The sequence below is a fragment of the Drosophila eugracilis genome, unplaced genomic scaffold (genome assembly GCF_018153835.1).
Source record: "Drosophila eugracilis isolate 14026-0451.02 unplaced genomic scaffold, ASM1815383v1 contig_1317, whole genome shotgun sequence".
NCBI lineage: Eukaryota > Metazoa > Arthropoda > Insecta > Diptera > Drosophilidae > Drosophila > Drosophila eugracilis.
Window position 1 is genome coordinate 406,616 of NW_024572115.1, and position 223,894 is coordinate 630,509.

Consider the following 223,894-nt stretch of genomic DNA (forward strand, 5'->3'; position numbering starts at 1 on the left):
GAGATAATTTTTTTTTGTGGAAGAACGTGGAGACGTGGAGACTAGATCTAGAAGATTGCACCACCATGTTGTCTACGCATAAAGCAAAACATGATCATTAAATATTATATATATATATATAAAGATATATATATAAATCTAAATATATACGATTTTTTTTTATTATTTATAAACTAGCAATGCTTGTACATAGATTAAAGATTGTGGATTATAACTATACGAAATATTAATATTAATAAAACGAAAAACCAGAAAAGAATATTTAATAAAAAGTGTTTTTTTTTTTTTGGTAACTTAAGCTCTGAGTGTTAAACAAATTGTAAATAAATTTGGACACATAAACAATTTAATTGATGCACAAAAAAAAAAAAAAAGGAAAAGGAAAACAGAAGAAAAATGAGGCGAGAACATAAGAAAAACCCACAAAATATATTTGTCAAAGCCTATCAAGAACTTTTTGAGTATCGCAAAAAATGAGAAAAAATGCGTTGAAAAAAAACCAAATCGAAAGCATTTAAAAACGAAAAGAAGAAAAACAAAAATGGGAAAAAAGAAAAGCCAGAAAAGTAAATCTGTAATTTATGTGCATGTAGTTGGCGAGTTGTTCCACTTACTTATTGAAAAATGTGTCTTAAGCAAATGCATATATAAGCCCATACCCCCCTTATACCTATGTGTATACTAAATGATAAATGGTAAATGTACACACCTCTCCTTCTATACACACTGATACACCCATTAAAACCACTACCCCCACTACCCTACACACTCACACAGCAGGCACTAGCTATAGAGTAACATTGTAAAGAATTTCATTTCCATTTCAAAAACTTTCACCCAGCCAAAAACAAAGGTCCATTTTCCACCGACTCCTCAAACGCAACTCACAACTCAACTCAGCTCAACTTTTCTCTGGACAATGAGGTAAAAGAGCTGTTAAAATGCCAACTGCAAGACCTCAAGCCTCGGCCAGAAATGAATTCCTTGAAACAAAAGGACTAAAGGATGTGTTGATATGTTAGAGCCATGTGACGAAACCTCTGAGCAATAATAGTTTTTTCAGTTGATATTTTTCACAAATTCCTTAGGCGATGCTAGGAAAGGTGTTTGAGAGTAAGTTGAAGAGGGGTAGCATACTTTTAAGGGCTTTCAGGTAGTTTCTATTGAAGTTCAGATTTCTGGTTGGTTTTAAAGGATTAGAGTTGGTTTTATCTAAATCTTCTAAATTGAAACTAATTTGAATTTATATATACACTATACAGAAAGACATCCTAAAATCTTTATTAGTCGATACTTGAGAAAAGGTGTTTGAAAGTCAGCTGAAGTGAAATCATTGCTAAAGCATACTTTTCAGGGTTTTTAGGAAGTTCAGATTTCTGGTTGGTTTTAATGGATTAGAAAGAGTTCTATCTAAATTTTATTACAAAAAACATCCTAAAATCTTCATTCTGGCTGCGGCTTTCGAGTGTTTTCTGTACATTTTCCAAGTCCTGTCCACTTTCTGTCCACAATTAGAAGCAAACAAAGATGAAAAGGAGACGCAGCACTATAGGGAAAATTCTAGAATCAAGATGTAGCAACTATGGAAAATCAAATTGACTTTCCACCAAGCACACACCACCACACACACACAAACGCAATAAGAGAAAACTAAAGAAAGAGAAACTCAAAACACACACCGACAGACATGATAGGCATATACAAAAAAAAAGAAAAACCAAAAAGAAAAAAACATACAAAAAAGATGAAATTACAATTTTAAATTCCCAAGCTGCACTTTGCAGACTTTTAAATGTCTAAATAAAATATTTAAAAAACAAACAAAAAAAAGCGAACTAAACGCAGAAAAAAGGCGCATTAAATATTGGATAAATCGTAAAAAGAAAATAAAGCAAAGTTTTAGCAAACCACAAGCAAGTATATATGTATAACGAATATATATATATGGGGAGGGAGGGATAAAGATCCCAAACCCAAACACAAACAGCGATCATCCTTTCGATCAAAAGTGCTGGCGTTCTTTTTTGGGTCTCGTCGCTAGATTTATATATATATATATATATATACAAACTATATTGCTTCTGCCATTGCCCGATTTTGCTTTGCCGGTGAATTTTCCGTTCGAAACTTTGGTTTTTCCACAAACAAAAAAAAAAAAAAGCTTAAAATGTGATATTTTATAAAAACTAAATATGAAAGAAAAGAAGAAAAACGAACGCAGCACAGAACTATATAGAACAACCGATACGATAACGATAACGCGATAACGCGATAACCGATACCAACAACAACGGGGCATTTAAAACGAGAGGAGTTTACACCTTATTATGATTATTATTAATAAATTAATTAATTATTAATTATACCTAATTTAAGCAAAAACTGTAAGTAACGTTATGCATATGTATTAATTATTATTACCACAGAGAAAATGTTTTAAGTCGAAAAGTGGAACTTGGCTAAAACAACAACAAAAAACAAAAACAAGAAACAAGAAGAAGAAGAAGTATACTTGGCCTAGAAAAACAAGAAAAGCGCAAAAAGAATTAAATAAAGATTTAATGCAAAACGAAAAACCCCCAAAAGAAACGAACTATTTTCCTTAACATTCCATCCACAAAGTGTGGACTCTCTCTGTCTGTCTCTGTGGACATCGAACATGTTGCATTGCCAGCCTTAGGACAGCCACAGAGCGAACCCTGTTGCTGTTGTATGTTGTGAACGTAGCATGTTCGGGTCAAACGAGAGTTGCATACTTCTGGGCTGTGGGGGTACTTGTTGATTTAGAAACCAAAGAGGAACGTGTTTGGGTTTGCTTTGAAGATGTTTTCAGGTATTGTTTCTTATGAAGGATCGAAGAGTTATCCTTGGCTATATTACGATTATGATAATTACGAGGTATATCAACCTGAAGTGGAAGGTAAATGGCTAGGTTTGTAATCAATGACAGGAAAACACTTTTCTTCCATTTTTTCAGTCACAAAAATCGTAAAAAAAAAAACGTTTAAAAACAAAGCTATTGCAGTAAATAACCACCTACAACATTTAAAATTCCCTAAAATGCCTTTAGAGTAATAATTATTACGGAAAATTAAGACTCACTCGGAGATTTTATCACTTGCCTTTAGCCTTAAGCACTTTCCTTCCTTTTTGTTTTCCCTGAAAAGCAATTACAGTTTTCTTTCATTACAGACAGAATGCGAATAAGTACATTGATTTTCTTACCAGATTTTCTATATATACAAATATATATTTATATATATTGTTCCTTCCAGCAGCTTTTCATAGTTGAATAATCCAATTTAACAATCGATTCAATCAGTTGCAAAATTTTCACAATTTTCACAAAAGAGAGCCGAATTATTGGCAATTTGTGCATCGTCATTTGCTAGCTAAACTGCATCTTTTGTTAGTTTCGCAATTATATTGTTTAAAATATTATTATGATTAAAAATGTGAACGCTTCAGTGAGTTGCTGGTCCAACTTGTTGTAGTTTTCATAAATTTCCACAGTTTTTCACTTAGCATTCTCAGTTTATAGTAATAGTTTTGGGCAGCCCAGTCTATCCTTCTGCTTCTTTGGCCCAAAAGAAGACTACTTCTTCTTTCTGGCGCTGCTGGCTGGTTGGTTGGTTGGTTGGGAAAGCTCTGTGGAGCGGAAAATCCGCTTGGCAATTGCCAAGAGCCATGAGCTAAGAGCCAAGAGCCTGGTGGGTTGGTTGGTTGGTTGGTTGGCCTAGCCTAGCCTAGCCATCCGTCCAAATATCCCATCCATCCAGTTAGCCCAATGCGAGTCGGTGGCAGTAGTAAAACAGTAGTGGCATTATGCAACAGCTTGCACTTGGCTGCGAGTCCTTGGTCTCCGGACGAACAGACTACAGACTACAGACTACGGACTCTATTCCTATTACTGGCTCTGGTTTATTGTTATTATTATTGCCGCTTTTTGTGTGCCACTTTTTGCTTTACTCCCCCATTTCCAGTAGAGGGTAATGGGCAGTGGGGAGTGGGTTTCATCTGCCAAGTGGGCTAAAGCCTACTTCAAGTTGCCTCTTTTGCGTCTTCAGTCTTGGCCAGAGAGTATGCCGCCGCAGGAGTCTATATAATGGTGGATTTTTCTGTAAAAGATATAGAAGTTGATATTATTATATATATTACTAAGAGACATCTTTTTAAGGGAAATTTAATAACTAATAAGAGGGAAATCCTTTTCACTGCATTATACTAAACATATCTTAAAATCGAACTAACTTATAGAAGTAATATCACACCCTTGTCCATATTAATAGATACCCTATCACTTTCTCCCTGTAGCAAGAGCTGTTTATAAACATCAGACTGTCCAAAGTATCTGACAGGGTAATTAAAGCTGCGTTTCCTGTTCTAGATTTTCTAGTTGTTTTTCCTGCCTTCTTCCTCGTCTATACTCTGTTATGTTCTCTACTGTACTGCACAGCACTACTCTATGTACTGCACTGTACCCGTCGTACTGTTCTGTATCTGTAAAGCAATTAATAATAATTGGCCCTAAAAACCCCACTTTTTCCAGTGGACGATGGGCGTGGATTTCGAGATAGGATAGGATAGGATAGGTGGGAGAACAAGATGGAATCCAGGATGGGCCCAGGGTATAACCAGGACTCTTGGGGTCGGGTTTCGGTCGACGGCTGGGAACTGTGACGGCTATTTGCAAATATTTACAACATCCGCTGCCCGTTCTGCACAAACAAAACCGAACACCAGCACAATTAAACACACACACAGACACACACGCACACACATGCATGCATACACATACACTGACTGACATACAAGCGGATGGACACTTGTGTATGGGTGGTCAGTAGTGGGTGGTTTTTAGGTGGCTCTTGGGTTGATTGTAAAAAGTGTAAGCGAGAAGCGACACTGCTGCACGCACTGGGCCACCACCAGTCTCTCACTCGCACATGTGACTTCTGTGCGGGGGGGGGGACGGCAGGGGAGGCAAATAAAAGTTCTGAAATGCGATTATCTTGATGAATTGGAATTTGAATTTTAATTCTCTGCTTTCGGACAGATCCACCACCAAGTGGGTGGCCAGGCACTGCAAGAAATTTGGGGTTTAGTTGGAAAGACTGCTTGCTTGAGTGGGTAAACTTTAAGGTTGGAAAATTTCTAGAATTTTGTATAATTTGTCACCTTAAAAAGAGTCTTTCTAGTTCTTCATATACTTTCTCCACCCTTATAGATAACTTTTCCACTTTAACAGACAACTATTTCTCTCAGTGCCTTGGCTATGTGGCTGCCATATATGCGTTGGATGTGCGTTACGAGTTGGCAGTGTTCTGTTGCAGACTCCTAGCCGAGGGCCATCCACTTATTTACCCCGAAAAAGTTCTCGCATTACCCGGCAAACAATTTGTTGTTGTTATTGTTGTTTGCTGGGTACATTTCAGCTGGCGGACACGGACATGGACACGGACACGGATATGGACACCCTGGACGTATATAAATACAGTTACATACCTATATATGGCAAGCCCAACGGCTTTTCCCTCAGTGTATTTGCCACACTCTATCAGTATCATCATCATCATTGGGGCGATCCTCCGCCGAGAATCATCATCAACAACCAGAAAGTCGCATCAAGTGCCTCGTCGTTGGGTTTTTTTGTACCTGTTGTAATTGCATAACTGTCGGGATATACGTATGTGTTTGTATTTGTGTTTTTACCTTTTTGTATCTGTATATATATAGTATAGTATATATATTCCGTATCATTTTGCCCGGCACTGTAACCGTTTGGTGTATGTTCGTGGCGGCTATATCTGTATCTGTGTCACAGGCAATTCTCAAAAGCATAAAAGTCAAATTTGTCGCATGGCCCACGGAGACTGTGCCCCAGCGTCAGTTTTGTATTTCCCCAAGCAGCCGCAGGCCCAGACAACTCTCTTTCTCTCTCTACCCCTAAACACCCCCACCTTTCACTTTGGTGGGGTGGAAGGGGAGTGAGGAGGTGAGGGACAGACGCACAGGTAATTGGCTTTGGTATCCCGTATCTCAGGCATATGGATACATTTAGATACGCACACACGGGCCGGGCCAGGCCAGGCCAGGTAGCTCAAGGCAGGATGAAGAGCTGCCAGGATTTAGACTTTTAGATACCCTATAAAGAAATCAAGTGAGTAGAAAGGTAATATAAGTTTTTAGCTTACAAAACAATGATTGGGGTGTGAAAATGGCTTACAAGTGCTGTGAGAAAAACAGGAATTTCAAATTTGATAGCATACTTTTATGCTCCGCTGCTAATTTCATCTCCTCGATATCCTTAAAAATAATAAAATAGTTTCAATATTCACCTCTTGAGTTAACTTCTAACACTTCTTTCTTCTCCACTCCTAACATTGACTAACTAATGAACCTTTCCCTTACTTAGTTAACCCATTTAACGAAGGTAAATACGCTTTTTTTTGAAGGGTTCTCTCAACCGCAAGATAATATATATCTGTTAAAAAATCAGGTTGAAGGGTAAACCCCTTGGGTACCACGAAGCTACAACAAACAGGAGGAGTCTCCGAAGGGAACGTGGGCAGAGGGATGCGTGTAAATGGAAGTGGAACTGAAACTGGCGTTTGGGTTCTGGGATCGACACTCGGGGACTGCGTGAAGTGGCCGTGGTTATAATGGACACCCAAACAGGAGTAGGAGCAGGAGCAATAGGAGGAGCAGTAGCAGTAGGAAGAGCAGGAGCAGGAGCTGGAGCAGTAGCTGGAGCAGCAGCAGGAGCAGCTCACAAATGAACTCCGGCGTTGACATAGCATCCCAAGTGCGATGATGACAGGGAGGCCAAAGGATAAAAGCCACACACGCACACACACACACGCATACACACTCTCTCATGCACACGCAGACAACCGAGTTATGCAGCAATTAGTGCAGCAGATTCTTTTGTCGTCAAAATCCGAGAAGAATTCTCGGAATATTAGCCAGGTGGCGAGAAGGCTTGGCACTCTGACGTGAGCTGGTTCCCAAAATGGTTTTCCATTGGCCCAAAAGGACTCTGACTTTTGGCCCCTTCAACAACAAAGGGTATGCTTTTTCTGATTCATTTTGGGGTTAAGTTAAGTTCTTACTTGGATTTAAGTCATAAAGCTACTTTATTTTAAAGGAAATTTTTAGAAAATCATAAAATCCCTTTGAGAAAATGTAATTTTAATGATTTATTTTTTGAAAACCCAAAAAAAAAAAACTACTCCTTACTTGCCAGTTGGAAGGGAAAAAAGGACACGTTGCTGGCATACCAACATTGCTGAATCGAGTTGCTAATGAGCTGCGATGTCCTGCCGCCCACATTTGCCCCAAAGTATTTATGGTTCGGTTTTCCCCTCCCCACCCCCTTTCAGTTTTACTTTTTTTTTTTTTTCAGAGGGCAGGGGGCATGCGGGTGCTAATAGGATTTCCCTCTGTTTATGTAGATGCTAATTAGAGGGCGAAAACACATTTTTGCTGCCTTTTGGTTAATTGATGAAATGAAAACGAAGCGAGTGCCGGTCGGTCGGTCGGTCACAAACAACTTGGCCCAGAGCGTGCCATAGCCATAAAAACAGGGGCCAACTTATCAGGCCGGGCAGGCGACACTCCTGGTTTTGCCCCTGCCCTTGCCCCTCGCTTGTGGCAAATGCAAATGAGCCAAGGAGTAGACAACGATGATAAATATCGCTTTAAATGACAAAGAGGACAACATTTTTTGTTTTGGGAAAAGGACGCGGAGGAGGCGTTGAGAGGGGATGAAGGTGGCCAATAATAAACCAGCAAATTAATTGCAAAGCATAAAAAACTCAGCTAAAAAAGAAAATAAATTTACTTAAAATCGAATTGGGGTAATTTTTTTTTTCTTTTGTAACAAAATAGAAAGGGAGAAAGTAATTTGAAGACCTGATTTGGTGTTCTTAGAAGTTAAAAATTGCGAGGAAAATTGATTTTTTATGGAAAAGAAGAAAACTGCGTCAATGGAAATCTATTTTTTACCCACTTTTCTTAGGACTTCTTACTAACTTATAGTAATATTAACATTTCGAACTATTTTGCATTTTTGTAAGCCCTAAAGAACCTATTAAGAGGCATTTAGATATATCCTTTTCATCATAGAAATCCTTTGAGCTCTTTGACTAGCTTTCCTTAGCCTAAAACATTCTATTTTTTCAATCCCCTTTTAAGTAGTCAACATTTTCTATGCAACAACTTTTCCCATAATCAGATTTACACTAACTAATTGCATTGCCTCAAAGTGTAGCCTCAAACAACTTACCCACTAACATGGTACCTCATTAGCGACAAAGACCTAGGAGGATATAAAACCAATCCTCAGTGCTTCATCTTTTATCCTTCATCCTTGCTGCTGACCTGAAGCCGAACTGACCAATGGAGTGACTTGCAACAGCTCCTTTGGGCCGTTGGTCCTTGGTAATTGCCCGCCTAATTGGATGCATCAACATCGGTGTTGTCATCTTGGCCAGCAGAAGCTCTCTCGTTCCCGTTCTCGTTTTCGTTCTTGTTTCGTTTTTGGTTCGAATGCGAAAAATGTCCGCAAGAATTATTGGCCACGTTGCAATTGCCAGTTGAAAGAGCAGCAGAAGTAGAGTTTGCTCATTTCATTTTCAGTGGTCAAAATGCACTGAAAGAAAATGCAAAGTAAGGTTATTAGATTGAAGTAATTATGATATAAATATAAGGAGAGGGCAAGAGTAAGAATTAGAACCAAAAAGAAGGCTTCTTGAAATCAAAAAAAAAAAAATATGTAAAACCATAAACCAGCTTTCTTTACACTTTCTAACTTTAAAAACTAAAAAATTAATAATATTGTCTTATATTTTTCATTTTAAAAAACAAACAAAAATGAAAAACCCATTTCGAGCTGTGCAAATGGTCAGCACTGCGGTTTCCCCCACAGCCTCCGATGTCCTTTTTGGTCAATTATGAAAGCCAATTAACGCGTCAGCGCCACGATTTGCCTGAACAGGTGAGTTCTCAGTTTGGTGCAAAATGCGAGGGAAGGGAGGGAGAGAGAGAAAGAGGGGGAGGAGGGGAGTCATAACGAGGGCTGCAGAGGAGGAGAAGGTGGAATTCGAGGCACGCGGCTAATTGGAGGACTTGTTGCTACCGCAAATTTCCCATTTCTCTTCAGCGTGCAAAGTGCGAGAAAACCTTTGGCCAATGTCTGGAATTTGATTTGCTCGCAGGTGAGATAGCCGCAAAATGTTTACCAAGTAGGAGGAAATTAACAGCAGCAGTGGCAAGTGGCAAGTGGCAGTGGCAGTGGCAGTGGCAGCAACAGCAGTGGCAAGTGGAATTTGGGAACGTGTGGTTACAAAGAAAATGCGTTGGCCAAAAAGGATTCTAAAGTACTGAAGGGGCTCAAACTTCTGCTAATTCTTGTTGCATTCCAAAGTTAAACCAAGATTTTAGTTAGGCTTAAATGGTCTAAATTGATAAGAAATAAGTTCAGGGTTCTTAACTGCGGTTTTTTGATGATTAAAGTTATAAATATTAACTTTAAAAGTAGGAATTTCCTTTGCTAATTTGTTATTTTTCGTTAATTTCATGCAAACTTGCAACTTTTTGTGACATAAACTTCATATTATTCCCTTTTCCTGATGCCTAAAACTATTTCCTTACAGAAACTTATCAAGTCAAAGGTCCTTACAAAAAACTAATCAACTCAAAGACTAAAATCAATCTTAGTTTAATAACAACTAATTTCTAACTTCTACTTAATCACAAAGATCTACCCATAACCTTAGCATTTTCCTACTTAATAAAACATAATTTCCCTCTAAACTTCCGTTGGGCATCATTTCGATTGCATTGCCCATCTTGGCCAGAACTCTCCCTCCCCTTTCCACTCCCTCCTTCTCCCACCTGACCAACATCCAATTATCGAAACAAGTGCGCCTATAAATTTTCAGTTTAAAAGGAAAGTGCCTGGGGCCTGGCCTAGAAATTTATGATAATTGTGAAATATGTGGCCAAAACACTCGACTGGCAGACCGCCTTCGTTGTTTTTTGTTTTCGATATTTCTTTTCTTTTTTTTTGGGGCCCTGCAGGTGGGAAAAGTCTTCTTCAGCATCTGGTTAAATGGCCGAAAAGGGGGGTGGCTAACTTCCGCAGTAGGATTAGAGGGATGATGGGTGGGTGGTGGGTGGTTTTTAGGTTGACTAAAAGTCATCGGTGTCGTTGCTGCTGCTGCTGCTGCATTGATTTTTCGCTGCCTTTGCTGCTGCTGCTGTTGCTGTTGCTGCTCCCGAGCAAATGTCATTGACCACAAGGCGAACAACAAAGGGGCGTTGCAGTAGGGGGGCGTGGCAGAAGAGAACGAACGGAGAAGGGTACAGAGGTACGGTGTACGTAGTGGCCACTCGCCACAGTCAACAACCACCAAAAGTAATCATCGCAAACGTTGCTTTGGGGGCGGAGGAATGGAAATGACGAGGAGTTAGGGGTAAGCAAGGATGGGTAAAATGAGGAGTAGCTAGGGGGTGGGGGAGGTAGCGACTGCCTGCAAGGACATCCAGCTGTGTGAGCTGCGAGCGTCAAGGAAAACTAAATATGACGGCCTTTGCTCCATCCAATCCTACCTCCTTCTCCCATTATCCAACTCCCCCTGTGCCATTATCCCTGCGTCCGATGACCAACAGTCCGAGTTGGAGTTGTTTCCCTGCCGGGAAAACTGCAAGGAGCAATGCGATTAACGTTTCAATATGCGACAGTTGCAGCGCGACTTTCAAGCTGATACACTGCCAGAAAAGTCTTTCGATAGCCAGGCGGCACACAGCCTATGGTTAAAACTTTGGGAATTTTTCTTGTAGCTTCTCTGGAAAATACAAGAAATTTGTAAGTTTAATTTGATTTTTATGTTAATCTGCATTTAAGTTTTACCTTTTGAGCTTTCTTACTTTCTTTTTTTCCCTGCAGTGGATAGCCTGGGTGGGTAGTCAAAGGGGAGGGTGTTAATTTACCATACATGTGGCACGTCTCGTCTCCTTACCTCCCAGTCCGATCCTTTTGGCTTCGTCTCCTGTCGCTTTGCGTCGGACCTCCTGCGGTCCAGAGTCATGGATGCATTCATAGAAAATTACGCGCTAAGCTGCAGTCGCAGTCGGATTCTGATTCTGATTCTGATTCGGATTGGGATTGGGATTCGGATTGGACTTTGGACTTTTCGACTTCTGGTCTTGTGCACTTCTGGACTAGACTCCCGACTTGGGTTCGGTGAACGGAATTGGGCGCGTGATTGGCCGCTCAGATTGGTTTGGAAATGGAATTGGTCTGGGGACTTCTGATTTCCGACTTCAACCGCACCGAAAAAGGTCATTATAACTTTGCTGTGTGCAGGATCGCTGGCCAAGTAGTAGTAGAAGTTTTCTCTTTATATATTTCCGTTTGGCTATGGGGCAATGAGCTGGAGTATTTGCACTTCGCAAAACAAAAGCTCCGCTGGCAAATTGCTAACCGCAAATGGCTTTACATAACCTAAGCAGCTCAAGAGTAGGGGATAAAGCCTGGCATGGACTTGGCGCGTTGCACAATCGTCGTTGTTCCTTAGGAAGATGATCCTTTTCCAAGCTTACGTCGATGATTAGGGTCGCCAGATTACGTTGTTACGTAGGTGAAGATGTGCTGTGGATTTAGATTTGGATAATTAATGAGTTTATGGAATAGTTTTTTTTTCAGAAATAACTTATAAATGTGCTCAAAAAGTATGAATTCAAGTAAAGTTCGCAATGAATCCTTCGAACTTCCTTAGTGAGCACTTATTGTTGCATACTTTTAGACACCTTAATAAGGAATTTCAAAGTTAAAATGATATTTTTCGATATTATGCAAGGTAACTTACCAATGTTAATCCTCCAGTTTAAGATATATGAAAACCCTTCTAATACTTTTCTTTTTAAATTTTTAGAATAGGGGTCACACCCTTCTAAGCTACTCCCCTTGACTATTGATTATACCAGAGCATATCCGATCTCCCCTTCGACTGAGCTAATTAGCCCCTTCAAATCGATTGTCCCAGGATTTCCAGTTCGCAGCTCTTCATTGGCTTTCCAATCTCTAGATTTCCGCATCTGGCGGCGTTGAGCTTGTTAGCTGTCAATTTACATCTCACGTTACGTGATGAATTACGCCATTACGTGGGCAAGAGTGTGTGGGTGTGTGTGTACGAGTGTGTTTAGCTATGTGTTCTATGCGTTTGTTAGAGGGCGCACTGAGTTTTTCAATTAGCTCATTTCTAATAATTCAGGATGTTGAGGCAGCAGCCAAAAAACACCGCCGGCCATTGTAGTCAAACACGTAAAACTATAGCTCTACCAGCAGCTATATAGAGTTCAATGCGGTTGGGAGATTACAACAAAAGCCTACACGCCACCCACCCCCCAACCCCACCCTTTAGGTGGATTGTGTATGAAAGTGTGTGTTCGTCTGTGTGTGGGTGGCAAGGCCTCGTGGGCAATTCACCTGACTAATTAATAACTAATAATGTGCAGTGCGCTTATTAGAGAAGCTTGCATACATTAGTCCGGGACTAATATCATTATACGCTAGCTTACGCCGCCGCCGACGCTGCTGCTCTGGCTCTATATAGGAAAACCCCCTTCGCTTGCCTCACTCTCCTCACCCACTGGGTTGACCTGCTGCATTTTGTGACCCCCACCAACCCGCTGGTTTGTCCACTGTGTGTGTGTGTGCTGACGGCTCTGACAGAAAATCCTTCGTCCTAGCGCCTACGCATTGCACTGAGAGATATTCTGGGCTAAAAAGGAAATAAAAACTTTAATTTTTTATTAAAGAAATCAAATATTTTTATTTTATACAAGAATTTCTTAATACATATACTAAGAATCTTGTATCATCTTACCTTAAAAACCTCAAACTAAGAGCTTCTTCAGAACAGAAAACGAGGTAAACTTTCTAGTCAGTTGGAAGAGATAAAAAGAGTCTTGTTAGTGGAAGTTGTACTGTAAATTGAACAAAAAACTCACCATTTTAAAGTGTCTTTCGTCTCCATTCACCTTTCTTAAGTTACACTCACCTAACGTTATAAAAATGTCTTCCAAATCTTAAAATAGAAAAGCCAACCATAATCAAAATCTTCGAAAAATGACACAAACTGTGAATGGAGTTTTGATAAGCATAGGAAAACACGCTTAACGAGGTATTACATTCCTTATTTGAGCCATTATTGGCCAAGTTATGAGCATTAAAATTTCATCCAAAATGCAATTTTTAGGTAATTTCTTTCACTGCTTGGATATCTCCGGCCTGACTTCCTGTCACGTACACACAATGCAAGCTGGACACCAACACTAGCACACACACACACCTACACACACCAAAACAGGCACGCACACAAAGAAATGCAATTATGACAATCAAAGTGGACAAATGCAGTTTGCTGCCGAATGGCGAGTGGCGAATGCCGAATGCATTCGTGCCCCAATCGCAGGCCCATCAAAGGTGCGACTCGACTCCGGCTGACAAATGACAGGTGCACGGCCACTCAAAGTCACCTGGCCAACAGCCTAACAGCCCAACAGGCCCAACAACTGCCACCCACTCAACTGTCCTGTGGGCAAACTTCAACCACCTGGAAATGCTCCAGGGAAATTCTTTGTTCTTTGTTAAAGTGGTAAGTCCACTAGGAAAATGATTTTGGCATCGATTTTCTTTATTTACTTTTAAATAATTGAAAAATAAGAAAGAAGTAGTGTAAAAGTTCCCTTTTTGGCTTTTTAAACATCAATATTAACCCATAACATTAACTAAAACTTTGTAATAGATCCTTCTTAAAGGAAAGAAAAACCATCAATGATAGGTTTTATCAAAAACAAGATATTTAAAGAAGTCAGGACAAACACAAAGCATTAACTTTAAGGGAGTTATGTGGGCTGGCTACAGGCCTTGTGCTGGGCAGGCATCTCTAGAAACTGCAGGCTTAGTCTCAACTTTCTAGCTCTAGCTAGCTTTTCAGCTAGTTACCTTTTTCATACGGACAGACTTACGGACAAACGGACCTGGCTAAAACCCATTGGGTTTGATCAAGAATATATATATAGAAATATACTCTACATGGAATGCAAAATATAATGCTTAGCCTCAACCAAGTTTTCTAGCTAGTCATCGAGTTCATACGGACAGCCTTACGGACAAACGGACATGGGTAAATCCCATTGATTTTGATCAGAATATATATTTTGTTACCTAGTTCACATGGAATAGAAAAATATAATGATTAGTCCCAACTTTCAAGCTCTAGCTAGCTTTCTAGCTAATCATCGAGTTCATACGGACTGACTTACGGACATGGCTAAATCCCATTAAATCCGATCAAGAATATATATATTGTTACATTCTTTACATGGAATAGGAAAATATAATGATTAGTCCCAACTTTCTAGCTCTAGCTAGCTTTCTAACTATCGAGTTTATACGGACAGACTTAAGGACAAACGGACACAGATTCCCATTGATTCTGATAAAGAATATATATATATAGATACATACTTTACATGGAATGCAAAATATAATGCTTAATCTCAACTTTCTAGCTCTAGCTAGCATTCAAGCTATTCACGGAAATCATACGGACAGACTTACGGACACACGTACATAGCTAAATTTCATTCATACTGATCGAGAAGATATACAGAAAATACTTAATCCCAACCTTCTAGCTCTAGCTAGTATTCAAGCTAGTCACGGAAATCATACGGACAGACTTACGGACACACGGACATGGCTAAATCCCATTCATTCTGATCGAGAAGATATACAGAAAATGCTTAATCCCAAACTTCTAGCTCTAGCTAGCATTCAAGCTAGTCACAGAAATCATACGGACAGACTTACGGACACACGGACATGGCTAAACCGCATTGCTATCAAAAAATATAAATATCTTGTTACATACTTTACATGGAATACAATATACCCTATCCTTCTACTACCGAAGAGTATAAAATACCCAAAAATTCCATAAAATGTTCCACTCCTTACATCCCTTGATTGAACTTCAAACTCTGGAGTCCTAAGCTGGCCAGAAGAACTTTTCTTTTCGGCACTCATTTTAATTTGCAACTAATTGCGAGTCATTAAAAGGCACCTAAAAAAAAGCTGCGGGAAAAGGTCAGCACTGCTCATTTCATTCCTTGACCCCCCCAAAAAAAAAGGAAAAACCTTTGAACCAAAAAACAAAAAAGGAAGCTGCTGAAGAGAAGGCAAAAAAGAGCATTTTAATCTAGCAATTAAGGCATAATGTGCTTTAATTAACCGCTAAAATCTAAAAAGCGCGCATAAATAACCAATTGACAGCGGCAGCCTTGGTGGCGAAAGAGAGGGACGTTCGGCTTTGCTAGTGGAGGGGTTTGGGTAAGAGCCAGGGACTTACCAAGGCCATAAATTGAATTACGTTAAGCCCCCCAAGCATAATGGTCAAAATAACACGCAATTTGCCGGCTGGCCGCAAAACGCCCGAGAAACAGCACCCACCGACCACCCACAAGAAACAGCTATTTGAACACCCAAACCCAAACCCAACAATCCACCCATCTAACAGCAAGGCCAAATCGATGGGAGACACCACCCACGCCCACTCTACTCCATCACTTGTGTTAATTTCTGGGAAATCACTTAATCCTTTAAATATCGCCCGTTCGTTGCTCTGTGACACCTTAACCCACATTTGCCCCACGAACCGAAATGACGCGCAAATTTACATTGCCAACCCGTCTGCCTCCTCTTTTATAACCCCCTTTTTCTGTACGCCCCCTTTTGGTCGTAAGAGAAAACGCCACAAAGTCATCGCATTAGTGACGCTCTGAAGATTATTTACCTAGGAATGCGTGTAAAATGACACCAATGTATTGCGACACCCCCTTGTGCAGACCCCGCCCTTGTGCAGACCCCCCTCGCGGAACCGAACGCCCCTGCCTTGCCATCGTGTCTCTTGCCATTTCACCAGGCCACCAAGCGTGTTACTCTATTAAATTTAAATTAAAAATTGATTAAAATGAGCCCGGCTCCTGGGCCTTTCGACAGCATCTCCCCGTTTGGGGTCACCATCTGAGGCAGAACCCCACCTCAACCACCACCCCTCCCCTCTTCTGAGTTAAGGAAAGGAGGTGCCAAGCACTTGCAACTCACGGCTCGCAGCTGGAGGATACACACAATTAACGTAAGCTTTTTCCTACGAATATTCAAGGAGGGGAAGGAGGAGTTGGGTTACATTTTCTTGGTGGGTTCGTGGGAGAGGCGGGAAAAGCGGACAACGGACGATGGACTACGGACGACGGACCACACAGAATGCGTTGCGGATAAGCAAGTTTCGCCGGTTGATGTTCCGTGGCGAAAGTTCACCAAGCCGGGCAGCATCTTTTTACTTGGGCTGCGTTTTGGTAAATTAAATTTGTGCATTACGCAAATGAGCAGCCGCAACAGCGAAGGTGATGGCTTCCTTACGCTGATCTACACTGGAAACAGCCGACGTGTAAGAACTGTAAAGAAATCAATCAAAATATTAATAACAGAAAATATAATTAAGAAGTTAAAAAGGTAAGAAAACATACCTTAATGCTACATTTTATGATATTTTCATTAATATATTACTTCGGACACTAAGAACTATAAAATTTTCCCAGTGCAACCAAGCTGCAGTGCAAATGAACCCTTGCCTTAGTATCTTAGTATCTCAATGTCCCAGTATCACATCCACCCGCTCCACAATTCAGCGCCTAATGATCCCTGGCCAAGAGATTGGATGGCAAGTTGGGTGAAATCAGGAAAGGGGTTTCCCTCCCGAAAAAAACGGCAACTGCTAGCTGGATGGATAATGGTAACCGCCCTGCCTGATGCCTGCCATTTGATTAGATTGTGTTGCGGTCCAAGGAAGCTAAAAGAAAAGCATAGAGTGCAAGGTTAATGGTCATCAAGGAACGTATGCTATTTCTCGGTGATTAACAAACGAGATTTTAAATTGATTTTAAGCAACAGAAATTTTCATTTTACAGTAAATACTAATTGATTACCTGTTCTATTTAGATTCAAATCTAGGAAGTGGCGACCAAAAGAGAAACCGCCTTTCCATCGACGCAAAGTTCAAAGGCTGAAAAGAAGATGAGGGATTGGTTTAGTGAGTGATTCCGCGAAAATGCCCTGTAAAATGCGCTGTGATTTGATTGAATTTTTGTGGCCTCAAGTCCTGCCGCTGACTTCGAGATAGGTTTGATTCTCCTTTTCTCAAGCAGCTAGCAGCTAGAGATTTTTCCTGCCACCCATTTCAGCAATTTTCCACCCCCCTTCTGGCTTTTTCCACCGCCAGTTCCTCAAGTTCCATTCCCTCCTTTGTTCTTACGTTTTAATTAAAAAGTGTCGCTTAGTGCGACTGTCCATTTGACTGATGGGTGGGGATATATATATATATATATATCTGGGATCTAGGTGGGTGGTTGGTTGGTGGGGCGTTTTTAGCAATTAAGCCGCCGTGTTGCACGCTGGCGCCCCCTGTCGTTCGGCTTAATGAAAACGATTATCGACGAAGACGAAGACGGCGGGGACGAAGGGGATCGGCAATTGGTTAGATGGAAATAGGAGTGGACTTGGGAACTGGAAACTGAAAACTGGGATCCCTGACTGACTGACTGACTGACTGGCTACAAACTTATTGCTTTACAAATTCTTTAATAAATTAAATGTCCTGCCTGTTCGGGATTACCCAGGGATGAGGAATGGATAACAGTGAACGATGAACGGTGAACGGTGAATGTGGAATAAAGAATAGATGGACTGGACAGGACCAGGACCGATTCCAGAAATCTGGCTAGGCATCATCAATGCCATCGACTGCCCAACTGAATTTCCATCGCCTGACTGAGCAACTTCATCATCAGCTATAGTCGAGTATATATGTATATATAGTACCTGAGCAATCGGAGTGCTTTGGATGGATCCAACTGATGGATGGCTAAATGCTTGACTGCTTCGCTTGGGCATTGAGTGATAGGTATAGGATATATATATATATAGATAGAGAGAGAGAGGGAGAGCTGGGCTATCAGGTAGGAAACTTGGAATGAAATTAAATCTAATTTGTCCTTAACTGTTTGTGGGCAAGTCTTGTCAAATGTTTCAAGGGAAATCTTTAAGGGATCTTGCTGTGTTATGGTTAAGGAGGTTATGGAGTTTGGAGAAGGTTTGGTGAGTTAAAATGTATCTAACAGATACAAATCTAAATAGATAGTTCTGGCATATATGGTTTATATATCTTTATACTTGATTTTCCCTTCTTAACAGGAATTCTTTCTGGATTTCTTGGTAAGGAAACTTCCACTAACTTGGCTCTGCCCAAGAACATTTACTCATTTGACAGTTTTTCATTTTCATTGAGGAAAAAGGCAACAACTTAATAAGCCGCCTTTTGTGCTTCCAATCCTAAACAGTTTTTTTCTTGGCCCCTTGCCTTTCCCTTCATTAGCTGCTTTGGAATTCCATAACAAAAAAAAACCTACAAAAGCCTTTCAGCACCAGAAATACCCCTTAAAATAATCTAAAATGTTAAAAAGTATATATTAATATGAAAAATTTACAAATAAAAATATTTTCCTGACTTTTTTTGAGGTTTTCAAGAGTAAAATCCATAAATTAAGCCTTTAAATGATAAAAATTTAATATTTTAAATATTTAAAATATATAAAAAAGCCAAAAAATGAGCTTGAAAATATAAACTAACAACTTTTAACAACTTTTCAGATTATAAAAACTGCAATTCCCTTGCTTATTCGAACAGAAATACCAAATTTTTGCAAGAAAACGAATCAAATTTGCCCGGAAACCCCCTTTGATACCCAGCATGGAGTACCAGGAAAAAGCATAAAGTAACGGGGAAGGGAAAAGAGAGAGGGGGAAAAGGAAATGGAAATTAAAACGAGCCACTCAATTACGCAAATTAAAACGAGAATGTAGGCGGCGCTAAGGCAAACAAAACCAAACCGAACAACACGAAACAAAAACAGAACGTAAAAAGGCATAAAATATCTTAAAAGGAGGAATGCGAACAGCGTCCTTTTCTCTTATTTTCTTTTATTTTTCATCACCAACACAAGCTCTCCATTTCACCCTTCCCCTGCATTTTCCATGTCAACGTTTTCAGCTTTTTTTGTTGTCTTGTTTTTATTTTTTTTACAAAATAATAAAGTTCGCCGAGGTCGCCGTCATAAAATGCGCCAATTGACGCGGGTCAACTCCTCGAGAACCCTTTTCCCCCCACCCCTACCACCACACAACCACCCCCTGACACATCCTGAGAAGGTCCTGCTGCGGCCCCGTGGCATGCTGAGGGCCAATAAAATCAAATTAAAAGGCGCCAAAGTGTCACGATTATGAGACTTAAGCGAAATCAATTAAAAACAAAAAAAACAAGGTGGGGGGGTGGAAAATAAAATGAAATGAGAAGAAAAAAACCCGAGAAAGTTGAGGGCAAACGTGAAGAAGGAAAAGTGGCACAAGTGGGTGGTGTTTCTGCGAGTCAGGGGGCCAAGGGGGTGCATGGAGCTTACTACGATGGAGACGTTGTCCATGTGTCAAAGCTGCCACCCCCCACCTCCTCCGCACTTCTGACTGACGTTTTTTGGGTGCGTCCATGCAAATTACAAGGGATAACAAATAGTTGTTTTTTCCTTCATTTCCACAAAAAAAAAAAAGAGAGAGAGAAGAAGAAGAAGAAGGACAATATTCAGGACAAAACTGGACAGGGAATGGGTGGACAAGCCACGAACTGGGCTGGGCATCAAAAGTCAAGGAAATTGGGGCGAGTCCGTTTCAGAAGGAGGGGCGGCGGCGGCTGTAGTACTATTTGGTATAGGATATAGAAACCATAGGAAAACCCCTCAAGTTGAACGTGCGGAAAGCGAAACCGAGCTGGGATTGTCTGTTAACCAAAAAGTAAAAAAGAAAAAAAAACCATTCAATAGTTTGTGGTTTGAAAAATTGTTAGACAATATTAGAAGCGTTTTAAAAAGGTCATAAGAAGTTTGTCCTTAAATAATATAAAAACTTACTCTAGTTGGTTAGTTTTATAAATGAGAGTTTATTTGTGATTAAAATGTTTAACTTTATCCTTTTATTTTTTATTTATAAACTCAAAACTAATCAGTTTTCTTTTAGCAAATAAGATCTTAACTTTCATACGGACAGATGGACATCTCTCTCTAAAAACCTCATTAAAATCCCCTAAAACTTAATACCATCCAATCCAAACCCAAATCGAACAAAGCTAATGCCCTTCTCAGCAGTTTTCCTTCCAACCAAATCAAAAGACTAACTTCTTTTGCATTTTTTCCAACTTCAAACGAAACGCTGGAAAATGTTAAGCTGCGCTTATATAGAAAAGAATTACCCGTAGTCTTGCAATTACAGATGTATACCCTCCATCCTTCGAAACCCCCCCTTTGCCATCGAAGGTCGCCCCAATGGAGTTGACTTAACATTAAGTATACGCCGCCATGTTACCCCACGATTAAGATGGGGGCGGGGGCACAAAAATATAAATGGAGAGCCGCTTCAAAGGCGACGGAAGCGGGAAGTCGTCGTCGGCCAACTTCCTTTCTTGCCTTCATTTTTCAGTTTCAGTTTCGATTTACCACCACACCTCCCTCCCCTCCCTCACAGTGCTTGTATTTCCCTCAACAGGCAGGCCGGGAAGGCAGCTTTCACTCGTACAAAGAAATATTAATTTAAGAAAAGACTTTCAGGCAGCTTGTTTTTTAATAACCCGCCACAACAATGGTGGCAGGATGGTAAGGGGGCTGCAGTATGGGTGCCTCCTCACCTCAACTCCCCTCCCCATCCTCCTCCTCTTCTTGTTGTTGCTGTTTTTGTATGTAAAATTAATAAAAGTTTAAATTGTTGCTAAAGGCAATGGATGGGAAAGGGGGGGACGTGGCCAAATGGTGAGGGTAGGAGGTGAGGACATTGGCCAACAGGAAGAACAGGAAAAGGAAGTCCGGGGATGCAGGATGCCTTGACAGCAGCGTCTCCGAAGTCAGTCTCTGGAATGTTTAATGGCCGCATTTCGTTTCATTAAAAATGTATGCGGCCTTAAAAGCTTTCGTTGTTGTTCGTCTTCCTGTTGTTATTGTTATATATATATATATATATCTGATATATATATAATATATATTGTTAACATTGCTTTGTTGTCAGTTTGGAGTTCGGAGTTTGAAAAGGGCTGTGGGGGGAGGCGTAACAACGTAGGAAGTTGCAATAAGCGAGTTGGTAAAAGAACAAAAAATTGTGTCATAGCTCTCGCAAACTGACTAGGCTAAATGAACCATAACTGTTGGCTGTCTAAAGGATAATACCATTACTAACTAAATCAAGGGGATAGTTTTTATAGAATTTTCCTTTCCTTTTCTCTCTCTCTCTCTGCATTAGATCTACAAACCTATAGTTTTAGCCTTTAGCTTCCATCACCATTGGAATTTATGGTTTGGGATACTCCAGGCTGGGCCATTAATCTATTTTTATTTATTTCTACTTATGCGAGGACCCACCCAGAAATATATATACTACTATATATATTATATAACCTATATAAAGACACACTCGTGCTGGAAATTATAAGCGATTGAAATAAATCAAAGTCCAAATGGCAAATAAAAAAAGCTTTATATAGAAATTTCCTACACAAAAATTGCCCTGGAAAATGTTCTTTCTTTTTTAAGGGCAGTCACAGAAAGGGGGGAAAAATCTCCCAAGAACAAGGTCAAATTGTTTTAGCTTAAGGGCTAAATCCTGCTTATCACACTCGTCGTCTACTATGATTGCATAACAATAAAAAGCTATCAAAAGGTTGCCAATTAAATTGACTAAAACTTTGACACGACATTTGTTATGCAAAACGGAAAACAAAAACTATAAAAATAATTTAACTAAAATTACATATTTACTATTCATAAACCGATTTAATGATTAGTAATCCTATTAACTAACGGACTTGTTTTAATTTATGCCAAATAATAGGTTTACTGACAGCTTTTAACTAACAAACTTTTTAGTTAAGTAACTATTAAAGTTAATGCTGCTACTTTAGACTCTTGTTAAGGGTTTTTTGTTCATTCAGATATCTGAAATATATATATATATAGATATCTTAAATGTCTACAATGTCTTCTTGTATCTTTATCTACTGTACCCGCACACATTTTCACATACCATCTGTATCTTCTTTTTCGTGCTTTTCAAGTGGCGACATCCACAATTTATATTGTCATTCGCCCACATTTATTGCGGCAATAATTCATTTAATTTTCCTTGATTTACTTTGTCAAATGTGGCCGGGGAGAGGAGGGGGGAGTGATGTCCCTTTTTTCTTTTTCCTCTCCTCTTGTTTCTATTTCAGTCTCTATTGCTATTCCGATTCCTATTCCTATTGCGATTCCGATTCCGATTCCGATTCCTATTCCCATAGTATTCCCGTTGGCCATGTGAACTTCCATCGCGCATCATTGGAGACCACTTGTTAAGCGGGGTTTTCGCTGCTCTCCGGATGTCCTGCGTTCCGATACCCTTTAAAGACACGAAAGGTATATAGATTATTCTATATTTAGATAAATATTTAATAAATTATATTTTTAATTTAATAATAGTAAATCTATCTACTTTACACTTAGACTATCGTCACACCATAACTTTCACCTTAAAGGGTATTCCCAGCTTCGCTTGGCCAATGCAGTTCTTGTTTTTCCTGCGCTTTCTTTTTTTCTTTGCCTGTTTTGCCCTAACTAGCCAACCCAGAATGGGTGGTGGTTGTGTAATTTATGCCACGTTTGCCACTTTTGTCATTTGGCTCCACTCTACCCCCTCTCTTTCTCTCTCTCTCTCTACTCACCCCTCCAATGTTTGCTTTCCCCTTTGGGGTTCGTTTCAGTTCGCTTTGGGTTTTGTTTGCCTGCCTTTGTTTTATTGACACTTTTGATCTTTTCCAATGCATGCACGATTCATTTATTATGTATGTGAGTGTGTGTGAGGGTAGAATATATATATATTATATATATACACTGATTGATACATAGGCTGACTGGGGACAGGACCACGCCCACCTCAAGCGCCCGTAATTTGTTGACAAATGAGTTACAATAATGTCACATTATCAGTTCATCACAATAAAATTATACGCCCAAGGACATTGCCGAGGACCACCTCCAAGGAGACCAGAGATCCTGTTGGGCATCCTTTGGTCACTCGGCAAATAACAATTGACCAGCAGTGAGAGAAAATTTGGGGAAATTTTTAGATAATTTACTCAATTTTCTACTTGCAAATGGTTTTGAAAAATTTTGAAATATTTTATTAATATTTGAAAAACTTTCAGTAGACATTTTTTGACTTGAAAATTAACATTTATTATTGTTAAAAATTTTAAATAAATATTATAATGGTTTCTTTTTTGATATTTTAGAAGCTAAGCAAGGCTTAATGGTTTTAAATTATTTTTAAAATATTTTTAAGGCTATTTTTAAGGCACTTTTTCTCAATTTTGTGAAGATTTCTCTACACTTTGTAAAGTTACCTTTAAAAAAAACTTAAATTTTCTTTTTTATTTAACATAATTTGATATAATTTTATTAAGTTCTGATGATTAAATATTTTTATTTACTAAGAAATATTCTAAAAGCCTTTTTTTTAGTGCTTAAAAAAATGATTTTTGTCATTTAATAAATATAAAAATTAAAATAAATATTTTTAAAACCAAACAAAGCTAAATTTTGATAAATTTTTGATACATTTTTGATAAATTTTGATAAAATTTTTATAAATTTCTAAAGAAAATTTCTTCCCAGTGCTGCTTAATTGGCTCTGGCCGAGTTTATGGCATTGGCCTGCCCTGCGGACGAGGCAACTTAAGTGCCTCAACATCGGCCTCAGCATCGGGGCAACGGTGGCATCCACAACAATCAGTCCGGCCGGAGGAGTTTCACAAGGAAACCTGTTAATCATCGGGGGGCAGGAGGGATATCCTCAACTAAACTGAGATGGAGAAGAAGGAGGAGAGATGGGAAAGCAATGCTTTCGCTTGTCATGGAGCGCATTAGGCCCAGATAAATGACCAGCAGGAAATGGCAATTCCAAATTCGCACAAATTCAAATGATATGCCAAAAGATTTGGCAGCTTGTCAGGCTCGATTCTCCCTGCCTGTATACACTATATAATATATATACATAGAAAGAGAGAGAGAGAGGGAGAGGGAAACCTTATCGTGACGTAGAAGAAGAAAGGCCCAACAAGGAAGAGCTGAGCTTGGAGGCAACTGTACTCCTCGTTGGCCAAAGTCATTTGACAAATGCCAATTGACAGGCATCGAAGACGAAGAAGACTGTAGAACAACAAACGAAAGCACAACCAAAACGAAAAAATTCATTTCTGATTGCCAAATGAACGAATGACGAATGACTGATACCGATTCAGAGTCGCAGGAGGAGGGTCCTTGGATAAGTAATGGGACCGCCAGTCGAGCAGGAGTTTGTCAATGTGATAAATGCCATTTTAAGTCCCGAATAATGATTCGTATTTGGGTTCCCGCAGATTCCATTGCGATTTTTCGAAAGACAAGAAAATTCATTTTTTTTTTCAACAAACTTTTTAGTATGTAACACGTGCGCCATCTGTTGGCACTGTTAAGCAATATAAAAGAAACATATGCTTTTGAGGTTGCCACTTCTTTGATTTGGTTTTAAATCAAGTTGGCATTGTCTTTTTCTGACAAATGAGGTTAGGTTTGTCATAGTGAAAAATTATTTCACTACCAAATTATTTCACTTCCAAAGTCCGAACAGCAAAGACGTCTTTCGTTCCTAAAAAATCAGTAAGCTTGTGAAAAATGTTGGAAATCAGAAGAAAAAAACTCCAAAGAAAAAGGTAAAGAAATTAGAAATGTCCTCGAACGACCAATAACAATATTTAAGTTTACAGAAGTAGGAATATCAAACCACATGGCTTTTGCCTTTCTGGAAACTTCAACCTTGCATATATGTGAACGCTTAATGACTCATTAAATCCTGACCATGGGTTCGGACAACATTCCTAAGGCCAAGAAGACGACATATTTCGAAGAAAACTCCAGTTTACAAATTTTTCACTATTTTTTAATTTTGATAGCGGCCACGTTCTGCAGAATATCTGCAGATCGTCACAGCTAAGACGTTTCTCGTCATGGCAGAGCACTTCCTTCCAGAAGAACAATACACTTTGGTTGTTCAGATTTAGGTTAAGCTTATCTCCCGGATGCAATATTTCTTTTTGTACTGCGAACTCGCTATTACCCAATAAGGTATAGAGGGTCTACATCTTTCTGGCTAATTGCGAGTTCATGGTACAAGAAACTTAAGAAATATTGTATTCAGGGATGAGCGGAACCAGAAACTGATCATCCAAAGTACATATATTACCCTATATAAGGAACATTCTCTTCCGAGGCGAGGCATTTCTTCGCTGAGTCGGTCTAGATCTTCTGGGGAACGTAGCCCCTGAAAATATATTTCAATAGAGGACCTCCAATCAAGTACTTCTAAAAAATCTGCGAAATGACATTTTAATTTGGGGGAAAAGGGGTTCAAATTTGGCAGATGAGAAATTGGGGCTATAAGAACGAATTACTATAAGGAGCACTCCCAGGGAACCCATCCCTATTTCAGTAGGTATATGACCAATCTCGCTAAAATCATAGGCGGTGCTGGAGGAGCGCAGGATGTGGCTGTGCTATGGACTAGCTGTGGCTCGGATAATGCCTTAAATACTCCCTTTGCCTCTGCTGTCTGAATACAACCAGATCTTCTGCCGGCAGGACTACTAGAGATTTCATGGCTCTAAAAGTTATTGCTCTGCCTGGACCCAGAACATCCTATCTTCTAATATGGCAGACCGGTCGGCAACAATATCTATCGCCTGGAAAGCTTTGCCTGTCAGCTATGCAAATGCTTGCTTCTGCTTGGGCGTACGATTTTTTCTGTATAAAAATAAGCTACTCTAAGAATGAAAAGAGTCGGGAAATTGCTTCGAAGAAAATTAGCCAGCATGATCAGCTAAGCAGCGGCGGACTAGAGCTGGCAGCAGAGCTGTGAATGCTGTGGGCATGGTCAACGATCCGCGCCTTCTCCGCGATAACAATAACAACAAGAACAACAATGTCCCTAAGCTATCAACTGCTGGTGGTCCAGCACTTTCCGCCGGCGCCGCTGCCTATGCGAAGAAAAAGTAGGAGCCGTTCAGCTTAACTAAAATCCAAGGCTTGGTCGTGATTGGAGTTGAAACGGCGAGTCAGCAGGGCTGTGGACTACAGCCCAAGAAACAGCAACAAAAACAACAATAACAGAAGGAAGACTAGCCAAGAGCAGCAGCATCTCCCGACCAACGAGTGGTGAGGTATGGGTGGAGTTCTTAGATCAGGCAGTGGCGCAGAAGAAACACTAACAAAGCTTTTCCAAAGAAAGTTTTCAGCCAGCAACTGAAAAAATGAAGGGGAAACTATACAGGAATACAGAAACAAAGTTTACGTTTTCTTACTTTCCAATATCAAGTACTATATGATCAGAGTATATATATATATATACCATAGTTTCTGATTCTATTAACAGAAAGTAAACATAAAAACCAAGTAAAGGGTATTTAAAAGTCACTCCACTCGCATATAAAGTTCTTTCTTGTTTTTATTACTTTCCGCTCAAATATCCAAAACATATATCCGAACCCAACTTAATCGCGATCCCAATTTATTGATCTCGATCTCAGATTACCACAACTACTCACTCCCCCAAACCGAAAATCCAAAATTCCGATGAGCATGTAGTTTTTGTGGAACGCGGCTGCCCGTTATGTTGACGCGGCAACTTGATACAAACACAAGTGGCTTGCCCCTAAAGACTGCTCTAACTTTAATTGTACCGCCAACACATAGCCAACAGCAGAATGTTTATATACTTTTGTACATACATAACTTATACATATGTTTCTACGCATTTTCTTGGTATATAGAAGGAGACTGCGAGGGCCTTTCAGTTCCTTGTTAGATTTTTTCGGGACTAAACTTCACTTACGATCTGGCAGTCTGGCGAGTCGGTTGTGGTTTTACTTTTTGGAAGATCATATCTAAATCGGAAAATTAAATCATTATAGGAAGTTGTATTTTAAACAAGTGAGTTTAGAAAATAATGTAAAATCAAAAAGTGCATAAAGTGAGAATGAAAATATTAAAAAAAAAAACATTCAAAAGTAAAGAAATTCGTGAAAAAGGAAATTATATTGTAAAAAAAAAATGATTTTAAAAATATTTTAAAAACAATCTAACTGAAATTTATCCCAAAATGATGTGAAAAATTACTTCCTTTTCAGAATAAGCCAACTTGATGAGCAGTAAAAAACCTAAATCTTTACCCAGAAAAACCCAAACAAAAATGAAACCAACCCAAACCCAAACTCCAGCCAGTGAGAATCCCAGCCAAGTCATCAATATTGACCAGAAATTCCTATTTTATGTCAACATATTCGAAATGGTGCAGATACTACCAAAATTCAATGGGAATCATTATGCCTTAACCAATTTTATACGAAGCGTAGAAGATATTGTTATAAATATTGTAAAAGGAATCTATGAAACAGAGTGTCCAATTTTCATATTGCGAGCTATTAGAAGAAAAATTGTGGGCAAGGCCAACAGAGTGCTAATCAAAGAGCGAACGAACCTAAATTGGAATGATATTAAAGAGACTTTAATAGATAACTTTTCAGATCCTAGAAATATGGATACTCTAATACGCGATCTACTAGAACTTCCCAACTTGGGTCTTTCAATTTATAATTTATTTGTGGAAATATCAAAAATAAAATTAGCTTGTTTTGATATTTTAGAGAGGAAAGTTAATAATACAAAAATGTGTAAAAAACAAAAATTAGGTTTTGAGAAAAGATTCCTGGAAACGTTCATATCAGGTCTAAGGGGAACTCTACAGATTTTGGTAATATGCCAGAAACCAGAAACCCTATGGGAGGCCAATAAATTTGCAATGCAATTTACAGAGGATTTTCATCGCGAGAGAAAACTTAAAGTTTATTTGAACAAAAAGCAGAGGTAGATTGTTCTTTAACTCAAATCGTGCTTGATAGAGGGGTTGGTTGTAGATGCCAAAAAGGAAACAAATTTAGTTTCAAATATCAGAAAGAGTTTTTTACTTTCCGACTCTTTTTTTCTTTAAAATTTCAAAAATTTTCACAAAAAATCATTAAAAAGTTCCTCTATTTAGGGATCTAAACTTATTTTTTAGCTTAAGAATTTGGATTCAAGCCACCTTTTTCGTCTTCAAAATTATATAAAAATTTCTTATTATTAAAAATATTTTTATAAGATTTTTTTCAAACAAAATTTGTATTTTAAAGCTAGTTTAAGGTTTGTTTTTATCTAAAATAAGCATAAAAACAAAACATCCAAAACCACAAACTGCCTTTTATAAATATTCGGAATTATATTTTATGGAAATTTCAAAATCAATCATATTTTTTATATTTTTAAGGCAAAAATTTTACTTCTTTTAAGCATAATTTCAAGTACATATTACGTCATTTATATATGTTATACTTTTTAATATAATAATTTTTACTTTTTTATAATTTTATATTTAAATAAAACTAAATAAAAATATAAAAAATATTTTAAAACATTTCTTATATTTCTTTTTATTATTCTTAAAACATAACATCTCTGAGACACCCTCCTAATAACCTTTTCAGGACATATGACAAACTTCGCTGGCAACTTCCAGCGGATTCTCATTCACTTTTTACACATTTTTAATAAGTTCCAAGGCTTTGGGGCTTCTGGGATCTGGTCAGCCATGGGGATATGTCTCCCGTTGACCCCCCTGTACACCACCTCCCATCCCTCTGGGGATGGCTTCCTTCCTTCCTTCCTTCCTTCCGCTACACAATACACGAAGAATCCGCCATTGACCATCATTCATCATTAAATTGTTTCGCTAACTGTTTTCAACAATATTTTTTCTGGTATACGCTTGCTGACAAGCCGCTTCCTGTCGTCGTTTTTGCTACGCTCCCGAAAATTTGATGAATTTCTTTTTTATTCATTTCGTCCTTCTGCTTTTCACAGGACTCCCTCCCCAAAACTTTCCTCTCCTTTCTTTCGTTTTATTTTCATTTTATTCGAGTTCTTGCCGGGCTCCGCTTCTTGTGTCTTACAACATTTTTCTAATCAGTCAGCGTCCATGTCCGTTTCAAATTTTTTTGTTGTCTTCCTTCGATTTTCCTCTTATTGTATTTCATTTAATTTTTTTTTTTTAGGTTTTTCTTCTTTTTTTTCTGTTAGGCGCCATTTTGATGCGGGCCACTGATTATGCTTAACAAAAAAAAAAAAGGAAAAATCATGAGGGAAATATATTGGATAGCGAGTCAGGGAAAATGTACTTAAAACATGGAAAGATCTTTGATTTATCATTAAATATATAAAAAATTATTTAATTATATTTAATTGGGACTAGCTACTGACTTTTTTTATCCATTTTTTAGGCCATGCATGAAGCCAATCAGTCAGAAATAATGGTCTTTTAGATTAACTTAGCAAGCTAGTCTCTAAATTAGCAACTAAAACCTGATAACTGCAAACTTCAAAGGCACTTTCTCATGTAAAATATTCCAGCTAATTAGCTGTCATTTAATTTAATATAAATTTAACTTATCACTTTACCATTTAGATTGCATTATGCCCAATGAGAGAGGAACTTGGCAACCTTTTTGTAGCCCAGAAAACCAATCATCCGTCCATCCATTCGCTTTCGGGCATAATCCGTATATCTAGAGTCCTGTATCTCGTTATGACGCCCTGTGTGTCGCGGGGAAGCAGCGTCTCAAAGTTTTTGGCCCACTGAATGGGTTCAAAAAGTGCCATAAAACACCCGCTAAGCAGAACTTTCCGCGGGGGGGAGAAACGAACGCGGCCAAAGTTGGCTTTATGCCGGTGGTATAATCAAGGATCAGTGCGGCAGTCGAGGAGTCGGATGGAGTCAGGAGCCAGACCAGTCAGAAGCCAGGACCATGACTACGTGTCCACAAAGTGGCGCTCGGAATGGGAAAAGGGATGGGAATGTAGAGGAGTTGGAACTGCGGGTGCGGGCGAAAAGAAATGATAATAATGCTCGGGTCAAAACAATATAAATGCAAATGCAACGGCGTCAGCAGCGCAGTCGACGTCGACTCAGCGCCTTTTACGGTCCTGCAACGCATTTTAATCAGTTGACAGTGGGACTCCAGCTCCAGCTCCGGCTCCGATTCCGACTGCAGATCCTCCATCCACCCATCCACCCAACTTCCCCATTGCCAATCCCAATCCTTGACTTTCCGCGGAGCAGTGTCCTGTCCTGAATGCCAAGTGCGGAGCAACGTCAGCGGGGGACAGTTTATGAGGATGGCGCGAGAGGCGCGAAAAGTTTACGCCTGCGGCTCGAAAGGGGGGGCGTGGCAACGGATGGACGGATGTGGCATGCACTCGGCAAAAATATTTATCAAGATTTTTCTTTAAATTAATTACCACGATAGAAGCTTCATACAAAAGTTTTCAGAGGTTTGCAGTTATCAATTTTAAATCGCTTAATAAATATTAAGTTAAATTAAATATAAAAAATAAATAAAATTAAATTTTACATGCAACAATTTTACAACAATGATCTCGACTATTTGGTGGTAATAATAATAATAATCTTAACCCGCAAATTTTTCACTACCAAAGTCCGAGCCGCAGAGACGACTTTCGATCCCAAAAAAACAACAAAATTGTTAAAAATGTTTAAAATCAGAAGTTAAAACTAACTACAAAAAGGTAAAGAGGATATAAATTTCCTATCAAACGACCGATAAGAATATTTAAGTTTACAGAATTCAAGAAATCAGACCACATGGCTTTTGTTTTTCTGGAATCTTAACTGATGTGAGAGCTTGATGACTTAATCAAATACTGCCCATGGACTACGACATCCTTCCTAAGGTCAATAAGGTCGCATGTTTCGAAGGAATAAGCTTAGACTTTCCTCGTCCCGGTAGACTGGTTAAAGAACAATTCGCTTTGGTGGACCATTCCGCTCATATTTTCCGGATTCAATATTGGTTTCTGGGCAGTGACTTCGCCATTGCTCAATAAGGTAAAGACGGCGACGGCATTGCTCAGAAAGAAATAATGCATCCGAAGGTGAAATGCAGCTGAAATGGATAAACCAAAGTATATTATCCTATATAAAGCGTCATCTACACACCCTACGATAGGACTGCGTTAGTCCTTGCTCTTGTTTTTCCTCAAACGGCTAACAAAAAATAATAATCTGTTTCTCAAATCTAACACCATACAACATTAAAAGCCTTATTTTGTCTATTTTGCCTATTAAGTTCCATTATTAAATACTCGAAAGTGGCATTTAAATGAAATAAATGTCCTTAAGACTAAGTATAAATAATTATAGAAAAAATATTTTAGAGCCTTACCTTAGTTTTGCATATAATTCCAGGTTCCTGTTGGTATATTTTACATCTTAAAGCATATTACACTTTCCTTTTCCACACAAAACGTCTCCTTTCCGATTTGCATCAAATTTTCCTGTGAAAATATTTCAAATGTGTTTATAACTTTTTAAAAATTAAATACATACTCACATTTCCACTTGCTCAAATGTCTTTTAGCATACAAAAATAGGTAAATTCACCATTTGAATAATATTCACTGAAGAAAACTTAAGAAACAGCCCTGAGGCCAAGAAATATCAGTAATACAAAGTTTACCGTTAAAAAGGTTGTTGTATACAAGAGAATAAATACGAGAATATGTTTGATTTTGGTAGATAATTAAAATTAAAGCCGAATCAGTGATTCGTACTCATTGATTTCATATGCATTGTATTCACTGTAAGTGCAGTTCTTATGCCTAATAATCGCATTATACGTATGTTTACACATACAACTGTACTTGCGGAAGAATAACTGTTAGCCGTTTGGCAAGCCAAACAAAGGCTTAGAAAACCTCATAAAAGCAATGAAAAAATACATTTTAGCGCCATCTACATACCTCGATTTTCAATATTATTCAAGGTTCTAATTGGGATTAATTAACATAAGCCTATTTATTACCTTGATTTTCCTCCCAAAGCGAAGCAAATGCGATTTCCCATATTTATGTACATGTATGTATGTGAATAGCTTAAGCCAGATTCACATGTACACATATTACATACATACATACATATGTACATATTTGTAAAGTGTCTCACAGACATCCATCACTTGTCCAGCGGAGCACCCCTTCCATTTTCGCACAGAAAACAGCTAAATTCACTATTAACACAATTAATCTTAACCAATTTGCAAAGCACAGTCCTGCGATCACTTGTTATTTATTAATTTAACACTTTTTATAACTTTTTAAAACACTTTAAAACCAAACGCAAATTTACTATAAGCAATCAACCGTTCGTGGTTGCAAATTATTCAGACTGACAAACGAGTGAGAAAACAACAGTTATCTCTGTCGATAGGCGAGGGAGGGGAAGCTTGCAAAGATCTGCACGTTACCTCTGTCTCTCATTTCGTTTCTCTCTTCACCAACAAATTCAATTCATACACTTTAAAAAGAAATTCGGAAATTAAATTGGTCAATATTATCTATATATGAATAATATTAATATTAAATAAATTAACAAATATTAAAGAATCATAGATGAGAAAAATGTTTACCTCTTTTTATAAAATATAATAAATATTTTATATGTTATTGAATAAATATTCAATAATATATTTTATAAAACAATTAAAGTAAGAGATCAAATATACTAACTATTAAAGAACTGATAAGAATTACTACATATAATTATTTTTATAATATTTATCAACTTTTTTCGCTGTGTAATATTATGTCCACCAAAAATTGTTATGCTTTGCTTTGGCAAAGAAGAGAAGACGAAATGAGAGTGGAGATGGAAGGCAAAGATCTTTGCGAAAGCGTTTCTAACTGTAATCCTCTTTTCTGTGCCTGCGCTTTCAAGTTATCTTCTTCTTTTTCAGTCATTCAGTTTTCATTCTTAAAGAGTTTCAGTCGGAGTTGGGTTATTGTGATCTTTTCCCCCTTAAAAGGTGTTAAGAAGTGTAATAAAGTGTTTAATTAATAGATTAATAGTGATCTTAACATTGGATTACGAGTTTTCTTCATAATAATATTGTCTAAATGGCCAATTAAAATGTTGTTTGCCACAATGAAAAGGGTGCTCCGCGGGACAAGTAAAAATGTATGTAGATAAGTACATATGTAATTAAGTGTGTATCTTAATTTGTAAATTTACATAAATATGTATGTATGTACATAATTTAAATTTCAGAAATGTATTCGGAAATGATTTTTGCGGAAGAATGATATTTTTAAATGCTACAAACCCCAATAAGAAATTTGAATTACATGTGAAATTATGATTAGTACCCTCAACATATTTTTTCATTGCTAAAATTACCAAACCAATATTATTTTAAAACTTTTTATACAGATTCCTGCTTCAACGACTAAGGAAATGCATTTGTTTCATATCGGTTAACACATTTATCTTTAAATTTATTATTATCCCAATCGCCTGCTGTTGCGGCACCTTTGTCCAGTTTACGGAATCTACTTGGCTCCTTATCTGCAGCAGCGGAGATTAGAGATGCTTCATATTGATATTTCCACGGTTTTCGCCACAAAAGTTCTCTAAGCCATTGATTCCTTACGATTAATGCTAAAAAAGAAAAGCGAAAACCAGGAAAGCTCTATTCCCGTGCGTCAGTGCCAATGTACGTTCTTATAGCCCCAATTTCTGATTTTTGCAAACCTTCAAACCTTTTTTCACCCCAATTAAAATGTAATTTTGTACATATTTCAAGAGGAATCCGCAAAGCATCACTTTATTGTAAACACAGTACTTTATTGGAAGTCCACTACTAGACTAAATTTCCAGCGGCTCCGTTCCCCAGAAGATCCAGACCGACTCAGCGAAGAAATTCCTCGCCTCGGAAGAGAATGTTCCTTATATAGGGTAATATATGTACTTTGGATGATCAGTTTCTGGTTCCGCTGATCCCTGAATACAATATTTCTTAAGTTTCTTGTACCATGAACTCGCAATTAGCCAGAAAGATGTAGACCCTCTATACCTTATTGGGTAATAGCGAGTTCGCAGTACAAAAAGAAATATTGCATCCGGGAGATAAGCTAAACCTAAATCTGAACAACCAAAGTGTATTGTCCCTTGAAAAGAAACTTGTCTGCCATGACGAGAAAAGTCTTTGCTGTGACGATCTGCAGATATTCTGCAGAACGTGGCCGCTATCAAAATTCAAAAATAGTGAAAAATTTGTAAACTGGAATTACAGGAATTAGGAATGTTGTAGAAGTCCATAGCCGGGATTTGATGAGTCACATTAATGCGTTCACATTAATGCAAGGTTGAAGATTCCAGAAAAGCAAAAGCCATGTGGTCTGATTTCCTGAAATACCCAAATATTATTATTGGTCGTTCCGGAACATTTATATTTTCTTTACCTTTTTTTTTTTGAGTTTTCTTCTTCTGATTTCAAACATTTTTCACAATTTTGATGCTTTTTGGGATCGAAAGGCGTCTTAACTGCTCGAACCTTGGCAGTGAAATAATTTACCATTATGAAAAACCTAACCTCATTTGTCAGAAAAAGGCATTGCCAACTTGATTCAAAACGTGGCACAACCAAATGTGGCAACACGAAAAGCATATGTTTCTTAACACTGCTCAACAGTGCCAATAGATGATTTTAAACTTTGTTTTAAGATTAATATTCTTGTCTTTCGAAAATTTGCATTGGAATCTGCGGGAACCGGATTGCGATTTATTATTCGGTACTTAAATGTTACCATTACGAGTTCACCGCAAGTAGAAAAATTGCATCCAGAAAAATGTATTGTCACTTAAGACGGAACTGGTTTTCCATGACGAGAAAAGTCTTAGCTGCGCCGACCTTGAACTTCTGCACAACGTGACCGTTATTCCTTCTTTAACAGTTTCGTTAGTGAAATAATTTTTTACTGAGACAATACGAACTTCTTTCGACACAATAAAGTCATGGCCAACTTGATTCAAAACAAATTAAGATTTTAAATTATTTCGATTGGCGAGTTCTATGTAATGTAATCTACGTTTTAATAAGAAACTTATATTTTTTACCTTTTTCTAACTAGTTTTAACACTTTGTAATTTTTATATTAAATGTTCATTAAAATTTTTTTGATTTTTAGGGATCTAATGATATGCTTTCTGCTCGTGCTTCTGAGGATAAACTATACTCACGTAACACTAAAAGTCATGGCCAACTTGCTTGAAAACCAATTCAAAAATGTGGCCTACTACGTTGGATTTCTCCTTAAAAACCCGAGGCATATGATCTTCTATATGGTTACCTTGACCTTTCTTACATGAGTTAACTTTAAAAGAAAACTTGACTCATTAGTTCTTTGTTTGCAGTGTACTTCGGATGAAAAAAGGTGTTCACAGTTTGGCGGGCATCATTGGGATGGCTCTGGACCGCCCTTACCTGTTGCCTGGCCATAAATCATAACTCAATTGAGTGGGCGTGGCGGAGAACCCACAGGAAGATACGTAGCGTGCAGTATGAAATGGAATTGATTGCGAATATCCCAAGATTGGAGAAGCTTAAAAAGAGTTTCACCAGTTTTCGGTGACCACCCACGACCATAAATCAATCGTTGGCCAAGGATAATTCCCACTGATGCGATTAGCCAACCCGCCACCACCAAAGTTAATCATGGCAACCGATAACTGTTGGATCACAAGCTGAAATCGGTGGAGAGCGTATTGGTGTACCCATATGTATGGGGAGTATACCGAAAATATCGAAGGAGTATCGAACAACTTCGTTATGCAATTATTGGCAGTGCGCTTTTCCGAATTTCGCTTCGAGGGAGAAAAGTGCGTGGATGCATGGGGCATGGAAAAGGCGAAAGGCGATGAAACTCGCTTTTCTTATTAACTAATTAAGCCAGCTGCCAGGCCAGATGTTGCCACATTTTCCCCGGCATGTGTGTTGCCAATTTAACGCTCTGGCTTTGTCGTCGCTTTGTGTCTTCGCTGCTGGTATAGTTTTTTGGTCTTGGCTTGGGGAAATTTGCATTTCCATTTGCCTGCAGCGGGCGTAAGTTGCAGCTGAAACTCAGGCTGAAGGCGCCCTCCCCCCTCAAACTCTGTTCCAATTTTAATGAATTGCCGAAAATCGCACAAATGCTAAACGAAAATTCAATTTGCAGATATAACAACAAGCTGGAGAAAGGCCTAAATCGAGTCAAGAGAATTGGAAATACCCTGGGGAAGACTAAAGAGATGGTGGAAATCAAGTCGATGTGTTTTATGTGACGGAAGGATTGTATTCGATTGGATTTTTAGGATAAATGGAAATATGTAAGTGCTTTTTACTTTATTTTATTTAATATATTTATGGGTAATGGCTCTGCAAGGTTTTTACTTAAATATGAAAAAGATTTATTGCTAAAAAATAACTTTTAAGAGCAGAAAATCAATCATTTAGCTTCTAAATTCCATTCTAAAAGCCTCAAAAGGCAACGTAAAAAGTAGAAAACCATTTTTAAAATCAGGTAGCCTTACTTTTAACTCGATTCTTAAAATATTACTTGCCGAATGCATCCAAATTACTGGGTAGAAAAACAACTGCTAGAGTCTTTTGCCTTAGTAACAATAAATAAATTGCACATTTGCGGACGTCGACGCCTTTGCAACTCTGCCAGCAAATTGCCGTTGATTGAATTTATGTGTGTCAGGGGGCGTGAGGGGAAAGTGTGGTGGTGGATAGAGGGAGGGGATAGAGTGAGAAGAGAAGATCGCAAGGGGCGTGGCAAACAAACACACAGGCACAAAGATACACAAAAGACTCTTACATGCTTCATTATTTCTGTGGCTAAATTAAAGGATAATAGATTTATATGCTTGCCTGGGCCCAAGCAGAAATCCATAAGATACACACATACGTATATACTAGAGCAAGAGTATCTCGCAGATGCAGAGGAAAATGCAGATGTAAATGCAGATGTGCACACAGTGCTTAACCAGGGTTGTCAGGCGTTAAGAAAAAGCAGCTAAATAAAAAAGTTTTAGAATCATTTTTGTTAAAGAAGTCGTTAAAAGACATCTTTTAGTGAAGAGAAAATTTAAAATATGAGTTATAATATAGAATAACTTTTAGTTTTAACATTTTGTAAGAGGTAAACTTTGTAAAAGTTGAGATTTTGAGGTTTGAAAGCCATTGGATTAGCAATTCTTTCCTATTTCCTTTCAATTTCCCTAAAGAAAAATCTGGAACATAGTTCTACTGACATTTTTTCTTTAAAAAATTCTTTAAAAATCAAAACACATCCATCTAAAAACTAGATAGAATGCCATCACTGGCTCTGACAGCTTTAAGAAAGTAGAGGAATAATAATAATACCAAGCCAGGCCAAAGGCCGAGAGCATCTCAATCCTGCGTGTTGCTGTTTCTGCTGGGCGAAACGAACCCATGGCTTGGCCAAAGAATTTTAAATGAAAAATATTTGAAATATCAAAAATGTTTATGTTGATTTTCCCCTCCCCGCACCCGCTTCGGCACATCTCTTTCTTCTCTGTCATTCAGCTGCTTCTCGATTTTCCACAGCTAAGGCAGAATTTTTCCTTTTACGACAGGGAAATTGGTGGCCTGAAAAGAAGTATGACAAATCATGATAAAAAAAATAGCATAAATGTATCTAAAAACTAGGATAGGAGATGATACCCTTAGCTCGTTAATTTATTAGGTAAAGTTTTCTAGAAGTTTTTATATTAAAATATTTTTAAAATTAGAAGAAAAGGGATAGCAAATAGCAACTAAATATTAGATTTTTTTGAGCAGTTTGAGATTTAACTGAAACGAAGACTGTCTGCAGTGGCTTTTGTCTTTGTGTTTTTGTATATTTTGATTTAAAGCTACAAAAACCGCAAAACGTGACAAAATCACAAATTCCAAGCGAGAGATAATCATGAGATGGGGTTAGCTTTAACGTTTACAGAAAACCTTGACTAAGAAACAAGTTAGAAAGATTTTTAAAAGGCATTTATTATTTGTGTTTAGAAAGAAATAAAAATTAATGAAAATTTCAATTTAAAATCAGGCTTTAAAGAAACTTCCCTTTAAGAAATCTATCAAATATTTTTAAACAAAAATCAATAAAAGTTGAAATAATTGCTAGACATTTTCCTTTAGCTGTCGTCTGAACTTCACAGATACAGAGATAACAATTTGCATGTATCTTTGGGTTAGATAATTTAGCATATTTTACGTTAGCCGCTGCACTTGTTTGAGAATGTAGAAAAACCGCACTACAATTTACCACAAATTCGGCCACATGGAGTCCACTTGCTCATCCACAACCACCCCTCCCCCCCTTAGAACACCCCCATCTTTCTCACTCTCTGTCTTACTAACCAAACCCAAAAATTCACTTGAACTCTCACTTAATTTTTGCTAATTTCTACTGTTGTTGGCCTTTTGCCTGCCTTTCGGTCGTTAGGCAAATGATTAAGTAATTGCTTTGGCTCAAAAAAGGAGGCGGAACTGGTACTGGTTAGCTGTTGTTGTTGTTGTTGGGGACAGAGGGTCGCCGGCTCATGACCATCAGTGGCTCATTAGCTGGGCCAAAAAAAAAAAAAAAAAAAGGAAAAAATTACAAAAAGGCAGCAACCAGCCTGCTACAAATGAGCTGAGGAATTACACGGAATGAAGAGTGGCAAATTGAGTGAAGGAGGAGAGACTTTAAAAACGTAGAAGATCGGAAAAAGGGGGGAGGAGTGGCAGTCAGTGTGGCGGTTTTATTGCATAAATTAACTTGGCCAAACACAATTTTGCAATTATTCTGCAATTAATAATTAATGTGGCCCGCTGTCCGAGAACCGCAGGGCGACTGCGATGGCTGGGTTGTGGCTGCTGAGATGAGTTAAGGTTCTGGCCTTTAAAAACGGCTTTAAGCCAAAGTGATTTCCCCTCCCCACCTCTAGAAAGAAAAAAAAGAAAAACATTTGCTCTTCAAGCTTTGCGGTTGAGTTGTCATCTGGTATCTGGAGAACTGAGAACTTAGAACTTGAATCTCCTTGTTGCCGTCTGTCACTTCATTACTGTCACATGATAACTGGAAATTGTTGAGCCCTGCCCTTGGCTTTAAGTGGCTTTCACCTTGACGCCACCCACTGCTGGCAATGCTTGTATAAAAAGGCGATATGGTATGGCCACAAGGGAACTCATTACGGCCAAGTCCGGCCAACAAGTCGCATTCTGTGGAATGAGATTGGCGAGTGTTTGTGTCCATTTGGCGTACGTTTTATGAGGACTCATCCCCACGGCGAAAACACCCCGTGCAATTGTAGTCGGCATGTGTGAGGGAGGGTATGAGAAATCGTAAGGGTAGACAGGTTAGATACCCTAGGAAAGTTAATATAGGTGTTAAAAAGTTTATTTTGGTATATAAAATATAAGAAAATGTTATGAAAAAGTTATATAATTTTCCCCAAAAGCCTTACAAAACCCAAAACAACCCTAAGTAGAAGCTATTTCTAGGGTATTGGTATAAGATCAGCATCCGCATCTCTCAGACGCATTCTGGGTATTATTGGAAATCGTGCGCTTCGTTAGCGGCAAATATGTTGCAAAGTAGCCCCAGACAAGCACCCACAAGGAGCCCTTAGCCAGCCCACTACTCATCCTCATCCGATTTCCACAGATATTGACCAAAGGAAAAGCCAGCGTTGAAAGCCTATGTATGGGTGTATGTGTGTGTGTGTGTGTGTGCCAGTGACTAGCCACCACTTTTCCTGTGGATGACAGTTTTCTTGGGCTCTGGCATCTAAGACGACGTTTCTTATATATATTTTTCTCTTCCTCTTTGCCACCCCCAAAAACGGAATTTCCGCCTCCCAGAGACGAGTCTTTGTGCGTCTTTCGGTTTTTGGCTTTGTTGCCTCGAAGCTTATCATTTATTGCTGCTGATTGCTTTGGCTGTCCATACAAAACACCCAGGACAACCCCCTTCTTCTCCCCCAACACCACCCACCCCCCGAAGGACAACCTCTCTTTCGGTTTTTGCATATGCATATGCGTAGCAAACGAAATGAAACGAATGCAGGAGGCAACAAAAAAAAAAAGAAGAAATGTGCCAATAAAGAAATTTAATTTAATTTCCAACTTTGAGATATACATGGGTGTGTGTGTGTGTGTGTGTATCTGGAAAAACCCAACTTTGAGCCCCCTTTTTTTTTGTTTGGTGAATGGAAATCGAAACGCATTTGTCAGCATTTCGCATTTAAACTTTTCGCCTTTAAGTGCAATTTTGAAACATTTTGCGGCAGATTAAATGGCTGAATTGAGGCGGGATTTGGTTTTGGGATAAGGCTTTGGTTAAGGTTTTTTTTTACATATGTTTATCATATTGCAGGGGTAGGGGGGAATTAGAATGGTTTTTTTGTTATGATGATATTGGAAAAATGAGGAAAAAGAGGATATTTATTGGGGATAAGGGTTGGGGTTGTAACGAATGGAGGATATTCATATTTTGTGAGCTGTTTAATCAGGGTTTTTGATTCGTTTATATATTCTACCCTACATAAATGTTGTTTAAAATGTGTTGAATTTATTAGATAGGTGTAAAATGATATAGATAATAGACATCTTATATTTTAAGGGATATAGACTTTAGACTGACTTAAGATAGTATTCCTTACTTTGTGAGCTGTGTAATCACGGTTTTAGATTCATTTATATATTTATTCTACGTAAATATGCTATAAAATATGTGGAAATTCCTAGATAGGTTGAATATGATATAGGCAAAAGACATATGTTAAGGAATATAGACTTAAGATGGACTGAAGATTGTAATAGAAGATATACCATATTTTGTGAGCTGTTTGAAAGGGGTTTTAGATTCGTTTAGATATTTATCTTAGGTAAATATGTTATAAAATATGTATAAGTCACAAGATAGGTGTAGTATGATATGATATGATATGTAAAGGACATAAGTTAAGGAATATAGACTTAAGATAGACCTAAAATTGTAGTAGTAGAAGATATTCCATATTTTGTGAGCTGTTTAAAAGAGGTTTTAGATTCATTTATACATTTATTCTACATAAATGTTGTTTAAAAAATGTGGAAATTATTATATAGGTCTTATATGATATAGATAAAGGACATATGTTGAGGAATATAGGTGTAAAATGATATAGAAAATGGACATATTTTAAGGATTATAGACTTGAGACTGACATAAGATTGTTATAGTCGAAGATATTCCATACTTTACTTTACTGTTTAATCAGGATTTTAGATTCGATTCTTAAAAATATATGGGTAAGGCACAAGATAGGTGGAAAATGATATAGGTTAAGGATATACTTTAAGGGATATAGACTTAAGGTTGTAATGGTAGAAGATATTCATTATTCAGGGTTTTAGATCCGTTTATATACTTACCCTATATAAATGCTTTTTAAACTATGCGGAAACTATTAGATAGGTGTAAGATGATGTAGATACAGGACATACGTTAAGGGATATAGACTTGAGACTGACTTAGGACTGCAATAGTGGAATATAATTTATATTTAGTGAGCTGTTTAATCAGGATTTTAGATTCAAAGCTATAAAATATGTGTAGGTCCTAAGATAGGTGGAATATATATATAGGGATATAGACTTAAGATGGCCTTAAGATTGTATCAATAGAAGATATTCTATATTTTGTGAACTCTTTAATCTAAATCTTACATTCTATCATAGATTTACCACACAAAATGTGGTTTCAAATGTGTGGACTTCTACAGAGTGGCCCATGTAACGTTTGCTTTTTGAACTATCGATAATTTTGACTTTAACATTACGAATGTCATTCTAAATGTGTCAGATATTTAGTATAAGGTTTGCGGTTTACAAAATGGTTAAGATTACGCTCGAAGAAAGTTGGAAAATATTGATAGGCAAATCTTCCATGGACCCTATAATAGGAACCTATTAATATGTTGGCTATTAAAGCTTATCCATCTACAAGTCTTTATATGACATGATTTTTTTTTAAGTAAAATTAAGAATTCTTCCATTGCCAATCACTGAAACCCAGAATATTATGATATTCTAAACTTCTTAGTAAAAGAAAGAAAGAAGTAAAGAAGGTACCTAATGATATGGTTCATTAGGGACCTTCTTTAAAAATCAATCTAGTCTAGTACGTTCTGCATACTTAACCCAAACTAAACAAGTCGACTCTGAGCCGAGTGTCAATGTCGTAGTCATTCGGTTTGGATAGACGCTTGCCTCACTTTCAGTTCTACTTTTAAAGTAAACAGATCAAAACGAGAAATTCAGTTTCGGGAAAGTGACTTCAAGTGAACGAATATTTTTTCGGGTTTCCAATTGATTGGTGAGTGAAAAGCTTACACAAAATATACAAAAAAAAAAAAAAAGAAAAGGGAAATACAGAGGTTAACCCTCTGAAGGCCACACAGCCAACCCTCCCACTCTCCAACTCCAACGCGTTTTTCACTGCGGCCGCCAGAAATTGTTTGCGATTTTTATCATTTTAAATGGACGAACAACAAGAGGATGCCGCGAAGAGAAGAAGAGGAAAAAGTGTGTGTGTGTGGCGCAGTCAAGTGGCGGGCATTTAATGCCCATTTTGTTGCCTCTTGTTGTTGCGATCTCAAAGGCGGATTTGCATTATAATTTATTGCACTGCCGCCTGCATACTCTTTGTCCTTGGTTTTTCTCCTCCTTCTTTCATTTTCTTACTTTTTCTACGCTCTCGCACTTCTTTTTGCCTTGGCTAATTTCGATGCCAAGCTGGTGATAAGAGAAGCGTTTTCTTTAAATGAGTTTTTATTCCCCACGGGGCATGGTGGTCATGGGGTGTGGGGGATGTGGGCGCACGGAAAACTTCTCAGGCCAAAAAGGCGTTGAAAATCCCGTTCTTAATCCTTGACGCCGCGCAAAACATTTATAAATTATTAATTTCCTTAGCCAACAGCCCATCTCCTCCATCTCTCACCCATCCAGTCAGTCTTTGTTCGCCTTTCATTGTTTTTTTTCTATGGCCAGGTAAGGGGGTGTGGGGTTTGCTGGATTAATGCCAGTTTATTCATATGTGCTGTGTGTGTTCCCCCAAAAAACAACAACAACAAAGGGCTGGCACAAAACGCTTTGGCTTAAATTGTCTCGTATTTTTATTAGTCCAAAAGCTGCGTCGCTGCAAAACCAACACCCAACATTCTAAGCACCACCCACTGTGTTACCCTCCCCCACTTTTTGCAGCCACCTGAAAAGGCTAACTGCGACACGTAGCTTATTAGCTGTGAAAACAAAAACTTTCATCAGCTCGTGTAAGCCAGGTTTTTGGTTGAAAAACGTTCCAAGACCATAAACTATAGTTTTCAATAGCAATAGCAAATCCTGGACTGAAATCAATGCGACTAACTAAAATGAAACTAAACGAAGTTCTGAATACCTAGTAAGTTGCTTTGGGCAAGATAAAGAGGGGAGATTTTGTGAGATATTTGGAGAAAGGGTTAAGTTTAGATGCTATATATAGAAATATATATCCAAGAGTTAATTTATTTATGATCTGAGGAGTATCTTTATAGCATTTTAAACCTTTTCCTATATCAGTTAGTATTTTCAAGCTTAAAACTCTTTCTTAGACTTTTTTTTAACATTTAACTCCTTAAATTTTCCCAACTAAGAGGTCAGAAATGCTTGATTTTCCTCATTATTTCGTTAAGCAAATCCTGGACTGAAATCAATGCGACTAACTAAAAGGAAACTAAGCGAAGTTCTGAATACCTAGTAAGTTGCTTTGGGCAAGATAAAGAGGGGAGATTTAATGATATTTGGAGAAAGGGTTAGGTGTAGATGATATACATAGATATATATATACAAGAGTTAGTTTATTTATGATCTGAGGAGTATCTTTACAACATTTTTAACCTTTTCGTATATCATATTAGTAATTTCAAACACATAAACTCTTTCTTAGACTTTTTCCTTAAATTTCCCAAACTAAGATATCAGAAATACTTGATTTTCCTCATTATTTCGTTAATAACTTTACAAAAGTAAAATTTTATCATTTACAAGATTAAATGCCTCATTAAAAGCAGCTCAAACTGCCTTAACTAATTGTTATGCGATATTCCAGTTTTGATTATTCCCCGCAGTTGCTAAATGCAAAATAATTAGGGCTTCGATTTTTGGACAGCCACTGCACGATTTTAGCTTGTTTATATAGAAGACAATTCAGTGAATATTTTGACATTTAACATGTAATTTAATACTCGTACTAGGGAACAACGTCCATCTATAGACCCTCCCTTTTTTTTTTTTTTTCTTTGAGGTGGGGAGGGAGTGCAAAAATCTGTGGCTGATTTGGTTTTACGAGCTGGCAAATGGGAAATTGTTTAATTATTTAGTAACCCAATGCTTAAAAGCTTAACAAGCAAAGGCCATGCTAATGATGGGCGGTTCAAGTGGGCGTGGTAACTTAGCAACGTAGGGCAGCGCTCCTAACTCTGTCATAATTTGGCCAAAAATGTTGATGCCGCCATTAAATCAGTGAGAGAGAGAGTCACCCGTTGTCGTCTTCGTCCTGTTGACCACAGAACCTTTCAACCCGGTTTCGGATTCGGTTTAACCATCAACCATCTCACTCACTCTCTTCCTCCTTTGTGTGCCCACAAAAGTGTCAATAAACGTGGCCAAGATGGCTAGAGCCAGGATCTCTCGCCCCGGGGCCAGCTGGTGTCCTTAGCCTGGCCAAACAATAAAATATTCAAAGTTTATAATGTAAATTAACCCAAAGTTGCCTGATGTCCTGTGTCGCGTCGTCGTTCTCTCGACTGCTGCCTGGCCTCATGAATACACAATACACATGTCCCCCGGAAATTGGTAGGTCACCCCTTTTGTGGCCCTCTGACCGCCCCGCCCGCCCATCCATAAGTTCTAATATTTCTCGTCTCCTACTTGGGCCTGGCCAAGGATTTGTCCTGGTCTTGTCCCTCTCTCTACCCTCTGTTTGGCTAATCAAATTTTATTGGGCCACTGAGTGCTGGGCTGTTGTGGGCAATGGGCGTGGCATCTAGTTAAAATTGCATCGGGAAAATGGTCAATAGGAAACTATATTTTAATGAGATCAATATGAACGGGGACTTGGGCTTTCTGATTAAGTTTTAGTACGAATATTGTTTTTTTATTTTATTAATTGCAAGAAGCTATATGTAAGTTTTAATATTTTTAAGATATTTTCTTTAAAAGGATAAATATTTATGATTTATAATGTAATTAAGACAGAAAATCTCTGAGCCTGAATCCTTTTGAAAAAATATGCCCAAAAGTATGCTATGAAAACTGTTGCATAGCATTTTGCCATTTATTTCTTTGAAATTTCTAATTTAAATTATACAGAGGCATGCTTTTAGGCTTTCTAAGAGATTTAACACCTTGATTTCTGTTAGCTGCATATTTCATTCCCCTTAACTTCTCCTAATTAATTCATAACTCTAATTACTATCCTAGATATTAAGTGACGAATGTCTTAATTTGATATATATGCCAATATGGCTATAGGTATGGCCTTCTGATTCAGCTTTTCCTGCTTGTAAATTGACCTTTGATCGCTGCCCAAATCCTAACATTCGACTACCGGTTTTCGCCCCCCGACCCATTTCTATCTGGGGACTTTAGTGATGGGTTCTCCTGCTTAACTAGCCGCTTATTCATCAAAGCTCCAAAAGCCGAAAGCCGGGGGAATGATGAATGCCCCTAGCAAATCGGATGAGATGCGAGCAAGTGGAAGAGCCATCTCAAATGGAGATGATGATGGAGGTGGAGATGGAGATGGAAGTGGAGACTCTAGTGGTCACATGCCAGAGCCCGTTCAAGTGTTGTTGGGACATAAACATCTCCAGGCCCACATGAAATGTCATCTTTCATTAGATTAACGATTGTTCCAGTGACTGGAATGGGGTGATGGGGGGGGAGGCGAGGACGGCGTCCAGTGGCAAAGCTCTCTGCCCGAAATCAAATCTTCAACAATCTGTTCTGCCAAATGCCTTAGCACACACACACACACAGAAACACACAAAAACACCCAAAAACACATACAGGGAGAGATGGCCAGAAAAGGGAGAGGGGAATCTCTGGCATATGGCTACCCGCAAAAAAGTGTCAAATGCGTGGAGACACAGGCTATGGGAAAGGGAGAGGGGGAAGGGGAAGAGGAGGATGGTGACGGAGGGAGGGGTAAGGACGAGCCTATGGCGCCAGGAACAAAACCAGGACTAGGGATCCAGGACGACTGTCAACTTGAGCCTGACAAAGTATTTGCGGCTTGCCAGTCATTTTTTGTATTTGTGGAAAGGGGCCTAGAGATTGTGTGGGTGCACTGAGAAAAAACTATAGGTTAGTTTAATATAAATTTTAGTATTAAAAATATTTTATTAAAATAAGTAAGCTAAGAGATAAAGTTATGTAGTTTTTAATGCTAATTAAGTTTCAGTAAGTAAGTAATCAATTTTTTTCCAAGTGCATCTATTTGCTGACTGACCAGCAGGAGAAGGGAGGTAGTAGAGAATCATCAGTGGGTTGAAGTTGAGGGAGTCAGCTGGTATAAAAGCAAATGAGGCTTGCAAACCAAATGCAAATTAATATGTGGTGCTGCAGGGCGGGAATCCTCTGCCACCCCCTGCACCCTCCACCTCCCAAAAAGAAAACCAACCCTACTTCTCATCAAACTGACCTCGACTCATTTCCAGGCATCCACTAAAAAGTAGCCATGTCGCTGAAAGCGGAGGAGAATCCTTTTACGGGATCGGATGAAATGTCTGAGGATGCTCTCCCCACTAAGGAGGAAATAATCCAAAAGGAAGACTATGTTAGTCCGAAAATGGAAATGATGGAGGTAGAAGATGATATTCTTAAAATGAAAATGATGGAAGTAGAAGAAGCTACTTCTAAAATGGAAATCTTGCAGATAGAAGATGCTACTCATAATATGAAATTAACCCAGAAGGAAGTCGATGACGATCCTAAAGTTGAAGAAATGAAGAAAGAAGAAGTTACTCCTATAATTGAATTATCCCAGAAAGAAGAAGATAATACTCCGAAAATTGAAATATCTCAAGAAGAAAATCTACTTTCTCCGAAAATAGAATTAACCCATGAAAATGAAAATGTTAATCCTAAAATGGAAGACAATCTTCTTACTCCGAAAATGGAAATTTCTCAAAATGAAAATCCCGCCGAGGTTGCCCCCACTTCGGTTATTATGGTCGAAGAGCCAAACACTATCATCGAGCTGGTTGATCTCTATGTACCACCTGTATCTTGTGTCCCGGGTAAGGTGTTCTTCATGAAGAACGATGGATCTGGTCCGTTGCTTGTCACTCAAACACCCCAGATTTGGTTCCACAACTCGACTCTTTTTTACAATGAACCAGCCAAGCCAGCAGAGACCTCCACTCGGGGAACACGTGGTCGTAAACGTGGCCGAAAGCCTGCAGATCCCAATACTCGTCCGGGAAGGCGCCGTCGTCGCGTGGAGACGCCACCACCATTGCCACCGCCACCGAACTATCTGGCACATTGCATCAATCCGCTGGAGAATGAGATTTATCCCAAGGTCATTGTCCAGCCGGCTTATCAGCCATGGGTGCTGCCTAAGAACCTAAACGGTGGCGATTCTCCTCCTCCTCCTCCTACTCCGCCAGAACCAAAAGTTGAACCCAAAAAGGAGACAGTACCGGTCAGCGGTGCAGTAACCACAAACACCACCCAAACCAAGCCCGCGATCAGTATGGCTCAGTTGCGCCAGAAACTGCAACTCTTTGGACCAAATGTCACCATCTTCCAGTTCAATGGCAAGGGAACGGCCCGGTTTAAGGCCATTCTAAAGGAGAACAATGGTAATCATCGCCAGTTGGTATTCAGTGCCGATCAGTTGCTCTCTTTTGGTGGCACTTTTGGGCCAATGCCGATGAAGGCTCCCATAACGATGCCAAAACCAACACCGGCCATGGTCTCACATTATTTCCCAGGACCTGGTGGTCAAATTTTGGCCAATAAAATGTTACACCCTACTCGGCCTGTAGTCAAGAATTCGGCTGTGATTATGGGGCCACCCCTTGCAAGACCTCCAAGGGCTGTCAACGCTAAGCGTGAGAATTCAACTTATCTTTATACTGGACCACCAAAGGTATCTAATCCTGTGCGAGGAGTAGCACCATCGGGAGTATCTAATCCTGTGCGAGGTGTAGCACCATCGGGAGTATCTAATCCTGTTCAAGGGGGAACATCGCGTGTATCAAGTACCTTTCAAGGAGGGGCTCCAGCAGTATGTAATCCTGTTCAAGGAGGGGCTTCAGCAGTATGTAATCCTGTTCAAGGAGGTGCTCTATCAGGAGTATCTAATCACATTCCAGGAGTAGCACCAGACGGAGCAGGAGTATCATCTAATCCCGTTCAAGGAGTAGCACCATCAGGAGTTTCTAATCCCATTCAAGGAGTAGCAGCAGCAACACCAACAGCAGCTCCTGCTCCTACTCCAGAAGCTCAAAAACCTAAAGAAGAACCCATTCCGGAACCAGATTTTTCGCAACACAGAATCGCTTTGCCCGCGATCCTCAAGCGACAGTCCCAGATGAAGTTGCTCAAGATGTTGCAGGCCAAGAGGGCCAAAAAAGCAGCCGAAGAGGCTGAGTTGGCCAAGCAGGCTCAGGAAGCCAAGGAAAATGAAAAGAAAGCGGCTTAGATGAAGGAGAATTTCGGGAATTCAAATCAAAAGCTAAGAAAAGCCCAAAAGAAAACTTCAAAATGCAAATACGAAAATTGGAAAATTCTTCAAGTAAAATTGATTTAAAAACTAAAAACTGATAAAGCTGATAAATTACACGTATTAATGTATGATGTTTCCCACATTCCAATAAACAAATATCAAAATTAAAAAACAGGAACAGAGAGAGAGAGAGAGAGGTGGGAGCACTGGCTAATTGGCTTTGATAAGGCCAAAAGACCAAACGGTTTCGGTTTTTGTGGTCTAGTGTAATCTTTTTTGTCACTAATTGCAGAGCGATGTCAAAATGCTTGATGATTAACTCCGATAATTGCAGCCGCTCACTCAATCGTTTCGATAAAACCAATTCAAATAAAAATAAAAACACAAATTAAATCCGGAAATGTCATTCTGGCATTTTAGTTAATTTTTTGATAGCTTAAAAAAATATTACATAAGGAACTTCTTAGCTTAGTCGTACATTAAACATTAACAAAAAAAAAAGGTTTATAAATTAACAGCTTAACTTGTTCTTCAGGGCAAGCAGGCAAGGAGTTGATGGTTCTTGGACCTACATTAACTATTTCCCGACTTGCGAGGAAAACTAACATCAAGTCGGAATAGTTGGGTCCACAGCTGAATAGGAAAATCACTAGGTTCCTGTTGCAGGAACTGCCTTCCAGGATTCACACACACTCAACTCCAAACTAACTCCTTCATCCACTACTTGTGTTATATCCTCCATCTACTCCTTGGCCAATTGCAGAGCCTTTGCCTTGGGCATGGCCACCGGCAGTGAGCGATCCACATAGGCGAAATTGTCCACAACACTGGAGGCCAGAACGCCACCCATTACCACCAAGGCTCCGACGATGCCAACTTTCGACCACATGCTGTTAATGAGAGTGGATCACTACTTGGGTTTAGGGGGGTTTGGGTTGGTATGGAAAATGCGAATGCGAATGCGAACGCGAGAAGAGCTATTTGCAGTATGCGCGGGACGCACGCCCTGCATGGTGCCTTATATACAGACTATACAGGCAATCGCATACTCCCAGAACTTAAAAAAAAAACAAAAAAAACCAGAACCCGCGGGAAGCTTTGCCTGCTTTGGATGTCCGATGTGCCAGCGGTCACGTCGACCAAACCGAACCGCCTCTCCAGGTTCCATGGAAAGCAGAAAAGCTCCCAGAAAAATGCACTTCCTTTGCTGCCGCCACTCGCCTCTATTATCGACTCATTAGATAAGCGCGATTCGCACTTCGATGGCGAAAAGCTCTAGCATATATGGCAGGTGCACTGGGAGAAAATTGTGTATATATAGTAAAGTGTTTTAGCTTTAAAGGGTTATCAATGAAAAGTCAAGATTATATATCCTTCTTTGATAAGAAAAACTTAAGGGTAAGGTCTAAGGTCTTTCTTTTAAGGCTGAAAAATGTTAGGCACAGTCTAGTCACAAGTTAAACTTCTATAAGCTCTTTTAAAAATATTTAAAAAATCTATAAAATATATACACACTTAGATATAAGTAGCCTTAATGTTAAATTATAATAATATTTAGTTTTAGTTTAATATTTGTTATAAATTTTAATAATTTAAAAAGACTTTCTGAGATTCTCAAATTAATCCTCAAAAAAGAAATATTTTTAAAAATACATAAAAAATATTTGAAAAATCTATAAAATATATATACACTTAGATATAAGTAGCCTTAATGTTAAATAATAATAATATTAGGTTACAGTTTAATATTCGTAATATAGTTTAATAATTTAAAAAGACTTTCTGAGCTTCTCAATCCAATCCCTAAAATTCAGACTTAAACTCTCAACTCTTAACCCACTTCTTTCTCCTTGTGTAATGTATAAACACATATCTGGGCAAATCTGATATTTCTATATATATATATATATATTTTTGCAATGTTTTTATTTGTTTACTCGCCGTCTCTGTTTATTAGCCATGTTTATCAAGAACGCCTAATCTGGGAACTGGGTGCGTCACTATCTAAACAATTTGCGACTAAACACGAATACATTTGTGGGCAAACATTTGATCGCCACACTTGGCTCCGATTTCCCTTTCATGTTTGCATTTCAATTTACAACTAGCTGGGTCTACTTTGTTTTTAATTTTATTTTTGCAATATTTTTGCTAGTAATATTTGTAAATAAACAAAGCAAATTAAGATTAAATGCGACGAAATTCTATTAATTTTAAAGCTTTTTTGGAAGATTTATGATCTCTCATATTGATTTTTTACGACTAGACTTTCCTCAATAAAATTGCCATGCAAATACTAACAAAGCAATTGAAAACTAACTAGTGGAAGGGTGAGATCATTTTTAGTTAGTTTTGGGCTGCTGGAATTTGTCACTAATTTATCATAGTTTTGTGATTTTAATGCTTAGGAAAACTGTAACTTAGTAATGCGTTTCAGTCATTAGGCTAATGGGTTTGTTTTTTATCTAAAGAAAGCTTTTTGTATCTTTAACTTGATGACTCTATGACTTTGTGAATAATTTAAGATAGATGTGTATATTTTTTTAAATATTTTTTTTAGCTCTGAAATAAGTTTTATAAATAGAAATATTCAAGTAGTAAGTTTGGTTTAAAAAAGAGGAAGTTTTTTCTGTCTTTTCAAAAGGCATGATAGGAAAAGGTCAAGTTTGGTTATAAAAATTATAAAAATAATTACAGTTTTGTGAAAGTAAGTTTAATATTAATATATAATTTATTTTTTAAGACTTATTTACAAGATATTTTCTTTAAAAAATATTATTTAATATATCAAATGAAAGAAAGTTAAAGTTAGAAGTTAAAGGCCTTCCAAGTTTCGTTCCAAGTTTAATTTTCAAACACAACTCCTAACATTCGCCTTCAAGACACTTGTTACTCAAGTAAAACTCTCTAAAATCTATAAATATATATATAAACTTATAGTATGTAGAGTATATATACTAGCTAATTGATAGACTGATAACATGATAGCTCAAGCCCAGCGATTCGCAATAATTCCCTTGATTGAATGCGCTAATTTCTCTCTTTCGGTCTCGTTTTTTGGCCATCTTTAAGCGAAATGTCTGCAATATTTTTGGCCCAAAAGCGGGTAAGCATGAATGGAGGGGGGGGTGGAAAATAGAAAGTGGAGTTCCAACGCTTTTAATCGCTCCAACAACAACAACAACAACTAATAAACTATGTTTAAATATAGCCACGCAGATAACAACAACAAATTGCCAGTGGAAACTCCTCACTTGCCCCGCTCCGACCGTTTGCCATTTACGCGCAAAATTAATCGAAGCCCATAAAGCAGCGTAAACAAAGACAAACCCATGGATCGGTTGTATGTATAGGAATATATATAGTAGATATATATATATGGGTAGTTATAGTGGGCGGCTGACATCGTCGCATGCAGATAAACAGACATTAATAATAGAAATATTTGGCCCTACGAGAGCACAATTTGCAGGCGGCAGGGGGTAGAGGGTGGAGGGCGGAAGGCGTGGCTCTGGCAAACAGATTGCCAACATTAGTATTCCAGCAGCTCGTTGGACCCGCTACCTAGGCACTGAGAGAAAGTTAGATGGGAATTGAAAGTGAAAATTAAATATTAAAATATTATTTTATGTCTTTTCATTAGTAAAAAATATTTATCAATTTATAAAAGATTGCCAATATGCACTGAGAAAAATATATTTTATTTGATCTCCTGCATATAAAACTATATCCTAGGATTTTCTATATAATTTTTAACTTTAACTTACAAGTAGAAAGGCATTTTCCTTGCTCTAAATTCAAGTTTTAAGCTTGAAATTGTACTTAAAACTTGTTGTCCAGTGTAAATGTGTTAGAATTCGGTGCTGCTTGGTACTAGTACCTTGTTTTAGTGTGGTGCACATGTGCTTTGTAGCGGGATCTGTTGAGTGGAAACCCACCGCCGTTGTCCTGGCAACACCAACAGCGTGTGCATCCAAAAGGGGCTTAGTTGTTAACGAAGGCAGCCAGAATGGCGGCAATTTTCCGAGGGGAAAATGAAATAAACATGATGCCATTACTTCTATATAATATTTCTTCTTACTTTCACTAATTAACAACAAGATTTACTTTGCCCTCAAAAGAATTTAAAAGAAATTTTTAAGTCAGGAAACAAGTTTTTTGCTTTTTTTTAACATTTTGCATTATAAGTTGATTAGATTGCGATTACTTATAGTCAAGGTCAGTGAGTTCTGAAGTTGTTCTTATCAAAAGTTGCACTAAATTCTCAAGTTTTTACTTAACTTAAGCTATATTATCTAGGCTAAGTCTGTGTTAAATTTTATGGAACTTTTTATGAGAGAAAATATTTCCCTAATAAACTTTTACTTTCTCTACAAGTTAATAACTTGTTTAAAGTGAGTTTATCTCAGTTGCCTTAGACAGCTCTTAAACTGCTTAAGTTTGTATAGGAGAGGAGGGAAAAGGGTAAGAGAGGAAATTCCTTAACCCATCATTGCCCCCCCATCGAATGATTGGCGACAAGTCTGTTGCCAGCAGCGAGCTCAATCGACTTCCGGTTGTGCCAATTTTTGGTCTAAGCCAAGACATTTGCGCTGCTTTTCCCAGAGACCAAGACCAAAAACCTAAACCACTGCAGCACCACCCACTTTAGCAACATTTTCGTTTCACCCACACTGACTCGAAGTATTTGCCTGGCGCGCTTCGTTTGTTCGCTTGCATTTCCTTCCGGCTGGCCCTCATATGCCGACAGTCGGTCGGAAAAGTCTTGGTGGAAAATGGGTTCATAGGGTTCTAGGCAAAAACCTCAAGTAAACAGCAGGCAGCAGGCTAAACCATAGCCTAACCCAACAACATGCTATATTTCCCCTCGCCCTTCTCCTAGCCACTCAACCAACACCATTTTCTTTTCCACAAATTGAATTCTCGCGCGCGCATTTTCATTTGCCATACTCTGTGTGTGTGTGTGTGTGTTTGTGTGTGTGTATTTGTTTGTTAATTTTCGCACAGGAAAATTGCATCAGCTGAGGGGTTTCCACAGCACAGGTTTTCCTTTTTTTTTTTTGCTTTCTTTATTTCTTTTTTTTTTTTTTTTTTAGTTTCTGTGCCAGCCGCAACAGGAGAAATGCGCGGCAACTTTCCACGTGTGGCAAATAGCAAAAAGAGAAAGAGACTGCACTGGGCAGGTGGACGGACGGGGGGCGTGTCATGTCAGGGGAAAAGGAAATTGCGGAAAAATCCAGCAGATCGATAGACAATCAACTAATGATTGCGTGCGAAAAGTTGCTTAGCTCTCTCTCGGAAGGGTTTTTAGTTGATAATACTTTATTTATGGGTAATGTCAATAGACTTTCCTAGTGATATGAACTTAAAAGAGAGCTAGATTTAGCTCTTACTAAAGATTTTCCATATCTATCCCCTTTCTTAGATCGAAAAGGCATATACTTAGCTCTTTTCTGATAGATAAGACTTCCAAGCTTAAGGTGTAAGCTTAACTTAAGCTATCTTTTATATCAAACTTAGCAGATTTATGATCATAAAATAACTTAAGCTTGGTTTGAATTACCTTCAATGATTATTTCTTTAACCATAAACCCACCAGATCAATGACTCCACCATTGACTGTGGTCAGTAACAGATAATCCGCCCCCATCTTTCACTACTTCCACACTCTCCTGTCACTGATAATCTCAATTCTTATCAATAAAAACCCATAGAAACCCCCATGAAGGGTTCATGGCAAATCGCTGGACTTTCGCTTGGGTGTTGCATTTTAATTTATGAGCAAATTTTGCCTGTCTAATGCACTGCGACCTGCTTTGTCGGTGGTTGTACTTATATATATATGAGTATATGTATATATATATATGTGTGTGTGTGTTTGGGTAACTGTGTGTATGCTTGTGTGTGTGCACAATTAAATTTTCAATGTAATTTCACGCACAAATGCCTCCAATTGCCGGGCGGATGATGTTGCAATGTGTAACCCCTTCTGTAACACATCTCCTATAGGGCCCTAATTTAGTCCTATCACAGGTCCTCTGTCCACCTCGGTACAGTTGGGGGTAAAGCTTAAGCAGCCTTTCTTGGGTTAAATAATATAGTTAGTTATTGGATTAATAGAAAATATTAGAATAACAATGAGAAGTGGTTTTCTTATTGAAATGACTATGAAATAGGCGATTTCGAAGTTCATTTTTAATCTAAAAAATATTCTAAAAGCTTAAAAAAATAGAAGAAATCATATTATAGGTGGAACTTCCCCAATTTGCTTGCATTTATATTCATATTTACTAATAATAATTGTTATTATTCTGATAATTCCGTAATAAAACATGATCTTTAGGATTTCTTTATATCTTTAAGTTCTGTTTTAGACTTCATATGAATTTTCTTTGTAACCTCAACTTTTGAACAATATTTTAAGCTTATAAAAAGAAAGCTGTAAGCTGTAAAAGAAATATAGTTCAGTTTTTATAGAATTTTCTATGCCTAACCATAGGTTTCTCTTAAAGGAAATGCCAAAGTTATAACTTCTAAAGCTCAAAGTTTAATTTCTAAGATTCTAAGTTTTATACCATCTAAAAATATAAAAGATAATATCAACCAGTTGTTACTATTAATCTCACCGCCATAGTACAAACCCATGAAGCGGCATAATCATCATAATCGCGTTGACACTCCAAGCGAACGCCTGAGAGTGCAAAAGAGATGGCCAAGTAGGTAAAGGAAAGAGATGCCAAATGCCTGGCAAAACGCATCGAGTGCAAAAAACACTTTATAAGCCCCCCCACTCTTTCTCTCTCTATCCCCTTCCCTCTCTTACTTTCTTTTTGTCAGAGCTGCCGTGGCGGGGCGATTAACGATTGCTTATCAATTAACACAGTTGGCCAGCTATCAAAGTGGATGCCTCAAAGGCCTCGTCGATAAGGCGAAATAAGTCGACCGAACTTTGCCAAGCGGCTTAAGGCGGGCCGGCGGTTTGTAAGCCATATGGGGGTGTCACCTTCACAGCGCAGTAATCATGGCTTAATGGACGGTTATAATGATACCGTTACAGATATGAGTATATATACCTATATATATATATGTTACGTTGCAGTTACTTGGGCGGAATAAGCGGTAGGTTAAATAAAGTGAAGCAAGTGATGGTTATGGTTGCTGTTGGTTTTTTGAAGTGAAAATAATTATTAACTGAAAGAGAGAAGCAATCTATGAGGGGGAAAAGGCAGGACTTATATTCAAATTGACTAGTAAACTGGGTAGTAAGCTGTCGAAAAGTATGCAATACTTTCAGACAGCTCTTCAGTGACTCTCAAACCTCTTTAATTTTTGATAAGCACTTAACTTTTTAAACATATTTTCGACTATCGCAGAAACTAAATACATTTCCCTACACAAGCCCACGGCCTTTGTATTTTAAAACCACCCACTGCTTATAGCACACCCTTAACCACCCACCCACTACACCCTCTCCCCCCCCCTCCTACCACCCCCTTTATGTGCTATGAACTGAACGCGTTGTAATGTGCGTTAATAAATTTGATTTTAGATTCTCTCTCGAGCCATCAACTTTAAAGTGTCGTTCAGCCAGCCACTCAGCCCACTCAGAACTCATGTCCCCCCCCCCCTGGAAAAAACACACCACCCGCCGCCACTCCAGGATCTCGTTTTTATCAGTTTAATGGGCGGGTCGTAATGCAATTTGTGCCACACCACCCCGTCTGCCACTCTTTGCCTGTGCTGGTGCTACTGCCTGCGCCTGTGTAAAGCAATTTTGATAAATTTATGTGGAATACGCTTTCATGATAAGCTAATTAAATTCAATCGCTGTAACCAACTTGCCCAAAAACCGAAATGCCACACCCCTCCTTTAGCTCTGCCCTCTGATTTTGGTTTCGTTTAAAGCTCAGCGATTGTTTCCATATCGCTGGGTAAACTAAAGTGGCAAAATTAGCGACAAGCGAATGATTTTTGCAACTGAAGAGTAAAAAGGAAAACCAAAAGGAAATCAAAAGGAAATGTATGAAAGGTTGTGGAAGGTGGATAAGGGGAGCATATGGAAAACTGGAAAATTTTCATAACAAACAGATTTTTGCTATAAAGATCATATTTTCATAGATTTAACTTTTTGGTAATTCACTAAACCAACCTCTTCGTTAATTGTATTATAAATTCCATGGGCCATCAAAAATGCATGTTTAAAATCAGTTTAAAGCACTTCCAATTAGCGTTTGCTAACTAAACCAAACCCAGTGTCCCTGTCACGATATGTAATGGAATGCAACATGATTGCACAGATACTATATATATATATAGATATATATATAGTCCTCGTACTGCTTATACATACCAGGCAGCAGGCAAAAATCCATTGACGATTTGGACAAACATTGTGTAAATTTTGTGGAAAAACATGCGCCATTAACATAATTATAATTAGGCTCGACAAGCGAATTAAATTCAATTTTCATTATTTTTAATGAAGAATGCAGCAAGAGGGGGGGATGTAGGAGGAAAAAACAGAGCGAAAATGGCAGCGTAGTGGGGTGGCGGCATTGGTAGTGGAAAAAACACGACCGCATCAACATATTTATCGCATTTGGCCTGCTCCGTGTCTTGTTGCATATGTTTGGGCGTTCATGCGTGAGCCCGATTTGCATATTAAACGCCGAACACAAGGATAACGATAATAAATCGAACCTAATGGCAGTCGGGGACAGGCATTAACATTGTACAAAAAAAAATAGGTTTCTGTACGGAGTTCTTTAGTTTAGTTGGTAGAAAAGTTTGAAACAAGAAGGAAGTTTAAAGTCAAAACGGCTTAAAAATTGCAGAAATTAACTAGAAAGATTATCAATATTTCTTAGATATAGATTTATATAGGGTTAAAAGTTTTCATTCTGCTTTCAAATCAAGTAATTGAAGGTAAAAAGTTAAGTTCTAGGAGGTTCATAGCCTGAATTCTTATTAAAAATCCCTTAAATTATTTGCTTAATCACAAAAATCATTCCCCCCTAAAACCCAAATCAAATTTTCCATAGATTTTCATACATTTTCCCATATATATCTCCCAGCAAAAATCAGTTAACAACTTGCCTTTGCTTGCAACTTGCAAACGTATCGTCGCTGGCAAATATGCCGATCATCTCATCAATATTTGCCGGGCACTTCATCAGTGGGTAAAGTAAAACTTACATCAGCAAGGCCAGAAATCTACTAAATGTGGTAACATTTAAAGTCTAGTGAAAATATTTAGAGTCATTACAGAATTTGATACGCTTGGAGCTGAGAAAAATCATAAAGACAAATATATGCTTTATGCTAACGAGTACAATGCCAGCCAAAGCAGTTAACACTGAAAAACGTTGGCTAGAAAGTTGGCAAAGACTTATCAAATCTATCTCTCACATGCGAGAGAAACCCTATACCATTAAAAAAAACCACTATCTGTCTGCGATTTTTGGGGCTTAATTAAGCAGATGTGCATAACGCAATAGTAAGTGGCTGCTGCTGCTGCTGCTGTTTTGTTTTTGATTTGATATTTTGGTGGTTTTTGGTGTTGCCTTCTTTCACTCTGACCCACACCAAAGATTTGCATAATTCGGCCATCTAAAGTGTCTTGCCAATTTGGTGCACGAAACTGAGTTCAGTGCGAAAAAAAAGAGATTCGCAAATCTCAAATCGCGAATAGCTGAAAAAAACCGGTCGGTAGGCAAAATCATAACACCAGGCAGCACAAGCACACCTGTTGAGGTGTTTTCCGCCCAGGGCTAGCCAGCTGTTTTTGGTTAGTCTTAAACAGTGTTGGCAAGCTGTTTTCTTTTGGGTCAGAGGTTTATTGATTTTTAAGGGATTTTTTAAAGATTTTTGAAAGATATTTTAAAGATTTTTTAAAGTTATTCTAAAGATTTTTTTAAAATATATTTCAAAGATATTTTAAAGAATATCTAAATATATTTTAATGATTTTTTAATGATTTATTAAAGATTTTTAAAAGATATTTTAAAGATATTTTAATGATTTTTTTTTTAAGATTTTTAAAGTTATTTTAATGATATTTTAAATATTTTTTAAAGATATTTAAAGATTTAAAGATTTTTAAAAGATATTTTAAAGATATTTTAAAGAAATCTTAAAGATATTTTAAAGATTTTTTAAAGATTTTTTGAAAGATTTTTAAAGATATTTTAATGATATTTTAAAGATACTTTGTATATATATTATATTATAGTTTATCACAAAAATCTATAATTAAGATAAGGAAAAGTATATAAATCTTTCTAGATCCACTTTATAGATTTCAAAAACCCGAAAAAGCTATTCCCAGACCCCTTCACTCTTAGCTTAAAATCAGCTTTTCATAGCTCAATTTTCCATTTACTTCCACCGCTGATCTTGAGAATCCCCAATAGCAGTGTCAACCTTTTAGGAAATACTTGATTAATTGGCTTGGCTGATTAAGACTGTTTGGAAAAATCCGTTGCATTAGTAATAACTTCGAAAGGTCAGTGAATGTCACGAATATTTGGAATGGGAAGTGGACGATGGGGGCGAGCATTTCTCTTTGGTTTGACCCAAATTTTTACCATATATATAGCAGCCGGAGGGCAAAGCATTATCATCAGTTTACGAGCTCAGCTCCCCAATCCCACTTCGTTCATCGTCAAGTGCCAGTTTAACCCAAGTGGAACCGACAACAACATGAAGGTAAGTTTATATTGACAAACTAAATCATAAGATCGGAATATATATATATAGAGACTAATCCTTGAAATTTACTTCTAGGTTTTCATCTGCCTGATTGCCTGCTTCAGCCTGGCCCAGTCCGGATTCATTGGAGGTGGTGGCAGCAGTGGCTGGTCTTCTGGAGGTGGCAGCAGTGGCTGGTCTTCGGGAGGTGGCTGGTCCTCTGGAGGTGGTGCTGCTCCTACTATCGTCAAGGTTATCAGCGAGGAGGCTGGTCATGGCGGTGGCGGATGGGCCGGTGGCTACTCCGGCGGTCATGGCCATGCTGCCGAAGAGCTGAAGATCATCAAGGTGATCAGTGAAGGCGGTCACTCCCATGGCGGTTACTCTCACGGGCATGATCATGGACACAGCCATGGTTCTGAGGTTAAGATCATCAAAGTCATTCAGGAAGAGGCTGCTCATGATCATGGTCATGGATATGACTACTCCAGCGGTGGCCATGGACACCACACCGAGGATGTGAAGATCATCAAGCTGATTAGCTCGGGCATCGCTGAGGGCGGCAGCTCTGGTGGTTGGTCTTCGGGCGGATCTGGCGGTGGTTGGTCGTCGGGCGGTGGCTGGTCTTCCAATGGATGGAACTAAGTGATCCAGCTTCAGATCCCAAGGCGAAACCAGGTGAATCCAATGCGTTGATGTCAACTCTTTTTGTTCCTGTTGTCGGAGTTGAGCGGCGATATTGGCCCTTCTGATGCTACGAAGTTTTAGTTTTAGTTTAAGTTAGTGCACGCTTTTTGTGTGTGCGCTTATAAGTTATTAACTCGTTTTTTTTTTCCTGTTAATTGTTTATAAAAAAAAATACATGATCATAGAAGAAGAAGAAACAAAGAAGCTAAGTTGGATTCTGTGGCTAACGATTGGGAAGCCCCAATAAATGATTACTCATGTTCGGGGGATTTTTGTGCCTTCTTTGGCCAGTTTCGCTTTCCACTTAACCCATTTTGCGACACTTTTTCTTTTCGGCCATTTGAATTCACTCGAAGGCTTGGCAATTATATAAAATATTTAAAACCAGTTTGTCATTTAATTTATAACGTAACTTTGTCCATAGAAGTGGCTTATAAAATTACTTGGCAGTTTTTTTTTTGAAAATAAAAACAAATTGAATGACAAATTTGTGACAATGAAAAATGCTTAATTTGCATTTACTTGATTAAATTTTATATGATTTTTGAAAACTTTCTAATTTATTTAATGGAATTTTCCATTTCAAGCAAAGAGAACTATCAATACCCAAAGTTCAAAATGGGTTAAGAAGCTCAAGGTCAGATCGTGCCAGACGAGAGATCATCATCATCGTAGGAAAGGGAACGAAACCATTACCAAGTGGTAATTATGTCCATTCTGGCCAAGTTAAGTAATTCCCCAGAGCCACCAAAAAGCCATAATTGCGGATGCGTCTCGATTTTGTTTTCGAATTTCCATCATTATATTATCATTTTTTTCATAGTGTATTTGATGATGCCGTAACTAGTTTTCTGTATGGCTTGTCGAGTGTTAAACTCAAACCGAAAACCGATTTAAATCTTGAATCTTTCTTACCCGCTCTTTGTTTTTATTTACAGATTCGTGAGCTGCGGCTTTTTACATACATATTTTATGGCTTAATTAATGGTTATACCGATGATAGGGTGTCTAATTAAGATTGTATATATTTCGATCTGCCTGCGATTTACCATTCGGCCGACTTAAACATTTCTCAAATGTCAAAGATAAGTGTCTTTAATGATGGCTACCGATTTGGTTACATAAATTTGGTTGGTTTTTTTAGCCAACGCATGTTATGTGTTATTTAATTTGTTATTTATTTAAAGAAGTTTATGCTTAAAAGCTGTAAATTTAATTTAAAATAAATTTCTATTAGATCACATAAAACTGATTTAATGGCCTTAACTTCATAAATCATAACAAAAATGGTTGAGAGCCAAAAAAAGAAATTGTTCATCAAAAATAAATCACTTCCGTTTGTCTTAACTAAAAAACATTATTGGTAATTGTTTTTAATAAAAAATAACATTAAATGTTTATAATTTTTGCAAATGTTTTCATTTAAGATAGGAAATCTAGTTAGGAAAATTGCCAAATTAAAACATGAAAAATGTAACAAACGTGAATATCTTTCTTAGCCATCTTTAACATGAAATATTTGAAATTTGCTTCTCGATTTTACTAAATTATCTTTTCACATTAGTTAGCCTTTCAAAATATTCTTTAGATTGTTTTTCCTTGATAAACCGATCAACAAATTTGTACATTATTGTATTTCGTGATGCCGTGGGTCATTCAAGTCGAACATAAAATCACCGACAATCAGCGGGAAATGTATGGCTCATCTATCAGATCGAGAAGTGAAGGTTGGCCTATGCCTTTGGTTTTTTGGCCGAATGGAGGAATCGAGTTGGTGGAACTGACAATTAATAAGCATTCTGTTTGACCCATCGCCACTGCGGGCCAAGAGTTAATGGTGCCCCGATTGCGTTGGCCGGAATCAATCAAGATCGACATTTTGTTGGGTACAGAGATGGCCAAGTTGGTCTAATGAAGGGTACAATAAAAAGTTATAGGAAAATAGTAAAAGGCTGGAAAAGTCTTGCTTAAAGTAGAGAAACTTAACTTTACTTAAAACTCAAAACAAAATATAAATTTAAAGCAAAAAAACCAACACAAAAACTTAGCTTTTTCTTTGATAACTGATAATTATTTTTGAAGATTAATCCAAGTTAGTACCTTAACTATTATAAGAGCCAGGGTACAGTACCTCTAAAAACTATACCACCCATCTCTATCCAATGGTGCGATCGCTACCTGTTTATTGGATCATGCTGCGGGCAGCTATTGTTTATTATTTTTGCAACTTTGTGTCGATGAATTGGATGAATTGCATAACGAGGGGGAAAATGCTCTATCAAATGGTCGCCACTTGGCCAGCAAGTGCAGTATCTCGGTCTAAGGGAAGGGTTTCCGATGCAAGTTAGCCAGCTTGACAGCTCCAACTTTTGCCTGGATTACAACATAGTTTTCAGTTTTAGTTTTAGTTTAAGTTTTGAGGCATAAATTAGTGTGGCAGCCGCGGGTGGGAGATCGGTATTGGGGTTGTACTATAAGAGGCTATAGGGATGGGGTGGGGTCAGGGCCATTGCCCTCATGCAGACAGATGGACATCGCGGTGGTGATGGTAATGGTAATGGTAATGATGATGCCGCAACACAAAACGGACCATCGCGTGGACCGGCAATTAGTGTGTCATATACGACCAGACAACGACAACTCCACACAGTGAAATGATTTTTAAATATATTAGGGAAAATTGTAAGGGGTTTATGTAAGAGAAAAACCTGTATCAAAAATGTATATCAAGTCCCTAAGCTAGTGAGTTATTGAATTGTTAAAATGAGATGGGAAAGTGTAGGCGATATGGTTAAGGAAAAGTTAACATAACTTTTGATTTGAAAATTTGATGGTTTTCTACATTAGTTTATATATAATTTGTAGATTTTTCTTTATTTTTAATATTTTTAATCTATTTTCATTAGCATTTAAGTATTATTATATATTAGAGAGTCTCCCATCATCACTTACTTACCTGCCTCATCTGGTTTTTCATCTTTCACAGAGTAACTCCAACCTAGCCCACTGTTCGCCGCAGCCGTTTGGGGCAGGGCAGGGCTAAGTGAGCCAAGCTGGTTACCGAGCATCCGAAACGCTGGCCATAAAAGCAGCGGCCAAAACGTTGTAGACCACAGTCGAAGATCGCCCTTCCAACCCGACACAGTCGCAGTTCTTTCAAGCAATCAATCTACAAAAACACCTCAACATGAAGGTGCGCCAAGTTTTCGCGGATTAACACTTTCCTAGAAAGTGAAAATTATTGTTTTTGTTTTTTTTGAGTGCCTTTTTTTTGTGATTTTAACTAACGCGTTTCCTGCCGATCTCTTGCAGGTTTTCGTCTGCTTGCTGGCGGTTTGCAGTATGGCCCATGCGGGATTCCTGGGCGGCGGCGGAGGTAGTGCCGTTAGCTCTGGCTGGTCCTCGGGCGGCGGCGGAGGATATAGCGGGGGCTACAGCGGTGGTCATGGTGGAAGCGGTGGCTATAGCGGCGGTGGTGGTGGTTATGGCGGCGGTGGCCATGGAGGAGGCGGTGGCTATGGAGGCGGCAGCACCGTTAAGATCATTAAAGTGATCACCGATTCTGGAGCTGGCGGTGGCTATGGAGGTGGCTACAGTGGAGGCCATGGCGGTGGCTACGGAGGTGGCTATGGAGGTGGTTCCGCTGGTGGTTATAGCGGAGGCCATGGCAGCGGCTGGTCCTCGGGAGGTGGCTACAGCGGCGGCGGTGGCTATGGAGGCGGTGGTGGCTATGGAAGCGGTGGCAACATCAAGATCATCAAGGTTATCTCCGACTCTGGTGCCAGCGGTGGCGGCGGTGGCGGCTATGGCGGTGGCTACGGCGGTGGCTACAGCGGTGGTCATGGTGGTGCCTCTAGCTACTCCTCCGGCGGTTGGGCTCCTCAGGGCGGTTGGGCCCAGAGCAGTTGGTAAACGCTCTCTGCTGGCCAACAGATGCTATTTTGTTACTGTTTGTTACTGACCCCAACTGTAAATACTTCCCAGCATTAATGAATAAAAAACAGAGCGATGTAGTCGAGCCATTCCAATATTAAAAACTTAAACGAACGTAACTTTTTCTTTGATTTTTAGTATTTTTAGTGTGAAAGTTTGCAAAAAGTCATCATGAAAATCAAGAAATAGATATTTAAGAGTAAAATTTTATAATGTTTTTGTTAAGAAATATGTAACAGAAACCTATAACAATGTAATCTTGAATAAGATCAATAAGCAAGTCGATGTATCCGTATGTATGTCTGTACGAATGTTCGTACTTATACCCGTCCATATTTCTGTCCATATGTCCGTATGTATGTCCGTACGTATGCCTGTTCATATGTCCGTATGTATGTCCGTCCATATGTCTGTACGTATACTCATCCATATATCCGTACGTATGTTCCTTCCATATGTCCGCATGTATGTCCGTCCATATGTCCATACGTATACCCGTCCATATGTCCGTTCACATATCTGTATGTATGCCCGATCGTATGTCCGTCCGTATATCCTTATAATCGCAAAGATTTTAAGAACTATAAAAGCTACAAAGTTGGAACTAACCATTAAGACTCTAAAAATGCTTTATTTTAAATTTAAGAACTAGTTGTATAACCAAAAGTTTGTATCCTACAGTTACTTAAAACCTTAAAGCTGCATCTTAAAATTTAACATTAATACTTATTAACTATTTTATAGCTGCTGCTGCTGCTGCTGCTGCATCGTTTACAACCAGCTTAAGTTTATTGCATGAATCTTTGAATGGAATGCACTGTAAATTTACAAAAAATTAGAAGAGGTCTGGTAAAAGAAGCCTCTCTGAAAACTAGAAGACTACGAGTCCAATAAAATCCATTAGAAATCTAATCCGGCGACAGCAGACGTCGTATATCATCCTGCACGGCTGCCTCGGCATAGCTCTGACCATCAGGAGAACGTTCCATGGGACTGGCATCCATTTGGAGTAGAAACTCAACTCATCGTGTGTGACCCTCCCAGATGGCCGCCAGAAGGAGTAATACCATACTTGTCCTTGCGATTCACCTCTGCTCCAAGACGGACAAAGAACTGCAACAGCTTCAGTTGGCCTAAGTCGGCGGCATAGTGTAGAGAGAATCTCAAGCCCATCTGATCATTTACATCATGCGATCCGGTCTTAAAAACTTGCTTAACTTCATCGTATATTCACCGTGTTTGATTGTCCAGATGATGTCATCAATGGTACGTCCATCGCCCATTTTGGTTGCCTGTCCTGAGTTCCTTGGTGGTCCTTTTGGTTCAGCAACTCAATCTCTGATAAGTCTTTTAATGTTTTTTCAATGCGGTGTCATTCGTTTTGGTCAAGCTAGCAGAATGAAGTAAGAATGGAAGTCAAAGGGTGTTCCTATTTCGATATTTCTAAACTATAAGCGCTAGCTATATGCCTGCTTTAATAGGCCTTTTTTTTGGTAAACTATTAAATAATATTCTCTATGAAATCTGTCAGAGAAACTTCCCATTGCCGCTGTCATAAAATTGTCCACCATTTTATTTATCGATGGTAGATGGTAACCCACAAAATTTGACAGTTGTCAGGTGCCGCTGCTGTTGTGTTGGCAATGTTTTATTTTATTTTTTTTTTTTGATTTTCTTTCATTTTTGGGGTTTTGGTTTTTTGTGTTGTGTTAACCCTTCGTTAACCCCATACGCATGTCGGGCCATCTGTCCCCGTACTCCTACATGAGAGTACATACATTTGCCCACCCAAAACCAACGGCTTCCTACGCGCCAGACGCAATTTGTATGCAAATTTCCATGAGAATCTCAACACATGCAATAACAACAACAACACAAAGGACACAGGAGCAGCAGCAACAGCAGCAGCAGCAGCAGCAGTAGCAATAGCAGTGGCAGTGGCAACAAAAAATTGACTGAGCGTGAATGCAGAGCGGGGGGTTTTGGCAACCAATTGGTTACAAATACATAATAAGAAATGGACAGAAATAAAAAGCAAACGAGAGGACATGGGGCGGCGAAATTGCCGTTACGAAAGTGAAATGTTAAAAAGTGTCCAACAAGTTGGGATCTTAAGAAAGGGGACTTTAAAGTGCAGGTTAGAAGGCAGGTTAAGAAAGTAAAGGAGTTTTGGTAAAAAAGCTAAGTTATATAAGATATAGAAATTGTTATCAGTACGAAAGGTTTCCGTAAGCTAGAACTCATGAGAAGCGCATAGAAGGGCGCATTTAAACCAGCAGTTAGCTGGTAGGGAAGTAGTCCATAGGAAGCGGATTGCGTTAGCAGAAGATACAAAAGAGAAAAGGAAACCAATTTAAAGAAAATGTCACTAGTTAAAAATTATTGAGAAGCGCATAGAAAGGCGTAATTTAACCACCACTTAGCTGTTAGCAAGGTACATAAGTTCATATAAAGTAGATTGAGTGTTAGCAAAAGATACATTAGAAATAGGGAAACCAATTTAAAGAAAGAATTACTAGAAATATATTATTGAGAAGCGCATAGAAAGTCTTACGTTAACCGCCAGTTAGCTGATAGCCCAGTAAAGAAGTTTAAATAAAAGAAGAAAAATCTTAAAATATCTACATAATAAATGTAAATAATTAATAAGACAAAATCAACAGCTAAAACCATTGAGAATCCCCAAGAAGGGCCCATTTTAACCACCGGTTAGCTGTTATTTAAGTTAATAAGGTCATAGAAAGGAGTTTATGTTAGAAAAATATACAAAAACGAAAGGGATGGTAATTCAAAGTAAAAATCTCTAGTTGAATATTATTGAGAAGTGCATAGAAGGGCGTTTGTTAACCGCCAGTTAGCTGATAGCCCAGTAAAGAAGTTTAAATAAAAGAAGAAAAATCATAAAATATCTACATAATAAATGTAAATAATTAATAAGACAAAATCAACAGCTAAAAAACCATTGAGAATCTCCAAGAAGGGCCCATTTTAACCACCGGTTAGCTGCTAGTCTGCTTAATTTTGGGCGTGGCTGGCAGCAAGTACACACTCGAAGGCTCACTATAATAATAGTCAAGTAGCGGGTGCCGGAAATAAAAATAAAAATAAAATTAACTTCAATTGTTCTGCTGCTCGCACTTAGATAGTGCGGTATTCGAAAGTTGGAATGTGGTTCCAGAGCGGAGGGGGGTGGGTGGTTGGTTGGTTTTTTTAGGGTGGCTCGGGTGGCTCTATACAGAAGCCACTTTCTATGCAAATTTTTATGTGTTAAATGCATTTTGTTGGATTTAACATTCTCGCTGATTTTTTGGTTTACATTTTTGCATATAAATGAGGGCAAACTTTGCTACGTTCGGGCTCAAGGAAGGCCATAGAAAAAGGGGCGTGGCATAGATATATATATATATTTATATATATATATATATATATACAGACACACAAATTAGAGGATTAAGTAGCTTGAGTCCTGCTGTTCCTTCTGCCTTCCACTTTCTCCTTTCTCCTTGACTCTTTTGTCTCAGAAGAAGCCGGAGCAGAAGCCGAAGCCGAAGCAACAGCAGCGGCGAGACAATTACGCTAATTCGCCTGAAATTGTTTTGCATTTTCTGACAAAAAACCCAAACCAACCAACTAACCACCCAGCACCACCCACTTTTTCTTGGCAATGACAATGACTGCACCACCCGCAGTCGCATATGTGTGGGTGTCATGGTGTGTGGGTGAAAAGCAGAATCTTTTCATCGCTTGTTTAAACAGTTAAATTTGATTGCGCTGTAAATAAGAAAGAGAAAGAGAAAGAGAAAGAGTGAGAGAGAGAGTAAGGGAAAAGACTTTCTGGAACGAAGGAAACTATGGCAGGAAAACCCCTTATTATATCCGCACTGAAGGAAGTTTACTTAATTGTGCAACAATTTTCCCCCCTTTCCCGCAACACCCATAAATCGCAACGTTCTGCTTGGTCTAATTAAAAGATAAGAATACACATCAAGGAATGATAAAATGAGATGATGAAAAGCCCAACAATGGGATTGACAAATAGGCTTTTACTCGGTCATCAAAAGTATACAAAAAGCTTAAAAAATTTAGTTAACTTTATAAAGAAATAATGTTAAGTTATATATTAAATTCAAATTTTATTTACTTTAGAAAGTTTTTGTTACTATTTTTAGTTCCAAAATTTCCAACATCTCCTAAAAAACATCCCTCTTAGTTCCCTCAACAAAACTATAGTAAACCATCTGTTAGGTAAAAATGTTAAAACAGATAAATAAAAACCGAAATGAATGGGAAAATAGGAAAAACAATTCACTCGGCTAGAACAAATTTCCATGAAAATTGTGCACATTCCAGCGCTCAACATAACGTCGGTGGTCGGTGGCCTTTTTCCCACTTTTGACTTTTCCCATAAATAAACATCACAATTATCATAGGTAAACAACAAAATAAATACGCGGAAAACACAGAAGGAAAAACAAAAAACAAGAAAAAAAATAAAAAAGCCAAAAGCAGCAATTCAATTTCCATAGCTTTTCGCGGTCCAACTGTTTACATTTTCAGTTTTATTTTTACTGCTTTTTTTTTTGTTTTTTTGGCTAGCGGGGGATGGGAGGCGAAGTTTTGCCAAGTCGCCAACTTTAAGTTTAATTGTTGCTGCTCTCGCAGTTGATTGCTTAAAATTCATAATGATAATAATAATAGTGCGCTCTTCACTAATTGCACCAGCAACAACGGCACACAAACACTCGAATTGTTCACTTGAGAAGAGTGGAGAAGGAGAGCAGGGGGACGTAGCACTTAAGTCAAAGTGAGAGAAACTTTTCAGCGGCATTCGTCGAATGGGCTAGTAGATAGGAAAATTCACAGGACGAAGAGCGCAGGGCTGGCAGGGATATGCCCATTCACTCATTCATTCATTCGCCCATTCAACCATTTTGCCGCTTGCATTCAGGCAAAATTGTTCCACAAAGATACGAGTAACGAGTGCCGGGAAGGGAGTCAACTCGATGGAACGTGGGCTAGGATATCCAAGCTGGTTCAATGCACTGCAAGAAATTAAAAGAGTAAGTGAGATTTTGAAAATGAATGCTCAAAGTAAGCGAGGTTCTTGTTAGTATCTTCCTAACTTATAAACTTTATATACCCTTTAATTAAAATTTAATTTCCACATTCCAAACCTTTTTTCTTTCAGTGCACAGCTCTTTGCCAAGCAGCAATGAGACACAGAGAGAAAAGGGGACACAAACAGAGCACCCAAAACACTCCAGCCCATTCACATCTCGAGTGCACTTCATTGCTGTCGCATCTACCCAATCCTTGTCCTCGTCCTCGTCCTCGTCTTTGGCTCCCTGGAGCTCCCTTAGCTTCTCATCTTCACTTGGAGTCCTTGTTTTGAAGTCCTCGCTGAGCGTTGAGAACGTCGAATGCCTTGGGCGCTGCTTAACTTTAACTTGAACTCTAAAATAACAACCTTCCGTTGTTTTTGGCTTGTTCAGTTTTCGTATAATTTCCTTGCAGGTATTTTCATTGCCCCAAACCGCCCACTACCCATGAAACCACTCCCCTACAACCCATGACAGCTGAGGAAGGACAATGGCAGGGACATTGACAGCGGTTCGGGAGCAGGACTTGCCTAGCGGCCATTCAACCAGCTGCCAGTGAATAAATGAGTGAATGACTCACTGATTGAGCGAATGAATAGGCAAGTAGTCAGATACTCAGATACAAATTAACCCTAAACGGTGAATGAATAAGTGAGTGAACACTTTTCAAACCTTCATTTAGTGGAAAGTAACAAAGAAATCCTTCTTGAAATTATATCTGCATCCTGTGATAGATTTTCATTCATTTAAGATTCATTAGCTACTGCATTCACTGGCATTTCAGGATTTATTTATACTCCATGTGAGACATGTGTGAAAATCGCATCTACAAGGGGAGTTCGAGTTAATCAAATCTGATTACGCCAAAGGAGGGGCTGTGTGGGGTAAATAGGGATTATATAGGGGAGTGGATGTGATCAAATCAGGACACTCGATTACTCATTCACTGCGCTCATTACACTTGATGAGTGTTTGGCATTCATTTGCGAGCTGCGCTGCTTATCTTTATGCAACCTCCTGGTCCCCTCTGTCCGTCCAACTTGTTACTTGCTACTTAGGATCTGGCTGCTACTCCTCCTCCGCCTGACCCCCTCACACTGGTCACAACGCACCCCTGCTCTCAATTTCAATGAAATGAAGAAGACTGCAAGTGCTTTTCCCCCAATTTCCCTGCAGCAAATGCGATGCTTCCCCAGCTACTGCTACTGCTCCTCCTACTCTTACTCTTTATCCTAGTCCTGCCCTCACCTGTCATCCTGGTCACCCACCTTCTATTACAACCATCCAATCCTGGGGGCATTATCAGACGGTGTTCGTTGTAAATGTTAGGGCTCCTTTATGCATCCATCCTTGTCGCTCTCGTCCAGCTGCTGTGTTGTCATAATAGCATGTGCCACGCCTTCCCAAGCAGTCACCGAAGGCGGTCTATAATAAAAATAACAACTTAACTAAGTAGACGATGCTATATACCAGTCATGCAGTGAGAAAAATAAAGGGGCTACAAGTGATAGTAAGTTTAATGGGAAATAGTTAGTTAGTTAGTTTAAATCATAATGATTTTTTGTACATTTTTGTTAGCTTTCTTAAGGTTATAGCTTGAATAACTATGTATAAAGTATAGATCCAACTTATATACTATTTTTCGTCTGCATTATCCTGTACCATCATCTCCATCTCTTTGCGTATTTGTTGCCTTGACAATCAGTTTAGTGGGTGGAATTGGTAGCTGCATCATCAGGCAGTTCTTGTCAAACTGTAAGCCGCTTTTGTGCATCAGCAGTGGCAGCAATAATAATAACAACAACAACAACAATAGTAGTTTAACAAACAGCAACAAAAACAATAGCAAAAACAACAACAGGTGCATAAGGAAACCCGTTAAGCTGCGCAGTCAGCGGTTGTCGGTTGTCGTTGTTTCGGTTACGTTTTAAAGTTTCCTTTTATCTAAGATGAATAATCTAGCAGCCACCCACTACCGCCCACTACCATTCTCATCAAGGTAGGGGGGTCTGCTGATGCTGATCCACCGCAACCGCAACCGTCGCACCTTTTTACATTTTTATTGTGGCTTCTGGATACCCTCGCAGGCAACTGACCACAGGTAATCGGGGTCAATTGGACTGGACAACGGAAATGATACATTTTTTTTATCTAAAATAAAATTTAATAAGAAGTTTTGTTAGTTAGAAGAACAAGTTAGTCATACAAGTAAGATACCTTCTATCCAAGAACTACACTTAATGGGTATCCCAAAGATCGCCAGGTGAATCAGGTCCACCTGCTTACACATTACGTTGTGGCAGTGGCAATGGCAGAGCTCCTCCTCTTGTTGTTGTTGCTTGGTCATTCCGTTTCTGTGGAGGCAGAGCGATAATCCAAGAGCATCTGTAGCCAGGTAACCTCCTACACTTCTCCTGCCCTTCGAAAGGTCTAGGATGAGATGGTGAAACCACCTGCTTGCCGCTGTCCAAAAGCTTAATCCTTGTGCGGAAATAACGTTACGCAGCCAGAGTTGCCACAGTTGCCGCAGTTCTTTTTGTTTCTTCTTGCTTTTACTGTTTTGTTTTATTTTGTTTTTCTTAAGCTGCCGCATTGTTGTTGTTGCTGCTGTTTAGTTAACTCAATAAACGCAAGTGGCTAAGAGGAGGGGAGGAAAATAATCTTTTCCAAGCCCTACCCCACAAACCCCTCTTTAGACCCTTAGAAAGTGCTGACATTTGCGGAAAATTTCCTCATGCTCATTTACTTGTTTACGTTATTTCTCATCGTCGCCGGACTGTTTGTTGTTCTCTCTGTGTGTTTGTTGTGGCTGGTTGTTTGTTGCTCTTGCTGCCGCCGCTGTTGCCGTTGACAATTACACAAAAAACTGTTAGCATTTACCACAAACATACGGCCACAGTCAGCAGCAGCAGCAGCAGTAGCAGCAGAAACAACAACAACGATGGCTAACCAAGGTTTGAATAGATGGAAATCACCGAAGATGAGAAGGATACTATTAGGCACTGAGAGAAAGTTAGGCAAAGGCAACTTAAAATATTAGTATTTATTAGAACTCGTCTTTGGTAGCAATAAACAATTCGTATGTATTTTTTAAGTAGATACTATTTACATAAGCTAGAACTATGGACTGCTAATAAAATGCATTTCTTTTCGTTCTTTCTGATTTAACGATCATTAAAGAGAAATATTAATAATGTAATGGAATAAGTTGTATGTTTACTACTAATTTATAACGTTTAAAACATTATAAACTTAACTTTTCATTAAGTGATACCCCTATTTAGCTTACAAAAATACCATCAAACGATATTAACTCTGATATTCATTATGAAACCTAAGATGGTCACACCATGTTTATCATTTTCCTTCATTCTCATTTGCAACTGTGCTTTTTCGTTGATGTTGTGAGAACAGTTAAAATACATAAAATACATACAAACATAAAGTGAGTGTAAATCAACTAATGTCTTCGTATTCAAAACAACAAGTAAGTTTTTTAATCTTTACCATCTTTCCTTAATCTATTAACAAACTAGCAACTAGTTTCTTAAATTAGATCTAATTAACTTAAGAGTTCTATAGAACTTCTCGCAGTGCAGCGACTATGCCAGACGACAGTTCCATGTCAACAGAAACAGAAACAGCAACTGTTGGCCTGGCCACGAAGAGAAAATGGCCAGTAGTAGTAGCAGTAGTAGTCAGCACTTTTTGGTCATAAAAGCTGAGCTCCAAAATGGCCAGGGGGGGGTGTGCTGATACCCTAGGCCCTTTTCCCCACTCCTCTCCACCATGCCAAAGGCCGCCTATCCATTAAAACGTTAAAAGCTTCTTGAGAACGCGTAAAAACTATTTGGCTATCTGGCTCCACCACTTTTCCATGCCTCCAAAAACAACTGGGCATTACGATTTCCACTCCTAGGACTTGCTCCTCTTCCATCTTCCTCCTCCACTACTTCTACTTCTACTTCTTCTTCGACTGCGTAACATCATTAAAACTTGAATAATCAGCTATCTGTCTCTTTCGCACGGCCGAGGAGGAAGCAGAACAACAAAGTAATTCACTTTTCCGTTTGCAATTTGGTGCGATTTTTCGGAGAAATGCGGGGGAGTGGGCTAGTTTTATTTGGTTTTGTGTCTGGGCCAAAGAAACAAGCCAAGAATTGGGTTAGGAAAAGTGGCGTAGAGGGGGAAGACTCTATTTAGCCTCATAGAATTGAATATTAAAGTAACAAGCGATTGGGAAAATTGTTAAAAAAAAACAAGAAACTCTTCCTAAATAAACATTTCTGTTTCAACAGAAATTTGAATAGCATAAATTGATATTTCAATTTGTTTTCCCTTTCCTTTCCTTTTTTTTTTTTTTTGTAGTCACTCGAAAAGAAACAAATTAACGTCAATGGGAATGAATAAAATAGAATTTCCATTTGAAACAATTGGCAAACAAATGGTGGGTGGGTGGCCAGTGGGAAATGGAAAATGGAAAAGGGAAAAAACAAATAAATAAAAGTATATATGGAGTCCATTAAAATTTTTGTGAAAATATTATTGAATATTTTAAGGGCTAACTTGAGGGATAGTTTATTAAACCGAATGTGGAAATTGAGGTTATTTTTTGATATATATATATCTCAAATTTAAGGCGATTTCTGTACGAATAATAATTGCATAATTACGAGTCAAATATGGAGTGAAAATTGGGAGAGAAGAATCCTAAAATTATATAAAATAACCAAATTTGAATCGGAATATTCATCAATGCAAATAGTTGAGTTCCAGCCCAAAGACCAAACCAAATATCCGCAAAAACCTAAAGGAGCACAAAATAAAGCATTTCCTTTTCATTTTCTTTTTTCTTTTTGTGAACAAATTTCCAATCGAATGCATTTGAATGCCTGACACGCGAAGGCCGCAAAAAGCAGGCGGTAGGTTTTGGGGGGGTGGCATGAATATTCATGGCATTGAAAATGAAATTTAAAAAACAATAATCGCGGGCACCGCCCCCTTGATTTACCCACCGGGGTACCCCCAATCGATTGGCCATCGATAAAGATTTGTGCCCCTTTTTTTTTTTTTCTTTGTGGGACGGAAATGATTGCCGAATGGCAAGTAAACAAAATAATTTATCATTTTGGCGGAAGTCCTTGCCTGGAGATGTCTAAAAGGAAATGCGCCTGCCTGTGCGGCCCGCACATCGTTGTGGAAAACCCCCGGAAAAACCCCAGAAAAAAAGAGTAAGCAAGGGGAAGCCAAACTTTGGCGCAAACAAAATTAACGGTAATAACTTGGACTTGGCCAAGCGAGAAAAAACCCAAAAAAAAAATAGAAAAAAAATCCGAGGAAAATGTTCCGCTGCATTTGCATGTGTATATGTGTATGTGTGTGATGCAGGGTTGCCACGTTCTGCGTTGAGCAAATAACCATAATGAAGTTTGCAAAGTTTTTTGACACATGCAACACCCCAGGAAGCCGGAGAAAAATATAAAGGAAAAAAAGTGTGGGAGGGGTGCAGGCTGGTACACTGGGAAAAGTAAAAGTGGTAATACTTAAAAATTCTAGGAGTTGAAAAGAGTTTATACAGATTATAAAAGTATCAAGAAGATTATTAAAGTCCTTTGAATTATTTCTAAACAGGACTTTCTTTTTATACTGCATACTTCTGGGCAGTATTGTCAGTGATTCCAAAACTGTAGCTGTACCTCAAATTTGTTATCAGGAGGTGTTTTTTTTTATTTTTTAATCTTCAAAAATCTTGTTATTTTTAATTTAATCTTGAAAACTATCAAAGTAAAGTCATCGCTTATAGATTTTAGAACAATTTTAAAGGTTTTCCATTTCTTCCCCTTAAATTACGAACCTTTTAAGCTGCAAACAAAGTTAAAAATGTTAACATTCTTGTCTTCACTTCACATCCTTCCCTTCGATCTTGTTAAAAACAAAACAAATGTTTCCAGTGTAATCGCATGTCCTGCAAGAAGACCCCGGCCTTTGGCCTCCTTGCTTTTTGGCCACGGCTAAAAGTGTTTTGCGCGACTAGCAAATATTTGCAAAGTGGCAAACAGAACTTGGACCAAGGACTGCGGATTGAGGACGCTGAATGGGCGGGGGGAGAGGGGCAGCATTTTGGGCACCCTGCTGAGCTCAACGATTTGGCAGGACGACCCCTGCCACCTCCCCCCAAAAAGGTCCTTGTTTTTTACCCCAGCGAAAATATTATTTTTATTAATGCTCGTCTGGACTTTGCTCTCGCCTGTGAAGACGGTTGGAGGACAATGATGATGGCGTCGTCATCTGGGGTGAAAATGTGTTTTATATTTGTCAAATAAACGCAGCCGATGACGACCAACAAAAATCACAAAAAAAAACAGAAGCGAGATGAGGAAAAAAAAGTGAAAGAGCGAAAAGTATTGGGTGCAAAGTTTTCCGTTCGTTATTCTACTTTTTCGTATGGTTTTTCCCCCTTGGTTTTTCTCGGGCCGTCGCCGCAGGAAGCGGAAATCGTGCGTGTAATTGAACGGACATTGAACGAAACTTTCGGCGCAAGGTTGCGACGCCTTGGAAATTGTAAGGTCGCTTAGGGAAGGAGGTGGGTCAACATTTGTGGTCAATTTTTACGGTGTGGGGGAGGAAGGGGGTGGATGGCTGTAAAAACAAAACAGCATCGAAGAGCATCGGCAAATGGCCAGCGAATACAAATAAATATTGAGATAGGCGAATACATTTTGTATTTTTTTATGCTGTTGCCCATATTTTTTACGACCCATGGGATTTTTTTTGGTGGGTAAGAAGGAGGTGGCATTGGTCCTTCCAAGTGGTTTTAGTGCCCTGCAGCTGAGTCCTTGAACGGCCATCATATAGCAACTTTGCAGATCGTTTCAGGCCAATCGAGTGGGTAAACATTCTCTCGAACCCCAAAATATCATCTTAAAAATGATGATATGACAAATATAAAACTTAAGTATCACATTGAAATGATGAAAACAAATAGAGAAAAATGGAGTAAAATTCTGGAAAATATTAGTTCTTACTTTCGCCACCTTTTCAAGCCTTTTCAGCTTTGCAAACTCGCAAAATCTTAGCTAACTTTAAATCAATTTCCCATTTTAACTCCTTCAATCGACTAATTCCTTTCTGTAAAGACATGAAAATTCTTAGAAATTTCCCAGAAAATTCTAAGCAACAGTTGACGACATTTCCATGATACCTTTCTCTTACCAAAAGTGACTCAAAAAACCACCAGTCCTCAGTGCAATCCGTCAGTTGTTTTTCGCCGTGGGCGCGACTGCTCAATTAACAAAATGACAGCATGGAATGAGTCGGCGGGGTGGCCAAGGACGGGGTGCCTAAGGGAAGAAAACCAGCAAAAGGCACAGCAAATGTCAAAAGTGTTTTCTAATTTGCGCAACACTCGAAAAGAGAGGGGCCAAAGGGAGGTGGGGGTGGTGGAAATGACAACAAAGGCAACAAATAAAGCCAAAATGTATTTAACAAAGTGACAAAAAATTCGGAGACCCCCAAACGCCGCCCTCAACCTCTCAAGCCCACCAAGCTAAATGCTCAGCTTCTAAGCTTGGCGACTGTACAAAAATGTTTAATTTATCAAATGTCAACGCCTAAAAGACGGCAACATTTGTCGTCGTCAATGACAATGATGATGGCGATGACGATGACTACGCTGCCAACCATTCTGCCACCCGAAAAACAAGAACCCCCCTCCCTTTTGACTTGCGGCAATGTTTTTTTTGAAAAATGAACGTGGATTTCCCCATACGGTATTATTTATTGCAACCATCTTCGCCAAGAGTCGAGGGCCTTATACATTTGTATAATGAATTTGACAAGTGAACTGCCCCGACAGAGGGTTTTTCTATAATTGTGAGTAAAAAAAAATAAAAGGAAATGCTTAGGAAAATGTCCAAAGAATCAGTAGAAAAGGATTTAAGTTAAGTTTAAAGCAATTTAAAAGTGCGAATTCCCCAAAAAGGGCAGCCCATGATGGCACTCGCTTAATATCGAATTGATTGGTATTCCCATAAGTTTTAGGGCCCTCGGCTTGATTGATTCCAATTGGTTTATAAAGTAGGAGCTATATAGATATATGTATATACGTTTTGGGGAATTATAAATGGTCATTGAGGCACTCAACGAGGACCGCTTAATGCCCTGTTGGGTATCATAAATAGTGCATCTATTGCTGTCTCGATTTCCCAGCAGGATTGTTGTATACCCTCAAAAGCCTCGCTACTGCCCTTCTAACCCTTCTGCCCTTTTTGGCATCCGTGACCCCTGGAAAGAGCCTCCTCCCCGTTGCTCCCTTTTCCATATGCCTCCCTCTTGTCCAGCACTTATTCGAGCAATTAAGCGGCCCTTTCAAAACAAATTGAAATGCAAACGCGCAGCAAATTGACTGACTCCCAGACTCCCAATCAACTGAACGTGGCTAACACACACACATACACATACCTGAGCATACACACACACACATACACAGGTAATTCAGATGGCTAACAATTGGGAAAAGCTGGCCGTTCGAATAAATGTCCGAAAAATGATGCACCTGCTGATTGCTTAAAGCCAATGCAATTGCCACTCGCCGCTGCACAGAGAAAAAAATCTATAAAAAAAATAAAAGGAAAAATGTAGGGAAAAATAAGCTAGGTAAGGGTGTGATTTAAGCTGAAAAACTAGTAAAGAAAATCCAAATAAGGGTGAGCTTGATATTTTGTAATAGAATAGAATTTTCCCTTTATTAAAATTTTAACAAATTTTCCAAAAAAGTTCTACTTTCTTAAGACCATCATAATAATCTCTTACTGTTTCCCATTCTAGACCAGTGGACCTCATTATGAAACGAACTCCCATTTATGGACCCAAAGGAATGAGCCCAGGACAGGCGGTGGTCAAATGGATGCCAGCCAGTCAGTCAGTTAGTCAGCCAGTCAGCTAGCCATCCAGCCAGCAGAATAAATCGGATTAATAATTAGAAGCAAACAAGGACAGGACAACCGCTTGGAGTTTGCTTAAGCAGCGCGCCACTAAATTAAAAATCTCCCAGGGGCAATTCATCTTGGCAAAGTCAGAAAAAAAGAATACCAAGAAAAAGCCCCAATGAAAAACCCCATTGAAAAACCCCACTGAAACCAAAAAAAAAAGATATAGGAATGGAAACCCCCAACAGGCGATGATCAATGCCCCATTGTTGAGAGATGGCTGCTAAAGTTTGACCAGACTTGCAGTTAACCCATTAAAAGAGGTTCCTAAGCGAGGTTCTGTAAGTTTAAAAGATGTAAAAGAAAACTAAATTAATCTATATCTTTTAACTTATTTTTCCCTTATAAATAAAAACTAATTTTCTACTTGAATTTTAGAATTTTCCACCATGAATGACTTGGTCAAGCGATGGAAAAGAAAAGGTTTTGAAAATGTGAGAAACCCAAAGACAGACTGAGGCTGGTAAATAAATCCTTGAGCAAAGCCCCCCCACCAAAGCCTCGCAATGAGTTTACTTGGAGAGGAGAAATGATAAAGGAAAAGCAGTGCGGAAAAGTGAAAATCAGACTGGAGCGCGCGCCTCTTCATTCTTTGCTTTGTACTCCACCAAGGCACGCAGCTGCCAAGGCTCAAAAGCGAATCAAAGCCTTCGTGAATGGTCTTAGGACAACATTAAATATGACAGCGTTTGGATGAAAATGGGTAAGGGGGGGAAAAACTAGGGGAAAATGCTTTGGAAAATGCCAGTACCAAGAAATATTTGATATTGGAACATGTTGGCTGGCGAACATGTTGCATGGCCACTAGCTAAAATCGAACATAGAACTGGGAAAATTAAGCATTTTCTTGCTGTAATTTTGCACTTTGAGATATAGGAAGTTGACAGCAAATCAGAAAGTAGTTTTTAGACATACAAAATTCTTTGATCATTCAAGCGATGCTTATTGGCATTCGGTAGTTATGAAAGGCCAGTTTTTGGGCTTAAAAACTTAATAAAAATGAAAATGGTTTTCTTGCTGTAGGAATATTGGTTTATTTTCAGAGAGATTTAGGTCTTAAACCCAGCAAGTTTTTATTAATTTGAAGGTAAGTTTTAGGGTCTAAGCTTATAGCAAAAATGTTTGCCTTTCGACTGGCAAAAAGTTGATTAAACTTCAATTTTTTATGAATTTTTCGTAATATTCCAAGCAGCACTAAGTTAAAGAAGGTATTTACCTAAGGTTTTCTATTACCTAAATAGTTTTTAGAATCAACATAATAAATACATTCCACAATCACAGCAACTTTTATGACCTAAAAAGGCAAACTTAACATTCCAAATGACTTTCAAATGCCTGAAAGCTTAACTCTAGCTAGCTACCACAACGTTATGCATCTGAAATTGCCAGCCTGAGATCCACTTTGAGTTTAGTTACTAATCAGATTCTCTAATGCCTGCAAGTATTTGCCTTTGTATGCCCATCAACTATATACATATATATAGTCCTGATGAGTCCACAAACAATCTGATTACCTTAGATGAACTTAGGATGAGCCAACAACTCTGTCGATTTCTGTTTGCTTGGCAAAGAAGATGGATATTTGGTTGGATATTTTTGGTGGGCAAGCCAATATGGCCAGCCCCGACATCGTCAGTTTCATACGGAAAATGTTAGGGGGGGTTGGTAATGATAAAATGGAAACTCCAAGCGTTTGCTGTTTTGTGGTCCTTGTCGAGTGTCAGGGCCACGTTTGTCCTGCCGGATGCGACAATATAAATTGTAATTAATAAATCAAAACAGCAGCAGCAGCAGCAGGCAGCCAGAGTGATATAGCCAAGCCAAATACAAATATGCAACTTTATAGCCGGCAATCAAAGTCAACAGTAGCTATGGTTAGGGGGTGACAGGGGGTGGGGGGGTTATAGAGTGAGATAGATACACAGATAGAGACAGAAGCAGAGATGAAGCGACAAAGTTTGGAGCTGGCCAAAAGTTTGGCCCAATAGAAATTATGGCATGGCTGAACTTTTGGTTTATTTTCCAAAGCCATGCATACCGCTAGCCTGTGTGTTTCCTTTTTTTTTTTTAGCCGCAACTAAATGAAATTGTTTTTAAATTTTTGTAACTAAAACACTTTTTTGGTTAACACATAGATGGCTAAGAAAGGGGACTCAGAGAGAAATAGTAAGGGAAAATGTCTTTTTTTGGAACTAAAATTTAACTTTTATAAGCAGTTTGATGTTAGAGGGAGTCTAGTACTAGTTAGTCGCATTATCTTTTACACTGTTTTATGTTTTCTTTCTAACAATTGTTAATGTTTTTTTTTGTTATTAATTTCTCTCTCTGTACTTTTATGCACATTTACTGTGGATGTGTGACATGCAATGCCAAAGTTTTCCTTTGCTCTCTCATTAACGCCCCCCAAAAGTTTTTTCAGCTGCCAGAGCGTGGGAGTGGCGCAAATCAAACGGAAATTAAAAGCAAACTCAGCAAACCGCTTGACACGCCCCCTCTTACCTCATCACCATTCCCATCCCACCAAAACCGAAAAACGCATTCATGGCTAAGCTGTCTGAGCATAACGCATCATTACGTTGACAAAAATGGGCAACCGGCAAAATGACAGCAAAAAACTGAGAGAGTGAGTGGTGTTGCGGGGGGTGGGTGGAAAATGTCCGGGGAAGGTATATAAGAATTTGAATTTCCATGCAGGCAAAGAAAAGCGAAAGGAGGCGACAGAAGCAGAGCAGAGCTGGCAAAAATGCTAGAAGCCGGCATAAAAATGAGATGCATATTAGATATGACTTTTTAGCTAGTTTTAATATGATAAACAAGAAGAGTAGGAAGGTAGAAGCAGATTTTAGATATATCTTTTAAGATATATAAGTTAACATGACTTACTAAAAAATAAGTTAATTTTTTACTCAAGTCTTTAGGGGTCTTACTTTAACTTTTATTTTTAGTGATATTTTCAAAATTTCTTATTAATTTTCCTTTCTTTCTCCCCCCCTTTAGCTTTATGACCTAACTACTCATCACTACTAAACAGCTACAAAAGACAAGCCAAGAAGGTTGCCCAGGTGGGACATGGATGGGAGGTAGCATTGGCTGAGCTGGTCATGAGCCAAATCCGCTGCCAGACATCGAGCGTCTATGGCAACATAAACATTTGCCAGCCAAGAGTCGCCGGCTTGGCCTCAGGATGTCGGAGGACATGGAAGGACATGGAGCAGCCTAGTTGGTAGCTAGAATTACGGAATATTAGTTGCTCCACTTGGCCTCTCGCCACTGCCACTGCCACTGCCACTGACATGAACCATTTAAGAGCAGCGCCTCGAGGTGAGACCTGCCAGATATGTTCCCATGGCATTGGCAGAAATGATTCCTGAAGGTGATAATAAGAACCAGGAAGGGTATACTTTTTTGAAGGATACTCGAAGGACTCAACTATCTGTTCTTTCAGGAAAATCAAAATAAGAATTGGTAAGTTTAAAGAGGGTTTTTTTTATAAGAAATGATAGGAAACTTATTTGGGAATTCTTTTTAAGATTTGTTAGAACATTTGGCAGTCGTCCTTGTTGAATTTTTTAAGGATATTTTGTGTTTGTTTTTTGTTTTTTTAGCTTGTTTTGCTTACGACAAGCGAGGATGTTGACGATGACGACCATTTTGCTGTTGCCTTGTGAGTTTTTATCACTTGTCCTTCGGTTCATCCAGCGCCCTTTTTGGAAACTGAGAAAAATTTGGGTTAACTTTTAGAAGTTATAACTTTAGGTTTAGCTATTTTTCTTCAGCTTGAAGGCTTGTTCTGATCTTTTTGATCATCTACTTTTTGTTTTTAATACATAATAGATTTTTGTGACATTTTTTTTTAATAACTTTTCTCACCGTGTCGGCGGCTGCCTCTTCTCAATGTTTTGTAGTTAATGTGGCGTTCTAAAACGCAGTAGCTGCCCTGTCTTCCATTCTGGGCTATAATATATGTAAACACTCAACCGCACACACACACACACACTCTTACACTCACACATAGACAGGCAGGAAGCGCACATCGCATATTTGTATAGCATACTTTTTTGCGTAGTTTGTCGTTGTTTTCCCATTTGTTTGCCAAAAAAGTGGCTGTCGTCTACGTAACTTGAGGGTTGAGAGTTGGGTATAGAAAGGTGGCTGAGTGTGTGTGTGTGTGTGTGTTAGCAACTTCATTTATTCGCTGTCTGTGTGCGGGGGGGTGTATGTGTGTGCTCCAACAAGTTTCTGCCTAGTTGGCAGACTAATGTAAATGTTTGTCTTCCGCCCAGCAACGATTTCGAATCTCAAATCCGAAGAATTGCCGCTGTTAGAGGTTTCTACCACCACTGATTTCTTTCTAGCTGGCTGTAAGTTCCTTTTCGTGGCTTTTTTATAGAAAGCGAAATGGTTTCTAGAAACTTCTGTTTAATATTTTTCCATAAATTACTTTTATTGCCTAGGAAAGCTTACTTTTTCTTAGCTATTTTCCCTTTAAATAAATATTAATATTTTTATTGTGTTTCCCCTTTCCCCTCTTTTTGATACTTTAACTTAACTTAAAATCGCAGGAGTTGGAGGTCCTTAAAAAAATATTTCAACCACAAAACACGCGCATATATTTCGCAGACTTTTCGCTACCCCACCTCTGCCCTTCGTTTTTCCCAGAGTTTGCTGCTTTTGACAGTTTTGTGTACTGTCAATTTAAGGCAACAGCAGCAGGAGCAGCAGCAGCAGCAGCAGCAGAGTGTGTGTGGCTTCTTATATTGTTGCCCCTTGCACCCCTTGACCCCCTGGAAAAACAGCAAACACCCCTCTCCTTGGCCAACCACCACCCTTGGTCTGCCAATATTGTCTGTGTGTCGTCCTGGCTTTAAAAACATCTTCAAATTTTTCTTGCTTTCATTTTTTTTTTGTTGTTTTTTTTTTTACATCAGTGGGGGATAGGTGGGAGGTATTCAGGCAGGCAGAGGGTTTGGCAACGGTTGGCCTTCGTAGAAAGGAGGCGTGGGCCCTGGGCCACGCCAGAAACTTGTATTTGACAGACACTTGTCTTCATATGTGCCACAACTATCGTTGCTTGTTGGTTGTTCGTTCGGTTGTTTGGTTGTTTGGTTGTCCTGCTACAGCCCCACCCACCCTTGGCCAACTCAAGCCATAACCCGTGTTTGTAAGGCACTGGGGAAAATAAGGGGAGTAGTTCGTTCTAAGGGAAAGTTTATAGTTTTTACAGACAAAAAGTTACTCTAGTCTAGTTTAAGTTAGTTTAGTTAGTTAATAGGGTATTTAAGGCCTTATCAGTCAGATTAATCATTTAATACAAGCAACTAACTAACTAATCAGGCATTTTAGCTAACCAAAAGCTAAGTTTTTTCTTTCAGTGCAGCTCCTTTTTAGCTCCTGCTCGTTATTACATTCAGTTGGGTTGTGGAAAAAAAAAACATAGCTAGATATATATCATTATATGCGCCTTATATGGCGTTTTCATGCCCCGCATAAATTGTCGCTGCGGGTTGGTTGGATGTGGAAGGATATAAAGACGCCCCCCAGCCATGTCCGCCCCTCCCCCCTTCCTGCCCTACCTTTTCTGGTGTCATCACATTTGCACTGCATGATTGATCGTTTACAAATAAGCAGAGTTTCCAGCAACGCCAACGACGCCTGCTTAGCAGTTAAGAATACAAAAAAAAAGAAGAAGAGGAAAAAGAAAAGGAAAAGGAAGAAGGACCTCCTTGGTAGGATCCTGACAGGCTGTGCAAATGATATCTGGCTAATTTGCCAAGGATAAGGCAAGCGACAGGAGTTGGTTGGAGTTTTTCTAAAGGGAATTTGTTTTGTAATATAAAAAATAAGCTAATACGGTAGCTATACTACATTTAGTATCTCTAATTATCTAGTTAATCAAAGATCTTTGAGTTATTTTCATTTCAATAATTCCTGCGTCTAACGCGAAAAACCACCCCCCAGAGAAGAATCAAAACTTTCCTTTCTTAGAGAGAGTGACGCTGGTAAAAACTTTCCTTACTTTTGGGATGTCTTCATCTAGAAAGGATACGCAGTAGTCAGCAGGGAAGGGTGGAAGGAGGTGGGTAGGTGGGGTTGAGTGTGAAGACGGATGCCAGGCTTAAAATAATTAAATTGTCAGTGGCAACGGGCGGCGGTTTGGGGGGTTAAGAAGAGAGAGAGAGAGGAGAGGTTACTGTAAAGGACCCAACACTCATTAGATGTCTATGAGGGGGGAACCCTTTGCTACGCTGCCACACCCCCTACACACACACACACACACACACACACACACACACACACACACACTCAAACACACATGCGGAATGGCGCCATCAAAATAAATGCCTGTCATTAAACAAATTGTCGCAATAAATCTGCGCATTTCAAAGTCAGTGGAAAGTAAAAGCCAAAAGAGGAAACTGAAACAAAGAGTAAGGAAAGGAGAGGGGGGTGTAGGAAAAGTAAAAGAGTTTCCCTCAAGTGAGGTTGTGTGATCATTAGCGCTAGTCAAAGTCATCCGTAATCCGGATGGAGTAGCAAATATGTCTTCCCTTTCATGGTTCACCCCTTGAAAGGTTTTTCTTTTCATTTTTTTGATATATAAAAATTTTTCTTTGCGGTCGCTGCTGCTGCCCTTGCCTTGGTTAAGGCAATTTTCTAATCACAATAAATAAACAAAAGTCAATCAGACAGCAAAGGCAATTAGAAAATGGTAGCCAAGTTAATTAAGCGCCATAAAAACGACATTTTCCTTGGGTTTTTCTTTTCTCTTCCTTTTTACGCTGCTGCTGCCTTGTCCTTAAGTAGAATGTTGTCTCAATCTCAATAGATAGAAATCAACGTGTATATGTATAAAAAAAAAAACAAAAGCAGGACAGAAGCCGAGCATAAATTAAAATACATAAAGGAAAGGCTAAAAAACAAGGGCAATGGGTGGGGGAAAGCGCAGGGTGAGGCGGCCCAAAAGCAAAACCAAGGCAAATACATCAACCGAGCTGAAGAAGAGCAAGAAGCCCAGGCAGATAAGATGGCATTACAATAAAGCAAAAAAAAAAAGAAAACTGAAGAACAGGAAAAATAAAGCACAATTTTCCCTCAAGTTGTAGGGGAAAACAAGCTGTAATCTGGTCAAGGCTTTGGGCTGTAAGCTACCCTGGAAAAGAGGCATTCAAAAATGATTTTTTTAGATTAAAAATTAGTTTTATTTTCTTAACTTAGTAAAAGTTTTAGAAAAACTGGCAGTATCTTATTACTATATAGACCTAACTGATCACTCCTATAACCCTTAAGAACCTTTACAGGGTATGGGTGGGGGGTAAGAAAAAAGAAGCTGCCAGGACATAAAGCAAAACCAACAAGGACAACGAACAGCGACAGGGACAACTCTCAAGGCAGTCTGACCATCATTGGAGTTTGGCGGCCAGTAAGAGGCGGAAGTTAGGGAGGTTGGGTTAAAGGGGGGCGGCAGGGGGCCCAGGGCGGGCAAGTTGGCAACAAATTTATGAGCAAATTAATTGAGATTGGAAACGCTGGGAGGAACAAAGAAGGAGAAGGGAGAAAAAAAAAACACAACACAACCCAAAACAACAACAAAGGAAGACGACAAAAACAACTGGAAAAATTGGTACAGAGACAACGGGCAGGAAAAGGACACGGACACGGACACGGCTACGCAATGTCATCCGACAGACCGCCCCTCCTGCACACCCTCCTGCACGAGTGTGCTATATGTGTGTGTGTGTGAAGGCTTGTTAGTGTGCGGTTGGTGGGTGTTTCTAACTTAATTGAGAGACAAGTCAATAAACAGGAAGCGAGTGCCGGGCTAAAAGTCAAAGCAGCCAAACAGTAAAAGAAAAAAAGTGAAGATAGAAAAGGAGATAGAGAGAGAGAGGGAGGTGGGGGAGGGGGGTTGGGGGGGAGTGGTAAGAAAAGAAAACAAGAGGAAGAACCGGAAGCGCAGGTCGAGGGAATGTCCTCCTGCAGCTCTATCTATGTGAGTGTTAGGATGCCTTTGGTAAGTGCTTTTTGGCCAAAAGCGAATCTGTAAATTAACTTCTTTGATTTGAAAATCAGAAATTAAAAACAAAATCAAAATGTTTAAAGTTAAAAAGTCAATTTTTGTAAATTTTTGTACATTTTCTAAAAAATTTCTTATAGAAATTTAAAGTAAAAATATTTTCTTTATTACAATTTTCATCACTTTCCCTCTTAATAGTTAAAAAATTGTCTTAAATACTTTCCGTTTTTTCTTAACTTTTCCCTTTTTACCATCTCAAAACTCCATTCACTGCCTGGCAGGTCATCTGAAATTCCCTTCGAACTGCATAACTTTCTTTAACCATCTCTTGAGGGGGTTATTAGCTGCCTCCCCCTCTAGCTATCCCACCCAACCTTTGTGCCATCTATTTTCTTGTCCCGTCCATTGCGCATTTTGAGTCGCATCGCGATGTCCACATAAAAAATAACACTAACACAGAGGGACATGTAGAGCGAGGAGTTTTCCAAGGGGTGGGGTGGGTGGCAAGGGGGGGTTGCAAGGACAATGAACAAATAAAGCCATAAATCTTTGCCACTCGCGAAAGGGAATCTCCAATGGTGGAGTGTGAGTTTGGGTTAGATTGGTAGCTGAAGCTGAAATGGTGAAAAGGACTTGGTCAGATCGCTGCTGCAAACAAAACACAAATCCCGTTGTCCACACAACGGGAGCCAGTGTCATGCATGGCAATGTGTTTGCTAGTCCAACTGGGCTCCCGCCACCCGCCACCCTCCGCCCTTCACCCTCTGCTTTTCCCCCAAACTGCCACTGACCCCCAATGCCACCCAGTAACTACCCACTACAGCCTTCAGCCAACCACTCGCTAACCTTTCCGCTTGAGTCCTGCATCTTGGTCTTCATCTTCAACTTGAGCTGCTGATGCTGATGCTGCTGCTGTTGCTGCTGCTGCTACTGCTGCTGCTGCTACTCCTGCTGATGCACTGTGGAAAATTAAGCATTACTTTACATATTTACTTTGATTTGTTCAAACTTTTTCTGGTTTTTCGTCTAATTTCCACCACATTTTCATTAACTAACTTCCACATACAACTTTTATTACTCATTTTCTGAGAGATTTCTCTTCTTATCCTGCTTTTCTTTCACTGCCCGTTCTTTGGTCTGTTGCAATTTGTGGTGTCGCTTGTTGTTTGCCTGCCGCCTCCACTTGATCCATTATCCTTTCAGCTGGGATATAGACAAAGGGCATGCGGGGGGCTTGGGCGGGGGGTTGTAGAGTGGAAAACTCCTGTTCTGTTCTGTTCTGTTCTGCTTAGCTCGGCTCGCTGTTCTGTTGTTGTCATTAAAATTCAAGGCATACAAAGTCATTAAATTATACGCGACATCTTTTGTATAGATGCGTTTGTGTTGGTGTGTGTGTGTGTGTTGGTTTCTATGTGTTTGTTAGGAGAGAGAGAAAGAGAGGAAAGAGGGATACTTTGGAGGGGCGGAAAAGTGTTAGGCGTGGCGTCGGGAAATGGCAGTGAGCTGATTTCGCAACGACGGCATCGTGATGCGATTAAGCAATCAACCAAATTGCCAGCCCGACACCAAACTTGAAAGGAAATTACACGTTCTAAGGGGAAGGAGGAGGGGGAACGTTGGAAAATGAGAGGGCGCGCGCGGTAGTGGAAAATCAAGAGGCGGGGTACTGGAAGCTACGTGGCAGAGATAGAAGATATCAACAGAGATATATGGAAGCCAAGGCACTCATTGCTTAAGCAAGCAAACAACAAAGTCAACTCAATAAGTGGAGTGAAAGAGAAGGCAATAATGGTTAAGAAAGAAAGAGGGAGATATATGTAGAAAGAGATGGAAACTATGACTAATCAAAGGCGGCCTTCAATAAGGCTAAGTGGTTGCAAATCTCCTATTAATGGGCATAAAAAGAGAAGCATTTCTAAGATAGAGCAGTAGGCAACATTAATGGCATTAACCAACACTTATAACTAAGGATTTTACAACACTAAGTTTTAAAAAAAGTACTACTAATAGACCTTTTCCTCAACAAAACCAAAACGAAACACAGTCAACCCTTTTTTTCCCCCTCTCGTTAACCTCCCAGCAAACACAAAGTTCAGTTTCCTAACAAGTTTTCCTTGTCTCCTCGCTTGACTCGCGACAACTCGATCAATTTGTTTAGATTATGCTTATAACTGGGATCCACTTGCCTCCTTGTAGTCCTTGTCCTACTCCTAGTCCTAAGGATCTATCTATGGCTGTGTGTGAGTGTGCACAAGTTTGCCACAGTGCCCGTGGTACATCCCACATAAACCCATCAAAAGTGTCGGCAAAGAAGTCGCAATTGCTTTGGCCAACTGAAACTAACAAAAACCAGCAAGCTGCCAATTTGCGTATGTAATGTGGGAGACACATGGGGCGTCGGAAGTACAACCATGGGGTTAAGGAGTAAGGAGGGGGGGGGGATTGTCTCAAATTCATGGCCAAAAAGCCTGGAGACGGAGAAGAACGCCATAGACATGACATCGCTACCGCTTGGAGCGTATGGGGAAAACTCTAGTTTGGCTGTGAGAATTCCAGAAGGACAACAAGGGAAAACCCGGGGAAGCGTGAGAAAAACAACAATTTGGCATAAGACGAGTAGAAACGAAAGAGATGACACAACATAGAGTGCGACGGAGACAGTGCAGTGGAAAGGAGAGATGAGTTTTGGGAGGCACTTGAAGAAAACTTTTAGAAATTTTCATTTGTTTTTAAATTAAGTTGGTTTAGAGGGACTAACTAGATGTGGAAAAGTAAAAAATAAAAGCTTTTTCTATGTATATTTCTTAAATTTTACTGATTTTAAAAGATAAGATCAAAGGCTAATCAAAATAAAAAATACATTTTCAAGAATTTTAAAAGTTGCCTAGAAGTATGCAGTGAAAAATGATTAACTTTTAAGCAGCCATCTCAAACCCCCTATAAAGCGGTTTTAAAGCCACTGAAGCTGAAGTAAAACCTTTGCCTTTTTGTTTTTCTGCTTTGCAAAAACCTTATCCTAGCTAAAATTCTCTAAAAATTTCTCTCAGTGCGCCTTGGAGTGACTGCGCCACACGCCAAGACAAATTATGCTGTTGATAAGCGCGACAATGGCGGAAGCGCAGACACAACTAAAGCGTCGTCAGAGGAAGGGGCTCTGTGTGTGTGTGTGAGAAGGAGGAGTGGCAGAGAGGGCGGGGACTTTGTAACTGACGCTGACACGCGCGCAAGTGGCTGTCTACCACCAACCAACCCACCGCCCATGTTTGTTGTCTCTTTTGTTGCGAGCCAACGACCCGGCATCGCATTGAGATTACTTATAAAAGGTTATTTAACCCATTAAAAAAAATCCCCAAGAAAGTGCACATAAACAAAACCATTTTACAGATTTACCGATATGAATCGCTCTTTTAAACTTGATTACTTCCGAAAATCTTAAATGTTATTACAAGCGTTTAAGTGTAGGAAAATTCGGAGTTAAAATTAAACTAATTTTATGGGCTATAAAAGTATAATTTCTCATTTAGGATTATTTTTATAGTAATAAGAACTTAAGCGATATAACATTCTGCCCAAAACAAGGCAGAAGACGGCCTAAACTAACACCCATAACCACTAGTAACCCATTTGGCTTGTAAATATTTAACAACAGCCAGAAGTTATTAAGCGTCCCTCGCTGCTGCGATGACCCATCAAGAAAGAGACAAAGAAAGCAGCGGAAAAAAAGGGGGATGTAGTAGATCAAGGGCGGGGTGTGTGGGTTAGAGGAAGGGCGACTCGCTCGACCGACATAAATCATCGAGCCAAATAAATCACAGCAAAAACGAGGGGGGTTAGAAAATGGCCAAGGACCAAGCGAAATAGAAAATCTTTGGCGCAACTTTGAAGATCTAAAAAATTATTAATAATGCACGAGACGCCTTCTAAGGAGGTGGAGAGGAATGGAGAAGGCGGTCTCCGAGACCAACTTGGAATCTAAAATCTGGGACGCGGCACTAGCGACAATCAAATATTAAGGATTAGGACCATTTACATTTTGGGTTGGCCAAAAAAGCGAAAGCAAAAGCAAAATCCCTAGACCAAAAGGCAACTAAATATTGATTCAAGTTTGCAGTTAAGGTTTATAAAGTTAACTAACGGCTTAAAAGATTAAATTATGGGAAAATAATAAGAAGAAAATATATAAAAATAAATAACAATTCTGTATAATTTATAAATTTAACAAAGAAATAAGTGCTAATTAATATAGTTTGCTTAAATATTATGAAGAGTTAAATGAAGAAAAATCCTTTCAGGCATTACTCATACGCAGTGTTGTCTTTCACATTGAATATTTTACAAAAATTCTTAAATTTCCCTTTAATAAGTGCTAATTAACATCGTTTCCTTAACCTTTATGATGAGTTAAAAGAAGAAACATCTTTTCAGACATTACTCATACGCAGTGTTGTCTTTCACTTTGAATATTTTTCTTATATCAAAAATTCTTAAATTTCCCTTTAACATAACTATTAATCCCAGTCACTTAACTTTTTTTTATTGATAACTATTATGATGAGTTAAAAGAAGAAATATCCTTTCAGCCATTACTCATACGCAGTGTTGTCTTTCACTTTGAATATTTTTCAAAAATTCTTAAATTTCCCTTTAATAAGTGCTAATTAACATCGTTTCCTTAACCTTTATGATGAGTTAAAAGAAGAAACATCTTTTCAGACATTACTCATACGCAGTGTTGTCTTTCACTTTGAATATTTTTCTTATATCAAAAATTCTTAAATTTACCTTTAATAAGTGCTAACTAACATCGTTTTCTTAACCTTTATGATGAGTTAAATGAAGAAATATCCTTTCAGTCATTACTCATACGCAGTGTTGTCTATCACTTTGAAAGTTTTTCAAAAATTAATAAATTTCCCTTTAACATAACTATTAACTTCAGACATTTATCTTTTTTTATTGGTAACTATTATGATCAGTTAAATGTAGAAAAATCCTTTCAGCCATTACTCATACGCAGTGTTGTCTTTCACTTTGAATATTTTTCTAATATCAAAACTTCTTAAATTTCCCTATAACATAACTATTAATCCCAGTCACTTAACTGTTTTTTTTATTGATAGACCCCGCTAAAAAAAATAATCGATATTAGGTTGGGGCATTTAAATTGCCAACATTTTCTTTCGTTTTTTTTTTCTAGGAAAATTCCCGCCAACTCTGGCTCATATATCATCCCATTGTGGGGCAGGCCTGGCTAAAGATAAAGGCCACCATGCCCACCAATTTTGCTACAACAACTTTTCCCAACCAACCACCACCGCCCGTTTTTTTAACCCACCCAAAACCTTAACCCCCCCCGAAAAATAGAAAAGACGTCAGGCCGACAGGCAGCAATGAGGGCAGCGATAAGACGACAACGCGGACACCCAACGAACCGCGGAAAACTCTCCGGCTTTTTCCGGAGGGGGAGAGGAGAGCCCATTTCAAAAAATTTTCCATTTGTATGAAGGGAAGGGGGGGGGAGAGGGTGTTGGGACAGAGCAAAGTCCTGGAAGTGAAACATGCAAATGAATCCCATCGTGAATGCTCCACAGGATGGCTTAAAGGCGGAGGACTTTTTCAAGGACTATGGCCAACGCCGACGACTACTTGCTTGCCTGTTGTGCTAAAATTTATGCAACAGGCTTTTGGCCCATTTGTAAAATATGCGCTGTCATAAAGCAGCGGGCTGCAGCTCCAGCTTGGAGTTGTCCAGCCGAGTCGTCCTACAAAGTCGTCCCACAGAGTCCAGAGAAGCCCTACCAAAATTCGCAACATTATTGAGCCTGCCCCAGGGCCTTGCCCAGGCTATGGTCTGTGAATCGCGGAGTTTTCCCGCTGCACACGTACGGGCATATAATTTTTGCCAAATCAGAATATTTATGCGTCTAGCCGCACACTACATAGGCAGCGGGGGGTGTGTGCTATTTGGTAAGGAAGGGTAAAACTGATGGGGGGAAGGGAGGGGGTGGCGCGTGGTGTACTGGAGATTCACTGAGCTCGACGAGAGGGGACATAAAAAAATTACAGCACGCTTGAAAAAACGCGACAAAAACACGCAATGGATATGACTTTTATACAAAGCTTTGGCTGCAGACTCCCGGCCCATCTTCTCGTTTTTTCCCTATAGAAAAAACCCTTTTTCAGTTGCAGTTTTGCACTGAGGGAAAAATGGGTGTTTTTGTAGGTTTTTTAGATTAGGAAAATTGAGATTTAAAAGCTGTAATTTGTATATTTTGAATTTTTTAGATTTAACAGATGAGTTTGTGATTTCTGAAGATTTGCTTATCTAAAAAAACAACGAAAAAATTTCCTCTTACTTTTTTGGGCATTAAATATTAAATTGATGTTTAAAATATAAAAGTATTAATTAATATTTAAAACTTATAGCATAAATACTTAACTTTTTTATTTAATAATTATGTTTGTTTTTTTGCAATTTAAAACAATTTTTTAACTTCTGTTTAAAAATGTAAAAGAAAATCCTCCAAAAAGTTTTTTTCTTTTTATGAAATTCACAAAATAGTTTAAGAAATTTGTTTTAAACACCGGATATCCTTTAAATTTAATAAAAAAAATATATATATATAATAAAAACATTTGATGTATTTTTTTCTCCTTGTACAGGATCCACAGCCAGGACACGGCCGGTCGATGGCGTTGGCTGCTGCCGTTCCTGCTGCTGCTCATTGAAACGCATTTGCAGTGCAGCCGGAGCAAAGTGCGTTCACACACACCAGCTCATATGCACACACACACACACACACTGCTGGGCTTTACACACACAACTGCACTAAAGTCGGAACCAAAGTGTTCTGAATGCGGATATATCGATTATTCGATTATTCCTGACCTCCCATCAAAGGGAAAAATGCAAAGACTGCTGGAAATAACTTTTTTAAAGAAAAGAAACACATCACATACATCAATTTTATATAGGTGAGTGCTTAAAGTTTAGTTTTATTTATATTAATTTTAAAAAAATTTTAAAAGGCATTAAACTTAATGAGAAAGGAAAGCTGAACTAGATTAAAATTTTCTTGGAATGGAGATTAAAAATAAATCTACAAAATTAGTTAATTAGCTTGTATTTAATATTTGAAAAATTAAGGTTAAATAATACATATTTAAGGGCATTTTTAAATTGCTAAATATATCAAAAAATATCCTTAAATATTTTCATTTCTTATCAACTTTTTGATTTATCTTTTCGAGTAAGGAAAGGTCAAGTCCTAGTCGATATTTTTGCCCAGCATTTGTTATTAAATTAAATCACGTTTTAAACCTTTAAACACACACACATATATCCTGATATATATATATATCTTTGGGATATTTATTCTGTAGTGGGGTCAATCCAACATGGGGGGCGTGGCAGCTGATGGTGGGGGAAGAGGTTGGTTGAAAAAGAGACAAAAAGCAATTGCTTTCGTAGTTTTTTGTCGCCTGCCGCCAGTGAGTTCAATAAACAAACAACAAACAAAAAAAAAAAGAGGGGGAGTAAGGGTGTGTTAAGTGGGCGGTGCAGAGTCAGTGGGGCGTGGCGGTTGTTCAACGAGTGGCAACAATTTCGTTGCATTTCGCTGATGTTGTTGCTATTGTTGTTGTTGCCTGCAAACGTTTTTGGCACTTTTTGGTTTTTGTGGCCAATTTGAAGAGTCGCGCCGAACCGGAAGGCGTACAGCCCCAGTCGCCGCTGGGCGTGGTGAGCATGGTCAGTTTCAACACACACGCACAACCACACACAGACACTCAAATGGGGTAGACAACCGTGTGCAAAACCATGTGGCAATTTTTGCGGTTACGAAAAGTTGAAAACTTTCCACGGTCCCCATTTAATGGTGGCATTTTCTCTAAAAAAAAAAGCACTCCTAGTTACTCTTCCCCAAGCCAGTGAAATTTTAGCATAGAAAAGGTCCCTTAGTTTTTGGGAAAACTCTTTAAAATATTTTAAACTTTTTAAAACATCAAAAATGGTGAACTTTTCTCAATATTTTGCTAAAGTAATATTAATTAATAATCAAAATAATATTGAGAAATCTCAATCTCATTTTGCGGTTATGAAGGACTGGCCAAGGCTTTAGTTAATGGCCAAAATAAACCAAGAAAATCAGCTTTTCCATTGCCAAAAAACCTTAAAAATTGTAAGTATTTTTTGCAATTTTTGTAAAGAAAAATGTATATTTAATTTTGAATTTTAACGTTTTTTTTAAGTCAGCGAAAATTTAAAAATCTGCAGCTAGGTAAAAATGTAAATTTTAATGTCAAATGTAATCAAAATGTAAATTTCTATGTCAAATGTAATGCAAATGTAAATTTCAATGTAAAATGTAAAAATTAAAAATTTTCTTCATTCTAGGGTAACAATAATTCCCAACTTCTTCTAGCTGAAAAGTGGTGACTTAGGCGCTGTTGACCATCCATAAATCAGTCAAGTCACTTCATGGTGTGTGTGTGATTGTGTTAGTAAAGTGCCTACAAGTGGTATGATGGATCTCCTCGTCATATTGATGGTACCTGGACTCCAGGCGGAGGCAGTGCATCATGGATTTTTTTTCGGAAATCCATATTTGGGATTTTTGAGGATACTTAATGCTGGATATTAATGAGGATCACCTTTTATGTCAAGAGTTGACCACGGCAAGCTGGTAATCAAGGGTAAGTGGCCAATTTTATTATATTATTATTATATTTAGATTTATTATTTGAATGTAAGAGTATGTTAAGGTGCTTGTTTGAGGGTTTTTATTATATTTATTCCATAAGCTGAGGGGTATGGATAACCAAAGATCCGCCGTGGTTAGCATTCCGTCATCGCTACGAGGATAGGCTTAGAAATTAGAAGTTTATGTACCTTTATTTTGACATTCATATTATATTGATGGTTTACCCACATCATGAGCTGATTCGCTTATTATGCATTTTGATCTGTCTGCTCTGTATTTCTGCGCTTGAATCTTAGACTTAACATAATTCTCCATTTACTTCAGTTCTACTACTAAAGTGGGTTCCATGTTCTTAGCTTGAAAGTTTTCAAAAACAAAGATATTTGATGAGTTATTTAAAGAATTTACTGAATAAATATTTTATTTTATAGCAAAGAATATAGCAAAATAGCAAAGAAAACACTTACAGGCTAACAAAAATTAAAAGTAAAACCAAAACAAGAATCTTTTTAGGGGAATACATGCACTGATCTAGCCGTGAACTGTCATTCTTTTCCACTCAATAGCATGAACAAAATGTAAAATCAAATAGAATTTCAGAGTTTAAATGTTTCTTTGATTCTATACTTTAAACAAAAATATTAAACTAATAATCCTTCTTAGACTTTTTAGACACGAAAATCTTAAAACATTGAGCCTAGCCTAAGACCCATTTGTCTTAAACTTAAATATTACCTTTAAAAATTAACATTATAATCGCTTTCGAGTTATAAGGGGATGTAGCACAACTATAATGATAAATACTAACCATAAGATTTAATCAGAAATTAATTAAGCGGTCAATTTGAACAAGAATAAGAACAGAAACAAGATTAAATACGGCTTTTTATTAAAGGTTGGCTGAAAAATCATATCAAGAACAACAAGAAAATGCAGATAGTTCACACATCATCCTATCCTTTGATAAATTCCATATATCTAAAAACGTTTATTTTAGTTTCCCAACCAGAGTAACCATAGCTTTCCCTCCTCCTCCACATCCAAAACTCTTCCCTTGCCCATTTCATTTCACATCCCGTCGATTTCTTTATTTTCCAGTGAGGAGAGAGAGAGTGAGGGGGAAAACCTGCTGCTTTCGGTTATTGTTTGCAGCGGTCGGCGAGAGTTTTTGATTTATATTTAATTCAATTTTTATTGTGCTTACAAAAAATGTATAAAATATTGCACATAGCAAAAGGCCGCAAACGGTTTTCAGGGGTCAAGAGTTGCCTTGTTGGGCCATTCATAAATTGGCAGACGCCTGGCTGCGTTTGACAGCGGCCAATGCAAATTGCGGTTAGTGTTGGGATGGTCAGAAAAGCAAGGTAGAGAGAGGGTAGGGTGACAAATTGGGTGGCTGGGCAGAATAGGCTACGTGTCGCCGTTGGCCGCAAGATGTTGACAATGACAATGAACGTGGCACGAAGCCGTTAGCCCAAGTCACACATGGTCAACACAACGATTGCAATTCGCACTAGACTTGGTTAGCAGAGTAAAGCATGGTAAGGCGGAAAAGCGGGAAATTACGGGGCAGAGGAAAAGCATCCTTGTACGTGGTGGAAGACACAACTCAAGAGGTTGTCTGTGTGTTTGGGTCAAATGACGCGAGCGTGACACGACAATCGTGATAAACGAGATTAGTTATAGGAGCAAACCAAGCAAACTGTCTCATAGTCATGCTGCTTTACCAACCAACCAACCCCCCACCCGGCTACTCACTACTTGGCCACACTTCCCCCGACTGCTTTCCACAAAACTTGAGCAACAGCTGCGTGTGTCAAGCCGAAAAGTATGCAATGAAAATTGTGTGAAAGTTGTTGGGCAGACTAAATGGGAGTGGGTTGGGCTTAGAGATGAGCGGAAATACGAAAGGAATTTAGGGAAAAGTCTTTGGAATTTACCTTCTAAGTTAAATCATAATGGAAATTCTAGAATTTATAAAAGAAATACTTAAAAGTGATGCGTAAAACCTTATAGAAACTGTGAATAAACCAAAGTTACTCTCCCTCTACCTCCACTTCAGCAACTTCAACTTCATTTTCTATTCATCCAATTTAAAGAAAATATCGTATTCCCATCACGATATCATCGCATGGAGTCTCGTCATAATTGGAGTTTGATTACAATTAGTTTTTATTTCATTGCTCTTTTGTTTGCGAGCACCTTTTGCCACCGTCACGTGCCCATCTTTTTACAATTCCCTCGCCAGATCTGTGTAGATAAAGGTACAGCGGGGGGTATGCGAATGGGGAAAGGGAGTTTAAAATGATTAATAACTTAATCTAAATTCTCCATTAAAATTAAGATTTATAAGCTAAAAACTTATAATGAAAGCTGTAAAATAAATATTTAATCAGCCAAAATACTTATACAGAGTGGCCCATTTAGCGTTTGCTTTTTAAACTATCGATAATTTTAACTTTAACATATCGAATGTCCTTGTCAATGTGTCAGATATTAAGCAGAAGGTTTGCGGTCTACGAAAATATTGATATTTTTTTAGCCATTTTAAAACGCAAATCTTTTGTGGGCCACCATTTATAAAATTTCATAAAAACCAATACTAACCAAACATTTTGTATTAGCCAAACCTATTTACTTGCCCTCGACTGTCTCTATTCCTAAGTATAATATTCCTTATTTTTGTTGTTGTTTGCATAAGCTGTCGAGCGGCTCTTTCATTCATTACGTAATGTGGCGAGGGTTTTATGTCTTGACTGGCGGGGGCAGAACTGACAAAAGGCGGGTATAGAGATGGTGGGGAAGAGGATGCTGTCTGAGAGATGAGGGGGCGTGGCAGGACACCGCAAAATGGCAACGGCGCCATGGCATTTAAGTCACGTAGCCATGTTGAGTAATGCGACACGTTGCCATTGATGGCCCGTTGACGATGAAGTGCAAGCTGGAAAATAGAAATAGAAATGGCAAGCAACATCACAAGTGGGTGGTAGATGTCCTGCCCCCTCGTCCCCTTTTGCCCACTTTGTGACTAAGCTAGCTGAGAGGGCAAAAGCCAAGTGGCAGCCACAGCAGTTTTCCCTTTTCGGTTGTTTGCTTGGATTTTCGAGCCCATTGATTAGCATCACCCACCCAAAAAACCCCCCCCACCGCTAACACAAAAAATGTTTTCAAGTAACCACAAAGTTTGCATATTTATTATGCACTCAAAGCTCAAACATTGCGGCACAGCGGAACCCAAAAGAATGGCCAAAGAATAGCATACAAGAAAAGTGAAAAGTGCCGGTCGGAAAAGTTTTGGTTGTGGTGCAACGTTGAAAAGTGTTGCAGCCACCACTGCGGTGCTGTCAAATGTAGGGAGGAGGAGGAGGAGCAGGGGGAGGGGGGATGGAAACTAGGAAAACTGGGAAAAACCCAGCACACCACACCTGGCTGTGCATCAATAACTTGACTCTTTTTATTGCATCCGCTGCGAAACAATGCAGTTTGCGAAAAGCCATTGGCACACAAGGAAAAGTAGGGGAAAACTCAAAGTGTTCTTTCCGTCGTCAATCATTGATTTCATAACGTTACGTTATGGTTTATTACGTTACGTTTGTGTTTACGTAACAAATATTTGCTTCTAGTTTGTATTTTTCTTTTTCCTTTCCCTTTTTTTTTGAAGAATTAAATTTGTTTTTTTTTCTGATGTTTTCTTTAACTCTCAAAAGTAGTCACCTTTATTTTCTCTAAGTGCATTGAATGCAGCTGAAATCTTCTAATCTTCGGCTGGCAGGAGTCGAGCTAAACAAAGCTTAAGTGGCAACCAGGTAAATTGTTCTGGCCATAAGTGGAGGCCACTGGAACCGGAGCCATCCCCCCATAAGCCCTATGCACTTCATAATCGTTGCCAGGCATATTGGCTACATTTCAAAAGAGATTTTCCTGGTTGGGTTTTCTAAAGGGTTAAAGCCCTAAAGGGCTAAAAAAAACACAGGAATTGATTGTTAAACAAGTTTAAATTGCACTTTAAATTAAGGTTTAGTTTATAAATTCTTGATTTTGAATATCACAAACTTTCTAAAGTCAAAGTAAAATATTTTAAATAATTTTTTGTAGTGAAAAAATCTTTTCCCTGAGTGAAAATAAAGTCCCCTAAAAGGTCTTCTTCTGGTAAACGAGTCCTTTCGAGTCCTACCTCAACCAAAGAACTTTCATAATTGGAGACCTCATCCAGTTCCAATCCGTACTTATCATCAATCCTGCAGACTGCAGGAGAACACCCAGTCCGCAGAAATCGGAGCGTCTTTGAAGGGCAGTCAAGTGGATGATGATGATGATAGTTCTATAGGATTCCACAGGCTGCTTCATTCAACCAATGTGTTTAATTAAATGCTGTGACACAGAGACAGACAGACAGACAGCTGGGAAAATTAAAGAGTGGATTTACCTTTCCTTGCAAGGACAACCCTTGACTGTGTCCCTTTGCTGCTGTTCTGCTGGTCACCTTAAAGTCAAGGGAAAAACAATAATTGAACGAGAGATGCCATGACAGCCGCTGGCCAATTTGTAGACACGTAAAAATCTTATCACAAACAAAAGACTTACCGCAGCTGGCCCCCTTCTGCTGGATGCCCAAGGAATATCCCCCTTTAACCCACCGAAAGGACCATGCCTTTGCCATAGCAGCAGCGATAAGCCCTGCACGTTGTCGTCATTCCGCTCGCATTTGTCGTCATCAAGCCGAAAACAGAGACGCAAATGCAAAACGAAATAGGGAAAGGGTTTGGAGTGTTAGATACCCTGTTAAAGATTCTTAAAAGAAATAAATATAAATAACTATCTTGTCTTATTTTCCATTTAAAGTTTCTTTATGAAGTTACCTTCCTAAAAACATTGCCTGCTTTTAGGCATAAAGTTGGCTTACGTTTTCAGCAGCTTCGTTGAAGTTAAATTACCACTTATAATGCCTTGTGGAATGTATCTAAAGCTTATTATTAGTATAATTAGTCATATATTTTTAACATAAATTATTTAAAATAAAATATTTTTATTTAAAAATATATTTTCTTAGAGAATTTGTTTAACAAATTGAAGATTTATAGTTAAAGTTTTGATAACTTTCAAGAAAGTTGTAAACTTTCATAATAAAATATTTGTATTACATATTATTTTTATATATTAAACTCTACAGAAACTCTATAAATCATTTTAAAAACATTTACAATGTAAATAAAAAAAAATCAAAAAACCTGTAACTTATACAGGGTATCACAAAAACACACTCTACCACATCATCGCACCCTTGACAACCAACCGGAAGTGCTCGCAGGCGGCTCACGTACGGCATATAAATAACATTTCGATTTGGCTGTGTGTGACAAAGCCAATCCCCGAAATGCCGCAAAATTATGCCAACCTCAAGCCAAGGGACTACTGAGAGTGAGAGAGAGTGAAATAAGAATGAAATAAAATCAAATCAAATAAAGTAAAGATAGTTCCAGCAATTTGATTTTGCATTTGAAAAGAGAACAACGAATGGAACTCTAAATAAGAATTGTTGGGAAATTACTAAATGAGGCCACAAAAAGGGCCACTTAATGGAAAATGTCAACGGGGTCAGAATAAAATAAACAGAAGAGAGAGAAAGGCAAATGAATTGCGAATGCCAATCGGAAAATTGAACAGAACAGAAAAGAGGGAGCCAAGGACTAGCCAGTAAGGGAATAATATATATATATATATGGGGAGAGATATATACTTCTAACAGAGCACTCAATTATCTGTCATAGTTTGTCAAATTGGCAAATTGCCGAAGATTGAGTATTGCTCTTCCGCTGCGAAATGAAATGAAATCGAACTGAAAATATTAAAAGAATGAAGAGCAATCAAATGGAATGGAATGGTAAACAAAAGCAAAGAGTTTACTTTTTAGTTAAGGGAAATAAACTTGGTTTTGTGTTTTCTGATTAAAAGTTAAGCTTAAGGATAGTTATATGAGAAGGGGATTTAGTTTATTCTTATTAACTTAGTTTTTAGTCATCAGAAACTAACTTAAACTCACATCTTTGGCTTATTTCCTAAACTATATACAATTTAAAAACTTATTTAAAGAACTTTCTTATAATTTTCCTTTTATTTATTTCCCTTAACGCATAAAATTTCCCTTTTTTTTTTTGGACAATTTAACATATTGCAAACTGTATGAGTTGCCATAACTTGAGAAGGACTTCAGCCAGCCGAATACCTTTTGAGCTTGAAGAGTCTTTTGTCGGACTCTTTGGGAACCCTTTTGCTGTCTGCTGCATCAAAAAAATAAAAAATAAAAAACCGAGAAAAAAAACAGAAACTTAAGCTTCAATTTCGACTCTATTAGGTCGCAGACTGTGTCTGTGTGTGCTCTTTTGCTGCTGAAATCGGCTTGCATGCCAATGGGGCCAGGACCTGTTCCTTCCTAGGGCATCCCGTTTTACCTTGACTGCAATTCTGGGACAAGACCAGCAGCTCTACACAGAAAGAAATTCTAAAAAAAAAGAGAATTTAATTATAAATTAAAAAAAAAATCACAGAAAGAAAAACTAATCTTTTTAGATTTCAGTTTAAATCATTTGTTTTAACGAAAATATAGTTAAGAGGTCTTAGTTTTTCTCTCACTGCATTCCTTTGTAAGCTACTTGAAGGAAATGTGTTGCATAGTTTAAGGCTGCAGCGCACAAAGACCAGAACCGGGAACAGAAACTGAAACTGAGGCAAGAAAAACCCAGTAGCAGCAGAGCAGCGGGACTATCAACTATAGTCGAGGAAATTACTTTCAACATTTCGAATGCCGTCTCCTTCTCTAACTTCAAGCGCCCCTCTAACAACCACCCACCCCGCACCCCCCCTCAAACTTATCCCCCGCTGCCCTAACAGGAGACAGCACAAAGTGTGTATTTATATTTAAGAAAAATGTAAAAGAAATAAAATAAGAAGTGAGCTCAGACAGAATGGGGAGCCAGAGAGAGAGAGAGGCAGAGGAAAAGCGAATGAAAAACAGGAAAATTATTTGATTTTTATGCATTTCACTTAGGCAACAAAAAGGCCAACCGGGAGGAAGACAGCCAGATGGCTGATGGCTGTGAGAGGGGGGGGGACGGCGGTAGGGAAGCGAAGAGAAAAGCCAGGAGGAAGGACATGCATGCATTATAGATGAACTTGCCGGCGAACGAAATAAAGCAAATAAATGCAATCAGGAATAATAATTCCAGGCCAAGACAGCCAAGGATAACTTGATTTTCCACCATCACCACCTTTCTCTCTCTCTCTCTTACTCACCACTACACCTACCCAACATTTTCCGTCCGCAAACGCATAAACAACAATTTTACTGAACCTGTTCTGGTTCGGATAAAGTCATGCACTTGGCTCGTAAATAAAGCCAAAAGCCTATCTTCAATGCTCTGCCCACAACACAAGCTCAAAGTCAAAGTTGTGTCGGAAAATCGGAGGCAACAAAAAACAAAAAAAAAAAACAAGAAAGCAGAGGGGCTAAGTCAACGCCCAGCCAGTTTTTCACTTGGAAAAACTTAATTATGCATGGTTAACACGAAAACTCAATAAATTTTCAAATAAATTCACATGGGCCGAGCCAAGAGAAATCGAAAGAGGAAAAAAAACGAAAAATGTGGAGAAACGACGTCCGCCGCCCGGCCTTTTGGTCTATGTAAATTTTATTTGCCAAAGGATTTTTCACCAAGTTTCCTGGGCTCTGTTGCATTTAGATTTATTTGCAACGTGTGTGCTATGTAAAACCTATTAGACGTAGGTTGCCCCGCATAGCCACCCATTCACCCAACTCACTCAACTGTTGCGCAAGTAAAGGACTCCTACGAGAGAGAGAGAGTGAGTGAGTCCTGCTGGCTGGCACCTTTGCAAACTAATCGCCTGTTGAAAATGCCCCGCACTGTGCGAGTTAGAATTTATTGAGTTCTCATATTGAGCAATGCTATAAAAATAATGAAGCCAAGTCCGGACCGAAAAAGGTGGCCAGGCCAGGAAAAGATCCTTGCGGGTGCTGCCCTACACTACAGATAGGAGGGATTGGCACAGAATCAAGGGAGCGGTTTTGACTTTTTTCAAGAGATAATCGTTTGGGCTTACTCCATGTAATATATTTTTATATATTTTAGATTGCTAAAAATATTAATAAATTAAGTAGTAAAGTATAGTTTCCGAAACCAAAAACCCCAAAACTGATACTCCCGATCTTCACATGTAGGTGGCCACGTTTTGTCGTCGACAGTTGGCTTAGCCGAAAGCCAAAAGCCCACGCAGCTTAGTGTGTCCTGCGAAGGACACCCATTCAAGGGGGCAAAGCGGGGGTCAGGGTAAGTGACTACTACTACTACTACTACTACTGCTGCTGCTGCTGCTTGGGCAAAAGTGGCAGGAGCAGCGGCAAAAAGTGAAATGAAGCCGAAAGGCAAATAGAGCATAAATTACGCAAATCCAACACGACACTTTACAGCGTCGACTGCGGCAGAAGCAGCATCCTGCGTGTGTGTGTGTGTATTAGTATATGTGGCGACAACTGCAACAACAACAACAACAACAACAACAACAACAACAGCAGCAATACAAGCAACAATAATAACAGTAACAGCAACAGGAAGAGCAACAAATAAGTTAAGTCAAAGTCGAAAAAGCAAACAAACATTGCACACGACGGAGATGGCAGCACTTACAAACACACCCACACCAACACATATACATATACACCAATTGCAGTTCTCTCACTTCCGTACAAAGAAAAATACACTGACAGAACACTGGAACTAAGTTAGCTTAAAGAATTTGGTTTTTAGGTTTTTGTATGAATTTGAACCTTTTTTATATTTTAAAAATAAGGTTTTTTAGTTTACATTTTTAAACATAAATATGTGAATTATTTATCTTATTTTTTACTAATTTTATGGCTTATAAATTTTATATGAATATCGAAGTCAAAAGATTTTAGCTTTAGCACCCAAGACATTTTTATTGCTTTAAACTGCCCACAGATGGCGCTTGTTGCACATAATGCAGGGTTACAAAGTTGGTACTTTAGTAGACATGTCCAACTTTTGACAGTAAAAACAGAATCTGTGAACAGAATCTTTGTGAACTTATAGTAGAATAGACAGCCGGACATGGCTAAATCGACTTGTCTATTGATCGTGATCAATTTGCTTTAAACTACCCACAGATGGCGCTTGTTGCACATACTACAAAGTTACATAGTTGGGATTTTATTAGACTTGTCCAACTTTTGACAGTAAAAAACAGAATCTTTATGTTTTCTAATATGAACTTAAAGTATCCGAGATCACAGGACCAAAGGACAGACAGCCGGACATAGCTAAATAGACTACTCTATTGATCATGATCAAGAGTATATAGTATAGTGTATACTCTTAGAATAACTACAAGTAACGGCTAAAACAATGAGGTATTTCCCAATTACCCCCCTTTGATTTCTCCCAGTGCAGACTGCAACTCGCACTGGGCAAGAGTGTGGCATGCAATCAGGCGCCAAATGCTCAAGTGTCTCATTGTCAGCATGTTGCATGTGCAGCAGGGGGTATTGGGGGTGGTGTGTAAAATAAAGTAAAATGAACAGCAGAGCAGCAGCAGCAAAAATGTTAAAGCAAGTAAATAAACATTGTACGCCATTATCAGGCACTGTCAGCAGCAACAGCAGCAACAGTAGCAACAATCAACAGCACCAGGCAACATAATTTGCAGTTGCAACTGAGAACTTTTCAATGGTTTGAAGCTGAAAAAGCTGACAGGACCTCCTGCCCCCAGCCAACCCCAAAAAAACAACAAAAAATGAACACGTTGGGTAAAACCAAAGGGTTGAGAGGGGCCAACACGAAGGCACCAGAGCACGGCAGGCACAGTGGCGAAAACCGTTGCCTACTTTTTGGGGGCCTATGAAATAAACAACAAAATCAGCCGTAGATAAGTTTTAGCTTATTTTATTGATTAATCAACTTATAACATTGTTAGTAAAGTTTTATAGAGGCTTAAAAATATGCTGACAAGTTATATATATAAAAAAATCATGCAAGATGTCAATCTTATCCACGTAAATAGCTCAAATTTCAGATCTTACTTTTCTTTCCTAACTATTCCACTGTCCGAGGAAAAGTCCATTGCCTGGTATAAAGCCCGGATATGCCGGCGAACCTGATACTGCATGTGTATAGAATGCTCATGTGTGTGTGTGTGTGTTTATAAGTATGTGTCTGTGTGTTTTGCCTGTATGCAGCTGCATGGTTGAACAGTCAATGGCGGTGTAGCCAAAAAGGCCGGAAGTGCAGTCGAGCAACAACGATTGTACTTGTGTGTGTGTGTGTGATTGTATGAGGGTAGATACGATACATAGGTGTGTGTGTGTGTGTGAACCGGCTAAACAAAAGTGGCACAACAAGCTGAACTTGTGGGTGGAGAGCGTGTGGGAGTGCCGAAAAACGAAAAGAAAAGCCAACACAAGTTGACATAGAAATTGTACAAACTGAAAATGATTTGTGTGCCTCCCCTTGGCACACACATACATACACAAAAATGCAGGCATATATTTGCACAACGGTGGGTCGATTTATAGAGAATATCAAAGACAACAAATAATAAAGAAAAAGGAAATTTCATAGTGGAAAATATAAAAGTGACTTATTTTTACGGCAATTATGCAGTTTAAGTTTTTCTTTTTTTAGTTTTTAAAGGCTTTTAAATGCAACTTAAGACCTCTTTTAAATATGACAAATCATAATATAATCATTAAACTTTCCAAAAGCATGAAATAATGTAAAGAACAACCTCTCTTACTATCACAACTATTTCCCCTTTGGTTTTACATGAGTAATTTTCCTTGAGAAGTAAATCCACGTTGGTTTGCCAAACTGCATCCGATTTCCAAGTTAAAACCGATGTGCGCCTCCTGGACCCTAGCCACTAGCCTAGGATATTCCTGGTTCCATTTGCCATAGGACCCGATCCTGCCAACCAATGAGCCACAAGCGAGACAGACAGCTTGCCGCAGGCTGGAGGCGTGGCAGGTGGACCAGGATAGGGAGGCGCCGGCAGACAGTTGAAATTGCAAATTATGCTTTTGGGAGAAGGCAGAAAGGGCATGAGGATGTGAATGAGGTTGGCAGTGGCGGTGGCAGTGGCGTTGGCGGTGGACCAACGGCGGCGGGGAGTCCACTGTCTGCGCTCTAATTATGCAAACTACCTGCTGTTACTCAATTAATCTTGATTACGTTTGTGTTATCCAAATACAATTATTTTGGTATTAATTACAGTGGCCAGGAGCCAGGAACCAGGAGCCAGGAGCCACATAGCTAGAGAGAGAGAGCCGAAAATGGGTGGACCAAACGATGGTGGAGGACCACTTTTACGAGCGGAAATTGTCTGGATCGCTGGGTAAAACAATGCGAGCCACCAAAACCACCCAACAGATTGCCTTGAAAAAGGCATACAACGCATTAGAGCCAAGTGTTTTTCCTCCCACCGAAAAATTTTCGCATTTCCATTACCATTCGTATGCCACTAGCATTTGACGCGACTTTTCCAAGGAGCCTAGATGGGTGGTTGGCTTGGGCAGATTTCCTAATTAGCCTAGGAAAACGAAGTATCGAAATGCGTGTGCGTTTTCCGTTTTGCTAGATGGGGAGGGAGAATGAGGGGAGTGAGTCGAAAGGCGCGTTGACCTTAATTAGCAGCCTGCGAAAATGAGAGTTAAGTGCCTTGAATTGGGCTTATGGGATAAGCCAATGAATAATCCTAATGGTGACCCACTGACTATATATATAAAGAGAAATAGAGAGAAAGTGGCTGCTTAAATGCCAATCTTAAGTTAATAAATAAGAAAGGCTTTTGACCTTAATGGATCTTAGAATTAATAATATAACTTGGCAATATAAAGAAGAAATTTAAATTAAAGTTAAAGAAAAGTAAAGTAAAGAAAATAAGAAGTCCTAATGCGATGAAAAGTTAATCCCTTGACCACCAGCCTCACCTTCCTTAGGCTCAATTTGGGCGTCTGCCTGGAGGGAATCAGTGTGGAGACGACCGCTGGTGGCCTGTACCTAAGATGTGATGGTATCAAACTAGCCAGTTCTCTCTTATCATGGTCTGCATAAGACTGATATTTCTTAACCAATGTGTTAAGATGTTGATTGAGGTTATACATGATACCGCATAGGATAAGTTTTTGCAGAAGCGGGTCCAATTCGTTGGCTGTATACGAGAGTTTTTCTTCAATAATAGGTTCCGATATCGTATTCTCTTGGGTTTCGGTTTCCATCTTTTGAAGCTTATCCTTTGGTTCTTCAATCTTTAAGGGATGTCACCAATCTTTTGGCATTCTTTTCACATTCTAAATTCAAATATCAATACATCAAATATTTTCAATTTTGTTCTCAACTTGACAAGGTAAAGCAAATTTCCCTAGGTACCCTGTAAACTGAAGTTAATATGGTCCAACATTGACTTACACTAACCTGCAGGGATGTGTTTTTCTTACCAGCATTCCAGGCTAACCTTCTACTTAGTCCTAGACCAACTCACCCTGGGTTAACCTTCCGTTAAAGCTAAAATGTTTGGCTCTTTTACTGATTAATGAGACCAACATAAATCTTAGTGTTGCAAAAGGCTGCCTATGGCAGCACTAATTTTAATTCATTTTAGTTAATATTCTTTGTAAAAACCAATTAAATCTTTAAAGAAAGCAAAGTAAAGGTCCCTTCTACTACCCATCATTGTCCTTTTGAACTTCTTTCTTTAGCCCGCCTGCCACGAGCTGCTCAATAATAAATACATGAATATATAAACTAAGACGAGATGGAGTCGTAGGACAGGACAGCATCTGCCAGCCTTGGCACGTCCGTATTATACCCATAATATATTAAATATACGATAAGCAGACATATGTACATATATACACATACAAAAAAAAAAAAAAAGGATAGAGATTGTTTGCTTGCGTAGAGCAGGGTCAAAGGTCTAGCGCCTGCTTAAGATATCGTATTGTCGCTCTCGGGTATGACCAGGTCCTCTTCCCTGATCTTTTTCGGCAGTCGCTCCGGCACCTGCTGCCGTCCGGCTAACTGGAATTGGTAGTTGAAGTAGTCGTACACGTACAGCTGTTTGCTGTTCACATAGTGAAAGGCCACCGGGTACTCCGACAGGCAGTCCATGCACTAGAAAAATGTGTGAAGTTTTGAGTTTTGTGATTTTGTGAATAAATCAAGAAAACTCACCGATCTCGCATTATAGTAAGCGTATTTGTAGAGCCAAAAATCCATGCCGACATTGCCCGAGAGAAGTGCTCCGAATGGGGCTATGGGATAGAAGCGGTTTCGCAGCTGCTCATCGCGAGAATCCCCAGCCTTAACGCCAAGATTAACCAGGCACTTGCCCATCTCCAAATCCTCAGATCTATCGTCTTCCTGGCGGCATTTTGTGGTGTCGTTATGACCTTCGGCAAAGATCCTTAGAGCTTCGCGGCTTAGGACATAGCCACTGCCACCAGACATATACGACTGAGAATATAATCCAAGTTTAATATTAGAAAATCAAAATATTTAGTTAACTTTAAGCTCACCTCATTCTTGTGATGGCCATTGCCAATCATTTTGTAATTAAAACCAAAATAAATTGGTATTTCCGGGGAGTAAGGATACAACATATAGCGGAGGTTTTCCAGGAAGACGTAGCTATAGGGATTGGTAAAAGTATCAAAAAGTATCTTAATTAGAAAAGCTTTATAGAACATTCCAACTTTAGTTCAGCTTCAACATTTAGTTGTTATCTTCTTCACTTTACTTCACAAATGTACTCATTTTTATCTAGTTCCACGTCTATAAATAGTATATGCTACTTGTAAGTCGCTAGCTGGGGACACTGTATAATGTATAATGATGATGTATAGTTTCAATAGCGCCAACTGTTGTTCTCATTTGGCGATAAATATATTGAATTTCTTAATAACTTTTTAAGTATTAACCTGATTTGACAGGCATTGATTGGCATTGATAGGTATCATAAGTAATTTAGCTTTCAAAGTTTCCGAGAAGTGATCAATCATATGGACAGACAGGGAGACGGACATGTCTAGTTGAGTTTTATCAGGAATACATATAAGAGAAGAACATATGATCAAGAATATATACAGTTGAAAACTACGCCATAGGTATGGGATATACGAGAATTCAAATCAAATATTCAGAAAACTATATGAATGTCCTCTATGTCTTGCAGATACAAAAAAGAATCACAAACATTATTCATTAGAAATTCTAATAACTTGCTCCAACCTACGTGTCGTCATCAGCTTTGATAAACCAATCGGCCTCATCTCGCATCTGGTCATGAATGTAAGTAAATGCCTCCTTGGTCTTGCCCCATAGAAACTCATAAGTGTCCGGCTTGGTCAGCACGACGGTGGGCAGCTCATCATCACGTTCCGAGGTCATGAAGTAGATCTTATTACAGCGTTTGCCCCACGTTCGCATCACATGGACGGCTCTAGTTTTGTGATACTTCGGTGTGGTGAGTACCCAGCACAGGATCCTCACCTCCCTGTAAAGCTTCTCCGCCAGCGTTCCGTCCATCAGCCTTGTATCATTGGAATCCAAGCGCTTGGCCAATGGCATGGAAACGGCGGTGATCATCATTACATCCCAATAGGCGTAGAGGATTATTAAGAGACTGCCCACCAGAAAGATCAATAGGATCAGGTAACTGTTGGAGAATCTCTGGGCTGGACGATGTTTTCCGTTTTCAGAACCATTGGAACCGTAACCCGGATATGTCAACGGGTTCTCCAATGTGATATATTCGCCGGCCATTTCGACACTGACTATTGGATTCGGATGCACAGCCAAACGATAGAACTCTTATCGCCAAAGAGCTGAGGCAAAGATAAGACAAGGTGGCCACCAAAATAAAACTGACACTTAGGTCGGGAACATCGATGAGCAAGTATGCTCCATTAGTCTAATAATCAGATAGAATGAGATAGAAGTAACCCATAAAAAAGAGAAAGAACGGTATTTGTCACAGATGTTTCGGAGAATAGTCTTATCAATTAGTTTTCCTACAAAATATATTTGGCCTAGTAAATATTTTCCAGTACAAAATTTCCTTGAAGTTCAAGTTGTCTGTGATTCCGTTTCAGAGTCGCAGGAGGAGGGTCCTCGGATAAGTAATGGGACCGCCAGTCGAGCAGGAGTTTGTCGATGTGATAAATGCCATTTTAAGTCCCGAATAATGATTCGCATTCGGGTTCCCGCAAATTTCATTGCGATTTTACGAAAGACAAGAAAATTAATTTCTTAAAACAAAGTTTAAAGCGCTGTCTGCCATTGCTGTGTAGCAAGTGATTGGGCTAATAATAAATTTGAAGGTAAATGTGTTAACCGATTTGAAACAAATACGTACATTCTCTTAGTCGTTTAAGCAGAAATCTGTATAAAAAGTTTTAAAATAATATTGGTTTGGTAATGTTAGCAATGAAAAAATCAAATTTCTTATTGGGGTTTGTTACATTTAAAAATATCATGTTTACCTTCTTTCTTCCGCAAAAATCATTTCCGAATCACATTTTATTTTTATGCGTACATTTCTGAAATTTAAATTATGTACATACATATTTATGTAAATTTACAAATTAAGATACATACTTACCTACATATGTACTTATCTACATACATTTTTACTTGTCCCGCGGAGCACCCTTTTCATTAAGGCAAACAAAATTTTAATTGGCCATTTAGACAATATTATTATGAACCAAACTCATAATCCAATGCTAAGATCACTTTTAATCTATTAATTAAACACTTTAATACACTTCTTATCACCTTTTAAGGGGGAAAAGATCACAACCCAACACCGACTGAAACTCTTTAAGAATGAAAACTTAATGACTGAAAAAGAAGAAGATATCTTGAAAGCGCAGGCACAGAAAAGAGGATTACAGTTAGAAACGCTTTCGCAAAGATCTTTGCCTTCCATCTCCTCTCTCATTTCGTCTTCTTTTCTTTGCCAAAGCAAAGCATAACAATTTTTGGTGGACATAATATTACACAGCGAAAAAAGTTGATAAATATTATAAAAATAATTATATGTAGTAATTCTTATCAGTTCTTTAATAGTTAGTATATTTGATCTCTTACTTAAATTGTTTTATAAAATATATTATTGAATATTTATTTAATAACATATAAAATATTTATTATATTTTATAAAAAGAGGTAAACATTTTTCTCGTCTATGATTCTTTAATATTAGTTAATTTATTTAATATTAATATTATTCATATATAGATCATATTGACCAATTTAGTTTCCGAATTTCTTTTTAAAGTGTATGAATTGAATTTGCTGGTGAAGAGAGAAACGAAATGAGAGAGAAGCGGTAACGTGCAGATCTTTGCAAGCTTCCCCTCCCTCGCCTATCGACAGAGCTAACTGTTGTTTTCTCACTCGTTTGTCAGTCTGAATAAATTGCAACCGCGAACGGTTGATTGCTTATAGTAAATTTGCGTTTGGTTTTAAAGTGTTTTAAAAAGGTATAAAAAAGTGTTAAATTAATAAATAACAAGTGATCCCAGGACTGTGCTTTGCAAATTGTTCAAGATTAATTGTGTTAATAGTGAATTTACCTGTTTTCTGTGCGAAAATGGAAGGGGTGCTCCGCTGGACAAGTGAAAATATGTATGGATGTGAGACACTTTACAAATATGTATGTATGTAAATTTGTGTACATGTTGTGTACATCTGGCTGGACCTATTGACATCCATACATGTACATATGTAAATATATGTACATACATACATATGGGAAATCGCATTTGCTTCGCTTTGGGAGGAAAGTCAAGGTAATAGCTTTATGTTAATTAATCCCAATTAGAACCTTGAATAATATTGAAAATCGAGGTATGCAGATTGCGCTAAAATGTATTTTTCCATTGCTTTTAAGCCTTTGTTTGGCTTGCCAAACGGCTGCAAGTACATTTGTATGTGTAATCTTGAGATTACGTGAAATACGTGTAACGAGATTATTAGGCATAAGAACTGCACATACAGTGAATACATATGTATATGAAATAAATTAATACGAATTACTGACTTTAATTCGGCTTTAATTTTAATTATCTATCAAAATCATACATATTCTCGTATTTATTCTCTTGTATTCTTTAGATAGCGAATTTACCTATTTTTGTATGCTAAATGCAAAGACAGCTCGGTGGGGCAAGTGGAAATGTGAGTTTGTATTTAATTTTTGAAAACTTTTAAAGACATTTGAAATATTTTCACAGGAAAATTTAATGTAAATCGGAAATTAGACGTTTTTTGCGCGGATGAAGGAAGGTTCAAATATGCTTAAAGATGCCAAAACGAACAACAACAACCTGGAATAATATGCAAAACTAAGGTAAGTGGGCCTAAAATATTTCTCTATATATTTTTAGTTTTATATATTGTTTGGGGTAAAAGCAAGTTCAGAAAATCTCTTTTCCTCATTCGGAGGTGATTAATAGAAGAAGAAATCTATCAACCAGAGTATAATATCATTTATGTTGAACCTTACCTTTCAAGGCAAGGAAATGAGCTGCAGGAAAGTAAAGAAATATGGAAAGAAATTTCAAGAGCAGGTCATTATAAAAACTAGATTACTGAGAAGAGAATAAGAATACCCAAAAGCTTTAACAGGAAGTTAATTAATAAATGTTTACAACTAGATAACCAGAGATCAATGCTAAGTTTAGTTACTGCATTAGGACTCGAGAAACTTGGCGTCCTCTTGTCCAGAGATCGGCGGGATGCCTTCACTTTAGACGTCTTCTAATTGTTGTGTTGGCCACGGAAGAGGCTAGACAGTTGGTGTGAGCTGCGGGACGATCGTTGTACCGACTCGAGTTCCTGTTTATCTTTTCCCTGGCAGAGGGAATGTAGAGGTCACTTGCTAGGGCTTCGTTTAAGACGCACAGAGGCGTAATTGCAATCAAGCGCAACGCGAATTACTCTAGAATTGTTTTGAAAATTAGTTCATTAACTTGGCCAATAAGAACTTTGTCATTTCTGACTAAAGGAGTCTACAACTGAAGGCTATCAAATCGTAATTGGTAATAATACTCAAAATAATCATGAGTAATCTCAACCATGATGAAGCTTATCTTCTTAAATTTGCCTTTTCATAGTCGATATATAGCTTAATTTGACGAAAACCCAACCTATTTTACAAGTCTATAAGTCAACAGCTAAAGCTTAAGCTAATGTCCAAAAAAAAATCCAGGGAAATCGGCTTTTCCAACGGCCAAATTTTAAAAATTCATTGAAAGTTAAGTTTCGGCTGTTAACTGCCCGTTAACGGCTATGTTAGTTAACTCCAAGTTAACTGTCTGTACTCTGCGGCTCTTGTAATTCCCAACAGGTTCTGACAGAAATGTTGTGACTAGGGCGCTGCTGGTCAGTGAAAAATCAGTCAAGTCATTTTTGTGTGTGTGTGTTTGTGTTCTTCCAGTGCTTCCAAGTGCCCGCAAGTGGTCCAGTGGTACTCACCATTACATTGGTGGTATATGGACTTGGCCTCCATGGAGGATGCAGTGCATCATGAAGTTTTTTTTTGGGAATCCATATTCTGGACTTTTGATGACGTGTAATGATGGATATAGATGACGATGTAAGCAGAAAATTCAAGGTAGGTGGCAAACTTTTCTATATATTTATTCCATAAGACAAGGGCCATATTTCGCCCATGATCCGCAGAATTTGCAACGGCTTGCATGCCGCCCATGCAATGTGGATTATTTAAGAATAAGTTAAGTTAAGCTTCCCCGGCTGGGATCACTGCCAGATTCAGTCCATCGGCCCTGGAGATCAGGTACTCCTCTGCTTTGGTTTTTCTCGTTCGTTGACTGCTGCCACTTCGGATTTATGGAACATTTCTCATGGAGATATTGCCAGGCTTTGATCACTCCCAGTTCCAGTTCCAGGTCCAATCCATCGGTAAAAGAGACCAGAAACTCCTCTTCTCGTTTCTGGACCGCTGTCACTGGGGACTTATGGATCAACATACATGGCAGCAGAGCAGTGTGATCACTGCCAGATCCCGTCCATCTGCCATGAGGATCGGGAATGCCTTGCCTTAGTTTTTCTCGTTTATGGACTGCTGCCACTTCGGACTTATAGAGAAACACCTACGCGGAGTTACTGCCCAGCTCTAGTCCATCGAGACCAGGAACTCCTCCTCTACTTCTGTTTTTCTGGTTCATCGACTGGTTCCTCTTCGGACTTATGGAGCATCGACATCGAGATTGTGCTAGGCTGTGGGGAGTACCAGTTCATTTGCCCTAGAGAGCAGGTACTGTTCTGCTTTTAATTTCTTGGACTTATGAACCTAGGAACACAGGATACTTTGCCTACTAGGCCTATGTCTGTTTACTCCGCATTTCGGTGCTGGAATCTGGAAACTTTATTGGACTTATAGAGTACACACAATCAATCCCAACTCCAATCCATCGCTAATAGAGACCAGGAACTTTTCCTTTCGTTTATGGATTGCTGCCTCTTTGGACTTATGGAGAAGCACCCACGCGGAGTTACTGTCCAGCTCCATCGGTAATAGAGACCAGGAACTGTTCGGTTGTGATTACTCTCAGTCCATCAGCCCTAGAGACCAGGAACTACTTTGCTTTTCTTTTGTCCTGACACATGGAGATACGACGCGAGCTAGACAAAAATCTGCCTACTTTGCACATTGTTTTCATTATCAAAAAAAAAAACTCCTCAAAAAACTGCCATAAAAACCTTAAAGAAATAGCAAAGTAAGTTGCTTGAACTAATTGCTTGCCAAGCCCAGCTCGATGTAATATAACATTGGATATTCCTTAGAAATTTATTTAAATTTCGCCTCAGCATAGTTCATTAATCAAAATACTTTGGACAAACAGAGCAACAAGCTCCTCCAAACAGGACGAAAAATAAAAAATTATAGAAATAATAATGCAAAAAGGAAAAAGAAAGGAAAAGGGAAAAAGAGGGAAGTTTAAGCAAACGCAAAAACCCGAAAACAGTTGAAGTTGAGAGAATCTTTCAATTAATCATGAGCGACATGTGGTCGTTGCTGGACGCTTTTCAAGAGGGGAGTGAAGGGGGCGTGGCAAAGACCGCCAAGAGCGCGAGAAAAATTATATAGCGCATACGCCCTGTGGGGCATCCACGGCACTCGGATGTTCGCGTGCAAACAAATGGCTGCCATAATAGCGACGAGGCGGCATCCTGGTCGCATCCTGAACGCATCCCTTCCACCAGTCTACCACCTCTTCTTTGGCCAAACAAATTCCCATTAATAAAATAAAATGCAGCCAGCATTGGTGAAGAGAAGGCGGCTAAGAATGAAAACTATTTGGCATTGTGGGCGTAACGTTTGACGCCCGCTGCGATTTTCCACTGCCCAATGCCCAGTGCCAAAAAACAAATACAAATTTTTCCAATAAAAGCGGCGGCTTTACTTTCTTTCTTTCCCCTTTTTTTTTTCTCTCTCCCACCGCCTGTCAAAATTAGTTTTGGCCCGGGCAAACAGTTCAACATTGAAATGCAAATAGATGGGGGGCCTTAAGGGCTGATAAATGCCTTTGACCTTTCGATGACGTGACCCACATGGTACTCTGCTGACCAGGGATGGCTGTTACTGTTAGGTAGAGAAATTATTGTTTTTAGTACTAAGAAAGAAGCTAATCACTTTGGATAGTAGAAGTTGAGTAGTGGCTTTGATTATTTTTGCCTGCTAACTAGAAGTTTACTTTAATTATTCAAAACAATGGAAGCTTGATCCTGTCGCTTGACCTATCCTTTTCAATTTCCACTCCTTTCAATATATACTTTTTTTTTGTAGCCCACTCTGGGTACACAATCAACAGTTCCTTTCCATCTGGTCCTCGCAATAGCCTCAATACAATAAAAATGCATCCAACCAGGGAATTCTAGCGATGGTCCTTCGGTCGCTTGGTCGCTCGGTCGGTCAACTGCAAACTTTTGAAAATCATAAAAATAAACCAAAGTCAAAATGTATAACTGCAGATTTTTTGTAATAATGTTAGCTTTTGGATTTTACAAGCGCGCCAAGGCAAACGCCATTTGTCTCGCTGGCGGACTGTACTCCTCCCCCTTGTCTCTCTCTTCCTAACCTTTATCCTCTAGAGTCTATCTTTTTCTTTCTTTCTTTACTTTCCTTTTTTTTTTTTGTGTGCTCTTGGTGTATGTAAATATGAATGTGTGTGCTGGTGTGGAGTTGCATTGTTTGCGAATAGAGATGACCACGTGAAGGGGAGCTATCGTGAGAGGAGAAGTCTAGAAGAATTCTACAAGGTAGTTCTAGTTATATAAAAGATTGCAGAATTCTAATTTAAAAGAAAAGTTTATAAAGGTATTCATATTTATTCTACAAATTACATATTTATCAGACTGAATTATACAAAAATTTCATCGATAAAATACAAATCCCGATCGCTTCTTCTCCATTCACCGCACCTTCTGCCGTATTCCTCTTTTAACCTACCATCACCACTGCATCTGTCTGCACCAAACACACTCCCAGTCTCACACACACATACACGCACACACACACACTCACATAGTGAGACATCAAACGTGCAAACATTTGCCATATTTTTGTAATCAAAGTAAACAATCCACTTAACCCAACACGGACATGCAAAACGACTGCCAGCTGGCTATCGCCCTGTCCTATTCTATACCATACTACCCATCTCTCTCTATCTCTCTCTCTGTCCCACGCCAAATGAAACGTCTTTTGCAATTTCGCTTTTTCGATTTTTGTTTTTATTCTTTTGGGCGGGAAATGGAGGCCAACGACACTGCTGCCGCAATCCACCGACTTAACCCACTCAACTCGCTGAAAAACAAATCACACTCATAATTTTTCTTATTAAAAAAGGGAGTTTGATAGGCAAATGTGTGTGTTCGGGATTAACTAAATATTTAGTTTAGCATTAACTTTGTTAGTTTTTTAAAGTAAATGTTAAAATGTTTGATTTATAAGTGCATGTTAAAGTATTTTGTATTAGTTTAAGGTTTACATTTCTTTGATTTCTTTATATTTTAAAAGGAAAATGTATAAAAAATAACTTTGAGGTTGTTGAAAAATCCTGAAAACCTAAACAAAGATTAACTATAAAGCTATAACAGTTAAACTTGGCCAATCCATAAAACTTGATCTTTATTACCATATTTTTTTAGTTAGTAATTTAAACATTAAACCCTATTATTTAATAAATTATACTAAAATTTTCTCCTTGTGCATTCACAGTTCGTTCATACATCTCTGCAGCCATCCGTTTGTTGCTATTGTCACTACTTCGGTGAAATGGTTGGGGCGTTTGGCGTATGGGTATCCTCCAGAATTCCAACAGTTTTTTGGCCCCACATTCATGCAGGATTGCTGGCCAGGAGGAGTACCGGGCACGTGATGCCTTTCGATGTCTTGGCTCGTTTTTTATGCAAACAGCATTTGAATTTGAAATGAAAACGCTGACGGGCGGCGCCACTCTGATGCCAATGCACATGGAACTGGGACTCTGGACTCTGGTCTCTGGTCTCTAGATCCGGTAGCTTGGGAACTTTGGGGAACAGCAAGAGATCCGGGAGACTGGTCGTCATCGTTGTCGTTGTCGTCCCTGCAGCTGAAGTCCTTCGCTGCAGGAGGGGAAGGCAATGCCATTGCATACTTTTCAGCGTCGTGCGGTTACTTTTAGCACACTGATATGACAACGGTCCACCCCAAACTCACATTCTGCACTAGGGTAAGTCACTATGTGAGTTAATTTGAAAACTTAAATGTATATTTAGTTTAGGAATAGCTGTAAATATAAATTTATAAGTTAGTAAGGCTTATTTTTTGGCTCTTTTTAAAGGGATTTAATAATTTTAGTGACTTCTTTTTAAGTTTTTCAAATAGACTTTTGATTTTGAGCCACCCTTTCGTGAGAACATTGTGTCCATTGGCATTTTGCTGGTAAACACAAAAGTCATGGCAAGTCAGGGAGGGAGGTAAGGGAGCTGGTATGGAGGTTGGGTAAATAGTTTTTACTGCACACAAACACAAAACGCAATGACAAAAAGGCCATAAAAAGCAGCGCCGCCAACTTTGTTATTACATTTTTATACCAAGAACACATACCCATACACACACACTCACACACACACACATATATGCAAACCGTTTTTATTGGCATAAAGAAGCAAGTGGAACACCTGTTCCTGTAACACCACCGACATCCCGCTGTCGCGGATTCATTTGCATTTGCATTATTTCCCTGTTTGCTCGCCAACCCTTTTTCCCAGTCAGTTTTTCCCTTTTCCCCCTTGTTTTTTTTCTCCCCCCTTTTTTTTTTTTTTGGACCAGACTTTTATTATTTTTGGTTAGTTTTGCTGCATTACAAAATGTGTTGACATGTTATGATTTCGATTTTAATTTCAGCAGCTGCTGGGCGTGGTTGGATATATGGATATGGTGGATATGGATGTGCATGTTGATCCGGCAAACATTTGCCAAAGCCAAAAATCAGCACTAAAGCTAAAGCTCAGCGGGTTATTGATTGAATGGAAAAAGAAGACAGTGAAGGTGCAATAAACTCTACAAATTGTTTTGTTATCTAAAGGTAAGTGTTAAAGTTAAAGTTAAATTTTAAATAATATTTAATAGAAAATAAGTAGGTTAACTTATAAACTGACAGACTGACAGGCTTTGGGTTGCCTTTTTTGTGTATTATTTTTACCATAAAAAAACAAGAACTTCCCTTATTAAATACCATAATTTTTTGGTTATTACCTTCCTCTTTGTGAGTTATGCTTAGCCAAAATAGCAGCCATCAAATTTAACCCACACTTAGCCACAAAAGCCTCGTAAAACTGTTATACAGCTCAGCTTAGGATATTATTATTGCCCATCAAGAGAGCTCGTCATTATCGATAAGAAGTACTCAAATAGATCGATTACCAGCTTTCCCCGTTCAATGTTTGTCCAAAAGCTGAAAAGGACTTAGTCAACAACTTGCAGAAAGGATATGCCAGCTGCATTCTCAAGTATCGATTACTTATTATTATTATTATTTTGCCTTAAGTTGAGTTTGAGCTTCCTTAGGAAAACTCTACTTTAGGTATTCATTTCAGTCTAGCCTTTTATCTCTCTTAACATTGTTAGAAAGGTTTTTAGCAGCTAGTAATGGTAATGTGCATTAGCGATTTGCTAGATATCCATTACCTTATCCGATTTTATAGTAACTTTCATTTATATTTCTAGTTTTTTTTTTGTTATGTTAGTTTGCTGCTTGGCAGTTTCTCCTCTCGTGATCCTTTTTGTCATTTGTCAGATGGGGGTTGCCTCTTGGCTTCTAATTAAATATGTTTGCCTGGATTTTGGCCACATCCTTCCTTAGGTGGCTCACAAATGTCTCGAAGACTGTGACAGGACATGGACATAGAGTTGTCCCTCTTACGGGGAGACGTAACAAAAGTTGTCACTCGGCTGTCAGACGGGTAAAGATAAATAAATAAGCTGTGGGCCAGGGCGTTAAGCAAGTTGTGTTGTTATCCTTGCAGCTACAGTTCCAGGAGGTCCTTCCTCCTCCTCCTGCTGCTGCTGCTGCTGCTGCTCCTGCGGTTTATATTTATGCCGCTGGTATTGCCTTTGCTATTGTCCTGTTGTTGTCACGCGAGCCGGGCGCGCATTTCCAATAATAATCTCTTGTCCCGGGCATAAATGTCGCATTAAAATGTCACGCACTTGTGGCTTAATCACGCCAAAGGATAACGGCATGCCCACGGCCCCTAAATCCACTGAGAGAAATAATAGTTGAATTACGGAAAAAAGTGTAATAATGAAAGTGAAAGTAAAAAGATAATCTCCATTCTTTTTATACAAAACTAAACATCAGAGATTGCTGGTAAATTGCTTGGCAAGTAACGACGAGCAGGAGCTCCCTGTCTCTCTCTCTCTGACAACAGCACTTGAGTAGTCATCCTCTTGCTACGCTGGCCTGCTGGCCTCTGCTGTTGTTATTTCAACTTGGACTTGGACCAAGGACTCCCACCTCCTGGTTAGAGAACTTCCTTTGGCTAGAGAACTGCGGTTCATAGGCATTACTTGTTTGCGGTTTTTATTATATCATGGTCATGTCAAACGGGCTCAGCATTGTCACATCCTTAGTCGCTGCTGACGATGATGATGATGCTGCTGCTGCCGCTCTGCCAGCTCAGCGTCCTGTCATTCCAAGCTCTTAGCCCACCATCTACTTCTACTCATCCTTGTTGGTCTACGCCCTCTTCCGCCCATCTAAGTCGCATGGCTCGCTCTTGTCCTTCATCTCAAGCTGCCAGTTATTACACATTGCCAGCGTCTTAATGTCGGGATTGTCCAGAGGACAACGAGAATGGAAGGGGGAGATGAGGCTAGGACTAGGGTATGAATTCAGGCAGGCAACTCCTTTTGAGTGTTGCGCCCTAATTCGCCAACAGGTGGCGGGCCGCATTCAAGTGGCTCTATAGGGGATGTTAGGATGGGGGAAAGGGAATGCTGCCGAAAAGGCCAACCACTTTTGGTCTAAACGAGATAAGTTGTGCTTTCGGTTAGGAAATGCTCTTTTAGTAGTAGGTACTTTATATAATATTTAACTTAAGTTGCTTGGAAATAAGTTTAAATAATCTCTTAATTTGATTTTTTTTAATGGAATATGTTTAAGAAATGCGAAAAAATAGGCCAACCTCTTAAAGATCTGGCTAAAATAGTGGGTTGGTATTTCTAACTTTTACTTTCATTTTAGCTTAGATCAAAGATTAAGTAGAATATAAAGTAAATCCTCGATAAACGTACTAAACTGCAGCTTTTTAAAGACCTTAGATATTCCCTTAAAACATCTTTCGCATTCAAGCTAAACAAGCCTCCTTCTTGTGATTTTCTCAAGAGCATTGCAGCTTCGCTTTTGACCTGGCCAAAAGGAGATGTGAGTCATTTAGAGACTGGCTGCAATTGGCAGCCAGCAGTTGGCAACATTTTATAAGTTAAGGCACGTTCCAGTGGTTAGGTCCACTCAACGGCCTGTCCTGCTCCTGTTTCTGGCCAAGACCGCAGGACGAAAGGGTCCTGGCTGGATTGTGTGTCTATGTGTGTATGTGAGAGTGTGTGGTCAAAAAGGAAACTGCAGTTGTTGACTTGCCGCAATGAGAACGCAAAGTTTATTTGCTGAGCCCGGCCAAAAATGGCTAAAACCCAAAAACTGAAATCCTAAACCATAACCATAACCTCTTACTTTTTGGTAATAGTAAATCAGAAATTGAATTATGACCAAGATAAAGAGAGAGTGAGAGAGGCAGAGATGCTTTCTCCGGGCTAATTCGATTAGACAGTTACAAATGCTGATTCAATTTGCATTGTCAATTAAATCGCTATCCTGGTAGCACTAGCACTTGGCCCATAATTGCATTACAGCATATTTGCCTGTCATCAACATGTTTTGCCCACAAATTTTCCACTGACTTCAGCACTTTGCGCAACGCCCCCTTTTTCCTAGTAACTAACTGGTTACAAAATAATTCCTAATTTGGCCAACTCTCTCTCTCTCTATGTACTATCCGATTTTAGCTTATTTCCAAGTAACTTGGCGGCTTTCTTGATGATTGGCCAGCAAAAAGTTTTTGTGGCAGCCGCAGTGTCGCCCAAAGGAGTTCGTGAGTCCTTAGTATTGAATCCTGTATGTCGTTCTGTCCATGTCCTTTGCAGTCGAAGTTGCCTTGTGTTGAGTTGATGAAAGGGCCAAGTCAAATGCCTCACTGATTGCATTGACATCCATGCTGGCCAGGCCCCTTCTCCTTTTGGGCCAAAACTTTACGTATGATTTGCTGGGAAAATTGAAATTTTCCCCTGCATCCTGTTGGGGTCAACTGGGATTCATTATTACTTCCCACACAGTCTGCAGTCTGCAATCTTTAGTCTGCGATTTGCATTTCAATTATGTTCAAATTGCATCTTCTCCATATCTGTTGGCCTGCCATGGCCAAATTTTATGTTTGGCTTACCAACAACATTTCATATTTATATTTGCCATCGAAAGCTAAATTTTCTGTAATTTATTTGCCCTTGTAGCTATGTGGCTTTCAAAGTTTAGAATGACTGGTTATTATGTTAGCTAACTTTCAAATATGAATGACTGAACTTCTTTCAAATCAAAGTGATTATTATAAACCCTAATATGGAGTGTCTTTAACCTGCTTTTATACTCCAAATGTAGCCCCCAAAACTAAACAACAATCGTAGGTACTGGCTAGTAAGTCATCACAAGGCCCTTAATCTGATTAACAATTCCCACAATAAATCAAATCAAAAAATATATAAATATATATTTCTAGCCATTGCGGCGTGTATATACATACATATATTATAGCTAAAATTACGACACGATCGTTCCGCTCGTTTTGCCCTCTAACAAACACTGAATCATCAGATATGGATAGTCGCATCTGCCCAGATCGCTGGCGTCATCGTACTTCTCTTTACACTGAGACAAAATAATATGTTCTTGTTGGGTTCCACGATTTCCCACTCTTTGCAAATCGATTTTTCCATCATCACCATAATACTCATCGATCACACATCGGCTAAAGCATTTGATATTCAAGGGTACAATCGAAACGGGTGTAGAGGGATTCACTGCTTCTATTTGGGCACTGGTCAGGTTGTGGAGTTTCAGGCAATCCTTGGTACTATGACAGGTAGATAACTCCCACTAGAAATAGTTGGTAAAATTAGAAAGATTTTAGATATTTTGTTAGAAAAAAACTCACCAGAGTTATCAGGCAAATCCAAAGTACAGCCAGGCGATGGGTAACCTTCATCTCTGAAAACAATTTTCAAACTGAAACTAAACGCTACATCAACCATCAGCTTATATATGCTTCCATATATTTTTTTGCAGCTCAAAAGTAGGCAATGAATGTGTTACTCACTTTACTTTTTCCCTAACATTTTTTTCTTTTCAAATTCAAACCAAAACTTTCTTAATTTCCTTCATATTTATTGAGTTAAAAAATATACAATTTTTTGGCTTTCATACTCCAAGCTTTTTTTAAACAAAAAAATTCACGTTTAGCCTATCTACTGTACTTGACTTTATTCGTATAATTCATATGGTTTATTAATAATAATATAGATAAATCTTTATAAATACAAATTATATTCACGCTTTGCAATTTGCAGCGAATATCACATCTCATAGTATGATGTCGAGAGAAAAAAAAATATATATTAATATTCCGTCATGTTATTGGTTTCACCGCAGGCAGTGCTCACTGTACCGCCACAAAGTTCGTCGTATAGATTATTATTTAGATTTTCCTTTTTAGTTTAAACTTAGTCTACTGTCTTTTTGGTAAGTATTTTCTTGATGGGCGGTTTAACCCATTTCCAATGAATAAATAAAATATTAAAAATATTAAAATTAGCAAAGGAAAACATACAATTAAAGCTGACAAAAAAAAACATTTTAAAAAAATATTATTTTAAACATAAGATTGGTGAGAAAAAATGATGGAAGGAGACAATGGTGATGTTTGATGTTTGAGGCACTTATATAGGGTTAACGCTGCTTCATTTTGTGATGCATAGAGTTTTTTGGGGGCGTGTGGCAGCGCAGGGCGGGATTGGTTTGGCGGCGGGGAATCCTAGCAAACGAGACGTTCATTATCCGGATGAAAGATGCGATCATAGTTTTCGATCAAAACTTTGGCCAACATATTCATGCGTCCAATATCCAACTGAATTTGATTGGCACTGAGGAGGCAGGGACCCCAGACGATGGCCAAGTTGGTGGAGGGCATGCGATTCGAAGCGCTGGCAGCGGCAACTCTGAAAAAATAAACATTATGAATAAAAAATTCATAAAAAAAAATATGAATATATGAATAAAACCAGAAAAAAAGAGGGGGAAACCCAGCATTACTTTTAAAGTGATTCAATGCCTCTTTGGGTTTTTCATTTCCTTTCCTTACAAATTACAAATCAAATTTATAACTTAAACTTCTTTAGAACTCTCTTCTCTGGTTTTATTCTTATAAAATATAACAACATCTATCTACTAACCTGGTCAAATGCTTGATGAGGAAACGCAGCGTTGAGCGATTTGGCTCTGGCATATCATCAAAGGCCAGGCTCATACGCTCGATGGCCGCTTCATCGTTTAGGCTGCGGCCCAGACGTTCGTAGGCTTCCTGTGTGATAAGCGGAGCACTCAATTCCCTAAAGAACTGCTTATGCAGACTGGTTAGCGTATGAATATCGTCCGTTTGCAGCCAACGGGGATCGTACAGGGCAGTCAGCTTCTTGCGTAACTCATCCACTAACACTTTATTACCCGATGCCCGGTACAGTCCGTCCTGTTCAATGCACTCGGGCTTCTCAATGTAGGCACAAACATCAACCACAAAACGTGGTACATTCGGATGATCGGTCATGTTGAGCTCCAGGGCATTGAGTGGGGCAGCAAATAGTGGATACTTCTGCTCATCCAGGTACAAGCTATTCACCTGACCACGACGCTGACGCGACTTCTTCTCGATCTTTGGCGAGCGATTGCTAAAAGTAGAGATTTATCAGTTGCAGCCTTATGAAGATTTTCGGGGTTTTAAGCCAAGTTAAAAGCTATTAAAGTTGAACTTTAATGCAATATTTTTGTTATGTTTTTTTTATAACATTTTAATAGTTTTTTCTCGGCTTAAATATTATTTTTTAACTTTACTTACATGCGAAAAACATTGCTATTGACAGCGACTTCAGGATTTTAGTCATCAAGCACATCCAAAGAAAACATGAAAGAAGAAATTATTAAAATTTATTGCTCAATTTTGATGGTTTAATATTATTTTTGGCTACATTGCGACAGGCGAGTATCGAAGAGTAGAGAGTTCTTCGACATCTTTCCCTAGGCGAGATCACAGGATATATGTGCCACTCCCGACTGAGAACCAACTGCAATGAGTTTCTCTATGCAAAGTATCATCATAATTTCAGCTTTAGAGTCAGTCAGTCGGTTATTTATTCAAACATTCCTCGCCTTACACAGAGATCATGATTCATTTTTTGTGCCGACTCATTTGCATTATCCGAATAAGCAACAGCAACAGCGACTCTAAACACAATCCCCGCGTCCGGGCAAAAAAGTGAAAACCAGCTTTCATTAACGAAAATCCCAGATAGAGAGAAGAGCGAAGAGACTCTACTATTCGTCTTTGCAATGATGAATGAGAACTGGGATCGGGAATGGGAATGGGAATGCGATTGGGAAACTCATGTGGCCGTAGATAGAAGTCCGCTCAGTCAGTCGCTGTGTGGGCCACAACGACCTTAAAAGGCCAGCGAGTGACGAGCTTCTTGGGCCTTAAAAGGTGGTAAGGCACTTAAAGAAAAAACTAAGTGACTGCCAGAGGAAACTTTCTCGATTTTTTTGGGATTAAAATCTATATAAATAAAACTTAAAATTGAAGGATTACTTGTTTTAAAGTGTTTTTAAATTAATTTATAATGAATTATGATTTTATAAGATTCTATTTTCTATTTTAAAGTAAATAGAAACAAAACTCAGTTTTTCCCTTCCAATTTTCCTGGTTTTTCTTTTAGAAAACGAACTTAATTTCTTTAAGTGCCTGGCAAATGTTTATTCCATTCGCGTTGGTGGCTTCTACTTGGAATTGGAGTTCCAAGAGCACCAACTATTTGAGCAGACAGCCGGGCGCCCCTCTTTCAACCGGTTCAGTGGCAAATTACCCACCAAAGAAAGTCATCGCTGCTACAAGAAGTGGCAGACACTTTCAGGCGATGACTAAATAGATACGGCTAAAGCGGACTTTAGCTAAACTACCAATTTGTTAATCACATTTTGGACAAGTTGAAAAAGTAATTATTTAACAAAATATTAAGCTATTAATATATCTTAATAAGTATTTTCTATAGAACAGCAGGTGGCCATTGTTTGTTTAGAAATCAGTTTTGATTTCTCCTTACAATAAAATGATATGTTTTGGAATCAAAACCAAACAATGGTTAGATTTGTTTATAAATATATAATGTATACCTCAGCGATATGGCGAATTATAGGAAATTAATGCTTAAACACATTTTCCTAACAGTGAAACTTGAGTGGCAAGTTAAATCTCCCAAAGAAGTTGCCTTAAAAACCTAATAAGTAGCTCGAAACTAAAGTCGTTTTGCTAAGCATATCTCCTCTAACTAGCTATAAAAACATATAACTAGTAGTAACTAGTAAGTTCTACTCACACTTCATTCGCATGCGATTCTTGATAGACTTCTTGTCATCCTCGCCGGGCAGATCAAGCAGGTTGCCTATGGAGACGCTCTTGAAGCGCTGAAGGATCGTCGTCTGCTGCGTTTGCTGGACCTCATTGTCCTCCTGGATTTGCTGCGCCCGCAGAATGTCAGTCACTGGCACAATCTATGGGATAAACCAAAGAGTTACAGTCAGATTTAGATTCAGATTCAGTTTTGGAGTCACAGTCACGCAGTGCATAAATATTCAAGTTCGTAGTTAAGTTGAGATGAAGAAGAAGTTAGTCAGATGGGAAGGGTGAGCAGATGATGGGAATCTAGACCAGAAACTCTGGGAGCAGTAGCGTACAATTGAGATACAGATACAGATACAGATACAGATACAGATACACAATCCGACAATCCAACTAACGTCTGCAAATTAATTGCAGCTTTTCGTGCCGTTGTCGATGTATATTTTCTTGTAGTTTTTTCTCCTCTTTTTTTGTTTTTTTTTTTAGTACTCATTATTGAGAGTGGGTGAGGGGTATGATGTTTAGTGGTACTGTAGGTATTATTCTTTATCTTCTTGCTTAAGTGAAAATCTTAAGTGAACTAACTTTAGTCATTAACTTATTCTTAGACTAAACTTTTCACTGTAATTATGTTTATAAAATGTAGATACCTGATAAAAATCATTCTAAATATCATTCTAAAATCACAATTTTCTATATAAATTAATAAAAATAGTTTAACTTAACTTAAGATTAGTAATAATATGATAAAAATGGTATAAGACTTATAATATTTATACATAAAATGGGCTAAATAGCAATTTTTTAACTAATATTATGAGTAAAACACATCAAAACCCCAAAAAAAGGTCGATAACAGTTAGCAATTCATATCTTTATAAGGTATCAAACCGAAACCCCTAAAATAATATAATATAAGACATTATATCTGCTATATAACTTGATAACACTTTAAGAAACCCAATAATAAGGCGTAAATGATAGTCGTAGTCCTAGCGTAACTGATAGCTAAGGATCTCTATACTTATAAAACAAAAACCACATAGAAACTCTTGTGTTCACCTAAGAAAAAACTGATTTTAAGGATCTTCAGATTATAAAATTTGACTTATAATTACATATACTACCAACACCATGACTATGATATAGATTGACCACCCTAAAACCCAAAATAATACGCTTTAAGATAACATTATTATCTATTTCCTAATACCACTCTAAGAACTTAACAATACAGGGTATACAATAGTCGATGTAATCCCCTGTAATCTGTGTTATTTTCCTGTTCATAGCGTAAGAGCTATTACTTCAGGGTAAGTTCTTTATTTTTTAGTGGGTTTCTTTTTTGGTTTTCGGTTCCACCCATCGCTCACCGTTGTTTGCCTTCGTTTGGGATTGAATCTGCTTGCCATGTCTTATCGCCAGGCTATCCTTCTCTCTCTCTTTCTCTCTCACTTACACTCCCACTTTTAACTCCCACTCACTCACACCCACTATTTATTTCCAAACACGCTATCTCTTTCACTTCTACGGACAGTCAAGACGAACGAACGCAAAGCGGAACGAAATACAAACAACGAAACAGATAGAGGAAAACAAAAATAACAAAAACAGCAACAAAATTCTGATAAGAAATTGATTTCGATTTGTAAGAAATCGCGCAACGGTACGGAAAATAAATGCAAGCGTCCAAGATAACGGTTAATCGAACAGTGCCGGTCCAAGGTGTCGCTGCCGTTGCATTTATCGCTTTCGACACGCCCACCACCCACTGTCCGCCCACTACCCCGACAGCCAGATGTCACCCCATCCTCTCTCCGCTATCCTATACTTTTGGGCTACCCAAACAACTCTGCTTGCGACAGCATAAACAAAATCCTCAGATTATCGGCGACGTATAGAAGTTTTCGATCGGTACGAGGGAGTTATTCTATACCTTATGAGCTATGTAAACATATGTATGAATAAAGGTATGTATGTATGGATATTTATGTATGTTAAGTCAGGGAAAAACTTTCCTAAGTTTAAGTAATCTTGGGGAAAAAAGTCTTGACTTCAAAAATACCATTAATAAAAAGCTAGCTTAGGAACTAAGTTATGATTCCTGTCCAAATTTAGAAATAATATAGTATTCTTAAGACATAATGTTAGCTTTACATTAAAGCTTAAATAATATTTGATACCTAATTTGATCACAAATATTACCCTTAAAATGAACCATTAACAACTTTGCATTGCCTTTTCGAAAGTAAAAAATATAAAATATTCGAAACTAACTTATGTTATTTCCAACTTTTGTGTTAATCTACCTAAAGAAAACCTCTTAAAAACCCTTTTACTTCTTATTAAAAATATATGTTTAACTTCCTAAAAAACTTAAAAAAAAATACAACAGCTTATTTGTAAGTTCTCCTAATCCCATTACTTTTAGTGTTTCCTTTTGGGAGTCTTCACTGTTCATTCACAGTCAACCAAAAGTTTCCCCTAGTTTCTCTAGTCGCCCTGCGTTTGAAAATCCTCACAAACCCCAGCTGGCACCTAGAGTTCCCCGGTATTCCATCTGCTGCCACATTTGTTTACCTTCCTCGCCAACTACACAAAATCCAGCAACAATAGTCCCTTGGCAAATGTTAAGCTTTTCGCTATTCCCAGAATAAAACAAAAAGTTAGTACCTTTTAGGTTAACATTCAAATGTTAACTTCGTTTTAAAAATATATAAGTAAAGTTAGAGTGGAATTTAAAATAGAAACTGTGGATCTCAGCTAGTAATATGATATCATAAGGTGATAAATTATGGGTGCTTAGTGAGACCAATCCATTAGCAACAAAAATCATCGATTGGATCGAACATGATATCATAAAATACAAAATTTTAAAGTTTGGTGACCCCAATCCTGAAGCAAAAAGCTTTTTAAAAACATTGGTATCTTAGAAGACGCTTAACTAAGAGAAACAGAAAAGATCTTGTATGATTGTATCTAAAATTATATTATAAAGTCTAAAATGTTTAAATTTGGTGACCCCAATCCATGGCCAAAAAGTATATAAACTGATTTTTACTCTAGTGTAACGCTAAAAGTAAGATGTTAGATTGGATTTTAGAACTGAAATCATTGATCAAATATTTAATATCTAATATATCTTAAAGTATTAAATTTTAGGCATTTGGTGACCCCAATTCACTGCTGAAAAGCATCAAAACTCTTTGGCATACTAAATAAAACTTAACTACTAGTTTCAGAGTAGATTTAAGATTAGAAATCATCTATCTAATATTTTATATCTAAAACTAGATCATAAACATCAAAATTCTCATTGTACTTCAATCCAATCCCTTGCCGAAAAGTATTCAAATGAATTCCCACATTGATTTCGCCCAATTAAAAGTGTTCTTTACACGCCTTTAATTTCCCCCGAATCCCTTGATTATAGTTGAAAATGCGGGCTCGTTTGGTTTATAACATCAACACAAAGGCCAAGTTAAATAAACAACAAAAAAAAAAGTGAAAAGCCTAGCGAGCCGAATAAATGCGAAAATCGATCGGCAGGCGATGAATATCGAACTTTATACAATTTTAGTGTTCAGTTTTTAGCTTTCAGTTTTGCAGTTCTACAGCAGCAATTAGCACTTGATAATTCTGGCCATTCGAACTGATTAGAGCCAATTTGTTTTGGCTAATTTGCTTTCTGTTTTCGGTTTTCAGTTTTCAGTTTTTCTGGCTTTACCATTTGTCAGTTTTAGTATTTTGAAATAAACAAAAGTGCAAATATTGCGTAGTTTTCGGTTTTTGGTTTCTTTTTATCCAACAACGAGAATGGAAATTATTTATGTGCGCCCAAATAGTAACAATAAGGTAAGCCAATTTAATTGATATGACCTCGGTGTATAGTACTATTTAGTACATATGTTTGCTTTGCTTTTTTTTTGTGCTTTTGCTTTTGCTTTGGCTTTTGCTTTATTCGCGCGCCCGCAGATACAGTATCTGTGTTACCATATATCTAAATACATATGCGTATCGCCCCATTCGCCACATGATTCACTAACAAAAACAAAAATAAAAGACAAAAACAAGAAAAGAAAAAAAAACCCGAAACGTACCGCGGAAAATAAACAAATGATCCGAAAGCCAAACAAAGGCGGCTCAAAGCAAGTTGACCTTTTTGTGGTTTTATTATTGTTATTTTTTCCCCTCTTTTTTCGAGAAGAGGAGCTGCCTTGAAGACCCTCCTTTAACCACTACAACTTTGATACATTTTTTCGATTGCGTGGGCAAAAAATCACCACTTATTGGAATCTTGGCTTTTCGGTTCATGTCAAAAACCCATTGAGATCGTGTTTCCCCTCCAAGTCAGGCCTGGCTATATCTTCAAAGTGTTGACAAACTAAATAAATTCGATTGGCCACTTGAATTCGAAACAACTTCTAAGGCCACTTAAAAAATCTTCATTTTATTTTCCTAAAAATAACCAAACTCTCTTGGGAGACTTCCATGATTCTTCGAATCAAAAATATCATAAAAAAAAATGCAAAAACGTAATCTTCGAAAAGTTGAAGTAAACATATCACCAAGTCGGGACTTATTTATGGAACACTCAAGTTCCGTTATGATTTTTTACAATCCAAGCGATAAAATTTTGGCGACTTAGTCAAAGGTTTTCAGCTTCTGAGAAGAAAGAAAATACAAAAAAAAAAATAATACAGAGGCGGTAACAGAACGACGAAGAGTTACAAAAATATTTGACTAATGATTAACCAATTAAATGCTGATAAATGCGTTGAGCGAAGCTCCAAGGCAGGAAATTACACACAAGAAAAAGAGCAAACGAAACCGACTTAATAAGTTCCCCATAAATTCTACAAAAATGTATAGGCATCATGAATGAATAGGAATGAATGCTAAGCATGAGAGTTCATTTACTTCATTTCTTGATATTTTTATAATATTAAAGAAAAGTTTTACAACTTTAAAATGAGTTTAAAAGCTCTACTAACTTATGATACCCTCTATCTCAGGGTATTAAAGACACCAAGACAAGACTCTCCTCAAGCTGAAAACCGGTTTGTCCAAAGTTTATAACAAAAATCAAAAAATTAACTTTAGATGCAAACACATACACACACACACACACTCACTCGCAGAATATATGCAAAGCAATAAAAAAAAGAGGAAAATAAATAAAACAAAATAAATAAATAATTGTCGTTCGCGAAATGTGAATCAACATGTTGGGGCTCACGAATTTCAGGGGCGGTGTTGTATCAGAAGGGAACGAAATGGGAGGCGGGGAAAGAGGTTTCGGGGGAGGTTGAACTCTCCCTCGCCCTGTGAATTTCTATGGAATTTCACATGCAGCGGCAAATGCAGCAAACAGAAAACAACAAACGTGAGAGGCAAATAAATAAAAAATACATTATGCAGAAAGCAGCACACGTACGTATCTATATCTATATACATATATCTATATATATATACATATGTACAGACATATGTTTGTAAATTTGCACATACTAAACTACTATACTATATGTACATAGATAGATACAAACATTCCTGCCATATGCGTTATAAACAAATTGCAATCAAAAGCCAAGTAAGGCAAACTAAGAGTTACATTTTCCCAGGGGGAAAACCAAAATTGTAACGCAAATAACAAATTGCCTTTGACAAACTGATAGATGCTCCTGTTACTTTTTTTGTATAAATATTTATACCTATTATGTAGTCTATAAGGTTATTAGAATTCATATCAGTAAGTTAGCTAAGTTAGAGCAAGGCATGCTAATTAAATAAGATTGTATAAGAGATGGGTATAGATTTTATAGATAGATACCTATAATTGAGAGGCTTAACATATACCCTATATAATTTATATAAATACATATAACAGTCACATTGTATAACCTAACTATAAATATTTTATACATCTAACTTAAGTTAAGAGGCTTAACAGCCATTTTGTAATAACAAATATCCTAAATATTCTGTAAATCTTCACAATGTTGAGAGTCAGTTACATGGTGTAACACATACCCTGTAGGTTTTAGAGATCTATCTAAAGTTGAGAAGTTTAACAGTCACCTTTAATAACATATACATTCTATATTTTAAAGATCAACCTAAAGTTAAGAAGCCTTAACATCCAGATTGCATAACTTATACCCTTAACATTTTATGGCTCCACCTAAAGTAAAGCACCATAACAGTCCTACTGCCTAACTTATACCCTATATATTTCAAAGACCTACCCAAAGTCTCAATCTCCCTACCCAGTTAGGGCATTTTTGCAAAACTTTTGGCACACAATTCCCCCTCTCAGCGGAAGGTTGGGTAACTTTTTCGAAAACCTCTGGGAGAAGGGTTTCTCGCATACTCGTAGCTCGTAGATCAGCTAAAACAATACCATGAACCATTGTGAAGGGGTTACGGTTACAAAGATACTCAGATACAGATACAGATACATTTGCGGAGTTTAATTGATGTGACAAGTGACAAGTGGGGAAACAATGGCAATACGAAGGAAAAATAGAGAATGTACATACATGGCAAATTGCAAGTGACAAGAGTACACTCAGAGAAATATCTATGAACTATAGTAGGGAAAAACAACCTTATTAAGCCATTTTAAGCTACAGATTTCTCTCTCTGCTTTGAGCATTCCATCTTTGGTTTTAATTTAATCAAGTTTATAAAAGTTAAGTCACGACTTTCGAGATACGAAATGACTTCCCAACTATTTTTAGATTATTTTTCATTTTGCTACTGAGATGAAGATAAATTTGATTAAAATTAAGTATTAATCTTAATAATTTAATATTTAATATTTTAAATTCAAACTAAAAAATATTTATCAAACTTTCTAGTAGGGCTTTCCCACTCACCATATCCTCTTCGTCCTCGCAAGCATAGACATCCTGCAGCGTTTCCCTCCAAGCCAGCACCGAATCCGTATTCAGCAGCCTCGCATTGGAACGGACTCTCAGCTTACGTCCCGCTCGTGATGCCACGCCTCGCTTGCCCGCCACAGCCCCTGCAGCTAGGACAGCTCTTTCCCATTCCTCTTTCAGTGGTTGAGGTATAGCCAATGATCGGGTTTCATCCTGATCTTCCGCCTCACAACTACAACCGCTGTCATCGTTACGCTGCGGCGGTTGGGTGACCTGAACTGGAGGTGGTGGCGCCGGTCGACGAATGCGGGTCATGAAGCGCTGGTGGACCAACGACCGATGGTAGTCATAGAATATAGCGCTATACTTTTTGGGATCGTTTAAGCTGTAGAAAATGCATATATTCCTGAGGATCGGATGCACTAGGGGGACAATCTCGGTGGCCACCACTGTTGGCTGTTGATCCACTGCTGGATTCTTTGAGGATGCTGGTAGCCTAGCACTACTGCCAGTGCTGCTAATCGAACCCAAGGTAGCTGTGCTATTGGTCACTGTGCTACCCAAACTGATCGTTTCAGCTTCCGCCTCCTCTTCCTTGTTCTCCCGCGAATACATGAACTCCATGTCCGTCTCCCATGCCCCTTGATCCATGGAGGCAGTAGGTGAAGGCAGGGGCGTTGGTATCATCAGTTTGGAACGCTTGGTCAACGTTGAGGTTGACACTTTGTGACGAACTCCAGCGGCAAAGTCCGCCGCAGCCTTGAGAGCCATCACATCTGTATCAGATGGCAGGGATTCATCGTAGTCCCCCAGATCCTCCTCTTCGTCATCGTCTTCATCCTCCTCCTCCTCCTCATCGTCATCTTGGGCTTGGATTATCTCCTGATCGGCGGGTTCCATGGTTTTATACTGCCAAATGGGTTGGTAAATGGATTCTTCCTCCTCCTCCTCTTCCTCTTCTGGATTCTCGTCTACAAGCGATTTGACAATGACTTCATCCTTTTCCTGACCGTTCACCTTGGCTGGTGTTGCGTCTGTCTGGCGGGGATTACTCAAGGAAGTATTGGGATTACGTACGGGAACTTTGGGCGCCGGACGACGAACCTTGATCACGCAGTTCTAAAAATTCAGGTAAACGTTGTTTTTAAGTTGGTTTTTGGGATTAAAAATCCAGATTTTGTTGTTGACTTTCACTGGGTTTTGGAATTGACTTAAGGAGCGATGGGATGTGCCTGGAATTTCTTTGAGATTTTCCAGAATTTTTGGCATTTATTTTAATATTTTAGTTCCCTTAAAAACTCAGAACTTAAAGTGACTTTTTTACACATTAAAAAAAAAGAATTCAAACTGAAAAAAACTTGTTGGCCCTTTAAGCCAGTTAATTAGTTAATTAAGTAGAATAACTAAAGCAATTATGGGGAATGGGATTCCCCTTACTGGCTGTTTTTTTTATGGAAATTATCATTTATATGCCGCCCATAAAAAGCAATGAATTAATCAGTTTCAAAAAAGAAAAAACCTTTATACTGGGTAATCACAAGCACATATTTAACTTTTTCATAGCCGTTATGCTGGCAATTTCACCTTCCTTTTTGTGTTATTTCTGCAAATATGGCAACACTTTTTGTAATCAGGCAAAAAAAAATAATATGCGAAAAAAAGAACGTTAATTAAACGCTGATTATTTTATAGTTATCTTTTGTTTTCATTGCAAACTTGTTTGTTTTCCTCCACATTCTTTTTTTTTCAATATTTTAATGGTTGTTTTTAATTAGATAAGTTTGTTTGGTTTTTCGTTTACGTTTTTTTTTTGTTTTTGTTTTTTGCTTATTTTTTGCTATAGCCAATCGAACATGGGCATCCCTTTCGCACGCAAACCGTTAGTCAATTTTGAACTGCAGTAAAAAGCAACTACAAAAAGTGCACAGAGAGAAAAAGGAAGTGGTTTTAAAATTTTAACACTTGAAATTTCATTTTTAAATCATTAATAAAATCTTTTAAGATTTTGGATAAGAAAAGTTATCTTTATCTATTTTTTAATTCACATTTCTTGTTCTAATGTCATCGATTTAGTGCCGGCAAGGCTTTTAGGTTGTCATTATTTAGTTATGTTTTTAAATATAATTTTTTTTTTATAATTTTGAATGGTTTTTTATATATAAAATTTTCACATTTATAGTTATTTATAACTCAAATTATTTTTAAATTTATAATGCAAAAACTTGTATTTTGTTCTTCATAACTGACGTTTGACTGTATTAATAATCATTTTGCCGGATCACATTTTGTACATTTTTATCACTTTATTAATTGCTTTTTAATCAATTTCTTGTTTTGTTGGTTTTTTAAAAGTTGTTTTCTTTCTTTTTAACTTTTTTTTTGCAATTTATTTAATTTTGAGTCATGTTTTTAAGGCTTTTGCTGATAAGGCCTTTATGTTTGTGGTGTAAGTAAGTAATATATTTTCTCTCTGTGCATTTTTATTTTGCTTTTGATTTTTTTAATTTTTTTTTTTAATGAGTGTTGACCTGTGTGTTTTGCTGTTGTTGTTGTTGTTGTTGCTCGCTGACATTGCAATTGCCTGCGCTGTTGTTGTTGTTGTTATTGTTGTTGCCGCTTTCATTGTCACAAATGTGATTGATGTGATTGTTGTCGTTGTTGTTATTGTTGTTGCTGCTGTTACTGCTGCTGCAATTGTTGTTGTTGCTGCTGCTGTTGTTGTTGTTGTTTGTTACGGGGCGCTCTGCCTCATCGTGTGGCTTTGGCGCCGCCATCAAAGCTCTATTACTGCCGCTGTTGTTCTTATTATTATTATTAATATTTTCGCTGGTTTTGGTGATAATGAGAAGGCTTTCGCCCCCGCTCCAGCCTTCTGTTACTCCCTCACCCACACCCACAATCTCGTCGCCGCGCTTAACGCTTCGTTTCGTACTTCGGAATGCGCGACGTCGCGCAGCGGCAGCAGCACACACGTCCTCACTCTTCGAAATCGCTCGACTCTTTGAACGCGCTGGCGAAACTGAGTCCGAACAACGATCGCTGCCGAAGAAGAGAAGCAATCGCCATTCGTTAACTGAGTCACGCGCTCCTCTCAGTCGGCGATAACCGTTGATCGGTTGTTGTCGTTGCTTTTGCTGCCACAACAACAACTTAAGCGATTTGTCATAGGTAGTGAAAAAGCCACGCACACACACGTGCAAACTGGCCGAAAGAGCAAGGCTTTGCATTAAACAAAAGAGAGAGATTTGTGGCTGGAGAGTTACTTCAATTGTTGGCTCTCGAATCAACGCTACTTGTTGCATTTGTGGTTTCTCTTCGGTAAGAGCACTTAGATAATCATTCACAATTTCAGCGGTAATGGCACAACGTTTTTGTTCTTTTTCCGGTTCGCTGGGCTCTCTCTTTAATTGCAGCTTTCTCTTAAAGTCCTTGACCATGTTCTGTTCGTCAACAGGTGGTCTCTCTTCTTTGGTCCTTCGTAGTGTGACTGTGATCTCTTCAGAGGACAAATGATCTCGTGCTGGCACGCTTTTCGGCTGCTGCCATGCCCCTTCATCGTAGTGATGAACTTGCCGCCTCAGTGACGTCATCCACTGGCAGATGCTCTCGTTGAGATACAAGGATGCTGCTGACGATGATGAAGCCAATGTTGATGCTGCTGCCTCTTCTGCCGCTCTTTCGTCCTGCAGCATTCGAATGCGCGATACACGCGGCTTCTTGCGATCTCTTTTCTGACTCTCTTCTGGTTCTCTAACTCGCCCATAGATATGCTGATCGCTTTGGCTACTCTTAAGTTGCTGCTGCTGCTCCAGCTTGAGTTCGCAAATGCGTTGGAGGTCAAAGGTCTCCTGGGTGCGAAAGACCTCGTCGACGTTATGAATGATCTCGAGAGAGCCACTGCCATTTGTCGGCGTTCTTGGGAATATCCTGCGCTGCAGCGATGAAGAGCGATTGAGTTGCTTAAGAGAGCCAAAGAGACGGGTCAAGGTCGCGGCACTTGACTTGGAATAGTTCAAGAGCGAGCGCGACTTGACCTTGGTGGGCGGTGTGGGTGGTGTGCTAGTAATAGTTGGCGTCACTGACCTCTGACACTGACACCGTTCGTTGTCACTGTAAATTCCACGGCACAAATCGCAGATATTCTCATAGATGTTCGAACTCTCGGCGGGAATGGGCGAAAGGGGTGGTTGTGAAGAAGTAGGCGGAGGTGGACTAACCACGCCTCCACTCACAATACACTGACAGAAATGACAGTAAGGTCCTTGGGCGGCAAATACCCCATAACCGCAGCCGCGACACAAATTCTCATAGATCGTTTCGCGTGGAAAATACTTTCGCAAATCCGGATTAAGATGACCTTTGGGGGAGGAGGTCACGCCCAGACCCGGCAAATTCTCGTAAATATGCGATTCCATGGCAACGTTATCGTTGATGTCCTTCATCGGCTGCTGCGGCATCTCTTGCTCTCCTTTTTCCTTTTCTTTTCTTCTTTCTTTCTTTGGTGTCTCCCTACTTTCTCTTATCGCCGCTGCGTCATGTCATAATTCAATATTAAGTGAGAAAATAATGGCTAAACGAGAGACCCGGAGAGATAGTGAGTGAGCACTGGCTGCAAGTCAACTACATACACGGCAAAAAATGGTTGGGTATGTTCATTGTTTACTATGCTAGTTCATCTTTATGCTCTTAAGAAGTTTTACTGATAAAATATAGTTAATGATCATTGATGAAATTGAAAAGATTTCTAATAATTAAGCCCTTATAATTCTCAACTCCTAAGAAAGTTATCAAATTATCTTTAAAACCAAAAGAAAGTACAAAAGAACCTCTTAAATTAAAAAGTATTGATTATATCTTGACATATTTTTCCATCCCCAGCAAACATCAAACCCCTGATGACTGATCACTTTCTTTCCATAAACAAAGCAACCTTTTTCTTTCAGTGTAGCAAGCGAGGCAAGTCGTTGTGTTTGAACTGTTTAAAGTTGAGACTTAAGTGAAGGCAACTACCCTCTATCTGTCTTTCTATCTCAATAGCCAATGTTTCTGTCTTGCTCTCTCGCTTCCGACTGCAAGCGCCGATGTTCATTATCTCAGTCAAAGTCGCTGCACTCTGTGCTCAATTGGCCGGCCTCAAGACGTCGACTTCATATATCATACGCCTTGGAGCTTAACCCTAGGGCGACCAAAGTGATCGGGTTTGGAGCTCAAAAATGGAGGAAATCTTTTAAATTTGTTCAAAAAAGATAGTTTGATAAAGCAAATCAGTTATAATGCCTTGATCTTAGCTTTTGGTGAATCCGATCTATTATAAATATTGGGAATACCTTATTAGACGAAAACTGAATCTTAGATATACATCCGTTGAGAGGTAGTATAAGGAATGACAATCTCCGAAAAATCAATAAGTAAATCAATAATTAGAAACAGTTTAAGGATCATTTATAATCAAAATTGTATCATTTCTGTTTGCCTATTTTCAGCCAAAATAATTTATAACCCATCATTAAAAGTCTAAGAATACATTTCAATAGTTTTAAATTTAACAAAACGATCCCCCTTATGCATTTCTTCTGCAAGAATTGCTTGAATTCTACAATGTTTGCTCTCCCTGACTCTGTTGTTGTTTCTTTTTTTCTGTCTTTTAGGTTTTTTTGGGCCTTAATTTTTATGGAAAAACTGGGATGAGTCACTAACCGATCCACCAAACCATGTCAGTCGAAAAGGGGCGTGTTACCTGGCTCTCTCTCTTAACCCCAATACCCCGCTTCTAGCCGTTGTCCCTCGATACCAATCTGATGTGGCCCTGACAGAGCCAAAAAGAGAGGCGGCGAGAAGCAAGAAGCGAGAAAACCCCTGAGAAACAGGTTGGCCAGCCGAGAATTGTGTAACGATCGTCGACTTCCTCACCTACGCCTCACAGGTGCCGCCAGGTAAATGGAATGTGGAATATGGAATGTGCATAGAATGCACTGAGAGAAAATATAAAGATCTTCTTTAGGTATTCCTTAAATTTCAATGAAAAAACCAAGGCAATTTAAGTTTCTAAGTTAGTCATATAGTTAAAGGAAAGATGAGTTTTAAACTCTTCGAAAAATGTGAAAAAATTCTTTTTTTTGAATTTTTAAAGTGTTAAATTCAGAAAAGGTTTTAGTATGAAAAACCTTAAAATTTTCATCAGTAAAATATTATCAAATACACTTTTTGTCAGTTGTTACTTTACTCTTCTACCAAAATTTGTAACTATATTCATCTAGATGCAATTTTTTTCAGTGTCACCCCAGTAGATACCCCAAAACGGAAGGCGAGAGTGACCCTAATGGAGTTAAGGTGCCAAGAAGAAACGAGGGGCCGTACATTAATCTCTTGATCCGCGTAAGTGGGCAAATCATGTTCATATATATTCCCATATCTCTAAGGTAGATCTTAAAATCTTTTTTTTTCAGGAGGCTTCTTCGTCGTCTCGTCTCGTTCTTTGATCTAGGATCGTGGCCATTAATCATAATCGCCTTGGGGGCATGGAAAAAGGGAAACCGGTTGGGTTTTGAGGTGTCCAAAACATGTTTTACTTTTTTTGTTAAAGAAGCAACACTTTCAGGCCAAAGTCATTTAAATAAAATTGTAATTTAAATTTTTGAAACGAAAGAGAAGCCTAATGTCTTGTCTATAAATTGGAAAATGCTACAAAAACACTTTTTTTTCCTAAAATTAAGGCAATGAAGAAGATTTTGTTATTAATCATTGTTTGGTCTAGGATCTTAGGGCCATTAATCTTGATCGGCTTGGGATTTAACCGGTTTTGATTGTGTGAAATTTGTGATTCAGAACTTGATTTGCCATCTTTTAAGAAGGAAATTTTACTGAAAGTGTTAAATTATTTAAATAACTTCATGATTTTACCGCAGTTTTCTGTTGTTACTCATTGGTTGACCTAATTTGTGGCATGCCACTGGTTTATTTGCAGGCATTACGTAATATATTTGTTTATAATTTTGTAAAATCAATTCAAAATATTTGTACTGGGAATTCCCTTGTGGTTAGCCCTTGAAGTTGAACAGAATTTATAGGAACTTCGAGTCCCATGGGTAAAACCCTTATGGGAATTTTATTTCGAAATATTTGTCAAATAAAATTCCGTGTAAATACTATTTAGAAAGCTATTTGGTCTACTTTTCTGAAGAGGCGTTCTCATAGAACCATAAATCATAATATTTATAGAGAAATTCCCCTTCAAAATAACAAATTAACCCCAAAGCAGCTAATAATTCCCAACTTTTGCTGGTTTTAGGTGTAACATTCATTGATGATTTCGAAAACAAAATAAACAGTGGATCGACTGTCGTTTCCGACCCTATAAAGTATATATATTCTTTATCAGGACGAATAGCGAAGACGAATGAGCCATGTCCGTCTGTCCGTATGAAAGCTGAGAACTCAGGAACTATAAGAGATACAAAGTTGAGATTAACCATGAAGATTCTTGAGGTCCCTACGCAGCGCAAGTTTATTACAGCATCCTGGTACTATTATTCGGTCACACCCACCCGTACGCCCCCAAGCTCAAAAGACGCATTTTTTCGCATTTTCTAGAAAAGCTGATATCTCAGTAACTATAAGAGACAGAATGTTGGGATTATGCATGTAGGTTTTTATGATGCCCCAAATGCAAATTTATTTTTTTTTCCCATCTAGCCACGCCCACCCTAACGCCCACAAAACCTGGAAAACCAAAAATGTAAAAATCTCGGGACGTATAGAGCTAGAAAATTAGGCTTAAAAACACGTATTAAAGAGATGCCACTCAACTTGTCACGAGTTTTCCTCCAGCCACGCCCACTCTTACTCCCATAAACCGCGAAGAACTGTAGCGTCTAAAATGCCTTCTTTTGACCTTGTATAACTAATTTCTTCTAATATCTATCGATTTGACAAAGATTTTTTAAATCGTTTCCTCTTGTTTTTGATAAAAAATGTTACCTAAACTATTTTTTGGCTGCTCGCTCTACTGATTTCTGAGAAATAAATTTAGGCTTTGCACTTTGATGGTTTGTAAATTCTAGCCAGCTTGGATGTGAAATTTTTATATTTAGAAATATTTTAAGGATACTATGCACTACTTTTCCTTGTTTTTTTTTTGTTGGCAAGGCTTACTAAGATAAAAATATTTTTCATTAAACTTTAAGTCACCTTGATTAAATTTTAAACAAATTTCTCTTTGTAAAGCTAACTTTTATCTACAGATCACTGTCACTAAGCTCTAATTTTGTTATAAAATAATAAATATATTTAACACACTTTCTGAGCCATAGTTTATCCACTTTTTTTAAACATTTTAAACACATATTAAATATCATTTTCAGTAGGTCAAATTATGGACTTATATATAAGATCCAGTAGTAAAATTTCGGAGTCTCAAACTTGTAGTTTCACCACTTCTTCTTAAAAAGTATTCACATTTTCAATTTAAACTTTATTAAGAACTTTTTTTCTTTCATTTAAAAAACTGAACATCAAATTTTCCATTCACTTTTGAAAATTGAAAGGGTCACAATAATTAACCCAAATTAACAACTTTTTTTATTTCACAACCACCACTAGTTAAGACTTCTCATATAAAAATCAAAGATAAGTTTAATGTTTAGCTTAAAAATTTGTTTTTTTGAGCTAACAGATCAGCTCAAAGAAAGCCGAAATTCAGGTGCCTCTAACAGCTTCTTGCATACTTTTGGGCATTTCTGTAAGACCTTCTATGACCCCAACTGCGTCTTGCAATAAAAACCAAAACGCAATCCAAGGCAACAGCCATAAAGTCCGAATCAGAAATGCAACTTGAAAACCATTTGCGATTGTAAATTATCAACGGATTTGCCTATAACGATGATTCATCCACAGCCATTTGCGGTTAGCGACAAATGAATGAATGATGATGAATGTTTACAATGTTGTTTTTGTAATACAAAAATGAAGAACAACAACACACCACACACACCCATAATATAAGATCAAACAAAAAAAAAATATATAAAAAAAAACAGAAACAGGGTTTGGTCTCAATTGATTTCTCCCCGCCAGTTATCTCACTTCCAGCGCTTATCTCACTTTCTCTCACTCTTCCGTTTGGAAATTCTATATGCTAAACATAGGACGGATCATCCTATTCTTTAACATTTGAATACCCGAAAACTCTCAAACCAGCATCAAAAAACAAAACAAAACAAAACACTAAATTTCTGAAGCACTGATAAGGTTTTTTGGAGAGTTTTCATGGTTCTTTTTGGGAATATTACGAAATAGGGCTTGTCATGGCCATAGGATCGAGAGCTGCAGGCGCGACGCGTTCGCGAATTTAACAGAATATCAACTGAAATTGAACTCAAGATGCCGCCGAGAATTTTCTTGGGTGGCGGCGGCGGCGGCGGTCCGCCGTCGCAGTCGCTGTCTCAGTCTCAGTCAACGTCGATGGCAAGAGTCGGTGGCTATGGCGATGACGACCTCCGGTCACCCAGGGAACGCGAGCAACACTATCACACTAGTCAGCAAAGAGTGGGAAAACGATGTAGAGCAACCACTATCGATTGTGCTGAACTACGAACTACTCGTTTGTATTTATAAAAAACAAGTTGGGAATTATAAGGGAACGCATTTGGAACTTTTTTGGGTAAGTAAACTGGGATAGATCTTAGCACAGGTGAAAAACAGCTTGTTGTAGACTAAAATATTACAAAAATTATATAAAAATAAAGAATATCTTATCTTTCTGTATAATTTAAACAATATTAACTCCTATTGATTTTTAAAATAATATTTTAATCAATAACTAACTAACATTCTACGCTGTAGTTATAAAAATCAAGATCGCAATAATCTCATATTAGTTATATAACTAGGCATAACCCATTCATATAGCCTAACCTAACAACATAACAATCCCTTTAACTATTTCCATGTTGACTAGTGTTGGCCAGAGATCAGCGATGGGGAGGCAAAAGCCCAGAACAGAACCGAACCAAACTGAATTGAAACTGAACCACATGTGTGTAATGGAACATGGGCAACATGTGTGGCTCTGTCTCTGTGTATGTGTGTGTGTGTGTGTAAGGGTTGGGGGGTGGGGATGGGGCGTGGCAGCGACAAAAGACGCTTTTTATACTCAACGCCCGTTGCCTAATTAAGCATATCGAATACGTTTCGTAGAGGAGGGGACATCAAGAGTTGGAGGAGTTTGTTTTTAGGGTTGGGGGGGATGGGGTGTGGGATCCCCTAACCATGATGAATGCTAAATACTGCTTAAGTATATATATATATTGCATAAACCGATTACGATATAGTTTTGCTCAACACTTTATTGCAGGCGATTGGGATATGGAAATGAGGACTGTACTTTGGACATGAACCAAGCCTTGTTTGTTGAGGGGTTATCAATGAGAATGATAATGTAAGACTATATATTAATAGGTAGATAATGCTTAAGCTAGATTTAAGGAGTTTGGAAGAGGGTTTAGTATCCTAAACAGTGATATTACCTAAGAAAGTTGAACTTTTTAAGAGATTTTTGGAGTAAAGTTGCTAAAACTTTATAATAAATATTATAAGGTAAGTTGTAACACCTTAACTAGCCCTTACTGTAACCCTAACAAAACCTTTTTATTCAAGATTCATCTAGTTACTAGATTCCAGGTTCTAGATTCATTCTAGTATATGACTTGTTTTCCAAACAAGTGTCCGATATTTGAAGAATGCCCTGGACTGGGCAAATATCGAAGTTTATAGTCGTAAAAACCCAGGGGGAAAAGCCCCGGGGAAAAGAAAGATATAAAATGCATCTTTAAAGAGAGAAATTTACTAACGAGAACAAGACTGAGACGGAGAATCGAAAATAAAAATGAGAATAAAAAAAATGAAAATGCAGAGAAGCCCGAGAAGAATCGCATTGCTGTCGATGTTCAGCAATATGGTCGCTTGATCTTTGAACTAAATTAATTAAGCACAATGAACACAATTGTTGTTCTTATTGTTGTTGTTGTTGGCCGTCGGCATCAAATGTATCCACCAGATACACAAGCAATAACAACAACCAGTAGCAGCATACATTGAAAGAAAGAAATGCATTCAGGCTGTGACCAACATTGCAGGCAACTGTTTGGTTTTTGCTACCCTAGATTTGGTGGGTATATCAATTATCAATAAGGTATGACTAAACTAAAGAAAAGGTAATTATTTAATGTTACTTTTAAGGTTTGAAAGATATAAATAATATCCAAATATGCCTATATTTCAACTTTGTTTTAAGTTTTAAAAATCTTTAAATACAAAAATTGTAACAGAAAGTAAACAAAAACTTAAAATAATCATAAATTTATATAATCTCTGATCACAGGGTATCTTTCATTCCCTATAACTGTTAAATCCATTTCTTGAGAACATATTTTTCATGTTTTCGCTTTCAGTTTTTCCATCTTTCCTCCTTCTTTTTTTTTGTTTTTGTACCCCGGCTCATATTTGGTTTGGCTTTTCTGCGGGTCTTCCTCGGCTGCCTTCTTCCCCCGAAAAAAAAACAACAAAAACAATAATGAAAAATAAGAATTAAAAGGGGTGGCCCCACGGCTCATGGCCCGTGGATGATGGTTGATGGCTGGTGGCCCTGTCCAAGTCCCCGTCCATATCCCAATCCACATCCACATCCACATCCATGTCCCTGTCCCTGTCTTTGTGCCTGTCCAGAACCAGACTCGCGTCTTTGGCAGCATTATGCTTTTGTCGGTAATGAGTTGACTGTCAATGCTACTGCAAGGGGGGCAGTGCTGTCGGGTTTTGATAATTGTTTTCATTTTGAAATTGTAAATAAAAATATTTAAAGTTTCTACATAAAGCACCTAACATGCTTCTAAAGACTGTTAAGTATCCTACAGAATGACTTTTTTATGATATTTTATCGAGTTAAGATGAGCAACGTACAGGAAGTTTGTGATTAAGAAGAGACTTTTTAACTCTTTTTCAAATGAATAATATTTTAAAATCCTTTAAAAAGATGTCTAACAGTCAAACTATAAATATTTTAAATTAAAAAAGTGAACAAGAAAATACTAAAAAATGTAGTTAACAAATTTGTTGTTACTTTTAAGGTGTCTTTTTGTAGGATTTCTCCTAAGATTCTGGCGTTTGAGTGATGATTATTCTAATATTTTCTTATAACATTATTTGCTATATTAACTTTATGATTTATAAAATATAAAATATGATATAAACAATATAGTGATATAATATTTTAATAATATAATAATACAAAAGATATTAAATAAATATAAAAATTAAAACATATTCCATATCTAGCATTAAAATAGTTAAATTACCAACTCTATGGCTGAGCTGAAGAATGATGCATTTGTTTGTCTTAGTGTTTACCCCTCGCTGCCAGCCTCCTCTCCTCCTCAACTACCCCCTACCCTTTATCCCCCACAACAACCCCCTCCTCAGTTCACTTTATGATTATTATTATTGTTGGGCTGCGGTCTTCTCCTTTTTTTTAATGAATTTTATTAAGCGCGACAGCAGCAGCCACAGATAGATTGAGTGGAAAATAGTGAGGGGGAGGCGGGTAGTAGAGAGCTCTTAGGATTGGGTGACCAAAGCCAGAAGCTTTTGTCAACGCCTCAAATTAAAATAAAAAACTAGCTGCTGGTTCATAAAAACGAAAAACAACAAGAAAATAACAACAAATTGGTGTCTATTTTCTTTATTGCCCAGCTTGTGTGAGTCATTCGATGTTTTTTTTATGTTTTTTACTACTCAAGCATGAAATCTAATCCGGTAAATTAGTTAATAATTGATAAATAAAGCTTATTGTGGAAAATGGTGTGGAGTAGGTAGTAAAAAAGTGATCAAATTTAAGAGTTCTTTTGGGCTGTCAATAGAAAGTAGTTAAGCAATTTGGTTTTTAAGAATTATAGTTAGTAAGAGGTGTTTGTTATGAAATTTATTCTTTAACTTTATTTAAAAATATGGCAATTAAAATGTTACTAAACTAGTTTTCCGAAAGATAACAGTTTGTTTTTGGAAACCTTTTATATGCCTTTTTCATGCATTCATGTGATAAGGAAAAAATCCTTTTTAAACTGGTTAAATTCGGAAAAATTATGAAGACGGTAAGGGCTTTTAGTTCCTAAATAAAACGGTTAAGAATAAAGCTATTAAGATATTAAAAGCTTATAAGTTTCTTAATAAACGTAAACTATAAAAAATGCAATATATTTATCAACTAAAAATGTCAACACACAAATAAATTACGATTTAATCTATAAAAGAAGAAAAGGTCAGACACCCAAGAAATAAACCGGAAAACCTAACAAGTCTCTTGTGCATAACCCATCTTCCCATTTTCCTATCAATCCTACGATACCGAAGTACCCCCCTAGATCTTGACTCATAGACCAATTTAAGATATCAAATCCAAGATAAAAAAAAATTGTGAGAAACCGAATGACACATTGAAAGGCGTAAAGAGGGTGAAAAGTAAAAAAAAAAAAACAGAAGCTGAAATTGGAATCGAAATACATTAATACCACGATTCGGATTCAGATACGAATTGAAATGAGAATGTCAGCTCAAGTGTCAATCAGACGAGTGGAATTCTACTTGGCGCGCTGCATTAACAAAGAAAAATCAAATCAAATAAAATTAAAAGAGAAATTTTTGAACCAGAAGTGCGGGGCAAATCAGAGCGAGAAAATGAAATGCATAAATAAAGCCAAATGGGAATAATGCACATTGTATCTATGTACTTATGTATATATAAATATATATATATATGCATTTGTTATGTATGAGAGCGATATGTACGTGTATTTGTGCCTGTTGACTGATGACAAAATCGTTTTACTCGTCAGTCAGCGAACCATATGATAAAACGCTGCACTGCAGGAAAAATTAGGGGAATTTTTTAAAGGTGGAAATTCAAAATTCAAGATATTAATTGGCTTAAATCTTAGAAATTTTAGTTGTTAAGTTATAGTTATATTAAATACTTCAATGGAACTTCTAAATATTTTCGTTGATATAAATCTTAAAAACTTGGAATTATAAGAAAACATAACTATATCATTTTTAACTAATAAATATATTATATATTTAAGAGAAATAATTTATAGTTTGAATGTTATAACCAAAGATTTTATTGGTTTTAAGTTTAAAATATTTGAGTTTATGAAATTAAATAATATTAACTACTTGAAAGATAATTTTTAAAGATTTTCTTTAAATTCAAACATAAAAATTTGGGATTTTAAGAAGAAATATTAACCATTTTAATGTTAAGTCCAAAAATAATATTAAAAATCACTTGACGATCATTTTAAAGACCATATAAAAGATAATAGAAAATATCATATTAAAGATCTTATTAAAGATCATATCCAAGATCATATTAAATAGCATATTAAAGATTTTATTGAAGATCTGGAAAGAATTATATGGTATTAAGCTAATATTAAAATTCATATTAAAAGGATATCATTAAATATCATATTAAAGATCATATTGAGGATCATAATAGTAAAGATCATATTAAAGATCATAATAAAGATCATATTAAATATCATATTAAAGATTATATTGAAGATCATGTTAAAGACCTATATGGTAAATAGTAAATAATAGTATTGATCATATAAAATATCACATTAAATATCATATGAAAGATCATATTGAGGATCATGTTAAAGATCATATAAAAAATAATAGTACAAATCATATCAAAGGTCTTATTAAAGATCATATTTAAGATCATATTATATTATATATCATATTGAAGATCATGGTAGTCTTATATGGTCTTAAGATAATAGTAAAGATCATATTGAGGATCATGTTAAAGATCATTTAAAAAACAATGGTAAAAATCATATTAAAGTTCATATTAAAGTTCATATACAAAATCATTTTAAAAAAACATAAAAATTAAATAAATTTGACCTCATAAACCTAAAAACTTATATAATATTATATTACTTTCTTACCCATTATTAAAATTCAAAAAATATTAATACTCTTTTCCTACCAATAACTTTCTACATACCACATATTTCACATGAAACCTATTTAACTTCAAATTCTAAGACACACCACTACCTTTTCTCACTGTGCATTACTTTAACGTTCTTTCCAGTCGCATCAAAGAAATTCGCTTAGCAATTGCTTGCTAATGAGACTCGGCTTGTTATGGTTTTCATTCTTTTTTTTCTTTTCTTTTTATTATTCTGGTTTCTGGTTTTATTTCTCTGCTGAAATTGCAGTGCAATTGCAGCCAGGCAAAAATCGCACGGAAAACGCGTTCGAAACGCTTGCAAGTCGCACGCAAAACGCATGCGCAGCCTGCATTCGCAATTAGTGGCTGGCTGAGTTAAAAAAAAAAAAAAACAAATCACAATGAAAACTATACTTAAATGAAAATGAAAACGAAGACGTAGGGTAAAACTAAGGAGATGATAAAAGAGGGTAAGAAGCAAACTGACAAAACACGCAACGGAAAACGAAACGGACAAAAGCACGAAATAAGACCATGCGCAATGCATTTTGGCATTGCATCAGTGGGAAAAAATATCATGGGTTAAAGAAGGGGGTTAAGGGGTTTTTAGGCTGCCACAATGGAAACCTCTGTGCGCTTGCAATCGCATTTCCAAATAGCATTTACTTCAACCAATATTTTGTTAAGTGATTTATGGTACTTAATAAATTACAAATATGTACATTTTTCCGGCATCTCTAGGATATGGAGGCTCTTAGGATAACCAAAATCTCTGTGCTTATAAGGACGGGCGGACACACAAACGGACATGGCTAAGTCAACTTGTCTTATAATAATTCTCTAATAATTTTACATAATTTCTAATGATTTATATACTTCCTAATTGCACTTCCATACATTTTTTTTACTAACATTTTATATTAAATCCCCATTGAAAATGGGTCAGTAAAACTTGCCAAGCACGACAAGAAAAAACTATATCAAGGTTAAGGTTACGAAATAATTATAATCACACTTCGCATACAAGCGGAAATATATAAAACTAGACATATCATGTGTACATAAAGTTTTCTTGAAAGAGATTGTACTGTTGGTTAAGCCGAGACATTACTGATATATATTTCAATATTTATTAAGTAAACAAGAAGTAGCTAGTAAACATTAATCGTGTCCAAGTTAAAAGATCATAAAATGAGTTAAATATGGGGGAAATAAATATAGGGAAATAAAGTTATAAATAAGATAAGCCAAAAAAAAATTACTTCTTTATGATTATAACATTTTCTAAACATCCAAAAAGTCTTTTAAACTTTTACATAAAATCAAATAAAATTTACATCAAAAACGAATTGGTTATCAAAACGTGTTGATCTTCAAGCTAAACGATTAGAAGGATGCCCGCCCTATAACGATTTGTGCCCTTTGTGGAAAATAGCTTTTCACTTTCGTAGCCAACGGAACTCTTTCGGAACCCGTTCCGGTCTCACTTTCACTTGGAATGCAAATTTTGGCAGCCGCTCGCTCTTCTTCATACCACAATAACCCTCCAATAAAAGACCGCTAACGGACCATAAACGAGTTTAAATCAGATGGGCCAGTGAAATTCGTTAACCAGGGAAATCCTATGAATCGGCGATAAATCAAGCTGATATGAGTTATCAGTTGAAGATCACTTAAGTAGTTTGGCTGGGCTTTTCCAGGGGGAAAATCAAATCTTTAGGCTTTCTATAAAAGTCTTTGATACGAAGCTGGTAAGTTTTTCTGGATATCTTACTCGTAAGATCATTACAAAGTGATCTTTTAAGTGATCTATAAAAATTAAACAGCTTTTGGACATATTAAGTGGTTTATATTACTTAGTACTCATACTATAAACCAAACTAGAAGTATGACTCATGTCTATAAAGGTCTTAAGTTTTAAATAAACGGGTATTATAGATAAGTCAACTATTTTATGAAGAGCTATAGACAAGTTAAGCCTCTTAACTATTGAAATTCGCCAACTAACTTGAACTTTCTTAGCCTTAAAGACCTATGCTGATACATATTTCTATTATAAAATAACACATTCTGTATAAAGTATATTATTTATTCCTAATACTATGTAAACTTTAAACCTAAAACACAGTATTCATGTCTATAAAAAGTTATAAAAAAGTTGTCAAGTTAAAAAAAACACTATTTTACCACGAGGATCGTTAATAGATAAGTTAACAATATTTTATGAAGAGCTATAGATTATTCAACCCTCCCAACTTGTGGAACTTCCACTGTAGCTTAAACTTTCTTTGTGGTCAAATCACATTATTCCTATGCTGATAATAATTTTGATGGATGTCTATGATTGATGGTTTGATTAGAAACATAAGGAAGGGTTATGTTATATCTAACTTTGATGGATATTAATGCAGGTTAATTAAATTGGTCAAGACTTACCCTCAAGGTGTTCTGATGGCGATTGTTAGAGGTCAAGTCCAACATAGAACTAGCCCTTAGCTTTTGATTTTGTTCCGAATTGATAACAGTTAATGATGGTTCCTGCTGCTTTTCACTTATTTGAATTTCCGGTGTTAAAATTGTATTTTCCTGAATTATATTTAATTCCTGACTTTGATATGGATCTGGATTTCCGCACTCACTGCAGGATATATTCTCCGCCGATCTGGCAGCTCGACTTGCCAATGGTGATGATGATGCCGTTGATGAGGCTGCCGATGCTGTTGTGCATGTCGAGATTGTGGGCGATGTCGATGTCCATGTGGCCGTGGGTGGTGTTATACTTGTGAGCGTGACTGTTAGTCTACCAATACCATCGTTGTTGTTGTCAATCGTATTCCAGCCTCCATTGTTGTTGTAAATGCTGGTATTGTTATTGTTGTTGCTGGTGTTGTTATTATTCGAATTACTTGAGTTTTTGGCATTGGCGTAGAACACCTGGGAAATGCTGCGAAATATGGTGCGATAGCCCCTTTTGTTCTCCGCATCGCCGGCCATGATCACAGTTTCGCGAAAATCAAAACCAAAAAACAGCAACACAAAAACAAAAAAAGATGAACACCAAAATCACACACTCAAAAATCTGCACGATTATCTTCTTCTTTCCCAATTCTCCACACTCTTCACTTTACACTCATGGGTTGTTGTTGGTTTTTGTTTTCGTTACTTTTTGTTTCTTTAATTTCTATATATTTCTTTCTTTTTTGTTATGTGCGGGAGTTACACTGAAAAGAAATTGCATTGGTTTTAGGCATTACGTTTTAGGGTTTTAGGTTTATTTATTATTTGGCAAACATTGGCATTGCAAAATAAACAAATTATAAATTTTAATTTTAGTTTTTACCCATAACATTAAGTTTTTAGCTTTTCACTTTTATAACCTTTATTTAAGTTCTGGTATAACGTTTTATCATTTTCTTCAGTGTACTTAAACGAAACGGTAAAACGACAAACGAAAAGCAAAGACATGAGCAACGCCTTCTACTTCTTATCTTATTTTTCGGTTCGGGCAGCGGCGGCCAACTAAATCGTTTGCCTGCTTACCGCCTTCAAGCGCCAGCGTTACCGCCAACGCCGACTGCGACGTTGACGCTGGCAGAGGCAGTTGGCGTAATCGGTTTTCTTGCCGCCTTTAGCTGTTGCTTCTTTTTGCGGACTTTGTTGGTCTTTTTTTTTGGGTTTTTGTTTTGTTTATGGTGCTCTTCTAGGCGCACAGTGGTTATTGTGTGCATTTTTAGCAAAGAAAATAGGAGTTAATCCTTGCCAAGCGAAATTTTAATAAAATGTCGTTTTATTTAAGGGAATTAACACTATAAGCTGATTAAATTTATCTCCTAATACAATATAGGTGTAAAATATCTTGAACTTACAAGATTTTCAGTGTTGTTGACTACATTTCTAAGAATAGCAAAGTTCTAGTTAAACAAATAAACAAAATATTTTTACTATAGAAGATTTTTAAACACGTTTATGCAGCTGCTATATACCTAACCCATTATTCATATTTATGGTAATAATCTTGCATATTAATTAGACTCAAAACTTGTTTTAAGGTAAGCTATAAAACTGCCAGTTTTAATGTGTATTTTAATTTTGATTTATTGACTTATTGAACATGTTTTTAAGCCTAATGTTCCATTGATTTAATAGTGGAATATTGATTTATCCAGTAACCACTGTGCGTGTTGACTTTTATATTTATTTACATATTCCCTATCCACCTTATCGAGAGCTTTCTTTGCCTAGTCCGCATGCAAATCGCGGAACAACAATGTGAAGTATGTGAATATATGAATGTATATACTCATATATATATGCAGATATATTGAAAACCCGAAAGCAGATGCCAGCAGATGGAGAACAATAGTGACACAAATTGGACAAAACAACAGAAAAATGGGAGACAGAGGGGCTTATCAATCACGACTTTCACCGAAAAAAACAAAAAATAATAATCCGCGTCGAAATGATGCAATTCCACTGTGCGCTTAAATGTTTTACACACTTGTCCCTGGGTGTTTATCAATGCCCACCGTTGTGTCGTTGTTGTTTTTATAGCTATGCTTGTTTTCGTTGTCGCTTATCACGCTCTAGTGTGTGTAAGTGTGTGCCATACACACACGCACAACTGCAGTCAAAATAATAGTTGTGAAAAATGATAATGCAATTGCTTAATTTTTATTATTTTGGTTGCGAAGCACTGATTACAAAGCAATTAGGAAATTGTTGATATATATTTTTCAAAAATTGAGTCGCAGTATTTTAATGTTAGATAAATATAGAATGCATATATAATTTTACACATTTTTTAGATTTACAAACACACGATAAATTATCCCAAAAGTCACAACAATGTGTTAGAAATGGAAAATTTGACTTGCATTTCATTTTAGCCCAATTATTTATCTAAAAAAAATCCTAATATCTTGTCCACAAATGTGACCATTGTTTGCTCTTGATTTTGTATCTCAGCAGACCCAATTACGAGTGCATTACTCACTGGCCAACAGAAACTGCAATGGCAAAATTCAATTGCCAGCGATGTTATGGCCAAAGCGTATTGATATTGCCGCCGAAGATGCAACCAGCAACATGCAACAGATATTGCAAATGCAATCGTCACGTACGCGCTTTAATTAAGTGCACTCGGCACTCGCACATCACTGCTAAAATTAACTGAAAAATCAACAACAAATTAACGAAACCGAAGAGCAAAACGAAAGGGACGGCGGTTGACAGGCGACTAAAATGCTAAAATACAAAATACAAACTATGAAGCGACTAACTGGCCAAGTGGCGCACACAAAAAAAAGAAAGAAAAAAAACCTAAATAAAAGCACCAGCAACTGGAAATAAACAAAAAATCTGAAACCAAAAACCGAAAAACGAAAACCAAAAACCGAAAAACCAAAGCAAAACAACGGCGGGACAAAACAATACCGAATGGGAATAGGAATACGAATACGAATACGATAGATATGGAAATAAAATAGATGTAACCGAAAGCTGAAGAAACACCGGCCGCACCTCTGCCTCAGTCGACGCCTCCGTCGCGGTTGACAGAAGCAGCAGCGACAACAGCAGCAGTGACGGTTGAGGCAGAGTCAGAGGCGTCGACAACCCACGCAAACGTCAAACGGAAAGGGAGAGACCCCAAAAAAGCTAGAGAACTGGTGGGGAAGAAAAGAGGAAAGGGATTGGAGGCAGTGCGTCGACATGGAGATACCCACTATATAAGGTGTGATAACATTATGACAGACTTTTTTTTTACTTTCCGTTCCCTATAAAAAGTTTTCTTTCATTCAAAAATCCCTTAAAACTTTTTTTAAATCTTTCTTTTGGACCTAAAAAGTTAACTGTCTAGAAGTTTCAGATATTTTGTATATTTATAAGGTAATTAGATTAAATCTTTATCACTTTTAAATGCATATACATACATTATCTTTATTAATTATCTTTCGATTGTTAGAAGAAGATAAAGAATCGTATAAAAATGATATACAAAATGTGTCTACTTTAGATTAAGTTAAAAAAACGTCATATTTAGTAATGCAATGGCTCTTTCCGCGTAAATTAATAAATAGTAATGGGGATTTTTTTTGTTTTTAATCAAGTTAAGCTTCAGTGAGTCACTGGGAGTGGACACTCCAACTGATATGCCCCACGTGAGCGAGTGCTGGGGCACAATTAAACGCCACACGAATGGGTTTTGAATAATATTTACATTCATTCCGCCTGAAAGAGTGTGAGTGAGCTACGAGCTGCGGGTTGCGTGGCGAAGGCGGCCAAAAAGCGAGCAAGTTGCGTTGTTAATGTGCGCAAAACAATGCTCAAAGCCGCTTGACGATCGCAGCAGGGCGCGGGGGAGCAACTGGGGGGCTGGGGACGATCGTCCCAGCGCAAAAAAAAATAAATGATGAAATTATGGCAGCAACTAGTTATAAACAATGCACATTAAATGCCAACAGCAAAGACAACAAAAAGCAGAAGCAGAAGCGGCAACTCAACAGAAAGTTAATTCGTATGTAGACTTCAGAAGCAGATTTTAGCAACAACGAAAAATGGCAGAAAATTGGTAAGAAAAAATATATCTGGCTAAGAGGGTTTAGAAAAATCAAAATAAAGTAAGAGATTTAATAATATAATCATGCAATTTAGTCATATTATTAGAAAAGGAACTAACTAAGGCTTATTTTATGGTCTAAAACGTACCTACATTTATGACAATCAAAAATCTTGACTCCTTCCACTCTGCTTATTGAAAACTCAAATCAATCTTAAGAGTCTAAAGTCTATTTAATTTTTCACCAATTTTTGATCCACGCAAATATTTTAAAACATAGAAATACAATATTTTCAAAGGGTTAGTGATATATATGTAATAACCATGTGTATGAAAGCAAGAAAGCACGACGGCAACGTCACTTAGGTCGAGGGTCGGTCGGCGGAGGAATCGAATCGATCTGGTAATTCTGGATTCCATAAAGATCCTAGACGGGACTCTCCAAAGTACTGGCCGATGAGGAAGTTCGCAGTTCACATAGTTCTTGCATTAAGTCCCTAAATAGCATGGGATTCACATTCACGCTGACCTTCATCATCAGGAACCAATCCCCAATGGTTAGGTCGCCCAGGGCTCGCTTCACATGCCTTTTGCTCATGAAACGCAACTGACTGCGAATCATCTGCTCGCGGAGATTCCTGCTAAGGATCATGGCCAGTCGGCAGAGAAGATTCAGTCCAGACATAAAAGCCATCAGCAAGAACCACGCCCACAAGAATACAAAGATCTTCTCATTCAGGATATTCAAGGGCAAGATGCACAGGTTGTCCATAATACTAGCCGTTCCACTGGCTCCAAATTTAAGCACCTCGCACTTGGCGATCTTGGGAAAGACACTCGAGGATATACGATTCCAACGATCCCAGTCGTAGAAAGGAATGGAGGCCATGGCGTGAAGGTACTTTGACCAGAAACCATTTAGGAACACCTCCAGAACGATTATGTTCACCACCTGTGGATGGGTGACTTTGTGTGTTAATAAAGTAATTAAAAAAAATTTTCTTTTTTTTAGATCTACTCACACTGATGAGAAAATTGAGGACCTCGCAGAAGACGTACTTGGCCATGTAGCAGAAGTGCATGTCCTCGTAGTCGGTGGTGAAGTACTTGACCAGCAGGCGCAGCCTGGTGTTGTAGGTATCTTCCGAGAGCAGGGCCTCACCCACCTCCGAGCAGAGTTGCTTAAGCCGCTGGCCCTCCCAAACCTTCCACAGACATGAGGGAAAGTAGAAGACGAAGGATTCGAAGAGCAGCAGGATTATGACCCATTGATAGTAACGCAGGTATTCCCTCTCCGATTGACCACGGATTTCGGGACCCACGCCCTCGGCTATTGACATGGCTCTGGCATAGACCTCATTGTAGTCCACCAATTTGCGAAGATAATCTCTGGAACGAAATCTGGTACGGGTACGGGAATATGCCGTTGTTGCGGGTGTGGATAACGACGATGACGACGTTGCGGATGTTGATGAAATGGTGGTGGTGGCTAATTCCGGTGGCAACTGGATTTGCTGTTCGCTATTGTTATCCATCTTGAGAATGTAAGTGCCCATGGTCCAGCAATAGGATTGGATATACTCAATGTTCTTCTCCTCGCTGATACACTGGATGGGATCACCAAAGTATTGACGTGCTGACAGGAGTAAGGAACAAGTGAGGAGGATGACCACTGTGCACCTGGAATGGATGGTGAAGACGGCGTCGTAGATGCGAATCGACTTGAATTGTAGATACTTGGAGAGCGGCTTCACCGCCGAATACATTTCTTCTGCCTCCGGGAAGAGTTCCTCGAGGACAGCTTCCAACTCTCACTTCTCCCTTTCGCTGTGCTCCGCCTTGGAACTTCTGCACTACCCAGCTTTACCCTCGTCCTGCCTTTATTACTAATCTTGGTGCTATAATCTTTGGTTGTTGATGTTTTATTTTGACTGCGTTTCAATTGCCGGACTAGGATGGTAGCCAGTTCACAGATCAGATCTCGGTCTCTCGGCTTTACATATTTTTTTGTCCGTGCCGTCATTATTACCTACTTTGCTTTTTTCCCCATTTCTCTCGCCTGAGACTCAGTAGTCAGTCGAATGGTTCCTGTCATCCAATGTCAATCTCTCGAATCTAGAATCGAGACAGAGAGTTGCCACAAAAAAATATCTAAAAGTTATTTTAAGCCATCTGTTGGAATGAAAGTATATTGCCTACTTTCAGGCAGTTTGAAAAAAATCAAAAATAAATCGTTTACATTTCTCGTTTATTTGTTAGCTTTTTAAACCATTTCTTAATAATTTCTTATTCATTTATAGTTATAATTCTCATGATTCATCGCTTCAGCCTTGGCTCTCTAGGTCAGCTCATCAAAATTTGTGGCCAAAGCTCCATTTGCCGCCAGTCATCAGTCCAAGTTCAGGAATCCAATTATCGAGGGTATCTGCAATAAGGCAATGGGTAGGTACAGCTAATTACCATAAATCAAATAAATTTATATAGCCTACTGATGATGACAGTGACCTTCAAGGTTCAAGAAATATGTATCACATTTTCTTTGAGACCCCAAACAAAAGACAAAAAGTGCCAACACACAATGACCCCCTCATCTAATATAAATCGCTTATGGAGTAATAATTAGAGGGGAAAAAAAGTTGAAACTGGGTAATAATAATTTGTTTGGATGTGATAAAAACATATTTAAAAATGTTTATTATTACTACTGTAAAAATATTTAAAAATATATCTTATCAAAGAGATGGACTTAATCTTAATCTTAAACTTCAACTTAACCACAAGTCGGCAGAATCACAAAAGCCAATGATAATAAAAAAGCTAGTTTGTCCAATCATCATTATCATTTGTTATAACTTAATTGTCATTTTAAAATATAAATTATATAATTAAATAGTTAGAGGTCTTAGTTCATTGAACTTAAAACCAGGCAGCATAAATGTAAATAAATTAAAAAGCCAAAGATAAAGTTTCTAAGTGCCTAACTCATGCTTACTTTTAGTATATTCATTAATAATTATTATTAGTTTTTATATGAGAAATTTCTATATAAATTTGCTATGATTGGCTTACCAAAAAAGAATTTTTAAACTTCACGGAAAAGAAGCTTGAAACCAACTTTTAGGAGTTGGTTTTTTCTGCTTTTCGTTGGTTATGTTTATTTTAATGTTGTAACACCTTAAATCTCCTTTTTTTTATGACAGGTGGTAGAACTTAATGGTTTTAACTACGGAAGGTTTAACATTCAATGATCTATGTATGATTTCCTGAAGAAGTTGACCCTGAAAATGGTTCTAGAACTCAAGAAAACTTTACCGAGAGTCAACGCAAGTTAACTTAAGAACCCAAAACAACTTAATTACCAATTCAATCATATTTGTAACAGAAAACCATTTGTTTCTTAGCCATTTCCTGTCTGCCAATCGAAATCAAACAAAACGCTTTAGGCGCTCTTTTGTTAAAGTATCTAAATACTTGAACAAGCAGATACTTTTGACACCTTCTAGCTGAAACTTGGGGTGCGCAGAAGATGATGGAAAAATAATATATAAAATAACCATAAACTGGTGTTCCCTGAACTTGACCTCCAATGGCATTCGAGCCAACAAACTAACAATAAACAACCAACAACAAAAACAACTACAGCCAACAACAACAACAACTTGATGTGGCAAACACGTCACGATCGGTGGATCGAGTTGTGGAGCGCCAAATTGAGCGTTAAGAGCTTCTCGTTTGGCTTCCTCTTGTAACTTCAATACTTATTAATTTATTTTGGAGCGATGAGTAAGCATCTTTTTGTGTTGTTTGTTGCTTGAATTTAAAATTCAATAAGGAAATATGCGGAAGTTCTGTTTGTATTTTTTAAGATACTTTTTGTCCTTTTTGGTGTTTGATGGGTATTTTTATTACTATTTTTGAGATTGAAATTATATTGATTTATTTATAGCTAGCAAGATAAGTACTTAGTGGAAGAGGAAGTTTATAACTTGGAAAATATAAAGTATATTATACTAAAGTTGTGTCTTGATAGAGTTAGAAGCTACTGGATACGAATTTCTACAAAACTATACCAATATTCCTTCAAAATATGAAAGCTAAAGCTTAATCTGCATAGATTTCTTAGAGATATTTCTACATATTACTATAAATTACTATATAATACCATATAATACTATATATTACTATATAATACTACCTAAAAGTAGTCAATAATAACACCTCTTTAAGTTTTACTCTCAGTTGCCACTGTTTCTGGTTCTCCTTTCGATTCTAAAACTCTGTCTTGCTGTTTTTTATACTCCCCCCTGAAAATCGCGTTCCCTTCAACCTCATCGTTCCGCCACGTTGGGCACAGTAATAATTAAGATACTGGAGCACAGATACTTTGTGATATTCGAGGTAAAAAGCTGACTAGAAATCGACTGTCATCATATTCCTTAGCTAGCCAGCTAGTCAGTTAGCCAGCTAAGCTAGCTAAGCTAGCAATATGACTGTAGATACACTTAACTCTGGGCAACAGTCGCCAAGAGATACATATCTGTGTATCTGTTGGCTGCAAAATAAAAACAATTGTTTATTATTTACGAGAATGGCAGGAGGCGGTCGCCAGAGACCCATATCTCAATGTCCCCTTCTGCATATGGACAGCATTAATTTCGTGGGCCTGGTCAAGTCGTTTAGGTACGATGCACTGGGATTTGTTTGTATGGGGTTTTATGAGGTTAATAATGTATTAAAAGATTTAAAGAAATTAAAATTTCTATCAATAGAATGTTAGAAAGAAACTTTTATGATTATTATTCCCCTATAAAATGTTATAAAAACGCCATCTAAGTCTTAATTTTTACTAAGACTCCTGCAGAAATTCACTTTTTCCCTTAAAGGGAACATTAAAAAGATATCTATGATATATAAAACTTATCCTATATCCCATTTAGAATGCTATAAAACAAACCCCATATGCTTATTACCTAAAATCCCAAAAATCGTATACATTTCTTTCAGTGCCTTAGGAGATTGCAAAACTTAGCCAGGTGTTTTTGGCCACAATTGGTGGCCACAATTTGGCAGAAGGAAAGTGAAAGATCTTGGATAAGCTCTATATACTTTATTAGATCGCTGACAGATCAGCGGAACCTAATTAACCCCAGGAAATATTTCAGCTCTTAAATTGTTTTTTTTTTATTCTTATTTTTGATGAGAGAATTCATTCACGAATAAAAACATTTTAACCTTCATTTGCTAATCACTAATAAGGCTAATTGTCTGAATAAAAAAACTAATTTAGATTAACAGATGCTGCTAATTAGTAGCACACTTTTTCATAAATATATGTCCCATTTTTTGTTTTTAGTTTAGGTTTTTTAACATTTCCAAAAAACTAAGTTCAAAAGTTCATTTCAAGGTTCGCTGGTCAGGGAGTGAGCGGTGAACTCACCTTGACTAACCTTTGATTCACAAAATGCATTCCCAGTTCGTTCGCACCAGCTGATATATATATTTTCATTCGTATTTGGATTTATAATTATATAGACCTGATCAATTAGCAAACGACTGGCAATGCTGTAACCACAAATAAAAGGGAAACATTGTAAACTAAAAAAAAAAAAAGATATATAAAATCAAAGACCTTTTCCTAACTGGTTTGTATCAGAGTTTACTTCCGTGCCATCAAAAATTGATTTATTTATTAGCTATTCAAAATGTCTTATTTTGTTTTTTGACCAAACAGCCTTGACCATGCCCTAGAAGCTTAGATTTCGGTGTTAGCCACTCGCTGAATTAGCAATCCCACAGATCAATGCTAACTTCATCTGCTTTGGCTGCTCTGCATGTGCTGATTAGCGAATTTCCGCTAAATTATAACTACAAATATGAGATAGTGATGGGTAAGTTGATAGAAGCAGGATTACTCAAGAATATCTATAAGGTTAAGGGAATTTTTTGTATATTTATTTAGCTTAGTTTTTAAGCTTCTCATGGGTCTGCTTGCGAAATTTTACATACTTTTTATGTACTATTTTAGGATTTCTGTTAATAGAAATTGCTGGATAGGTAAAGAAATATTTTTTAAAAATTGTACTTTTCATTTAAAATGCTTCTTTTAAAACTTAATTGTGAGAATATATTTTATAGGTATTATTAGGTACACATTATAGTTTTATTAGATATATTTAAGATACTCGTACATATCATGGCTGTGATATCTATGGCAACTTAACTACTCTTTGTTATAATAACTACCCTATAAAGTTGGGTTTACTTTATAAATAACAAAATTTTAGTTATCAATCTCATTTATCACTTGAAATCGAAGCAGTGAAGAATATTTTCTTCCCAATTAAAGATCACTCAAATGAAGTTCATTTAAATACCCAAAAATACAATTAAAATCAAATCTTCTTCTAGAACCTTGATAAATTAAACCAGAAAACCCTCCTTGGCTTAAACTACTATACCCAATACCCACTTATCATCAAACTAGACTAGATTCGACTAACTTACAAGATCTACCTTGTCAGTGCTCTCACCTTGGTGACAATATCATCCTCTGGTTGTTCTGGTGGCGGTGCCATTGTTGCTCCTCCTCGGATTTCGGACTCTACAGAAAGTTAGTTAGTGGCAAACGATAATGATCTGTACTAACAGTCCATAGATTGTCATTTCTTCTGTGTGAAAAACTCGCGAACTCAAACAATAAAAAAAAAACAAAACAAAAATAATAATAATAGTACGATGATGATGTTGTTTCTAGGTTCGCGCTTGATCTAACATTTAAGTTGAATGCTAAGTGGCTTTTTAGTGAACCGACTCGTCTGGCAATCCGTTTGCAACTGACTGAGATCGACTCACACAATATCGATATGATGTAGCCAGGTGAGCCAAGTTACCAAGTCGTTTAGCCGAGAAACGCGCGCAAAACGCTACGCTTTTGGCCAAAAGAAAACTGGTTATACGTTCTGGGTTCTGGGTTCTGGGTTCTCTGGTCTCTAGTCTCTGATCTCTTCGGTTCTTCGGGTTTTCCCTCGCTAACAGAAGAATCAGAATCAGCGACTGCGAGCCGACCCACCTGTGATTGTGACGTCAGAACAGGTGAACTTGCCGCTTGAACTTTAAGTTGAAGGCCAAACTGAGTCAGCTGAGAAATGGCAAAAATGGAAAATGCAAAATGAAAATTCAATGGAAATTAAGTGCCACCATGCCATATGACTGATCCATTTAGTCAGCTTTTGGCATTGGCCATATAATAAAGTCGCAACATACGCACGCATATGCAAGCGACAAAAGTCGCCCTTGAAACGCTGACAAACCGCTCGAAATGCTTTTTCACTTTTTATGCATTTTTTTTTTATTCTCGCTGCACTTTGGCGAGCTTATTAGTTAGTTTGAATTGCAACGAGGAGACTTGTCGGTCTGGTTATGCTATAAAAAAAAAACGATTTTTTATAACGCCTATTAAAGTTAATGTATTAAAGAACCAATAAAAAAGTTCGACATGAGGGACTTTTCATTTGTGTTAGAACCAAAGGGTTAGTTAAAGATTTAATTTTTGAAGAACTTTGGAGAAGTGCTCAAAGTTAACCCTTTAGTAATAAGCAAATTCTATGTCTTGATTCGTCTAGTTAGAATCTTAGTAAAGATTAAGTTAAGAAACTGCTTTTAAAATCTATAAATTTGATATAAATTATGGTCATATTGCATAGATATTAAAAATTTAGGAATTGATTTATTGACTTTACTATTTTTTTTTTATTTATTTTTTACTGACTTAGCTCTATTTTGTACGCCGACTATTAATGCCTATAAATTAAACATTTTATTGACACTTTTAATTGGTTTATGGCTGAAATTAAATAGAATTTATTACTATTTTTTGAGGCTATTTCAAAATTTATATGTTTGTTAAAGTATTCATTATATACGATAGGATTTTACTCTGTCTTAAAATATAATTTTAATAATTTAAATAAGTCAATTTGAATTCCTTTTTGTATGACTTAGTTTAAGATAAGTTATTTTCAGGAATGGATGCCTAATTTCCCTCATAACCTTTAAAAATCTCTACAAAAAACTGCATTAAGTCTACAATCCGATTTGAAATATTTTCCAAGTTGACGGCTTTCAACTTGCAACCAGCTTTGCGTTGACAATTTACCGCAGCGCCTACACTTGAGAGTCTAGAGTCTTAGATTTCGCGACTTGAGTCTTGACGAGGTTTCCGATGTTTCTAGTGCACTCGCGTTTTAAGTTCATTGCAAACACGAATGGTGACCAAATTGGGAGGAGGAGTCGCATCGAGTTTAATACCCCAACTGACTAACTCGAACGGACCAGCTTGTCGGACCAGCATTCAGAGTCACAGTCATAGTCCAATAATTATCAAATGTAAGCTGAACGTAATTAAAAGCCCAATCGTTCCAAGGTTAGCCGGCTAAATAAAACAGACCAATAATAATCTCCGCTTGCCAGTCATATAAATAATGAATTTGTATCTTTGATTAAACTTTTTGGGCTCTAAGACAGCCAGTAAACAACCGTCGAAAGTGCTTAACTTAGATTTTATAAATAATAAATCTGAGGCTGTGGAAAACAGCGGGCAGACAGCCCCCTTCTCTATAAGGGAACTCCACTTTGATGACTGACAGGTTCAAGCCAACTGAGAATTATAATTGGTTAGCGCTTGACTTTGATGGCTTTAAAGCTGTAAATGAGTTGAAACTTTAAAGATGTGGTTTTTGGCGGAAGGATTAGAAAGGAAAAGCTGGAAAAACTTGATATGTAAATCTAGTTAAATTAGTATTGTAATCATATTCTATAAGATATTAAGTTAGTAAGGTAAGGTAAGTTATTCCAGTAACCCATTAAAAACGCATTCGCTTTCCACTTCCTTCCACATTTCGTTTACTTAGCAAAGGAATTAATCGACATTTAAATGATTACAGTATTAGAATTATGTACAAAACATAAGATAAGCGCTACACACACAGGATAGGGAGGAATAGGAATGGGAAGGGGCATAGGATCGGGTCAGAGCGGCAGGATAAGGAAGGTCCAAAATGCCATGCCAGAGAGTCTTTAATGCAAAGTATAAAAAAAATTCAATTACATCTAGGTTTTGAGCCACGCGAGGAGCTGCCGAAGCAGGAGGACTGAACTGGAGGAGTCGTGGTAACCGACTAACTGATTTCGTATTGATATGCATCGTCTGAGTCCTCGCCACTGGACAGATCTCGTTTGCGTCGTCGCTGCTCTCGCTTGCTAAGCTTTTTGGCGACTGGCGCTGCCTCCGGTTCTGGCGGCGCAACTGGCTCCTCCTCTGGAAGCTCCTCTTCAATCGCAGCCGAATCTTCCTCCGGCTCGTTAGCCTCCTCTTCGGCCCGCTTCTGCGTCTTGACCAGCTCGCAGAGATATTTGTAGCGCACCAGGCACTCCTCCTTGGTCTTCTCCGGCACACTGTTGGCAATCTTCTGCCAACGATCCCCGCCTGCCGTCTTACGGTACTTAACTATGGCCGCCTCAAGGGCGCGTTGCTGTTCCTGCGTCCAGTTGGTCTCTGGAATCAGCATACTTTTCTCCGCTGGAGCCGCTGCAGTTCCTGGCCCTGTCGCTGACTTCTTCACTTTCTCCTTACGCTGCGCCTGTTGGGATTCTTGGACAAGATTCTCGGCTACACTGTCCGTTTGACCGGGAATCCGATAACCATTCTCTTTCATCTTAGCCGCCATGAAGGTTACCTCCTGCACGCTGCGATTCATGGATTCAGCTATAGTGTTCCAGCGACTACCAGCTCCGCCTGGGTACTTCTTCACCAGGCGAATCAGTTCGGTGAGATCCTCGTCAGTCCAGAAGCCACCGCTCACAGTGCTCTGGAAAAAGATTTATAATTCGGTTAGTGAGAAGTTAGCAAGCCAAGAACATCGTTTACCTTCTGGGAAGCCGGACGAACAGCATCTTCATCGGTCAATTCTCGCGCCTGAATCTGCGAGTAGCCACGCAACTCCTCCTCGGTCTTTTCCGGCGCCTTGCTGTTCTGCTTGCGCTTGCGCAAGTTTTCCTTGTGCTCCTTGCGCAGACGTGCCTGCTCCTCGGCCTCTCGCTCCAGCTCCTCTTGGCGACGGGCAGCCTCCAGTTCTCTGTAGATTTAAAGATTATTCAATTAGATATATACTATATCAACGATTTTTAATCACATTTCTCACACGATTTCACCTGTTAGCCATTATACTCTAATCGAATTTGTTTACCTTATCTGAAGGCATATCAAAATACAAAGTTCTAGAGTTGAATTTGATTATCTTGCAACACAAAGACAGTATTCTCTTTCCTCAGACGTTATATAGTCATATTATTGTAGTCCACTTTTGATCAAATTATGCATGTCATAAGAACAATTGTTCTCTGTTTTTGGAGGGCAAAAATATTGTTTGCATGATGACTTATACTTTTCTCCTCTTGTTTCTCAATTCCATTTCTGTTATTTAAATTTCTGAGAATTTTGGAAACTCGTAAGGAATTTTAAATAACTGGGTTGGAATGCCACAAATTCTACTTTTATCATCGATGTGTAACCGCAATATATGCTCAAACAGAAAGTAATCTAAATATAATCTAATTTTTCATACAAAAAGCCTAAAAGAAACCGCAAAAACTGAATGATAAGAGTTTTCCCAATCTTCTGAAACTTAAAACGGATATGTGAAATACCATATAATACATAAAATCCGGCGTTTGCCTAATGAACATACTAAGAAATTACGACATGAAAACTTAACTCGTTGGCAACTATAAAATCCCTACAAAATATTGCAGTTCTTATCAAGAATGCAAAGCAATCTCTTTGTAAATAGGAATTTCACAAATATATATGTATAAGTTATAGGGAATATTAAATATGTTATCAGTTAACTAAGTTGGGCTGCAAAGCCTATCAGAAGATTCTCCTTTTTCTCCTCCTTTACAGTGAAAACTTGTAGGTTACCCCAAATTGTAACTAACTATACTATAATCAATCCAAACCCTAAGAATCTAGGAGTCCTATCAAACTTACTGCCTGCGTTTCTCCAATGCCAGTTCCTTAAGCTCGTTGGCCTTGCTAAATCCATTCTTAATCGTACGTGGAAGGTTCCACAATGCCAAAGGGATCTGAATGGGCAGGGTATTCAGAAGTGATGGCATCGGTATTTCGCTAAGAATAACGTCCATGTCAATGTTTTTGTTCTTCTTCTGCAGTTTCTTCAGCTTGGTGCCAAAGACCTGTTCGGCGGTGTACTTCTTCTCGAGGTAAGCGGCCCAGGCAAACAGATACTGTCCCACGGTGGTGATCAGGAAGAGGATGAAGGCGCCCTCATACAGGCCAATCTTCCTCATCCTACGGTAATAGTAGAGAGCTGACTTCCAGTTGGGCATGCCCTCCTTGAGCACTCTGTCGTATTTCTCACGCCGTGAAGGATCCTTGAGAACCTCGTAGATGGAGACGAGATTACGGAACTGAATGTTGGCATCCTCGGCTGGATTCTTATCTGGATGCAGGACAATGGACAGAGTGCGAAAGGCGCGCTTAACCTCAGCGCCCGTGGCCGTTTGATTGATGCCCATGAACTCATAGAAGTTTCGGTTCACCTCCTCGACCAAATCAAAGATTTCCAGCTCCTCAGAGTGCCAGGCGCTGGCACCAGAGACGCCCAGCAGGAGGCATGCCAACACACAGGCCACGTTTAGGTCTAGTCGCATCTTCATCATCATCGTCAGGATCGTGGTCCGAGATCCGGGTCAGGTTCAGTTTGGAGCAGAGTCGGAGTAAAATCCAAATTTAATGCGGCAGACCCACGCACGCACCACACAAACACACACGCACACAGTCACACGCACGCCAACACGGTCGTAGCTCAGCTGGCAAGTGGCAACGTCAGCAGCCGACCGCCTGCGTTGCCACTTAACAGCGCAAACAATCTTGATAAACACTAGATGTTTTTAGGTAGCTATATTTTTAGCTAGCTATATTTATAGCTGAAATTTGAAATTTTTAAATAATTAAATTACTTTAATTCAGTTAAGAATTTCCATTTCCTTAAAAATATGATGCGCTCAAGTTTATTGTTACATAAAATTGAGATCTTGGCTACGTTACCAAGTTCGAATCACACAGTTTGTCACTATAAACTAACTATTTATCTATATTAATAATTTAAAGTACTTTACTAGTATAAAAACCTAAAGAGTTTTCCTAAACCTCGTTACACTTGCTGTTAATTTCCTTAGAAGGACATTTATTATTTGTGTCCCCGAAATAGGTACGTTATTTCAAAACTCGTTAATAATCGAAACATATTATATCACTGGTGACATGCATCGATAAAATATCGATAGGCTTGCACATTACTTGTACAACTAAATGAAGATAGACGTCGCGACATTTCATTCTTATAAGAATAAGGAAACAAGCGACAATGAAGCTGCTCCATTTCCTGTGGCTGCTAAGCGGCCTGCTCCTGGTCACCGGCGAACAGAATCCCCCAGTTAACGCCTCCTCCAAGGACACCTCCGCGGTGCAGGCTAATGGGACAATTGTGCCGCTGACCAATGCCACTCAAGGATTGAAATCGGATTCGGGATCTACAGGTTCACCCGTACAGGTGAACGTTAAGGATGCGGCTGTGGTGCAACAGGACAAGAACACTAACAAGACGGCTACGGGTGAAAGTGCAGCCAAGACCAGAAAGCGCCCAGACACTGGCTTGCCTTTAACTCCAGTGGACACTTCTAAGCCGGCAGTAGATCAGAAGGTCACTAAGGGAAAAGAGGCAGCCAGTTCACCGACTAGCACCTCTACATCCACTACGACAGCTACCACTACCACTACGGCCAAGCCAGCTGCAGGATCAGCTATAGTCGCCGATGGGCAGACCATGAAGGACGTTACCAAGACCGGCAACAACGCCACTGCCACTTCTTCCTCTAGCACTAGCAGCACCACCACAACGTCTACGACCACAACCACTACCACCACCACCACCACTACTACCACTACTACAACTACGCCGAAGCCCAAGAAACCGCTGGTTGTTGTTAGCCCGGATGTGCACAAGGAATGGGAGAAGGATGCTGAGCTGCAGAAAAGTCAGGAGAAGACCGGTACTAAGGCAAATCCAGCCCAGCCACTGCCCACACCCTCAGAGCCTAAGATGCAGGGTCTGACCAGTAGCAATCTGGCTGATCGCGGGGATAATGGTTATGTGGTGCCCATTGTGACCGTGCTGCTGACCGTACCACTAGCCATCGGTGTGGTGACCATCATGTACCGTCGTTTCCGTGACATGTGGAGCACCAGGCACTACCGTCGCATGGACTTCCTAGTGGACGGCATGTACAACGACTGACGAAGGCGCGGACGACAGTCGGCCAGCAAGAGTAGTCACTTCTCCGGGTGCTCCTCCTCCTCCTCCGGCGCCCTCGGATGATGATTATTAGTTGTTTAAGTTGTACATCGACTGGTTGGTATGGCATTCAATGCAAGGCCACCAGAACGAAAAAAGAGTGGGAGGAAAGGATAAATGAGAAGTGGAGGAGGATGATTACCCAAAACTAGGATATTGCTCAGTCAATTAAAAGGAGAAAAGGACTCGAAGAGAGGGAACCGAACGAGCGGCCAAATTGAATTTAAACCAACTGATTTTCAACGCTAAATTCAAGCGGACTTTTTTACGTTTAAGCATTTGGATTTTATTGGAAAAAAGAAGATGAGCATTTGTTACCAATCAAATTGATACCAACACTTATATATATATATATGTATACCCTGTATATCCTATCTACTTAAGGAGGACTCTGGAACACCAGCTGCTGTTTATTGGAGGAGCTGCCACCTCAAACTCAACCATCGGCGCAATTAGCAATCACTCATTGAATCCACAATCTAGCCGTAATGTGCCTTACAAATCAGCTATATAGATATATATACATATATATCTTTACACATGATATTCTTCATTCTAAGAAGCTTACGAGATGAATTCTCCGCATTTACTTTACGCAACACAACACCACTCATTCACTCACTTTAAAAACAAAAAAGCAGCAGAAACCAAAAAAAAAAAAAATTCACAAGCAATCGGCCTGAAACAAGCAAATTTATAGCATTGCATTATATATATACCTATATATATATATATAAATATATTTCTTGTTATCAAAGTAACAATTACAATAAAGCGAAAGGCAGTCAACTTTAATTACTTGGAAGTTGTGGTTAATATATTATATATATATTTTTTTAAATAGCCTCGAGGGGTACCTATTCTTTCTTGAGAAAACGACTTTGCTGATTCAACATAAAGTGAAATTTATTGCAAGGCATGCAAATTACTATCAATTTCTTGGAAGATTCTTTGAGATAATTAAGTTGCATTCGACTTTGTTTTATTAATAGCTTGATTAGAAAAAAAAAACTCTTATAAACATATTCAAGCTCGTATTTAATAAATGATATCGCATTTATCAGAATTTATACTTTTCTTTTATATGAAATGCTATTTATACTTTTATTTATCAAATGGTGGTCCCAAGTACCAACTCTCTGTTATAATAATAAGTTTTCTAGCTATGTTTTTGGTTTAATTTAAGATCAATATCAACTTTTGATTTCTTTATTGATAAGTCAATAACACTTATAAGTCAGGTTAGCTTATAAACAAAAGATTAAGTTTTGATGACAAAAGGTGCAGGGCTCTTTCCTAGAAAGTACAAAATAAGTGGACTTTTCAACAGATATTTATTGTCAATCATATAAATATTTGCTCAAGCTGTAATTAAATCCAAGAAACACTTGAACACTTTGAAATCTTAACTAGGTAGTTCCCTATAAAACACGAAAAAAGTCCAACAATTTCTTCAAGAAACACTTAGTAAAATTCAAAAAATATAAGTATAAAATAAATACCTTAAAAAATGTTTGTAGAATATAAAATTACTCATTTAATGATTTATATAGGTAGTAAAAATCATAATTAATATAAAAGTATTCCCCAAACTTTAGCTTTTATCAAAACATTTTCAATCAAATCATTATTTTCCCCCCCAAAATATTTACAAAAACATTTTCAAAAATATAGAGTGGCACTTTGATTTATTAGGCGCTGCCTTGTGTATTCAAATTGCGTGTACTAAATCTTCTGGCTAACCCATTAATGTCTGTATTTATGCTTTATGTGCGGGAAGACACAATCCATTCCACATCCACTACTCCAAAACAGAAATCCCAATTCCCGTGGTGATTTGATGTGGAGAGCTCTAAATTGTTGTCCGTCTGGAGTTCTGACCTTTGGCGATAATAGATCACCAGCGCCTGCTCCACGAGTCTTGATTTAGACAAATGAGGAGTGGAGGTATCTCCCTGTTTATATATATAAGAACACCTACCCACCGTCATCCCATACTATACCATCCCGAGAAAACAGCTCTCTCAATGAAGTGGTTTATAAATGATCTCCATCTGCGAAGTTGTTCGTAGTTCGTTTCTAATAATTTAAACAAAAAGAACTAAATTATCAACAAAACGATCAGTTTTCTATGCCTGTGGTGTGCGTGTGTGTGTGCGTAAAGGGAAATTCGTTCGGAAAAGCGGGAAAATCGTTTCGGCCACGAGAATGTGTGAAATGAGCCGAACGATTGCCGCCGCTGCCGCTGTTTTCACCTCTGTCTAGGATACAGTTAATAATACCCATTAAACTAGGTTATTACGGGGTATGATGAAGGCATGAAATGCAAATTAAAAATGCGAAGAATATTTAATGAGATAATAATAACAATTTTGGATTTTAATTTGATTTTTCAGGCAAGATTTATCTCTAGTTAAATACTGAAAAGTTTTTGAAAATTTTATATTTCTTTCTTAACTAACTTTCTTTCTAACTTATTAACAAAAATTTATTAGTCTTGTGGTTATCCCAAGTTTTTGATTCTTATTTGCTGTTAATATAGGATATTCCCAAGTCGTAACATCCGAAAATATGTAAAATAGTTTGATATTTCCTGTCTTTGGCTCTGCGTTTGGCATTCTGGAATCTCGGCGTGCTCATTTGAAAACGTGCGCTGGACGCGTGCAGTTCCCGATCGATCAGTTTCCGTTGGACTAGCCGTGGATTTGAAATCGATCCGATACGTTTCGGTATCTCTCCTATCCTTGCAAACAAACGTGTCCTTTTCAAAATGCATCCTGCCTCGCCGCATCAGCATCGCGCTCGCCTGAACATCGGATCACCAGGATCAGCTGGAATACAGGCCTCCTCCTCGACGGAGACATTTCCATTGACTCCACAGCATCAGTCCTCGCAGCACACAGTTCACATACCGCCACCCACATCGCTACCTTATCAAGGACTCAAAACTTGTAAGTTTTGGGAAAAGGGAAACTAAAAGAAAAACTAAACTCTTACTTAAAACAGGATAAAGATCAAGTAAATTTTTTATAAATGCAATATAAAGAGTCTGAATTCTTTCTTTTAACTCCAAAATTTCTATAAATGAAAAGTTAAAAATAAGCTTAAAAAACAGCCTGTACGAACTTAAAAGGATTTCTCAGGGCATGGAAAGGAAAAAGCATTCTTAACAAATTTTTCAAACTTAAACAAATATTTCAATATTTCTCAAATGTTTAATTCTCAGGACAAAAACCATGCAAATTATACTTTTAAAGTTATAGACATTTTTAGAATTGTATTTTATATAAACAAAACCAAGTTTATTGGTAAACTTTTAAACTACAAAATCTACAAAATATTTGACTTATCTAATAGCAAAAATTACCATTTTCATAAAGTACACACCATTGAAAATTTAATTAATATTAATGTAACAAATATTAGCAATAATACCATACCCAATTATTGTCATAATTATATGATTATTGTTTGTTTTGGAAAAACTATGAAACTATTAGAATTTCTAAATGTTTTTGGCCTGATTAAAAATGTGGCAAGACTTCCTTGATTTCTGGACCGGATTTCCATATGCATATAACCAAATTATTCGCTTGGCGCTTTGTTTAGCTCATAAAAATACACGCACATTGACTGCCAGATACAAATAGTTTTTCCAATTTCTACCGCACACACATCATGACCTCACAAAACTCTAGTGTTTCCCCAACACCAACACCAGCAGCCGCAGCAGCCCCACCAAAAATAATAATTCATAAATCGAGCAAAATGTGAGATTAATGTGCGATATAAAATCATAATCAAGGCACGCTAGGTGAGGCTATTCAGAGTCCAATGAATCATTTCCATGGTAGATGAATGAATCTTCGATTCGAGGTTCGTTAATATCAAATATTATAGATCGTCAGGGGCATATTGAATCGTATCGATCCCGAACATATCCGACCACCTATGAAGTATGCAATATAAACTGTATGCCGACATATGAAAATAAATAGAGATTAGCCGAACGCAAAAGGCACATGGATACGGTACGTATACGTGATATAAATCGTATTGTCGAAACTTGTAAGATAAACAGAGCAGCGGAATACTCAACATCCCAGCCATGGACGTAAACATGGCCCAACTCTGGATATAAATACATATAGTACCACCTCCAGAGAGCACAAAAACAGAAAAAAAAAAAAATAAAAAACCCAAACACAGATCGAATTCATGAACACGAAGTCTTAGTCTCTGCTCTATATAATCCATAAACAAAAAATCTCCAGTTCATGTACATAGTTAGTGAAGCATAAAACAAGAAATCGGACCAAGAAATCCGTTCGTATGGATATTTATGGAATTTATGGCATTTGTACTAGATCAAAAGCAATTTGTACAAGTTAATTGCCCAAAGAAAAAACAACTTGCTGGCGCAATTGAAAACAATGTGATGGCGATCACCGAAAAACCACTTTTCCCCATAAATAAACAAACAGAAAACGGCATTTAGAAAGCATAATTAAGAAAGTAATTTAAAAATTTGATTAATTAGATCAGTCTATTGGTCAGTTTTATTTTGAAAAAACTAAACTAAACTTAATCTTAATCTTAAAGAAAATGGAAATAAAAAATCCTATTAAAGTAACAATCTCTCTTAAACTTTCCTCAGCTGAAAACGATGACATGGGCTGTGTGGAGATCCTGGCCACGGTTGTATCCGTGCTGATCATGGTGCTGACCTTTCCCATCTCGGTGTTCATCTGCTTCAAGGTGGTCTCCGAATACGAAAGGGCGGTGATCTTTCGAATGGGACGCCTGCGCAGTGGCGGTGCCCGTGGTCCCGGAGTCTTCTTTGTATTACCCTGCGTAGATGACTATTATCCGGTGGATCTGCGTACGGTTTCCTTTGATGTGCCACCGCAGGAGGTGTTGTCCAAGGATTCGGTAACGGTGACTGTAGATGCGGTGGTCTACTATCGCATCAGTGATCCGTTGAAGGCGGTCATTCAGGTGTATAACTACAGTCATTCGACGAGTCTCCTGGCAGCCACCACATTGCGCAATGTACTCGGCACAAGGAATCTCTCGGAGCTGCTGACCGAACGTGAGACCATTTCGCACACCATGCAAATGTCCCTGGACGAGGCCACTGATCCCTGGGGCGTTAAGGTGGAGCGTGTGGAGATGTAAGTAAGATTTTCTTCTGATTTCTGATCCATAATCCATGATCCCTTTGCAGCAAGGATGTCTCTTTGCCAACGGCCCTTCAGCGGGCAATGGCCGCCGAGGCAGAAGCGGCAAGGGAAGCACGGGCCAAGGTGATTGCCGCCGAGGGAGAAATGAAGTCTTCGAGAGCCTTGAGAGAGGCATCCGAGATTATCTCGGCCAGTCCATCGGCCCTGCAGGTGAGTCTTTTACTGGAAAAAGGATAATTGGAAGTTATTTCATGGATTTTTTTTAACTTTTCCCACTTAGTTACGTTACCTGCAAACTCTGAGCAGCATTTCCACCGAGAAGAACTCAACGATTATCTTTCCACTGCCCATGGAGCTGCTCACGCCCTTCCTCAACACCCAGGCTCACTCCCAGCAGCTGCAACTGCAGCACCAACAGCAACAGCAGCAGCAGCAACATCAGCAGCAGCATCAACATCCTCCGGCTCCTGCCACGCCACTTCATCGACACCAGCATCAACATCACCAGTGACGCTCAATGTCGGTGCTGCAGCCATATCTGGAGGCACTGCATCGCTGCGAGCTGCGACGTCAGCAGCAGGAGCAGCGTCAAAACGGAGCAGCAAACGGCGATGATGATGACGACATCGTGGGCTTCTTGCTGTAAGTGAAAATGGGGCGGCAGCAGCGGCAGATAAAGTAAACGGTCCGGGGAAATCCCCTGGAAAATGAATCACCAGTAAAATATGACAATCATTTAATTGTTTATTTTTTAAGGGGAGTTTTTTTTAAGAATTTAACTTGGCAATTTATCTAAATTATTAGTATATGCGTTTTATATAAAGTTGATCTACCAGTTTATTCCAAGTTTTTCTTTAACTTTTATTCTTGTAAAACACAAATTCATCTTAACATTAAGACGAGACGTTAATTTTAAAGTAACAAATATTAACTTACTGTTGTACATTAAGCTTAAAAACGAAGTAAATTTTAAAAAAATCAAAGTTAAAAAAACAATAAAAGAGCCGAAAGAAAAATTATAGACAAATAACTAAGTTTTGGCAAAAACTCTTAAATAAAATATCAAATATTATTATATTATTATATTATATATTACTAAATATTTTCTGAGTTTTCCCCCTTTCTGCTGTTTTTATTATATATTTTGAGCTTATCTAAATGGCACAAGCCACTCCGATTTGCATACCACATCAGCGAGTGTGGCAGATAAGCTCTGTGGCATTAATGTGACTTAAAACCAAGTCGACTGAGTCATCATCCAGTTGGATGAGCCGAACATTTTGACCCTCAACTAAGACAGCGTCTTTATACTCTCACTAGAGATTACAAATTGATTAAATGTTGGAAAAAAAAATAGTGCAGAGCAGTGATAAGAAAAAAGCTTTCATTGATCGATGAGCAGAATAATCTTCATATGGAGTCGTATGTTGAGGTCGCCAGCAGAGCAGAGTGATTCATGATGACGACTTGGTTGTCTTTGTGGGGGGTTATTGGTTACTCTCTGGATTAAATTACACTAAAATTATGATATAGTTAATATTTAAATTTAAAAAACACCATAATGGTTAATAATTAAATAAGATGTAAGTGGTAATGTTTCAGATTTTGGTAAGTTTGTGAACTAGATTGTTTTCTTTATCAAAGTTTAGATCCAAACCCATAATTTTATCCGAAAAGATAAAATTCGATTTAAACATCTTTTTAGATTCATTTTCTATTCTTTTCTCAATGTGCCCCCATAGCATATTTAAGCCGCTTGCAAGCTCAGTGTAGCGATAAAGCCAATGCGATATTTCGTATCTGAGAGAACGCTTCGCTCTTATCACGTGAGAATGCTTTTCGGTGTTTTTTTTTCTGTTTTGCGGCGACAGTTGCGAGTGCATAGCCGGCCGGAGAGGAACAGCCAAATCATGGAGCCGCATCAGGATTCGCCCGTATACGCCAACTACGAGGACATGCGAAACTCCGGTCCAACGAGCTCTATGAACTATACGGTCAACATGCGACCTGAGGAGGCAGCTAGGATTCCAGCTACCACTCAGCAATATAGAGGATTCAAGACATGTAAGTAGACCATGGAGTAAAGGGAATTAGTAGGATTATATCCTAACTTAGCTATGATATTTGGAGACATTCTATCTTTAAACAAGTTAAAAGAATTATTATTTTAAATAACGATTATTGGCCTTTATTTACTTTAATCAGTTCAGATCGGTGGGAGATATGGGTTACTAAACACATTTCTTGGAATCGCCTTTTTAGATTAGATTACGAAGTGAAATTGATCGCGTGGGAAGCTTTGATGGCTCTGGAGGCATTTTTATTAAAGCTTAGAATCAAGAATATTTTTGGCATTCAAAATCGTAAATCAATAACCCTGAACATGACCTTATCGCGCGATGTCGATCGGTAATCAACGACCCAAAAAATTATATTATAAATATGAAAGTAATATATGATAGGATTTTTGTTCTTTATCAAACTAGATAATTGCTTAGATTTGTTTTTAAACCGAGTAGCAATCTAGGTCTTATCATTAACACAGAAAATCCCTATTAATTCTAAGCACTTTCTAGTTTGTCGACTTTATTGAGGCATATCAAGCGATATAAATTGCAATTTTCATTGGATTGAATTTTTAATCGAAGGAATTTATATTGCATTCTAAGATAAGAAAATGATTGAGGTTTAATGGTTCCTTTTTAAATTCTAATTTGATAGAAGTTTAATTTCTTTGTTAGCTCTTTTTGTAAAGCTTTCTAGTAATTAGTTAACTAACTAACTCGATGCATACTAGCATTAAGACTTTAACTGTTGATAACTTTTCTCAAGTAGCTTGACAAGTGCTTTAGGAAATTGCGCGAGGAAAGTACTTGAAGAATCATGAGCTTCCAAATAGGAAATGTCTTTATCTATTTATATTCTAATTACAATAATAATAATTCGAAATGTCACAAAATATTCACCTACAGCTGAGAATGAGCCCAAGGGCTTCATGGAATGGGTTGTCACCTTCTTCTCCGTGCTGATCTTCATCATCACCTCGCCCATCGCCATCTTTATATGCTTCAAAGTGGTGGCGGAGTACGAGCGGGCGATCATCTTCCGGCTGGGCAGACTTAGTGGTGGAGCCCGTGGTCCTGGCATGTTCTTCATCTTGCCGTGCATCGATGAGTACCGTAAGGTGGATCTGCGTACGGTCACCTTCAATGTGCCGCAACAGGAGATGTTGACCAAGGATTCGGTAACGGTGACTGTGGATGCCGTGGTATACTATCGGATCAGTGATCCCCTATATGCAGTAGTGCAGGTCGAGGATTATAGTATGTCCACCCGCCTGCTGGCAGCCACCACACTACGGAACATAGTCGGCACTCGGAATCTCTCAGAGCTACTCACCGAACGTGAAATCCTCGCCCATACCATGCAGGCCACTTTGGATGAGGCCACCGAGCCCTGGGGTGTCATGGTGGAGCGCGTTGAGATGTAAGGATCTTTGGCGTGGAAGATCTTAATCCAATTTTCTAATTTGGAAATTTAATCCGCTTGCAGCAAGGACGTCTCCCTGCCCGTTTCCATGCAGCGTGCCATGGCCGCCGAGGCTGAGGCTGCCCGCGATGCTCGTGCCAAGGTGATTGCCGCCGAAGGTGAGAAGAAGTCCGCCACTGCCCTTAAGGAGGCTTCCGATGTCATCTCCTCCAGCCCTTCAGCTCTGCAGGTAAGTTTCCTTGTCCTTATATATCTTTAGATCACTGATAACTGTCTAAATCCCTTACCACAGCTTCGGTACTTGCAAACCCTAAGCAGCATTTCGGCAGAGAAGAACTCCACCATTATCTTCCCGCTGCCCATGGAGCTGTTGACTCCTTATCTGGCTAAATACGCCCATATGATGGGACCTCCACCGCAGCTGCCAGATAAGTCCGACAGCTCAGTACTAGAGGCCCAGGCCGCTTGGCCAAAGACAAACCTATGAGTTATTCAAAACGTATTACGCAAAGATATATTTACGATCTTTTATATATACATATAAATTTTTTTTTTTTTAATAAAATGTCATCCACAAGGAAAATAGTATTACAAAGGTATTAACTAGCTATTATGAGTTATATTTGGTTTTCCTATAAAGTTTAAAAAAGTGTTAAAGAAAATCTTTGGTTAGTTTAAAGAAAGCCATTTCAAAAATTTCCTTTAAACTCTATCAAAATGGTCATTGAATTTATAACAAATACACCTTTGTTTTATACTAAATTACCATTGCCAAATACTAACTAAACTTAGTAATATAAAAGTGGATCTTAGAATGTTATTAATTCTCTAAATATTACAAATAACAAACAGACACTTACAATTTCCCTTGGCATTTACAACAAATAAACGTTGGCCGGATCCACGGCTAGGGATTCCGTAGCTAATTGAGCCATTGTCTTTTGGAAGCCAGAATCTCCTGCTACGATAAGGATCCTTTCTCCGGGAACAGAAGAATTGATGTGGCTGGCTAGGCTAGAAGCATCCAATCGCGATACCTTAGCCGTCTCCTTGTAGCGGAGACTGCGCTGGAAATTAGGGCACTCCTGGTCGCAATGCCCCTCTTCCTGGCAAGCAGCAGTGTCACACTGGTGATGGGGCAGGTAAAGACAGCTCTTGTAGTTCCAAAAATGGGCGAACTCAAGCAACTCCTCGCGGAAGTAGACATGCTGGAGGTTACGAGCGCACACCAAATGCCACACTCGACTCATGTCTTCCTCGTTTTCCAGCACTTGACGAACCAGCGGCAAAGTGGGTGCAATGGCAACTCCCTGGGCAATAATATAGATGCATTTTTCCTTCTGGGGATCGTGCACGTAATTTCCGATTGGTCCCCGGAACTCAAGCAGATCGCCGGGCCGCACGTCAGCCAAGTGCCGGGACATGGGACCATCTGGCTGGAGTTTCACCAGAATCCGGAACTCTTTGGCCAGAAAGTCGCTCCAATAGGGTGAATAGGGACGCAACAGGGATCCCACACGCAGCATAACATGATGTCCGGGCGGAATGTCCAGAACAAAATCCTCTTTGTCAGGATTTTGCTCTTCTTCCTCGGCTACATGTACAAAGTGCAGGAGAAGCACTTGTTCATCGGAACCAGATTCCAGTGATTCCCGCCGCAACAGGCGGAATTTCGTGTAGCTGAGTATCACGTTGCGTTTGCCGGCCAGGAGGACGCGGTTGCTTGGCCGGGGCTTGTTGTCCAGGATGCAGTTGGTACAGCCATTGCCACAGCAATCGGAATCTTGCAGCAGTTCCTCTTCCACATGCAAATCCATAAAAGACAGTTAGAAAGCTTTAAAACGTTTTCTTTTAAAAAATGATTTTAATACCATGTTTCCAGGGTTTCCAAAGTTGCGAGAAAGAAAGAATACGTCTTAAAAAATTTACTATTAAGCTTTAAACTAACTTAATTTTTAATTTGATATAAAAACAATTTGTTTTTATTTACGCTTAACGGACTTATCGATAAGTTCCATGGTGTTGATAGTCGAAAATCTAGCTATTTGTATCTTAACATCTAGCTATGTAACGGAAAAACAATCGAGTTACAAATATATCGGTATCGAATCTCTGGACAGATATGTCAGTCAAAAAAGTGTGTAAATAAAACAAAGAAAGGGAATATAAATAAAGAAAGAAAATATCGGCATCAGGCGTAAAGTACTTACTGCCCCCCACCCCACCACAATACACACCCCCGTTCCCTACGGAGATCAGAGATCGAGCAGCGGACGCAGTGCGGCGACAGCCCAAACAAGCAACTAGTGTCGAGTTACCAAGTGTCCAGTGTCCAGCTCGCCATCTCCATATCTCTATGGTGTCGCCAGCAACATGAACCTGGAATCTCTGTTCCGCGACTTTAATCCCTGGTGAGCAACACCCGACTTCAGACGTCTGAAACGCTTTGGAGATCCAATCCTCTAATCAGTCATGTTCTCTTTCAGCAAATTCATTGTCCACTGCAGCCTGTTCACCTTTGTCACGCTTTTCGCCTTGCGTCTAGACAACTTCATAGGTGAGTACTGTTTGATGCAATCTTTGGAAGCCACATGATTTTATCCAGGGAATGGGGAAGATACTCCATTTCTTCCGTGACAGTTATGGTTTCATAAAGAAAAGAGATAAAAGTCTAATGAAGCTTCATTATCGCATATCCTTGTAAAACCAAAAGGATTTAACCTTGTTTGTTCGAATGCCTTCCCCGCAGATTGGCCCTACTGGGCGATTTTTACACCGCTATGGATATGGAAGTGCACCGCCATCCTTGGTGCAATCGTGGGCGCCATCGTGTGGTGCCGATATCCCCATTATCGCCTCGAGGGCGACGCCTACACACAGTTCAAGGCGATGCTTATCTCTTTGGCACTGCACCTGATCCTATTGATGTTCGAACTGTTGGCCTGCGATAAGCTAACGTCGGATCGCCACCTTTGGGTACTCGTCTTCATCCCGCTGATCTTTGGCTCGGTGGTTAGTGTGGGCGCCTGCGTGTGGGCCGTCAAGCACGATCGCTCCTTTGAACTGGAGCTTTTCCTGGCGGTCAATGCGCTTCAATTTGTCTCGTTGCCGCTAAAGCTGGATCGCTTTGTCTACTGGAACTGGGACGTAGTGTTTGTGCCTATGTGGATAGTTATTTGCCTGAGCTTGGTCAGTGTTTTGTACAACATTATCTTCTGCGGCATCATGATGCGTACGCCGGAGGTGTCCCTGCAGCAGAAGAAGGCGGCGTTAAACGCAGCAGTGGGCAACATTTGCACTGTGCTTCCACTGCTCTGTTTTCAGGTGAGTCATTATACAGACCTTTAGGAACAAAGAAAATTCTAACCAAACTATTTCCCTAGGTTGTCATTTGTGACAAGTTGGACGGTGAGCTAAAGTTCCCATACATTGTGGTCTTCTCGCCGCTACTGGTCTCCATACTTGCGCTCATTATCCTGAGTTTTACGGCAAAGGGCGGCAACATGTGGTGGTTTGGCATTCGCAAGTCCTTCAGTCAGTTCCTGTTATCCGCGATGCCGTTCCTGCAGGAGTACGGTAACATTAGCTATCACCCGGAAACGCACAGCAATGCCGCTCAGTCCATGCCACTGGATGCCACGTCCTCATCGACAAGCATGGCTGCTAGCGAACAGCTGCACGAATTTGGAAAGCATGACAAGAAGGGCAAGAAGGGGGCCAAGAATGATATCCTTAAACCAGTGGTGCCGTTCGTCAGCATCGATCTGCCGGACTAGATATATAGAGAGACAGACAGCAGTGCACAGGAAGAAGAGTAACAGCAACAATAAATAGCAAGAACCACGTAGATCTAAGGACAGCCTCTCAGCACGCGCACACCGAGATGCCGCACATCTATGTTCAGGTGTTTATATTAAGCATACCATACCCAAAAACATAAAAACACACACACACACACACATCGGCCCGTAGCTTTTAGACTCGTACTGAATTTTAATTGTAAGCCAAGTGCTAATACCGCCCACAACCCATGCCTCCTCCATCTACTTCCATCTTCCCTCGCATTCGCCTTCATATAATACCTACACATATATACTGGCCCTGACTTTACACTATATATATATATATTATTGTTCAAATTGTATACAAAACCCCAACCTAGACCCAATTCGGATCTCACCTTGACCACTAGTTTCTTTTACATTTTAAACAAACAAAAATCACAAAACCTTTGACTTTTGGCCTTATATATATGTGCTAGTATTATATGTTACATCCCTCACAGTCTGAGAAATATCTTATGTGTAATGCCCTATGATAAATTGTAAATAATTTACAAACTACATGAAAACAAGAAATATACTTAAGTGCTTCCAAAAACAAAATGCAAAAGGCAACTTTTTCTTGAAGTTTCGGCTTAAATTTAATGTCTTGTAAATAAAAATATATTTTGGAAGAAGTCGAAATTGTGCTTTTAGGATAAAAATTCTTGTGAGTTGTATTTATCTTTATTCAAATTAGGAAGCTACAAAGTTTACATATTTCATAGTTAATTTGTTTTTGGTTTTTAATTAATTCTCTTACGTTGTGTCGCCTAAAAAGTTATGCAAAGGTAAAAAGTTGCATTTTAAAAAGTGACCATCCCAGAGTTGCTGCTGTTTTTTTGTTTTAATTTTTTTTTTTTTGCCGGTTTAAAATAATTTGGAAATCAGCCAATGAGCGAATATATAAAGCGCATATGAATATATATATATATATCCACACTATGGAAGTATATATATCCTTAGGTTTGCGAAAGAGAGAGAGGCACATAATTGGAAAATCGGAACGGAGCGGGACAGAGCTATAGAGCTATAGTGAGACGAGCTAAACTCAGGTTGTGTGTTAAACATCAACAATAATTTAAATATATATATATATATTTGCTCGATCGCAAGGTGCAACTGGCAACTGGCAACTAAACTATTGCATAACATATCGCATGATCTGGAATACATAGGTTTAACTTTCAAGTGAGTATATCCATCCGTACATTAATCAAGTTTTGTGTGAGAATTAACAATTGTTTCATTGGTTTAGCTACAGTTTGTTGTTTGTTTTTCTTGGTGGAAATAGAGGATATTACTTAAAGCTCCGATCTCTCGCAAATACAATGCATAATCGTAATAATAATAATAATAATGGTAGTAATTATAATAATATTACTTATGGAATAAAAGCTTCCGCTTGACTCTGGTGTGTGAGTGTATAGTACAAAGTTAAATAAGTAATATCATTTTGAACTCTCTTCGATTTAAGCTAAATACTTTTCGTGGAGAAAAAAAAGAACTACTGCAAAATATATATGTATACATATATATATATATATCGACCCAAATCATTTGGTTTACAATTTCGGTTAGCTATGGTATTTGTTTTCACCCCGATCGCTCATCAAATACTTGCGATATTGCATTACCTAATTCTCAGTTTTTTTTTCTTTCAAATATTTTCATTTTGCTATTAAAGTTGGCTAAGAACAATTGGTTTTTATTTGCTACATTAATTTATTCTGACATCAGAAGTTTTAACCAACCAGATTCTCCGATCCTACGAACAGTGAGGGGAAAGGTACAGATTTTGTTTTGATCTAAGTAGGGTTTTTGGATCAAATTATAAATAGAGTTTCAAAAACTATTTGAATTAATATAGTTTCTCAGACTTTAATTCCTATGTGAGGAATCTTCTTGGTTCCGAATTTTCAAAAATTCTTATCTTTTTCATTAGTAACTTTTGTTACTAAACGAAATTGTTGGTTATTTTACATTTAAAAGTATAGAAATTGTTTAATAAATGTGTTCTTGCACTATGGAGATAAGTGGATATTACTTTCTAAATAAGAATATTATTTCCTACTTTTCTAGATACTTCCCATCACTGCTCTGATCAGATCTCTGATGTGATCTGTGATTTTTGTTCGTTGCCCGTGATAATGTCGCAGCTTAATGTCTATTGTCTGAATTCTGTTACAATCGTGTTAATTTTTGTTCTATTTATTTTAGTATTATTTGTTTCTTTTTTTTCTTTTTCGGGGTAGGGCCAATAGGGCCAGACCCAAATAGGCTATTTCCCGTTTGCTCGTTTTTGCATCTTGTATAAACGATATGTACTAAGTGGTAAGTAATACGACTTTCTATTTAATTTACTGTCTAACAAATGAAACGCTGGCCCTTTGCTGGCTCTTCTGGATTCGATTCGAAATTGACATGAGATCTGGCGAACTGCGATCCATTTTAGGCATAATATATAACTATTACCTTATTGTTGTTTGTTTGTTTTCTTGTTTGGTTGTTCTCTTTGGGTGCACTTAATCCTTAGTTAACTTATTTCATGTATTTAGAATGTGTACATAGAACGTTATGCCCTCTTATCTGGCAAAATTTCTTTACATACTTTGTTTTAGATTTAATAATTATATTAATTGTGGAACTATGGAACATTTCGCTTTCGTTTCGTTACGGTTTTCATTTCCTTATATTATGGATTGATTTTTGGATTTCTTAAGGGGTTTTCGGAATCAACAGATTAGTGTTTTTAAAGAGAGAAGAATCGAAGAAACTAGAAGAATTTTGTTGTTTGTGGTTTGATCGGTTTTGTATGGAAGCGCTTAGTTTTTAAAGTTGAAGAAGTTCGTTTAATTGTACGTTTCGTATGGGAATTACACACACTCTATACACACTGGGAGAGAAGTGGCATGCAGGTGGGATCCTTAGTCCAATCTCTAATCCACTTTCGGCCGGTTGCTCAAATACTGGGCGAGATTCTCGCGCGGTCCCTGAACGATCATCATGAACTGCGATGGGAAGTCCCAGATTATGGTGAAATGGAATAGCATGTTGGCAATGGCGATCAAATACTCGAAGAAAGCGAACCAACTGAAGGCTGTAAAAGATTGGTATGTAATAATTATCATATATTATATAATAAATCCTAAATTATGATGTTAGCTCACCCAAATCGTGACAGTAGAAACGGTGTTTGGCAAAGAACACCAGCAGTCCGACGGTGCTCAGGATGGAGATGGCGAAGAGAATCTTCTTCCACTTGATGGACAGCCTTTGCTGTTCGCTCAACGATTGTCCGGCATTGAGGATGCCGTTCAGCTTAATCGTGGCCAGCATATAGCACAGCGAACATATCATGAAAGTGATGAAGATCCGCTCATGAACAGCTATAAAATGTATAGCAAGGATATAGGATAAAGATATATCAAAAAGATACTTTAGATAACCTACGGTAGTTCTCGCGATTCGATATATAGGTGACGCCGCCCAAGGCCGCGATCTCAATGCAATTGAGCACCAGGATCAGCGTGATGAGCAGACTCGTCTGAGGCACCTGGGCGGGACTAATCCGACGCAGCTGCGAGCGGTAGTAGTTCTTATAGACGAAGGCGATGGGGATGCGTGGACCAATGTGGAGCGCAATACTGAACCGCCAGAAGTAGCGCTGCGGACTGACGCCGGTAATTGCACTTATCGAGGGTATTATGTTGTATACCTAGTTAAAGGACAAATTTATTCGTTATTAAAGTGATGTTCTCTAACTTATTATATATATTAAAATCTTCCCATAATTCTACTTCTGAAGAAGGTTTAAACGTAATGAATCCTCATCGATAAGTAAAATGAAAGAACATTCCTTTTAACTAGGCTTCAGCTAATTTATCATAATATAATCGTATTATATAATTAATGTATCATTTAAAAAACCAATTAAATTTATAAATCTTCTTTTTACAAGACTAATTTTAGAGTCCTATGCCATGTTAACTGACTGCAAGACATTAATCAAAATGACCGCTGTTAAAAGTGCTTTTTGTAAGTAAATCGTTTGGAAAAAAGTGGATTTGCGTGTCTACTATCTGGCACGGAGTCCCGCGGGTATGACAGTGATTTGTTAGCCACCGGATTAACTGGGATTGGAGCAGTTAGACGCTCCTTCTTGACCAGCTCCCCTCCCTGAGGACTTCAAATCCGTATAACCCCAAGAGCCCATTAACTTACGCGGCAATGTGTCTCGTGGACATCGTCGTACTGGAAGACGTAGGCGGTCACGAAGCACGTGAAGAGCGTCACCAGCGGCAGCAGGGCGGTAACCACGCAGAGCTCATGGAAGCTGGCAAGGTAGTGGATAGCCACCTGCTCCTCCTGCTTTGGCTCCCTTGTTGCCTCCTGCTTGGATCTAATCGTTGTGCTAATCTGTAAGTAGTTTTGGTTGTTAGAATGGAGTTAATATGGTGGAAGGTTAAGGGGTAAATTCATTGTATTTCGTTTTAGGAAGTTGAGAATAAGAATGTTTATATATTTGATACAAATTAATCAAGTAAAAAAGGAGTATAAATTATTTATAAAATTATGGCTTTGTGATTTAAAATATTTGAAAGTAATTAATCTTGTTAGGATTTGTAATGTGTAAACTTCCTTCCTTTCCTAATTTTCTCAATAATACAATGAATTTATCTCTTAAATGAAAATAATGAAAAATACCTGACTATAGTGTTTAGTTCTGTTTTCGATTTGGTTAATGGACAACAACGAAAAAGCGCTAAAAATAAAGGTAAAATAAGAAAAGAAGACGAGGTGTGAATAAATCAATAAACAAAAGACAAACAATGAGGCGGAGAGCAGGTGAAGGTGAAAACTATGCGATATGGCTGAATAATGGATGAGGTTCGCATCCCAAATTGGATGAGCCGGGAGTTATAAATAAACAAGTCCTTGAGCAAAATAGGGGATAGGATATGGATATGGTTTTAGCTAGCAGGAGATGGCCTTGTCACTCTCTCATGCTTAGGTCTTTCGCTCTCCCTCTCTTTTGGCCATGGTTAAAAGGATATAATGGCACTCTCTCTCTCTCTTAGTTGCCGCTCCGAAGAAGCAAAAGGATTAAGGGCCAAAAATAGATGAGCTTCGCCTGACTGACGTAACCATTATCAACTAAACAGCAGCTGGCCAAAATTAATTAGCACAAAATTAATGGGAAATTTGCCGCCGGGCGTCAGAAATGAAATTAAATACGAGGTGTGTTCAAAAAGTAAGGTGACTTTTCAAATTTCGCGGGCAACATATTTTCGATTATCGTTTTTTTTGTTTTGTTATATTGGTACACTCTTCCCTAACATCTGTACCAAGTTTCAATGGAACATCCTCTTTTGTTTGGTTGTGAGAGGCGTAAAGTTACAAGTTGTTTTGCGAGCTCGGCGATTTTTTGCTATCGAAAAATATGGATCAAAGGATTTGCATCAAATTTTGTGTAAAAAATAAAATTAAGTGCTCTGAAACACTTGAAATGTTGACAGTGGCATACGGTGAAACTGTTCTGAGTAAAAAAAATGTGTACAAGTGGTACAAACTCTTCCAAGATGGCCGGGAAGATGCCAATGACCAGCCTCGCTCTGGACGCCCAAGCACGTCAACAACTGATGAAAACGTTCAAGCAGTGACGAAAATTGTTTTGGAAAATCGTCGAATCACTATCAGAGAAGTTGCTGAAGATGTCGGTATATCGCTTGGCTCGTGCCATGAAATTTTTTCAAACGTTTTGGGTATGAGTCGTGTGTCAGCGAAGTTTGTTCCGAAATTGCTGAATTTTGACCAAAAGAACCGTCGCATGAGCATCGCTCAAGAGCTGTTGAATGACGTCAACGACGACCCAGATTTACTCAAAAGGGTCATAACTGGTGACGAATCATGGGTATATGGTTATGATATCGAAACCAAAGCCCAATCGTCCCAATGGAAGAGCCCAGACGAGCCAAGACCGAAAAAAGCAAAAAATCGCCGAGCTCGCAAAATAACTTGTAACTTTACGCCTCTCACAACCAAACAAAAGAGGATGTTCCATTGAAACTTGGTACAGATGTTAGGGAAGAGTGTACCAATATAACAAAACAAAAAAAACGATAATCGAAAATATGTTGCCCGCGAAATTTGAAAAGTCACCTTACTTTTTGAACACACCTCGTATGTGGCTGTGATTGAATCCAGGACACCGGAAGCAAGTAAACTTTCCCAAGAAACTGGGACAGCCGTGGTTGTCGGATTGGGGATTGGGGATTGGGTAGGGTGGGTGATTCCACAAGGACATGGCGAAATCGAAATAAATGATTAAAACAGAAAAAACAAAAACTAAACAAACAAACAAGCACCACAAAGTAAATACACGCGTTTCGAAAATTAGGCAAGCCACACGGAAAATAAATTAATGTACTAAAAGAAACCTGTAACGTTGGCAAGGCTGGACAGTAAATATTTTCCAAAATCAAAATATATATATTTCTTTCCAAAAATACCAGAACTTATCTGGAACCACAGAACACATTCTAATCGAATTTGGTTAAGTTTTAGCTATCTTTCCTAATCCTGATTCTTTAAGTAGCTTTACTTTTCTTTAACAGTAAGGAAACCTAATTTATTAACTCAAAACAACAATTTTCTGAATTTTATAAAACTATCTAAGAATTTTTTTTAAAAATTTCCAAAATATCTAATCTTAAAAAATTGTGATTAATGGCGAAAAGATATTAAATTGCTTATGTATTAAGAAAGAAGAGAATATGAAGAAAATTTTGAAAACTCTTCAGAGCTACTATTATTTTAATATACAATTAAATATTAAATATTTCCTATTAAATATCAGATTTCGTAAAAACAATATATTTAAACTATTCTTGTCCTTTTTAAAACATAAAAGCTCTTTAAAAATTTTGAAAATTGTAAGCTTGGTAATGATCCTGAGTTTGTTTTGACTTTTCCGGAAAATCTGGATCAATTTGGAAAATATTTTCGGTGTGAAAAAGCTGAGGGGTAGAAGCAGGGGGTGGCATGCGCGGTGGCTGCGGAAAATTACAACAAACGAGCCGAGGAGCATGGAAAATAAAACGGGCACAGACACACACACTTTAACACACAGGCGCACACACAAACACCCCCGCACAATTTTTATGCGAGTTCACGACGATTGTGCACTGGCGGGAGGGGTGGGTGTTGGTGAAATGGGTTCTAGAGGAGGAGGAGGGGGTGAACGAGGAGGACGATGGGTGGGGAGGTCACTAAGCGTGCGCTGCCTCCGCTTAAAGTTATATAATTTTTGGCCACGGCCAAACAAACCATAAATACACACACTATCTCACAGAACACAATAAAAAAAATATTAAAAAAAAAAATTAGAGGAAAACTCCATAGGAAAAACACGAAAACGCCTCTCACCGCTGCTGGGTCGCCGGATCCGGCAGAGCAGCTGTTCCCGCCGCCTCCGTCGCCGTCGCCACCGGACCTGGACATCAGGTCCGTCGCCCCCTTTCCGCTATCTACCGCCGATGACGATGACGCCGCTCCTTTGCTCTGCTGCATTTTCTGATCGCTGGTCGGCGCTGACGTTGGCGTTGGCGTTGCTGCTACTGCTCGTGCTACCGTCGATGATGCTATTTGGCATAATTTGGATGCCCCAACGCTGCCGTCGACGAGTTGTGACCGCGCGCACTCCTCTCTCGCAACTGCACTGCAGCTCCTTCATGGCTCATTTTCCCTTTCTTTTCAGCTTTCCTGCTCTGGATGGTCCCACTGGCCAGGTCAATGGCAGGGTCACACTCGCGATAATACCGTTAGTTTGCTTTCGTGCTCAACCCCATTTGGAAGGGTCACACTTGGTTCTAAGTATTCATAGCGGGTATCTATTTGAAATTCAGATACAATGATACTTATGACTTATAGAAGCATGCCAAATATTTGTTCTTGTTTAATATATTTCTTCATAGTTTATTCTGCAAAAATAAATTACATTACATTATGTATCTTATATAAGTTTCCCTACATCCAAAGGTTTTCAAAAATTCTTTATAAAAACAATATTAACCAAAATTACAATTTAAATATACTTTACCAAAATTTTCAAAAAAATTATAAATTTCGTTTTCTATCGTTAATAGGAATAACGCTAACTATTCTTATGTTATGATAAGTTGTTATTATTAAACAAAGAATAGGCATAAGTACAAATACTCCATTTACGTTTTCACAAAAATTGTATGCTGATTTAGGCAATTATGGAATTGTGTGAAATTGTATATGAATATTTCTAGCTGAATATAAATATAATAAAATAATGAATGATTAAAAACTAATTTGAAAATGTACATACTTTTCCAAGAGCAGAATTGTATACGCGAATGATACAACCTTCTTCAAATTGCTTTTATTTGAGAGCGCTTTATTGAAAAACTAGTTTCTCTGTGTTACATTCAGATGTCAACTTTCATGGAACATCTGATTTCAAAAGGTGTTTACATTAAATAGTAGGATGGTTGATGTATGAAGTGTAAAATGAGTTTACTCTAACTCGGTTCTATCTGGACTCAACTGAATAAATCAGATCAGATTCAATTGATTAAGATTGCGAGTTGAGAGTTCTTTCTTGGAAAGTTATTGAAAAACTAGGGTTTCTGTGTTACTTTCAGATGGTCTGATTCTGAAATATGTTTACAATTAGTAGTAGGATGGTTATTTAATTTATGTAAACAATCGCCCGTGTCTTTTGTGTTTGAAGTGTAAAATGAGATGAGTATATGCGCAATAATGCTTTAGCTTGGCTCAATCTGGACTCAATCGAATAAATTCAATAGATTCTATTGATCTAGATTAACCGATGGCTAAGCACTTCTTGTGAATTCCTGCTTGGAAAGTTGAGTTAGATTTCTAATTAATAAATTAACTTGATTCTTTCTGCTGTGCTAAACTAGACTTAGTTGCTGCATAGAAGATAATCTAGTTGATCGCCTACAGCCACATCTCTCCGTCGACTATCTCCAGCACCATCTTTCGGCGGAAATACTCCATTTCCGACTGCGAAAAGGTTATGGGTACATCTCGAGAAATATATTCCGCAAACATGCAGCTGAAGACGCCGCAATCGCTTCCATTTAATTGTTGGGGAACGTTTTCTACGTTCTCAATCACGAAGTCGCTGGTATCAAATGGCTGCTTGCGCTTATCTAATGACTCCTCTCGCAAATAAGCTGCCAAAGCGTCCAACACTGGTTGATTCGGCTTTCCCATAGAATCGTAATAGCGGATGGCCTTATCCCGCATATGAATAATGGCCATGCACCAGTGAACACCGTTGCAGTGGACTGGCACTGGGATAATGTCCTTGCTAAACAAGTCAACTTTCCGTGTCCAGCGCTTAACGCCGCCATGTCCAGCTTGTAAGAGGCGTGGCACAAAGAATGTGTTCATGGCATATGTTGCGGGCAATTCGCCAGCCCGTTTCTCCGAACGCTCGGTCAATAAGGACATATAGAAATTTATAACCTCATCGTTTAGCCATTCGCCATCAATGAATGTGCGTATATCGAGGCGGCGAATATGCAGGTTGAACTTGACAACAAGTACCTTAAATAATAATTAAAAATAAGATTCTCATTGATGAGGAATAAATATATGTATATATAGCTTACCGCCGAACGATCGCCCTGCATTAAATCGTAATAGCGCTTTACTTGCTCCTTGGATAATGGGACGAGCGTCGTTTCTTTCTTTTTAATCGCGCTGTCTAGTGGCCCAATGATAAAGATGGGCTTGTGGGGGAAACCGTAAGTGATTCTTTTTTCCCGCAGTTTTTCTTCAAATGCTCGACGATATTCTGTGACGCGTTGAGCTCTGCAATTTATCAAAACATTTTAATACTGGAAACTAATGAAGAAGGCCTTGTACTTACTCCTCAGCTGCTAATTTACGACGATGTTCAGTTTCCAATTGCATTTTTGCCACTCGCGCTTTATATTGTTCCGCAAAGTCATCCTTAAGGTAGACACAACTGGCAAAACGACGCTGCAAGGAATCGGTCATGGTTGGCTGGGCGCTGTGCGTATTTGATGTGGCACCACTAAGATGGTGATATTTTATTTAATTTTCGGTTCTGTACTATCATTAACTAAAGCAACTTACGTGTGGTTGGACATTTTCATATTTTTATCTTCATTGCTATCATCGGTGGCAACAACCATCACTGAGGAATCAGAGTCATTTGACGAGCTTTCGCTCTCTGCGCTTCCCTCGCTGCTGGTAAGGGTAGAAGCATGACTGGCGGCGACACTGTTAACAAAACTATCGCAACGTATAAGCTGCGGTGGTACCGGTGGCCTGTTCTCCTGACTCGACTCGCGATCTATCAATTTGGCGTATTCTGATAGCTCATGGTTCACGCGGAAGCTCTCGCGCCTTGTCGTCGAAGGCGACTGTTGCTGCTGCTGCTGCTGTTGCCGCTGCAATGGAAGAGATTGGTTGCCTCGCAATATTGAACTCCACGATGGCGTCTGGGCATCTATGCGTTGCAAGGGCGGAGCACTTGGCTTAATGAAACGTCCTCCCGTACTACTATTGTGTGCTACGGTTTGAATGAGGGTAAGATATTGCTGATGCTCCATCCGTTCCATTTCGTGGGTCAGTATACTTCTCTCCATTTGAGTTGGTGCCCTACGTCCCGTGTGGCTACCAGAATGTCCATTTATATGGTTTATATGCGACTCTGCAAAGCCATTTTGACCGAGACGAACGGCATCAGAGTACAGCATCTGCGGAGTTCTGGACGATGTAACGGCGCTGGCAAATGTCTGAGTCGGCGGCTCCTCATCGTCTGAGACGTCGAAGGGATTGGGTACGTAAGGGGCGTCATTGCGCACCCTATGCTGGGTATATACCGGCGGATTAAATATTGAGAGACGCCTCGAGCTCTGTTGCTGATTTTCTCGCTCACGATCTGCAGCCATCGACTCATTCGTTATAAAGCGAGGAAAAGAGTTGTCCACGCGGCGGTATTTGATCAAACGAGGATTCTCCTCCTGGGTACTGCAAGAACATAAAATCATTAAAACATAACTTTGAAGTATGTCGTCAGCATTACTATATACTATACAACTTACCGCCTTTTCCGAGGTAAATTACTTGCTTCCGATTGATGATCGCTAGCACGACCTGATCCGTTTTGATTTTCAGATGCCAAGCCCGCCGACTCGGTATCAGACTCACTATCTTTGGGTGTATACCAACCGGTAACTAGCTTACGCAGTTTTCTCAACAATTCCAAGCCCATTGAAATGTTGTTCTGCAAATCGTTTTCTTGCTCGGAGGCACTCTCCTGCTCTAAGCGTCCAATAACAAACTGAAGTGATTGATCGATGTCCTCGATGCCAACGAAGATCTCCTTGAGCAGATCGAAACCTTGTTTGGTGGCCTTGCCGCGAATAGCTTCGTCCAAAAGAATGTGGCACAATTCGGCCAGCCTCTCGCGCAAGAGAACAACACTTAAGCGTTGGTGCTGGGCGTCCGGATGATTTGGTTCGGCGATCAAAAGATCGCAGCCGTTACGGATGGTCTTAAATGTTTTACGCACAATTTCAGTGTGAATATGCTTTGGTTCTATCAGCACACTTCGTATCTGTTGCTGTAGCCCATGATTCGGTGATGTTCGTTGTAAGAATTTATCAAAGTTGTCGAATATTTTCTCTCGATCTCGTTTTTCTGCGATAGGCTCCTCCTGACTCCCTTTAGCTGGCCCTATGTGATTAGCCAATTCTCCTCCGTACGGTACCTCCACCGTGGACTGGTAGTCCCGGACCTCTGGAAAAGGCGAGAGGCACTGGTCTTTTGGTAAATCGGACTCGTGGCTCGGTGAGTATGGCTGGTAGACCTGGATATCAGAGAAAGACGAGTAGGGTTGGCTACCCGGTGAGTAGGACTGACGTCTTAAAATCTCGGACTGGTAGTCCTGGGTCTTATGTTCAGACAGGCCGTGGTTATGAGCCAATTCTTCTCCGTACTGCACTTCCACCTCGGACTGGTATTCCTGGACCTCAAGAGAAGGCGAGTAGGACTTGCGTTTTGGTAAGTCGGCTTGGTGGCTTGGTGAGTTTGCCTGGTAGTCCTCGATATCCGAGGAAGGCGAATAGGGCTGGCCACCCGGTGAGTAGGACCGACGTCTTAGAATCTCGGAGTGGTAGCCCTGGATCTTATGTTCAGATAGGCCGTGGTTATAAGTCAATTCTTCCACGTACTGCACTTCCAACTCGGACTTATAGTCCTCGACCTCACGAGAAGGCGAGCAGGACTTGCTTTCTGGCAAGTCGGATTGATGGCTTGCCTGGTAGCCCTGGATATCGGAGGAAGGCGAGTAGGGGTGGCTACCTGGTGAGTAGGACTGAGTTCTTAAAATCTCGGACTGGTAGTCCTGGATATTAGGTTCAGATATTCCTTCGTTATTAGCTAACTGTCTGTCGTAGGGCACTCTCACTTCAGAATGGTATTCCTGGACCGCACGAGAAGGCGAGTAGGAATCCCCTATTGATAAGTCGGATTGGTGACTTGGTGAGTATGTATGATTGTCCTGGATATTAGAAAAAGGTGAGGACTGCCTACCCGGTGAGTAGGCCTGATGTACCGGTTGCTCGGACAGGTAGTCCTGGATCTTAGGTACAGGCGATGAGGCCTGAAGTAACGGTGCTACGATCTGGATTTCCGGAATCTCAGAATGAAATGAATAGAGCTGAAGTTCCTCGGTTGGTTCCTGCTGATAGTACTGAATCTCTTGTGTAAGCTGACGATCTTCGTATGGGATATTTGATGTCAGATAGTTATTTTGTTCCTGGATTTCCTGATTCTCCAGCTGCAAATCAGAAGCAAGCTGATGGTTTTGGAACTCAATCAGTTCGTATTGCTCATGAGCCTGATCTTTTTGCAGCCAGGAATTCGCTACGTAATAGTAGTTTTCCAGAGTAGCTTGTGCGTGCTGGATTCCCTCCAGATCGGCTTCAGATAAAATTTGATTGTTTGCCACCTGGATTGGCGTTATATACTCCGACGCATAAGTTATTATTGAATGAAAGTTGTACTGCAATGGGGCAAGGCCAACTACAACTTCCTGGCCGGAGGTATCCGCCTGAAAGTTGGGAGCAAATAGAGGTCCGTCAGAATTGCCTGGAGAAGCAGGACGAAAATGTGGTCTCTGTGGCGAATTCCTCAAATCCGATGAGTTGTGCAGTTCCTCCAAATGATGGAATGGCGATGGAGTGTAATACTGATCAGAAATATCAGCGTTTCTATGCCACAAAGGCAAGTATTGTTGAGCCGGTATCAAATATCGGCGCTGTGGAGTTGGGCCGTAAAAATTGTTGACAACGGTGTAAGGTGGTTCTGTAAACGAAAATCGTGGACTCTCTGGCAAAGACGATTGTGCTTCAGTTGTGGACGATATATCCGATAGTCTCGTCTTTACTCGTGATCCAATAATGCAGTGGCTTTGACTACAGTACGATGTCGGGTGTTGCGAATCATCATAAAAAGATGTCCCAATATCCGGCAAATCTTGCTGGTCTACTGGCGAAGGCCAGTCTGATGCTGGCGACCCATTGATTCCGTCTCTGTAATCGGATGCAGATGTTGTGGACAATTCGGCGTCCTCAGGATTCCGCGACATACGTGTGTTCGCTTTCCGCTTCCGCAGCTCTTAGCTGAAATGACAGGGAATTATCAAGGATTGTCAATGCATTTGATTTAGCCGGAAAAAAAATCGAGACGACCCGGTAAAACGCAGCCGCGATTTTGCGCATTTCTTGGCAACTTTTTTTTTGCCGCTTTTATAGCCGCCGAAAAATGCCGCCGCTTTAGTATCTCACTTATAGCTCTCATGGGCCAGTAAACAATTACCTTTTCGCCAGCTGGTAAATAATTTCCGCTTCGAAGTGCCAGCTTAAGTAGAATTTCCGACGCAGAGTAAGAAAATTGTGAAAAGAAAGAACTTTTCAGTTTTTGACGTGCTAATTTTAGAGTGACCGCACCAGCGATTACTCTTAAATGGCGAACATTTAAGTTATCGATAGCGGATAGTAAGAATCTGTTGCATAGCATTTGGCTTTTGACAGGCAGCTAGTTAATTTTTTAAGTGTTCAGTTCTTTCCCCATAACTTCAAAAATAAATGGCGATTGTTTTTAATAATTTAAAAAAAAACGAATTTCACCCATATATACTTACATGTGAAGTAATGTCTGTAATGTCAGTAAATACTGACTTTTGATTCTTCTTCTGCTTCACCGGCCGGCGAATCTATAATGACTTGAAAATATTTAATTAATTATTGAGAGAGAAAAAAGGGACTTTAGATTATACATATATTCTTGTGTGGGTAATTTAATAGTTAATATGTATTATGTTTGTTCAAGGAACACCTTAAAAAAAATTAAACTACTACTTTTTCAGCGCACTTACGTTTTCGGGTGTTTATAAGGTTTATGAAAGACGTATTAAAACAATCTAAATTGATCTTTTTATTATTTGCCGTAATCTCTTTTTTTTCACGCAGTGATGTTAACTTTAATTTTTTGTATTATAAAAAAAAGGGACGTCCACTCCGCACAAAATCCAAAAGTCATACTGCCATTTCTCAAATGGGAAAACTTAACCTGCTCAAAAGATTCCTTTTTTAAGGTTAGGTTGAATAATTTCTATGTAAGTAGTATTTGTATTTGTGTGAGGTGTTTTATTAAAGAAATTTGGTGTTTTTAAATTTTCTTAAGCACTTACGATTTTAGGAGCTTCAATATCCCGTTTATATTATTTTTCTTATTAAAAAAATAAATGCAAATGAGAATAGTCGAACGTTCCGTAGGAAAAGTAAAATTAAACAACGAACGCCTTTAAGAGTAGAGAAGTTGGTGTTCTTAGAATGATTTTTTTTCCAGGAATTGTCTGAACTTACGGTTTTTTTTGCTTAAGGGTTTATAAAACGACTAATATTAAAATAAAATGGAATTGTTAAAAAATATACGACACAATAGTAGAAAAAAGTGAACCCTTTTATTAAGTGCAGGAATTTCTCTTTTCCCGCATTGATATAAGCTTAAATTTTTTTTATATAAAAGAAGGAACGTCCACTCCGCATAAAATCAAAAGTCATACTGCGATTTTTTAACTGAGAAAACGAGGCCTACTCAGAAGTTTTTGTTTATAAGGTTATGTTGAAGAATTTGTATATGTATATGTATAGTATATACGTATGGATATGTACATATTTTTGTGAAATGTTTTGTTAAAGGAATTTGCTGATTTTTAAGCACTTACGATTTTAGAAGCTTCAATATGCCGCTATTATTATTTTTTTATAAAAAGAAATGTATGTATATTCAAATGAGAATAAACGAGCACTCCGCAGGAAAAGTAAAATTATACAACGAACGCCTTTAAGAGTAGAGAAGAATTTGTAATTGGTTGAATCTTTTCAAGGAATTGTCAGAACATTATGTTTTTCCCACGCTCTTAAGCATGTTCGTAAAATAACTGCGTAAGAAAAAAAATCTGTAGCGGCGATTTTCGCGGGCGAAAACTGAGCTTCACGTGCACTTATTTTCTTTAACAATCGCAGAAATTTTACGTTTTTTTAGTGCACGAGCTGATTTTCACTTTTAATGTTGTTAATACCAAGGTATGTATAAACGTTTAGTCCGTACCAAATCGAAAATTATACTGAGCCAATGTTGCTGACATTCCTCACAACGAAAGCTTGGCTACGAAGATTCCTTTTAAAGGTTAGTTCGATCACTTCTTAAAAATTAATCGATATGTTATATATATATATATATTATATATATATAAGATATAAAATCTTTATTTATTAATATCACTGCACAAATACAAGAACGACGCCAGAAACAGCAACAAAACACAGATACCGACACAAACTGGGATCCCTTGGTGCCCAAGACCCCGTGATTTCTTCAGATCCTTCAGCTCTTCAGTCCCTGCCCTGGCAGCAAAAGAATAGGAAGTTCCAGAGCAGCGTGGTTGCTCCGTATAGCGCACCAGCAAGGCCAACGGTGGCCTGGAACGAGTACCGCTCAACCACCCAATGTGCTAATGCACCCCACAGGAGCACTAAGAGGCCGTTGGTAAAGTGTACTGGTCGCCGGATTGAAGTCCAATTGGCCCGCGTCATGCCCATCTGGAAGACTAGTTCTTGTAGAAAGGCAGTGACTACTTGGCCAAAGCCCAGCAGCACCGCAGACACACTCAACAGCAACTTGGACGTGGAGAAGCTAATGACTGTGGGTAGGAAAAGAAAAAGGAGATGTAATTGATCTAGTGGGCGGGCTTTTTGGAGAATTAACACTTACAGATCAGCGCCAGGCATTTACAGATGCTGCCCAGCGTATGCCACTGGATCTTGCGCTTGTAAAGACTCGTCCCGAAACGTGGCGTCATCAGGGAGAAGCACATCCAGGGAAAAGCGAGCAGGGAGAAAAGGAACGGGATTTCGGCATTTTTCAGTGCATGATGGCTAACTGCCAAGCCCGGTAGCACCGTCAGGCACATCACATAGCTGAAGATGTCTGCCGAGAGGAGCAGCGTGGTGGCATAAAGCTGCGGCACCAACAGCGCCTGCTGCAGCGGCATGGCGATCTTGTCCAGCAGATTCCGCCAAAGATGCGAGGTCACCGCCCGCGACATTCGGCGAATTCGGCGCTACAAGAGTTGGAGAAGAAATGGGTTTAAATCAGATATTCTATCATCATAACATGGCATTAATATTGTATTTTTTAGATTTGAGAAATTCAAAGAAGTACTTACCAGATTGGCGTAGTCGGGTGGCAGGGGCGAGGAGCTGCCAGTTCCTGATCCACTGGTCAAGGGAATCTGTGGCGATAATGGATAGAGGCGTCCATTTGAAAGGGATTTGTGCGATGTCTGCGAGGCGGACATGGCGTAATTGTCGATGGTGGCATTGCTAGATCGCATCATGGACACCGTTTCATCCTCCTCGGGTATGATCTCCATGATCTCCACCCCGTTGGGATTCACATACGTAACATATGCCTCATCAGTGGCGAGCATGTAATTGCTGTGCGTGTCCACCACGGCGGCAGCAACGGCTGCATTTGGTGTGGCCATTTCGGTAGTGGCCGGATTCCGCCAGGAGAGCGTGTCCAATCCATCCAGTTGATCAGCCACCAAATTGGCCGCCAATGCAGCACGCAGCGGAAGTGCAGCAAATCCTGTTTCCGCCTTAATCACCGATATCCGTTTCGTGGTGAAGGCATCCTCACGATGCTTGGTGATGATAAGGCTGAGCGGGATTAGGTTCACTAGCAGGGCGGACATCAGCACAATCGACTGAGCGGTGCCGTAGAGAGTTCGAAGGCTGGTGAAAACGAATGAAAGAAACAGCTGACAGAAGGCCTCGCCGCAGAGATGGATCGTCTTCCGAACGTACTTGTCCTCCCGCGGGCGCACTGCCTCCAGTATTACATGCGTCTTCCACAAGTACAAACTCGAGCCGATGGCTGAGATAAGGGAGACGTAAGTTTTATATTAATTATTGGTTTTTTGAAGATGATAAGATGAAGATGAAAACTAGACATCTGTTGCAAATTAATATCTCTCATATAGTGCTTTTACCGAATATATAAAATAAATTTATAGATAAACATTTTCTACATTTTTTTAAACACAACTGTACAGACTATAAGACTATATCTTCCCGCCCTTTTTATTTACAGATTAAAGTTTACCTGCAAAGCATCCATAGAAGACAATGGCGACCACCTGCGTCGTCGTAGTAACCACAATCCAGGCTGAGGAAAAGAGTATACCACTGATCATCAATGAAACGCAGGCGATGAGCGTGGCCAGAAGAAATACCCTTCTGTACTGCGTCGTCTCCCTCGATCTGCCACTGTATTCTGTGTCCAGATGCTCCATTATCGAGCGACATAGTTCTCCGGTTGCCTGGTAGACAATGGCTGGCCAAATCCTCAACACCAGATCCTTGTCCGACTCCACCACATTGCCATACAAATAAGCTGGAGTGGCAAGAAAAGCCTGGTATATATATATAAAGAAAACTAGGGTTAGGAAAACCTAATCAACACTTATGAAAGAGATTTCGTGTATTTACGTGTATGGCAAAGCCGCAGAGCATGTACTTCTGTTGGATGTGCTTTTTGACCACCCTTCGTCTTTGGATTCCAGCGGTGGCTCTGGCAGTGGGTCTTCGCACTGGACTACTGGAGGCAGTGCCGACACCTACGCCCACGCTGCCGATCGCTGATGTCGTCATATAGCTAACTGGCTATATTGGCTTTCAAAGCTGATTTTGTGATCCTTGGATTATTAGAACACTAACACTGAGGGAGTAGTTTATCCGTATCCGTTTGCTGGGCACTTGGAATTTTTGTGTGCGGTCCGTCTAGTCGCTGGCATTCATCATTCACCAAACCCCAAAACCGTTTAGATAATGGGCCCAAGCTCACACACATATGGAACGAAACGGAGACCCGGTGAATCGGAGAACCGGAGAGGCAGGCTGATAACATCGTGGTTCTTATCACGATATACCAGAGATATCTGTGTCCACACACTGCACAAGTGTATCTGCGCAGCTGCGTATCTGTGTATCCGTGAGATTAACGTCAGATATGTAAAACGTTTGCCTGCAATTCAGTCAGCGAGCAGCTAGCGGCGTCAGCATTGGATTATGTTTATGGTCACCAGTTGGAGCAGATAAATGATTTCATGGGATGTAAGAGATACACATATCCCTAGACATCTGGTTGGTGGTGATCGTTTATAGCCTGACAAACGGGGTCACATCAAAGTGGCGATTGATTGGAAAATTCTGATTATGAAAAATCCTATTGTGAATCTGATATACAAATATCATTTATTGCTCGTCAAAGCTTATCATAAAGAACATATGTATGCATGTACATTCCACTCTTAGTTAGAAACACCTCTCTGATTTTGTTTGGTAAACTCTATGCTCTTATTGGCTTATAACATTCCAATGGAATGCAATTTTGTGAGCCACTACAACACTTTTACCGTCTATAAAACCACCAGTCATTATCTATCAACTTAAAATTTGAACTTTTAGCTAAGAGTGCTAAGAAAAATGGAAAACTATAGAAGCAGCATTACAAATATTGAAGATTATCCATCCATTTTATGACATGGAAAATATGATAGATTACTAAAAAAAAGTGACTCATCCTGAATTATGGGCACAGGAATTGGCAAAGATAGAACAATGATATGAAAAGATAAGATGTGGGAATACCATTAAGTTTTATATCATTAAGTTTGTTGGATAAATTAATGTAGAGAAAATTCCACAAATACATGTATTAGAGATCCTCAAAATAGATCTAGATTAAAGAGATCAGTTAGATATGAAGACTTGCCATTGTTGATGTTTAAACCTTTAATAACCGCTTTTAACAAGAAATCCGTTGAGCTGCGAAGTAAAGAGAAGATCGAATGTCACCTCAGTTTTTCCAGTTCTGGATGCGTCACGATCTTTGTTATGAATCTTCCCCTGGAAAGATTGGCAACAAAAACAGTAGCGTTAAAAAACAAGAACAAAAAAACGCAAATTACCGGACAAACAGATTTATCTAGAAGAGCTGCCATTCCGTCCACTTGACCTCACCTTAGATTTACCCGACGACTTATCTTTACACACTTCCGTTTCACATCCGCGGAGTATGTGGTTCGGGCTATATACTCCCGTACTTTACGGGTTTACAACTGTATTTTGCAACCGAAGAAAAAACCCTCCAGCGACGTCAGAGGAGGGCGAAAAAACAGGCAGATATTTTATTTGCATCATATACGGAACGTATCTGTATGTCTGTCTGTCTATCTATCAGATACAAATGGAGATACCGAATGTCGGCGGAGGAGGTGCTAAGCCCGATAAGGCGCCGCCAGCACAGCATCCCGGCCAGATTGGCCAGCTATATAATTGGCCGTATAGTCGGCCAGCAGCTCATACAACGATCGACCGACGTTAGCCACTGGCAACGATGACAACGACCACACCACTTACACAAACCACATTCACAGTGCGAAAGATGACGGGACGACGAATCTCCAAGTTCTCCACTATCCTGCTGTTCTGCGCCGCTTTGGTAAGTTTCCAACGATCCGAGGATTTGGAAGATACCTGACCATTTGCTAACTTGCAGCTGCTGACCAAGTCCTGCGGCATCCTGGCGCTCAGCGGCGACGGTTCGGTGTCCCAGGATGTAGGTAAGGCAGAGCCCTGGACCGAAACCACTACCATTCAGCCAACTGAGGATGGCAGCGGATCTGGTGGCTGGGAATTGACCACTGAGGCGGACACTACTCCTTCAAATGAGGAAACAACTGCTGCCAATGAGGAGACCACCATTTCTGATGAGGAGACTTCTACAGCTGACTCTGAGGATGAGGAGACCACCACTGCTGCTCCAGAAACCACACCAGCTGACCAGGAAAGCTCTTCCTCAGCTCCTGAAACTACATCTGCTTCTGAGAGTTCATCCGTTCCTGATGAAACCACTTCCGCTCCTGAAGAGACTACTTCTGCTCCTGAAGAGACCACTTCTGCTCCTGAGGAGACCACATCTGCTCCTGAGGAGACCACATCTGCCCCCGAGAAAACCACTTCTGCTGCGGAGGAGACAACCACCGTTGAACCTGCCCAACCGGATACCACCATTGCACCCACACCTCCCCCTTTTCAATGCCAGACGGCTGGACTATTTCCAGACAACAGTGGCGATTGCCGGCGTTACCATAACTGCCTATTTAATCCCTTACTGCGACAGCTCCAGGACATCGAGCTTACCTGTCCAGCATTGACCGTCTTCTCGCCGAGCCTGGGTAGATGTGTCAGGGATTTGGCCGAGTGCCAGGAGGATAGCTTCTCATGTTTGGCCGTGGGAAAATTTGCTGGACACGATGAGACCTATTACTATAACTGCGTGGCCAGTTTGCAGGGTGGATTCCACAAGTTCATTGTACGATGCTCCAGTGGCCAGAGATTCGAGCCCTTGATTGGAGGATGCTGGCGCTACGACTGGACACAGATTGTGCCCGGACAGGAGGCAACAGAGGTCAGTGATCTGGCTGCCATCAAGAGGGAACTAAAACTGTACAAGGCCGAACAGAAGCTGCGCCTAAAGGCCCAGAAGGAGCAAGAGAAGCTGGCCAAGAAGCAGCAGAAGCTAGAGGAGAAGGCTGCCAAGAAGGCGGCCAAGGAGCTGGCCAAGCAGCAGGCAAAGGCCGAGAAGGAGAAGGAGAAGGCCAAGGGCAAGAGCGAGTCCATTGAGAGTACCGAGTCCGAGGAGTAAAATCAGGCAACTCCAAGATCCTTTTCCTTCAGATAAACTAATCCATCTATGTTGGTCCTTTGTTCTAGTCTAGTTAAATTATCTTTCCTTTTTTTTTTGTGTTAACATTTTTATTGCTTTGTGGTGTAAATAAAGATTAAAAGAGAAATCATTGGAATATAGTTTGGGACTAAAATTAGTATAAGCCGTGTTGATAACCTTCCCATAGGATCAAAGTTCTTGTTTGTACTATATAAATTATGATATGTGAACAGGTGTGAAACCTTTTTCTAGAGAAAGGTAAGTCTTGATAAGCCTTTTAGTTTTTCTGTTACTCTCCACTCTTGGATACTATTCTAAGTGACATTATCTTAACTATGTTAATTAATTGCTCTGTTTTTCGGGAGCTCAAGCTATAAATAGGGAGAAAAAGTAAATACGTATTCAAGTTCTTAACAAAAATATGCAAGTTAGTAAAATAAATATTTAATATCTAGATATTAAAACGAAAATAAACATATTATAGTTACAAACAAGTAAAGTATTATCTGAGAAAGTTTTGGATGTATTTTTGATTCACAGTAGGGAAATGGAATGTTTTTCGTTCAAAAATATAGATAACAGATATTCTTAAAGATTTGCGGGTATATTATCTCGTTCGAAAGTGTGTTCATAGGGAGTCCCTATTAGGGACTATAAAAGCAAAAGAGATTCTAGAGATCTGACAACATCGTACATGCGCCGTCTGTTGGCAGTGTTGGGCAATTTGAAAAACATAAATCAAAAATAACATTTTCGTTTTGGTTTTAAATAAAGTAGGCCATTTCGTGTCACATGAGGTTCTATACTAGGGGGTTCTATGAGGTTCTATACTAAAATTTAGTTCACTTCGAAAGTCCGATCTGTGCGGTCAAGTTTCTATTTTATAAAAAATTAAAAAAAAAAAACCCAAAAAAGTTCAAACTCATTTCAAAAAGTAAAAAATAAAAAGTTCCTTTTAAACGACTGGTAATAGCATTCCAGTTTTTGGCATTCCGAATATCAGACAAAATATGTATGTAGCTGGTGTTTTTTGGTGTTTTTTTTGGTGCTTATAATAAACCACTTACATTGATATTCCAAAAGCTTATGAGATTTGAGAAAGTCTGTCAATCATATCAAAGCCAAGAACTACTCGTTCGATAACTGATGAAGACTGCAGCAGATTTCGAAGAGAGCCCTTCAATTTAAACATTTTCCACTTTTGTTTGCAGTAAGCCAGCGTTGTCAATGGCCTGCCTATGAAGTTGATTTCCTAAGGTAACCTTCCATAAAGCCAAAAAGCTTCACAGCGAAAACTTTTCTTCGACAATGAAGAAAAATTTTGCATAAAGGAGGAAACATTTTTGTTGGTCGATTGCAGGATCAGCTTATTCCTCTGGATGCAACATTTTTATGTTTACTGTAAAGTCTCAGTTGCACAACAAGAAAGGAGGAGTATCTATTATAAAGAATAGAATGTCTTCTTTGTTGTGCAATTGCGATTTCACAGTCAAACAATAAATGTTGCATTCGGAAGTAAAGAGCTCAAACTGAAAAGGATTAACCAAAATGTATTAGCCTTTTTGCCAAAGGTTTTCTTCTAAATCGAGGGAAGTAGTCGCTGCGAACCTTTTTCGTTTCCATGGAACGTGACCGCTGGAAATCAATTTCAAGGGCAGCCCTTGCCAAAGCTGGTTTATCGAGAAAATAGTGAGAACCTTTTGGATTATATCTGATATCAAGCACTATTTGGGCATTGGTTTCCTGGACAAGTAGGATTTTATCTATGTTGGCAGATGGCGACGGATAAGAGATTCGTACTCGGACTCGACATCTACTCGTACATATGTATGTATCACTCGACAGGTACTGTTGCCAGGAACTATGTAAAGCATTGAATTATATTTAAATATTTGATAAATAACAAACTCTACAAAAAAAACCATAGAATACTCACCGAAGAGCAGGCCATAAACCACCATATAGCCCAGGAAGGTAATTCTTTTAGAAACCTTTAGAATGATTGTAGAAGTCCTAATGTGGGAATTTCCACTACGGTTCGTGGGCCATTTATATTGATCCCTTATCTGAAGCTTAGTCACAACGCTTGACTTTTTGGCCACTATCATAGATGGTGGTTACCGACCAACTCACGCACCAGGTCCGAGTTCTGTCTTTATCAGCTAATCACTGGCAATCTGGAAGATTGCCACCGTCACCTTTTGGGCTTGGCTATAAAAGAGCCAGTTCGATTGTCCAGCCAGTTAGTCCGTCGAAAGAAGTTTCCAAAACGAAAACCTGAAATTACGAAACCCATAACGACATGTTCAAGATATCGATGCTTCTGGGCCTGGCCCTCATCCTGGCCCCATCAATGATCCATGCCAAATCCCTGTGTCGGGAAAGCGGATACTTCGCCTTAGTGGATAAAACACCCGAATATTACGCTTGCCAGGCCATCGGCTCAGGTGTCTTCTCTACTCGATTCTTGCGTTGCCCCGACGGTCTGGTCTTCAGCTCCTCGGTGGCTCAATGCATTCCTTCGATCTCCGCGTTTGAGGCTCGTGAGAATAGCGACATCGAGAATCCCACCATTCCCACCGATACGCCCGGGAACCTAAACGATAGCACGGTCGATCCAACCACTGAAAAACCAGCCACTGAAGCTCCTGCAACGACTGAAGCTCCTGCTACGACTGAAGCTCCTGCAACGACTGAAGCTCCTGCAACGACTAAAGCTCCTGCAACGACTGAAGCTCCTGCCACCACTGAAGCTCCTGCCACCACTGAAGCTCCTGCCACCACTGAAGCTCCTGCAACCACGGAGAAACCTGCCACCGATGCTCCTGCAACCACGGAGAAGCCTGCCACCGATGCACCTGCAACAACGGAGAATCCTGCCACTGTAACCGATGAACCTGTCACCGATGAGCCTGTCACCGATGAACCTGTCACCGATGAACCTGTCACCGATGAACCTGTCACCGATGAACCTGTCACCGATGAACCTGTCACTGATGAGCCTGTCACCGATGAACCTGTCACCGATGACCCTGTAACTGATGAGCCCAGTACTGCCACCACTACAGACGGCGACGTGACCGAAACTACCAGCGATGATGATGGGAATGAGATCAATTGCGCTACCACCGGATTTTTCCCAATAGCTGACTGCAGTAAATTCGTGCTCTGCACTTATGCCGATTCCAATGAACTCCAAGGCTTTATCTACAAATGCCCCAACGGACTGAACTTCAATCCCTATGAGGGATACTGTGTAGAGAACTACACGTGCTGAAAACCTACTAAAAAGGAGGTTGATCCCTTCGGTAATCGAGGATTGAATGGGTGGCTGGTAATGATGAAATGCAATAAAAACCAGTCACTAAAGCAACAAAGTTGTAGCTTTTATTTACTTCATTTTTTTTTTCAAATGTGATTACCTTTTTTTTTGTTTTTGTTTTGAAGTGAATAAATTCTAGTTAAATTATTATTAATTCTATTGGGAATCATATTTACCATCTTGATAGGCTGTCAAGTGGTTGCGTATGACGGCAATTTCAATTTCAATTCCGATTTCATTCGCATTATCCATCAAGGTGATAAGAAAGGGGCCCATTAGGGTTCTACTATCTTATCGCCTGTCATTAACGCTACGCTTGACCATTCACCCAAAATGACAAATTAGCCTAGCGAAGATGTCGCCAAATCAATTTCCTGATCACAAATTAACCTTATAGATTAGAGTATTAAACTTGAAATTAGTATGGCCAAGAAAATAGAAGATTGAAGAAAAATCAAAGGAAATGGTTAGACATTCTGAGAGTGTATCATCCATTGAACCTTGGCATGGTTATTCTCTGGAATATTATCTAATCTTTTTGGAAACATATTTGCTACTTTCATTCATCTTTTCTCTGTCTGGCAGAAGCTTGTGATTTACCACTCTGAGCTCCTGGAGATGCATCTTATCTTTTCTGAAATAAAGTTAAATAACTTTATACAAAATTTAGCACTGCTGTTCAGCATAACATGAACAAGCTCTTTTTCTTTTAGAATATTCTTAAAACAAAAAAAAAAATATATATAAAATATGAATAAGCTGTTGCGGAACTCAATTAATGGCATTTAACAGTTCCTGGAATATTATCTTATCTTTTAAGACTAAATTGTCTTTGATTGATGGAATGCCTAGTGATTTGTTATTGTTTCCTTAGTTTTTAGTTTTTTAATTTTTTTTTACTTATGAATCCTTTTTGTAGAATTCCATTTGTTGTGGTTAATTAATCAAAGATTAAGTGTCGTAATTAGGAGTCCAAATAATTGTTCGAACCCTAAGTTGGTAGGCTTTTTTAATCAATTAAGAATTCCCCGAATACTATCTAATCATTGTGAAATGAATATAAATAATTAGTACTTATGATTCCCTTTTACGACTTTTTTTTTTGTATTTTTTAATGACATTTTTTCTGTTGATTACAAAAAAGATTGAGAAGATATTTTTATGATAACTGATACTGGTTAAGTCCCTTTGGTGAAGGTTCTTTTCCTTGATGACCTTGTCTATACGCTTGAGAAAATTAAAGTTCATAAAACTCAATTAATTATTCCTCGTTATAAGCTATCTTTCTTCCTTCATGAAACCGACATTCAATCACGTTTTGTTGTTTTCACAGCGGTAATGAATGAAAATAACCGAGTTATCTGGCGGATTCCGTGTCTTTGGTCAGTGGGTGGTGGCGAGTGCTTAATAAACTTCCGCATGGTAGAGCACGGGTCAAAAACTCATGATAGTTTGGATTATTTTTGCAGGGAGAGCGGGGGATCTGCAATGAATGCGATAAATGCGCAGGTTATGCGCATGGTACCTCCACAACCCGATGAATTCCCAAATGAGTGAAAGTCTCTCACCGGGCGCTGTCGCAATGGGCAATGGGGCTCGGTCCGCTGCCCGGAGAAGTTGCATAAAAAAAACCAGAGCCGAGGAAAGACTTCGGAGCATCGGCGACACCGCTTGGTTGGACAATTGCGCATGCGCGTAGCTCGTTAAAATGCTTTATTTTTTTTTTTTGCTCTAACCAAACTGGCGGCGGCAACAATTAAAGCAGGCCAAAACTCTGGCCAAAAATTGGCCATTTGTAGGCAATAGTCCAGGCACGTACAGCTAGCTACAGCCAAAGCCCCATCTCCTCCATCCTCCTAAACAATCGCAATCATAAAAGCCTGGATACGTGCATAGTGCCATTTGGCACACAAGTTGTTGCCATTTGGCCCTAAACGGTCATAGGCAAATGTGAAGTTAAATTGAGTTGGCAAACACGGAAAGAAAAGATGATGAATTCTTATAAATTTGAGCAGCTTCTTGGGTTGTTTAGCTTGGCAGCATGTAATGAATAAAGTAAGAAGTTTGAGCAGTTTAAGATTAATGATATATTTTTAAAACATTTTGGATTATAGAATAGAAATTATGTTTACCTTTATAAACATCTCGAAAAATATTCGAGAACTTTAGAAAAAGTTTTTAAAACTTATAACGAAAATATTCATTTAAAAGCTAACTTTATAATATGCACAGCAAGATATGTTTTGCAGCATTTTTCCCGAACTAAAATCCTATCTTCTTTGATCCCAGAAAGTATAATCTTCGAAATCTTCATAAATTTTTGCCTGGCCAGTTTTACAGACGGTTTTGCACATTGACTTGGCTATCATCATGGCAACTTCAAATATTGACTTGTTGCGCTTTTACTTTTTGCGCAGTGTAGATAGCGAGTAACGGGGTCAGTCACAGCATATTACCCATCCTGCATCTCGAACAGTGGATCGCTCTTGTTGACCACTTTCATTTTGTGCAAACTCGAGGAACAATCGACGCACCGAACGACAAACATTTGCGTGCGAACATTTTTCGGTTTCGTTTTATTTGGGTTTGGGTTTGTTTTTGTTTTTGTTGTTATTATGATTTTGTGATTTTAAAATTTTGGGTGGGGACACCCGAGATAAATGGACTGATACAATTGTATCTTTTTTTGAATGCCAACCCAGACTCGTACTTGTTGTTATGTCATTTGCACATTTACACGTTGTCGCCGCTAGCCCGCCTTTTTTGTTTTATTATATCTTTTTTCTCAGTTTTTGGGCCGTGTTGTGTTACCCGTCAAGATCAACATTGAAATGTTGTACAATTATGCCACCGGAGATGTCATCGCAAATGCGACTATGATGCTTCTCTAGACCACAGGCCCATTAAGATTATGTGTGGCATCAGCAGCAGCAGCGGCAGCAGCAGCAGCAGCTTCCTAGTAAAAGCCAAGCTAAAACAATGTTGCAGTTGAATAACTGCCATAAGCGGCGTAATCATGATTTGGAAATTAAGAAAATTGTCAACTTTTAAACAAATGTGAACGATGTAACGTGCTTTGGGTAATCCATCGATCTGCTAATGTTGCAAAACTCCCCCTTAATTGAGGAAATCTTTAGAAAATGCTTAAAATGTGATTATAGGTAATACCTAAAGGAATACAAAAGTAAGTCATTTGATCATAGATGTTAATTTCAGGGAATACAGTTACTTGACAGCCTTGCCACTTGACCTTTTTAGGCGTTGTTTGAACGCTTAATCTAACACCTAGCTCTCTGGTTTACACTAACTAATTGCCTGAATAAAAGGGTCACTGAAAATTAACTTATTTTTTACTTTTCGTAATTCAAAGTCGCGACAATTGGTTTATATTTTGTTCGTAAAAGATGATTTAAGTTGGATTAACATATATTTTCAAAACCTTTAACTCTGTTTTGTTTACGTTTTTAAATCTCTGAAAAATATCTGAAGGTATTCGTGGAAGTTATAATGTGTTTGCAGTTAAATTTTTAATAATTTATATAATTTTTGATTTGCATTTTTGATCATCAAAATTTTCGAAAAATGGCCCAAACCTGGCAGTTCAAACTGTGAATGCAGTTTTGATAAGCATAAGAAAACACGCTCTGCGAGGTATTACATTCCTTATTTGGGCCATTATTGGCCAAGTTATGAGCAAAACTCTGTACAGTTTGAAAGTACCAAAATTCCCATTTTCGATAAGGGGTACCATCATCAAAATTTTCGAAAAAAAATTATCGAAAATGCGAATTTTGGCTTCCCCAAACCCTACAGAGTTTTGCTCATAACTTGGCCAATAATGGCCCAAATAAGGAATGTAATACCTCGTAGAGCGTGTTTTCTTATGCTTATCAAAACTGCATTCACAGTTTGAAATGTAAAATTTGGGCCATTTTTCGAAAATTTTGATGATGGTACCCCTTATCGAAAATGGGAATTTTGGCTTCCCCAAACCCTACAGAGTTTTGCTCATAACTTGGCCAATAATGGCCCAAATAAGGAATGTAATACCTCGTAGAGCGTGTTTTCTTATGCTTATCAAAACTGCATTCACAGTTTGAAATGCCAAATTTGGGCCATTTTTCGAAAATTTTGATGATGGTACCCCTTATCGAAAATGCGAATTTTGGCTTCCCCAAACCCTACAGAGTTTTGCTCATAACTTGGCCAATAATGGCCCAAAAAAGGAATGTAATACCTCGTAGAGCGTGTTTTCTTATGCTTATCAAAACTGCATTCACAGTTTGAAATGCCAAATTTGGGCCATTTTTCGAAAATTTTGATGAATTTTGACCCCTTATCGAAAATGCGAATTTTGGCTTCCCCAAACCCTACAGAGTTTTGCTCATAACTTGGCCAATAATGGCCCAAATAAGGAATGTAATACCTCGTAGAGCGTGTTTTCTTATGCTTATCAAAACTGCATTCACAGTTTGAAATGTCAAATTTGGGCCACTTTTCGAAAATTTTGATGATGGTACCCTTATCGAAAATGCGAATTTTGGCTTCCCCAAACCCTACAGAGTTTTGCTCATAACTTGGCCAATAATGGCCCAAATAAGGAATGTAATACCTCGTAGAGCGTGTTTTCTTATGCTTATCAAAACTGCATTCACAGTTTGAAATGTCAAATTTGGGCCACTTTTCGAAAATTTTGATGATGGTACCCTTATCGAAAATGCGAATTTTGGCTTCCCCAAACCCTACAGAGTTTTGCTCATAACTTGGCCAATAATGGCCCAAAAAAGGAATGTAATACTTCGTAGGGCGTGTTTTCTTATGTTTATCAAAACTGCATTCACAGTTTGAAATGCCAAATTTGGGCCATTTTTCGAAAATTTTGATGATGGTACCCCTTATCGAAAATGCGAATTTTGGCTTCCCCAAACCCTACAGAGTTTTGCTCATAACTTGGCCAATAATGGCCCAAATAAGGAATGTAATACCTCGTAGAGCGTGTTTTCTTATGCTTATCAAAACTGCATTCACAGTTTGAAATGTCAAATTTGGGCCATTTTTCGAAAATTTTGATGATGGTACCCCTTATCGAAAATGCGAATTTTGGCTTCCCCAAACCCTACAGAGTTTTGCTCAAAACTTGGCCAATAATGGCCCAAATAAGGAATGTAATACCTCGTAGAGCGTGTTTTCTTATGCTTATCAAAACTGCATTCACAGTTTGAAATGTCAAATTTGGGTAATTTTTCGAAAATTTTGATGATGGTACCCCTTATCGAAAATGGGAATTTTGGCTTCCCCAAACCCTACAGAGTTTTGCTCATAACTTGGCCAATAATAGCCCAAAAAAGGAATGTAATACTTCGTAGGGCGTGTTTTCTTATGCTTATCAAAACTGCATTCACAGTTTGAAATGCCAAATTTGGGCCATTTTTCGAAAATTTTGATGATGGTACCCCCTTATCGAAAATGGGAATTTTGGCTTCCCCAAACCCTACAGAGTTTTGCTCATAACTTGGCCAATAATGGCCCAAATAAGGAATGTAATACCTCGTAGAGCGTGTTTTCTTATGCTTATCAAAACTGCATTCACAGTTTGAAATGCCAAATTTGAGCCATTTTTCGAAAATTTTGATGATGGTACCCCTTATCGAAAATGAGAATTTTGGCTTCCCCAAACCCTACAGAGTTTTGCTCATAACTTGGCCAATAATGGCCCAAAAAAGGAATGTAATACTTCGTAGGGCGTGTTTTCTTATGCTTATCAAAACTGCATTCACAGTTTGAAATGCAAAATTTGGGTAATTTTTCGAAAATTTTGATGATGGTACCCCTTATCGAAAATGCGAATTTTGGCTTCCCCAAACCCTACAGAGTTTTGCTCATAACTTGGCCAATAATGGCCCAAATAAGGAATGTAATACCTCGTAGAGCGTGTTTTCTTATGCTTATCAAAACTGCATTCACAGTTTGAAATGCCAAATTTTAGCCATTTTTCGAAAATTTTGATGATGGTACCCCTTATCGAAAATGCGAATTTTGGCTTCCCCAAACCCTACAGAGTTTTGCTCATAACTTGGCCAATAATGGCCCAAATAAGGAATGTAATACCTCGTAGAGCGTGTTTTCTTATGCTTATCAAAACTGCATTCACAGTTTGAAATGCCAAATTTGGGTCATTTTTCGAAAATTTTGATGATGGTACCCTTATCGAAAATGCGAATTTCGGCTTCCCCAAACCCTTCAGAGTTTTGCTCATAACTTGGCCAATAATGGCCCAAAAAAGGAATGTAATACTTCGTAGGGCGTGTTTTCTTATGCTTATCAAAACTGCATTCACAGTTTGAAATGCCAAATTTGGGCCATTTTTCGAAAATTTTGATGATGGTACCCCTTATCGAAAATGCGAATTTTGGCTTCCCCAAACCCTACAGAGTTTTGCTCATAACTTGGCCAATAATGGCCCAAATAAGGAATGTAATACTTCGTAGGGCGTGTTTTCTTATGCTTATCAAAACTGCATTCATAGTTTGAAATGCCAAATTTGGGCCATTTTTCGAAAATTTTGATGATGGTACCCCTTATCGAAAATGGGAATTTTGGCTTCCCCAAACCCTACAGAGTTTTGCTCATAACTTGGCCAATAATGGCCCAAATAAGGAATGTAATACCTCGTAGAGCGTGTTTTCTTATGCTTATCAAAACTGCATTCACAGTTTGAAATGCCAAATTTGGGCCATTTTTCGAAAATTTTGATGATGGTACCCCTTATCGAAAATGGGAATTTTGGCTTCCCCCAAACCCTACAGAGTTTTGCTCATAACTTGGCCAATAATGGCCCAAATAAGGAATGTAATACCTCGTAGAGCGTGTTTTCTTATGCTTATCAAAACTGCATTCACAGTTTGAAATGCCAAATTTGAGCCATTTTTCGAAAATTTTGATGATGGTACCCCTTATCGAATATGCGAATTTTGGCTTCCCCAAACCCTACAGAGTTTTGCTCATAACTTGGCCAATAATGGCCCAAAAAAGGAATGTAATACCTCGTAGAGCGTGTTTTCTTATGCTTATCAAAACTGCATTCACAGTTTGAAATGCCAAATTTGGTTCATTTTTCGAAAATTTTGATGATGGTACCCCTTATCGAAAATGGGAATTTTGGCTTCCCCAAACCCTACAGAGTTTTGCTCATAACTTGGCCAATAATGGCCCAAATAAGGAATGTAATACCTCGTAGAGCGTGTTTTCTTATGCTTATCAAAACTGCATTCACAGTTTGAAATGCAAAATTTGGGTAATTTTTCGAAAATTTTGATGATGGTACCCCTTATCGAAAATGGGAATTTTGGCTTCCCCAAACTCTACAGAGTTTTGCTCATAACTTGGCCAATAATGGCCCAAATAAGGAATGTAATACCTCGTAGAGCGTGTTTTCTTATGCTTATCAAAACTGCATTCACAGTTTGAAATGCCAAATTTGGGCCATTTTTCGAAAATTTTGATGATGGTACCCCTTATCGAAAATGGGAATTTTGGCTTCCCCAAACCCTACAGAGTTTTGCTCATAACTTGGCCAATAATGGCCCAAATAAGGAATGTAATACCTCGTAGAGCGTGTTTTCTTATGCTTATCAAAACTGCATTCACAGTTTGAAATGCCAAATTTGAGCCATTTTTCGAAAATTTTGATGATGGTACCCCTTATCGAATATGCGAATTTTGGCTTCCCCAAACCCTACAGAGTTTTGCTCATAACTTGGCCAATAATGGCCCAAAATAAGGAATGTAATACCTCGTAGAGCGTGTTTTCTTATGCTTATCAAAACTGCATTCACAGTTTGAAATGTCAAATTTGGGCCATTTTTCTAAAATTTTGATGATGGTACCCTTATCGAAAATGCGAATTTTGGCTTCCCCAAACCCTACAGAGTTTTGCTCATAACTTGGCCAATAATGGCCCAAATAAGGAATGTAATACCTCGTAGAGCGTGTTTTCTTATGCTTATCAAAACTGCATTCACAGTTTGAAATGCAAAATTTGGGTAATTTTTCGAAAATTTTGATGATGGTACCCCTTATCGAAAATGGGAATTTTGGCTTCCCCAAACTCTACAGAGTTTTGCTCATAACTTGGCCAATAATGGCCCAAATAAGGAATGTAATACCTCGTAGAGCGTGTTTTCTTATGCTTATCAAAACTGCATTCACAGTTTGAAATGCAAAATTTGGGTCATTTTTCGAAAATTTTGATGATGGTACCCCTTATCGAAAATGGGAATTTTGGCTTCCCCAAACCCTACAGAGTTTTGCTCATAACTTGGCCAATAATGGCCCAAATAAGGAATGTAATACCTCGTAGAGCGTGTTTTCTTATGCTTATCAAAACTGCATTCACAGTTTGAAATGCCAAATTTGGGCCATTTTTCGAAAATTTTGATGATGGTACCCCTTATCGAAAATGGGAATTTTGGCTTCCCCAAACCCTACAGAGTTTTGCTCATAACTTGGCCAATAATGGCCCAAAAAAGGAATGTAATACCTCGTAGAGCGTGTTTTCTTATGCTTATCAAAACTGCATTCACAGTTTGAAATGCCAAATTTGGTTCATTTTTCGAAAATTTTGATGATGGTACCCTTATCGAAAATGGGAATTTTGGCTTCCCCAAACCCTACAGAGTTTTGCTCATAACTTGGCCAATAATGGCCCAAAAAGGAATGTAATACTTCGTAGAGCGTGTTTTCTTATGCTTATCAAAACTGCATTCACAGTTTGAAATGCCAAATTTGGTTCATTTTTCGAAAATTTTGATGATGGTACCCCTTATCGAAAATGCGAATTTTGGCTTCCCCAAACCCTACAGAGTTTTGCTCATAACTTGGCCAATAATGGCCCAAATAAGGAATGTAATACCTCGTAGAGCGTGTTTTCTTATGCTTATCAAAACTGCATTCACAGTTTGAAATGCAAAATTTGGGTAATTTTTCGAAAATTTTGATGATGGTACCCCTTATCGAAAATGGGAATTTTGGCTTCCCCAAACTCTACAGAGTTTTGCTCATAACTTGACCAATAATGGCCCAAATAAGGAATGTAACACCTCGTAGAGTGTGTTTTCTTATGCTTATCAAAACTGCATTCACAGTTTGAAATGTCAAATTTGGGCCATTTTTCGAAAATTTTGATGATGGTACCCCTTATCGAAAATGCGAATTTTGGCTTCCCCAAACCCTACAGAGTTTTGCTCATAACTTGGCCAATAATGGCCCAAATAAGGAATGTAATACTTCGTAGGGCGTGTTTTCTTATGCTTATCAAAATTGCATTCACAGTTTGAAATGTCAAATTTGGACCATTTTTCGAAAATTTTGATGATGGTACCCCTTATCGAATATGCGAATTTTGGCTTCCCCAAACCCTACAGAGTTTTGCTCATAACTTGGCCAATAATGGCCCAAATAAGGAATGTAACACCTCGTAGAGCGTGTTTTCTTATGCTTATCAAAACTGCATTCACAGTTTGAAATGCCAAATTTGGTTCATTTTTCGAAAATTTTGATGATGGTACCCCTTATCGAAAATGGGAATTTTGGCTTCCCCAAACCCTACAGAGTTTTGCTCATAACTTGGCCAATAATGGCCCAAAAAAGGAATGTAATACTTCGTAGGGCGTGTTTTCTTATGCTTATCAAAACTGCATTCACAGTTTGAAATGCCAAATTTGGGCCATTTTTCGAAAATTTTGATGATGGTACCCCTTATCGAAAATGGGAATTTTGGCTTCCCCAAACTCTACAGAGTTTTGCTCATAACTTGGCCAATAATGGCCCAAATAAGGAATGTAACACCTCGTAGAGTGTGTTTTCTTATGCTTATCAAAACTGCATTCACAGTTTGAAATGTCAAATTTGGGCCATTTTTCGAAAATTTTGATGATGGTACCCCTTATCGAAAATGCGAATTTTGGCTTCCCCAAACCCTACAGAGTTTTGCTCATAACTTGGCCAATAATGGCCCAAATAAGGAATGTAATACTTCGTAGGGCGTGTTTTCTTATGCTTATCAAAATTGCATTCACAGTTTGAAATGTCAAATTTGGACCATTTTTCGAAAATTTTGATGATGGTACCCCTTATCGAATATGCGAATTTTGGCTTCCCCAAACCCTACAGAGTTTTGCTCATAACTTGGCCAATAATGGCCCAAATAAGGAATGTAACACCTCGTAGAGCGTGTTTTCTTATGCTTATCAAAACTGCATTCACAGTTTGAAATGCCAAATTTGGTTCATTTTTCGAAAATTTTGATGATGGTACCCCTTATCGAAAATGGGAATTTTGGCTTCCCCAAACCCTACAGAGTTTTGCTCATAACTTGGCCAATAATGGCCCAAAAAAGGAATGTAATACTTCGTAGGGCGTGTTTTCTTATGCTTATCAAAACTGCATTCACAGTTTGAAATGCCAAATTTGGGCCATTTTTCGAAAATTTTGATGATGGTACCCCTTATCGAAAATGGGAATTTTGGCTTCCCCAAACCCTACAGAGTTTTGCTCATAACTTGGCCAATAATGGCCCAAATAAGGAATGTAATACCTCGTAGAGCGTGTTTTCTTATGCTTATCAAAACTGCATTCACAGTTTGAAATGCCAAATTTGGGCCATTTTTCGAAAATTTTGATGATGGTACCCTTATCGAAAATGCGAATTTTGGCTTCCCCAAACCCTACAGAGTTTTGCTCATAACTTGGCCAATAATGGCCCAAATAAGGAATGTAATACCTCGTAGAGCGTGTTTTCTTATGCTTATCAAAACTGCATTCACAGTTTGAAATGCCAAATTTGAGCCATTTTTCGAAAATTTTTATGATGGTACCCCTTATCGAATATGCGAATTTTGGCTTCCCCAAACCCTACAGAGTTTTGCTCATAACTTGGCCAATAATGGCCCAAAAAAGGAATGTAATACCTCGTAGAGCGTGTTTTCTTATGCTTATCAAAACTGCATTCACAGTTTGAAATGCAAAATTTGGGTAATTTTTCGAAAATTTTGATGATGGTACCCCTTATCGAAAATGCGAATTTTGGCTTCCCCAAACCCTACAGAGTTTTGCTCATAACTTGGCCAATAATGGCCCAAATAAGGAATGTAATACCTCGTAGAGCGTGTTTTCTTATGCTTATCAAAACTGCATTCACAGTTTGAAATGCCAAATTTGGGTCATTTTTCGAAAATTTTGATGATGGTACCCTTTATCGAAAATGCGAATTTCGGCTTCCCCAAACCCTACAGAGTTTTGCTCATAACTTGGCCAATAATGGCCCAAAAAAGGAATGTAATACCTCGTAGAGCGTGTTTTCTTATGCTTATCAAAACTGCATTCACAGTTTGAAATGCAAAATTTGTGTAATTTTTCGAAAATTTTGATGATGGTACCCCTTATCGAAAATGGGAATTTTGGCTTCCCCAAACCCTACAGAGTTTTGCTCATAACTTGGCCAATAATGGCCCAAATAAGGAATGTAATACCTCGTAGAGCGTGTTTTCTTATGCTTATCAAAACTGCATTCACAGTTTGAAATGCAAAATTTGTGTAATTTTTCGAAAATTTTGATGATGGTACCCCTTATCGAAAATGGGAATTTTGGCTTCCCCAAACCCTACAGAGTTTTGCTCATAACTTGGCCAATAATGGCCCAAATAAGGAATGTAACACCTCGTAGAGTGTGTTTTCTTATGCTTATCAAAACTGCATTCACAGTTTGAAATGTCAAATTTGGGCCATTTTTCGAAAATTTTGATGGTGGTACCCCTTATCGAAAATGCGAATTTTGGCTTCCCCAAACCCTACAGAGTTTTGCTCATAACTTGGCCAATAATGGCCCAAATAAGGAATGTAATACCTCGTAGAGCGTGTTTTCTTATGCTTATCAAAACTGCATTCACAGTTTGAAATGCCAAATTTGGGCCATTTTTCGAAAATTTTGATGATGGTACCCTTATCGAAAATGCGAATTTTGGCTTCCCCAAACCCTACAGAGTTTTGCTCATAACTTGGCCAATAATGGCCCAAATAAGGAATGTAATACCTCGTAGAGCGTGTTTTCTTATGCTTATCAAAACTGCATTCACAGTTTGAAATGCCAAATTTGAGCCATTTTTCGAAAATTTTTTATGATGGTACCCCTTATCGAATATGCGAATTTTGGCTTCCCCAAACCCTACAGAGTTTTGCTCATAACTTGGCCAATAATGGCCCAAAAAAGGAATGTAATACCTCGTAGGGCGTGTTTTCTTATGCTTATCAAAACTGCATTCACAGTTTGAAATGCAAAATTTGGGTAATTTTTCGAAAATTTTGATGATGGTACCCCTTATCGAAAATGCGAATTTTGGCTTCCCCAAACCCTACAGAGTTTTGCTCATAACTTGGCCAATAATGGCCCAAATAAGGAATGTAATACCTCGTAGAGGGTGTTTTCTTATGCTTATCAAAACTGCATTCACAGTTTGAAATGCAAAATTTGTGTAATTTTTCGAAAATTTTGATGATGGTACCCCTTATCGAAAATGGGAATTTTGGCTTCCCAAACCCTACAGAGTTTTGCTCATAACTTGGCCAATAATGGCCCAAATAAGGAATGTAACACCTCGTAGAGTGTGTTTTCTTATGCTTATCAAAACTGCATTCACAGTTTGAAATGTCAAATTTGGGCCATTTTTCGAAAATTTTGATGGTGGTACCCCTTATCGAAAATGCGAATTTTGGCTTCCCCAAACCCTACAGAGTTTTGCTCATAACTTGGCCAATAATGGCCCAAATAAGGAATGTAACACCTCGTAGAGTGTGTTTTCTTATGCTTATCAAAACTGCATTCACAGTTTGAAATGTCAAATTTGGGCCATTTTTCGAAAATTTTGATGATGGTACCCCTTATCGAAAATGGGAATTTTGGCTTCCCCAAACCCTACAGAGTTTTGCTCATAACTTGGCCAATAATGGCCCAAAAAAGGAATGTAATACCTCGTAGAGCGTGTTTTCTTATGCTTATCAAAACTGCATTCACAGTTTGAAATGCCAAATTTGGGCCATTTTTCGAAAATTTTGATGATGGTACCCCTTATCGAAAATGGGAATTTTGGCCCTTATCGAAAATGCGAATTTTGGCTTCCCCAAACCCTACAGAGTTTTGCTCATAACTTGGCCAATAATGGCCCAAATAAGGAATGTAATACCTCGTAGAGCGTGTTTTCTTATGCTTATCAAAACTGCATTCACAGTTTGAAATGCAAAATTTGGGTAATTTTTCGAAAATTTTGATGATGGTACCCCTTATCGAAAATGGGAATTTTGGCTTCCCCAAACCCTACAGAGTTTTGCTCATAACTTGGCCAATAATGGCCCAAATAAGGAATGTAACACCTCGTAGAGTGTGTTTTCTTATGCTTATCAAAACTGCATTCACAGTTTGAAATGTCAAATTTGGGCCATTTTTCGAAAATTTTGATGATGGTACCCCTTATCGAAAATGCGAATTTTGGCTTCCCCAAACCCTACAGAGTTTTGCTCATAACTTGGCCAATAATGGCCCAAATAAGGAATGTAATACCTCGTAGAGTGTGTTTTCTTATGCTTATCAAAACTGCATTCACAGTTTGAAATGTCAAATTTGGGCCATTTTTCGAAAATTTTGATGATGGTACCCCTTATCGAAAATGCGAATTTTGGCTTCCCCAAACCCTACAGAGTTTTGCTCATAACTTGGCCAATAATGGCCCAAATAAGGAATGTAATACCTCGTAGAGCGTGTTTTCTTATGCTTATCAAAACTGCATTCACAGTTTGAAATGTCAAATTTGGGCCATTTTTCGAAAATTTTGATGATGGTACCCCTTATCGAAAATGGGAATTTTGGCTTCCCCAAACCCTACAGAGTTTTGCTCATAACTTGGCCAATAATGGCCCAAATAAGGAATGTAATACCTCGTAGAGCGTGTTTTCTTATGCTTATCAAAACTGCATTCACAGTTTGAAATGCCAAATTTGGGTAATTTTTCGAAAATTTTGATGATGGTACCCCTTATCGAAAATGCGAATTTTGGCTTCCCCAAACCCTACAGAGTTTTGCTCATAACTTGGCCAATAATGGCCCAAATAAGGAATGTAATACCTCGTAGAGCGTGTTTTCTTATGCTTATCAAAACTGCATTCACAGTTTGAAATGTCAAATTTGGGCCATTTTTCGAAAATTTTGATGATGGTACCCCTTATCGAAAATGCGAATTTTGGCTTCCCCAAACCCTACAGAGTTTTGCTCATAACTTGGCCAATAATGGCCCAAAAGAGGAATGTAATACTTCGTAGGGCGTGTTTTCTTATGCTTATCAAAACTGCATTCCCAGTTTGAAATGCCAAATTTGGGCCATTTTTCGAAAATTTTGATGATGGTACCCCTTATCGAAAATGGGAATTTTGGCTTCCCCAAACCCTACAGAGTTTTGCTCATAACTTGGCCAATAATGGCCCAAATAAGGAATGTAATACCTCGTAGAGCGTGTTTTCTTATGCTTATCAAAACTGCATTCACAGTTTGAAATGCCAAATTTGGGTAATTTTTCGAAAATTTTGATGATGGTACCCCTTATCGAAAATGGGAATTTTGGCTTCCCCAAACCCTACAGAGTTTTGCTCATAACTTGGCCAATAATGGCCCAAAAAAGGAATATAATACTTCGTAGGGCGTGTTTTCTTATGCTTATCAAAACTGCATTCACAGTTTGAAATGCCAAATTTGGGCCATTTTTCGAAAATTTTGATGATGGTACCCCTTATCGAAAATGGGAGTTTTGGCTTCCCCAAACCCTACAGAGTTTTGCTCATAACTTGGCCAATAATGGCCCAAATAAGGAATGTAATACCTCGAAGAGCGTGTTTTCTTATGCTTATCAAAACTGCATTCACAGTTTGAAATGCCAAATTTGGGCCATTTTTCGAAAATTTTGATGATGGTACCCCTTATCGAAAATGCGAATTTTGGCTTCCCCAAACCCCACAGAGTTTTGCTCATAACTTGGCCAATAATGGCCCAAAAGAGGAATGTAATACTTCGTAGGGCGTGTTTTCTTATGCTTATCAAAACTGCATTCCCAGTTTGAAATGCCAAATTTGGGCCATTTTTCGAAAATTTTGATGATGGTACCCCTTATCGAAAATGGGAATTTTGGCTTCCCCAAACCCTACAGAGTTTTGCTCATAACTTGGCCAATAATGGCCCAAATAAGGAATGTAATACCTCGTAGAGCGTGTTTTCTTATGCTTATCAAAACTGCATTCACAGTTTGAAATGCCAAATTTGGGTAATTTTTCGAAAATTTTGATGATGGTACCCCTTATCGAAAATGGGAATTTTGGCTTCCCCAAACCCTACAGAGTTTTGCTCATAACTTGGCCAATAATGGCCCAAAAAAAAGGAATATAATACTTCGTAGGGCGTGTTTTCTTATGCTTATCAAAACTGCATTCACAGTTTGAAATGCCAAATTTGGGCCATTTTTCGAAAATTTTGATGATGGTACCCCTTATCGAAAATGGGAATTTTGGCTTCCCAAACCCTACAGAGTTTTGCTCATAACTTGGCCAATAATGGCCCAAATAAGGAATGTAACACCTCGTAGAGTGTGTTTTCTTATGCTTATCAAAACTGCATTCACAGTTTGAAATGTCAAATTTGGGCCATTTTTCGAAAATTTTGATGATGGTACCCCTTATCGAAAATGCGAATTTTGGCTTCCCCAAACCCTACAGAGTTTTTGCTCATAACTTGGCCAATAATGGCCCAAATAAGGAATGTAACACCTCGAAGAGTGTGTTTTCTTATGCTTATCAAAACTGCATTCACAGTTTGAAATGTCAAATTTGGGCCATTTTTCGAAAATTTTGATGATGGTACCCCTTATCGAAAATGGGAATTTTGGCTTCCCAAACCCTACAGAGTTTTGCTCATAACTTGGCCAATAATGGCCCAAATAAGGAATGTAATACCTCGTAGAGCGTGTTTTCTTATGCTTATCAAAACTGCATTCACAGTTTGAAATGCCAAATTTGGGTAATTTTTCGAAAATTTTGATGATGGTACCCCTTATCGAAAATGGGAATTTTGGCTTCCCCAAACCCTACAGAGTTTTGCTCATAACTTGGCCAATAATGGCCCAAAAAAGGAATATAATACTTCGTAGGGCGTGTTTTCTTATGCTTATCAAAACTGCATTCACAGTTTGAAATGCCAAATTTGGGCCATTTTTCGAAAATTTTGATGATGGTACCCTTATCGAAAATGGGAGTTTTGGCTTCCCCAAACCCTACAGAGTTTTGCTCATAACTTGGCCAATAATGGCCCAAATAAGGAATGTAATACCTCGAAGAGCGTGTTTTCTTATGCTTATCAAAACTGCATTCACAGTTTGAAATGCCAAATTTGGGCCATTTTTCGAAAATTTTGATGATGGTACCCCTTATCGAAAATGCGAATTTTGGCTTCCCCAAACCCCACAGAGTTTTGCTCATAACTTGGCCAATAATGGCCCAAATAAGGAATGTAATACCTCGTAGAGAGTGTTTTCTTATGCTTATCAAAACTGCATTCACATTTTGAAATGCAAAATTTGGGTAATTTTTCGAAAATTTTGATGATGGTACCCCTTATCGAAAATGGGAATTTTGGCTTCCCCAAACCCTACAGAGTTTTGCTCATAACTTGGCCAATAATGGCCCAAATAAGGAATGTAACACCTCGTAGAGTGTGTTTTCTTATGCTTATCAAAACTGCATTCACAGTTTGAAATGTCAAATTTGGGCCATTTATCGAAAATGCGAATTTTGGCTTCCCCAAACCCTACAGAGTTTTGCTCATAACTTGGCCAATAATGGCCCAAATAAGGAATGTAACACCTCGAAGAGTGTGTTTTCTTATGCTTATCAAAACTGCATTCACAGTTTGAAATGTCAAATTTGGGCCATTTTTCGAAAATTTTGATGATGGTACCCCTTATCGAAAATGGGAATTTTGGCTTCCCCAAACCCTACAGAGTTTTGCTCATAACTTGGCCAATAATGGCCCAAATAAGGAATGTAACACCTCGTAGAGTGTGTTTTCTTATGCTTATCAAAACTGCATTCACAGTTTGAAATGTCAAATTTGGGCCATTTTTCGAAAATTTTGATGATGGTACCCCTTATCGAAAATGGGAATTTTGGCTTCCCCAAACCCTACAGAGTTTTGCTCATAACTTGGCCAATAATGGCCCAAAAAAGGAATGTAATACCTCGTAGAGCGTGTTTTCTTATGCTTATCAAAACTGCATTCACAGTTTGAAATGCCAAATTTGGGTCATTTTTCGAAAATTTTGATGATGGTACCCCTTATCGAAAATGCGAATTTTGGCTTCCCCAAACCCTACAGAGTTTTGCTCATAACTTGGCCTATAATGGCCCAAATAAGGAATGTAATACCTCGTAGAGCGTGTTTTCTTATGCTTATCAAAACTGCATTCACAGTTTGAAATGTCAAATTTCTGCCATTTTTCGAAAATTTTGATGATGGTACCCCTTATCGAAAATGGGAATTTTGGCTTCCCCAAACCCTACAGAGTTTTGCTCATAACTTGGCCAATAATGGCCCAAATAAGGAATGTAATACCTCGTAGAGCGTGTTTTCTTATGCTTATCAAAACTGCATTCACAGTTTGAAATGCCAAATTTGGGTCATTTTTCGAAAATTTTGATGATGGTACCCTTATCGAAAATGCGAATTTCGGCTTCCCCAAACCCTACAGAGTTTTGCTCATAACTTGGCCAATAATGGCCCAAAAAAGGAATGTAATACTTCGTAGGGCGTGTTTTCTTATGCTTATCAAAACTGCATTCACAGTTTGAAATGCAAAATTTGGGTAATTTTTCGAAAATTTTGATGATGGTACCCCTTATCGAAAATGCGAATTTTGGCTTCCCCAAACCCTACAGAGTTTTGCTCATAACTTGGCCAATAATGGCCCAAATAAGGAATGTAATACCTCGTAGAGCGTGTTTTCTTATGCTTATCAAAACTGCATTCACAGTTTGAAATGCAAAATTTGGGTAATTTTTCGAAAATTTTGATGATGGTACCCCTTATCGAAAATGGGAATTTTGGCTTCCCCAAACCCTACAGAGTTTTGCTCATAACTTGGCCAATAATGGCCCAAATAAGGAATGTAACACCTCGTAGAGTGTGTTTTCTTATGCTTATCAAAACTGCATTCACAGTTTGAAATGTCAAATTTGGGCCATTTTTC

The 223,894-nt window shown here is 38.6% G+C and overlaps 21 protein-coding genes and 6 long non-coding RNA genes across 33 annotated transcripts; 12 read left to right on the plus strand and 15 right to left on the minus strand.

Moving 5' to 3' along the window:
- Positions 1-15,242: 15,242 nt before the first annotated feature.
- Positions 15,243-32,575, minus strand: LOC108103580. The gene is made up of 7 exons (XR_001772237.2): positions 32,199-32,575; positions 31,728-31,818; positions 31,560-31,671; positions 22,241-22,594; positions 17,059-17,135; positions 16,600-16,922; positions 15,243-16,527 (listed from the first exon to the last, which is right to left on the minus strand). It is a non-coding gene; the product is annotated as an uncharacterized LOC108103580 (long non-coding RNA).
- Positions 32,576-34,268: 1,693 nt separating this feature from the next.
- Positions 34,269-35,364, minus strand: LOC121530318. The gene is made up of 2 exons (XR_005993902.1): positions 34,633-35,364; positions 34,269-34,577 (listed from the first exon to the last, which is right to left on the minus strand). It is a non-coding gene; the product is annotated as an uncharacterized LOC121530318 (long non-coding RNA).
- A 6,565-nt stretch (positions 35,365-41,929) lies between these two features.
- Positions 41,930-49,281, plus strand: LOC108103570. Its single transcript, XM_017209095.1, has 2 exons — positions 41,930-42,570; positions 46,952-49,281. The coding sequence occupies exon 2, from the start codon at positions 46,972-46,974 to the stop codon at positions 48,943-48,945; it is 1,974 nt and encodes a 657-aa protein (XP_017064584.1). The 5' UTR covers positions 41,930-42,570; positions 46,952-46,971; the 3' UTR covers positions 48,946-49,281.
- An 81-nt stretch (positions 49,282-49,362) lies between these two features.
- Positions 49,363-49,964, minus strand: LOC108103575. Its single transcript, XM_017209099.2, has one exon. The coding sequence runs from the start codon at positions 49,856-49,858 to the stop codon at positions 49,712-49,714; it is 147 nt and encodes a 48-aa protein (XP_017064588.1). The 5' UTR covers positions 49,859-49,964; the 3' UTR covers positions 49,363-49,711.
- Positions 49,965-59,578: 9,614 nt separating this feature from the next.
- On the plus strand, positions 59,579-60,484 carry LOC108103572 (uncharacterized transmembrane protein DDB_G0289901). Its single transcript, XM_017209097.2, has 2 exons — positions 59,579-59,676; positions 59,755-60,484. Exons 1-2 carry the CDS (start codon positions 59,671-59,673, stop codon positions 60,301-60,303), a joined length of 555 nt encoding a protein of 184 aa, XP_017064586.1. The 5' UTR covers positions 59,579-59,670; the 3' UTR covers positions 60,304-60,484.
- A 2,922-nt stretch (positions 60,485-63,406) lies between these two features.
- LOC108103571 (glycine-rich protein 5) lies at positions 63,407-64,388 on the plus strand. Its single transcript, XM_017209096.2, has 2 exons — positions 63,407-63,538; positions 63,658-64,388. Exons 1-2 carry the CDS (start codon positions 63,533-63,535, stop codon positions 64,255-64,257), a joined length of 606 nt encoding a protein of 201 aa, XP_017064585.1. The 5' UTR covers positions 63,407-63,532; the 3' UTR covers positions 64,258-64,388.
- Positions 64,266-66,109, minus strand: LOC108103574 (myotrophin). The gene is given in 3 exon segments (XM_017209098.2): positions 64,266-65,334; positions 65,336-65,508; positions 65,511-66,109. Coding segments are annotated over 3 exon segments (372 nt in total). The 5' UTR covers positions 65,562-66,109; the 3' UTR covers positions 64,266-65,186.
- A 4,767-nt stretch (positions 66,110-70,876) lies between these two features.
- On the minus strand, positions 70,877-72,473 carry LOC108103554. Its single transcript, XM_017209080.2, has 2 exons — positions 71,595-72,473; positions 70,877-71,528 (listed from the first exon to the last, which is right to left on the minus strand). The coding sequence occupies exons 1-2, from the start codon at positions 71,968-71,970 to the stop codon at positions 71,437-71,439; spliced, it is 468 nt and encodes a 155-aa protein (XP_017064569.2). The 5' UTR covers positions 71,971-72,473; the 3' UTR covers positions 70,877-71,436.
- Positions 72,474-72,591: 118 nt separating this feature from the next.
- On the plus strand, positions 72,592-95,012 carry LOC108103577. Its single transcript, XR_001772236.2, has 6 exons — positions 72,592-72,864; positions 78,204-78,645; positions 78,743-79,067; positions 81,362-81,829; positions 93,042-93,353; positions 94,774-95,012. It is a non-coding gene; the product is annotated as an uncharacterized LOC108103577 (long non-coding RNA).
- Positions 95,013-107,841: 12,829 nt separating this feature from the next.
- Positions 107,842-111,008, minus strand: LOC108103582 (glycoprotein-N-acetylgalactosamine 3-beta-galactosyltransferase 1). Of its 4 annotated transcripts, none has more exons than XM_017209106.2 (7): positions 110,768-111,008; positions 110,649-110,705; positions 110,522-110,547; positions 109,400-110,077; positions 108,684-108,795; positions 108,340-108,621; positions 107,842-108,279 (listed from the first exon to the last, which is right to left on the minus strand). In XM_017209106.2, exons 4-7 carry the CDS (start codon positions 109,927-109,929, stop codon positions 108,094-108,096), a joined length of 1,110 nt encoding a protein of 369 aa, XP_017064595.1. In that variant the 5' UTR covers positions 109,930-110,077; positions 110,522-110,547; positions 110,649-110,705; positions 110,768-111,008; the 3' UTR covers positions 107,842-108,093. The 4 variants fall into 4 exon arrangements, with proteins under 4 accessions (XP_017064595.1, XP_017064594.1, XP_017064596.1 ...); XM_017209105.2 differs by having other exon boundaries at positions 109,400-110,468; XM_017209107.2 differs by having other exon boundaries at positions 109,400-110,547; positions 110,792-111,008.
- A 592-nt stretch (positions 111,009-111,600) lies between these two features.
- LOC108103563 lies at positions 111,601-115,010 on the plus strand. The gene is made up of 4 exons (XR_001772233.2): positions 111,601-111,962; positions 112,288-112,350; positions 112,407-112,522; positions 113,612-115,010. It is a non-coding gene; the product is annotated as an uncharacterized LOC108103563 (long non-coding RNA).
- Positions 115,011-118,505: 3,495 nt separating this feature from the next.
- Positions 118,506-140,670, plus strand: LOC108103564. Of its 2 annotated transcripts, none has more exons than XR_001772234.2 (3): positions 118,506-118,769; positions 138,989-139,715; positions 139,787-140,670. It is a non-coding gene; the product is annotated as an uncharacterized LOC108103564 (long non-coding RNA). The 2 variants fall into 2 exon arrangements; XR_001772235.1 differs by lacking the exon at positions 118,506-118,769 and adding an exon at positions 137,908-138,711.
- LOC108103562 lies at positions 122,488-123,026 on the minus strand. Its single transcript, XM_017209089.2, has 2 exons — positions 122,947-123,026; positions 122,488-122,888 (listed from the first exon to the last, which is right to left on the minus strand). Exons 1-2 carry the CDS (start codon positions 122,995-122,997, stop codon positions 122,553-122,555), a joined length of 387 nt encoding a protein of 128 aa, XP_017064578.1. The 5' UTR covers positions 122,998-123,026; the 3' UTR covers positions 122,488-122,552.
- On the minus strand, positions 123,160-154,143 carry LOC108103560 (putative uncharacterized protein DDB_G0292292). 3 transcript variants are annotated; one of them, XM_017209086.2, is made up of 7 exons: positions 142,628-142,691; positions 135,869-137,868; positions 133,335-134,459; positions 126,431-126,605; positions 124,900-124,927; positions 124,241-124,732; positions 123,160-124,006 (listed from the first exon to the last, which is right to left on the minus strand). In XM_017209086.2, exons 2-7 carry the CDS (start codon positions 137,795-137,797, stop codon positions 123,823-123,825), a joined length of 3,933 nt encoding a protein of 1,310 aa, XP_017064575.1. In that variant the 5' UTR covers positions 137,798-137,868; positions 142,628-142,691; the 3' UTR covers positions 123,160-123,822. The 3 variants fall into 3 exon arrangements, with proteins under 3 accessions (XP_017064575.1, XP_017064576.1, XP_017064577.1); XM_017209087.2 differs by having other exon boundaries at positions 135,869-137,910; positions 142,628-142,654; XM_017209088.2 differs by lacking the exons at positions 133,335-134,459; positions 135,869-137,868; positions 142,628-142,691 and adding exons at positions 150,796-151,580; positions 153,356-154,143 and having other exon boundaries at positions 123,247-124,006.
- A 782-nt stretch (positions 154,144-154,925) lies between these two features.
- On the minus strand, positions 154,926-156,952 carry LOC108103557 (innexin inx5). Its single transcript, XM_017209084.2, has 2 exons — positions 155,941-156,952; positions 154,926-155,870 (listed from the first exon to the last, which is right to left on the minus strand). Exons 1-2 carry the CDS (start codon positions 156,682-156,684, stop codon positions 155,346-155,348), a joined length of 1,269 nt encoding a protein of 422 aa, XP_017064573.1. The 5' UTR covers positions 156,685-156,952; the 3' UTR covers positions 154,926-155,345.
- Positions 156,953-157,149: 197 nt separating this feature from the next.
- On the minus strand, positions 157,150-161,865 carry LOC108103553. Its single transcript, XR_001772228.2, has 2 exons — positions 161,449-161,865; positions 157,150-157,343 (listed from the first exon to the last, which is right to left on the minus strand). It is a non-coding gene; the product is annotated as an uncharacterized LOC108103553 (long non-coding RNA).
- Positions 161,866-163,795: 1,930 nt separating this feature from the next.
- LOC108103578 (uncharacterized protein F54F2.9) lies at positions 163,796-166,803 on the minus strand. Its single transcript, XM_017209102.1, has 3 exons — positions 165,966-166,803; positions 164,844-165,051; positions 163,796-164,784 (listed from the first exon to the last, which is right to left on the minus strand). The coding sequence occupies exons 1-3, from the start codon at positions 166,658-166,660 to the stop codon at positions 164,095-164,097; spliced, it is 1,593 nt and encodes a 530-aa protein (XP_017064591.1). The 5' UTR covers positions 166,661-166,803; the 3' UTR covers positions 163,796-164,094.
- Positions 166,804-167,296: 493 nt separating this feature from the next.
- LOC108103579 (cell wall integrity and stress response component 2) lies at positions 167,297-169,146 on the plus strand. Its single transcript, XM_017209103.2, has one exon. The coding sequence runs from the start codon at positions 167,365-167,367 to the stop codon at positions 168,292-168,294; it is 930 nt and encodes a 309-aa protein (XP_017064592.1). The 5' UTR covers positions 167,297-167,364; the 3' UTR covers positions 168,295-169,146.
- A 1,830-nt stretch (positions 169,147-170,976) lies between these two features.
- Positions 170,977-174,557, plus strand: LOC108103550 (band 7 protein AGAP004871). Its single transcript, XM_017209079.2, has 4 exons — positions 170,977-171,302; positions 173,009-173,525; positions 173,579-173,744; positions 173,815-174,557. The coding sequence occupies exons 1-4, from the start codon at positions 171,122-171,124 to the stop codon at positions 174,043-174,045; spliced, it is 1,095 nt and encodes a 364-aa protein (XP_017064568.1). The 5' UTR covers positions 170,977-171,121; the 3' UTR covers positions 174,046-174,557.
- Positions 174,558-174,797: 240 nt separating this feature from the next.
- Positions 174,798-177,949, plus strand: LOC108103567 (band 7 protein AGAP004871). The gene is made up of 4 exons (XM_017209092.2): positions 174,798-175,598; positions 176,507-177,020; positions 177,087-177,252; positions 177,316-177,949. The coding sequence occupies exons 1-4, from the start codon at positions 175,319-175,321 to the stop codon at positions 177,508-177,510; spliced, it is 1,155 nt and encodes a 384-aa protein (XP_017064581.2). The 5' UTR covers positions 174,798-175,318; the 3' UTR covers positions 177,511-177,949.
- On the minus strand, positions 177,512-179,043 carry LOC108103569 (NADH-cytochrome b5 reductase-like). Its single transcript, XM_017209094.2, has 2 exons — positions 178,895-179,043; positions 177,512-178,819 (listed from the first exon to the last, which is right to left on the minus strand). Exons 1-2 carry the CDS (start codon positions 178,895-178,897, stop codon positions 177,899-177,901), a joined length of 924 nt encoding a protein of 307 aa, XP_017064583.1. The 5' UTR covers positions 178,898-179,043; the 3' UTR covers positions 177,512-177,898.
- A 70-nt stretch (positions 179,044-179,113) lies between these two features.
- LOC108103565 (transmembrane protein 185B) lies at positions 179,114-181,408 on the plus strand. Its single transcript, XM_017209091.2, has 4 exons — positions 179,114-179,434; positions 179,510-179,580; positions 179,773-180,347; positions 180,407-181,408. The coding sequence occupies exons 1-4, from the start codon at positions 179,397-179,399 to the stop codon at positions 180,797-180,799; spliced, it is 1,077 nt and encodes a 358-aa protein (XP_017064580.1). The 5' UTR covers positions 179,114-179,396; the 3' UTR covers positions 180,800-181,408.
- Positions 181,409-181,509: 101 nt separating this feature from the next.
- LOC108103568 (post-GPI attachment to proteins factor 2-like) lies at positions 181,510-188,569 on the minus strand. The gene is made up of 5 exons (XM_017209093.2): positions 188,273-188,569; positions 185,069-185,263; positions 184,298-184,562; positions 184,015-184,233; positions 181,510-183,944 (listed from the first exon to the last, which is right to left on the minus strand). Exons 1-5 carry the CDS (start codon positions 188,414-188,416, stop codon positions 183,784-183,786), a joined length of 984 nt encoding a protein of 327 aa, XP_017064582.1. The 5' UTR covers positions 188,417-188,569; the 3' UTR covers positions 181,510-183,783.
- A 682-nt stretch (positions 188,570-189,251) lies between these two features.
- Positions 189,252-194,886, minus strand: LOC108103576. The gene is made up of 6 exons (XM_017209100.2): positions 194,762-194,886; positions 191,983-194,565; positions 191,009-191,908; positions 190,779-190,946; positions 190,519-190,720; positions 189,252-190,453 (listed from the first exon to the last, which is right to left on the minus strand). The coding sequence occupies exons 2-6, from the start codon at positions 194,529-194,531 to the stop codon at positions 189,839-189,841; spliced, it is 4,434 nt and encodes a 1,477-aa protein (XP_017064589.2). The 5' UTR covers positions 194,532-194,565; positions 194,762-194,886; the 3' UTR covers positions 189,252-189,838.
- A 1,854-nt stretch (positions 194,887-196,740) lies between these two features.
- Positions 196,741-199,317, minus strand: LOC108103555. Its single transcript, XM_017209081.1, has 5 exons — positions 199,003-199,317; positions 198,617-198,926; positions 197,676-198,388; positions 197,222-197,570; positions 196,741-197,150 (listed from the first exon to the last, which is right to left on the minus strand). Exons 1-5 carry the CDS (start codon positions 199,162-199,164, stop codon positions 196,843-196,845), a joined length of 1,842 nt encoding a protein of 613 aa, XP_017064570.1. The 5' UTR covers positions 199,165-199,317; the 3' UTR covers positions 196,741-196,842.
- A 1,558-nt stretch (positions 199,318-200,875) lies between these two features.
- On the plus strand, positions 200,876-202,370 carry LOC108103581 (mucin-5AC). Its single transcript, XM_017209104.2, has 2 exons — positions 200,876-201,016; positions 201,074-202,370. The coding sequence occupies exons 1-2, from the start codon at positions 200,912-200,914 to the stop codon at positions 202,220-202,222; spliced, it is 1,254 nt and encodes a 417-aa protein (XP_017064593.1). The 5' UTR covers positions 200,876-200,911; the 3' UTR covers positions 202,223-202,370.
- A 2,108-nt stretch (positions 202,371-204,478) lies between these two features.
- Positions 204,479-205,715, plus strand: LOC108103556 (mucin-7). Its single transcript, XM_017209083.1, has one exon. It carries the CDS (start codon positions 204,546-204,548, stop codon positions 205,518-205,520), a length of 975 nt encoding a protein of 324 aa, XP_017064572.1. The 5' UTR covers positions 204,479-204,545; the 3' UTR covers positions 205,521-205,715.
- Positions 205,716-223,894: the final 18,179 nt, after the last annotated feature.

Excerpts from the sequence above, each read along its gene's own strand:
- LOC108103562 (XM_017209089.2), bottom strand. The coding sequence starts at position 122,997 with ATGAAGGTTACCCATCGCCTGGCTGTACTTTGGATTTGCCTGATAACT. Across the intron at positions 122,889-122,946 it reads GGATTTGCCTGATAACTCTG|TGGGAGTTATCTACCTGTCA; the intron begins GTGAGTTTTTTT and ends AACTATTTCTAG.
- LOC108103554 (XM_017209080.2), bottom strand. The coding sequence starts at position 71,970 with ATGCGGCAGCTTAAGAAAAACAAAATAAAACAAAACAGTAAAAGCAAG. Across the intron at positions 71,529-71,594 it reads GTGTAGTTCTTGGATAGAAG|ATAAAAAAAATGTATCATTT; the intron begins GTATCTTACTTG and ends ATTTTATTTTAG.
- LOC108103579 (XM_017209103.2), top strand. The coding sequence starts at position 167,365 with ATGAAGCTGCTCCATTTCCTGTGGCTGCTAAGCGGCCTGCTCCTGGTC.
- LOC108103568 (XM_017209093.2), bottom strand. The coding sequence starts at position 188,416 with ATGCAGCAGAGCAAAGGAGCGGCGTCATCGTCATCGGCGGTAGATAGC. Across the intron at positions 184,563-185,068 it reads TCCACGAGACACATTGCCGC|GTATACAACATAATACCCTC; the intron begins GTAAGTTAATGG and ends TCCTTTAACTAG. Across the intron at positions 183,945-184,014 it reads TTTCTACTGTCACGATTTGG|CCTTCAGTTGGTTCGCTTTC; the intron begins GTGAGCTAACAT and ends AATCTTTTACAG.
- LOC108103567 (XM_017209092.2), top strand. The coding sequence starts at position 175,319 with ATGCGATATTTCGTATCTGAGAGAACGCTTCGCTCTTATCACGTGAGA. Across the intron at positions 175,599-176,506 it reads ATATAGAGGATTCAAGACAT|CTGAGAATGAGCCCAAGGGC; the intron begins GTAAGTAGACCA and ends ATTCACCTACAG. Across the intron at positions 177,253-177,315 it reads CCAGCCCTTCAGCTCTGCAG|CTTCGGTACTTGCAAACCCT; the intron begins GTAAGTTTCCTT and ends CCCTTACCACAG.
- LOC108103550 (XM_017209079.2), top strand. The coding sequence starts at position 171,122 with ATGCATCCTGCCTCGCCGCATCAGCATCGCGCTCGCCTGAACATCGGA. Across the intron at positions 173,526-173,578 it reads AAGGTGGAGCGTGTGGAGAT|CAAGGATGTCTCTTTGCCAA; the intron begins GTAAGTAAGATT and ends ATCCCTTTGCAG. Across the intron at positions 173,745-173,814 it reads CCAGTCCATCGGCCCTGCAG|TTACGTTACCTGCAAACTCT; the intron begins GTGAGTCTTTTA and ends TTTCCCACTTAG.
- LOC108103560 (XM_017209086.2), bottom strand. The coding sequence starts at position 137,797 with ATGCCGCAGCAGCCGATGAAGGACATCAACGATAACGTTGCCATGGAA. Across the intron at positions 124,928-126,430 it reads GAATCGCATGCGAATGAAGT|TCGCTGTCAATAGCAATGTT; the intron begins GTGAGTAGAACT and ends AAAATCCTGAAG. Across the intron at positions 124,733-124,899 it reads AATAGCAATGTTTTTCGCAT|CAATCGCTCGCCAAAGATCG; the intron begins GTAAGTAAAGTT and ends CTCTACTTTTAG.
- LOC108103578 (XM_017209102.1), bottom strand. The coding sequence starts at position 166,660 with ATGATGATGAAGATGCGACTAGACCTAAACGTGGCCTGTGTGTTGGCA. Across the intron at positions 165,052-165,965 it reads GCATTGGAGAAACGCAGGCA|AGAACTGGAGGCTGCCCGTC; the intron begins GTAAGTTTGATA and ends TTAAATCTACAG. Across the intron at positions 164,785-164,843 it reads TTCGTCCGGCTTCCCAGAAG|AGCACTGTGAGCGGTGGCTT; the intron begins GTAAACGATGTT and ends ATCTTTTTCCAG.
- LOC108103575 (XM_017209099.2), bottom strand. The coding sequence starts at position 49,858 with ATGTGGTCGAAAGTTGGCATCGTCGGAGCCTTGGTGGTAATGGGTGGC.
- LOC108103570 (XM_017209095.1), top strand. The coding sequence starts at position 46,972 with ATGTCGCTGAAAGCGGAGGAGAATCCTTTTACGGGATCGGATGAAATG.
- LOC108103557 (XM_017209084.2), bottom strand. The coding sequence starts at position 156,684 with ATGTATTCGGCGGTGAAGCCGCTCTCCAAGTATCTACAATTCAAGTCG. Across the intron at positions 155,871-155,940 it reads TCCTCAATTTTCTCATCAGT|GTGGTGAACATAATCGTTCT; the intron begins GTGAGTAGATCT and ends ACCCATCCACAG.
- LOC108103576 (XM_017209100.2), bottom strand. The coding sequence starts at position 194,531 with ATGTCGCGGAATCCTGAGGACGCCGAATTGTCCACAACATCTGCATCC. Across the intron at positions 190,947-191,008 it reads ATGAAAATGTCCAACCACAC|TGGTGCCACATCAAATACGC; the intron begins GTAAGTTGCTTT and ends TCACCATCTTAG. Across the intron at positions 190,721-190,778 it reads CGTAAATTAGCAGCTGAGGA|AGCTCAACGCGTCACAGAAT; the intron begins GTAAGTACAAGG and ends GATAAATTGCAG.
- LOC108103555 (XM_017209081.1), bottom strand. The coding sequence starts at position 199,164 with ATGACGACATCAGCGATCGGCAGCGTGGGCGTAGGTGTCGGCACTGCC. Across the intron at positions 198,389-198,616 it reads CTTCTATGGATGCTTTGCAG|CCATCGGCTCGAGTTTGTAC; the intron begins GTAAACTTTAAT and ends CCCTTATCTCAG. Across the intron at positions 197,151-197,221 it reads TAAATGCCTGGCGCTGATCT|TCATTAGCTTCTCCACGTCC; the intron begins GTAAGTGTTAAT and ends TCCTACCCACAG.
- LOC108103582 (XM_017209107.2), bottom strand. The coding sequence starts at position 109,929 with ATGGCCGGCGAATATATCACATTGGAGAACCCGTTGACATATCCGGGT. Across the intron at positions 108,622-108,683 it reads ATGGCCATCACAAGAATGAG|TCGTATATGTCTGGTGGCAG; the intron begins GTGAGCTTAAAG and ends TTATATTCTCAG. Across the intron at positions 108,280-108,339 it reads CTTACTATAATGCGAGATCG|TGCATGGACTGCCTGTCGGA; the intron begins GTGAGTTTTCTT and ends ACATTTTTCTAG.
- LOC108103581 (XM_017209104.2), top strand. The coding sequence starts at position 200,912 with ATGACAACGACCACACCACTTACACAAACCACATTCACAGTGCGAAAG. Across the intron at positions 201,017-201,073 it reads TGCTGTTCTGCGCCGCTTTG|CTGCTGACCAAGTCCTGCGG; the intron begins GTAAGTTTCCAA and ends GCTAACTTGCAG.
- LOC108103556 (XM_017209083.1), top strand. The coding sequence starts at position 204,546 with ATGTTCAAGATATCGATGCTTCTGGGCCTGGCCCTCATCCTGGCCCCA.
- LOC108103565 (XM_017209091.2), top strand. The coding sequence starts at position 179,397 with ATGAACCTGGAATCTCTGTTCCGCGACTTTAATCCCTG. Across the intron at positions 179,435-179,509 it reads TTCCGCGACTTTAATCCCTG|CAAATTCATTGTCCACTGCA; the intron begins GTGAGCAACACC and ends GTTCTCTTTCAG. Across the intron at positions 180,348-180,406 it reads TTCCACTGCTCTGTTTTCAG|GTTGTCATTTGTGACAAGTT; the intron begins GTGAGTCATTAT and ends CTATTTCCCTAG.